This window comes from Polistes dominula, unplaced genomic scaffold (genome assembly GCF_049000335.1).
Source record: "Polistes dominula isolate Pdom_NZ unplaced genomic scaffold, Pdom_raw_medaka contig_17, whole genome shotgun sequence".
In the NCBI taxonomy this organism is placed as follows: domain Eukaryota; kingdom Metazoa; phylum Arthropoda; class Insecta; order Hymenoptera; family Vespidae; genus Polistes; species Polistes dominula.
In genome coordinates this window covers 1641440-1929797 of record NW_028301049.1, presented here as the reverse complement: position 1 = coordinate 1929797, position 288358 = coordinate 1641440, and the positions used below count along the sequence as shown (strand labels likewise).

General features: G+C 29.5%; 2 protein-coding genes, 1 long non-coding RNA gene and 1 other non-coding gene across 10 annotated transcripts in view; 2 read left to right on the top strand and 2 right to left on the bottom strand.

The window, feature by feature from the left end:
• Positions 1 to 12187: 12187 nt before the first annotated feature.
• TRNAV-CAC (transfer RNA valine (anticodon CAC)) lies at positions 12188 to 12260 on the bottom strand. The gene has a single exon. It is a non-coding gene; the product is annotated as a tRNA-Val (tRNA).
• Positions 12261 to 85601: 73341 nt separating this feature from the next.
• Positions 85602 to 244646, bottom strand: E75 (ecdysone-induced protein 75). Of its 5 annotated transcripts, none has more exons than XM_015320222.2 (5): positions 244277 to 244646; positions 104250 to 104338; positions 95764 to 95908; positions 91922 to 92163; positions 85602 to 91412 (listed from the first exon to the last, which is right to left on the bottom strand). In XM_015320222.2, the coding sequence occupies exons 1-5, from the start codon at positions 244575 to 244577 to the stop codon at positions 89286 to 89288; spliced, it is 2904 nt and encodes a 967-aa protein (XP_015175708.1). In that variant the 5' UTR covers positions 244578 to 244646; the 3' UTR covers positions 85602 to 89285. The 5 variants fall into 5 exon arrangements, with proteins under 5 accessions (XP_015175708.1, XP_015175704.2, XP_015175705.2 ...); XM_015320218.2 differs by lacking the exon at positions 244277 to 244646 and adding an exon at positions 161950 to 162262; XM_015320219.2 differs by lacking the exon at positions 244277 to 244646 and adding an exon at positions 144982 to 145273.
• Positions 244647 to 244740: 94 nt separating this feature from the next.
• On the top strand, positions 244741 to 259995 carry LOC149031552 (uncharacterized). The gene is made up of 4 exons (XR_016177675.1): positions 244741 to 246530; positions 247022 to 247128; positions 259205 to 259255; positions 259338 to 259995. It is a non-coding gene; the product is annotated as an uncharacterized LOC149031552 (long non-coding RNA).
• A 20156-nt stretch (positions 259996 to 280151) lies between these two features.
• Positions 280152 to 288358, top strand: part of spoon (A-kinase anchor protein spoonbill) — a 16178-nt gene continuing 7971 nt past the window's right edge. The window contains exon 1 of one of the 3 annotated variants that reach the window (XM_089175708.1): positions 280152 to 280428. The gene's annotated coding sequence lies outside the window, so the exon portion shown is untranslated. Of the gene's footprint in view, positions 280429 to 287186; positions 288160 to 288358 lie in introns of those variants that run through there. The other 2 variants (XM_015320313.2, XM_089175707.1) reach the window with 2 other exon arrangements.

The following is a 288358-nucleotide window of genomic DNA, read 5'->3' as shown; positions in this document are numbered from 1 at the left end:
TCACCAACTCTTGCAACCTAAATAGCTCAGAAAGTTTAATAGTAGTCGAACAGTGGATAAGAAAAAAGTTGCATGAAAAATTCAGGATTACAATAATATTAAATATTCTATTTAATAGAATAGATAGAAATAAAGATCTAAGATTGCAATTATTTATGTTAATATAAACTCGTTTAAAAGTTAGATGAAATATTTCAATTGTTTCTATAGTTAGTTAGTGAAAACTATCTTTTACATTGTTTTATATATATAATTAAACTTGTTTGTTAGAAAACTAAATTAAAGTGTAAAGTTTGTTGAATAAAGATTTAATAGAGTTTTCAGTTGAAAATGATATTGTTTGAATATTTAGATTTTATATAAAACGATTATGTTTAATCTTAGATATGGGAATATATACTATAAATATAAATATCCTTGAGATGATATATAATCAAATATGAGACCACTGCCACCATCTAGTTCATGACTGTAATTAAAGTGAACAACGTGATCGTTCTCGTTCAGATACAATGTGTGTGTAAGAAAAAAAGCGACCTTGCCCTTGCGAACTACTTTGATAGAATAATCCGTATCGATTATAAAATGTATACTTTAAAGTCTTAGTATACATACTTGGGGGTCAACCGATTAAAATTGTTTAAAGGATTCTCACGTAATGTTGTTTTATATATTTTCTAATCAATTGAACAACAAACTCGAGGTTACCTACTTTAAATATCAATATATATATATATATACTATCATTTATATTATATAATAAATATTATCTTTAGAAAATTTTCACAATTATCAAAATATATAAATTTATATCTACCAAAAAAGATTAAAAAAAAAAAAAAAACAGATCAAATAATTTTTATTCCAGATTTGATTTTAAAATATTTAAAAATGTTCTATTAATTACAAAATAATATTGAAACTGTTAGGTTAATAAAAAAAAAAAAAAAAAAGAAAAGGTCTCGTTGATAATGTTCGATAAAAGAAAAAAAAAAACAAGAAAGAAAGATGATAGACAAGAGGATGATAGGTTGAGGTAGTTTAATAAGAGGGATGTGTTCCAAGCTGCATCGCAAATGCGAGACTGCCAAGGTTGCGTCCATGCTTGAGGATAAAGTTAAGGTCACGATAAAAAGAAAAAGAAAGATAGAAAGAAAGAAAGAAAGAAAGAAAGAAAGAAAGAAAGAAAGAAAGAAGTAGCTTAGGTTAGTGACGAAGCAAGAGGACTTGGAAGTTTTCTCGTTAGAATAATGCGCAGTGATTGCACCTAGGACTCCTACATGCTCCAGACATCTTTCTTTATTTCCCCTTCCCACTACCCTTTACTCATCCCTTCCATCTCATTCTTTTTTCTCTATCTCTTTCTCTTTCTCTTTCTCCTTTTATCTTTCTTCCTCTCTCACTTTTTTTTTTAACTTCCTACGAGAAAGATTTCACGATGGTTGTGTTAAACGTGTCTTGAATTGCAATAAGTTAAATCCAGTGGAACGTTACGAGTCATCGATGTAACTGCTTCCCAAGTTCGATGCACTCGCATTCTGACATTCTTTGTTTGTCACTGAATTTTATTATTATTTTTTATTTTTTTTTTTTTTTTATTTAAATTTGTGGGGTTTCTTTTTTGGGGGTTCGGTGTAGGTTTGATTAATCCACACCGTAAAACGTTGTTTATCACGAAACAACGAAAACCGCCATGGATTCAAAATTGGCGAGATTTGGTATTCGTGCCAATGAACTTTCAAGTTCTTAATGTCAATTAATAATATTATTATTATTATTATTATTAATAATAATAATAATAATAATAATAATAATAATAATAATAATAATAATAACAAATTTGTTTTTTGTTTTGTTTCTTTTTTTTTTGAATGAGACCACATTTGTAATTCTATTTTTGGATTCGTGTTTGTACTATCTTTAGTTAGGTCAGTTTATTTTATCTTTAAGTAATCTTTACAAAAATATAAATATGTATATATATATATATATATATATATATATATATATAAAATATATATTAAAATTTTGTAATGACATTTCTTTTTATTTTTATTAATTTTGTTGTTATTGTTGTAGAAACGTAGACGTATTTTTTTCTTTTAATTTAATTTGTTTCACGTATGTCTTATTTTTAATTAGATTGGTTTGTATTATTTCCTACGATACTTTTTTTTGTTGTTATCTTTGTAATCTTAAAAAAAAGAAAAAAATGACATAATTAAAACGTATGGTTATTATTTCCTTATGACAATTTTTTTTTCTTTTTCTTTTTCGTTATTTTAGGAAGTCATTTGTTATTAGTTAATTAAAGTAAAGAAGACCTTGCACGTTTTTACTAATCGTTGCGTTTATCTAATCAGTTATATTATTTTTATTTATTACACTAGACACAAAAATTGTTGTTTACAACGTTAGTTAGATATTTTCCAAAATGTTACTTAAGTATAATGAACAATTTCATTATTTAGAAAATCAATTTAATTATTCAGAAAATCATAAAATTAATATCTTCTTTCTTTCTTTCTTTCTTTCTTTTATTTTAATAATATTTGTTGAGATATTAAATTATGTATTAGACATTTAAGATAAATATAGAATATGTTAGAAGCACCTAATGGTATTAGACAATGATCCTAATGCATATATATATATACGTATATTCATATGTATACATAAGATAACGATCAAACGATACTACTACTACCGAGTATTTGCGTTTATGGTTTTGTTGCATAGCAATTATTGTTATAGATAATCCGTGTATTTTATTTTTCTTCTTTTTTTTTTATTATTTCTTGTTACGCATACATTGCATCCACGTATCTATTTTACAAACATACACACACATATACAACGAATATATACGCGTGAGTATATTTTTATATAAATATATATATATATATATATATAGGAGTTAACGTTTGAGCTTAATTTATTCGTTGATAAACGCTGTCGACCTTGGCCTTGTGCGTCATCACGAATCATATATTCGAATTATATTCCCAATGACTCATAGCGATTCGCAATTTTTTTTGTGTTTCGTTCAATGTTACACTCGCGTATCGACGCGTGCACTAAAAAAAAAAAAAAGAAAAATTTATATTTGTTATTTTATTCTGACTAACACATAACATTAGTTATTCTATTTTTATTTATTTCATTTTTTTCAATATTTTTAAGCAACTCATTTATCTATTCTCTTTAACGTAGATTAGAATTTATATTAATAACTTTTCCTTTTTTTCTCTTTTATCAGCTATATATGTGTTAAATGCAACGTGTAATTTATATTGTGCAATATTATAAAGAATATTGATAGATCAAAGAAAAAAAAAGGTGGAGAAATTAATTATGAATAAAAGGTGAGCATCAAATTGTGACACGTTATGTGATTGGCGAGTATACTCGTCGTGGAGAAGTGTATTGACGAGTATTGGGATCTCTAGCACTTGAATACGCTATTTGATGGCTAAATTCAAAATTAGAGTAGATAGGTCGAATTTGCTATGCCACGTGGGATCTCTAGCACTTGAATACGCTATCTGGTGGTTAAATTCAAAATTAGAGTAGATAGGTCGAATTGCTACGCCCTACGCCTCTGTCAGAGATCCTAATACTTGTCATAACTTGATTCTGGCGACTCAAACGGTTAAATAAATTTACAATACTTTTGTACACGTATAACTTGTATGCACATTTACATAAGTTTTAATAATAATCATAATAATAATAATAATAATAATAATAATAAAGTGTTAAAAATTTTTCCATGACATTGAACTATTGTCATAAAATGTATTTTATTGTATATTATATTATTTGGAGGATTAGTCACATACATTAGGAAATATAAACTATAGTGATTTAGATTTTCGTGAAAAACTTTTGTAAAAGACGGATAAGAAAAAAGTATAATAATCTAGTTGGCCTCGTGCCCGAGGTCTCTCTCGGTCGATCGAAGATCATTCCGAGGACACTGTTCGCAAATGTCACGTTTCGTTTTTACGATTGACAATAATCGTAAATACTTTTGTACTCTGTGATCGTTGTTAAAAGAAATATCCTTTTAATTTACGCGTCTAGCTAAATTGTACTCGAACGAACGAACACCTTTTCTTTTTTTCTTTTTCTTCTTTTTTTTTTTTTTTTATTATTTCTAATTAACTATGACAAACAGAATATGAGTTATAGTGTGTTACATTAATTTTGTTAATTAACTTTATTCATTTATTTTATATATTTAGTTGAATCAATTAAAAAAGTATGGATAGTTAGTTAGATAGTTAAATGTCAATTTGAAAGATTTCGTTAAGAGTTTTAACCAGTTAATTGAGTTTGACGAGTTTATCCGTCATGAAGAAGTGGCAGAATTTGGTGTCATGACTAGTATACTCGTCATGCGTAAAAAGTAATGATCATTGGTTATTTAAATTGTAATTTTTGTAAAAAAAAAAAGAAAAAAAAACGAAACATAATCTCAATTTTTGTAAGATTAGTAAAAAAAAAAATTGTAAGTTTTGTAAATTATTATTATTTAGTATATTTATAGAGTTCATTTTATCTTCATAAATGAGCAATGTTGTTAACCTAAAAATCTCCTCGTCATAGTTCGATTGTAGCGACACACAGCGGTACTCACTTTCAAAATGAAGCGGCACAGTTTAACTGGTTAAAGGGTTTTGTCATCGTTTACGTTTATTAATAATATTATTTCATTATTATTTTTCATTTATTTATATTTTAATTCAACATTCTCGTATATTCCTGGCATATTTTTTTCATTGATAAAAATGATAAATTAAAAGATAATCAATTATTCGAAAGATTTCATTAAGATGATTTTTGAAAGGGTTCATCGTCATCGTTGATGTTTTATTTAAGGATTTATCAAAGATTTAAATATTGCTTTCGTAAGGGTAGGTCCTCTGTTGAGAAATGAGACAAGAGTCTACGTCACATCGTTGACGTATCGTATGTTGACTTTTCCAGAAATAGGAATGGTTGAGTTGGTAGTGCAAGGAGAAACGAAATGCATCGGTATGCAGCGTCGAACGGCCCAAGTGCCACTCGAGTACTTGAATGTAAACCGTGCACTTACGATGAAAGGAGGGTAGGATAGAGAAAGAATTTCAGTTTACACAACGATTGCCATGACTCTTCTTAGTCTTTTCTCTTTCTTTTTTTTTTTTTTTTATTTCTTTTCCAACATGATGTGTGTATGTGTGTATGTGTGTGGGAAGGATAATAATAGAGATCTTCGATGAAATACAAAACAAAACAATTATATATATATATATCTAACATTTCTATTATACATATTAGAATATACTAGTTGCATAAATGTGTGCATTGGTTGCATGAGCTATGGTTGCATTGACAATGGATATATCGTAGTATCAACTTGATAGAAAAAGCAACAAACTTGTCTATCCGATCTTGGTATGGTGTGGATACCAGCAGTAAGATCTTATGGTGCGTGCCATGGTATTGTTTGTTGAGTCGCAAAGGGTGTGGTAGGACAACGGGCTCTAAACATCTGAAGGGAGAACAAAGGGTTCCCCATATATATATATATATATATATATATATATATATATATATATACCTTCTTCTTCTTCGAGACAATGAATTTCCTTCGATTCTTATCTTTATATTTTTATTTCCTCCCCTTCCCTCTTTTTTCTTTTTCTTTTCTCCTATTCATCTTTTTTTATTATTTTATTTTTCTTTTCTATCAAATTTATTATTATATCGAATTATTGCTTATAAATAATTTCTATTCTTGCCTTCATCAAATTTGATAAATTTTATGTTCTTTTTTTTTTTTATTTTTCATTTTTCATTATGTTAATTTTGTTTGTCTCTCAAACGTGTAAACTAATTTAAGAAAAGAAGTTCAGTTTTTATCATACATTTGTGTTTGTATAATTATATTCGTTTATCTATCAGTTTATCGTGCAAAAATTAAAATATCTTTTTTTTAAACGTGATTTATGTACTTTTGTGAAATATCATTTTGTAAATAATTTCATTTAAATGAGAAAACACAAAAGAGAGAGTTAATTTAGGAAATAAAGTCTGTTTACTTGTGTGGTTATCTTCGAACAATTTGACACGTGATATTTGTAGAAATTTATCGTGTGAAATTTGAACTCACTTTACAAAATAACAAACGGCATTATGAACAATTTTTTACCATAATTTCTATCTAAACGATCAATTTCAAAAGAAAAATATACCCGTAAGTTTAGCGCCATTTATTTGCCATAGATTTCGATAAGCACGCAAAACATTTGAACATAACCTAAACCTTATACGACAACGTCATATTTTGGCTCACATGTACCACATGATAAATGTAATTTAATAAATCATTAATTAAAATTTAATATATAAACAATTAATTGTGTTAAGGCATTTAACAAATACGATATTATTAATAATTCAATACTATTACAAGAGCTTTTGTAGAGTTTAAGTTAGGGTGGTGGTGATGGTGGGAGGGAGAAAAAACGTACACGTTGTTAACGAGAGGGGGAATCTTGCTCAGTTATTCGACAATAAAAATAATTTGGCAATGAATAAGGGTAAAGAAAGAAAGAAAGAAAGAAAGAAAGAAAGAATGAAATAATGAAATAAAAAAAATAAAAATAAAACGAAAGAAATAACGAGAGAGAGAAGAGAGAGAGAGAAAGAAAGAGGATGAGTTGAGAATGGCTTTGAAGAGGAGAAGAAAAGGGTAGTGGGGAAAAGGGAAAGAAGAAGGGGGATAAGGGGAGAAGAAAAAGGGGGAGGAGAAGAGAGACGTAAGATATTTTTATTGGGCGTCTGCAGTCTGGATGCACGGCCGGCCGTTCACCCGATACACTTATTGCTTCGTGCCAATCCATGTGAAGACCCTCTTTCGATGCTGCAGCATCTCCTCCTCCCTTTTCTCTTTTCTCCTCTCTTCTTCTTCTTCTTCTTATTCTTCTTCTTATTCTTTCATCGTTCCCTTTTCCTCCCTTTTTTCATCCACGCCCTTCACCACCATCCTCTCGTCTAACGCCCTCGCGATTTCCAACCTTGTTGATTTCCTCGAGAACAATTTCTTACTCGTTTGATATTTTTTTTGTTTTGTGTGTGTGTGTGTGTGTGTGTGTGTGGGTTGAATTGTTTAAATTTATATTTGATATTTTTAATTTATTTATTTAGGGTTGTGTTATCTGGGAGTGATTAATTGATATTTAACGTTTTGAAATATATTTTTATTTTTTCTATTGTAAATTTTGTTTCATGGTAGTTTTGGGATATTTTTGTTTTGTTTTAGGATGAAATATAAATAATAAAGAAATTAATTATTTAGGATATTTTAGGGTGTATTTGGGTTATTATTTTTTAAGTTGAAATATAAATAACAGAAGAAATTAATTATTTAGGAAATATTTTGGGATTTATTTTGTTATTTTGATTTAGCAATAATAAGGGATATTATTTTTTATTAAATTAAATTTTTTTATATTTTAATTAGTATTTTTTATATACATACATTTGGATTTTTATTTTTACAATTAGATAAACGTAAATATTAATTATAATTCATTAGAATTTATGATTTTATCTTAAAAATTAAATTCATTTCTATCTTTTAATTAATTTTCAATTCTGTAAACTAACAATTTACACAAATTAAAGTTGACACGTAACGCATTTGAAAATTAATTAATATTCATTACTATTAATATTGTTTATAAACGTCAATAGATAAACGATAGATAAAATTCGTTAGACTCGCGTTATTTAGAAAATCAGCTTATCGATGTTGATCCAATGAAAACTTGATAAATCCCCTGATGATTACTAAACTTTGAATAATCGTGTAGAACATTACATGTATACAGGTATCTACAAAGAGAACACGTGTTGCATGAGATCGAAAGTTAGCAGCGTATGCGTGTGTGTGTGTGTGTGTGGATAACGATGGACCAATTGAAAGTTAATCGCATTAATCTTGGCTGAATTTAGTTTCGGTTAGTTAGTAGTTATAATTGTACAAGAGACAAAAGACCTTTACAAATGGGACAGAAATTCGTTCACCAACTAATTGATTTTATGTCAATCTACAGTAATATTATTCTCTTGTTTACAACAGTTGCAAATTCTCCTAGTCAGGTATCATAGATAACTATAATGCATAGCGTAAAACATACACAGACCCAAACTTTTGTACGTAAACATAATTAAATTGTTTCATCTTTAATGTGGTCTTCCTTTTAATGGGGTTCAAAAAGGTCCAATATAAAATGGATCAAATCAAATGAAATAAATTGAATAAAAATAATGATGAAACCGACAAAGGGCCAATGACAAAGGAAGATACGGCCCTGAGAATCGGGGGCCGGATGAGTCGCGTGGGTGAGTCTGCCCCTGCCTGCATCGATGACGGTCTAGGGTGGTGGCCCCGCCGGAACAAAGTGGTGGGGGTAGTCCAATAAGGAGAATACGTATAGGACTTGGTGTTAGTGTAAAAGAGAAGGAGAATCAAACGGGAGGGATGCATCGACCTTGAAGGGATTTTTGCGTCTACCGTCGTACGTTCACCCCAAAGACGACGGACCGAAACGAACTAACACATGCATGCTTAAATACACTTATATGCACCATACATATACACACATATACACATACGAGCAACAGGAACATTCGTTGGTGTTTGCTGCTGTTGGGCTTCTGCTTACTTGAAACGAGACTCTTCCCTTTTCTCTGTTCTTCTTTGTCTCCCTTCCTTTACATGTTCCCGACCCCTCCACCAACTACTTCGAAAGCCCCCTCTTTCACCCTAACCCATACCCAGATCCTTTTTTCCTACTCACTCATCCTCGTTCCTCCAGTTAACTCAAGGTTCTACCCGAGAAGTCCGAGAATCCTTGTTGAGAGTGCACCGCGCCCTCCAAATCCTATTCGCGAGTTGACACACACGTTATATAGGATGGGTCAAGTTATTTGTTAGACATTTATTATACTTTTCTTCTTTTTATATTAATTTTACAAAGGGAGAGCTACGAAAGATAATTAGTTTCTCTTTTTTTTTTTTTTGATTTAGTGACAATTATATGAGCTTGTATCAAGGGTTGTTGTTATTATTATTTATTACAATTATATCTTGTGCATACAATATGATTGTAATTACATTTTAAAAATATAGTAAAATTTACAGAAACAAATTAGATCAAATATCAGTGTTCTATTTATGGTTGCAGTAAAAATTGCTAAAATTTGTATTAACATTCGAATGAATTAAAATACTTCAACCTTATGTTACAATTTCTTTCAACACGCACACACACTCGATTAAATAAAATATCGAAGCATCGAAGAAAATAAATAATTGATAAATAAAAAAGAAAAATAAATGATACCAGGATGTATATAGATGGTTGTGGTACTTTAGATAAACCGTACGTCCCTGTTCATGGTAAAACCTTCAAACGGATTAGAGCCGCTGCTGCACTCTCGAGCGTGCACTCGAGCGTGTTGCACTCTTGAAAGAGAATGCGCACATGCACATACTCACGTACGTACGAATGCACGCACGTATGCACGTATGCACGCACGTGCGTGGCGCGCGCCTCTCTCATCGTTCTCGATACAAAGTGGAGGTCGTGACCTTGGCGCCAACGTTGCTTATTGCTCCTCGAAGAAGGGCTCTCGCTAACTTTTAAAAAGTACGATTTACATCTCACCGATTCGTGAGATCGAACAGGAACGATAAGTAACCTGGCAGCTTTTAATTAGCCGATGCTTTTCAAGCATCACCTCGACCGTGAACAATTTACACTTTTTTGTTTCCCCTATTCACATCTTCCTTTTCTTATTTTTTATTCTTCTTCCTTTTCTTTTGTCGAACCTTTAATCTGCTTGTTAACCAATTGAGACGAGACAAGGAAATCAAATCATCAAACTTGGTGGTTCAGTTGTTGTTTTTTTTTTCTTTTTGGGAAGGGGGAATAACTATAATTATGCTAGGTTAGGGTTACCTGATCATAATCAACGTATAAAACATTGATTCGTCTATTTAACAAACCAATTATTTTATTGGATTGCCTAATCGTTAATCTCCAAAAGTATTTTACCGATTGTCTTGAAATTTTCAAACAAAGTTGCTATTCGCATACAGCTAGGGTTGTTATTACATTAATTAATTTAAAAAAAAAAGGAAGAAAAAAAATACAGGAAAGTCCAGTACCATCTGTTGGTCATAGATTTCAGTGAACATAACCCCTAAAACCTTTATAAAATTTCTAAATTGTTTCATTTATAATTATTTATACTAGTTAATAATTTATCACGTTAACTACGAATAATTTAATGACATTTAATAGATTATAAACAATGACAATCCCAAAATGTTAATTGAATTAAATAGTGAAGGGCTAGTGAACGCAAGCGTGTGTCATAGTATTGTCCTAAATGTTGAGAGATGCGTTTATGGTTGTCTCTCTTGGAGTAGGAGATTAGAGGATGACCTTGTCGGAAGCCTCCTCTCGTCACTGAACCCTGAGGTTAACCTTAATTAATATGAGAAACTAAGTGAGCATTGTCATTGAATTAATCGTCCTCAAAGTGATACACACACACAAACATACACAGATAAGCTTCTGGTAGTACCCTCAAGAGCTTCCAATCGCTTCCCCTAATCGTATAGCATATACGATATCAACACAAGAACACAGATCAAGGTCTTATTGATTAAAGAAACGAGATTGCATTGGTTCCTCTAAACATATATTTTTTATTATCTTTATATTATTCGATGACTAATTATTTATTAATTTTAATGTTGACTTTACCTTCTCTTACCAATTGCATCATCTTACAATTAGTTGCTTGACTATTTTTGTTAACATATATTTTAGTATTTACAATCAAATATCGATATAATAAAACAGGTATGATGCAACATTGATGCAATTGATACAACCACCTGTTGTATAAATACTGAACTATCTATTTTTAATTATAATACATATTAACAATACTGTTTGTTATTATTAAAACAATATATATATATTAGAATTGTGCTGTATACTTTGAAATAATATAAAAGCAGCAATCTATAAACAAAACAAAAATAGAATCGTTATAAACTTACAATTAGTGAGCAACTAAAATACAATTAAAGTTTTTCGATTAAGCATAGACATTAGTATTTGTTAGGCCTAAAATTAATAGTGTACGTGTGTGTATGTGTTGGTGAAACTATACTAGGTTAGTGCCAGAGTAGTTGAGAGTAGAGTGTGTTCAGATTGAAATCCTGAAACACACATTGAAGGTTGTTGTTTAACTCTTTCTCCCTTAAAGTTTCTCATCTTGCCCTTGTCCAGCCCCACCCTCTTAAGAATGGCACATTATACCACACAGTGGATGGAAAAATAAAGGTACCAGCTCCCCTTGTTCTTTTTTCTTCTTCTTTTTATTCTTTTTTTGCTTGCTTACTTGTGGGAACGAGATGGCACGACCTCGAAGGGCGCGGCTGAGTTCAGACTAGACCGAAGTTCTTCTTCTTCTTCTTCTTCTTCTTTGCCCTTGTGTTAAAGTGACCTTGAGACAGCTCGTATCCCCTGACTCGATCGGACCCCACTCACACTACCAATGAACATCCTCCTCTCTTCTTCTCATGCTCACACAAAGAATCCCATTTCTTCTTCTTCTTCTTCTCCTTCTTCTTCTACGATAATGCACCACCATCACACCACCATTGCAATCATCACTAGCACACCATCGTACACCATCAACACCATTACACTACATTCATCATTGTATAGTAACCAACAACAACCACCAACCATAACCAATAGTATGGTATTTCATTCTTTACAATGGAATACATACCCCCATCGTTTTAAAAAGGTGAACTTCAAATGATTTCTTGGTATTATATCAAAGGAGCTTTACTAAAATAATTGTATTTTTTTTTTTAAATAATTTTTCAATTAGTACTATTTAGAATATTTTTGCAATTGTTTTTTTTTAAGGTTTTTACAAAATATTTGAAGTTCTTTTAAAGTAATATTAGAAATTGTCTGAATGTTTTAATTGTATCAGAGTTTGTAGAATTGTTTTGAAAAAAAGTATTTGCAGATATGAATGTTTGTTAAGGTTTAAATTGCAATTGTTTAAAAAAATAGATAAAAAAATAATCATATGTTTCCGCCCGGGATCGAACCGGGGACCTTGTGCGTGTGAAGCACACGTGATAACCACTACACTACGGAAACGTTGAATACTAGGAATCTAGGTTGTAGGTATGTGGTGCAAATTTAAGGGTTGTTTTCTTTTTTTTTTTTTAGTAAAACGTACATTTAAAATATTAATAAAAGAATTAATATTTCGTATAGAATATATTACAAATGATTCTATATAAAATAAATATTATTATAAAATCGTGAAGAGTAATATTGTGACGAATATAAAATATTAATAAACTAATAAGAAATAGTTTTAAAATGATATTAATATTTATTATAGTAATCATTGATAGTTACTTAATTTTAAATTAATATTTCGTATAGAAAATATTACAAATATTGTTAAAAAATAATTTTATATAAAATAAATATTATTATAAAATCGTGAAGAGTAATATTGTGACGAATATAAAATATTAATAAATTAATAAGAAATAGTTTTAAAATGATATTAATATTTATTATAGTAATCATTGATAGTTAATTAATTTTAAATTAATATTTCGTATAGAAAATATTACAAATATTATTAAAAAATAATTTTATATAAAATAAATATTATTATAAAATCTTGCAGTAATATTGTGGCAAATATAAAATAATAAATTAATAAAAAACTAGTTTTATATATACAATTATAACAATATATATTATACTAATCATTAGTTACTTAATCTTAAAAAAATATATGATAGGGATTAGAAATCGAGCAATAGGAAAAATAAAAATATTAGAAAGAAATAAAATGCAACAAAGATCATGTGATAGATTGTATTATTGGCATCATTTAGCATAACACTTTCGTTCGATTTCGCCGATCGGAAAGATTGAAACGATTGATCGCTCATACATAATAGAAAGCTCCGAACTTTCTGAAGGAAGTAAGTAAAACGTTTTTCAAAGTGTAGTCATTTACTTACGATCGAGTCTTCCACGACTCGCGTGGCACAAGAGAAACTTTTACTTTTGCTAGAGAAAGTGCATGCTCGTTCTCCTTCTTCTTCTTCTTCTTCTTCTTCTTCTTCTTCTTCTTCCTTTTCTTATTATTATTGTTCTCTTATTAGACATTTTAACGATAATGTAATAACTCATCATAATCAAATACTAACAAATCGTACGTTCACTCTCGTTAAAATATATATTTGGTAAATAATAATAATATTTCATTTATTAATAATAATAATAATACAATCTTTTCTCTCATTTACACAATGAACACAGGTCAAACAAATATAACCGTATTATCATCTATCTATCTCAAATTGCATACAGAAATTTGATAATTAAAAAACGATTTCAACCAATTAATAAAAATACGACACAAAAATATTATTCTTAGTTTTTATTAAATCATTTTTTTCTTTCTGCCTTGAGATATCATTTCAAATCAATTTATTTCATTAATTTTGACCTTTAGCAGTCGAAACAATTGTTAATTAAATATTTGTTCTTATTTTTTATTGAGTTCCTTTCATCACTATAGTGCAACTTTGTTTGTCGAGAAATTATTTAGAATGTCGAAATTAAAAGGTAGAGAAAAAAGAAATATTTAATTGAAATTGTTAGGACCATAAACAGCAACGTTTAGCGATATATATATAAATATATTAACATGCTTAACTGGTTAGAATAAAATAAAATAAAATAAAATAAAATAAAATAAAATAAAATGTTGACCGCCCACGAGACAAATAATTCACGATTGAATTGTCAAGGAGAGATTTTCAAGCTAGCAACTGGATTTTCGTCCAATCCAGTTTCGTGTTTCCCGGTGCAACGTACGATCGTTCGTGCATTTAATAGTTAGGTTCACTTTCAACGATTCTTCGTAGCATGATATTTAATAGAAAGAGTAAGTGTGTATGAGAGACCATTGGAAAGCGTTAGTAAAATGTCCGTTGACCACCACCATTACCACACACTCGTCAAAACCACCATAAACCTACACCACCATTCGTTGACGTATCTAAAAAGAAAAAGACAACAATTTAGTATACTTTGCTATGTCGTTTGACTCGAACTAGTTTTGAACGATAAGTTGAGAACGTTACTACTGAGGAATTCGAAATCCAGTTTTACGAGATCACATTGTACAATTAATTCGCCTACGAACACCCCCTTAACCCCTCCTCCCAACCCTAAATCTCGATTAGATATTCGATATTTATTTTATGTTTTTTTTTTTTTTATAGTAGTAAAATTTATTGTTTTTTTTTTTTTCGAAGAAAATATTTCGGAACAAGTTGGTGAGATTTATTATTTGTTGGTTTTTCTTATTTTTTTTTTCGTTTGTTTTACGCGTCGGAATAATTTAACTGCGTTACTACTTGCACCGTCAGAAATGCAATAACAGGGGAATACAAATATTTCAATGTTTTTATTGTCATATATATATAAATCATAGGGCAGGCAAATGTTTTAAAGTATTTCATCAATTTTACATTCTATGCGTGTCTCGTATTACAACTTGTTTTCAATTGTATTTTTTATTTTATTTATTTATTTAATAACGATTGCTTATCGTCTGATTTGTTATGCCCCATTAATTGAGATTTGTTGAACAATTCTGTATACGTAGATGTATGGTATTTCCCATTTCGATGCATATCAAGTAAACATTTTTATAAAGTGCACTTGAAAAATGATTGAATATTTATAATTAAAAATTATTTATCTATTGAATTAATAATTATTATATTAAATCGTATGATTAATATTAATATATAAAGTATATTAAAAATTAGTTTACTAAGTAAACTTTTATGATAATAATTTTGTAATTATAATAATTATAATATATCAATAAATAATAATTATGATTTATTATTAATATATATTGTATTTGTGTGCTTGTGTGTGTATGATTAATAAAAATATAAAGCATATTAAAAATTAGTTTACGTAAAATTTAATGATATAATAATTTTTTAATTATAATAATTATGATTTATTATAAATATATATTGTATTTGTGTGTGTGTATGATTAATAATAATATAAAGTATATTAAAAATTAGTTTACTAAGTAAACTTTAATGATATAATAATTTTGTAATTATAATAATTATAATATATTAATAAATAATAATTATGATTTATTATAAATTTATATTGTATTTGTGTGTTTGTGTGTTTATGATTAATAATAATATAAAGTATATTAAAAATTAGTTTACGTAAACTTTAATGATAATAATTTTTTAATTATTGCAATTTTAATATATTAATAAATAATAATTATGATTTATTATAAATATATATTGTATTTGTGTGTGTATGATTAATAATAATATAAAGTATATTAAAAATTAGTTTACTAAGTTAGCTTTAATGATATAATAATTTTGTAATTATAATAATTATAATATATCAATAAATAATAATTATGATTTATTATAAATATATATTGTATTTGTGTGCTTGTGTGTGTATGATTAATAATAATATAAAGTATATTAAAAATTAGTTTACGTAAACTTTAATGATAATAATTTTTTAATTATTGCAATTTTAATATATTAATAAATAATAATTATGATTTATTATAAATATATATTGTATTTGTGTGTGTGTATGATTAATAATAATATAAAGTATACTGAAAATAAAAAAATTCGTTTACGTAAACTTTGATGATGATAATTTTTAGTTATTTTTGATAAATTAGAAAAAATAGAAAAAAAATAGAAAAAGAGGAAAGATAAATGAAACCAAAGTAACCAAAAGAAAAGAAAGAAAAAAAAAGAAAAGGGGTTAAAGGAAGAAAAATGAGATGGCGGAAATGTTTCTCGTTAAAAGATCGACCCCGATTTTAACGATTGCCATAATGGAAAGTAGAACGAATTGGTGGGAGGCGGGGGTGGATGGAGGAAATAGGGGGAACTTTCAGTTTCACCGGTTGTCTTTCACTCTGTGTAACCTCCATACCGGTCCTTCTTGGAATATAGCTTTTGCGTTCGCGTGCACAACTCGATATCAGTTTCCGATCAAAAGTGTGTAGCACGCTAAGCGATGCGTGTCGATTTGCCAAGCAAATTGGATTGCTCGCAATGCAGAACGTTAACACCGTGAAAGTTTACTAGTTTAACGACACTTTTCTATTTATTTTCGGACTATTCTTTCTTCTTCTCTTCTTTTTTTTTATTTTCTATTTTTTTTCTTCTTCTTTTTATTCCCCTATTGCTAAAACTTTACTTTGTTTCTATTTTTTTTTTTATTTCACACTAATACAAGTCAATTCAATGAGTTGTTATTTGATAAGGTTTATCATGAAAAATTGTTAAAAATTTTTTTATTCATAGGTAAGAGGGAAGAGAAAGAGGGTGGTTTTTAAGGGGGTGCTTTTGGTAACGTCTGTTAGTTCGAGGAAAAAAGTTCTTTTTTGTTTGCAATTACGAATGTAATTCCAACAAAATAAAATTAAAGGAATGATGATTAGGTGATTCCTTTGCAATACTTGATAATAATAAAATCAATAAATAATAATTTATTAATAATGTTAAATAATGTATCTCACGTTGCAATGATTCCAAATTCGTCTAGCTGCTTGTTAACACTTCAGCTTATTTTTATGGTATAAGAAAAAAAGAATGTCATTTCGTAAGATGATCTTTAAATATTCAATGTGGTTAATTAGTTTCTGTGTATTTTATTTTATTTTATTTTATTTTATTTTATCTTTTTGTTGTTGTAAACGAAAGTGGAGTGATTACTCGAGTGGGCGATCGAAAGTAAAACGTTGTGGGAACGTTTTTGTTCTTATAGTAGTTTATAACTCGTAGTAGTTGCTTTCTTCCATAGCAAGGAGGAGGAAAAGGAGGAGGAGAAGGAGAAGGAGGAGGAGGCTGTGATACTTTGTCGAGCACGCGTTCAGTAAAAGCCGAGAAGAAAGTGGAACTTCGTTGGAACGTTTGAAAAAAATATAAAAATCAATATAAAAAATAATAATAATAATAATAATAATAATAAAATAAGAAGATGGTAGTAAAATTCACATAACTCAAACACCAGACATGTATCTCATCATCTCATCACTAAATCCTAATAAATTTTACTTTTTTTAATTTAAAAATAATAATAATAATAATAATAATAAATTTAAAGATAAAAAATATTTATATTTTTAAATAATATATTTGTAATTTTGTAATAATAATTATATTTGTAATATTAATATTGACCTTGCATATATTGGATACATTCGAATGAGATTTATGAGTTCCAGTTTCTCTTTCTTTTTTTCTTACTTTTACTTTTGTATTTCGTTTTTTATTTTTATTGTTATTTGTTTTTTAAACGTGTGCTTGATCTTGCAAAAGTTTTATTTTCGATGAAGATGAGACATTAACTGGAACGAGACCTCGTTGAACGGCTCATTTACCACTCTGTTTCCTCTTCCTTTATTTCTCAATCGGTAATATCAGTTTTGTTCAAAGTGATATCTCAAGATCACACAAACATGTTTGCGCGTATTTAATTTATACAGATAATAATTTAAAAGTCGTGATATATATTACAAAAGAAAAACAACAACAACAACAAAAAAAAAAAAGGAAGTAATATAAATGTAGTATTAAAAAAAACGACGAATAAAAATGGGTACAATATTTTAATATTGTTTAATATTTAAACAAAATCATATAATTTATACACAATAGCATTTAATACAAAATATCTATATATATATATATATATTTAATTTTTTTTCTTTAATTACATAGTAATTAAAAGTATTACAACACACATGACATACAATACACAATAACATTTAATACAAAATATCTATAATATACTTTTTATGTTTAATCTTAAAATTAGGATAAATTATTATAATTATTATAATTTAATATACGTTAGAAATATATAATAATATTAAAAGATAAATTATTTATGAAATAATTGCAAATTATATGTATATAAAAAAATATATATATATTTAATTTTTTCTTTAATTACATAGTAATTAAAAGTATTACAACACACATTTGACCATAGTTAATATGAACATAGTTATCTATATATATCAAATTGATGTTACTTTATTGCAATTCATTTATTTTAAATAATTCGATTTGTCCTTGCATTCATATCGCGCGACAAATATAAAAGTCATTTAAATTATGGTTCCATTGCCATTGTCCGATGATTCTTAAAAAAAAAAAAAAAAAGAAAAAAGAAAAAAAGAAAAAAAAGAAAAAAGAAAAAATGAAAAAGAAAACACATTACAAAGATTTATGCTATCGCTTTGCTTTGACCCATATAATCTTCATATTTTTACTATTTACAACTTTATCAATCGTTTAAATTAACACACACATATATACATACACTTAACAAACACAAAGAGAATCTTAAAGCTCTCATTTGAATGGAATATTTTTCATCGATTATTTGAAATAATGTTTCGCGAATGAATTGTTTAGTCGTTCATAATTTAAAGTTTAATGCAAAATTTTTATTTTATTTTATTTTTTGTTTTTTTTTTTGTTTGTTTTTTTTTGTTTTTGTTTTTTTATTACTACGTGTGGTTTATTAAACTTTCAAAATCCTTCTACTCCTCTTGTTATTTTATCGTTTATGATATTTTATTTTCTGTGTATTAAATTGAAAAATACAAAATACATCACAAAATCTTTTTTTTTTCACGTGTAGACATGCGTATGTGTATTTCAGTAAATACGTGCTTATTTGTTTACCCTTGTCTCATATATGTAAAACGAGTTATATGAAAATCCCATCAGTGATGAAACCGAGCTGATATTGTAAACAACAATATTTTTGAGAATATAAAAAAAGGAAAGTGAAGTAACCGGGAACGGATTAGGTAAATAAAACGGAACATATATCATTCGATTAATATTTTTATTTCAAAATGTTCATTGTAGAATATTTTACTTTTATTTCTATTTAATTATTATTATTATTATTATTATAGATATTGCATGGGAATGATATTAGAATTTTTATTTAATATTTTCCAATTCAAGCATTCCAGCAAATATTAATAATTATTTTATTTTACTATATTATTATTATTATTATTTATTATAATTATATAATATTTATTGATATTTATATTATAATATTTATAGATAACAAAATATTATATATAAATAATTTAATTTTAATTTTAAAGATAATAATATTAATTTTATTGGTTTAGTAAAGAGTAAATAATAATAAAATGTATATAATAAATAATAATATGAAATAATTTAATTTTTATATTATTTAATATTAATGTATTATAATTAATATAATAATTAATAATCATTAATTATTATATTAATATTATTTACTATTTAATATTATTATAAATATAAAATTATAAAATTTATATTTAAAATATTTATTATTATATACTATATTATTATTAATATATTATATTATATTGTATTATTTTACTATATTAATAATTATTTTATTTATTATAATTATATAATATTTATTAATATTTATATTATAATATTTATTGTTATTTACTATATTATTATTATTATTTTTATTATATTATATTATTTTACTATATTAATAATTATTTTATTTATTTTGTTGGTTTAATATAAGTAAATTAATGTTAAGTTTAATCAGAGAAAATAGAAATTATTTATTACAAATATTTTAATTAATAATATTAAAGAGAGTACTATAAATATCATTCCTATCTATCATTTAACTTTGTTAATTTATTATTATACAAATACATATTTTATTATTTATTAGATTTAATATAGTAAGACAAAGACAAAAAAAAAAGAAAAAATACAAAAGATATAATATTATAATTATATTAAAAAAAGAATGGTCATTTTGTGCTCATATACGCAGTTTGTATAAGCAACTCGAGTAAGTTAAATAAGTGTATATACATATATACATATATATATATGTATAAGTAAGAAACGTACGTGTTTCTCGAAAGGTTTGCAGAGCTCGTTATGAGTTAAGATAAAGGCGCGACCTTGTCGCACGAAGAATTGATAAGGATTGTAATTCATATATCGTGGCCTTGCGCATATTTACAGCTTGTGGACGACCTTCGGTCCGATCATCGCCGACCGTCGCAATAATAATTTTTGAAGAAATAATTCGATCGGTTTCCTTCTTTTTTTTTTTTCCTTGTCTTATTTATTTTTCTCTTTAGATGAAAAAAAAGGAATAAAAAAAACAAACATAAACTTTTATCTTATCGAGATTGACAAGAATTTTTACACTAATCTTTTTTTTTGTCAAAGCAATCATTTACTTCATGGATTCACAGATTCATTTAGGTATGATTCGCATAAGTTACGATTTACGAGAGTCAATCAATTCTTTGAAAATAAATTGATAAAGATTGTTGATTAGAAAAATTGTGATTGTTTAGAAATTTTTTGGTGATTATAGTATTAGTAGTAGATGTAGATTTTATTCTTGTATTTTTTTTTTTTTTTTTTTTTTTTTTTTTAAATAAAAATGTTTTACATCATTTTAATTTAATCTAAATGAAATCAACGTTTTTATCATTTGTATCGTGTGCAGTTGTTTATTTTTTTTTTTTTATTCAAATAAAACGTACACGTGTACGCGAATTAAGATTAATTTATTGTCTGTTTGTTTCTTTTTCTTTATTTATTTATTTTTTTTTTTTCTTAATGAAATATCTTGAAAAAAAAAAAATAAAAAAAAAAAACGATACACTTTTCGGTGATATCAAATTCGTATGATTATAATTCAGATTAATATCAATATTAAATCGCGATTAAATTTATAATATAAACACGACACAATTTTTTTTTTTTTCGTATGTGTGTTTTGTTTGTTTGTTTCTTTCTTTTTTTTTTATTTTTTTTTTTTATTTTACGAAGGTTACATTTCAAAATGATTTCCGTTTATTATTATTATTACGTTCAAGTAAGTATTTTGTATAACAAATATTCTCTCTGATTACGTGAATATGTTTAATTAAAAATAATATAATTAAAATGTTTTCTTTTTCTTTTAATTAATTTATTTATTATTTATAAATTATATATAATTTAATTTAATTAATTTTAATAATAATCAATAATTATTATATTATAATAATATAATAATAATAATAAATCAATATTTTCATAATAATTCAATAATTAGTTTAATTTAATTCAACACGTGATCGTTAATTGATATATTTAATTAAATATTTATACAACATATGTTAATAACAAATAATGATTGATATCAGTATTAAAAAAATAAATAACGTTGAAACAAAATTTACAAAATTTTTATTCCAAATTTTTATTAATTACAAAATTCTTTTCTAATTATGATAAATAAATATTACGACAACAAGTTTGTTTTTTAATTACTTTTCTTTCTTTTTTTTTTTATTTTTTTTTTATTTTTTTTTATTTGAGGGTAATAACCGAATAGGAATGTAAAAAAGAAAATGGATGATAAATCGTTGACGTAATCGACTTATGTCAGTTTCACGATGATTCTTCCTCTTCCTCTTCTTTTTATTTCCATTTTTCTTTCTTTCTTTCTTTCTTTTTTTTTTTTTTTATTTCTTTCACATTAGTCATGGTTGTGTGATGGTGGTGGTAATGGTGAGAACAGGAAGATGTGACCTAAATATTGTTTCGGGTTGATTGCACAAGCTGAAGTTAACTGTACAAAGGGAGGGGGGAAAAAAGGCCAAAGACCGATCACAGTTTGTCTGTTCGACTGATTCAAATCATACTAAACTCACATCCACCATCTTGTGAAAGCGTATTCGAGAAACTAGCACGGTGATACACGTGCTGGAAAACCATACGTTGTCTTTTTTTCTAATTGTTTGTCTTATTTTGTTTAATTTATTTAGAATAATTTAATTTAGGATTAATTATTGATACACGTGCTGGAAAACCATACGTTGTCTTTTTTTCTAATTGTTTGTCTTATTTTGTTTAATTTATTTAGAATAATTTAGCTTAGGATTAATTATTAATACACGTGCTGGAAAATCATACGTTGTCTTTTTTTCTAATTGTTTGTCTTATTTTGTTTAATTTATTTAGAATAATTTAGTTTAGGATTAATTATTGATACACGTGCTGGAAAACCATATGTTGTCTTTTTTTCTAATTGTTTGTCTTATTTTGTTTAATTTATTTAGAATAATTTAGCTTAGGATTAATTATTTTTTTTTCCTTTTTTAATCTTTTCTTTAATATAACGAATAAGTTTATTTTATAATATTGAAAAGAAATTTATCAAATTTAATATAACAAATAGGTTTATTTTATATTAGTTTTTTAATTCTAAACCAAATGATATTTGCAATATTATTTAACTTTTTGCGGCACAGAATTTTAGATAATAAAATAGCCCTATGTTGCACGTTTGTATGTAATTTATCAAATTTAATATAACAAATAGGTTTATTTTATATTTGTTTTTTAATTCTAAACCATATGATATTTGCAATATTATTTAACTTTTTGCGGCACAGAATTTTAGATAATAAAATAGCCCTATGTTGCACGTTTGTATGTAATTTATCAAATTTAATATAACAAAGAGGTTTATTTTATATTTGTTTTTTAATTCTAAATCAAATGATATTTGCAATATTATTTAACTTTTTGCGGCACAGAATTTCAGATAATAAAATAGCCCCATGTTGCACGTTTTAAATTAAACAAAATTGATATATATATATATATAATATTTTTTATTAATAAAGGTATTACATAATGTAAAAATATTAATAACCAAACTAATAATAACCAATTGCTAAGACGAAATATAATGTTATGAGCATGTGTAGCTATTGCAATAATATTTCGAGATGGGACTAAAAACGTCCCATAGTGCATTACGGTGTACCAAAAAGGTGAGAAACATTTAATCTATCATTGTCGATAAATATTAAACAATAGTGTAAATATATTAAGGTTGATATATTTTCTTTTTTTTTTTTAGTATTTTTTTATTGGAGTTAATTAATTTAAAAAAAAATAATACGAAAGAAACAAAAAATTTTGTTCATAATATAACAAATACAAATGAAACTAACACGTATCAAATTTTCTAAAACATTCGTCTAATTGATGATTAAATATATCATGAAAATTATTCTTTTTACGGTCGTGTATTATTAATTAAGATTAATTTGAATAATCGTTAATAATAATTTTGACAATCTTATCATTTTTGTTGGGATCAAAATTATTAGAATGAATGACCCTATATACGAAAGTAACGTTAATTAGAAAAATTAGAACAATTTGAAAGTATGCTTAAAATAACCTATACTCAACTTATGTTTGTTATATTAAAATATTTTATGTATAAGATAACTGGTCACACATATACATATACATATATATATATATAATTGGTATGACTAAACTAATCTGATCATCCAACTTTTAATCGTTCTTGCCAATGGCAAGGCACGCGCGTGTCAAGGGCGATATTTTATTTCACTAACACAACCACGTGCCATCTTGCATGTCTAAGTCATTTTTTCTTCGTCTTTTTTTTTTTTTTTTTTTCCTACACGACGAACGGAAGAGGAAATATATTAATCGAGAATCATAAAAAATATCGCATAAATATCAATCATAATTAAATAAAAATAATTATTTGATATTTGTTCTAATTTAATTGTGATTTTGAAATTGTAGAGATTGTTTTAGAAAATTAAAAAAAAAAATAAATAAAATAAAAACACCTTATATATAAATAAAATTAATTAATTTATCATTAAGATATTGTTAAGATAATCTTGTCAAAGAAAGGTGTTGTAATAATTGGTATACATATAATATAATAATATATTTTAATAAAATAATAATGTTTTCCAATTATTGAAATTTTCAAAATGTTGAAATTGTTTTACAAAATACCAAAAAAAAAAAAAAATAAAATAAAATAAAAACACCGTATATAAATGAAATTAATTAATTTATAATTAAGATAATTTTTTCCAAGAAAAGTGTTATAATAATTAATATATATATATAATAATAATAATATATAAAATAATATAATAATTTTTTTCAATTAATTGAGATTTTCAAATTGTTGAGATTGTTTTACAAAATAGAAAAAAAATAAAAAATCATATAAATCAATAAATTAAGTTTAATAAATAAATCATATAAATATAATATAAATAACATAACTATTGAGATAATTTTATCAAAGAAAAATATTGTAACACCCCACCAACCATCCAGTTCTCCTTGTGTTGAAAAATAATTTTATTTGGAATGATTTTTATCTGACTTTGTATAGTCTAATGGTAAGCATGTTGAATGTCACGAAACAGATCTTCAAATGACATGATGTCAGGAGATGTTTTTTTACGAGTTCTCTCGTTTTCAATTCTCGTGTTAAACGATTTTGTCCTCGCGATAAAACATGATCATCATCATGCCGTGATCTTTCATAGTTTCTTCTTAAGTATCGTAACGATGACGTGTCTAACAATTTTTCAAACTAACGATTATCACGTTTACGTTCTTTGAATCATTTCAACGATGACACACATACTCAGGCTATCAAAAATACTTGACATAATATCTAAAAACAACCAAAATATTATAATCAATAATATTTTAATCAGTTAAGTGTGTTCGACGTGTATACACGTCGAACCAAATCTCTACTGCGATGCGTTTGACGTGCATACTCGTCGTGTAAAATAACAAAATTACCATTCACTATAAAAACTCGAAATATCAATAACATGTAATAAGAATATTATTTGGTGATATGTTTCCTTTTATATTACCAATACGATCTCTATGTATTTTATTTATATATATTTAATTTATTTTTATTTATAAGATGTGCCGCGTTTGCTCAAAAAAAAAAAAAAAATGGAAAACGCAAGGAAACAAGGTTTTTGGTGTACGACCTGTGAAATCGCACTTTGCGTAGTACCGTGCACACTTTGAAACATATCACACGTACATAACTTGAAATTTTGTCTAAACTATTTTCTTATTTTTCTTTCTTCTTTATTCTTCCTATCTTCAATTTTTCTTTTTTTATGTATTTTATTTATTTTTTTTTTTTTTGACAATTTTCAAACTTTTAGTAAGAATAACGTATTCAGAAACGAATTGTTAGTTTTTGTTGGCTTTGAATAAAAATATAATTCTTCCTCGTTTTTCGTCAAATGTATAATAATACCATTTGCCTTACACGTTCGACGTGTATACACGTCGTTGCTTGTTTTTAATTCCGCACCCTGTGATGATCTTTTCAAACTAAATTCCACAGTCAACTGGTTAAACGCCGTACACATAAAATATCAAAAAGAATTAATATAAAGATAATTATTATTATTATTATTATTAAACGAACGATATAATATTTCTATGTGAAAAACATGAAAACGTTACAACCTTAATTCGTATAAAAGAAAGTTAGAAAATAGTGATGATTGTGTTAGTAGAATTGGTAGGGGGGAGTATCATGAAGCGTCAGCTGTTTCCTAACAGAGGGAAGTTGGTATCTTCGTATCTGGAGAAGAGAAAAGCGAAATAAGATGAAAGAGATATATACATATATGTATATACACATACACACACAAACGCACACGTTTGAGCAAAAGTAAATCCCTTTACTTTCACTCGACATCCGACAGTGAGAGTGGACGGTTATCTTTAACCACTATAGCAAACTCGTGATTCTTCTTCTCGGCACGATTTACCTCTTTTTCCTTCCCCCTTCCCTTCCCCCTTTCTCATCATCCTTTTCCTCAGTCCTCAATTTCCCCTCCCCTCCCCTCCCCACCTCCCTCCCTCCCTCCCTCATTCAGTCACCCATGTTTGACTTATTTCATTTCACTTGATAATTTATTACATTTGTAATTTTAACTCATAAGTAGTAATATTCATTTATTTGGAAACATTATTATTATTATTATTTTTTTTTATTATTATTATTATTATATTATTAAGTATGACAATAATAAAAAGGGATGACAAACATAGGTTTGTTAAATATTATATATAACCCTTTGAGTACACATTTATTTAAAGATTTTAATTACTTTTGGAATATTATAATAATTGAAATTAATAATATAATAATATTGTTATTGTATTATTAATATTATTATTATATTTAATTAATATATATATATATATAAATTAATATTATATTATATTGATATAATTAATATATAATTAATTATATTATCTAATATAATTATTATTAAATATATTAAAATTAAAATTAAATTAATTAATATAATTAATTATATATATATAATATTATATATTAATGTTATATTAATATAATAATATTATTATTTATTAATAATATTGTTATTATTATTAATAATATAAAAAAATTTCAAAATAATCGGTAAAGTACTTTTGGAGATTACTAATTAGGTACAAATAAAATTTATATGTATATATATATATATATAGTGTTTTTTTTTTAATGGGTAAACCATTAGTAAAATTATTGTTCTTTTCCATATTATGATTTAACATTTAACCATAATATATGATTTAACATATAAATCATGTTATGGTTTAACATTTTTCATGTTAAATTTCATGTTAGTAGAAATTAGGTTGCAAAAGACATAGTAATCGTGTTAACGACGTTCTCTTGGCGTGAGACGTAATGTTTCTTTTGATTACGCGATCGTTGCAAATTACGAACATGTGCTGATCGTAAATTTATTCGTCGAGGAGGAGGAGAAGGAAGAGGAGGAGGATGAGGAGGAAGAGGAGGAGGATGAGGAGGAAGAGGAGGAGTAGGAGGAGGAGAGAATTGCCGGAAGGATTTTACGTTCGGTTGAATGACGAATTGTAAGAGGAAAAAATTAATTAAATATCTTTAAAAAAAAGAAATAATTTATAATTAATAATAGTTGTGTAATTCGATCCAAATTTTGATCCTTTTTGTAAATTATATTCAAATATTATTAACATTATATTTTTATTATTTACTATTTTTATAACAAGAAAATCTCTCTCTCTCTCTCTTTTTTAAACATATAAATAAACGTAATTGATATCATTGGTCGTAAGATTAATAACATTTTATCTTTCAATCTATCTTTTACTTTATCTATATCATTTGTTCGATTATGTTTGTGTGTGTGTGTGTGTGTGTGTATTCTTTTCTTTTCTCATCTTGTTCAAGGAAAATTATTATCTGGCGCCTTTCCAAAGGTCTCAACTCTTCGTCAGATTAGTTCGTACTTTGTTATAACCCAAGAATATATATATATATATATGTATTTATCCCATCTTGAAATCAAGGTCTCGACCACCGTATATTTATATGTTTATATATATGTATATGTATGTATTCCTATTTCTTATCCTTATTTTCCTTCGAATTATTTACTAATTTATAATATATACATTCATTTCATTAATTAATTTCTTTCAATTTATTTTTATATATTCAATAGAATAAATGAATTAATTAATTATGATATCAATCAAATTTCAAAATACAACTTTTGAATAAATAATTGTAATAGAAAATTTCGTATTAAGAAAACAAATTCATTTCAAACAAAATTAATTTCAATTTAAGCACAAGATAATAATAATAATAATAATAATAATAATAATAATAATAATAATAATAATAATAATAATAAAAACTAATAATAGAAGAAAATATTCGTGTAAAAAATTGTTAGAAAGTTTTTCATAAAAAAAAAAAAAAGTAAAATATATAAGAATTTATTGATGATTTATTTATTGATAGAATTTACGAAATATCAAATTGACCAATCCCTGAAGTTGAAGCCACTTTTAGAGGGTTCACTTCGTATTTTGTTGTAAAATATTTGTCTTTTTTTTTTTTTATTTATTTATTTTTTTTTTTATTTCTTCATCGTTTCACGACACTGCGTTCATTTTCAACACACCCCCGCGTAACTTTCTTCACAAACACACACACACACACCCATATATATATATATACATTGAAAACATTTTGTTGTTTTTTCTTTCGATTGGTTTGTGGAAACCACCACCCACTCCCAAAGTGAGAAAGAGAGAGAGAGAGAGAGAGGAGAGAGGGGTCCATGGATTTGGGAAAATTACGCGGCCAGTTTTAGGATGCAAACGGTGACAATGAAATTCGAGGGTTTACAACTCACGTGTGTCAGCACACGTTCCTTTTTTTCTCACACACACACACATATATATATATATATATATATATATATATATATATATATATATTAAATACATAAATATCTATTTTATTTCCTTTCCTTTTCTATTTTTATTATTTTATATTTTTTTATTTCTTCTGATTTTGTTTTTCCCGTTTTGTTCTGAAACTCACAGAACCAGCACCCAGTTTTTGTTCAGAACGATCGACCATACCCTTAACATTATTATAATATATTATATTATATTCCTGTTATCCTTTTTTCTCTTTTTATTTTCTTTTTTTTTCTTTTTTTTTTTTTTTGCACATTTACATTTACGTATATTTATTTTATATTATTATTTTTATCCTTCGATTCTTATCTCTTTCTATCTTTTTATTTATTTTGTTGTTTTTTTTTTTTTTTATCATCAAAGACCCATAGTCAACAAGATCTCAGACCTTTCTCATTTTATTTGATGTTTTTCTCTTTCTGGAATCAATTTAGATCATCGTAGGCGTGAAATGATTATTCCTTAACATTTGATATTATAATATGAATATGGTAAAATTTAATTTGAAATAAAAAAAGGTCGTGTTACTGAACCAATTAGGTTATCAAATAATTTTATATTTATTTTATTTCTTTTCTTTCCTTTTTTCTTCTTTTCTTTTCTTTGTGTTATTAAACCATTTGATATAATATGGGGGTATACCTATATATATAGTAAGATTTAAAATATAATTTAAAATAAAAAAAGGTCGTGTTACTAAACCAATTAGGTTATCAAATAATATTATATTTTATTTTCTATTATATTATATTTTTTATATTATATTTTATTGTATAATATGATAAAATGTATATAATATTATATATATTTCTCTATTATATTGTATTTATTATATTATATATTTATTATATTTTATTATACATATTTCTATTACATTATATTTATTATATTATATTTATTTTATCATATTATATTTTATTGTATTATATATTGTATAATATAATAAAATATATATATATATATATATATACATATTTCTATTATATTATACTTATTCTAATATCGAATAATTTTATATTTTGTATTTTCTATTATATTATATTTATTATATTATATTTATTTTATTGTATTATATATTGTATAGTATAATAAAATATATATAATATTATATATATATATACTTCTATTATATTATATTTATTCTAATATCAAATTATTTTATATTTTATTTTCTATTATATTATATTTACTATATTAAATTTATTTTATTATATTTATTTTATCGTATTATATTTTATTATATTTTATACTGTATAATATCATAATATATATATATATTTCTATATTATATTTATTATATTACATTTATTTTATTATATTTTTTATATTATATTTTCTTTTCTGTTTTTTTTTTTTTTTTATTAAACAATTTGTAATATCCCTTTAAATTTTTTCAACAGTAAAGTATAAAAATTCTAATATCATTTTCTTTAGTTAAATCCTGACATTTTCTAAATTATCAAAGAAAGAAAGAAAGAAAGAAAGAAAGAAAGAAAGAAAGAAAGAAAGATTGTTTATAGAGGTATAATCAGAAGTCCGATCAAAGGGAAGAAGAAAATGATAAATCGAGAAAAGTAAGAAGAATAAAACTTATGGGAAGATTTACTTATAGTCTTCTTCCTCCGTGCTTCTGCAAATGGAAAAGGGGTAGGAGGGCAAGAAGAATAGTGGTAGAGAAAGAAAAAGTGTGGGGTGAGAAATGAGAAGTGACGGACGGGATGGAGGGGAGGTTGGATAATAATAGGAAGGGTGAGAGAACTTACCCTTCAATGGGTTAGGGGTAGGATTAGGTGAAGATGTACAGATATTCTTCTTTCTTCTTTCTTTTTTCTTTTTCTATTTCTATTTCTTTTTTCCTGATCGGTTTCCTGCTACAGCAGGGGGTGGGTAGGAAGGGGGGGACACACGAGCACTAAAAATATCGCGAAAAACACCTTCTCTTTGGTGAAGTCGAACAATGAAAGAGAGAAAAAGTGAGACAGAGAGTGAATGAGAGGGGGTGTGAGGAGGTGTGAGGTGGTGTGTGAGGGGTTAAAGAGGATGGGAGGGGTGTAAAACGTGTGTTTATTCTCCTCTCCTTATTATTATTGCCTGGTCGACCGTAAGAGAATCGTAAGCATGCCTTGTTGAAGGGCAAGCGTGGGCGAGTATGAGAGAGAAAGAGAGATGGGAAAGAGGGAAGAGGAAAGAACAAAAATGGCTAAGCGTTTGGTGTGTGTAAGTGTGTGCCCCTACACATTTTCATATTTTCTTATCTTATTTTTATTTTTATTTATTTTTATGCTTTCTCAATCGTAGATACAGTTTTTTTTATTTTTTTTTAATTAATGTGGATGTTTGGACCATTTGTTATATATATATATATATATATATATATATATATATATATTTATTTATTATATTATTTATTATATATAATTATATTTTATTATATTTAATAATATAATATATTATATTTATAATATTATAATATATTATTATATTAATAATATAATATTATATTTTTATAATATATTATATTAAAAATACATATATATATATATATATATATATATATATATATATATATATATATATAATAATAATTAAATATAATATTATTATTATAATATTATATATATAATTATCAAAATAATCATTTAATTATCGTTATTAAAAATAAAAATATAATAATACTAAAATTTATTTAATTATAATTGCAAATGGTTCATATGTAAAACACATACATATATATTAATTATTATTTAATTATTAATGTAATATATTTAATAATTATAATTGATTAAAATAATAGTCTATTATATAAATTAAACCTTTTTAACAAATATTAATACGTTATTATTATTATTATTATTATTATGTTTGTTAAAAGGAAGAGAATAGTGTTTTAAACGAGAATAGTCCTGTGTTCATGCGCGCAAATGTCAATGACGTTTAAAAATAGTAATCGGACTTGGTCGAGAACATGGTTGTCTTTCCAGATATACTGGAACGTTTATTTCTCTCTCCTTCTTTCTCTCTCTCTCTCTCTCTCTCTTTTTCTCTATCTATCTTTTTTTATTCTATCTCTTTTTATCTTGAAACTATGAACAACATACGTTGGTTTATACTCGTCAATATCAAGCTCGTCGAGGTGTATCGTAATCCTGACCTTGAATCGACCCTCGACCCTAAACTACTACTACTTTCATATATAACATATATGAAACTCGAATAAGTTTTTTTTACCTATGTGTAAAGTACTTACTATATTTATTGTATGTACGTGTGAGTGTGTATTCGTGTGTTTAGGTATATATGTGAGATAGAAAGATGCTTCAATTCTCGTTATCCTTGCAATTGATGACTATGTTGACTTTGAACTAACTATGACCTCCTCCACCATCCCATCTCAACCTTATTCTCCTTCTTCTCATTTTACTTTTTCTATATTTTTTTTTCTTTCTTTTTTTTTTTTTTTGTAACAATAAATGAAAGAATTATAATAGTTATCTCAAGGGTTGATTTATAATTAGATTAATTTATGAGAATAATTATATTAATTTGTTCTAATTTATTTTATTGTTTGTATTTTATTTTATTTTTATTTTATTATTTAAAATAATTTATAATTTAATAATATCAATTTTATATAAAACACATGTGGTATTTGTATTTTAGATATATTTTTTTTTTGGTATATTCTGGTAGTTGTAATGTATAAAAAAAAAAGGGAATATTTTTAATTGGACAAATTTATAAAAATAATAATATTAATTAGATCTAATTTATTTGATTATTTTTATTTTATTATATTATTCTATTATTTGTATTTTATTTTATTTTATTATACATGTAGGCGGGGGGGGCCTTCGGGGCAAACACCCTAAAGGGGTATACCTGAAATAAACTTCTTCTTCTTCTTCTTCTTCTTCTATTTTATTATTATTATTTTAATCTATTTTTAATTTATATTTATTTTATTTTTATTTTATTTTTATTTTATTATTAAAAATTAATTTAGAATTTATTACAATTAATATTATATAAAATATATGTCTTATTTGTATTTTAGATATTTTTTTTTTTGTAAATTGTGTAGTTGTAATATTATATAAAAATATATAAATATATAAAAGGCAAATTTATAGTTGGATAAATTTATGAGAATAACAATATTAATATGATTTCATTTATTTTGTTATTTTTATTTTTTTTTATTATTTAAAATTATAATTAGTATTTATAAATATCAATTTTATATAAAAAAAATATGATATTTGTATTTTAAATATATATTTTTTTTTTTTTTTGTAAATTATGCAGTTTGTAATTTAGTTCATTTATAAAAAGAATTTTGATAGAATTTCATTTGAATTTGGAAATTGGTTTATTAGAATGATGGATTAATTGATTATTTAATATGAATATTTATTTTAAAAAAATATGATTAAATATTAATTAAAAAAATAAATCAATCTTTGAAAAATATTTTTTTTTCTTATATTAAAATGTAAAGTAAAATCATTTGTAAACGAAAGATTGGTATTAGAATTCAAAGCTGAGTGATTATTAATTTAAAATGGAATTTATTTGTTTAGTTTGATTGAGAATTTTTTTTTTTTGTTTTTAAAGAAGAGAAAGAGAAAGAGAAAGAGATAAATCAATAAAGAATTGTATTGTATTTTCTAACAGTAGTTCATATTCAAAAGACCTTGAATCTGGCTTCTCGTTCATTTAATTATCGCGCCGGTAAACGTCAAACGATCGATTTCAATCGACTAAATAATGCGATAACGCATGTGTATCGCATTTTTTTTCTTTTTTTTTTTTTTTTTCTAAACTGTAATATTAACTGTAACACATACACACACACACATATTTCCTTAAATTAAATTCGATTTATAAACGTTACACGTAATTCGTTTGGAAAATGAAAATGACAAAAATAGCAACAATCATTCGTAATATACTTTAATAGATTTTATTCATACAAGGGGGAAGAAAAAAAATAAATAAAAAATGTTAAAAATCGTAGAACTCGTCATGCCGATGTTCTCATTGGTCCCTTTTGCGATATTTCAAATCGTATGACTCATTTTTCGATCTTTTTTCCTAAATCGCCCACGAATCGATTATTGTCGTTCTGTTATTTACACGATTGAACGATTTTAAATTTTACAAAATATCTAAAGAATCCCTCGTTCTCTCTTATTTTTCATTTATTATTATTATTATTAAATTTTAATAAATTCAAATGGAATTCATTTCAATGAATTTACATTTTTTTAATCGATAGAAAAATTCGCACAAAATCGATGTCGAATATTTCCTATTTTTATATATTTTTTTATTCCAGTTCAAAAAATTGTTTTCCAATAGAAAAAAAGGAAATAAAAAAAAAAGAAATCAAGTAACAAACAAACAAACAAACAAACAATTTAGCGAGAAGAATTGTAAGAATGACTAAACATAATTGTAAGAAGTATGTTACTTACTTATTAACTTAATTTACTAAACTGGTTGTAACTTATTAACTTCTTTGCACGAGAGAATTTACGTGGCACATACATACGTGTGCCACATATGTGCATTTATGCATGCATGCATGCGTGCGTGCGTGCATGCGTGCACGAATAATTTCTCAAATGATGTCCTTGACTTGCATTCGACGCCATCATATTAACGGCGAACGCATAAAGACCCTCCTAAGTAATATAAGTAGTTTAGGTATTGCGTTAACACCTTGGACTTATACATAATTTTTCTTTCTTTCCTTTTTTTTTTTCTTCTTTTTTTATTTTTTTCTTCTAAAACTTCCATCGTAAACACACTTTCGATTTTTTTTTCTTTTTTCTTTTTCTTTTTACAATCGTGGATAATGAAAGGAATTTCAATAAAATTATGGTAAAGTAGTAATATGATATATTATTAATTTTATTGGTTAAGTAAACGGTATATAATAATAAAATATATTATATATAATAAATAGTAATAAGTAATAATTTAATTTTTATATTATTTAATATTAATTTATTCTAATTAATATATTAATTAATAATAATTATATTAATATTATTTATTATTTAATATTATTATATATATGTGAAATTATAAAATTTATATTTATAATATTTGTAGATAAAATATTATATATAAATAATTTAATTTTAATTTTATTAATTTAGTAAAGGGTAAATAATAATAAAATATATATAATAAATAATAATATAAAATAAATTAATTTTTATATTATTTAATATTATAAAATTTATATTTATAATATTTATAGATAATAAAAATATTATATATATATAATTTAATATTAATTTTAATTTTATATAATATATAACATATAATAATTTTTATTTTCAAGATAATAATTTTTATTTTATTGGTTTAGTAAAGGGTAAATAATAATAATATATATATAATAAATAATAATATCAAATAATTTAATTTCTATATTATTTAATATTAATTTATTATAATTAATATATTAATTAAATAATTACTATATTAATATTAATTTTATATAATATATAATATATAATAATTTTTATGTTAAAGATAATAATTTTACTTTAGTATAATATAAATATATATATATATAAAAATTTAAATAATATAAATAAGTAAATATTCAAGTTACATAACATTTTTTATATATAGAATAAAATAAACAATTATTAAATGTATATATAAATATACTAATATATAATAATAATAATAATATATGAATAATAATAGTAATAATAATGATATGTTATTTGTGTTGTAAATGTATGTCTGAACTGGATTGACGATTGAAATGTGATAATAATTGTAAATTTTCTGAACTATGCGTAAAAGGTCAGGGCCAGCACGGAAACGCTTCGTTCGTTATTTTATCAGACTTTATTGATCACGATGAAGCAACCTTACCGCGTTCGCATAATTTGCTCGATCGAACGGAAAATTCGCTAAAGTTTTTTTCTTTGTACAAGAAAATTCCACTCAAGTTTGTTGGTGGTTCATTGCTGATACATTTGTTTTCTCATTTTCATCATTTTCTTAATTCGTATGATTTTCGCAAACCAAGTAGAGAAATGTGTGAACACACGGAATTATGAAAAGAACAAGAAAATAAATATTAACCCACTTGTCCCCTACCCCCACGTTGATGAAGATTAATTCGTTTAAAATAAATCCGTCGTGTGAGTTTTTTTTTTTTTTTTTTTTTTAAATTCGTAACCGTGTTTTACGACACTTATCTCTCTCGGTGATATTAAGCTGTTCGCAAATCTCTTCTTATCGATTACTCTGATTTTTCTTATTTGGTTTTTTTTTGTTTATTATTTTATTTATATATATTATTATTACATATTTTATATATATTTTATATATATTTATTTATATATATTTATATATAAATTATTATATATATTATTATATATATATATATATATATATATATATATTTTTTTTTATTATATATAATATTATTTATATGTTATTTATATATTATTATATATATTTATATATATATTTATTATTATTTATATTATTATATATATATTTATTATTATTATTTTATTTATTATTATTATTATATTATTATATATATTTATAATTATATAATATATATTTTATAATTATTGTACATATTATTATAATATATATTTATATATGTATATATATTTTTATTACATATAATATTATTTATATATAATTATATATTATATATTTGGTTTTATCTTACATTATTTGCATTTTTTAAATTTAATTCATAATAATTTATTTTCTTTACTTTTTTTTTATTATTATTATTTTGATCTAACATAATCACGTAAAAAATATAAACACATTTAAATAATCTTCGAAAAGAACCAAAAAAAAAAAGTAATCAATTTAAAAATGCGTAATCCCTCATTTGCAAAACACTATATATATATATATAAATGTGATCATAATATACTTGTCTGTCGTTTTTTCGCAAATAATTTGCAATTCGAAATGAGAAAGAAAAAAAAAAGACAAAGAAAAAGAAATTACAATGTCATTGCAGGGGGACAAAAAATTTCCAAGAACTCTCGTATCGATCTTTTTTTTATTTTCGAAATACTTGTGTATTGATACAACACGTACGTACACGTGTCTGTCTCTATACGTGTATGTATTTACGTATGTATATAAGTATTTCGATAAAAAAAAAAAGAAAAAAAAAAGAAATAAAACGATGAATTTGAAGCTTGTAAACAACGTCGAATTAATAAAATCGTTAATAATAATAATCCATTTGTTTGTCAGATAATTTCGCAGTATAAATTCATATCGATATTATTAAATTATATATATAATTATAAATATGGTAAAAAAAGGTATATATGAAAATTAGGATAATCGAGTTTATAGTCAAATACTTTGTATCCTTGAATTGTCACATTTTCTTTTGATTTCATTTTTTTATTTTTTTTTTATTTTCAAACCCGTTCAAGTTCGATTCGACTGAAACCGATCTTGTGAACATTCCTGTCCTCGTCTTTGCTGGCATTTGAATCGCAAATGGTTCGGTGTGGTTGGTTGGCTTGGTTGGTTGGTTGGTTGGTTGGTCGGTTGGTTGGTTGGTTGGTTGGTTGGTTGGATGGTTTTGTTTGACGGTTTGTGTGTCAAGGATACGAACTTTTGTCGTGAACAGTATTGTACCATCTTCATCTTCATATTCATCTTCATCTCAAACGAAATCGGTCTACCAATACATTTATATATATATATATATATATATATGTATACACACATATGTATTAACTATGTGAGAGTTTATAATATATAACCGTAGAATATCTAAAAACCCCGACGAATATAAATGCCCACGATTTTATGTATTTCTTATTTTTCTTGTTCCTTTTTTTTATCTTTTTTTATCTTTTTTTTTTTTGTAACCTCGTCCATCTCACCTTCGCATTTTTTTTTTTATTTTTGCTCTTGCACTGCACACTCTATTTCTTTTTTTTTTTTCCAAATTTTTAAATCGTACTTGAAACTATGAGACAACAATTTTTTTTTTTCAAGTAGATATTTTTTGTTTAAAAGAAAAAGAAAAGATAATAAATTTTACAATTGACCAATATTTTAGATTTTTTCTTTTTTTTTTATGTATATATATATATATATATATATATATATATATATATATGTGTCCTTCCACACAGTGACAGTGTGATATTAAGAAAATAAAAAAAAAATAAAATAAAATAAAAAAAAGAAGATGCATTTTGGCCTTGATAAAAACTCAGCAGACCACACACACACCAATCTCAAAAGAAATAAGATAACAAAATGTTTATCTGAAAGAACGATTTGGTTAAATTCTTCGTAATTTTTATATTGAAATGATTTTTATTTTTGTTTTTTTTATTTTCTTATTTTTATTTTTAAAATTATTTTATTCTACGCTTGTTGTTAATAATAATTTTAATTAATTCCGTCATCGATAGTAACACATTGAATTAGGATAGAAACCTCTCACACAGTTCAAACTTTTGTTAAATAAGACAGGTTATTTATAGGATGATATGTGTGTGTACATATATATATATATATGTTGGTTTAGATAAAAAAAAAAAAAAAATAGTATACCTACAAATAGAAACGTAACGTAAGTCGTGTTGGGTTTCGAAGTGTAGTGGAGAGATCAATGGTTACATTTAAAAATGACTTAACAAGGTTTCAAATCCTTGACCAGAGTTGGCCATGATACTTACTGACTTATGTTTGACCCTAACCGAATGATAACATCATTTTCTTTTTCTTTTTCTTTTTCTTTTTTTAACTCGTTATAATATTGTTCAATTTTTTAAACGATGTAACAAAATTCAATTTGCGAATATCTTTATTTTCATTTTATTTTTCTAATCAAAATGAAGTGAAGTATTCTTTTTTTTTTTAATAGAAACATTTCATTTATCATCTTTGACATGAAAGTATTTTTTTTTTTTTTTTTTTAATAAAATTAATTAGAGTAGAATTATTATTTTTTTTTTTGTTAATTTTGAATTTTTCCAATCCACACGAGTGCATTTTATTTTAAGATAAATCATACGCTTGCGTACATTTAATTATAACAAACACGTGCGCACATGTGTTTTGTTGGTTTATTTTTAATTCCCCTTTTTTTCAGCAAAAAAAAAAGGAAAAAAAAGAAAAAAGGTATAAAATATAGAATTCTATCGTGTGTGACATTCTTTAAATATTTTTAAACGTCTTATTACTTTGCAATATCGATGCGTATAAATCACTCGTGTAAGATTCTTCACATATACGTTGTTTGATTTTTGATACGAATTTTTTTTTATTTATTTTATTTTTTTTTTATTCTTCTTTTTTTGATAAGAAGATCAACGTTGATCGACAAGAACAGAAATATTTTTAATCTTTATAATAATAAATAATATTTATTGTCAATAAAAATTATAAATAATATATAATAAATTAATTAAATAATATTCTGATAAAATATTAATTTAATAATATTAAAGAAAAATTATGTTAATAAATAATTCGTATCTTTTGTAAACTAATATTGTAATGTTTTTTTTTTGAATTTTTTTAATTTTTTATTTTTATAATTATAAATAATATTTATAGTCAATATAAATTATAAATAATATATAATAAATTAATTAAATAATATTCTGATAAAATATTAATTCAATAATATTAAAGAAAAATTATGTTAATAAATAATTCGTGTCTTTTGTAAACTAATATTGTAATGTTTTTTTTGAATTTTTTGAATTTTTAATTTTTATAATTATAAATAATATTTATAGTCAATATAAATTATAAATAATATATAATAAATTAATTAATTAATATTGTGATAAAATATTGATTCAATAATATTAAAGAAAAATTATGTTAATAAATAATTCGTGTCTTTTGTAAACTAATATTGTAATGTAATTTTTAAAATTTTTTTAATTTTGAATTTTTATAATTATAAATAATATTTATAGTCAATATAAATTATAAATAAATTAATTAATATTGTGATAAAATATTAATTCAATAATATTAAAGAAAAATTATGTTAATAAATAATTCGTGTCTTTTTTAAACTAACATTGCAATTTTTATTTCTTACGATCAGTAAATTTTTTTACATTAAATAATGAAAAAATTATTGACAAATTTTAATTTGATTATTTAAGAATAAAATAATTTTGTTCGTTTTGGATGAATAGAAATGACTATCCTTGATATTTTAAAGTGCCAACACACATAAGAACCGTGAAACGTAAGACCGAAATATATCAGTTTGAGTGTTCTTTGCTATCGTGAAATTTAACGTGACGATTATGTACATGTGTGTATATTATTGATTCGTTGCCAAACGAAACTAACTAAGTATGTAACAACGTTACTATCTTACAATGTCAACATTTCAATCATTTTTTAGTAAATCCTCTCTTCTCTTCTCACCCATCAGTTTTTTGTTGTTTTTTTTTTTTTTTTTTTTTTTTTTCGTCAAAATCGTGAGAAGTTGTACTGTGCAACTTCTTTAAGTTCTTCCTTTTCTTTTTTCCGTTGTTTTTCATTCTAATTTATTTATTTACATATTAAAGAAGACATAACATTAGTAAATATTCATTACTCACTTTTGCAAAAATAACTACGACGATATTTTTAATATTAAACATTTCAAAGAATCTTTTTAAATAAAAAAAAAAAAAAAACAACAATTTTTCTTTTTCTTTTTCACACCAGTCTCTACGTGTACCTGTGTGTGTGTGTGTGTGTGTGTGTGTGTGTGTGTGTAATTTTTATTTCAAAAACATACACGATAAAAAATTAAATTAAAATAAATTTTTTTCTTCTCCTTTTTCTTCTTCTTGTTCTTTTTTTTTTTTTTTTTTTTTTTGTTGAATTTTGATTTGTAAAGAAAAGAAAAGAAAAGAAAGAAAGAAAGAAAAAAGGAAATAATTTCTAAATTGCGTCGTGTTCGATATAGACGATGAGCTTGCGATAAGGCCGAGTCAAGGACACGTGAGAGTAACACACGCGCCTACTCTTTCTACGTTCTTTTTATCGTATACTTCCGGGTTTATTTTTGAGCGAGTTTGAAATCTAACAGATTGAAACGTACATGCGTGTGTCAGAAGAAAAAAGTGCGGGGGGGAGGGGAGGGGAGGGGAGAGAGAATAATAAAAATTAAAAATTATATATATATATATATATATATTAAATTTTAATTATTTTAGTAAATTTTCATTAATTTTTAATTTATATATTTAAAACAAAACAAAAATAATATCTATCATTTACATATAATATGTAATATGTAAATAATATATAACTTGTTAATACTTAATTACTTATACAATAATTAATTAAACGTAAAATAAAAAAATAAATAACTACGTACATATATGTATGTGAATGATAGATAAAAATGATATTAGTAGATATAAATAATAAAATGATAATATAAAAATTGGTAAAAAAAAAAAAAAAAATATGCGCAGCATCACTTTCAATCTTTTCCTCTATCTCACTTATTTACACTGTCACACTCATACTCACATTCATTCTCTATGTATCCTTTCTTTCTCTATCTTGCGCGAGAAATCGCAATAGCACCTTCGCTCGTAATGCCAGCCAACGACCTTGGCCTTGCCCGAATAAGACGCGGCCTTGAGAAACGATCGATGCGACTACCACAGCCGGTGCAACGGTGGAACTGGATCCAAACTGGTTCTCACGTGTTCTCTCTCTCTCTCTCTCTTTCTCTCTCTTTCTCTCTCTTTCTCTCTCTTTCTCTCTCTTTCTCTCTTTTCCTTTCTATCTCTCTCTTTTGCAAACACACACACATATACATAGACACACAAATAAACAAACACACGTATACACATATACTTCGTTTAGACGCATCGCGTGCATCGACTGCGCTTGCATTTTACTCTTCTCTCTCTTTTCTTTCTGTTTTTTTATTTTTTTTTATTTTTTTATTTCTTTCTCTTTTTCTCTCTAGTGTCGTCTACCTACTTTATACACGTTCACATTAGTTAACTTGACGAGGAATCGAATGGAAATAATGCTCGTAAACACGTTAAATACGATACTTAACACCTTCCTGTGACAAATGCATTAATGCAACGTAATCTTAAATTGCATTTTTTTTTTAGCAAGGAATATATATATATATATGAATTTAGGAACTCATTGAGTTTAGTATAGTGTTCATGTTTAATTTATATCAATGGAGTTAGTGTAATTTTATTTATATGAATTTACGGTCTTATTGTGCTTAGTATATTGTTCATGTATAATTTATATGAATGAAATTAGTGTAATTTTATTCTATATAAATACATATATGAGTTTAGGAACTCATTGAGTCTAGTATAGTGTTCATGTTTAATTTATATCAATGGAGTTAGTGTAATTTTATTTATATGAATGAAACTAGTGTAATTTTATTGTATATAAATACGTATGAGTTTAGGAACTCATTGAGTTTAGTATAGTGTTCATGTTTAATATATATCAATGGAGTTAGTGTAATTTTATTTATATGAATGAAACTAGTGTAATTTTATTGTATATAAATACATATATGAGTTTAGGAACTCATTGAGTTTAGTATATTGTTCATGTTCAATTTATATCAATGGAGTTAGTGTAATTTTATTTATATGAATTTACGGACTTATTGTGCTTAGTATATTGTTCATGTATAATTTATATGAATGAAATTAGTGTAATTTTATTCTATATAAATACATATATGAGTTTAGGAACTCATTGAGTCTAGTATAGTGTTCATGTTTAATTTATATCAATGGAGTTAGTGTAATTTTATTTATATGAATGAAACTAGTGTAATTTTATTGTATATAAATACGTATGAGTTTAGGAACTCATTGAGTTTAGTATAGTGTTCATGTTTAATATATATCAATGGAGTTAGTGTAATTTTATTTATATGAATGAAACTAGTGTAATTTTATTGTATATAAATACATATATGAGTTTAGGAACTCATTGAGTTTAGTATATTGTTCATGTTCAATTTATATCAATGGAGTTAGTGTAATTTTATTTATATGAATTTAGTGACTCATTGTGCTTAGTATATTGTTCATGATTAATTTATATGAATGAAATTAGTGTAATTTTATTAAATATAAATACGTATATGAGCTTAGGAACTCATTAAGTTTAGTATATTGTTCATGTTTAATTTATATCAATTAAATAAGTATAATTTTATTTATTTATTTTGTGAATAGGATCAATCGAGTAATGAATTACGTTAATAATTACAAGTTAATTAGAAACGTTGTCTTTTTTTTTGTTTTTTTTTTTAAATATTTTTTATTTAACCAGATGAATATCAATATTATTAATATCAATATTAAATACAATCAATATTAAGTTATACAAATGAAAAATATAAATCTTGAAAAAAAAGAAGAAGAAGAAGAAGAAGAAGAAGAAGAAGAGGGAGAAGAAAAATAAATCGAAATAATTCTATCGAATAAAATTCCTAGAAGTTTGTTCTCCTCTCATCGTCTAAGATTTTTAACACAAAGCGTTGACGATGAAATAACCTAACGACAGGACAAAAAATAAAGGCGTGTAGAAGTAGGGGAAGTGAGGTCCCGTAAAAAAAAAAAAAAAAAAAATAAAAAAATTTAAAAGAAAAAAAGAAAAAATAATAAAATCCAAAAGAAGGGTTCCACTCTCTCGTTTCCTTTCTTTTGGAGTCGTTCGAGGTCGTCTTCCTAGGAACCAAAAACAATAAAAAAAATTTGCCTAGACAGAAATTGGAGACGAAATTAAAAAGAAACAAAAAAAAAGAAAAAAAAAGAAAAAGCAACGTGATGATTATTGTTCGCAAATATATCGCATAAAACCAGAACGGGAAGAACACGCGCACCCCTCTCGTCCTTGGCTCAATGAGAAACAACACCTCTCACACCCCTTCCTCCTCCACCCTCTCCACCTTATCCTCCTTCTCTTCCTTTACCCCACTATTCATGTCTCTTCACGTAATATTGCATAATGTTACGCGAGACGTACTGCATAATCTTGTTGTTCATTTTTATTTTTTAGTCTTTTTTTTTTTTTTTTTATTTAATTTTATTTTATTTTTTTTTTTTTGTTCTATTTACTTTTTCGTCATTTATGTTTTTTTTTCTGTTTGTTTTTTTTTTTTATTCTTCTTTCTTCCGCTTCCTTAGTCGCCATCTCAGTATCTCTAACATTATGCATCATTATTATTATTATTATTATTATCAACTTTGCATGATACAATATTGTTTGGAGAAAAATGGGGGATTATTTTTTTTTTTGTATTCTTTTTGCATGACACGATTTGTCCAATATTTCTTTTTCTTTTTTTTTGTTTTACGAGAAATTTAACTTTGATCGAAATTAATTCTATATTATAATATTAATATGAGAGAATATAAATAACGTTGATAAAAACTAATTATATATACATATGTATATGTATATATGTATATGTATATATAGATATTTATTTTATAATTAGAAAAATAAACTTTATTTTAATATATTTATAAAAATAATATATATTAGTTTATGAAATTCTTGCACGCACTCATGGATGCATAAGTGCATCGTGTATGAGTGTTACGTGCATACAGGTGTGTATTTGTATAATTAGATTTGAAAAATAATTTGTTTATTTTTCTACAAATTATTTATATTATTAAATATAAATTTAAATAATATTTCAATAAAATAATATTTTAAATATTTAATAATATAAATATAAATATAATAATATTTTATATAATATTATTTAATACTACTTAAAAACTATAATATAGGATATAACATGTAATAATAATTTTGTTATATTTATTTATTATTATTTATTATTTTATTATTTCAATTTCAAAGAACAAGTAGTTCTATAATAAGCTTGTTAAATATTTGTTAATGTTCAAGACAAGTAGTATATCGAATCCGGATATATGATAAATTATTACGTTTCACGTTAACATCTTAAATCATTTTCACAACCTTGAAGTGTTTTGAAATGTTTTAAATTCATACTTACATATATACAGTATATATATATATATGTAATACAATTTTATATCGTACGTATAAAAAAAAAAAAAAAATAGAACAGAATACATATTATCTTTTTATTTATCCAAAGATCGTTCTCGTGTCATAGACGTTTAAAAGGATTTTTGCACGTTACGACTAATTCTAAACACACATGTTATTTGTTTAAACGCATCAACGACAGGTGCATATACATATATATACAAAATACAGATATATATATATATATATATACACGATTAAATTTATTCGATAAAATTGTTAACAACAGTATTACGAACGAACGAATGAACGAATGAACGAACATGCACGCTCTTGAATCATTATCTTTTATTAATGTCATTTTTTTTTTTTTTTTTTTTTTTTTTAATTATTTTTCCTTCTTCTTTTTCTTTTTTACAAGGCCATTCAAAATTATATTCGACCACAAATAAATTTTCTCTTATCTTATTTTATTTTATTTTATTTTTATTTTTTTTTTTTTTTATAAGGTCATTCCAAATTATTCTTCTGCCAATCTTTCGTCGTGTTTATTTTGTTGTTAACAAATTGGTAAATTATTTAAAAAAAACAAAAAATGACGAAGATTGTTATCAGATAACGTAATCAAACACGACCGGTATTTATGGAAATATTTTTTTTTTTGTTTTTTTTTTTTTTTTTGCGAAAATATTAATTACGTTAATAATGTTTTTGTGTGTTGTGCGTTGTTTGTGACAATTATCGTTTTGTGTCACATATAGTTTCTTCATGATAAAACGATGATTCGCGCAAGGACAAGGCCATTTTGGTTGGTCACAGGTGGCTGTCGTTTACACGGCTCCTTCTCCTCCTCCTCCTCCTCCTTCTCCTCCCCCGTGTTACGACATTGTTATGAAGATTATTACGACAACGTATTAGAAAACATTATTATTTCATGGTCAAGAAAATTCAATGAATTATCTTATTTCACATTTTAACAAAATTGAAAATACCTTCCCCTGTGTAAATAACAGGTTTTTTTTTTCTTATACATTAATTTGCATTTTGTTTTTTTTTTTTTTTTTTACTAATTACTGTTATTACATGATCTAATTACTATATTTTCTAATTGTTATACTGTATTATCTATTTTTTATATTACCTTCCTTCTTTCCTATAATTACAGGTGTTTTATATGACGTTTTTTGTATTTCTAATTACAGAAGTTACTATTATATATTTTTTTTCCTTCCTAATTTTATTTTTTTTGTTCTTGTCAACGTGTACCTAATTAACCTAAGTTAATATTTATTTTATTTAACAATATGAAATAAAATAATTTGTAGTATTTATTTTTAAATGTACAATTACAATTAGTGTTTACAAATATTTGTCAATTATATTTAAATATAATTTGTTATATTTCAATTTAACTATGTAAAATTTCAGAATTGAAATTTTTTTCAACATATATGTATATAATTTTGTTTTTATATTTTCTTGCATTTTAATTTACAATAAAAAAAAAAAAAAAATCAAAAAATTCTGAGGACCATCAGATTCAATTCAATTTTCAAGTTTTTTTTTTGTTCTGGTTATGTAAAACTCATTTCAAATTCACGAATTATTATAGGTGAAGAAAATTGGTCTCGTCTTTACGTCAGAATGATTCTCTTTTTTTTTTTTTTTTTTTTGAAATAGGATAGAAAAAATTTTAATTTAGCCTAACGCGTGGGTAAACGTCCTTGATCGAATCCACCACTATCCTTGGTCGAAGTTTGATAAATCTTTCGTTACTTTTATTTCCTAATTCTTGACCTTCGGACATTGATTTTTTATTTTTGGCTATTTCACATTCCTTTATTTTTCTTCTTCTTCTTTTTTTTTTTTTTTTTTTCATTTTACAGTCATTTTAACAGTAATTTAAAAAATATGATAAACGTGTGTATACCATATCTTTGACATATATGATTGAAATCATTTTATAATAATTAATACTAATTCTTATCTAACATTAACTAAACAAAATTAATATAAAATTATTTATTTCACACACGTACGTATGTTTAAAAATACAATTGTATTGGTAGACGAATACACATGTGTGTTACTTAATTGATCTCCTTTTTTATGTAACATTAAAATAAAACTAAAAACCAATAAAAATGATTTAATTCACACGCGAATGTTTAAAAATAAAATTGTATCAGAGTAAGTCATACGTACACGTGTGTGTTACCATCTTAATATTAATTAACAAATATTATTTAATACGTAACACGAAACTATTAATAATATCTTTGACACATATGATTGAAACCATTTTTAAAAAATATTAATTCTTATCTAACATTAAAAAAAAAAATAAATAAAATTAATAAAAATTATTTCATTCGCACACATACGTTTAAAAATAAAATTGTATCAGAGTAAGTCACACGTACACGTGTGTGTTACCATCTTAATATTAATTAACAAATATTATTTAATACGTAACACGAAACTATTAATAATATCTTTGACACATATGATTGAAACCATTTTTAAAAAATATTAATTCTTATCTAACATTAAAAAAAAAAATAAATAAAATTAATAAAAATTATTTCATTCGCACACATACGTTTAAAAATAAAATTGTATCAGAGTAAGTCATACGTACACGTGTGTGTTACCCAATTGATCTCCTTTTTTAGGTAACATTAAAATTAAAATAAAAACACATAAAAATTATTTTATTCACACACATAAGTTCGAAAATAAAATTGTATCGATAGAATAATACAAGTGTGTTATATTTTTTTTTTTTTTTTTTAATAATATTTTTCGTGTCTTCCTGGATTGATTATGAGTATTTTTTTTTTTTTAATTCGTACAACTAACTGGTACGTCTACTTTTAAATTTCCTTGTCTCTGTCTCATTCTCTCTCTCTCTCTCTCTCTCTCATTCTGTCTCTCATTTTTTCTTTGTCTGTCTATTCTGTTTTAAGATATCTTTTCTATCTCAGTTTCTCATTCAATTTCAAGGATCCAAAGTCAAGAAATACCGAACGTATCGTACGATTCGTTGGTTATGACGACAACGACGACGACGACGACGACGACGACGATGTGTCGGGTGGCAGTAAAATCGACCTTGCCGCAGACGCACGTGTTCACTATGTCCGACTACACGTGACCTTGAAATTTGTACGGTTCAAAGACTCCACGAGACATCCGTATATAACACAAGGTATCGTGTACGTACGTGTATCTATGTGGATCGTCTATACTTTTTTTTTTTTTAACGTTTTTCTCATCATCATCATCATCATTATCATCATCATCATCATCATCATCATCATTATCCTAAACTAACGTCATACATTAATTCGAATCCACAATGTCAATGATTTATCAATTTGTGATTCCAATAATATCATTCTTATGATAATCAATTTTGTTATATTCTTTTGGTTGATTTTTTTATTGCTTTAATTATAAATGTTAAAAATAGGGTTTCGTATGAATTATTACATAAATTAATTATATGATAAATAATTTAACGTAGAATAATGAAATATATTTTTAAATATATCAAATTAAAATATAATATAAAATATAATATATAATAAGTAATATATATATATATATATATAATATAAAATATATTATAATATATTTTATTATATTATATTATATTATTATTATATTTTATTTATGTTCTGGTATAATAAATAAATAAATAAATAAATAAATAAATATAATAATACTATCCCTACCTTACTTCCGTTGAAAAAAAAATAAAATAAAATACATACCTTTACTCATAGAAAAAAATAAAAAAAAATAAAAAGAACAAATATTAATAAAAAAGAAATAAATCAGGGTGGGAGAATGATAGAAAAAAGAAAAATTAAAAGATAATAATTATAATAAATAAGATTATAAAAATCATTATAGATCATTCTGTCGATCGATATCTGTCTTTTTTAAAGAAGAAGATGAAGAAAGAGAAGAAGATTCATGCGCACGCTCTCTTGACCTTTCGTTATATTTGTTTTTTTTCTCTCTCTTTTTCTGTTTTACGTAGGATCTTTGACGTGGGTCGTATGATTACATAAAACCACACATACATACATATATATATATATATAAATATAACTTTGTCTCTCTCAAGTCTGTCCTTGTCCTCTTGACGAAGCACACACACACACACACACATATACACCTAACACCCCAACACACCCAACACACATCACACATGTGTAAAAAAAAACCACACGTCATTCACATATTCATAAATTCGCAAAACATATTTATATATCTATAACTAAACGTTTACTCGTGTACTCATCAAAAACATATACATACATAAACACACACTAAAAAAAAAAAAGAAAAAAGGCACATGAAAATAATCGATCGATCGAACAAGTATTAAAGTTCTTGTTTTTTTTTTTTTTTTTTTATTATTTCTTCTATCGATGTGGATTACGATGACCGCGAGGCCTCTAAACGGATTCTAACACGAGTACTATTATTATTAACACAACCTTGCACGATGATGTTTTCTCCCTTCCTCCCACCTCCTTCCATTCCTCATCCCTTCTCCTGAAACTTCTTCTGTCACCCCTTTCCCCCCTTCGATTCACCTCCTCGTCATTATCATCATCGATATGGTTAGACCCTCTCCCCTTCCACCACCCACCAGGAGTAGTACCTCGCGGATTCGTGGAAGGTTATCTTTGCCGTGTGCGTTTGTTATCATGATCCGCGATATCGCCGTCGTCGAATGATTCAGCATGATGAGTTCAAGTACAAATCCTGCCCCCTGCCCCGCTGCCACCCTCTCTGAACTCCTTCCGTTTCATTCCGATCATGTTCGATCTCATTCGTAGTTTTAATTATCGTTACGTTTACAGGCTCGTATCGGCATTTCCTTTGTAATGGTTTATATTTTGTTTATATATGTTTATTGTTTCAGAATTGTTGCGTCAGATTATTATTATTATTATTATTATTATTATTATTATTATTATTATTATTATTATTATTATTATTATTATTATTATTATTATTATTATTATTATTATTTTTTTTTGATAAGTTTTAATTCATTTATCTTTGAATTATGTTTAATTGTTTGAAATCATTGCAATTGGTATTTATGTTTGAATAATTTTGTATTTTTTGATGTAATTTTGTTTAGTTTTTTTTATTTGGAAATGATTTTTGTGTTTAAATGAATTAATAAAATTCGATGATATGTGTAATATATTCTTATTAAATATTTGTATTAATTATTTTATTTTATTTCATTATATTCCGTTATATATGGATAGTTTTTAAAATATTTTTTATATATCTTTCATATAAGTTTTTATCCTATATATATATATACATATATATATATATATTTATGGTATTCTATATAAATATTTATTATATTTATTTTATTTATAATTTGGATATATTTTTCCAAAGATTTATATTTATAGTTTTCATATAAGTTTTGATCCTAGGTATATGTGTAATTTTTTATTGTATTCCATGCATATATTTATTATATTTATTTAATTTAATATTATTTTATTTTATTTTATTTTATTTTTTATATAAGTTTGATACTACATTTATATATGTATTTGTTTTTTATAGTATTCTATATAAATATTTATTATATTTATTTTATTTATAATTTGGATATATTTTTCCAAAGATTTATATTTATAGTTTTCGTATAAGTTTTGATCCTAGATATATATATGTAATTTTTAATGGTATTCTATGCAAATATTTATTATATTTATTTAATTTAATTTAATTTAATTTTATTTTATTTTATTTTTTATATAAGTTTGATACTATATATATATATATATATGTATTTGTTTTTTATGATACTCTATACAAATTAGAAATAAATCAATTACATTATTCTTCTTATTATTCTTCTTATTATTCTTCATCTTCAAAAGTAGAATTTTCAATTCTACCATCAAGGAAATCCCTGAAATATTTAAAAAAGGAAAGAAAAATAAAAAAGAAAAAAAAGAAAAGAAAAGAAATAGAAAAGTTTAGGAATAAGGAAGTAGAGTATACATACGTTCTTTGGTTAACATCGTCAAATCCACACACTGAATTTGTTTATCTTTTTCGTACAAAAGAGAAGAAGCTAGTAAGATATATAGATAGATAAATAGATAGATAAAAAGAAAAAGAGAGAGAGAGAAATAAAGATAAAGCAAGTTATAATAGTAGTAGTAGTAGTAGTAGTAGTAGTAGTAGTAGTAGTAGTAGTAGTTGTAGTAGTAGTTATAGTAGCTTCAACGAATTCCTACGAAACGGTTTTATTTTTTACGACGTTCGAAGCTTATAAACGTTATGTCATCATTATGTATAGTCAAATGGTGTGCTAGTTAGTCTGTCTAGAAACAGAGTGAGAGAGAAAACAAATAAAAAAACCTTATATTACATATATATATATATATAAGATATTATATATATATATAAATTATAGAATTATATAGAATATTTAATTTAATATTATAGAATATAAATAAATATAGAATTATATATATAAGATTTATATATATAAGAGTATATTTATATGTATATATATTCTTCTGTCTTCTTCTTCTTCTTCTTCTTCTTCTTCTAATATTTCGTTGTATTTTTTTCTTATTTTCTATTTGTGATTCTTTCGATTACATTTTTATTTCTACTATTTTCTATTCAATAGCAACATTTTTTTTTTCTACTTTTTTTTTTTATATCTTCGTACAAACGAATCGATCATTCAAGGTGATCACATTTATAAACGATTAAATTTTTTTTGTTTTTTTTTTTTGTTTTTCAAGCAAACATATCGGTGGTTCATTTTTGATTTTGATTTCTTTCTGTTTTTGCGACAGTATTAATTTTTTTATAATAATATATATCTAAATTTGAACAGAGAAAGAGAGAAAGAGAGAGAGAAAATTATCAAGGTTAAACTTAACCCACGTGATAACGATTTATCGATGGTCCCGTTTCCAGAACGATTCACTCAAAAATGGTAGAAGAAGAAGAAGAAGTAGAAGAAGAAAAATATATTTTCTTTCTTTCCTTCTTTCTTTTTATTTTTATTTTTTTTTTTTTTATTTTTCGTATGAAATATAAAAATATACTTGTGAAAAACAATTTTGTTTGAAATTGATCCGAAACGTCTGACTATTCTTTTTTCATCTCTCTCTCTTTTTTTTTTATCTTTCTAGGAAAGAATTCGAAGTGTCTCGTTGAACACGGAAATGATTCATTTCTTTGCAAGGATGTTTGGTACGTTTAAAAATCATATACAAAAAAAAAATGATACACGAAAATTATTATTGAATAAATTAGTTGTAAATAAATCTTTCTTTTTTTTCCAAAATTTTCGAAATACTTTTAAATATTTTAATGAAGTAAAAAAAAGAACAATTTGAAAAATTATACAAAGATAATACAAAAACATGCAATCAAATAATATTTTACTATACATATAGATATATGATTGTATAACATAAAATAATATTATATTATTTAAAATATTATAATATCATAGTATTTGTTATATGACAAATGTTATTAATTTTATAATAATTAAAAAAATAAATAAATATCATATATATATATATATATATATATATATATATATATATATATATATATATATATTGTATTTGCATTGTTGCAATTAATATTTTTAAATGTAAGATTAACAAAAAAGGAAACAAAAATAGGGTTTAGAAAAATTATACAAAGATAATACAAAGACATGCAATCAAATAATATTTTATTATATATATAATTGTATAACATAAAATAATATTATATTATTTAAAATATTATATATATAAAATATTATAATATAATAAATTATATTTATATTATTATATTTATATTATATATAATATATTATATTTATAATATTATTTAAAATATTATACAATATTATATTATTTAATACATATATTTTACTTACATAATATTATATATATAAAATATTATAATATAATATATTATATTTATAATATTATTTAAAATAGTATAAATTATATTATATAAATATTAATTTAAAATATTATACAATATTATATTATTTAAAATATTATATATATATATATTTTACTTACATCGTTGCAATTAATATTTAATATTATCAAAAAAAGAAAAAAAATAGGGTTTAGAAAAATTATAATAAGAAATCATTTTTTTCTAATGAAATTACAATATAAAATTATAAATTCAAATGAACATTATTTATTCCTGATTGAAATTGTTTTCTACGGGAATCACATATGAAGTTATCTATTTATAGCAATATGGCCAACGCGCTTCCAATTACACCCACATAATAACGGCACACACACACACACACACACACATACAAACACATATTGAAATATTACGCGTAACATAATGCTGAGATTAAAACGCGCATGATCGTACGCTGACACGCGCGACTTTGTTTAAATGCGCGCGAGGACACTTTACACACGACACACACACACACACGTACTTATTCGAATAATGATCGATTCTCGTTATTATACGACCAAGTTATTCGTACATATGTATATATTCGTTTTTAAGTATAGTCCGTCACGTTTCGTCGTAATTAAATTTTCTAATTTTACAATTTTAACCTCGTTTTAATTTTATTTAGTAACGATTTGGTTTTTTTGGTTATTTTTTTATTTCTTTTGTATGTAAGTTACATCTTCTCGTAACAATTTGTTCAAAAGTTTATATTAATTGTATATTAATATATTAGTGTTCTTATTAGGAAAGCAATTTATGGCAAAAAATAAAAAAAATAAATAAAAATTAGTTAGTTCAATCCGTAAGATTACGTTTTTTTAATTATTTTTATTATATTATATTTCTATATTATATTTTATATTATATTGTATTAAATATAATATTTATTAAATATATAAATAATATATATTAATATATAAATATACTATATTATTAAATATAGTATAGTGTATAAATATATATACTATATTATTAAAATAAAAGATAGTATATAAATATATATATACTATATTATTAAATATAATTTATATAATAATATTATATAAGTATTATTAAATTAATTTTTGAATTAATTGAATTCGTACTATTACACTTTTGTTATTTTCATATTAAATATATTTTTGTATCGATATGAGATGATATTGTTAAATAATTGGAATTTTTTTCTTCTTTTTTTAATTTCTTTTTGTTTTATTTAGTTACGAAGGGGTAGTTGTTCTTCGTAAGTTTATTTTAACGTTTGGCGAGCCGAAATTGAATGACACAAAAACGTTTCAAGTTAGACGGCCATTTTGTTCCTCGTGTCTTTTATAACATTGCTAGAAATGTGAAAGAAAAAGATAGAAAATACGGTTAGTATAATTTACAAGCGCCGTTGCCTCGAAAATCGTGCCAATGTGTCTGAGAAATTGGCCGATACCGAGATTTTCTACGTCAATGTGAGTAAACTATAATTATTCATCGTTAATCGAGAATTTTCTATTCAATCATTTTCTACAATATTAGTACAATAACAATCATACAACCCTTTCATTTATTTTATCTTTTCTTTATTCATTACAACAACATCCACCATTAATTTTTTCAATTTATTTGTTTCATTAGTTATCGAATTATAGACAAAGTTAAAGTAAACAAAAAAAAAATAAATAATAAAAGTTAATTTTATTTGAAAAGATCAAAGGATTTGAAAGTAGGTTTATTTCGTATATAAAAAGGATCCCTTGTGTATAACCAATATTGACTTTGATCATTCTGACGTCATAAAATGAGAATGATCGAACCAAATAACAATCATCGATAGTAGCAACAGCAGCAGCAACAAATCAGCTCGAAGAAATCGTGACGAATTACGAAAACTTTCGAGAATACATATATATATATATATATATATATACGTTTGTTATAATTCCGTTCGGTTCTATAGTTAAAGTTTCGTAAACATCTTTAACTCGTTCAAGAGAACAAAACATGTAATTTTGAATTTAGTTTAAAGAATAAATAAATAAAAAGTAAAATGGGATTTGAAAAATGATGAGGGTGTTTATGAAAGAAGAAAAAATAGAAAGAAAGTAAAATAAAAAAAAGAAAATAAATAAATAAATAAATAATATGTGAAAGAGAATTCTTCTTTAATTTAAATAATTATATGAAATAATAAAATATCTGGACTAAATAATTTGACGCGATAGGAAAAATTTCGAATAATTACAGATTATCAACAAACAGCATTGTTATTCGAGAATGTAAAAAAAAAAAAAAATAGTATGGCTGACGCACGAGTCGGTATTCTTGCTAATCGTTGCTTGTAGAGAATTCAAACATGACCGCAACATCAGCAACAGCAGCAACAGCAGCAGTAGCCTCGTCGTCGTCCGATAACGAGGAAAGATTATGCTCAAGGACAAGGCCACCGCCCTCCACTACCACAATCACTACTACTAATACTAATACTATTACTAATACTAGTAATATTAACCAGTACCAAACACATCATATTCCAAGATTAAAAGTATTAGTAATATTAACACATATATGCACATATTTACACACATACACATACAAATATATATATATATATACTAAAAACCAAGATTCAATAGCTATAACAGAGTACTATTACTAATACTATAATAGTAATATTTTAACAAGTATCAAACATACCAATACTAAGATTTAGGACTAGTAGTAATATGAACATATGTTTATTCACATATGTGAATTTATAATATATATTTATAATTTTATATTAAATATAAAAAATATTTAATATATTATATATATTAAATTATATATTAAGAACTAAGATTTTCAATAGCAATAACAGAGTATACTATTATTTAATACTAGTTATATTTTAACAAGTATCAAACATACCAATACTAAGATTTAGAAGTAGTAGTAATATGAACATATGTTTATTCACATATGTGAATTTATAATATATTTATAATTTTATATTAAATATAAAAAATATTTAATATGTTATATATATTAAGAACCAAGATTTTCAATAGCAATAACAGAGTACTATTACTAATACTATAATAGTAATATTTTAACAAGTATCAAACATACCAATACTAAGATTTAAAAGTAGTTGTAATATTTAACACGTATCTTCACATATGCATATATATATATATGATTATATATGTAAGATTCAATAATAATAACAGAGCACCACTACTAGTATTATCATTCACGTGTATTCAATGTTGAAGTAAACATTCGTAGGAACGAATAGAAATGTTTCTACGTATTACATGGATATTTTACGACGAATTCGCATAATTCAAAAGAATCTTGTTTATTTTTTTAATTTTTTCTATGTATATATGTTTGTATAAGAGTGTGTTAAGATGCATTACATATATACATATGTTTATTACTCGTTACATCTTATTTACACTAGTATCAATTCTATTTTTCTTGATCTATTTGAAACATTACATTATCTTTAACGTTCCTACGTATTTTCAATCATTTGCAATTGTCCTTGTAACATAGTCTAATCAAGCAACTAATCAACCAATCGGTCGTAATGTCGATTAAATAATCCTAAACGATGACTATAATATATATATATAGATATATGTATTTTTATATTTGAAATTAATTCTTGATATCATTCAATGTAATTTCAAAAGTTCTTATGTTTCCACCAACGGGAAACAATTTAATTGTCAATTATCAATACTAAATAAGAAAAATGAATATTAAACAAATGTAGATAAATTAATAGTCTTCCTGATTATAAATTTATGAATGACTCACTATCGTATTTGATTTGCTATGAGTTTGGTTGAGAGGTCAGAGTCAGATAAACGATTGGACAAGTGAGGAAGGAAGAATGAAAGAAGGGTTGAGGGGGTTGAGGGGAGGATTGAAGTGAGGTAGGGTTAAAAGGAAAGAGAGAGAGAGAGAGAGAGAAAGAGTGAAAAAAAGATCCTTGCGAAGGGTGACCACCGAAAAAAACAAAACCAACGGAAGTCACGCCACGTAATCCGGTTGGGCACGTCAAGGCCTCCGAAATGTTGAGTTGGGCCCTCTTTTAATGTTACCCGTTGTGTTGAATTATTATCATTCGGTGCGAATAAGCCAATTGTATATATATATATAGTGTGATATGTTAGTGTGTTGTTGCGATCCGGTATATATCGTTGTTGGCCTTCGAACTTGCCCATTGGAGAAGCTCCTGTTTGCGACCGTGAGAGTCAATTCTGAAAATTGTTCAACGCCATTATTAATACGCTTGAAGTAATACAGGATAGGGAAAAAAAGGGTGTAAGAATAGAAACGTAATAGAAAATCTTAGAAAAAAACAAAAAAAAATATATATATATATATAGGATATATAAGGATTTCATTGATATACCAAAAATTATAAGAAAATATTAGAAATATTATTGAAATAATAAATATATAAACGCAATAGAAAATCTTAAAAGGTATGTATATATATAAATAAGCATTCGATTGATATAGAAAAAATTATTTAAAAAAATATTATTGAAATAATAATTTATTATTTATATAATATATATAATAAATATAATAAATATATTATATTAATATATACATTAATATTATTTTATTTACTTATTATTATATATTACTTATTACTAAAATTATTATATAAATTTATTAAATTTATATTATATTAATTATTATTATTATTATTATTATTATTATATTAATTATAAATATATTATACAAATATAAAAAATTTAAATATAATAAATTATTACTTAAATAAATAATAATATAAATATTAATAATAAAATTTTTATTTATTTAAAATAATATAATATATAATATTTTAAATATTAAAATAACTATATAAAAAAATATAGTTATTTTATGAATCTTTAGCATACGAGACATTTTAACAGGATAAGAAATATATATATGTATATATATATATATATATATATATATATATATATATATATATGATTTAGAGAAAAGAATTCTTGTATGTCTGATAAAGAGAAAGAGAAAAAGAGAAAGAGAAAGAGAAAGAGAAAGAGATATATAAAGATACAAGTATAGTAAGCAAGAAACACGCCCGCGTATTTTATTATTAGCCTGATCGTTCGAATCCGCGCAAGGTCAGTCCTCGACATTCTCTCGAACCGACAGCGGTCATCTTTTCTTTTCTCTCTTTTATTTCAATTTTTTTTTCTTTTTTATATTAATTTTTTTTTTTTTTTTTTTTTTTTAATGCCATCCTCATAATGGTGACTGCTCGTAAAAGGCGTGTGTGAATTCATTGGAAGACAGGAACAATAATATCCCGTGTACCAATCTCAATTTCCTCATCCCCCTAGCCCCTTGCCATTCCTCCACCTCTTCCAACCCGTGTCTCAATTTTTATTACTTCTAAACTAAGCTGGACAACAGACGAAATTGAATTTTTCACAGACGACAACCTATCATCATCATCATCATCATCATCATCATCATCGTCATCATCATCGTCATCATCGTCTTTCATTTTTTGTTCTTTTTCTTACTCTCTTTTGTATGGCTTAACTTTTGACATCTAACACTAGTTTCAATTCATTTCTTAAACTAAACTCCATCATCTTTTTATATGATACTTTATCTTGAAAACCTTCTTTTCTTTCTTCTTTTTTTTTTTTTTTTTATCTATTCATTCATGTATAACAACTATCTTTCAAAGTGTTGTTTAAATCTATTGAAATGTTTTTTTTTTTTTTTTTTTTTATTAATGAATCTGTCTAGAAACAAAACAAAAAAATCCCTTACCACCCTTCGTTATTTGTTTAATTTTATTACTATTCTATTTATTAATATATTTCATTTATTTATTCGACATAAACGTTCCTTTTTATCATTTGATTATGTATTATGTTCAAGTATGATTTTATTTTGTAAACTCATTTGTGTCCCAGTTCGTTCAAGTTTTTCTTATCAAAACAAAATTCTTGTCTCTAATTCGCAAACTTAAAAAAAAAAAAAAAATTAAATAAAAGATAAAAAAAAATAAATTTAGAAAAATAGGAAAAAGAAGAGAGAAAGAGAGAGAGAGAGAGAGAGAGAGAGAGAATATATTTTTTGTAAGAAGATTTGGTTTGGTGGTGGAAGTCGCACGTGCCTAAACGACGGAACGCTAACTGCGACAGCGATCGGTTTCAAGGACAACGATAGCGTTTTCGCTTCCTAGAACATTCAGAGAAGGGTATCGCTGATAAAGCATTTGCGACGAGGTTTTCAGATGACGAGGTAACTCATCTTTATCGGGTTCTTTCGTGAGAAATATTACTCGTGACATATTCCAAATGATTAATTTGATAACGTTTATATTTATTTTTTATTATATATATGTATATATAAATATTATTTTTAATCTTTTGGTTTTTTTTTTTTTATCATTTTATCGTTGATTCAAATTTGATAGAATGAACGATTTGTAAAGGTGATTTTAATAATTTGTAATAGAAGTTTTCGCGTTGATCATTTTCAATTGGTTCAATTTTGTAATTTGAGTTGTGCTATTATTAATTTGAATTTTGTTCATTTTGTTCATTTTGTTAATCGAAAGTAGAATTGTAATGTAATATTGACAAACGTGAATGTATTTTCTTACAATTAGTATAATTTAAAAAAAAAATAATTTAACAAAATCAAAGTAAATTAAATTAGGGATTAAATGAACCCCTTTCTTCCCTTATTTCAAAATAAATAAATATTCTGTAATACAATTTATAAAATTGTATATAAATATATTTTTATATTTTATATATTTACAATATTTTCTATTTTTATAATTTATATTATTTATAAATATTATTTATAATATTTTATAATTTTATATATATATATATATATATATATATATATATATATATATATATATTTTATAAATTTTTTTAATAAAATATTTAATCATCGTATTTTAAAAAATTTATTTACATATTTATTAAATATATAAAATTTTTTTAAATCATATATTAATTAATTAAATATATCAAATATTCAATCATCGTATTTTAATCAAATTTCCAATAAAAAATAAAAAAAAAGAAATAAAATAAAATTTCAATTCAATCGAAAGTGTTTGAATAAATGTATAAGTGTAACGTAATACAAATTCACGCGTGGGTGGTAAAATTTTTTTTGTTTTCTTTTCCATTATTTAAGAAAGAAAAATAGAAATAGAAATGTAAAAATATAAAAATATAAAAATAAATATAAGATAAAATATAGGAGATAATAGAAGATAAAAAAAATAAAAAAATGGTGTTTTTCGTTCAGTGTGTTGTTGTTGTTGTTGCACGTTCTTCGATCAGCAACGAATCGCATACCGATCTCTTCTGTTCGCAACATTTCCGGCAGAAGAGAAGGTGGGTTCCGTTACGGGCCGACGATGCACTACGAAACTGCAGTACGGTCACGTTCGAAAGTTGCATCGCAGTTACGCGTAACTGTAAAGGACTAAGCAAACTCTGCAGGCCTATATGTTACTGTTGTTTAACTTCTTCTATTCTATATATATGTTATAATTAAACTATAAATTAAATATATACATGTAGTACACATATAGAAAGGTAGAATTATAAATTAATTAATAAAAAGTGGAATGAGAAAAAACGGATGTATAATGAAACTTGATATTCGTAATCACCTGTTGATTAAGATAGAAAAGGTATTCCTCTTGCGATTAATTTTATAACTAACTTTTTATATATTATATTTTAATTTTAATTTATTTTATAATTAATAAATAAATATTATTTATTTATTTAATAAATACTAAAATATTATATATTTTTATTTATTTTATTTTATATTATATATATATACTGATATATATTAGTATTAGTATTAGTTATATATAACTAATATATATATATATATAAACTAATATATATATATATATATATCATAACTAATATAATATAATATATATATATATATATATCAAGTAATAAGTATCGTTATTATTGTTTGATCAGATTTCACGGGTTATGGTACCCCCAAGTGTCATCCACTTTTGATATCTCAACGGACATATGATAGTGTTAGAATTTTATCGATTACTCCTATTGGACGTCGAGAAATAAACGAAGGAACGAATATGGAAATAGAGATTTTTTTTTTCTTCTTATCATTAGATTACCGGATGTTAGGGTTTATTATATATCTAAATTTTGATTAGAAATAAAGTGTCAATTTTATTCACGATCAAATTATAATAGAAATAAATTATTAAATATTATTTCTATAATAATTATTAATTTATTGTGTACTTTGTTCTTAAAATACATGTTACTGTAAAATTGTTTTTAATTATATTTATTATACAGATTGTTTTTTGCATGAAATTTAGAAAACTTATTTGCCCCAATTTAATTTAACTTATAATATATATAAATATATATTAGATTTATTTTATAATATTATTAATAACTAATAAATTTATAATATTATAAAATAATAATATTAAATAAAATTAATAAAAAGGTATTTACGTATTAACGTCACCGCAGCAAAAATTCCGCTAATGCGCCAATAAAGAGCAATAAATAAAATATGTATATATATATTATTATTATTATTAAATAACAATGTTATAAAAATATTATTTTATAATAGAACAATTATCGAAATTTATTTAAATAAAATTACGTATATTTATTTGGTTTGTTTTTCTTTTATAAAATTGATTATCGTTAAATTAAATTAGTATCATTTATCGAAAATATTTTGTTGAGTGTTTTTGTTTTCTTTTTTTAATAATAAACGATCGATTGAAAATAATTGATATTAACACCCCGTATAAATTTACTTACACGCATATATAGAGATATGTTTATACGGTTGGTAGATAGAAATTGGATTACGGTTGCGGCCACTCGCCTTGATTTTATCATTCAAAAACGCGGTAACCCGAAACTCCGGTGGTTGGGTTGATTCTCTCGTTGGTTCGTGCAAATGTAAACGATCCTAAGCGAGCATGAGTTTATCAGATGGCCTCGTTAACGAGCATTAAACGTTTCATTCTAAAGAATATGCTTGTTGTATAAACTTAAACAAAGAAGTGGTGGAGGGGGGGCGAAATAAATAATTTAAACATTTCAAAAATAACAATAATCCAAAAAGATAAAAAGTCTATTAAAATATCATCAAATAAAATCAAGTATTATAAAAGTAATATTAAAAATAAATATAAATAACATTAACCAACATTCTCTCCTATAGAAAAAAGAAAAACAAGTAAAAGTAGTTGGGTTTGGGAAAATGGGAATATGAGAGTATATGGGGAGTATGGTGTGAGGTGTGAATAAGAATGGTAGTGTGCTAGTGATAGTAGTGATACACAGAATGAGTAGAGGGATGGTTCTTTTGAAAAAAGTGACGGAAATAAAAGGGTGCTTGTAAACTTCGGAAAGCAAGGAAGAGTAAAAAAGGGTTGGTAGGGGAATGAAGGGAATGGAAGCTTGCTCTCTTATCAACTCGTGTACCGAATCGAGATCTACTCCAACACTTGTCCCTTTTTGTTTTCTTATCTCTTTCCCTTCTAAGGGTACGAACAGGAGTGGGGGAATGAGGAAAAAGGATGAGAAGGGTTAGAAAGGAATGTGAGGTGGAATAGGGGGTACGGTTGGGTTGTATGAAGGGTGAGAGTGGGGTTGGGTTGGATGAACGGTAAGGGGTAAGTAAAAGGGTGGGAGAAAAGGTAAAAGGACGGATGTCAACGGCCTCGTCACTATTCAGCGCAAGTGCGTCTCGGTGGTCAACCGAGTTGGCGCGGGCGTCGCTTTGCGTCGTTTTCCCTTTCCCTTTCCCCTTCCTCGCCCTTTCTTTCACATACGCTCATACTCCCCTTGCCCTTCTTCCCGCTACTCTTCCCTTATTCTCCCCTCACCCTTCTCTTCTTCGGTACGTTAACTGAGGTCGTTGCCACGACGCTACCACACACGTTCTTTTCCTTCCTTCTTCTTCTTCTTCTTCTTCTTCTTTTTACTTTTTTTTTCTTTTTCTTTTTCTTTTTTTCTCTCCTCCTACTCCATCCTTTTTTTTCCTTTTTTTCTTTTCTTGTACTTTTTCTTCTTCTCGTTCACGTTTACTCATCCTTTAGTTAGTTCTCGAATCTTATTAGCTTCGGTCAGGAATTTTCTTTTCTTTGTGGTGGTATATAACGTATTTTGGGAAAAAGGAGAAGGAAGAAGAGGGTCAGAAGGAAATTACAAATATATTTTGTACTTTGTTGTTGTTGTTGTTATTGTTAGTTTTATTATTTTTTATTATAGATCGTATTGAATAATAAAGAAATGGTTTTTTTTTCAATATACAATTTATAAAACGTATATATATATATATATATATATATATATATAATGTTAAGATATGTATCTATAGTATATCTATCTATTAAAATTCTAATGCACGTTCTTAACCGATCACCGACCTATCCCAATAGGATCTTACGTATCCCTTCCATTTTCTTCTTTTCGCGAGAATTACGTGATACGGTTTAAAAGAATTTTGATTTCTCTTGTTTTACCCATTGGACTTGATCCAATTTATTTCTCACAAACTAAGACATTTTTTTTTAGCTAACATCAATGTAAGAATCTACATTCGATAAATCTAACTACAACAACATCAACAAAACCATACAATTAATCTCAAACGTATAATACTATTTAAATTATATTAAAATTAGATAAATATATTTATAACTAAATTGTTCATAATTTAAAAAAAAATAATAATTTAATTATATCACCATATACATACATATACAGCAACAAATACAACTATGTAACTAACATGCGTGCATATAGCAAAAAATCATACAATTAATTTCAAACGTATTATTTAAATCATATTAAAATGAAATAAATATATTTATAATTTAATTGTTCGTAATTTAAAAAACAATAATAATAATTTAAATTATTATTTAATTATAATATATTTATATAATATATTATTTATATATTACAGCAACAAACGATACAATTAATCTCAAGCGTATAATACTATTTAAATTATATTAAAATTAAATAAATATAATTATAATTTAATTGTTCGTAATTTAAAAAACAATAATAATAATTTAAATTATTATTTAATTATAATATATTTATATAATACATTATTTATATATTACAGCAACAAACGATACAATTAATCTCAAACTAAAAATACGATTGTAATCAAAGAAATAATTTCTAATATAATCCTACAAATAATAATAAAAAAAAAAAAAATACAAAAAATTAATAAAAATTTCTAATGAATAATATTTTAAAAATATATAAATAGAACAAAGTTAAAATAACACAAACACACACAAACACATACACACACCACGTGTAGGAAGGGTAACGAGATACAAATTGAATTCTACTCGCGATCGTGACTTTGCAATACGTGCGGGATGAAGAAAGAAAGAAAGAAAGAAAGAAAGGAAGAAAGAAAGAAAAAAAAATAAAGATAGTAATAGATAGATAGATATAGTGTAAAAGAGAGAGATAGAAAGAGAGGGAGGAACTTGTGAGGGGTTGGGGAGGTGGAGGGTGGGCTGGAGGTGACTGCCCCCGTATTAGGTCACAAATGTGACCACTCGAAGTTGTGCCTCGTTACACGAACACGATTACGTCGCGTGCCAATGGACCTTCAACCCATATTTAACGTTTAGTCTAATACTTCCTTCTATTATTATTTTTCTCAACCCTTTATACCTTCTTTTTTTTTTTTTTATTATCATTTAATAAGAATTGATTTTATTGGTAGTACAGGAAATGTTTTTGATATTTTTTTTTTTTTAATTTTTCTTGGATATTTTTTAAAATAATATTATATTATTTAATCAAATAATTATTATTAATTGAAATATGAAATTATTAATGGTATACAAATATTTGTAGTATAATTTAAAGAAAATCAATTATTAAATTATTAATATTTCTCAAATTCTTTCTAAATTGTTTATATTTTATTTGGATTTATTCAATTTTATTATCAAAGAAAAAAATAATAAATATATAATATATATATATATATATATATATAATAATATTAAATAAATATTATATATGTAAAATGAATAGTACGTAATTTAATAGGATAATTTCTACAAATTTTATAGGAGAATAATAGATAATGAATAGATCATAGTCTATACTACACCTACGTTTATCAGTTATCGACAGATGTCAATTGAATAAGCTGATATAAAGGACTACCATTGACAGAATCAAGGATATCATACAATCCCATTTGTCGTTAGTTTAAACAACGAATCTCATCATAATTATACTTAATATTCAATAAGTTCATTATTAATTTTCTCTATAGATTTTTCATAATATTTTATTAAACATTTCTTTTTTCATTCTATTGACAAATTTTTTGAATAATATCTTTATTAATAATAAAGATTGAAGAAAAATTTTAAATCTTAATTATATTTAAATTTAATTTTTAAATCGTTATATCAAAGATTTAAATATTATATAATTTATTTATAATCATATAAATTATTATATTATAAAAAATTTATAATTATTAATATCTTTATAATAAAATTAAAAAATTAAATCCTAATATCAAAGATTTAAAATTATATTTAAATATAATTTTTTTTATAAAGATTTAAATATTATAGAATTTATTTATCATTATATAAATTATTATATCATAAAAATTTTATAATTATTAATATCTTTATAATAAAATTAAAATATAATAAAATTAAAAAATCTAATCTTAATATCAATGATTTAAAATTAAATTTAAATACAATTTTTTTTATAAAGATTTAAATATTATAGAATTTATTTATCATTATATAAATTATTATATCATGAAAAAATTTATAATTATTAATATCTTTATTAATAAAAAGATTTAAAATAAAATTTCAATTTCAAATCTTGTAGAAAGAATAATATGAACGAATTAAAATAAACAATGATTAACAATTAAGTTAGGAAAAAAATATAATTCTAAACACGTTTATGTGAAACGTGACTCGAGAAAAATATTACATATGTAACATCCTATCCTATATGTTATATACACGCGTCAAATTTATTATACCTTATTATTATTCTTATTTATTTTTTTATTTTTTTTTTTTTTAACACACAAGTCACATTATTATTATGTCGAACCTTTTAATTGAGATATTATCGATCAAATATCGAAATAATAAATTAACACTTTGTGCGTTGTATAATTGAAGAAAATGTTACATTAACGTTGCGTCAGAATATTATCGATGATAAACATTATAAACAAGTGCGTAGGATATTATAAAAAATTCTGACGTAGTCTGGGTATTTTTTTATTTTCTTTCTTTCTTTCATATTTGTCTTTGTCTTTGATATTTGTCACTCATTAGAATTACAATTTTATTGAATGTGATGCAAAAATAATTATTGTAATAATTTAAATAATTTTAATAATTATTTAAAAACAAATTGGTATTTATTAAATGGTGTTTCCAGTCTTATTAAAAAAATGGAAAGAATAATAATATATTTTTTTTTCTTTCTTTCATATTTGTCATTGTCTTTGATATTTGTCACTCATTAGAATTACAATTTTATTGAGAGTAACGCAAAAATAATTATTGTAATAATTTAAATAATTTCAATAATTATTTAAAAACAAATTGGTATTTATTAAATGGTGTTTCCAGTCTTATTAAAAAAAAGAAAAGAATAATAATATATTTTTTTTCTTTCTTTCATATTTGTCTTTCTCTTTGATATTTGTCACTCATTAGAATTACAATTTTATTGAGTATGATCCAAAACCAATTATTGTAATAATTTAAATAATTTAAATAATTAATTAAAAACAAATTGGTATTTATTAAATGGTGTTTCCAGTCTTATTAAAAAAAAGAAAAGAATAATAATATATATTTTTTTTCTTTCTTTCATATTTGTCATTGTCTTTGATATTTGTCACTCATTAGAATTACAATTTTATTGAATGTGATGCAAAAATAATTATTGTAATAATTTAAATAATTTTAATAATTATTTAAAAACAAATTGGTATTTATTAAATTGTGTTTTCAGTCTTATTAAAAAAACGAAAAGAATAATAATATATATATTTTTTCTTTCTTTCATATTTGTCATTGTCTTTGATATTTGTCACTCATTAGAATTACAATTTTATTGAGTGTGATGCAAAAACAATTATTGTAATAATTTAAATAATTTTAATAATTATTTAAAAACAAATTGGTATTTATTAAATGGTGTTTTTAGTCTTATTAAAAAAAAAAAAGGAAAGAATAATAATATAATAATATATAATAATAATAATAATAATAATAATAATAATAAAAATAATTTCTATCTAAATTTAATAATAATCTAAAATCATCTTGAAATCGAATTGAAAATATCCTATAATAATCTAAAGATATTTTTGAAAGGTTATGATAGAAATAGATGAATTTTTAGATCGAATCATGGATTTATAAACCAGGAAAATGTCTCATGCTACCGCAATTAGGGACGTTACGAATATTAATGTCACGAATAAGAGGGAATAAGGGAATAGATAATAGCGGATAGAGGTAACCACGATGACAAATACTATGAGAACGTACACACACACCTATATCCACATATCCACATCGAAATCCAAGTACACATTCATGTGCACGTACACGTAAACGTAAAAGAAAGAAAGAGAGTACTAAATACATACGAATACGTATATGTATGTGTATGTGGATGTGTATGTGGATGTGTATGTGGATGTGTATGTGGTAAGAGGAACGTGTTAATGCACTACTGAGTGGGAAAGAGAGAAAGACAAAGTCTGTTCGGGGTCAACGACCGCTGGCATCATCAGCATCAACGCCGCTTCTCGCAGATTCCAAGCAGAGAGAACTTGGAAGCATCGTAGCATCACACATGCACTTGTGTTTGTGTTAGGTTGGTAATACCAACACAACACAACATAACAGAACACAATGTTGTTTCCTTTTTCTTCACCAAAGAGATCACTACCTCTTTTTTTTTCTTTTTTTTTTTTTTACAAATTTTTGTTCCTTTTTTTCTCTTTTTGTCATACTCGAGTGATCGTCTTTGTTCAAGTATGGAGAGTATTTTTAAACAATTGATACTAAAAGAGGGTGTGTAAAAGTAGAAGGATATGTGTGTGTGTGTATGTGTTAAGTTGATACACTTTTCAATCATCCCTATTTTTTTTTTTTTTATTACTTAAATTAAATCAAGGTGTGATATCAAATGAGATTAAATATTAGGTATATAATAAAATACCATAAAATACCATAATATACCAAAAATATAATATATCACTTAATATACCATAAAATACCAAAAATACCATATAAATGGTAAAGTATATTTTATATGAAAAATTATATAGAAAAGAATTAACATTATAAATTAATTTTATATATATATATATATATATATATATATATATATATATATATATATAAATTCAATTTATATTATATATATATAATATAATTTTAATTTTAATTTAAAATATATAATATAAATAATAATTTTTTTATTATATATATATATTTTTTTTTAAATTTAATTTGTAAAAAAAAAAAAAATAGAAGAAAAAAAAATGCCTAAGTGTGAAATACTTAAATCGTGTAAGCGTATGCGAATAAGAAACCGATAATAAGTGTAAGAGAACGTTGGGGTCAATGACCGACACGGTTTCGTATGTATTTTCGTAGTAGCGAAGATCACGAACGTGCCACGCCAGACACGACGAAAATACGCTTACTTATACTACTTACGATTAGGCTCGAAAGGTTCAATGACCCAACGAGGAGCTTTGCTACGATCAATGATGACGTTCAACGATTATATCGATCTTCATTGATTACACAATCATATTAATAATATACTTACGTATATGTTTTATATTATACATTTTTAATAAACTCATACCTTTATTATTATTATTATTATTATTATTATTATTATTATTATTATTATTATTATTATTATTATTATTATTATTATTATTATTATTATTATTATTATTATTATTATTATTATTATTATTATTATTATTATTATTATTATTATTATTATTATTACTGTTATTATGTCAATGATATAACAATTTATTTTTATAACTTGAACAATATATTTTATTAAATGAAATTAATTAAGTAAATACGTTATTAAGAAATTTTATTAATTAGATATTATTTTCTTTTATCGTATTAATATGTATATATATTAACGTTAAATAATTATTAATAATAATTTAGAGATAATAAATCAAGATAAATAATTATAAATTGTTAAATATAATTAAATATTTATATTTAAATAGAAAATAAAAATAAAAATTACATAATATTATTTAGTTTAAACTGTAATTGGTTTAGAAGATAATTTCTAGTATTAATGAACTATAATATATTATTAATATATATATATATACACACATTAACGTTATAATTATTAATAACAATTTAGGAAAAATAATACCAAGAAAAATAATTATAAATTGTTAAATATAATTAAATGTTTATATTTAAATAAAAAATAAAAATAAAAATTGTACTATTTAGTTTAAACTTGTAATTGTTTTAGAAGATAATATTTAAAATTAATGAACTATAATAAAATATTGAAATAATGATAATATTAAACTAAAAGAAGAAATGTGTGATTGGATAGTATTTAAGATAAAGTTAGTATAAAAATGATAGCAAGTTAGCTATCGTGTTACATTCCCTCCTCCTCTAGTTAAACACCGCTTTACCTCTTTCCTTCTTTTCAATCTGAGGTCATGGGTGGCGGTTGACCTTGAACGTTCCACGCTAACACGATTTCGCGACTACTACTATCGTCGGGACAGATTATGTTCGATCTTGGCAGTGAAAACAAAAAATTAGAGAACAGTGTTACGAGGTCTCAAACAATAATAATAATAATAATAATAATAATAATAATAATAATAATAATAATAATAATAATAATAATAATAATTAATTAATTTATAATAATAAATTATTTCACACATACGAATAAGAAAATCATACGAATTATTTTCATGTTTATTGTTTGATAATTTAAAAATGAAATAAATGAAATAATAATAATAATAATAATAGTTTTTAATTAATTTATTGAATTAAAAATGGTGGCTTATATTGTTCATTAAGTATAGTATTTTTATGTCGTACTTTTATTCTTCTTTTCTTTTTTTTTTCTTTTTTTTCGAAAAGGTCAACGACTCGTAAAATGGTTGACCTCTTACAGCTACCGCGTTACATTCGAGATGTTTCTACGAAAAGAAATTCCCTAGAATTTCACGGTCGACTAGGATGACTTTTCGAGTGAGTAATGCGGTTTATAGTACGTGCTACCAATGATCGATCAATCGATATTAACAATTCACTCTTTGTCTTTGCTTTTATTTTTCGTTTCATTTTGATTAATATAAATTTCTGGAAACATTTCTTATCCATTAACAAAATAAATTTGATCAATGCATAAATCATTTTTTATTTTAATTGTCAAAAATCTTCTCTTTGTTAAATATAATAAAAAGAAAAGAAAAACTTTAATTTCTTTTCTCATTGACAAAATTCAATGAAAAAAATTGAATTATCTGATAAAAAGCTTGAATAAATTGTTAAACCATGATTATATAAATATATATATCACGTTAGGTAGTGTGTTATAGTATTTTATTCGTAAGTTATCCATTTGAAGGTCAACGTAATCGTTCTTGAACTCGAATTAATTTTTAAATCATTGGCCAGTATCGAGGGCGTTATTTTGCAGGAACGAAGGTTAATTCGATAGGGACCACCTAATCTCCTGTCTAATTTACACGTTACAACGCATATATCTTTTCACTTTTATTTTTCGATCACATGTTACATCATTGTTTTTATACCACTGTATGTCGTGTGTGTGTGTGTGTGTTCAGTTATTTTAATACATCAGGATTATATAATTTAATGAATATTCTTTTATAATAATTTATAGAATAAAATTTGTTTTTACAAGTGTGTGTGTGTGAATTCTATTAAAATAAATTACATGTAATTTAAAGTATAAAAAAAAATATATATATATAATCTACCATTTTATCAAGTATTCTATTTATAATATTAATTTAAAAATATATTCTGTTAATATAATAAATTACATGTTAATAAAAATATATCGAAATAACTTGAAAATATAAAAAGAAAAAAAAACACTTGTGGTCAGGCATTGAAATCTCTCTCTAATCAAATAGAAATATATGATACACAATGAAAATAACTGTATAAAATAACTTTCTACGATATAATACACAAACAAATCTTAAAGTAATAAAAAAAAAAATAAAAAAATAAATAAAAACATTCTTTTATCCAATTAAAAAAAGAAAGAAAAATATTTGAATAATGATAATACTTGTGTGGTGAATGATTGATAAGACATCATTGTCAAACCTGATTCCCCTATGACGAGGATTATTCGAATATGTCAAAGAAATTGAACGTTACCGTTTAGAAAAATGGAAGAATGATGAAGTGAATGAAAAAAGAGGGGGTTGTAAGGAAACCAATTGAACAAAAACAAAAAAATGAAGGGTCTAACCTAAACAGAATCACATATCAAAGTAAGTAAGCAAGTAAGTAAGCAAGTAAGTAAGCAAGTAAGTAAGCAAGTAACCTAACCAACCTATCAAGCAAGCAAGTAACCAACCAACCAGGCCCCGTCGGCCGTTCACCCGACGTTCTTGAACTCTCAGGGTCACTTGACTCCGTGCCGCAGTTAAACGCGTAGACCACTCATCGTCGTCTTATCGTTTTAGCAAAACGTTCAATCGAATTAACGGGGGCTACTACTAATACTACTACTACTACTACTATTATTATCAAGGACTACTAAGAAGAAGAAGAAGAAGAAGAAGAAGAAGATATCTGGCCAATGACCGATCAATGGTTCCAAAGCTCGTTGTGGAACGTGACGATCTCGGTTGTGATCGAATAAACCCTACTTCTCTGATAAAAAAAAAAAAAATAACAGAATAAAAGGAATAAAAATAATAATAAGAAGAAATATTTAGATGAGAGTAATGAGAATGAGTTTGTTATTGTTTTAAAATTAGAAAATGAAATTAGGTATATTTGATGGTAAACGAAGTGATTGAATGTTTTTAACCTGGAGACTTACATTTAGTTTAAGTTTATGTGAGATTTCTTTGAAAAGGGAGAGTGAAATTAAATTAATAAGAAAAATAAGAAGTGGGTAAGAGAAATGAAAATGAGTTTGTGTTGCTGTTTTAAAATGAAAAAAAAATTCAATTAAATTAGGGTAAAAAACAGATAAAAATATAAAAAAAAGTGACATACCTCTAATGATTCTAAAGATTGAAATAGTATTGTCAGATAATATATCTCGTTTAAGTTATCTTTTTGATCCCTTAGAAGAAGAGATTGATCTCTTTATAAGAAAAAAGAAAAAAATGAGATAAAAGAAAAGAAGGGTTGTAAAAAAAAATAAAAGATATTTAGTACGAGCTTTTTAGATCTAGAGCAACGACCTTCGAATTCATTCGGAACACTGAAGAGGAAAGAAAAGAAGACGAAGAAGAAGAAGAAGACACACGACGACAACTACGACAACGATGAGGACGAGAAAAAGAAGGAAGAAGAGGAGGGGAAGGAAGAGGAGGAAGAGGAGGAGGTGGAGGAGGTTCGTGAACCCTGAAAAGAGCTGACAGGCAAGCAGGCAACCAGGCTTGCGATAGATGGTACAGTTATACACAGTCTCTTCGTTTCCTCCGTTCCTTTTCCTCCTTCAGCTCCACCACCACCACCACCACCACCTCCAACTCTTTCTCCACCTCTTTCTCCACCTCGTGAAGCTCCTCTTGAACGGACCCTCTAACAATGACCGTGCGGTCGCGTTTACTCCCGCACTCTCTCTCGAGAACGACCGAAAGGAAATACCGTATGGTCACCTCGGTCTCATCGTTATAGTTGTCGTTGTTGTTGGTAGTGGTAGTAGTAGTAGTAGTAGTAGTAGTTGTAGTACTAAAGAGAAGAGGAAATCCCCTAAGTTCGTCGACCCTACCATAAACACGTTTCTATACGTTTATCTATTATTATTATTTTTTTTCTTTCTTTTTTTTTTTTTAATTTTATTTATTCGTTGTATTGTGGTATTTGGTGTATATTGGGTGGATTGCTTGGAACTATTTATTGTAATTGTAGTAGTTTATTTTATTTATTTTTTGTATTAGTTTTTTTTTGTGTATATTAGGTGGGTTACTTGGTGATATTTATTGTAATTGTAGTATTTTATTTTATTTATTTTTTGTATTATTTTTGTGTGTGTGTATATATTTGGTGGGTTACTTGGAGATATTTATTTTATAGTTGTAATATTTAATTTTATTTATTTATTATATTATATTATTTTATTTGGTACATATTAAGTGGGTTACTAGAACCCACTTATTTCTATTATTATTTTTATAATATTTAATTTTAATTATTAATTATATAATTGTATATATAAACTTGACCAAACAAAATTACGTATCAAACAACCTAATACATAATATTTCCAATCAAAATAGTACCACATAAACATATTTAAAAATATGATCTAATTTGTTATATAATATAATGTTATTACACACATTATAATATAATGTAACTTATAATATTAACATCTATTATAATATAAATTATAATATAATGTAATAAATAACTATAATGTTATTACATTCCACCATCTAATCTCTTGGAATAATTCCAAGACTCAGTGTGGGGAAAATTCAGTTATCTTATCACAGGACGTTAGATCATCCCAATTTACATACCACTTTTCCTTTATAAAAAAATAAATTATTAACAAATTTTGTATACATTATTTTCACTTAATTTTTACTTACATACATACATACATACATACATATGTACATCATACAACATCAAAAATAAATGAATGTAAATTTATTTCAATGTATTTTTAATTTAATGTTAAAACACACGTACTGTAACATAATTTTAACATAATGTTAACATAATGTTAACATAATGTTTTTCCGTATTGAATAAGATAAAAGAAATCAAATAGATATAGTTAGAGATACTTAAGAGAAAGAGAAAGAGAAAGAGAAAGAGATAAAGAAAGAAAGAAAAAAAAAAACGAAACGTGAGACCGTTTCGTGGCTTAAAAGTGGGTCGTTGATTCAGACTAGTCGGGGCCACTACGGGCCCGATATCAACGGGTTTTAACGGGACCGTGAGTAATCGACTCTCTTGGCCGAGTCGTAGCCCCGAGGTCGTGTAAAAGGAAGAGAATGCCTCCTCTTCCTAACGTGTGTCCAAGTGTTAACGGACGCAGGAACTTCCTTATTAAATTTCTTTGTTTTTTTTTCTTTTTTTTCCTTTTGGTTTTTCTCATATTTTTTATATAAATATTTTTTTTTATTTATTTTAAACGAGAAACCCCAAGATAACAGCAAAATCATTGAAATTTGTTTTTTTAGGGGTTATTTGTTATCATCATTTATTTTAATATAATAATTACTTAATTGTTATATATATATATATATATATATATATATATATATATATATATAATATTATTATTATTATTATTATCCTAATCAGGTAATCCTAACCTATTTATATATATTAAACTATAACCCTATGGTATATGATATAATCTATTCTAACCCTAATAATTTAATTTAATATAATAATTAGGAAATATATATATATATATATATATATATATATATATATATATATATATATATATATAAAAATATATAAAATAATGTTATTATATATATTAATAACATTATATTATATAATATATTATTATTATGTTAATTATATTATATAATATTATATTATATAATATATTATATAATATATAAATATACAAAAAATATATAGGATTAATTAATAAAATTAGATAATTTAATTTAATATAATAATAGGAAAATTTATGCAACGAAAAGTAAAATCAACCTATATATATTTAATTTTAATTATAAATTGTATTACTATATTTGGTGCATATATATATATATATATATACGTATAAACAATTTTAATAAAATTATTTTAGTTTATAATTTGGTAGTAATAGCAAAGATTTACAATATTTGCATTGCTTTTATTTTGTTGCATAGAAAAGTTGTTTGATCATAAATATACGATTGCATTTCAATCATTTTTACAGTCTCAAATTATTTTTTAGTTTTCCTAATGCATAATATAGGCTTGTATAATGTTTAGTTTTTTTTCTTTTTTTTTTTTTTTATGTCGAACGACATTGACAACTAACAGGACTGACGTATGAGTAAGGAATTACGTCATTCACACATGAGTCTTCGTGTTTTTCTCCCATTAAACGTAAAAGCACATCTTTCTAAGAAACCGGCTAGACTTTTACTACTTTTTTATTGGTGCATTTGATGGTAATAATCTATCTAACGTATGTATTTTTACATTTCCGTATATTTGAAAAATTTACATTGATACTATTCACAAATATATTACAGTACTATACTCATATATATTTATATATATGATTTATAAAATTATCATTATATTTTGACGTAATTATTGATTATGTTAATCAATACACGTTTATAATAATTCCGTGTTTCACTTTCAATAAGAGAGAGAGAGATTACAGTCAATTGAAATACATAAAACTATTCATACGTGTTTATATATATATATATATATATATATATTTGTGTGTATATGTGTGTTAGTTATCGAGAAGAAACGTTAGCCACAAGAATGAAAGAGAAACGAATGAGTGAAAACGTGTTACATTCGTAAATTGCAACAGGACGTACGTATATTGCTATTTACGTAGAGAGACAGATAAACGTATACATCTACAATTTAATACATATACGTATATGTGAGTGTGTTAAATTTGCGGCTATATTGAAATAACTGAGAGGAAAGTGTGTTTGTTTTTTCTTTTTTTTTTGAAAATGATCATGCAAAAGCTTGTTGAACTTGCGGTTCAGAATTGTTCTTTTCTATTTTTTTTTTTTTTTATCTTTTTCTTTTTCCTCAATGTAAATAACTTAATTATGTACTAAAACGAGTTCACGTAACGAATATGAAAAAAAAGGAGAGAAAAAAAATAGTAATAATAATAAATAATAATAATAATAATAATAAGAAAAAAAAAGAAGTACACTTCACTGTCGTTCTCTTTCTTGAAAGAAACAAAGAGAAATCAAGACCCTCTCGTAATTAAATGAATAAACGACCAATGGCAAGTTGTCCTTGAGGGACTATCGAATGAAGGGAAATCCTTGGGGGTAACAAAGAACGCAAACATTTATTTTTTACCTCCCTATATATATATATATATATATACTATATTCCATCTCGTTCTAATTCACGCATAGTGAATTGCGTTTATATTAATGTCAATATAAATCATATTAAATATGATTTGTTATTACTTGTTTTGTTTTGTCTATTTTTTAGTAGAAAAATGTTATATCGAAAACAAAAAAAAATATAAGAAAAATTATATGATAAATTTCATATTTTTTATATTTAATTTTATGTACTAATATGTATTATATTTTATTTTAATTTATTTTATTTGTAATTTTATGTTAATATTTTTATTAATTATTATTTTATTTACTTTATGTAAATATATATTTTAGTTTTATTTTTAATTTTATTTTAATATTTTTATTAATTATTATTTTACTTATTTTGTGTAAATATGTATTTCAGTTTAATTTCTAATTTTATTTTAATATTTTTATTAATTATTATTTTATTTACTTTATGTAAATATGTATTTAAGTTTTATTTCTAATTTTATTTTAATATTTTTATTAATTATTTTTACTTTATATTAATTACTATTTCATTTACCTTATATAAATATGTATTTTATATTATTTTATTTTATTTTATTTGTAATTTTATTTTAATATTTTTATTAATTATTATTTTATTTACATTATGTTAATAATATAAAATTTAATTATATAAATACATTTGATTTTTAATATTTCAAATAATTCTATTGAATAAAATAATTATTATTAATAATAATAAAATAACTAAAAAAAAAATAAGAATAATATTATTCTAAGGCTTGTTATATTTTTTGAAAAAAAAAATAAATAAAAGAAAAGAATTCTGTAAGGAAACAAAAATAAAAAATGAAAACGGGAAGTCATTATTTCGTCATTATATTATTTCGGATGTTGGTATTATACTAGTTGTATATGCCACCATATGGTTGTGCCACTTTTCGTTAGGGTTCTGATCGGTTCTTAAGCAAAAGCATCAATTGATGATGATGGTGATGGTCGTGGTGGTAGCAGCACGTGCGGTTAGATGGTAATGTTTTATCAAGACGATCGTTTTTCAAGTTGAATAAAAAAATAAAAAAAAAATAAAAAAAGGGACGAAATTATAGTCCCTTCATATTTTCTTTTTCTTTTTTTTTTTTTCAATACACTAACGTAACATTTCTATTTTATTTTATATATATTTTTTTCTTTTTCTTTACGATAGACTTGATGGTATTTTTGAAAATAACATTACGAACATACGCGAGAGCTTTTTTTATTTCTTTTTTTTTTTATATTTAATTATTTAGGGAATTTGTTTAATTACGATAATGAATATTTTAAAAAGGAATATTTCCATATGATGTGTTTCGTTTTGTTATAATTGTGAAATAAATATCTCAATGATAATATTGAAATGCAACGTAATAGTTTTCAAAGTTATATACACTTAAAGTCATGATTTAAAAAATTGATTACATGAAGTTCTTGGGAGTTTACCTTCTTTAAACTATCCCGTCACACTTTTCTGTAACCCTGTTCGCGATATTCCATTCCTGTTCACCTCAACATTCTATCTGGTTGTTCTAGATAAGTCCAACGGATAAATGTCACTAAATAAAAAATCTTATTCTCAATATTCACATTTTTTTAAAATTTATTATTATATTATATATATAATATAAATATTATTTTATTATATATATAATATAATAATATTACATATATTATTAATAGATATAATAAATAATATAATAAATATAATAAATATTATATATAATATTATATATATATGTAATATATTTATTATATTAGTATAATATATAAAGTTAATATATCTATCTATCTATCTATCTATCTATCTATCTATCTATCTGTCTATCTATCTATCTATAAAGTTAATATATTATAATATAATAATATTTATATACGTATATTACATATATATATATAAAATTATTTTGTAATAATAATTATATTACATTTTATTTATTTATTTTATCTATAATATGTGTTACATTTTATATATTATATTATATATATAATAATATTATTAATTATTATTATAATTATTATTATTATATATAAAATAATTATTATAATGTGTTAATTAAAATTATATTATTATAATATATTTTTAAAAAATATTAATAATAATATTATATTATTAATAAATTTATATTCAGGGTGGGTGTTAAGTCATCTTTTCAAATTTGCTTCAAATTTAATATTATTATTAACATAAAAAAATATACTAAATAACACGTAGATTTCATAATTAAATTTCCAAAAATTAATGTAACTATTTTCTAATCTATTTTATTATTAAAAAAAAAAAAAAACAATAAATCATATTTACCGAATATCATATTTTTGCCAATAACATATAAGAAAAATTGATGAGGAACAAAACTTGCATGTTTTTTTGAATACGAAGTATATCAGACAAAAAGAAACCTCATACTTCCTTCCTTCCTCCCTCACACACATATACACAAACATTCATACACACATATACATTCTTGTTCCTTCTCCAAGAAGTAAAATCCACCCCACCCCCCCCCCTATTTCTGCGATGAGTGGCACGCGTGGCTCGTTGCCGTTCGAAGGCCAAAGTCTCCTCGTAAATTCTCATTTCGAGCAAAACCAAGGGGTGGTTCTAAGGGTGGATAAACCTATGCCGAAAAAAAAAAGGGAGAAAGAAACACATCGGACGAATGAGGAACAGAGAACCTCCTGCTTATTGCGTTGGACGTTTTGCTTTTTTTTTTTTTCTTTCTTTCTTTGCGGGGGTCGTGACCTTGGCACGTGGAAACATCATCGAGCGTCGTGGGTAGTGAAACGTAGGAGGAGGGGGAGTCGTACAGAGGGTGAAAACCTTATTGGAGGGTAAGAACTGAGAGTGGGTAGATGAGGGAGAATGGAAGGGGTTCAAGGAGTGTACTATGAACGAAAAGGGAAAGGTGGAGGAATCAAAGGGACAAGAGAAGTACGTTGACCCGGAAGAGAAAACCTTCGAGCAAAGATAAAACGACTTTTTATTGTCTTTTCTTTTTTTTTTTTTTTTTATCTACCTCCACCCATCCCACTCATCATCATGTACTTACTACACACAAGCAAACTCTCTTGTCATTTGTTACTCTTGTCAAAAAAAAAAAAAAAAAAACTACTACTACACGTTCCTCGAATTTCAACGAGGGAAACCCCTGAATTTTTGTTTGCCGAGTTTATCGACCAATATTATTTTTCTTTTTAATTTTGTTTCCCCTTCTCTATCTTTCTCTCTCTCTCTCTCTCTCTCTCTCTCTTTAATTCTCTGTGTTACACGGAAAATCGATTAAGTTTATCCTATCGAAGATTTATTTTCTATTAACAATTTACTTATACGCGTTGCTTTTTTTCTTTAGGTTGAAAATCATTTTGATTATGTCAAGTGTCAATAAATTCTACATTCAAATATTTTAAATATCATATTATATAATATAAAAAATAATATTAATATTAATAATTAATATTATTTGTTGGTGGGTGGGTGGGTGGTTAGTTGGAGGTAGATAAAATTAATATAAAAAGTAATATTAATATTAATAATTAATAATATTATTTTGTAGTGGGTGGGTGGGTGGTTTTTGGAGGTAGATAAAATTAATATAAAAAGTAATATTAATATTAATAATTAATAATATTATTTTGTAGTGGGTGGGTGGGTGGTTTTTGGAGGTAGATAAAATTAATATAAAAAATAATATTATTTTGTGGTGGGTGGGTGGGTGGTAAGTTGGAGGTAGATAAAATTAATATTAAAAGTAATATTAATATTAATAATTAATAATATTATTTTTTGGTGGGTGGGTGGTTTTTGGAGGTAGATAAAATTAATATAAAAAATAATATTATTTTGTGGTGGGTGGGTGGGTGGTAAGTTGGAGGTAGATAAAATTAATATAAAAAGTAATATTAATATTAATAATTAATAATATTATTTTGTAGTGGGTGGGTGGGTGGTTAGTTGGAGGTAGATAAAATTAATATAAAAAATAATATTATTTTGTGGTGGGTGGGTGGGTGGTAAGTTGGAGGTAGATAAAATTAATATAAAAAGTAATATTAATATTAATAATTAATAATATTATTTTTTGGTGGGTGGGTGGTTTTTGGAGGTAGATAAAATTAATATAAAAAATAATATTATTTTGTGGTGGGTGGTTAGTTGGAGGTAGATAAAATTAATATAAAAAGTAATATTAATATTAATAATTAATAATATTATTTTTTGGTGGGTGGGTGGGTGGTTTTTGGAGGTAGATAAAATTAATACAAAAAATAATATTAATATTAATAATTAATAATATTAATATCATTATCGTCATCATTTTTATCACTAACATATATAATAATAATTTAATTTATCCTCGTTCACTATAAACACCTACACTCACACATTCACGCCCATACATACATCCAATTACTTGTCAACTGACAAAAGAATAAATAAAGTTCAAACAAAAACCATCATTTATAATAAAAAATAATATTACTACTCATCGTAATCGTTATCATTTTTAACATTAACAAATAAAAATCAATTTCATTTGTTCCCTTCCCTATAAACACCCACATCCACTCACACAAATTAACACACACACACACACACACACACACACACACACACACACACATACTTAACAATATACTTATATGGAGATGACGTAGTAGGAATATTAATAGAGACATCGGTATTGAAAAAAGATTGCTAGAAACAAGGGTTAGAAGGAGGGGGTGGGGGAGGGAGGAAGGGATATTATTATTTCAGTCTGCGAGACGGAAAGAAGCAGAAGCAAAACCAAAAAAAAAAAAAAAAACTAAAAAAAAAAAACATAAAAAAGTAGAATAAGAAGAAGAAGAAGAAGGTTTCGAGGTTAATCGGTGAGGGAAGGGCGAGGTTACTCTCTCGACGGTTCTTTGTCTCGATAAGAGAAAAGGGGAAGGATGAAGAGTGAGAGAGGGTGGGAAAGGGGGAGGAGGTGGAGGATGGTAACGTGCGACCTCGCACGGACCTTGAACGTGCGAGAGCTGTCGGCTTTTGTACTTGACAACGACGACACACACACACACACATATAATCTTACGAGGACGACGAGAGGACGAAAGGGATACATACGAAGGGATACGAAGGGTGTTGTCTTCTCAAAGGTTAAATACTTATCATAAATCATGCTTTCAACGCTATTGAAACGATTATTTTTTATTTAAAGAATATTATTTATATCGTGATGTGATCAGTGAGATGTTAATATTTCATTTGATATGAATATTATTATTATTATTTGGGTCTTTAGTGTATTATTTTTAATATAATATATGTTTTATTTTATATTTTATTTATTTAATATATATAGATATATTATTATATATAATATTAAATAATAAAAATTATTTTAGTAATTATATAATTATAATTATATATAATTATGTATATAAAATATATATTAATATATAATATATAATAATTAATAATAATTAATTAAAAAATTATTTAATTAATTAATAATATTTATTTAATTATTTAATTTATTATATATATTATATTATATAAATATATATATATAATTATAATTATTATAATAATTTATAATAATTAATATTAAGTAATTTATAAATTATTTAATTAATTAATATTTATTTAAATATTTATTCAATTATTTAATTTATAATATTAATATATAATATAAATTATATATAAATATATTAATTATATATTTATTAATTAAATTGTGTGTGATTGTATTTTACATTTACAATTATAGGAAATAAAAAAAAATAAAAAAGGCACAACAAAATTCAATTATCTTATTATAGATAATAAAACCCTTTGTGAAACAATAGCGTTATTAATTATTATTCGAAGAACAATTACTTACAAAAAAGATATCTGATAGATTAAAAAAAATAAAAACGAATGAAAAATAAATCGTAGGCGTTTCAAACATGTTGTTATTCTAGGAAATAGAGATGAAGTTGATGGAAAGAGTAATGGCGTAAAATCTATCTATATCTACACACACTTACTATATATATATATATATCCTATATTCGTAATATTCGATTTTTTCTTACAAACATATTTTTATTTTATTACCAATCAATTACATTTTACGAATGTAACATCATTCATATTTTAAATGATATTATTACAAATAATGTAATAAAATACTTACTTGTATAATGATCGAATAGAGTACAGGTCTTCTTCATTCGTGAGAAACGAAACAGTTGATTAATCAATCAATTTCTTAACAAATTTAAATAAACAATAATATTAAACCTTTAAATTTTCATCACTCAACTAAATTATATATTTTGATAATTTGTAAGTTTAAAATAGAATAACAAAAAAAAAAGCAAAAAAAAAAACCACAATTCATTATAAAATATTTGTCATTATTCATTTAACTTTCTTTCAACCCTTTCGCTTATATAACTACTTAAAACAATGAAATGATCCATTAAATGAATAAAAAAAAGAAATTCAAGAAAAATCTAATAATATTATAAATAATTTTCAATATAAAATTAATCAAAGTATTGAAGGAATAACTAGGTGTAGTGTATAAAATTGTTTAACCCATTCGAGACCCATTTGCACACCGTGTGTGTAATCATACTAAAACTATTATTTTAAATAATTATTTTAAAAATATTACTTATTATTAAAATAATAATAATATTATAATATTATTATTATTTAAAAAAATTATATATATATATATATATATATATATATATATATATATATATATATATTAATTAAAAAAATTATTTCAAACAAAAATATTCGTCGAAACAAAACCCTTTTTTTATTTTTTTATTTTTTATAAATATTATAATATCTTTTTAAAGTATAGAAAACAAAAAACAAAAAAAAACAAAAAAGAAAAAAATTTGCCATTGTAAGTTATAATTTAAAAAATTCATATTTTTCCTTATTACAATAAAATTCTAATCATTCTAATATAATACTAATACAATCGTAATAATAAAAAATTATAATATTAAAAAAAAAAAGAAATAATTTTCTAAGAAACCAACCGCGTGTCAAAGAAAATTATGGTGGTCTTGAATGAGTTAAATGCAATTAATGGTAAAAAAATAACTAGATCACAGTATATGTTTTTTTTTTTTTTTTTTTTTTTTTTATCATTTTATGTATAATTCACCAGACAATGTTTATTCAGACGAACCTCACAACTCCCAAGCGTACAAAATGACGTGCTCACTGGGCAAATATGCGGGGCTGACTTTTTCTTTTGTTACCTTTTTTTTTTTCTTTTTTTTTTTTTTTTAATTTTCTTGCGTGTAGAGTAAAGTTTTTTCTTTTTTTTTTTTCTTAATCATTTTCCCTATCTCTCTCTCTCTCTCTCTCGCGCGCACACATTCTCTTACACCTGTTTCCATTTTCTTAATAATTAACTTTCAAACTTTATCTTTATCATCATCATCATCATAATCATTATCATCATTATAGCATTATCATTAATAATTAATCATTAAATCATTATCATTATCATTATCATCGTCATCCCTTTTTTTTTACCTGTCCCTTTCCTTATCATGTTTTATTATTATTATTATTATTATTATTATTATAATTATTATTATTATTGTTATTATACCTTATCATTTTTTTCCATCAGAAACACAAACGGTTCTTCTTTGTATTCTCTCTCTCTATCTCTATCTTTCTCTCTCTCTCTCTCTCTCCCTCTCGATCTCTATCTCTCTCCCTCTCATTTTTCTTAATGGATTAGAGAAATATATCATACTTCTTTATGTAAATTGTTTACTATAATAATCATTATTTAAATGTTGTAAGTTTATGCATAACAAGTATTACGAATATCAACGCTAGATTTGTCCGAAGGGGTGGTAGTGGTTGTGATGGTTGGTTGGTTGGTTTGTTGGTTGGTTTGTTGGTTTCGTGGGGGGTCATTTTTTTGTTGCTGAATATACTTCGGTTGATTTTAAAGGGTTGTTTTTTTAAGATTGTATGTAAGTGTGACTTTTAATGAGGGTGTATTTTTTGGTTTGTGTGTATTTGTGTATTTGCGGTTGCGAAAATTGCGACAGCGGCTTGGGTTAAGAAATGAAAGGGTTCAATGATAGCAAAAGGGTTCTTTTGAGGTTTTTCTTTTTCAGGGTTGACTAATAATGTTGCAATAGTTTTGTATTTTCTGTTATTGTATTGGATTGATTATAGAATACGTCTATGTGTATGTATGTATATATGTTTTATATGATAATTAAAAAGTAGCAAAGTTTAACGAAGGAATTTTTTTTTTCACTTTTCTACACAAAATTCAACACAATGAACAATTATTATTTTGTTTTTTTTTTTTTTATTTGTTTGTTTGATAGATGAAAAAAGTCAAGGGGGTAGGTGTTGATTAAAAGTTTCTACTTATTGATTTGTTTTTAGAGTAGGTGACAGGGGGCGGAAAGGGGCTGAGGGGGTTGGAATAGAATATTTTGGAATAATTCGTTACTGGAATACAATAAATATCACACGCAAGGTTTTCTTTCTTTTTGTTTTTGTTTTGTTTTGTTTTAAACAAATCACGGAATAGAAGGAAAAAAAAAGAAATAAATTTTTCAATCGTGTGTGTGTGTGTATATGTGTATGCTCGCGCACGTATGTAAGTATTTTCTTTCGTATAATTTAACGTGATATATGAATTATGCTAATACTCGACAAACTATAATGAAAAATATGAAAAATATGAAAAAAAAAAAAAAAAAAACTAGAAAAAGAAACGAAAAATAAAATAAGATTGGGAAAAAATTTGCAAGCACAATGAAAAGAAAAAAAAACACAAGGTGTGTCCTTCTTTCTCTCTCTCTCTCTCTTTCTTTCTCTCTCTCTCTCTCTCTCTTGCATGTGTCAAATTGAGAATTTGTTTCCCCTGCAATTTCTTTCTTTCTCCTTTTTTTTTTTGTTCTTTTCTTGTTTTTTTTTTTTTTCTATCTTTTTTCCCCTTGTTACTATTTCAACATTTCGTTATCCCATTTTACGTACTATATATATCTATATATATTTTTTTTCCTTTCTTTTACTGTTTTTGTTGTTGTTGTTGTTGTTGTTGTTGGTAATTTTTGGTCATCATGAATCAAGCGCGTATATTTGCGAGCGTGCGTGTAAATTCAAATCTTTCGTGTAAACCGCGTCTTATGTATGTATGTGTTCTCTGTATGTGTGTTCCGTATATATATGTTTAAATATATTTTGTATTACGTGAAATATCATTGGTCATTTATGATTTTATTTCCCATTGATGATCCATTCGTTTCTTTTCATTTCCATTAATATATATATATGTGTTTTATATGTGTGTTAATGCGTATAATGTGTTATTTATATAATGTTTGTGTTTGGCTGTGTTTCGTATGTGTTCGCTCTTGAATATTTAAAAAAAAAGAGATTTTATTTTCTCAAAAAAAAAAAAAAAAATAAAAAGAAAAAAATCTGTGAGTGTTGGAACAGGTTTTTGAAATGGGAAGATGTGTGTGACAACAACGTATCCCCAATCACACACACACGTATCCCCAAATTATGTTTATAAATTCTATCAAAAATTTAGTTATATATGTGTCCTTCATTCATTAGCCATTTCTTCTTCATTTCTCTTCTTGGTTTTTCTCATTTTTTTTTTCTTTTTCTTCTTATTTTTCTCTTCACGCAACCATGCATCAAACAAAATCAAAATCAAAATCACATCAACCGTTTTCATAAGCAACGAAAATCATTATTATTATCAATCTTTCGCGCCAAATTATAATACAGGACGACTATCTTTTCTTCATCTTCATCGTCAGCCTTACATTTCTAATATTTACAATACATTTTTTTGTTTAAACTATTTCGGAGCCACTTTACCTAATCTTCCTCTTTCCTTTTCCCTTTTTTTTTTGTTCTGTCATACAACGCGTCATATTTGTATCCTTCTATGCATTTTTACGTCCCTCATACCTACCCCATCGAAAAAAAAGGACAAAGAAAAGCCGAAGAAAAAGACCACCCTCTTCGCAAAAAGGGTGGGAGTGATTTCGTTTCAACCCCCCTTCCTCATCGTTTACTCGTCCATTTTTACCCCACGTTTGTCGGTTCCTACTTTTTACTTTACATTTTCTTTAAATCCTTTTTTTGAATTAAAAAAAAAACTATACCCCTTAAGCATGCATACTTTTCACACGCACGCACGCACACACGCACACACACTCACGCACGAATGTATATATACGGAATCCTAATATTCTTTTTTTTTTTTATACACTAACACATTCTTTTTATTCTGTTCTCGATGATTCTCAATAATCTCACACGAAATGACACGTAATATTATTTTGCATGTATGTGTATGTTTGTTATGTTTGTGTATGTGTATTAACGCGTGTATTAACTGTAATAATATATGTATGATGTATGTATGTGTATGTCCGTTTTATTTCTTTCTTTTTTTTTCTCTTCTCTATTCATCATTTTTGTTTATTGATTATTGGTTGCTGTTTGTTTGTTTTTTTTCTATTTTTTTTTTTTTTTTAAATTAAACCGCGCTCGCGAAATATTATTACGCCATTAAATTGTTAATTGATAATAATAATAATAATAATTCTATGTTTTCATCAACGCTAATAAATGACGAAGAAGTAATTAATCCTGGAATTTTTTTTTGTTCGTTTAATTTATAAAATCAGAATAATTATATAATTAATTAACAAAACGTAAGAGCACCGTCGATCTCGTCCTCCACCCCCCTCCTCCTCCTCCTCCGATAATTTTCTTTTTTTTCATTTTATCCAAATCCAAAAATTATTTCTTTTTTTTTCTTTCTATTTTCTATTAATTTATCTTTCGTATGAGAGGTTAGGGGTGGAGGGGGAGAACAAACGACGCGTTTTCGTATAAAGGTACGGTAATTGCAAAACTGGTGGCGCCCCCTTTCAAAAAAGGAACACCGGTCAGTCTCATAAATAACAAAATCAATTTGTTGTTAAATTCTTTCTTTCATTTTACTTTTCTTTCTTCTCTCTTTCTCTTTCTCTCTCTCTTTCTCTATTCTGCATTATAACTGTTTTTCTATTTGTTGATTTTTTCTTTTGTTTTTTTTTTTTTGAAAAATTCGAATTTCAGCAAAATTTGAATTAACACAAGGAAGAATAAAAATTTCTTCCACAAAATTTTATTATCTTTCCCTATTTTTCCTATTTTTTGTTTTTTGTGTTTTTTTTTTTGTTTCTTTTATCCATTCTATATCATTTTTTTTTTTTTTACTCTATATCTCATTCCCATTTCTTTTTCTTTCTTTGTATCTGTCTATCACTATTTTATATTTTCAGTTTTATTTTCTGGATCAGAAGAAACTTCGATTGCCCCCATAAACACGTTCTCACTCTCTCTCTCTCTCTCTCTTTTCTCTCACACATAGGACGCATACAACTCTCAGAGCAGACATAAAATGCACACACTTCTAACTAACTAATAAACTTCACACATACACGTACGAGATGATAACTTTTATTTCCTTTATAATTACGATTATTATTTATTATAATTATTATTATTATAATTATTATTATTATTATTATTATAATTATAATTATTAATAATATTATTATAATTATTATTATTATTACTATTATAATTATTGTTATTATTATTATTATATTTATATATTTATATATTTATATATATATATATGTATACCTTACAGAGAGAGATATTACAATAATAATTAATTAATTATTTAATTACTTGTTGTTGTTGTTGTTGTTTGTTGTATCTTTTTTTTTTTTTATTATTCTTCACATTTCTCCTTCTTCTTCTTCGTCTTTATTTTTATTTGTTTTTTTAATAATATTCAATAATTATAATTATAGAGTAAGATGATCAATATGAATGAAGTGGAGACTGTACAGGATGCGCGATTTCCATGATTATCACATGTAATAGATTAATTCATATTTTCCCCCCTCTTTCCATCTTTCATCAATTTCTTTTTTTTTTTTTTTACTAATCTTTTATCTTTTAAATCCAGTATTACTTTTTTTTTCTTTTTTTTTTTTCAATCCTTCCCCATTACAAAAAAAAACACACACACACATTCATTCGATTCCTCTCTCTCTCTCTCACTCAGCTCATTTTTTTTTCTTTACGGGGTGTTTGTTGATTACGAGAAATTTAACACGATCGTGTTTGAATGATTTATTTTTATTTTTTATTATTATTATTATTATTATTGTTATTAATATGATTATTTGTTTCAGGTTGTTCATGAAATTTGTTCAAATTGCATTTACAACGCGCACAGTTTAGAAAAACAGATTTTGCGTGCACTCACACGCGTCCATATCAAATGTCTTTCCTCCTCCTCCTCCTCCTCCTCCTCCTGTAGGAGTGTTTTTTTTTAAATTATTTATTAGCAACAATATCACGTATCAACGCACACACCGAAAAGAAGAAAATATACATCAACTTATCGTCACAGTTTTTTTTATTGTTTCATCCTCTTCTCCCTTTCTCCTTTTTTCCCTCAAACTTTAATCTTCTTTTAAAAATCCTTTCGCAACTATTCACATTTCCTGATATCTTTTTTTTTTTTATATTTTTGTGTTTTTTTTTTTTTTTTTTTTATTTAATATTTCAGGAAGATGTTTCTTCTTCTTCTTTTACTTCTCCAAAACTCATCCTCCGCAAAAAAATCCGCCGTTTTGTCCTTGATTTTTGACGCGGATTTTATTACCGCGCGCGCCCACACACACACACACACACGCGTACACACATCGATAAAATAGATTTAAATTAATAAATTATTTGGTTTGTCACGCGCTCGGAGTGTCCTGGCACTTTGTCATTCCCTCCTTCTCCTCCTCCTTAATTATTTTCCCATCGTCTCCCTCACACCACTTCTTCTTCTTCATCTTTTTTTTTATCTTTTAAAAATGCTCTTTTTCATTCGTACCTTTTTAAAAATTGAATTTTTTCATCATATAGATATATATATATATATATATATGTATATATATATATATATCTCTGGATACTTGCGACGATCCTTCGTCAGTGTTGCCGTCTCATGTGGACGGGGTTTTTTTTTAAAATACATAAAACATGTACGTAACGACACTCTTTGCGCAAGGTGGGTAATAGTAGTAATAGTAGGTAGTAATAATTTATAATAGTAATAGTAATAGGTAGTATCAATAATAATAATAGTGTAATAGTAATAATTAATAGTAGTAATAGGTAGTAGTAGTAGTAGTATTGTAATAATTAATAGTAGCAATAGAGAGTACACACGCACACACATGATTTTTCGAGTCACCAAAAAAGAAAAAAGAACAAAAAAGTAATAAAAAAAAAAAAAAAAGATAAGAGATGATGTGTCCATCTGACGGCAAGAGCACCACACTACGCTTCGAGGGATAGAGCCTTGCAGGGACCAACTAATGGCCTTGGCGATGGGGACGGTGACTTTTTCGAGAGGTTCAAAGGTTGTTGACTGTCTGCAATGTCCACTTGGAGTTCCATCATGTTACTTGGACAACCAGATAGGACAAGGGTCGCTGCTGCTGCTGCCGTTGCTGTACTTGATGTTGGCCTCGGACTCGTACTCGTACTACTCGACGCTGCCGCCGAGAGGTATCTTGGTGAAGATGCCGGGGAATTCCCGACTACGAGGTAATCCGAGGAAGACTGTTGTTGTTGATGGTGCTGGTGCTGATGTTGTTGATGTTGCTGATGTTGCTGATGTTGTTGTTGTTGTTGTTGCTGCTGTTGTTGTTGTTGTTGTTGCCGAGCACCAGTGGTCGTGGTAATAACTGAGGTGGCAGGCCATCTCGAGGATGAGCTGCTGGAATAACTCGACGAGGCACACTGTAGCAAACCCGGAGATAATTGTGAAGAGGAACGCGCCGTTATGGTAGTAGTCGATGCACATTGTTCCGCCGGCGATGGCGAGACCGCGGGTGGTGACCTCGGACTAGCTTCTCCACGCATTATATAGTTATGTATAATGTCCGTACGTTTGAGTTGTTCCGCCGTCATCCTAGGACCCTCCATCAAACTTCTCGCCAATGTCGAGTGCGTGCTACTAAGTAAGCTCGCTGTTTGCGGACACGTGGTTGGATTATTATTCGTCGTTTGATTCGATGATGGACTTCGCGCTGGTTGCGAGGTAAGGTGTAAATGTAATTGGGATTGGGCGTGTTGTACTACCACAGCTGGCTCAGCTTCGGCACTATCCTTTTGTCGTAATGCACGGAATTTTTTGTGCGGTTTGTACGCCTCGTCCATCAACGAGTTCGTGTCGTAAAGTGGTGGTGCTTGAAGGACACGTTTCAGTACAGGCATGTCTTCGACTTCCTTGTCCTCGGAACGTGGACTCGAACAGACAGAGGTGGGTGCGCTACTGGCACTGCTACTCGCTGGTTTGTCAGCTTTTTCTGTACCCGACTCGATGCCACTGTCACTGGGCGAATCTAATTTGCGAAAACGTGGACAATGAGGTGGTTGAGGTGTCTTGCTCAAACTGCCACGATGAAGTTCGTCCTCGCCTGAACTCGTGCTACCGGAATTTGCTCGTCTACGGTGCGGACATAAACCACCAGCCAAAGTTGCTGCGAGAAGTGGTGCACTGGACGCGTGATGACCACTCGGGGTTGCCGCAACATGATGATATTCCGTCAGAGATGCTACTTCACCGCTACACGTGCTCTCCGTACTCGAAACGCTACCCAATGGACTTTTGACCGCCTCATCGAGGGTAACGTCCGAGGCCGAGCCCCAGGATGCCGGAGTTTCCTCTTCCATCGCCCAATGTTGTTGCTGCGATTGTTGTTGAGATTGTTGTTGCCCCGTCTGCGTCTGTTGTTGTTGCTGTTGCTGTTGGCTCGCTGATATAACGTGTTGCGTCTGTTGTTGCTGTTGCGCTTGAAGTTGTTGCTGTTGTTCGGTCATTTTAAACGCGAGTAATTTCTCCGAATGCAACGTGTTCAACGTTCTCAAATCTGGTATCTTCTTTAACAATTCCCTCAAAATATCTGGATGTTGTGGATGACTTTGAGCTAGTACCGTTTGAAGAGCGTTGCGTAATTTGTTGTGCATACGTTCTACCAATTCGGTATTGCGTAATCCCGGCCTGTCCGCTGCGATGACAACAACCGAACAGAAAAGTCCAAGCTCGGCGTCTGACAATCGCAAGGAATTGACCCTTTCGGCAAAATCGAACATCGAATCCATCAGGAATCTCGCGTTACTGCTGTTGTGAATAGACTCGCGTTTCAACACTTGTCCGTTCAAGCATATCATGCTATTCGTTTGAGCATCGAACATGCAGGCCAGCCTAACGAGCAAAACTTCGAATACTCCGGCCTTTAACAATGTGACTTGGTCATCCTGTATCAGCAGGCCGAATCCAGGAATGCGTTTAGCGAATTCTACTACGCCACGAATTGCCGGGGAAAACCTCTTGGAGAAATCCTGAAGTAATTCTTGTTGACCAGTCAATGGTTGTGGATTTGGATTCAACGGACATGCCTGTTGACAGAAAGTCAAAGAAAACGTGCGAGGTTAGAAGGGGACAGATAGACAGACAGTAGTGTGTAGTGGTAGTAGTAATAGAAGATAGTCTCTTTAGCGTATGAATGTGTGAAAGCAAATTATCGGGAGAAAAAGAGAGAGACTGGTCGTCCTTAACGAGTAGTAACAGCAACACAGTATACAATTCACGTTTACAATGTTAACGTTTCCTCCTTCTCCACCACTTGCTCATTTGCAAGAGTTTCGAGGACGACCGGTCCGATTTCCGCATAGATTCGATCAAGGAAACTGTGTAAGGTGTTTGTGTGGTGTTGACCGAAGTAATGGAGGAAGGGGAAAAAGAATCGATTAAATTTAATGTGGAAGAAGAGAGGTGGTATGATATTTAGTTTGAAATCCGTGGATCAAGTTAGTAAGTAACTAGGTGATGATGATGGTGGTGGTGGTGGTTGGGTGCTACTTCTGCTGCTGCTTGGTTATTAGAGTGTAGTTAAAAGTATTCTTACCAAGGTCGGTGGGCAGGCCGTGTAGTTAGGTGTTTCACGAGCTCTCGCAAGAACAGGCGTGACCTTGTCCCTGGTAAAATCGCATGTGTCGAGGTGAGCTCGGACAACGGTGGCGAGTAAACGTTGTTCGTCCTCCAGTTCAGCCGCTACTGCCTTTTCCTGAGAACGACTGTGGGAACTCTGCTGCATGGCAGCCAAAATCCTGGCCTTCTCACGTTTGGGCACGCGGCCGAATCGCACCGCTGTAATTCAAACAAAAAAAAAACACGATCGAGATGATTCAATTTTTCTTAAGGGTTGAAATATATGAAAAATTAAAAGTAGGATAGAAAGAGAAGGAAGGGAGAAAAAAAATTGTATTAATAAGCACTGTCAATGCGATCGATCGATCGAATGATTCACGCGGTTGACCTTCCTTGACGATGAAACATATATATCGGGTGTACGTCGCGTGTGTGACGCCACCGGCTTAATCGGTTGAGAGATACGTCGTCGTCGTCGTTTCTCCTCGTTGGTTTCTTCCGGAAGGAAAAAAAAAAAAGAGAGGAAAAATAATATAAGAGGAAGAATAAATAATAAAAAAATAAAGAAAAAAATAATAATAAAAAAGAAAAGAGACATGCTTCGAAGGGTGAAAGCGCACGACTTTCTCGCACCGAACGAGACGAAAGTTAGCACACGCGGTACGAATCTTCGGTTAGAAAGTAAACCGACCTCGATGTTTGAATTTTTGACGAAATATACGAGAGTATTAAATAAATCAAAAAAAAAAAAAAAAAAAAGAAGAAAAAATAGAGGAAATTAAGGAAAGAGAAAGAGATCTATCGGGGAAACCTACGTGCATTATGATAATCGACCACTCCATTGAGGATTCCTTTGAGAATAGGTAACTCGTCTCCCATGACGGTCAAAGGGAAACGCGTGTAGGAAAAAAAAAAGGAAGAAGAACCGCAACGTTGTCCTTGATCTTCTATGTGGTTAATAAAATCCAATTCCGTTTCTTAATAATCTCCGATAACGATGGACACTTCTTCTTGCGACGCACAAAGTACATAAAAAAAATATCCAATAACGTCGAACGAAGAAAATGGGGTAGTGGTGATAATGGTGGTGGTGGTGTACAGTAGTATAGTTTCGGTTCGTCGACCGATTTGTTTATGTGTGATCTTCACCAACGTTTAAATCCAAATCCTTGATCACAATTATCCTTAGTAGGCTGACTCGCGAATTATGACAAGTCACTCCCGCGAAAAAGAAACCACCAAGAAATGTAACGAATAAGATTTACAAAAAAGAAGACAAAAAGAAGACAAAAAGAAGACAAAAAGAAAACGAAGAGAAAAAATTGATAATAAAAAATATCCGTGTGTTAGGTTTGTGGCGGGACGGTGCACGCCGTTTTTCAAAATACGTCGAACCGACTCCTCCTTTCTTTTAGCGTAATGCGTGGATAATGTGATGTGATGATCACTTCAAAGATCCCGCGTGCGGGACGGAACGACGCGTGCAAACGCGAGACAGCATCACCGCCGACTGAGTGATGTTCCACGACTTGCGTTCAACAGCCCCTCCACTTATTCAGCCATCAAAGACGCCCCACCACCACGACCACCAACACCACCTCACCTCACTTCACCTCCTCCTCGTCCTCATCCTCCACCTCGTCGTCCTCCTCCACCACTACTACCGTCGTCACCGCCACCATCGCCACGGCACACCGCCGACGCGATTGTGGCCTTTGCCGAGCCTTTGGCCTTGAACTTGCTTTCAGCGACAGCCGCGCGAGGCGTACCGCCGACCTATATAGCCTATATAACTGATGCGATACGTACTAACCGAGCGTAGCGGTCAACATCAGAGAAGGACGGGACGGGACGGGAGTCGAACGCCTGCGCCTAGAGTAACTTCGACTAACCAGAGGGAGAAAGAGAAAGAGACAGAGAAAGATGTCCTCGAACTAAGGATAGACTTCGCACGAATTGATATATCGCACGAAGAGAGGGAGAAAACCGAGAGATAAAAAGAAAACACAATATCATAGATAGAAAGAGAGGGAGAGAGGGAAAAACAATGTTCTATAAGTAGAACCGATGAGTTGGAAGAATTTATATCTTTTTTTATTTTATTTTTAAATTAAACATACCAAAGGATCAAATGAACGATCTGACAAAAGAGACATTTGGTGCAATTGAATGATATTATTTATCCAATTAATTGTTAATAATCATCTGTTTAGAAGATGTAATAAAAGAAATAGTTTATTAAATAAAAAAGTATAAGTAATTAATCATATTTTGTAAAAGAAAAAAATGAAAAAATGATGCAGCTGCATCGAAGTCCGCCCGCGGAATGAGCCTCCGGCCACTGTCACGAGCATGCGCCACCGCCGCAGCCGGCAGGTGAGTCCTCAAGGAAGAGGAGGAGGGGTAGTAGTAGTAAGTAGTAGTAGTGTATAGTAGTAGTAGTAGGGGAAGAAATACCCGAATACCGCGGGTGGGATTCCCTGATAGTTCGCGAGGTCTCCGCATGAGGTTTAGCGCCAGCACGACTACGACGACGCCAATGACTAGGACGACGGCGTTCAGGGGAACACGCGCACTCTCGCTGCGCTCGTCGGCGCGTAAAGAACGAATGGTGGGAGGTGAGAAGAGAAGAATGGTGGGGAAGAAGTCAGCAGTCTCCGTTCGTGCGACGGAAGAGATAGCGTTAGAAATTTTCGTAGTGGGGGAATATATGTTGCACGCCGAGGGTCACCGGGGATGTAGCGGCACGTAGCGGTACTCTCTTTCTACAAACTCGACTTAGCCGCGAGGAACACACAGCTCAGCTACGCGAGAGATTATTGACCCCGTGAGAGAAGGAGGAGAATAACGATGAGGAGGAGGAGGAGGAGGAGGTGAAGGAGAGCTTTGCGCCTTTTCTACGTTCCCTCTTATTCAACTTTTGTTTATTAAGTAACAACAACCGATTTTAAACTATTTTTCAATTTAAACATTATTTATTTTTTGTATTCTTAAAATTTTGTTTATCCGTGATATTAGATAATAATTATTATTAGTATAACTATGAGAGGAGGATAATTTAGAACGTTCAATGATCTCAAATATTTCTGTCTCTGAGTTATTTCTATTTGAAGACGTGGATGATCTATTTTCTAACACCACCTAAGAGGTCTTAATCTAAATTGGCTCGAATCTGAACTAAGGGTCAACGACCTCGTACTCCTTTATAGTATCGCGGCTCTTAGTTAGCTAGCTTAGCAGTAGTAGTAATTTCTTCTTCAACTATCGATCGTTTAAATAAGGATGAAAGAAAGGGAGTGATAATATTAATAATAAAAAAAAAAATAAAACAAAGATGAGAAAGACAAAAAAAGAAGGCACGGACCCGACGAAGCTTTCACAAGTATTTCAAAAAGAAAGCGAACTCGTTACACCAATCGCGGGGATAATCGTGCTGGCGCTGCTTTCTCGAACAGCGAAGCAGCGGCCACTTTCGCCCGTTGCGACACCCTTGCGCCGTATGACGGGGAACAAGCGTTACGCAAACGGTCAATGACCTGGCAATCTAAATTTTAAAAGGTAGGAGAGCTCCTACCGTTCGAGAAACGAAATCTATCGCGAAATTATTCTCTCTCCTTCCCACCTATCATTTTCGCAATAAATTCTTTTCTCTACTCGACGAATCGAATGGAATTGACAAATTTATCCTACGAAGGAACAACATTTCATTACGTTTATTGGGAATTCATTTGCAACATGTTATTTATGATCGATCGCATTGGAACAGAATTTTTGTTAGTTTTTATAGGAAAAATAGGAAAAGAAAATATGATTACTTACCATCGCGACTCATGCCGACAGCGATGCACTTCTTCAAACGACAATATTGGCAGCGATTCCTGTTGATCCTCAGGATGCTGCACTGTTGATTCTTGGTACAGGGTCGATACTGAATCTTCTGCTGGATGCTACGGCGAAAGAAGCCCTGCGAATCACCAACGAAACCTTCGTCAGTTTGACCGTCGCTGTCCGAGGAGGACCCCGAGGAACAATCAGTCCCCGAGCGCGGGGTGGTCAGATCGCACTCGCACAGGCACCCCATTAATTCACCCCGAAATTACTTAATCTACTTCTTCTGTTTAATATAAACCCGTCGTACAGAAGGGGTAGTAGAGGGTTGGATTTGGTTGTTGGAATTCTATTTTGTTACTCAAGCTCACGATGATCAATCACACTAAATACAAAATTCCTAATGTTTCGTTGTTGGAACACATCGAATGGCAAAATCAAAAAATGGTCTCTCCCTTTCTCTGGTTTTCACGAGATCTTCTCATCAGGTGTTACGAATAATAATATATTTCGCGTAACCCGTTTTCACAAAGATAATAAAAAACGAGAGGAAAATGATATTTCGGCGGAAGAAAAACGAAGCAGCGACCGTTTGTATCGAGGCTTGGCTGTAGACTGGCTCTTTCTAGCACAGAGAGCATAGAGCCTCGGCACATTGCCTCTGGCGCGACGGGGTGGGGGTCCTCTGACCCAATTCCCGGACGTTCACCCGCAGTTCACCGCGTGAAAGTGAGAGTCCCCCTTTGCTTGCTTGCTTGCTCGCTCGTTCGTTCGTTCGCTTGCTTGCTCGTTTGCTCGTTCGTTCGCTTGTTCGTTCGTACCTCTCTCTCTCTCTCTCTTTTTCTCTCTCTCGTTCTTTCTCTTTCTCGCTTTCACACACACATATTCGCGATCTACGATATTTGTCTTCCTTTTCTCGCAGCAACGAGCACGGAGGTTTGCGCGCGCCTTCCAAACGCTCTACTAACGGGTTCTTTCCCCACCTCCTTTTCCTCCACCTTCTCCTCCTCCCCCAACCACCCTTCACCATCACCACCACCTCTTCTCGTTCTCTCGGTAGCTAGCTAGCTAGCTAGCTCGCGCTACTACTCGCAACAGCAACCCTCTCGAGCCCTCTTAATAACTTTGATTTCATACCAATTCTGGTCAAAGTATTGTCTTATCCAAATATAGAAATTATTCCTTCAAAATAACTACCCAACCCTTAAACGATTACATTAACTTTGTTTCCAATGGATTATTAAACTGGATGAATAAATCTTACGGTTTTGAAATTTGTATTATCCTAGATTTAGCAAAGTTTGATCTAAAACACCTGACTAATTGAAAATCTAATTTAATCCTACTCGTATTTAAGTATTATTGTTTCAAAAAGTTATTTAAAATCGTTAAATGATTAATATTGTCCTGATTTCGTTTTTTCTTCTAACATCAACGCAAGAAAGTTTAAAAGGAATAAGAGAAAGATGATGAGTTAGCATGATGACGAAGAGGAAGAAGGTAGGTCATGGCGGGTGGATTTCCCGGCAAAGCTATCGGTCAATGACCCCTCTTACGTAACTATCGGCGCGTAGACGTTGTCGTCGTCGTCGTCGTCGTCGTCGTCGTCGTCGTTGTGTTGAACTCGCAAGAAGCGCAAGCGCTCTTCTTCTCTGGCAAGCTTTTAAAGCTCTGGAGTATCAGCAACAGCAACAACAACAACGATGAAAATGGCATACCCTACAACCATGCAGCACACGCCCGTATATACGTACATTCCGTTTCTGACGAGTAGCGTGTGACTCCACCATTCTTTGGTGACGTCAGGAACGCGACCTAGCCTAACTTCAACTTCGATGCCGAAGACGACGACACGACAACGACACAACGACGACAACGCAACGATGACGATGACGATGACGACGAAGTACGAGAGGAACGATTTACCGTTGCATCTTCGCGCTTCCCGGCAAGTCAATGAACCAAACTACCTTATTCCTAACTCTAAACAATTTCTAAAACTATTTTCAAGAATATTAACTGATAACCTATTGTTCATTTCATTTGATGATTAATTTAACTGACACCCTTTATTATTTTTCAGTACTTAGAATTGAAATTAAAAATGGTATAGTTTCCTACAATTTATATCATGATTTTAAATAACATCATTGTTAATTTTAGATTATTCTGGTTAAAACCGAAGAAATCATTGTTAAGTCAATTGTGTGATTTAAATTGGTATAATAACTATGCAAAGTAATGGTAATTTGGATTAAGTTCTTGGGATTAATCTGTACTGATGGTGGTAAAGGTTTAAACTAGAATGGACTCTTCTTCGAAGAGTCGAAAATCCAAGTTACGCGGTCGCGCGCTCTGCCCGGACGAGGGCAGCAACCCCCGGTGAACCCTTCGGTTCTAGGTGGATGTGAGGTCGCGAGAGGTAGAACACGGGTGCATCGATCTCTTAAACCGTATATTCTCTTCCCTCGGACGGGTCAGAGGGCGACCACCTTTCGCACCTTCCCGCGCTACTCTTATTTCTTTCTCTTTCTTTTTATCAGAATAATTGACGACATGTTAACCGAAATACTTTTCAAAATTACAATCAGACTATCAACTACCTGTATCTGATTATTGTTCAAAGATTATTTATAGTTCCTACCCCCTTATTTACCTAAATCAAAAATGAGTGAAACGATGATATCGAATAAAGTTTTAATTAAATCAAGAAGTTTTGATATTAAATGAATCAGAACTAATGAAAAGAGATTAACGTTATCAACAAATAATAGTGATATATTATTAGGACGATTAAAAACATACCCATGTTATAATAATAGTATCCCAAATCTTCCAAACGTTCCTTCTGAACAATTGGCACTTTCAATTATTTTTTGTTCAAACTTGCACAAGAGTGTATTTTATTAAACGATGAAATGAAATGAGATCCAATAAAGTCACAGCACAGTGTCACTGATAATGAACAGTAGTACACTTGATCTAACGTACACCGAATCGATTATTAACGTGAAATGTTCCGGAATGGAAAGAACCAACTTTGAATAAGTGTACGACACGATGCATATCTTCGTTTTGATTATCTTCGTCAGATAACAACATCGCTAAAATGATCGAAATTAAGGTTGAATCGATAAACTTTAGTATACACCTCGTGTTGAACATAAACGGGTGCGCGCGCGCGCATTTATTCGCGGCAACGTGCGCGCATTATAGGTGCCATTGGCAAATGAGTTTTATAACTTGGTAACCAAGTAACTCAGTAACTAACAATAAGTAAGTAAGTAAGTAAGTAAACTAGCCTTAGCTTAGCTAGCGAGCAAGTAAGCAAGCAAGCAAGCAAGCAAGCAAAGCAAGCAAGTACTCTCTATGTACGTGCATGCATCTGCTGCTGCTGCTGTTGCTGCTGCTGCTGCTGCTGATGCCAGTGCTCACTCATTTGCTCGCGCCCAAGCGCGTGCGCGTGCGCGCGCGTACGCACGCTGGTGTGTTCCTCGTCCTCGTCACGGGGCCAACGACCGGAGCAACGCGCGATTGCTGCTGTGCTGTGCTGCTGTTACTACTACTTCTACTACTACTATGACTATTACTATTACTATTACTATTACTGGTGCTGCTGCTGCTGCTGCACCGATATAGGGGGAAGTGAAAGAGTATTAGTAGTAGTAGGGGTTACAGTTTGAGAAAGATAGATAGATAGATAGATAGAAAGAGAAAGAGCTAGTTTGACTCTCCAAGGAGGTACAACATTCTGGAGGTGGGTGCATGGAGGAGAAGTTTCTTTCGGAAGGAAAGAGTTTTAATAGAGAGAGAGAGAGAGATAGAAAACGATGAAACGGAGTAACGGTGACGTACGTAACTCTTGCGCATGCGCATACGCGCGTCACTTTGAGAGACTCGCGACACTCGCTCACCACTAACCACACACATACAACTTGTGCACAGAGAGGGCATTAACCGCTGCTCGCTCGTTTGCTTGAAAGCCCCTTTTTCCCTTCCCCCTGTTTGCCCTCCCTCTTGCTTTCTTGCTTGCTAGGCTAGCTAGCTAGCTAGCTTTCCACCTATATCCCCCTTTCACCTCCTCTCACTCTCTTTCCCGAAGCTGATAGTGGTGCACAGCATGCAGCAACAGCAGTAGCAGCAACAGCCCTCAAACTCTTAAACACCACACACCACCCATCTTTTCTTTCAGATCATTTATCGATCCTGTTCGATTGGAAAGATCTAAACTTCACGATAGAAACTGATTTCGAAAGTCTAAAGAAAGAGTATAATAATCTAACGGTCTCTCCCGGCCAATCAAACTTTCTCTTTTTCCATCCCAACATGCATAACTTTAGGGTTAAACTCTAAATCTATGAACGTGTCTCTAAAGGAATCGGTTAATACCTCTTTATCAGTAAATGATCTGATCTATATACATATCAAATTGCATTATCCAATTGGTTTATATTCGAGTTTCAGTTGACCTGGGGAAAAAAGTAAAAGGAGAGTGAGATATCTGTTATCTCCGAGTAGTATCGAGAAATAAAATGATAGAAAGAGAGAGGAGGGATAGAGAAATAGCCATGATCTGGTGGTGGAGTTGAAGCGTACCGAGTGAGGAGAACACCTACCACGATAATAAGCGACTGACCCGATTCTAAAGTAGATGTACCGGGGTCAGTAACCTCAAGCGAGAGCACCGAAATACCCGCGCAATCAAATGAAAATGAGATCACGACTCGTTACGACATCAAAAATGACGCTGCTGCTGTAGGTTCGCGGAGAAAGGGGGAGCAAAAGAAATGGAGAGAAACTGTGTGTAGTTGTAGTTGTAGTAGTGGTAGTAGTGGTGGCGGTGTAGGGGAAATTAGGGGAGGGCGTAGAGCGTGTAGGGGCAAGGGAAGGAGAAAAAGGGGAAGGAAAGGAGTTGGGAGTAGTGGCGGGCGGAGAAGCAGTGAGCCACGTGACGTAACTGGCTCGGGGGTCGATGACCGGAGGGTTAATGCACCGCACTCGCCTGCTTTCAACCCTCCGGAAAAATCGTCGGACGCGCGCGCTTCGTCGTAAGCGACATATACAACACAACCACCACCACCATCATCACCACCACCACCACCACCACCACTAACACCACCATCATCATCACCACCACGTTTCGTTTCCACGCGAAAAGATTTTAAAGAGGAACATACCAGAGTGGTGGAAATGTACGATTATAATCTGACAAGTTTTCTCTCTATCCTAAGATCGTATTTTTGTACACGTACGTCGGTTACCCGTTTGGAAAATATTAAAAAAAGAAAAAAAACCCCCCGACCGATTTTCTATATTTCGCGTCTATGCAAATTTGATTTAAACCAAGACGTGATTGTAAAAATAGGATACCTCATTAGATCGTTGATATGAAAATTCGAGAAGAGACAGGATATTTATAAGGGGTTTTTAAATTTGGAAAAAAAGAAAATAATCGAAAAGTAAAAATCGTGTTGTTGTTAAGCCCGTTCAAAAAAATAATAAATATCCCCTTTTATTTTATTTCATGATTGTAGATCTTTACTAATAAAGTTATGAGTTTAATACGATAAAAGAAGTTTCTCGTGCTAGCGAAATTCAGTTTTGTAGTAAATATATAGCGAGAAATAGTAGTGCAACAGTAGTACGACCGAGCGACCTAGTCTTTCAAATATATTTCTCTCTCTTTCTCTCTCCTTCTTTCTCTGGGACGTTCTTCCGCGTTCTCTTCCCTTTCCACGGGCCCCTCCTCTTCTCCTCCGCCACTGGTTTAACTGTGGGGGACCCACGTTCTACCGCTAGCGGCTAGGTCACACACTCGAGGAAAGATTCACCGTCCGGTTACTGTTGCTGCTGCTAGCTGCTAGTAGCTGCTAGCTGCTGCTGCCTGCTGCTGTCTACTTGCTTGTTTGCTTGTTGTGTTCGGGGCTTAGGCACCTCCTACAGCGTTCCCTGCCGCTGTCTAGACTCCTACGTTCTACTCATTCCTCTACCATCCGTAAGTTACTGACCTAGTCAATCGACTCCTGGCTAACCGCTTTCAGTCTAGTCCTTTTTTCTCACTAAAGCTTATTCCCAGACGAGAAAAGGGAGATAGATGATAGACCGGTTGATCCAGCCCTAAACAACACGCACCACCTGCCTACCTGCCTGCATGCCTGCTTACGTGGCCTGTCTATCTCTCTGTCTGGCTTCTTTCCTGCCTATCAACTTACTTACTTTTCTAACCAATCCAAATTAATTCTATCCCTATCGTTTTCATTAATATCATACTAATTAATCCAAGATAGTTTGTAAATGTTAACGAAACATTGTATAGATTTAACAGAATACTATGAATATTCAACTAATGTTATAAATTAAACTAATCTTTAGGGTTATTAGAAATGATCAAAAATATAAGAATTATCTTTAATTAAATCTGGAAAGTAATTTACTTTCTCTTTTCTTTTTCTTACTCAATAAGATTATTTCTTCGAAGGTTTTTTGATGGAAGCTGTTTGGTCACTCTCTCTTTCTCTAATTTTCTGTCCTCATTCTATTACTTTTATCGGAAGTAATAATAAACTTCAGGGGATACTTTTAATTCTTTATAAATCAAACATTTCACACATAATATAATTAAAAATTAAAGAAATCCAGGGCAGGTATTCTCATTCAGGGCAAACTAATAAAAAGTCAAGTCAAGTTTGGTATTGAGATGTCAATAAAAAAAAAATAAAAGAACAAAAAGAGATCAAAAGAAAACAGGATGGTAAAGGGGTAAAGGTACGAAGTAGACCATACCATGGTCGAAACACATCTGAGGTCTCGAACCGATCGAGTAAACGTGGCACCTGGCGAACCGAACAACCACCTCCACTCGGATACCAACTGGAGGTGGTAAAGTGGTCGGTGGTGGTGGTAAATATTATTCTGTCTTCTTGGTATACTGTTTGCTTGGCTTATTCTGAAACGATTTATATTATACGAATACTATTGTTTCAAACTTTTAAACAATCTAACCTCAATCCTATTTTTTTTTTGTATCAATCAGCAAACGATGAGAAAGAGACGTTAGCCTTATTTTTGATAATACGAATTTGACAAATGTGATTTTATAATAATCTGAAGTATCGATGGATACAACAAACAAATGTTTCTTAAACATTTTGCATTAATCTTTTATGTTGTCTTTTAAATTTATATATTCTTCTAAATATTTCAACGAAATGGAATCGTACGATAAATGTACAAAATTCGGACACAAAGAAGAAAAAGTTCGCCCATCGGAAACGTGGCACAAAATCATTTCTACCTGCTCTTCCCCAATAGAATTTCAGCATAAAAAAAAAAAAAGAAAAAAAGAATCTTCGAAGATGTGTTGTAGCATAAAAATAGGTGAACGAAAAAAATCCTTGTCCCCTTTCACAAAACCTCACCTAGATCCTCGACCACTAACTTTCCAAATTTTGCCACATCTTTCTTCCGATTTCCTTCTTACATAACCCCCCCCCACCACCACCTTCTCCACCTAGTATCCATTCCCTTAGTTGAATTTAGGTTCTAAATCGCTACATTTGATCTGACCTGAGAGTATTATTACTATTATTATAACTATTATTATTATTATTATTATGAATTTTGTTTGTGAGGGTTCCTTTGAGATGACCGGACATGTGAAACGTGAACTCGAATGCATCGACAATGCACTATTGGTTTGGGGTTTTCTTTTCTTTTCTTTTCTTTTTTCCTAGATGCCGGATGGTCCAGCAAAAATTAGGGGAACAGGGGACGACGGTTAGTGGTTTTGAAATGAAAAAGAAAAGAAAATACAAAAGGATAGGAAACGATTAACAATTCGATGTATAGATGATGATGATGGTTAAACATATTCATCGATTTCCGTGTGTCCAAGGCCAAGTATTCTCGGTCGATAACTCCTCTCTCGGGTTGACCTTGAACGCTTCACTTCGTTCACATATCGCGCTCATGCTGCTTCCTGGCCATTACTACTACTACTACTACTATTCGCGTACCTCGCGCCACCGACTACGAATTCGATACTTTTTTTCATCGAAGGACTTTTGATTCTTTTTTTCTTTTTTTTTTTATTAGCGTTTCGAATACCTAAAACTTTCGGTGTCCTCAGCAGCACGGTCAGCGATTAGTATTAGTTTTTTTCTTTTTTTTTTTTTGTTTCCAACTCCAACCCTCCTCCTTTTCCCCTTCCCAATTCTTTATAATAATTATTTCAGCAAGACTAATATAATACGAGACGTAGGAAAGTTCAAATTCCATTGCTATCACATTACGTTGAATGTATCGTCAAAATTATGAAAATGAATTCAAATGAAATCAATTATTATTATTAATATAATCGAATGGTTCATCGTTATCGTTTAAGTTGACGTTGATGTTAATTCGCAATTTTAAGAATCCGTAAAATAAAAATAAAAATAAAAAATTGTTTAAATAAATTAAATATAATAAAAACTTACTTTGCATCCTTCGCAGGAATGAACTCCATAATGAAACCCTGACGCCTTGTCACCACAAACTCGACATAGTACTGTAGTTCCATCGAATTCTGTAATCAAATAAATCAAATATTTTATTAGATTAGAATTTATAAATATTGTTAGGAATTTGTAGGTTTTTTTTTTCATTAGATTTCTCACACACGTGTTTGATTGAATGCATGATACGAAACAGAGTGATGTGAGTGAGTGAGAGAGAGAGAGAGAGAACAGGCGCGCAAGACTCTCGGTGGAGAAAGGTTGGGATAGAAAGAAGAACACTTTCTCCTCTCTCTTGCAAGCGAGTATAGTTACAGCATCGGCGCGTTACAACTTTCCGCTTTCACTGTGCGCTATCACTCATGTCAGTGTGTGTAGTAGTAGTGGTACGGATGATAGCAATAATGTTTTAGTTTCATGCGTTTCGAATTAAACAAATTAAACACCTGCTGTTGCATTTCTGCTAACTGTTTTGCTACGATTCTAGGTTTATTTTATTTTTTGTTTTTTGTTTTTTTATCCCATTGAAACCAATAAAAAGTTAGGAATCTGATATGGTATACAATAATAATAATAATAATAATGATAATAATCGTACCTATTTTAAGTTCAGGTTCGGGTTTAGCCGAGGATACAGTTGAATCCATAGTAGGCATGTTAGGATTAATTTGATGAGGCAATTGAGCCCCGTGATAAGGACTTGACGATCCCTGTGATACGCAAGACATTCTCGAGACACTCGAAGCTCTCGATAAGGAACCGGAGACCGGTGACTCCGGTGATGGTGTTAATGATCCTTGTATACTACTACTGTCCGCCGTAATGATCATTTTTATCGAATTTATATGAATAACAAAACTATTAAATATCTAACAATTACTCTACTTTATTTATCTGTCTATGTATCTATCTATTTAATTTATCTATCTATCCTTCACCAATTGAGTTCACTTAGTCACCTAATAAGACACATTCAACACATTGATAAACAATTAACTTCATAAGTATAATTCAGCTTCACTTTAAAAAAAAAAAAAGAAACCAAAGTATGTCTTTTTTCACTGTCACTATGTGTTTTGAGAAATGCGCTTATATTTTTTTTTTTTTTTAATGATATGTATTTTTGACAATATATATATATATATATATTAGTCACGATACACTTAGCACGATTAAAATGATGATAAGAAAACAAGTAAAATAACTATGACGGATAAGAATAAAAGCGCGTGTCTCAATCTGAGATGATAGCCCATGATGACGTAAAGAGTTAAAGAAACATTTGTAGAGAGTAGTAGTTGCCTGTTCGAAAGGCAACTGAAAACTGTTCTAAAAGTCTGTTTAGGTTCCAATAAGCCTTAAAGGCTTTTCTACTAAAAGTAGAAGTAGGGAGGATCACTTGGGCTGTCCTGGCAAGCACAAATAACAGAACAGAACAGAATAGAAGAGCACCCCGGTTGGTTGTTGATAGTAGACAACACAAACGACACAAGCGACGACGTAAACCGGCGGCAAAGTAAAGTATCCCGTAGTCGTTGTTAGTAAGAGACGACGGAGAGCAGAAGAGAGAGTGAAAGTAAGTCTTCGCTCGAGGGAGGTTCGCGTTGCTCTGACTCGAGTTCGGGCGCTGCGCTGCCGAGTGTGCTGGGATACCTGCACAGCACACAGCCCTAACTTGCTTGCTTGCTGCCTGCTACTACTACTCGACGAGAGAGAGAAGCTTTCGTCGTAGTCGTGTGTCGTTTACGTCGTACGACGACGATCTACGCCCGTCTGCTTGCTTCTCTTTCTCTTTCTCTCTTATTCTCTTTCTCGCTATATATTCGAGAGTCTCTTACTGTCTGTGTCTGTCTCTGTTTTATCTGTGTTTGTGTTGTACCCGATTGGTGGGGAGGGATTGATGTGCTCGGTTGTGCCTGCGTGCCAGCCCGAGGAGAGCATCTACAATGTCTACGCCCTGACTGCTGCTGCTACTACACTACTACTATTACTAATACTATCAAACAACACACCTAGTGTAACGTCACGTTAGTGTAGTAGTCATAGAAGTAGTAGTAGTCGAGTAGTGGGCTGTAACTATGGTAGTGGTGGTAGAGGTAGTAAGTAATGGTAGTGGTGGAAAAGAAACACACACACGCAAATGGTAGACGTAGAATGAAAGAGAGAGAGAGAGAGAAAAGGAACGGCCAACGAGAGAGTTCATCGTATTTTCAATGCTGGAGGTCACTGACAAGCTACGAACGAATGTATAGTGCGCTCGCGCGAGCTTGGGCCCCGAACCTAACCAATCAGAGTTAAGCCAGTTGGGCCGCGCTGTTAGCTCATTGGACGGAGCCGGCCCCTTCCTCCCCACCACCAGCTGCTAAGTTGCCGAGACGTCGAGCGGCCGGCAGCGCAGGCTTCTCCTTCTTCTCTTCTTCCTCTCCTCCCACCCTCCATCGGGAGGAAGTTCATCGGCCGAAACCTTGACTGAATTACCCCGCAGCGGCGGCCAAGGCCATCCTGCCCTCTCGCTCATGCCAACGCAAGACTTCGACCGTCGCGCCGTCGCTTTCCGTCTCTCTCTCTCTCTCTTTCTCTCTCTCTCGTTCCTTCCTTCTTTTTTTATTTCCTTTTTTTCCTTTTTTTTTACAGGATCCTCCTTCTTTCGTATTCGTCCAACTATCCCTCATCCTTCTTTTTTCCTTATATCTTTTCTTTTCAATCCCTCAAGGGCTCGTCCTCTTCACCCTCCCACAACCCCCTCTGCCATTACTCTCGCTCCTAACCTTCCCCTTTTTCCCCTACTCTAAACCTAAAAGGTTTACCACTACTACTACTACTACTACACTACTACTATTATTACTATTACCTACCAGACGTATTTCGTTATCTCTTCTAAAATTTGAAATTTTGTTTTTTACGGCGTAATTTTTGTTTTTGTTTTATTACTTATCAATTATTGTTCTCGTTAATTAATTTTTTTTTTGTAAACTGTCTTTTCTTATCCTTCGAAAAAAAAAGAGGATGATTTTTTTTTTGCGAACGATAATAAAACTGATGACACGCGTAACACGCATCGGGAGTTCATCGAACCAGGCAGCAAGAGTACCACCACACATTCCTAGACGCGTTTTCGCACTGGAATATAAAAAAAAAAAAAAAAAAAATAAAAAAAATACCGAACGTTCTTCGTCGGATTGCGCGATACGGACGATGTCCTCGTGAACTTTTTAAGTGTCCATTTTTATTTTTTCATCATCCTTTTTTTTTTTTTATCCGCTTACACGACTGAAATTTGATAATTTAAACGTGACGATGATAATGAACAAATAAAATCTATCTTGTTTCAACACCGGAAGTTATTTCCGTCGGATCGGAAGGATCTCCTCCTCTCTCCGATCTGAGGTCGTGGAAAGCGACACAAAAAGGAAACTCGATATTTCAAAAGAGAAAAAAAAAAAAGAAAAATAAGAAGAAGAACCAAATCCTCGTAACGTTCTCTCAATAGACAGTAATAGGTGTGTGTGTGTGTGTGTGATGTGTTGTGTCTAATAGTTTTGAAAGCGAGACAGCTCTTTCAAACGAGATATGAACCCTTCTTCTTCCCTACCACATTGGCCTAGGCAAACCCTTTTATCCTTCGAGATTCCCCTTCACTTCTTTTTCCCCCTACCACAAAACTCTTCCTAAACCGGCTGGCCGGCCGGCTGAGCTATAAACTTTTACGTTTCATTTTTACTTGCAATTTCCATAAATATATATATATTTTTTTATTCTTTTTTACCCCCACCATTTTATGAAATAATCAAAATTATACTTTCATTTTTATTTGTATCATTTGTTTTTTTTTTGCTAATGATTGTTAAATGGTATAATTTATAATTTCGTTATTATTTAATTATATATATATATATATAACATAATTAATTAATAATTAATAAAATATATTAATATATATAATATAAGTAATTAATAATTAATAAAATATATTAATATATATATAATATAATTAATTAATATATTAATATAATATTATTAATATAATAATTTAGTTATATTTTTTTATTATTATTAATAGAAAATTGTAAACTTCCGTTGTTTATTTTTTATATTCATTGATTTTATCGTTGGTATTGCAAATTAAAACAAATAAGAAACTTTACACAATTGTCTTTAGATACAATAAACAAAAAAAAAAAACAAGTAGATATAATTTAATAAAAAATTGTGTTAAATTTTGTATTATTTCTATATACTACTGTTCACATTTTTCTCTTTTTTTATTTTTTTATTTTTTTGAAGTCTCGTAAAGAACCTCGAGCATAATGTGTGTTCAACGCTGGAGGTCGAACCCGTCTTTCCTTGAAATCGGCTGACAACCTGTAGAACGATAAGCCTATGGTTTATATGTATGCTAAATGGATATTCTCCTAAGCCGATCCCACTCATAGCGTGACATTTATTTTTAATCGTATATAACCATCGAATTTACTATTCACTTCTATGATTATTTAATTCAATTCGAACGTGCTATAATATTTAAATCACTTCCGTTTTCTTTTCAAATTATTTTATCAAAAGTTAATTACAATTTTTATTCGTCATTATTGTCTTACAATTATTATATTATAATTAAAATATATTAAAATACCAGTTAAGCATTAATGTGACTCATGTGAGTCAAAATATGACGTTATCGTATAAATAAACTTTAAGTTATGTTCACACAAAAAAGTTTCGTAGAAATTTGTAGGAACTAGATTAAGTAATTTATGTTTAATTTAATAATAATAATAATAATAATTTTTGTAAAATATGGTTGGTTAGAAATAGTCTCGATTTGTTGATTCGTTTTGTTTCTTTTTCTATTTTTTTTTTTTTTTTTTTTTTTTTTTTACGATGTTTAATGATGGGTCGAAAGTTTCGAAAGAGACATTGAAGAAGCTTCAGTTATATAACAGTTATATCCTTGCTTATAGAAATAATTTTCAACGGAATTATTCATTTTGTATAAGTTTTTTCTTTTTCTTCTTCTTCTTCTTCTTACAGAAAGAGAGAAAGAGAGAGAAATAATGTTCAATGTTGAATACGTTTATCATCATCCTTACGGTTCACCTCAGATCCAAGGATAATTGATGTGAGACGATGAAAATCAGTAATGGTAGCACGTACTTTAATTATTATAAGAATCCGTTGGGCTTCCCAGGAAAGGAACGTTGTTTCATTGTTTCATGTCTTCCGTCCTTGGCACTGAACAACCACCATCACCATCACCAATCACCACCCATCGATCTTTCATTTTACCTTTAACTCAAACAGTCCCTCCTTTAATTGATTTTAAATTCCACTTATATCAGCTGATAATTTGGCAATGACACGTTCCTATCTGTCAGAATTACCAACTCAAAAAAAAAAGGACAACTCTATCAACAGTTCTAACGCAAATTTTATTTGAATCTATTTGGACCTTTTGTTTTTGTTTTGTTTTTGGGGAATTGAAATGGAGAATTGAAAAAGATTATTATTATTTTTTTTTTTTTTAATTATAAGAAAATAATAATTATTTTTTTTTTTCTATAAGATTCTATATCAGTGTATCTAATCGTTTGCGTTCGCGCGTGCATTTGTACTCACAACGACACTTATATGGGTTCTACTTCCGCAGTAGGTGCTATGGGGCAGGCTATGGGTATAACGGTGCGCACACCGCGTCACGCACATGCGTGCGTGATGTCACTGAACCTGCATCATCATCATCATCATCATCATCATCATCATCATCATCATCATCATCATCATCATTATCATTATCACTATCATCATCATGATCATACTCGATCATCAAATGACGATTTATATTATATATATATATATATATATATATTTATATTCAGTATTATGAAACCTGATAAAATTCTTGAAAAAAAAATTCTTCCATAAAATCGAATAAATATACTTCTATAAAAATCATGTCAATAGATAAGAAGAGAAACATTCGATCGATTTCACTTGAGGAATCAAAATAAAATGCTCTCGATTTCGGAACGATTGGTATCAAGAGTATATTATGTAAACAGGTATATATTTGGTTTGGTTAAGAGACCTATGAAACTTTCAGAAGATTTTCTTTTTTCTTTTTCTTTTTCTTTTTCTTTCTCCCACCTTAACCAACAGCACCGGAAAAAAAACGGTGTTGTGTAGACGACACCGTTGACACAGATACATGACTTGTAGTTTTTCTTTCGTCGTATATAAACGAGATAAGATCTATGTATATGTGTTTGTAAGTACTTAAAAGTATATGATGGATATGTGTGTGAGTAGTATGTTACGTGAATTGGGCACCAAAAAGAAAGAAAAGAAAAAAAATAAAGTTACGTTGGCTTGCAAGTATGCATGCCATGCATGCATGCAGTGTGCATGCAGTGTACATGCATATAGTCTATGCATTTGAGTAAGTGCACAGTAACCGGCCAGTTTGATGATGATGATGATGATGATGATGATGATGATGATGACGACTACCACCAAGAGGATAACAACAAGGAGCAACAACAGCAGCAGCAGCTGCATTCGTTTAGAAAACGCCCACCACTACATTTCCTTCCTCCTACTCTTTTTCTTCTTCTTCTTTTTTTTTTTAATAGGTGGAACCATTGGTGGTCCACAATCGATGACCCTATGTAGTTCTGAAGTTACTTTAAATTTAAATTGTACCCATTTCTAATACAGAATCATTCGATAGTATATACTTGTCTAATATTTTTATAGTATATATGTATTAATAATTAATATATAATATATAATATATAATATATTAATTTTATTTTATAAATTAATATTTAAATTAAAAATATTAAATTATATATTATATAATATTATATATATATTTATTATATTATATAATAATTCTATATATCTTTCTAATATATAGTATATAATATAATTTATATATTATATTATTTTATATATATATATAACTTTCCTATACCTTTTCTAATATTTATTTTTTTATAATTATATTAAAATTATATATATATAAAAAAAAAATAAAATAAATTTGAGTGTTTAACTATAAGATTTGTTTATTCGAATAATATATTTTTAAAGAATATATTTTTTTTTGTTTGTTTTAAAATTAATATTTAAATTAAAAACATTATATTTATATATTATAATAAATAATATTATATAAAAATTGATGATAAAAAAATAAAAAAAAATGAAAACAAAACGATATGAGAACGCGTAGAAAGATGTTTCAGGGAAACTTGCTATGGAAAAATAGTTTTGTTAGTTGCAATTTCTAAGAAAAGAAAAATGGAAAAAGTAATTTCTCTCTCTCTTTTCTGGCGCCAGTTTCCTCCTCACTCCCTCTCACCCTTCTACCTGATATCTTCCACTACCATCACCATCATCATCACGTTTCTGTTTTCTCCTTCCAACTTTGCTGCTACTAGGTACACTAGTTTTGCCCTCGATGAACATACTTGTTGTGTACAACATTGTGACGACCTGTAAAACCGTTCTCTTTCTATTTCTTCTTTTTTTTCTTCTTCTTTCTAACCATAAGACCATTTCTCAAGTTCTTTTCAACAACGTTTTTCATATTCGGCACGCGTGAATGATTTTCCATGGCGCGTAAATCACTCTGGGAGCTACTATTACTACTACTACTACTACTACTACTACTACTACTACTACTATTACTATTACTATTACTTAGAATTTCAATTTTTTTCTTTTTTTTTTTTTATAACGGAAAGGGAAGAGTATTTTTTTTTCCTATTGTTTTTACATTAGAGGTAGATGCAAATTTTTAGAATTTCTAATTGCAATATTTGAACAAAATATATTATCAATGTTTCAATAATTATTATACTAATTAGAATAATTATTAGATTGATTTTTGGATTTAAAAAAAAAAAAAGAAAGATTGTTAACTTGAACATAGAAGGGTACGAGGTAGAAAAAAAAAGAAGAAGAAGAAGAAGACAAGGACGTATAATAAAAATGAACACAGTACAGTGTGGTGTATGAAATAAAAAAAGAATTCTAATAAAAATGATTAATAAAAAGAAAATATAAAAAGGTAACAAATAAAAATTGATTATAATATCATACATATATATATATATTTTATATTTAGTATAAGAACATATAGGGTCGAGTATGATAAAAATGTAAACTCGAACGTGGGTTGAAGGATAATGATTAAAAAACAAGGACAAGGGTAAATCTGTTAAAAGAAGAGAAAAAAAGAAAAGAGAAAAGAAGAAGTTAGCAGAAAATATATAATATCTAGCACATATACATATATATATGTAAATAAGTATATGTATGTATCTGTGTAAGTGTAATAGTCGTTGGCGTTGAACTTGATCGTGTTCGAACGACCCTGAATTGAACGAGGATGGTAAAAGGCCGAAGTAGAAGTAGAAGAAGAAGAAGAAGAAGAAGAAGAAAAAGAAGAAGAGAGGAGAGAAGAAATAGATCTTTCGTGGGACGAAGAACACAAGATGAAGGAGAACGAGAGCAATGAAAGAACGAGTGAGATGGAAGTAAAGAAAGAAAGAAAGAAAGAGAAATAAATAAATAAAGAAAGAAAATACTACGGTTTGTATATGTGTATGTATGTATGTATGTATGGGCGCGTGTGTGTGTATGTGTGTGTGTGTGTGTGCTACTAGCCGCGGCCCCGAGTTGTCCTGTTTCGCAATGCTACTTTTCTTGAGGTGCAAGTCGTTTATAGCGAGTACTTCGAATTACACACATTTACAAACAACTATGACGAGTACGTACATCATACATGTACAGTGTCTTTTTCTTAACCAAAGATCAGCGGCAAAACCACTTTTTTTTCCATCATGATTAAGAATAATAATAATAATAATAATAATAATAATAATAATAATAATAATAATAATAATAAAAAATTAAAAGGTGGAGAAGAGTTGAAAAACGATTGTGTTAGGTTATGTCGAACCGGTATTTTTGTGAACTCTCTTCTTTAGTATTTTATATATATAGTTTTAAATAATTGATCAAATAATGAATATATAGTAATATGGTAATATATGCAATTGTTATAAATAATTAATAGTTATATTAATGTATTAATATGTAGAAATTTAAACTACAAGTAGTGTGTGTGGTGTGTACTCCTATTCTATACTAACCCCTATAACATAGTAATATAGTAATATATGCAATTGTTATTAATAATTAATAATATGAATAATAATATGTAAAAATTAAAATTACAGATAGCACTTCAACCTATACTAATCCCTATACCATTTAGTAATATAATAATCTATGCAATTTAAATGATATATTGTCAGTTTAAAAAAGAAAAGGGTTGTTTTTAGAAAATGTGTGAACCTAAAAGAGAATTTGAGTATGGGGAAACGTTTGGAAAGATGAATCGTTAAAAAGAAGATTCGAGAAGAGTACAAATGGGGTGATAGTGGAGGAGTAGGAGGAAAAGGAGGTGAGAGGGGACTCAGCTGGATGGCCTCGAAGAGGTGGCGGAAGTACGCTCGTCTCCTTCGTTGAAAGACGACCTTACTCTTCGCCGAATCGCAAGGTCGAACACGGATTCTTTTTAAATCTTATGTTAGCTCGGATAACAGGGAACCTACGAAAAAATAACCACAAAAAGGGAAACCTTTGTATATTGTCTTTGAAAAAAAAAAAATAAAAAGAATCCAAAATTACTCTAATGCAAAATTAAGGATACTTCAATTGTAATATTTGTCTTTGTTTAATTTGTTTAATTAAAATACTAATAAAAAATGGGTTAGGTTTTTGCTAAAAAAAAAAACAAGTAAAATACGCGTGAATGTTTTTTTTTTTTTTTTTTTTTAATAAAACTGAATCAAAACAAATTAATTTATTTCATTTTTAATTATAAAATTTATCTTATGTTTCAGTTAGATAACAAACAAAAATGTAATGGATATAAAGGGCGGAAGAATGATGGGTGGGAGATGGCATGGATGGTGGGGAAACTAGGAAGTTAGAAGTAAAAGATTGTTAAGTCACGGTCATCGATCCTAAGAACCGCGAGAAGAAGAAGAAGAAGAAGAAGAAGAAGAAGAAGAAGAAGAAGAAGAAGAAGAAGAAGAAGAAGAAGAAGAAGAAGAAGAAACTTTGAAAGAAGGGAACGTGCAGTCCTTGAGCACTCGAGCAAAGGAGACAATGGACGTTGTCTGAACAAGACGAGACGTCTTGCGTGCGTTGACCCACAGACGATTAAATGAGAAAGATAAAAAAAAAGAGTAAGGAAAGAGAGAGAGAGAGAGAGAGAGAGAGAGAGAACCAGGCCTCACATGAATGATTAATCATTTACGTAATCGGTCTTTTTTTAGAGTTAGATTCCATTTGTTGATTACTACTGACGATTAAATTCGAAAATTGACAAAAATGACATTGACAAAATACACGGATTTTAATTAAAAACTAAACGAGGAAAATAAATTAAAGATTCCAAAAAATATATCAGAATTTTGAAATTCCAATGAAGATGAGGATTAAAATTATGTGTGAGACTAATTTATATGATATTTCAAAGAATATTTTTTTCAATATAATCCTTAGGATTTGGTAAGAATACGATTGACATATATTAAATAGGATATGTTAATAATATTTTGACAATTAAATTGAATTTAACTCCGCCTAGTTAGTATCTAGTTACCTAGATAATAGCTAGCTGGTCCCAAGCCCAGAAGAAGGAGGAGGGTTCGAGGGTGAGGCTAACAACCTACTACCCTCGGGAAAATAAAAAAATAAAAATAAACTTCACAGCCTCTTTAGACCCCTTTAATCCTAAAGAGACATTGAAGTAATATAATTTAAAATAATTTCGTGTGAACTAACTGATAAACTCATTATTTTGTTCTATTTAAATTTTCACTTAGACTACTTACATAATTAGGGGTAGAATTAAAACAAAAACAAAAAAAAAAAAAGAAGAAAGAAACGCAGATAGCAAAAAAAGAAAAAATGGTAATGAAGGAATGAAGATAGGACACATTGAGGTTTATCGGTTGGATATAGAAGTGGGGAAGAAGAAAAAAGAAAAATGATAGAAACGGTGAAGTTGGTTAGCCGCGTGAGGAAGGTCGGTCACGGGTGGTAGGTAGCGAGTGTGTGGTTGCTAAGTCAAAATCGGTCCACGAATGGGTTTCGAGGCAAGTTCTACGTCGTCGTAGTCGTCAGCTTAGGTTGAAAGAAGAAGAGAACAGGACAGAAGAGGAAAATGAGAAAAAGAGGAAAGGAAGGGGGGAGGGTATAGGAGGTGGTTGGTTGTGGTGGTGATGGTGGTGGAGGTTGGGGAAGGGGGGAATAGAGAGAACAGGCGGCTTCCGCGAATGTTACGGGACTGCATAGCGACGTGGGAGTGCAGCAACAGCAGCAGCAAGCAAGCAAGGCAGCGAGTGCACCGCTGCGCGTTTGCAGCACTGACGTGCACGCACGTGCACACGCGCCGATCTTGGGAGTGCGCCGACCCCTACCAGCTCGACAAACGGTCGTTGACCTCCTCCTCCTCCTCCTCCTCCTCCTCCTCCTCCTCCTCCTCTTTCTACTCCTCCTTTCAAAACCTTTCTTCCTCTCTCAGCACCTGCGAACAACAGAATGTCCCATCCCGAACACCTCGAAACAGGGACGAGGATGAATTGGGTGGTGGTGATGATGGTGCTGGTGGGTGGTTGTTGATCATTGAAAATTGATCACTGTTGTTTAATCGATCCAACACTTTCTTTGAACTTTTTCAGATTCATTCGTTCCCAATTTCAAACTATCTGCAATAATCCTTTCGTGGGTTTGGTTAGAAAGGATATCATGATCAATAATTGATAATAATTTTAATTAGAATAAAACTTTTCTTGGATTCACATGAATTTTCTATTTAATTCTGTTTGAGAGTAACCTATAATAAGGACATTGAGATTTTCCGTTGAGTATGTTCTGGAAATAGGGAATAAGGGTGGTGGTGGTGGTGGTAGTGGTGGTGAGAGAATTAAAGGAGTATAGTAAAGAAAGAGAATGGGTGGTGAAGAAGAAGAGTAAAGAAGAAGAAGAAGAAGAAATTGAAGAAGGAAGAGGAGGAGGAAGAAGAAGAAGAAGAAGAGGAGGAGGAGGAGGAGGAATCCTCGGGGCCGTCCTAACGGTAGGGCGGGTCACTGCACGCGGCGGCTACGCGAATGCAGCTCGGCAGAGTTTGCAGTCTTTGCAAGCGGGCAAAGACTTCCACGGCACGTCGCACCGGTGCAATGCCCTACCTAGGTGTAACGCTCCCGGCTGCCCTTACACATCCTTACGACTCTCTTACTCCTTGCACGGATACCTACCTCTCCTCTCTTCCCTCCCTACCCCTAAGTCCTCCTCCTCCTTCTCGTCATGAAGCTCGCTTGGTTACTTGCTTTCTTTCTTTTCTTTACTTGCTTGCTTGCTTGCTTGCTTGCTTGCTCTTTTGTCTCCTCTCGATCGAGATCCACTGAAGTGTCCTTGAACTCGAGCAGGAAGGGTGAGAAGATGCAAGCGAACCTGAACGATTATCATCCTCTCTCTCTCTCTCTCTCTCTCTCTTTCAACCAACCATCAAAAGCTTTCCCAGAGTCTCATACGTGAGATCGACAGTCATCCCAACAAAACAACTTGTTCTATACATTCCAGGTTTATTTCCAGATTTTAATAAATCATTTTTCTTTTTAATGTTTTTTCTTTTCTAGTCGTTGTTATCTGATGTTGTTTGTATAATCATTTTTTGAAACGTATTAATCATCATTTTCAATTTCGTTATAATTCGTTTATGGTGAAACGCTCGTTTCTTTATTTTATATGTTATTCTTAAGGTTAGAAGGGTGAGGGAAGAAAAGAGAATGGTGTTGTAGAAAGTATTAAGCATTTAAGGGAAAAATTACGGAAGCGTTAGAATTTAATTGCAGTCTGACACGGAATATAATTAAATAAATGCATGTATATATATATATATATATATATATATATATATATATATATATATATATATATGTATATTATGTATTTTACTATGCTTATGTTAGATTTCTTTTCATTTCTAAACTCTCAGAAACTTTTACCCCATTAATGGTTAACATACATATACACATAAACCTACACAGTTGACCGATATTGTTATAATCATTATTTATAAAACCCTTATATGTGAAATGTCTAAAATATTATTTAAAACAAGTAATTATTATTTAATTATTAATACTTTCCTACGATTGACAATTGACAATATGATAAATTAATCAATAAATCGTAGAATATAAACTGAAAAAGTATGATCGAAGAATGTGACCTGATAACTTTTCGATGAAAGAAAGTTCATCGTCACAGTAAATCGTCATCGTTTCATCGTCATCGTCAGACGTTAGAAGGTTCTATCTCATGGAAATGTATTATATGAATCATATCGTCAAGTGGAACGTCGTTGTCGTCATCGTAGACAATTATAAATGTGTGTATGTGTGTGTGTATTTGTATGTGCAGTTGAAGAATAAAGAAATGTAGTTGGGGTGGGGGGTGAAGATGGGAAGGGGTCTCGTGCGAGCGAATAATTTGCATGCCGCGTGTCGAAGCGGTGAAAGAAAGAGGAAAAGAGTAAGAAAAAGAAAGAAAGAGAGAGAGAGAGAGAGAGAGAGAGAGAGAGAAAGAGAGAACGGGATAAAAGTAAAAGAAGAAGAAGAAGAAGAAGAGGGAGGCTCGAAATGACTCAAAGCAGAGAGTTCACTGAGCCTGACCCCACCCCTTTCGCCAGGCTTCCTCGATACGAGAGCACTTTTGCAAGAGGTGCCTTTCCGTTTCCGCGGACGATGACCTCCTCTCCTCCTCCCAACTACCTCCCTTCCACCCTACACGCAAAACGATCCTTTTCCACGGGGTTTTTTTTCTACGATACGTTAAACATAATTATAATTATAATTTATTATATTTTTGTATTCCTTTCTTTTTGGTTTTTCTATTTTATTTTTTTATTGTATTTTTTTTAGGGGGTTCAATTTGCTGAAGAAAACCGAGTTCATTTTTCATTTATCCATTAGGGGTAGTGTTCTATTGGTAGTCGTTTACCTATTAAATATATTATTTATCTAGATAATAGATGATTGTTTATAAAACGAATAACAATACTATATATATATATATATATATATATATATGAACTTTTATTTTTCTTTAATTTATAAATATATATAACGTTATGCACGTTGATTTAGTCGGTGATAGTAAAAACGATACACATTGTTAATTTATAAAGCATTCAAATAATTCATGATCATGAAAGTGTGTGTTACACGGTACGTAAATGAAAATGATTTCTCATACTTATTGTTAAATACATATACATATACATATACATATATAAATAAAGTATTGTAATTGATAGTGTTGAGAATTCGTCATCAGAATTGTAAGGGGGATTCACGTGTAACAGTACTCATACTGTTCTTTTGTACAAAGGTATAGTAGTAGGAAAAACCATGCGAACGTGTTTAACACTCTCGTAACTAGCGAGAAGGTTTAGGTGCATGCGTAAGAGCATGAATGACATAACAACGATCGTAGAGAGTCCGTCGGACGTCGACCCCTTTGGGCCGGTGCACTGCTGCACCATCTCCTTCTCCTCCACCACCTTCACCACCACCACCACCATCACCACCTTTTCTACTCACTCCTTTACCACATTCTCAAACTAACTCGTACAATTTCGTATCGAAGAAACGCCCCCTTACCTATCTATCATAAATCTTTCTAATTTTCACATACTTTCTTTTAATCCTAATTAAAAAAATATTCCTCCCCCACCCTCATCTCATAGCAACTTTCCCATAGCATAATGTAGTTGTTATGCAGTTGTATTTGTAACTTTTAAATTTGTAGAATATATTTATCTTGATCCTAATTAAATTAAATTAAATTGATAAATAAATTAATTATTATAAATTAATTATAATTTATTATATAACATATTTAATATATTAATTATTACAAATTAATATCTTCTTTTCTAATATATACAACAACGAAAAATAAAAAATAAAATAATAAATCATTCATTTTAGTGTCCTTGGAAAATCATCGTGAAAGGTGTCGAATAAACGACAGAATAATAATGATGATAATAATAATAATAATAAAAGAAGGAAGTAAAAAACAAAAAAGCCAATAAAATCTTTTTATCCTCTTCATGTTCATTGACTCAAAGAGTGAGACTCGTGTCAAGGACAACGGATATACGATCGTCGTCGTTTGGACGATCGACGTCGTAGTCCGACACACCACCTCCCCCTTTCGGTTCTCCACCAACCGCCCCCTTTCTCCTCTTGCTCGTACACACCCGCTGGTGGTAGGTAGGCGCGATGATCTTTATTTTTCTGACCTACATCGAACAGCAAAGTTCGTTGCCATCGTGACACGTAGGAATCACCTGCGCAGTTTTGCTAGGTGAATGATCTTTTACGTCATCATCGGTTTGGTTAGGTCCGCCTCGTGTTTTCGTTGATGTAATGCTCAAAACATTTTGGCATGCATAATCAAAAAGAATGAGAAAAATAAAACAAGAAAAAACATAGATATATTTGTTCGAAAATAGATAGTACAGAAGAAACTGAAATATACTCAATCATAAACGTGTGTACATGTAATGTGTGCGTGTATATTTTTTAAGTATACCACCAAACAAGTTAGATATTATTATTAATATAAAACTGATATGTTCAAATTTTTGTTAACGAGATATAAATCCTTAAGTGTTAACTTGTGTCGAGAGAGAGTATAGCAAGTTTATTATAACAGAAGTCATCTGAAAAGCCTAGCGGATCGTTTAGCGTATCTTTCGATGCGTCATTCGACGAGATTAGTCAGATTTACAAAGAGGATAGAGAAGTTCATCGTATAGATATATAGAGAAGTATATTATTTTTATCGTATAATTATAACCCAACGTTTAAGTATAACTTTGAGTTTAGAAAATTCCTTTGAACGTTACGTGTCAGATTATTATTAATTAATTATTATCATCCTAATCATCTTCTTCATCCTTATCCTTAACCTCATCCTCATAATCCTAACGAAATAATAAAAAATCATACAACAAACGAATCAGTTTCATGAACGATTATAATCCAGCTAACAATAAGACAGAAATTCCCTATCAAATAGAACAGTTCAATCTATATATGTATAAATATATCTGTGTGTGTATGTGAAAAGGAAAGAAAGAAATGGAAGAAGCAAGTTTAACGGACAAGAAGGAAGAGAAGCGAATCAAGGCAAGCAAGCAAGCAAGCAAACGAGCAAGCAAGCAAGCAGGCGTTCTCCGTTGGTCGTAAGATTAGCCAACCTGGAAGAGGGCCGATGCCAGTGAACTCGGTTGGCCGGTCACTAACCAGGTAACCCACACTAGCAGGAACGTCAACTTACAACGTTATGCAGTACCCAACAGGAGTAGCAACGGCAGCAAGAGGATCAGCAGCAGCAGCAGCAGCAGCAGCAGCTAACACGACTGTTACGCTACGGGCTTTTTAACCGTTCGTTTGGATCACCCTAAGTTCTCTAACACAACCTTAATAACTAACTATACACAATTTGAAATTTTTCTTTAACCCATTTGAAACCACTTGCACACCGTGTCAGTGTGTGTATGTGTGCAATCATATTTTGCTATTATCAATTATTTTGAGTTAAGTATTTCAAAGTTAGACTATATTTTTTGGTATAAATAGTATCTTTAAAGTATAGACAAACATAATTTGATATTGCAAATTGAAAAAATTTATTTTTCTTTAAAATAAAATAAACTCTTAACTTCTACACAAGTTTCATTTATGGGTAGTTCATTAATTGTTTTTGAAAGACTTGTGAGGGCCAAATGGGTGGAGTGTTGTTGATTAACCTTGGAATGATTCAAGATTAGTTTTTTGGTTTGTAGAGAAAACAGGTGTTTTGTAACTTGATTGAATGTGATTTTTTTTCTTTGGAATTGGAAATAGAATTATTTAATAATGAATATATGAATGATAATGAAATGGAAAAATTGGATTTAGAATTTTTTCTTCTTTTCCTATTGGATAAATTAGGTATTACCAATTTATATGATTGAATAGCTATTAGTACTACTTCACAAGGTACAATTACGATTAAATCAAAGTTACGTGTTATAATTTTTCTTTTAACCAGTTAATTCGAGTGTCGTATCTAGGATGAAATTTTATTTGTTACAGAAGTTGAACGTGCACCGTTCATTCTTATCGTTTGACCATTTTTTCTCCTTTTTCTATTTCGTTGGATTTAGCATTGTCAGTTTTTAAAATGGAAGAAGAGGTGGTATCACCATTTTTTTCCTAGTTTATTGAAAAAAAAAAAAAAAAAAACGATATTTCCCAGTGTAACGCATATACACACATACTATTATGAGAAAAATTCTGTTCCTCCTCCTTCTCTTCCTCTTTCTCCTCTTTTTCCTCCTCTTCATCTGAAGCTCGCAACGGAATGCACTTTTCTTCTCGATTGCTGGTTACGTTGGGATCCCTTCAATGTCGTTCAATGCAACTTACTCAACAGTAAAAGAACTTCCGTTTCCTTTTTTACCCCGTTTTACTTTTTGTTCTTGTTGTTGTTGCTTTTTTTTTTGTTTATAGTGTAATCAGTGATTTAGATGAAAAAGAATTAAAAGAAAATTATCTGAAATGGGGATTGGTCAAGAAGGTATTGTCCCTGTTTATGAAGGTGGGTGGGTTGGGCTGAGTTGGTTATATTGGGGTTTTACCTTAGCGAGGTCATTGACCGAATAGCCGCGTTTGATTCCATGTCATATCTCAACACGATTAAAGTAGTTCAACTTATATAAGCTGTACTTTTAGAATGGGTAATCTAATTTTGTTCGAATAAAATCAAAATAATTATGTCAGAGCTTGTATTAAATTTGATATGAAAAAGTTTAAAATACTTAAAAAAAAAAAAAAGGAAATGAATAATAATACCTACATTCAAAAGTGTAGATAATGTTTGCAAATTAGGTCAATTATATATATATATATTCACATTCTTGATGATTTAAAAATTGTAAGTTAATTGTAGTTGGTATATGCAATTTTTATATATAAAAAATATTATTATTATTTTGTTTAAATATTTTAGAAATATTCGCGTGCAAACTTGAAATAAATTTGATTTAATATTTAATACGATTTTTATATTGTAAATCTAAAGGAATTACCTTATAATAAATTTGTACTCGTAATTATTAAAAATCAATTATAAATATATATATATATATATATTTCAAGTTTGCACGATTATAATAATTTATAGAAATATATATATATATATATTTCTATAAATTATTATAATCGTGCAAACTTGAAACAAATTTGATTTAATATGCAACACGATTTTTGTACTGCAAACTAAACAAACCAAAATTAATTATCTAATATAATAATAAATTTGTACTAGTAATTAATAAAAATCAATCGTAAATATATAAACAAAAAACAATATATATATATATAAATAAAATATTTCTACAGATTATTATAATATAAGAAGCAAAGAGAAAATGATGGTTTCGTTGAACGAAGAGAAGTTTCCAGAGGTCGTTACAGAACGCGGGAGGAGGAACCGCTATTCCGTACGAGTATATTCACGTACACGATCCGTTTGAAGAAGTGGTGAGGAAGAAGAAGAAGAAGAAGAGGAGAAGGAGGAGGTTTGAAGGAGGTGGAAAAAAGAAGAAGGGTTCACTGTATATACATTCAGGAAAGAAGACAGATAGTAGGAAAAGGTAGAAACCAGCTACGTCATCATCGTCTTCTTCTTCTTCCTCGTTCATAGTTGTGTAAGTATAGTTCGTCACGAAATTACTGATGTGACCAGACAAATCGTGTCGTTGGGTCACCGAAGTTTCCATAGGCGTACTATACTTCACATTAAAAAATATTCTAGAATTTACTATTGGTAACCAATATACATATATATATACTATTTTTAGGAAATTATTGTTTAATTTTGATTAGACAGAAATTTTTCTAAATATTTTTAGGGTATACTTAAATTGTTGAATACTTAATTGCATAATTATATATATATATAATGCACCGAAAGTTATATTATAAATATAAGTTTATTAATATTAATTAAGTTAATTTAAAAACTTGCATTATATTATTATGCAATTATATATGCACTATATATATATAATTAATATTATTAATATTATTATTATTAATATATATATATATATATAACTGTACACCGAAAGTTGGTGCAAAAGGAGCGGTTGAGGTTGGTAACGCTGCTTCATCGTCGTCGTCGTCGTCATCATCATCATCGTCAGCACTCGAAAGAGTTCACGGTCAAGCTGGTGCCCGCGAGAAACACTTTAACAGAGTTACATTACCAACTTGTATATAGGAGGAGGAAGTGACGTTAGTTCGTTCCTTCGTTGGTTGGTTGCTTGGTTGGTGAAACAAGTCCATCGCAGTTTCTCTTCTTGTGTCTTTTATACGTATGTATGTATGTATGCGTGTAAGTGAACGTACACGAACAAACCCCAATAACACTATGAGAGAGAAAGAGAAAGAAGAGAGTAGAATCAGCAACAGAAGAAGATTGAAGGAGGTGGTAAAGGAGGAGGAGGTGGGAAAAGGAGGAAACCATGGATGGTTGGTTGGTTGGTGGGGCATGCAGTTTGTTGCCCGGTGACCGAGTTCATCGCCTCCTCTTTGCCGATACCCAGAAATCGAGAATCTTCGAAGGCCTCCTCCTTTTTCACCTCCTTCACGTCCTCCTCCTCCTCTCTCATTGCAAACGAGCCCGACGAGACTCGCTTTTTCATCGAAAGCTGCTCTCGCGCGGAAATTAAACGAACAAAAAAAATAAACAATATAACAAGACAAGTGAGATGATCATGTATATATATATATATATATATCGAGAAATAAAATTAAGTAATAATTTTATCAACAAATTAATATTATAATTTATAGAATATCGTCCCCCTTATTTTTCACCTAATTTCTATTTGGGTTAACCCACATTGTGTTTCAAAATAATTCGATTTTATAAAAATATATTTTTTATCATTTATTAATCCTATTATTATCTATTATTAACAAATAAAATTATTAATAATTCCTTTTTTATATATTTCGATATAATCTTGATTAATTTTGACAAGTAATCGTTGACCTACATGTCCTAAATTTTTGTAATCTGTATGAACATAAAACTAGACGATATATATATATATATATTTAATAGTTAATAAATAATAATTAATCTTCATTGAAGAATTTTGTATTTAAGAATATTTATATTATTCATCGTCTAACATTCTCATATATTATATCTCTTTCTTACACTTCGCATCATCTTCTAATCTTCTAAGAGAAATGACTATGAATATATATATGTTACATAGTTAGAAGAGAACTCGTACAAACCGTTTTTATAGTATCCAACTATGGGTAAGTGGATATTTTAAATGCATAATCGTAAAGACGTGATTTGTTGCGTTTATAATCGTGCAACATGAAAAGAGATACAGTTAGAGAAGGGATGAGGGGTATAAGAATACGAGAATAAATACGATGTGGTTCATCTTGTAATAGTTATGGCATCTCACAACATCAGATCAACATAAACAACATTAAACTGCAACCAACTAGTAATAATAATAGTAATAATAATAGTAGTCAACAGTAGCAACAGAAATGATGGTATCAGTAATAAGTATAGTTAAAACAATTACTGTTATAACCCTATACTCTCTATACTGTTACAAAGTAATTACGAATATGGGTAGCACATGAAGAAAGAGTTTATAGTCATCATCGTGCCAATCGTTAGTGATCCTCCTCCTCCTCCACCATCACCACCTCCTCCTCCTCTTCTTCTTCCTACTCCTACGATTGGCCTAGCAATTAATTTCTAGTTGGCACGTTTCAAACTGTTGTGACTCTCTGACCGGTAAGAAGAAATAGAAGAAGCTCGTTCAGACAATCCTTTACTTCATGTTACAAGTATACGTTTATATATTTATGTATATATATATATATATATGTGTGTGTGTGTGTGGGTATGTTTGTGGGTATATATACGCGTGTGCGAGCCTCCACGTTATTAGAGATCTTAACGGTACTCGCACTCTTTATTTTCTGTCGCTTCAAAGACCCCCCCCCCCTCCCCAACACAACACGATGATGATCGTTGGTAAGATCGTTACCGATTTTTTTTTGTTTGCTTTTCTCGTTATTGGTATTTTTTTCTTCTTTTTTTTTAAAATTTAATCATGATCCATATTATTCCTTTCGATCAATTGATCAATTTTCGATCGACCAATTCGATCAATAAGAAATCTTTTTCCTTTCTTTATAGGAAGGTCAACTTCTTTTCAAATAAGTTCGAGAATAGGATCGAGTTAAATCGGTTGATGAGAAATCAAAAAAAGAATGAGTCAGGGTCATCGATCTTATCGTTGATGATCATTTCTTCCTCATTTGAAATAAGGTTGATCAGGTAGCTCAATAGTTTTTTGTTGTTTGGTTATTCTTTGATTGTCCAGAATGTTCTAGTTGATCGATCGTTTTTATTTATTTCAATAATTTGATGAGAAATCATTTTTTAAAAAGATAAAAACTTTTTTAAACGATAATATCCAGTAAAAGAAAGAAGGTTAAATAACATATGATAGGAAGTATCAAAGATTTAATAAAGTTAGAATTATAGGAATAAAACAATGTTGCATATTTTAGTAAGGGGACAATATTTGAGTTACTTGTTCATCGTCTTGGTTTATGAATATTTGTTCATCAGGTTTTGATGCATAATTTAAAAAAAAAAAAAAATAAAGGATTGATAAGTTAATGAAATTAGAATTACAAGAATAAAAGAAACAATGATTGGATAAGTTAGTAAGAGGACAATGTTCGAGTTTATTTGTTAGTCGCGTGTGTTGGTTTATCGTCGTTTGCTTCGGGTGTTGCTCGGTCAGTGGCCGTGTGCCTTGGACGGTTACGTATCGTGTATTCACGGCGCGAACTCTTCTTTGATCGGTCATCGGCACGACCCTCGAACAGCAAACGTTCAACGCTTACGTTCACGCTCACGTTTCACGTTCACATTCACGCTCCTTGCATGCCCTGCGTGTCCCACCCCCACCATCACCTCCACTTCAACCTCAACCTCCTACTTTTCTTCTTATCCTCTCGCAAATTTATAATAGTCACTGTGCATTAAATGATTCTATTTTACGATTAATTCAGATCCAATAAAAAAAATTAATTGGTTTCAGATTTTTCGATCATTTATGTTCGAATGATAAATGAAATCATTTGTCATTATAAAATTAAATGATTTTTTTTTTATCCTGTCAATTAGTTTGTTCATATTCAATAAATATCTATGAGTTATTTTGAGTTATACGTGGGATTTGTCTGATCGTACGATAAATGCTTGACCATTACTACTTCGAAGTAGTTAATGTTTCAAATAAGACACTTTTATTTAAGCAATCCGTGCAGAAATTACAGGACTTTTGTATTTTTTCTTCTTTTCATAGTATATATTATATTTTGTACTACTTTAAATATAAATCATTTAATTAACATATGATTGTTCAATTTAATAAAGAATTCAAATAAATATCTTGTTACATATTGTGAATATATCTCAAGTAAATATTTTATTTTATATATTAATTTGATTATAGATTTATTATAATTATAATTGAAAATTTGATTATAATCAGAAAAAAAGAGATAAACAGAGCAACGATTTAAACTACCGAACTACCGAAAGTAAGTTTTGGGTCCGAGTAAAAGTGAACCCGTGAAGTGAGTGCTGTACGAGCAAGTATGTGGCTCAAGTAAGCAAGCAACAGTGACGACAACTCTGACGTTGAAAGAAGATTGGTAATGGAATTACATCTGCATTTACTGATTGCACTCTCCCTCTTTATTTCTTTTTCTTTCATTCTTTCTCTTTTTCTCATCGTAATTCCTAGAAACTACGACGTATCAGATAAAAACGGAAATGGTGAACGATTCTCCCCCATCGAGATTCTTCCACGAGCGTAATTGTTCCTCCCATTATGTTTAACTGTGAAACTTGAAAAAGATTCCAATTGGGCCAATCACAGCACGGGCCATCAAACACGATTATATCTATCGATATAATTCAGGAAACTTTAAAACTTAGGGTTAACTGTTTTTCTTTTTAAATAATATCTTCGAAGAAATCTTACTTTTGTTTTGTTTTGTTTTAAAACGTTCCAGATCTGCCGTTTTAAATTCACAACTAAACTTAAAACACATCGATTCAATGCATAATCAAATCAATTTTCCCAGGGTTGTTGGTATAGTTGCTAAGACCATTCTAAAAAAAAAAAAAAGAGTCATGAACAAGAATAAAAATAAAAATAAAAATAAAAATAAGAAGAAGATTCAGACAACTCGTCTCGCGGAAAAGCTCCACGAAGTATTCGTTCGGATGTAACCAGTGGTGGTGGTGGTGGTGATGATGGTGGTATGAGAAGCATGGTATGGGGTGGGGTAGGGTGATCGAGGGGAGTGGAAAGTATACGTGTTAAGTTTAAAAGAGTGGGGGTAAAGCCGAGTCGTGTACAGAAGGAGGGAGGTTATTGAACGCGACTGGACGCCGGTCACTCACCTCCAACCATATTGCTCCACATCCAAGGAAGATAAAGGGAGAAGAGGAGGAGGAGGAGGAGGAGGAGGAGGAGGAGGGTAAGAGAGGAGTAGTCCGTTTGCCATAAGAGAGAAAGAGAACTACAGAGAAAAATGAAGGGGAGGGGGAGAGAGTTATGCACTGAAGTGCACGTAAGTGACCCTAAAGGGCTTACATAACACACCCACCTCGTGAAATTTTGTTCCACCCACTCGTTAATCTGTTTTGTAAAAAATATTAATTTGTTAATGTTAATAAAAATATGTGTAGAGTGTTGGTTAAGAGAAATGATGATGGGAATGGGATGATTTAAAAGAATTGTTTTTGAATTGTTTCAATGATTTATATTTATTTTATGTATGAAAGTGGGCTCATATATTTTTCATATAGAGACAGTTAATATGTAAGTGTGTGTGTGCGTGTGTGTGTGTGTATGTTGAGAGTAAACCTAAGAAGATCATGGATATATCATCTTAGTTAAGAGAGAGAGGAGAGGAGAGTATGCGTGAGAGTTGGATATCATGATACAAAGTACAATGGCAGTCGGAGAAAAGGAGAAAGTAAAATACATGTTACGTAGCATTATCTGCCTAACCGAGAGAACGAATAATGCTCACATATATTTGCATCTACCACAATACATATATATATATATATATATAAATAGTAGTAGTTTATTTAGATGGATATGTGTAAATCGTGTAAGTAGAAAAGTCGATCATTCATCCCACTGCTGAGTAAACTAGGATTAAATTCAAACACATTTTGATGTGTTGTATCTGACATAAGTTACATTTTATTATAGTCACATGATTGAATGAAATAGAAATAATGTGAAAAATTAGAATATCTGATAGAAAATGAATTTAATCTATGAAGAAATAAATTTAGGTGGGAATATATTCGATACTTGAATGTTTTAAAGAAAGAAGTTGTAGTTGCAGTTGAAATTGAAAATGACATTGAAGAAAAAATAGAAGTTGAAGATGAAAATGAAGAAGTAAAAGTTGTTTTAATTCTGTTTTATGTACTTCGTACAAAGGAGAACGCAAAAAAAAAATGGCAAGTGTAAGATTTATGTTGTACTTTCATTCGAAAGATGCATCCCCCATGGTTAATGGTTGTTGAAGTTGTTGAGTAACATTTTTTTCTGTCAGGAGTGGGGGAGAAAAGCCGAAAGCAAACATCAGAAGAAGAAGAAGAAGAAGAAAAAGAAGAAAAAGAAGAAGAAGAAGAAGAAGTGCGAGAAAGAAAGGAAGCACGTGAGGCCCGTTTAAAGTGAGTCCCCTGAGGGGGCCCACTCTCCTCGGCTACCGGAGGAGCCGTACTCCAAACGGACTCGTTACGTAACTACGAAAGTAGGCAAGCACGAATTTGGTTAATCGGTCACCGGTGCGCGTCGCGAATCAATGAACCACCACCACCAACCATCACTACTACCACTACGTCAAAACCTACTTAATTCTTAAAAAAGAAATATCTTGCAGTGTTTATTATTATTTTCAGTTATTTCTTTTTACTTTTCTTTTTGAGTTATCTAATTTTAATTTTCGTTAGATTGATTAATATTAAATGTATCATTGGATCATATTTTTGGGCTTATGAATAATTTTCAGAAGGTAAGATGAAAGCTTCAAAATTATTGGTTTCATCATTTCAATTCGATTGATCTATTAACAAAACCTTCTTATTTATAAAAATTATATGTACATATAAATATTAAAAATATTTAAACAATTTTTTTTTCGTTCAATAAAAATGTCAATCCACTTATCAGCAGATCAATCAAATTAAAATAATTTTGTTTTATTTATAATAATTTAGAATTATGTAAAGTTTTAATTTGTTAATTCGTAATCAAATAATTTTGAATTATAAATTAATCTCGCAAATATATTTGTATAATGAAATATTAATTGTAATAAAAAAAGTGTGAATGATCAATCGTAGATCGATCGATTGATCGATCAAAGAAGGGAACAACTATAGAAACGTGACACATGAGTTTATCTAGGAAAGGTAGCATAAGGAACGATAGAACAAACCTAACACATAACACATTTTCTCTTCTTCATTCTTAACGCGCGTCACTCGAACGCGCACGATGCACCGCCAATCGTACGAGTACACACATTCACGCATATGTATATGTATACGTGCATATAAACGTTGGTTGTGGGGGGTTCAGTGAACCCGACCTGACCCTTACACACTATCCACGTTAATACCAGAACGTGAACCACAAGTGCAACACGCCTTGCAATTTACTCAAGGATCGATTCTAATACACGTTATCGATCTTTTTTTTTATTATTATTTTATTTTATTTTGTTTTTTATTTACCAATAACTAATCTACCGTTTCTTAGTTATATATATATTATTATAATTATTTTAATTAATATAATTGCGATACGTGAATGAGTTCAATAGTTCAAAGGGTCAACGTAACTTTCTGCTTTTCTTTTTTTTTCTTTTTACTTCGAATTATGCAATTTTTTTTTCCTTTTTAATTTCTCAAACGACGTATTTTTAATTTAATTACTTTCTTTTTTTGGGGGGTGGGGGGGGGACAGTAGGATATTATCAATTCGTTTGTTTTTACATACGAATATTTGATACTTTTTCAATATAATAAAACAAATGGTAGTACTGTTCGAATAAATTTTTGTCACAAAATTGTAATCACATTTAATTCGAATTCATTTAAAAAATATTTCACATGATTGTTTATTATGTATATATATATATATAAATATTATTTTAAATGATTTGAAAAAGTAAATAAAATTATGATATCATAATAATAATCATTTAAATTAAACACAAGTATAATTTATTTGATCGTTGGAAAGTGTTAAAGTAGAGAAGGTGCGGCAATAAAAAATTTCAAGAAGTAGCAACAGCAACAGCAACCACACGATGTGCATCGTACACTCTTTCAAGAGCACGTAGTACAACGGCTAGATGCAACGGCTAGTGCACCGGCGGATGGGATCTACAGTTAGGCGAACCGAATTCGCGACAATGAACGAGGAAGCGAGCTGTGCCGCATCATCCGGTCTATTTTTTTTATTTTTTTTTATTTTATTTTTTTTTTTTACTTTTATTTCTCTCTCACAAATTTATATCAGCAACAACTTTTTATTAATAGTCTTTTGGTCATGAATTTATCTAAATTTAACACGCATTGAAATCACTCGATTTTTTCTATCTAATTTAACAGGCATTGAAATCACTCGATTTTTATTTAATTTCATTACGAATATAATATACATTGCAAAGAAAATAAATTAAAATTAATAATATTGTCAAATATTTCCTTTCGACATTTTTATGATTTATTTCTATAAGTTTATAATATAAATTAAATTATAAAAAAAAAATAATAGTAACCAAAATTAATTAATTCATTTTGTTAAATATCTAACTTCAATAATTCCATAAATAATTTCTATTAAAAAAAATATATTATTATCTTTCTCATATAAACGATTTATATAAAAATAATATATTACAAATTATAAATTTAAAAAAAGAGAAAAAATTTACTTTACATTCGCGTTACAAAGTATAATCGTAAAATAAATTTTATCCAACCGATCCCCTTCTTTCCTTTACCTCTTCCTCCCCTTCCTCGTCATAATTATCCCTATAATTATATATATAAATTTCAAATAAAATTGTTAAAGTAAAATATAATATATAATAATGAATCTCAAGGAAAGAATTTTGCACGGATCATTTAAAATGCATTCCACGTTACTATGTTTCTAAGAATGATGCATAAAAACAGCAAATTCCTTTAGTGGTAGGAAAATATTCTGACCAATAGGTATATAACATTCGTAGCACAAAGATATTTATTCATCGTCGTATAATCGATTATTGACATTGAATTCTCACGATTCTATCTTCAAAGCAAAGAACTTTTGACTTCTTCTAACTATAATAAACGTATATGAAATACTAACCATAAGCAACAAGTGTGTGTGTGTGTGTGCTTATGGCTAAACTTTAGAACTCAAAGTTTTATATACAACACGAGTTCGCATGATATTCCCACCTATGAAACATATTTTGAAATATATATTCCTCCTTTTAAAATTATATTTGAAGATTATCATAAATCAAAATGAAATAAAAATTTAATAATTTAAATCAACTTTTATTCGAATAGCAAAAGAACTTTCCTTTATTTTTTTTTTATGATTATAATTTATGATCTTCAATGACAAGTTTACGTAATATAATTTATAATATAATTTGAAATATAATTCGTGAGAATATAACTGTACAAATTGAATTATAAAAAGAAGAAACAAAAAATATAAAATTTTAATCTATGAATTTATTTTAATATAATTAATTGTAAATCTATATATGACAAAAATGTTGTTCACTTTGTTCAATATTAACAAATGCAAAAACGAATGCTTTTCAAAATAAAAATAAATATCATTTATATCACATTCTATTATATTTTCAAAGTGAAATTAAAATTTCAATTAAATCTAAAATATTCACTAGGTTAATTTATTTCTATTTTTACTTTTCAATATTCTAAATAACATTTAAATATTATCAATTTAATATTAAAATAAATTTCATTCAAATTCACCATTTAGTTTTATTTTAACATACCATCTTTTAATTAGAAATTCCATAATTAATTCGATAATTAATCTTTTATATATCACACGTGTACACTTATATATACAGGGACAGACATACATAATATATTAATATATATATATATATATATATATACATATATACATGTATATATATATATATATATATAAGAATACCGGTATAACTCGGTTTGCCGTCCTCGCAGGGTCGTTGCCTCGAAAGGACATTCGTATTCTCGAGTACCAAGCATGATCACGAACACTCGACTGTGTGTCACGGGTCAAGAGCCTCATCGCATGTACTTTATACTATACACACACAAATAACGTATCTACATACATATATGCATATACATTTATTCTTATATGTACGAGAGATACTTAAAACACGTATGTACACGTGTATAAATTGGTATTTGTATGAATACATACATGCATAAAATATATATATATATATGTATGTACATAATTATACATGTGTTTATGTGTGTGTGGTTTATGTATGAAAGATGTATGAAAGATGTGTGTGTGTGATGTGCCGAAATACCGGAGCAGTGCGCGTGTCTTTTACTCGAGTTCGTTTGCTTGGTCAAGGTCTTTACTGACCGGAAAAAGGTACGGATCCGGTCTACGTTCGCTTTTGTCCGCCAAAAAAAAAAAAAAAAAAAAAAGATAATAAGGAACCGTAAATTTTGGTTTTTTGTTCTCTCTTCGTTTTTAGTAATTTTTGTTGAGACAACAAATACTATTTTATTTTGATGTATATAATATTTTGTCAATATGATTTGTTAAATGGAATGATATTTTAAGTATCTTATTATTGTAATTAATATTAATGGATAAATCCGCTTAAAAAAAAGGGTTGTTGTTTCGAACGAGTCATTGAATTAAAAAAAAAGAAAAACGTATATTCGAAAGCCTTTTATTAATGATAAGAAGATATTGTTTTTAATATTCATGATAAATATGATAATCTTCTTCGTGAAATTATATTTTCTTATGTGTATTATTATTTAATTAGAATATTTGATTGATATTGATTTGTTCAAAAAAAAAAAAATAATAATAATAATACAAATAAGAATTCTACGATTTTTAATAGACAATCATTTGCTAATAATAGCAAATTGTTATAATCAAATTCTGTAGAAGAATATTTGATAAATGTTGATTTGTTCAAATAATAATACAAATAAGAATTATACGATTTTTAATTTACGACACTAATTTACTGCTGTTTTATACAAAAACTAAATAACAAATCTATTATTAGATTTACAGATGAACAAAAACTAACAAAGTAAATAAATCCTATTAATCAGATATAACCACCGTTCAAGTAAACGTGTTAACTCTCGAAATACGGTTCTATGGTGTTTACAGTAACGGGGTCTTTCGTGACCCATACCAATTTTCCATTAATGCACACTCGCAAAAACTTTTTTCTCTCTCCCTCTCCTATTTAATAACGTTGAAAAAAACAAAAAAACAAACAAAAAGTAAAAAAAAAGAAACAAATAACAAACGAATGATCGTCATTGAAGTATTCCACCTAAGAAGATTAGAAAACGGACCACCTAGGAAGAAAAGAGAGAGAAGAAATACTCTATACGACATTCCCATGCGAACAAACATTCCCTATAGATGACTCAGTAGAATCGTACTTGTTTTCTGATCATTCACACGTACAAATAACACACATACACCCAATACTATTCCTGTACTCCACGTGTATCACCACCACCAATCACCACCACCAGTTGTCTTCGACTCGTGAGATTCGCAAAATGATGAAGAAAACACACATACACACACAGAGAGAAAAAGAAAAGGGGGATGTTGGTGGTGATTATGGTGATAGTTATGGTGGTGGTGGTGGTAGAGTCACGTATGAAAAAAAGAGCATCCCATCCATGCTTCGAGGTGTCACTGACTCCCTCACCATAGGTGATCGACCTCTCTATCTATGTTTGAGTGTATGTGTTCCTCTCTTTCTTTCTTTCTTTCTTTCTTTTCCACTTCCACCAACAAATACACACACCAATACCATTAACCAACAGTATATCACTACTACTATTATTACTAGTACTACTATTACTATTATATCTTCTTCCTCACTCCTCCTTTACCCCCACCTCCACCACCAGGCCGAGCATGTCGCTTGCGCGTTATTCCCCTCTTCTTCTAAGACTCCCCCCTGTCACCTCCAACCCAAACGTATAGTCTGCAAACGCGTACGGTGATGACGTAACGTCGGTTATTCAACCTGACTAGACAGTGACGAAATGTCAATGCCCATGCTACGTTCCACCTAAGTTCCTCTTACCTTTCCTATTACCATTTTTTTAGTTTTACACTTTGTAGTTTTTTCTTTTTTTTTCTATCAAAATTGATGATCTTTCTTGTGTGTCTTTTTTTTTTTGTTGGGGTAAGGGGAGGTTGTGGAAGAGACTATCTTTACGATAGTCGTAATAAAATGTGTCGTTAATTTTGATTATTGGTACATTTTGATGAAATGATTTCGCACATTTTACGATTATTGTCATGTATTATTGGATTATTATATAATCGATAATTAATTATTTACATATAGAAATATATATTATTTTGGAAATTTTGTATTAATTGGCTAATTTAAATTGTAAAATATAAAATATATTTTAAAAGATGAAATTCTTGACAATGAATTATTATAAAGAATTTTAAAGATAATTGACAAAAGTAAATATATTTTTTGTAATTGTACAATCATAATGAAAATTTGTTAATACGATTAACAAACACACGTCATCACTATTTAAATTAGTTACTATTAGACCTAAAGAAATGAACAAAATACCTAATTTAATTTCTATCGAAGAATACTAAGTCAAACAAGTTATATCAAATCGAGTATATACATACATGTATGTGTACACAAAATTATTTCTAACACGAATCTAATGTCAGCCAAATACGACTGAACACGAAGAAAACATTTGCTTGAGGAACACCACGTTAGCATAATTGGTAATGTGGTGGGGGTAAGTATAATAACACTGATACTTAGATAGCTAACCGTCAAATAACCGAAAGTGTTTACTGTTTACGAACGTTCTGTTTCGGACGTTCACCGTACGTGGGGAACCTTCCCCTTACCTCTCCCTGACTCCTTCCTCATCGTGCCCTCCTTTTTTTTCCTTCCCCTTACCTCGACTATCACACAAGCCCGCTTATCGGACCAATGTAAACCGATTTCTTTTATCGAGGTCATTGAATATGGTTAATAAAAATGATAGAAAGAGAAAGATGAATAGATTTAATAAAAAAAAAATATCATATAATCGATAATTCCTCAGTGAATCTTCCGTAATCAGTGTAGCAAGTACGATTCGTTGGATCACAGTTATGTACAATGTCCTACTTGAATGACCTAATTAATTAGATTGATACGAGAATCTAGACCATGATCGAATCATTTTTTGAAATAACGATTTAAATAAAACATACCAATGAAATTCTTTGCAATCTAATCGATCTTTTTATAATCATTTCAAATAATATCAAAGATAACGTGCACCCACGCATGGTCCTGCGTGCTGTTCGCAATAAATCTCCTATAAGAATGTAAAAAACATAAAACATTAAAAAAAAGTAATCCCCATAAAATACTAAAGAACGAAATTCGAAATAAAAGAATTAAGAGTACGGAAGTTTAAAGAATGAGAATACCTCTCTTAAAAAAAGACGCGAATAAAAATAAAAATAAAAAAAATACAAATCAAAAGAAGAAGAAGAAGAAGAAGAAGAAGAAGAAGGATGGAAAAGAGTTGAAAGAAAAAGGGAAGGGGTAAAAGAATCCTGGCGCGTGCGTCCTGTTCACCAGGCCCAGTTCCGTTACATGCCGGTGTCCTGTGAGATACGTCAAGGATATAAACGTGTGTGTGTGTGTGGTACATGCGCGTTCGAGAAACCGCAGGAGGATTGAAGAACAAGGACGAAGAGGAGAAAGAGGTGAGGAACAAGAAGGTATATGTGTAAGTATGTATGTGTAGGTAGAAAAATAAGAAAAAGAAAAAGAAGAAGAAGAAAGAGGAGGTGAAGGAGGAGGAGGATAACTCGCGTGTCGCGAGGGCGACTTTGTACGGTGCACGGTGGAACCCGGTGAGTGACCTATGCCCTCCCCCACCCCTCTACCTCAACCCATTTCCAACTCCTCCTACTCACGATCTAGCTTTACGAATATATATATATATATCCTCACCAATTCCCTCTGAAACTTTCCCTCCACCCCCACCACAACCCCACTGTTCGGTACTCTTCCTCGTGTCAACGCACTTGTGGTGTTCCTTTCCTATCGGCAACACATACACACTCATGCATACACACTATTTCGTTATGAACGTAACGTTTCTTTAAATAGAAAGAAGGGAGGAGTGGGATGGTGGTGTTAGGCTGGTCGTCGGTGGTGTGACCTGTCCATCCATCTTTCAAATATATTCAACTTTGTGGAATTGTCATGGGTTAATTTGTTGGATAGTGTTAGTGTTACTTTTTCGGTAGACCCAGGGACCCACTCCTGTTTGATAAATGTTATTTTTTCATGTTAACACCTTTTTTTTGTCAAGTTAGACAGTTCTTTTTCTTTTCCTTTAACGGTTTACGATTTTGATCTTTTATAGTACAAGAAGGGACATGTGTAACTGAGAAAATCAGATGAGAAACTTGCTAAATGGTAATAGAAGTAAGAGGGGGAATAAGGTGTTAGGGTAATAAAGATACAGCAGGTATCTTAAGTTACAATGTTGTTTAACACCTTGGTGTAATAATAATGTAAACCCACGGTAGCAAACCAACTGACTGACTTATTTGATTTATTTCAAAAGGTATCCCGGATAATCAGATGTAGATGAATTGATCAACCTTTTTGTAATTGGTTAAAAAAATATCTTATTTTGTTATTAATTAAATTAATAGGAAATTTTCTATGGTATTTCTTAAATTGTTGTGGGTACTATTGCAATGAGTACTCTACTTTATTCCTAATGGGGTTTCCAGAATATTCCAGTCTATTATATAATATATAAAGATTCCAGTGGATTCATTTATGTTCCTGCAATTGATCTGAATTACTTATTTTTTTTTACACAACATTCAACAAAATCTGATATTCCTGTGACGAATCATTTAATCAATTTTATCTCAAACAAATGATCGTAAAGAAATAAATACGATAATTAATTAACTATAATCCCTAATAAAACTTTTATGATCCCACTTATGCTATCAGGGTTTAAAAAAAGATATGGTATAATAATATTATAAAAAAAAAAAACCCAAAAAAAAAAAAGAGAAATGTTGAACGAAAGCGGAAGAGAAAAAGGGTAAGCAGCAACGAACGAGTGTAACTGAGAAATAAAAAAAAACAGAGAGAAAGAGAGAGAGAGAGAGAAGAGAGAGAAAGATAGAAAGAGAAAGATAGAAAGAGAAGACAAGTGAAGGAAGAGGAAGAGGAGAAACGAACGGAATATAGCGTGCAAATGGGTCGGGGGCAATGACCAACCAGACACAGGCAGGCAGGCAGGCAGGCAGGCATTGCTGAACTGAAATTTTATTAAGGGCGTGCGTTCTCGGATATTGCGCAAGCTCTGTTTGTTAAAAGAGGGATCTGATCATCTTTCTCTTTCTCTCACTCTCTTTCTCTGATGTTTTAGTTAACGTTAAAGCCCAAAGCTTTAGCTAACTGCATCTGAACTGAACTAACTGCATCATCTAAATACACATAACCGACATACTAATTCATCGCAATTCTCAAACCCATCAATTTACTAATCGCATTCCACAATTACTACGCATTTTTTCTTTCTTGTTTTTTTTTTTTTTTTTTTTTTACAATTCTTTTCTGTTCCCTTTCCCCCATAACTACTAACAACACACATACATGTACAATATTCTTATTAGGATTTAAGGAATTTCAATCATTTCTATAATTTTCCACCCCCACCACCCTTTTTGTTCGATAATTGAACGATAATTATCGGATTAAAAGATCTAGGTGAGATTGGAAAGGTAAAATGTGTGAATAACTCCTGTTTTTAGTTGTGAAAAAAATTCAACAACGGCAGATACAAAATAAAAAAAAATATAAATAATATTAAAAAAATAATCTAGTTATGCATCTTATTAATGCACACACGTACTGTAATATTATAAAGCAATTACCAATCGCGGTTACAAATGGTTTTACTTTGGAATGTCGTCCACCTTCGATTAACGAATGAGGGGGGCGTCTCTTATGTGTAAAGCTCATTGGAAAGGGCGAAAACGTTGGCCCCTTTTTTTTTTAATTTTCTTTTTGTTCTACATATATAAATTGAACTATAATTATAACTATAATTGAATGAAACATGACCACAACAAGAACAACAGTAATATATTTTAACCCTAACCTCAATCCCAACCCCTTTCGAATCCATTTGTACTTCTTGTTAAATAACTTAAAGAAACATGACAAACGGTTTGTTGGTTAGCAGAGAGGGAAAGTAGAGGGGGAAAGGGTGTTCTAGGTGGTAGAGTTGGCAAATGATTGTATCCTAGACCAGCAGCACGCGTTGATTAATCGACGTAAAAGAACACATAGAGCAAAAGGGGCAACCAACCGATCAAGCAAGCAAGCAACAGAGCAAGCAAGCAAGCAACCAATCGTCGTCCTATGTCATCGCATGATGACAAAGAAATTGCGTTTACTGGCGTCAGCAACGCAATCAGGTCGTGCCGACGAAGCCGACGGCCTTGCTTTCTGCGCTGGACCGAGACGACTTGCGAAAGCGGATTGTCCGATTATTTTTCGAACACATCTCGTAACCATGTGTACATTGGTATGTGTTTGTTGTGTTGTGTTGTGTATATAGTTGTTACCAAGTAAATACTTTTCACAGTTTTACACGTATTCGCAAAGATGTAAATGTTTCAATGTAAATGTGTGCTATTTAACTTACACATCTCCTTGATATAAACGGAACTCACTTTAATCTACTCTTTTGTATCTGGTCTTATTGTCCTTGACCTCGCGGCAAATGCCTATGTCCGACACTCTGACTAACATTTTTTTTTCTCTCTTTTAATCTTTCAATCTCGTAGTTCGTGCGGTTTCTTTTTTTTTTTATTTTTTTTATTTTTTTTTTGCTCGCATACTTGCATAAGTAATTATGTGCTCTTTTAATTATATCAAAATCCTTTTGCATATCTCTTTGATATCTTTTTTTTTTTTTTAAACCTATCAACAAGTTGTTAAACTAATTTACAAAAAAAAAAAAACAACAGCAATAAAATATTTAACATTAGATTGAATGTAAAACATTATTTTTCGGTTAATTAATATGACGAAAGCATGACGTTATGGGGTTTTGATGTAACATGATATTAGCATAATTTGATAATAGGTCGTCATAATATTTTTGTTGTTTGGATCTAACGCGCGAAAGTAAGAGCACCCGGCGTTCCAACTGGCGTGTGTGTTTGCGCGAGTTTTGGCCTTGATTCGGTTGGGGTTACCGTCCGACATCCAGGACGGCCCAAAAGAGGCCAGGGGGAGGGCTGGTAGAAGTAGACGGGTAAAGGGGGTCCCGTTTATCGTTGCTCAATTCGAGGCTGGTGCCATAGCTCGGTTTGACATGGCCCCGTGCGTACGTTTTTACGATCATAGGTTGGTTAGCAGTTGAGTAGAACTGAGTAAGATGAAGTATTGTAGATGAAGAAGAAAAAGAAGAAGGGTTAGGCAGGGGATGGGGGGGGAGTTAGGGGAAAATTTTTAGAAAATAAAAAAAGGATTTGGTCATAATATATCTCGCAATATAGCGGATGATGTTTCTTCGATGAGAGGTCTAAAGGATAACCTTCCTATAAGAAAAAAGAAAAAGTATATAAGTGGAAGGGGGAAGAGAACGGGGGTGGGGAGGACCAAAGGGACCTTGGGAATGTGGACGTTTACATAATCAAAAGAGAAATGGTGTCATACACTCCAACTCGAATGGGATGGGATGAGGATGGGGATGGGGGGGACTTTAGAAAGAAGAAAAACGTTTTTACGCTTACGCAATTTTGTCGATGAGTATAACAGGCTAGTATGCGGATGAAGAAGTTGGATGATACAAAAGAAAGAAAGAAATAGAAATAGAAATAGAATTAGAAGGGCCAAAAGAGAGAAGATGAAGTATGAATCCGATGGTTTAGAAAAAGATTAGATAGATCAATGTAATAATATGTTCATTGGTTGTGTTGTTTAATAGAATCTGATGAAGTTGGTGTTGCTGCTTCATGGAGAAAGCCAACAGCAGCAGCAGCAGCAGCAACACCAACACCAATACCAACACTGGATCGAGAGTAAAAGCTGTCAAGGAGAGAAAGAAAGAGAGAGAGAAAGAGAGAAACATGGTTGGGAAGAAAGACAACGGCAGGAAGAAAGGTGAAAGCACTCTCACCTCCGCTCGAGCCAAGATCTTTCAGTTTTTATATCGAAAGTACGCGTTCCTCTTACTTACTCGAGATATATTATTTTCCCCATTTGGCTTTTCTTTTCTTTTCTTTTTTCTTTCCTTTTTTATCTTACTTCCGTTATAATACCCTATACTTACTACTCGTGACATACATATGCATATATTTGCTTTTTTCTCTCAATTATTTATAAATTATTAAGATGTTGCTATATCTTCTATCTTTGTTGATTATCTTTTTTTTATAGGATTACATTTGTTTGCAAATTATTTTTACCCACGGTAAAATACCTATGTGTAGTTTTTTAAAATTCATTTTTCTAATGGAAAATATTAGATGACACGCGGTCAAACAATTCCTTTCATTCGTCAGTTCGTTCAACCGATTTCCGTGATCTCCATTACGCAACTACATAAGAGAGTACTATACTAACTTCTCCACCATACTCATCTCTCCTTTCCCCTCTCCTCTACACTTTGTCGTCTCTTTTCTTTTTTGTGTGTGTGTGTGTTTTTTTTATATATATATATTATTTTTTTTTCCTTTCATTCTCCTCTTCTTCTTTTTCCTTTTTACCTCGCGCACCGACGTAACGGTACACACGCGTCCATTACGAAATGCTGCGTCATGATCTCTCAACAGCAAAATAAAAAAAGAAAAAGAAAAAGAAAAAGAAAAAAAAAGAGAAAAAAGAAAAGCAAGACGAGAGACACGAGGCATACCGTTGTCCTGAGTAACCCCCCCATTGTCTCTAATAAATAATCATCGTCTATGCAAGTTCGATGCCATTGATGTCTCTTCTCTCTCTCTTCTTCTTTTTCTTCTTCTCTGTTTCTTCATTTCTTCTTTTTTTTCTCAACTATATTTTATAAATGCAATCTCAAGAATTTCTCATATGATTACTATATTCATTTATTGTTGTTGTTACACCTTTCCCTCTCAACTTAACTCGAACGTGTCAATTTCTAATCCAACCATTTTATTTTATTTACAATAAAATAATTATATTTATTTAATATTATAATAGTTATTATATTATATTTATAAATAATAATTTTACATCAATTAATTGCAAAAAAAAAAAAGATATAAACGTTATATTAAATTTTAGATTTTATTCTTCGTAGTTTTTTATTGAAAAAAAAAAATATATATATATATATATATATATATATACTTTAATTTTTATTAATTTATTATTTATATTTATTATTTATTCTAATAATAGAAAAATTTATATTATATATTTAATATTATTAATATTATATAATTATTTTATTCTAAAATAAATCTTAAAGTAATAGAGAGACCAAAGTGAAAAAGAGAGAAAAACCATTTTATATATTTTTATTTTCAAAATAAAAATTCAATGTAAAATAATTAAAAGAACAAGTAAATTGTGTGGGTTTTAATAAAGATGATAGAAAAAAGTGAGGAGAAGAAGAAGAAAAAGAAGAAGACTTTGGCAAAGTAGCAGAGAGGTTTTAAACACGGAGGTTGTTGGATACAAGTGCTAAGGGATAACATGAAAGAGAAAAAGAGAGAAAGAGTAAGAGAAAGAGTAAGAGAAAGAGAGAGAGAGAGAGACCTCGATAGAGGACGTAGACCTCTCGCGAGTTGAGAACTGGTGGTTCGCGATCAGTTAGAAACGACACAGCGTCCCTGAGTTCTTTGTACGAGGTGGGTTAGTTACGAAAGACCTAGTAGAGTCACTCTATGCTTGTGTCCTGGTGCATGCTTCTATCTATTATTACGTTAGTCTATATATCTATCTTTTTCTTTCTTGCTTGCTTTCTTTCTTTTCTTATCTATCCATCTATCTATCTATCTATCTCGAATGGTGTGTTTCATTTTTTCTTTTTATTCTTTTTTAATATATATATATATATATTTTTTTTTGTGAGAAGGCTCATGGTCACACTAAGAGATTAGCCTTCCAACGAGATCAGGTGTCCACGAATGTCTACTTAAAATGGCATTAATAGTCTCCGTACGAGTTAACAAGTATTTACACACATTTTAAATATGTGGTCTGTATGTGTATGTGTGAGAGAGAAGGGCAAGAAAAATGTAACAACGTGTCTTAACGTTAACGTTAACGAGAGCAACTTGAGACACCTTTCGAAGGAAGACAATTCTTTTATTGTGTTTTTTTCTTTTTTTTTTTTTTTTTTTTTTTTTTTTTTTACTCTAACAAACCACCAAGATTTTTTTTTTTTATCAACTAGATTGCGTAGGTGGTAGTAGTGGTACGATAGTTAACCTTCGATGAGATTGCAAGTGTGTTCTGTTAATTACTTCATCAGGTATGCATCCTTTGACCTTTATGAAATGGAAAAGGTGGCTTTGTTTTACTACTACTACTATTACTACTACTACTACTATTACAACTCTTTTAATTGATTTCTCTTTCTTTCTATTCTATTTTCTTTTTCTTTTTATTTTCTTTTCTTTTGTTTTCCTATTTCTACTCAGTGGATGTAATTCTTTGAAATTTTTCGATTTTTATGTCGAATGTTCGAGAATGTTACGATTCACTTGATATAGTTGTGTAAATTATTTTGTTGTAACGTGTCGACAAAAGTAGTAGTAGTAGTAGTAGTAGTAGTAGTAGTTCTAGTCCGGATAAAGAGTGAGGACGAGAGGATTGCTCAACGACCTCGTTGCGCGTTTAGAATGAGTCCCATTGGGAAACAACACAACAGCGTTCCATTAAAAATGTGGGCTAACGGTGCTATCTCTCTCTCCAATGAAAATGGCTACCGTTCCTACGTCTACTTTCGCAATCGTATGATTTTTTAGAGTCAAGACCGGCCACAGTTTTCTTTTGCAAAAATTTTTAACGTCCCAATTGAGATAACGAATAATCATTTCTTCTTTTTTTTCTTTTCTTTTCTTTTCTTTTCTAAACAAAGCAGCTTTTACGCAATCGTTCGATAACTTTAGCTTTTTAAATTAACACAAGAATTAAAACAAATTCATAACGGCCATCATCTTTTTTTATTTATTGGATTTTAAAAAAATTGTTTGTTTTTGCAATTGATTTTATATTCTGTTAGTTTTTCTAACAGTTTCGTTAATGTTTGGAAGATATAAAGGGATTGATTTTTTAAACAATTGAAGGATTCAAATTTATTCTCCCACCTCGAATCTGAAAAATATTTTAATTGCAATATTGATAAATGATTAGTTGGTATATTATCTGTTATTTGAAACGACGAATTCCGGAACGATCGTTACGCCGCCGAACAGCAATTGTGGGAAACTTCTAGCAAGTCTCGTGTAAGTTCGTGTCCGATAGATGGCAGAACGTTAGCCAGACCAGAGAGAGCCCGCGGACAATGTCAATGTCAACGAGCACGTGAGCCTTGCTTCAGGAAAAATCGATAAACCTCGACGTTGAACCTTATATTCCCAACAAAACTAAAGAGAGAGAGAGAGAGAGAGAGAGAGAGAGAGAGGGAGAGAGAAAAAAGAGCGAGGGTCATGCTACGTAAAATGCATTAGACGACGCAAAAGGGAGAAACAAAGAAGCTAACATCAAGGGACAACAAAACAAAAATAGAATTTTTACGAACTTTTTTCTTAAGAAACTCTTTCCACCATTAAACAAATACTTAATTATTCGATGACAATATCAACCCTCTACCACGGTCACCCAATTAATTCCTATCCGGGGATTGAATTGAAAATTCATTAACAATCTCATGATTAAATACAACGAAACAATTTACCCCAAAAAGAAACATTGATAGTGATACACACCTACGCAATTTAAGATGAACATCCATATACAAAAATATAGAGACTTTCAAATGAAATCAATTTTAAACGAACTGACGGAATGGATGATTTTGAACAGTGGGTAGAGAGCATATCCAAAGGATAGTACCACGAACGAACCTTTGTTGCGTTGACGCCGCCCGTCGAGGACAATGTTGTTAGTTGGTTGAAGAATTATAGCCGTTTCGCATAACTCGATCGGATCCACCGAAGCGAGTTCTTCGATGATCCCTTCCCTTGACGTGAAAGATATAATAGTCCTTTTGGTCGAATCATTAGGATTATTATTATTATTATTATTATTGTTCGCGCTAGTTGACATAGTAGTCGTAAGCAACAAGCAGATGATGATGCTTTGACAATAACGTGCTGCTCGGAGCGCACTGTTCAGTGGAAACGCAAAGGATACCCCGCGCGTACTCAAAGGTTTATGTTCATGAATGGAGGGGGGATTGTTGGGGTGGCAATCCCGCGCTTGCGCCAATCTACATTATATATCTCTCTTCGTGAGCCTGGTACTTTTCTAAAGGTACCTATTTTCCGGCTAACATAAGCCAGAGGGTTGGTTACGTCTTTCTGGTTGGGGGTTTGCAAACGGACGAACCAATCCTCTCTTCCTCGTTCCATGTTTTTATCGGTTATGTGTGTTATTCCGATGACGCACGACTCTTCTATTGCCTAATCAAGACATGGAAGTCAACAATAGGAACACCCAACGCATTTGTTAGCCTCTAGTGTTCTATTTAAAAAATTCCTTTCATCAGAAAATTGCTAACCTAGTGGTGGGAAGGATTGAGAATAAAATAAAACGAAATGACTCTTGCTAAAATGCAAACCCCAGATTATGAATCCCTTCTTTTAGAGTAGTTGTTGTATCAACATTATTCTTCTTGCACGAATTCACTCGCAGGTGTTTTTTTTTTTTTTTTTTTTTTAGTAAAGAAATAAAAGGTAAAACTCACACTTCGTGGAATGTACCTTTTGTGATGAAGTAACTCTCAACTTACCTGCAACAAAAAAGAATACAAAGTATTAGTACAAAGTATATACGTATAATAAAACTAACCTTAAATTCGCGATATGTTCAGTTTTATTATATTGAATTTGTAATAGTGCATTTTAGCAAACGAAGTATGGCTTAATCAAATTTTCCCGCCAAGAATGAACTATTCCTGATAATATATCTCTGATGAGAGAGGAGAAACACGCAAAATCATCAAACTCTTGCGATTATATCGACGCTCAGACATATTTCCTACCTTGCCGACAGAAATTTTGCGAAGTAAATTTGCGAAAGGCTTGTGGCGCCTCCGTACGTCAACTAAGAGAATCTTTCTTGGCTCGTTACTCTCTTTTTCTATACATATATTATACATTAACTTGTGACAGACATTAGTATAATATAATAAAAATTATAGTAAAAAGGTTAAATATGTATATTATTATATACTGTGTGTACTTTTCTACTCTACCTTGGAAACTTGAGAAATGGAAAAAGATATATATTCTCAAAACACACATATACATATACAAACATACAAACCTTTTCTATAAATACGAACATTCTGCATATATAATAAAAAGGAAACTGAGAATATGTGTTGGAGTGTTACATTCAACCAATACCATCAATACCACTACACACGCAACAGCGTAACACTGTATAGTAGAATATAACAAGAGGAGAGTAGTGGTGGGGAAGTGGTGGTGGTGGTGGTGGTGGGGCAGACTCTTATGGGAGAGTTCAATGACCGGGCACGAAGGAAAAGTGGGACGAAACCATGAGGCCTTGAAGGATCACTCACGCACTCTTACGCACTCACTCACACACGTATGAATGTCGTGGCGCACGCCTGCACTAGTCATACCTTTTAACGCGCTAAAAACACACCTATATATACAACACACATACACACATAGAAATAAACAAGTTGCTGCGTCCTTTCTCTCGATAAAAGAAGAATTGAGTCAGGATGATCGAAGAACCTACGCATTTTAGGTGATCTCCCTCTACCCCAAACAACCTTATATTATCCCTTGGTCCTTCTATTATTCCCTAAACTTTATTTTCTTTTTCTAACGCCTATTTTTCTTCTTTATTCTTTTTATTTTGCTTTTTATTACTTTCATTTTCATCAAGATTCCTATAACATCTTTGATAACCTAAGGAGAACGATTAAAGGGTTTACTTTTTGTTTTCTTTCAATAATCCTGGAAAAATGGTAGGAGAAATTCAAAGTGTTTGGTTGAACACTTCTTAAAATATTTTTCTAACTTTATTTTTTATTATTTTAACATGATTATTGATTGTTTTTCTCAATTTTGTTTTCCAGGATTATTTCGAGTAGAAATCTCGTTGCAATTTTTCTTCAAACTTCTAATATTTCATGTCTAATTTGTCAATGAAATGAAAAAGTATAATTATAAATAAAAAAAGGAACCATAAAATTGAAGCAAGTGTAGATTGGTGAGACACACGACGAATCGACCGAAAAAGGATGAAGAAACCGCGAACGCGGACACGACGACGTAGTTTGACGATTTCTTCATACACACACACAAACGCACGTATAATTGTATGTATGTATGTGACGCACAATCGGCACAATTTATATAACTTTTTATACCCAATTTTTTTCTTTTTTTTTTTTTCATTTACTTTTTCTTCTTTCTCTTTACGTAAGCGATACCGATCGCACTTCTTTCAGGATTGTAGTCTCCAACAATTTTACGAGCATGAAAATGGTGATAAAAAATAAAAAATACAAATTTAAAAGTAAACCAAAGAGAGAGGATTGGTCAACACATAGACAGGATCATACAAATGAACAGCAGGTATGCTCGATGTTTAAATTGCGTTAATTTTTATTCATACACTTATATACTTAGTATGTGTATATGTGTGCTGATAAAATCACTAATAAATTAAAACCATATTAGATGTTTCACTCTTTCTCTTTCTATAAATCAAATTAAAAGGAAACTCTTATTAAAAATATCTTGAAACTATAAATCAAGTTTCATACACACATACACATACATACATTCAATTAAGTCTTATTGAAAGTATATTAGTGTATCCTCAGAATCTTTGGCTAACATAAAACCAAGTTATATATATATATATATATATATAGAAAACTTTCGTAAATGATTTAAACTAAAATGGTAGATTTAGAAATAATTGCGTGGTACGAATGGGTGCTGGTATTGGTGGTGTTTGTATGTATAATACGATTGGTCTACTACGATAATAACTGTCAAGTCGCGGATCAAGTAACACGAAACTTTCTGATCGAACCGAGATTCCTGATAAACCTAAAAAAGAAAGAGTAAGTGAGATACCCTAAATGTTGCACACATAATACTCATTTGATAGACACATACACACTCACACACATGCGTTTTCTACTATGGGTAATAAATATTACTCGACAAAAGTTCTGTTTTTTTTTTCTTTTTTTAGATTCTAACGTCTCACGGTATTCATTGCGAAAGTTTTCTCTTAGCTGTGTGTGTGTGTGTGTCTGAATCTATGTACGTGTGTGTGTTTCTGCACTCAGAACGACGGGCGGAAGTTGAAGGAATCGTTTCGCGAGCCAATTCGGAATGTCAACAACGCGTTGTTGCGTTGTTGGTTCACATTGGTTGGTCGAAATACATCGATGTGTTGTTCAGAGGGAGGGGGAGGATTTCTAGGAAAGTGAAAGCACTCTTTGTATAAATATATGAATGTGTTGTGTTGTGTTGTATAGGTAGATAAGTAGGTGTGTAAGTAGGTGTAATAGGTATGTGGACACACATATATATATATGTATGTACGTAACGCAACGTGTCATAAAAATTAACTAAATATTTGAGTATGGGGTTTTTTTTTTTTTTAATTATTCAAAAGGTTTATATATTTCTGTTTTTGTTGAGAAAATTTGATATTTTAAATCAAGGACTGACTAATCGATTAAATGATAATAATTCAATGAGTCGTTTTAATCGTTTGTGTATTTCTAATGACATTGTTAATTAATTTATACTCGAAATAATTTGTAACGTTTGTAATAATTAATTGGAAACTCAAACATGCGTATATTATTCTAATAAATGTAATATACAATTCTAATTATATATATATATATATATATAACATAATATATTATTACTAAAATTATTTATGAATAGTAGGTAAAAATTGTGCTTAAGTTTTTCTAAACATACTTTTCATATTTCATAAGTTTAAACTATGAACAAATAATATTGTTGAATTGTTATTGAAACTATTTAAAAAAAAAAAAAGATTATTGGCGAATATTTAATGTATAAAAATTAAATTAATAATTTTCCCAAGTATTATTATACAATTATTATATCAAATGAGATTAATTCTTAAATATACACATATATGTAATAATATATTGTAATTTTTTAAACAAAATAATATAAATAAATGCAACTGTGACTGTGGTTATTAATTTTAAAAGTAGTGTTAACAACACAGGACGTTAGAAAAATTACGCAAGGGACGGAAAGTGAAACGAGTTCACGTGCGTTTTGTAGGGTGTGTGTTGTGACAGAGACAGAATACAACACGCCTGCGCATATGTTCATATATATATATATATATAAATATATACGTATCTGTATTTATATGTGTGTGTGATAGACGCGTTACGGTCGAGCAAAATGGCAGATCGATCGTTCGGATAAGAAAAAAACATAGGGCAGAAAATAGAGAAAGCAAGGTTTTCTACTCTCTTTTACTTTCCTCTCTCACCCTCGAGCCCCCTCGACAAGCCCTTCTTCATCTACTTTTTCTTCCTCTTTCTCTTTTTTTTTTTTTCTTTTTTTTCTCTTTTGCTTCTGCTTCTTCCAAGTCTCACGTCTTCTTTCCTCTCTTGTTTTTTTTTTCTTTCTTAGTGCACTTACCATAAGGCACGGCCTTCCTCCCCTCCATTGCAACACGTTAGGGAGTTCAACGACCCCAACTCTAACGATACTACGTGGCCTTTAATAAAATTAACGTTGGGGAGGGTTTTTTTTTTTCTATACTTGCTCAACACGATATCGTTGAAGCTTTGCACTAATAGATTTCGATGCATACATATATATATATATATATATATATATATATATATATATATATATATATATATATATATATATATATAGTTCAATACAGTATTTTATTATATTATTGAATAAGGTTATGAAATTTTGTTTCCTTTAGTTTAATAAATTATTATTTGTATTTTTATATACACAGTTCAATACAGTATTTTATTTTATATTATTTGATAAAATTATCAAATTTTGTTTCCTTTAGTTTAATAAATTATTATTTGTTTTGTTACCATTATACATACATTTGTTATTTGTATTTTTATATACATAGTTCAATACAGTATTTTATTTTATATTATTTGATAAAATTATCAAATTTTGTTTTCTTTAGTTTAATAAATTATTATTTGTTTTGTTACCATTATACATAAATTTGTTATTTGTATTTTTATATATATAGTTCAATACAGTATTTTATTATATTATTGGATGAAGTTATGAAATTTTGTTTCTTTTAGTTTAATAAATTATTTTTCTTTTGAAAATAAGTAAAAAAGAAAAAATTATTTATAAAGATTATTCTTTTATTTTTTTTTTAATTATTTAATCGGTAGATTATTATTTAATTCAATTCTTCTATTCAATATTCAATATAATTTGTACTATTAATCTATTAGAATATTTCTATGGGATTATAGATTGTTAATAGTATGATTTTGTATTTGAATTTGTATTTTATACTTTATATGGTATTTTTATTATATTATTGGATGAAGTTATCAAATTTTTTGATTTCCTTTTGGTTTAATAAATTATCATTTGTTTTGTTACCATTATACATAAATTTGTTATTTGTATTTTTATATACATAATTTAATACAGTATTTTATTTTATATTATTTGATAAAATTATCAAATTTTGTATATTTATACAATAAAAAATAGAAAAGAGAGAAACAAAAGAATAAGAGAAAGAGAAAGAGAAAGAAAAATCACTTTTATTCGCATGTACCGAGAAAATAGCCTGGAAAGCGTATTTCTGTGTCATGAGAGATAGGACAGGAGAGTAAAAGAGAAAGAAAATGAGAGAGAGAGAGAGAGATAGGACAGGAGAGTAAAAGAGAAAGAAAATGAGAGAGAGAGGGAAAGATAGGGTCGAGGCCGATTGAAGTACAGAGATCGTTGCCCTTACGACCTAATATCGCTGATTTCTGAAGGGTTAGGAGGAGGGAGTAGAACAGAGAGTAAAAATAAAAAAAAAAAAAAAAAAAAAAAGAAGAAAAGGAAAAAAGGCATGAGAATAACTTTCGTACGTGAGTGTATGGAAAAAGGATAAGAATGATTTTTCACATGCACGAACGAAGAAAGAAAAATTCTTTACAATTCTTTACTTCTTTATGGTTTTTTTTTTTTATTTTTTTAGTTTTTTTTTATTTTTTCTATAAAATAATATAATAATATTAAATACATATGAGAAAGTATTATTATTACGATTTATTATCTTTTTACGATATAGTATCGTTGTCACACTCAAGGTCGATTACGTTTAATATTCTTCTTTATCAGAACACTTTCTTATCCATTCTAAGAAGAAGTGGTTCGTTCGTTCGTTCGTTCGTTGCCCTCGATATAACACACATATTCTATTTCTTATCAAATTTCTTATCAATTATGACAAATCCTTCTCTACTACTACTACTACTACTACTACTACTATTATATTTATAATACTTAGAAAACGTTTGTTCTAGAAAAAAGAAAGGAAATAACAAAAAAGAAAAACACCTTCACTGGAATTAAATTCAACAAAATGATCCAAAAAAAAAAGAAGAAAATTCACAAACACCCACACCCCATCGTTTAACCTTTTCCTTTTTTTTTTTTAATTTCCACTTCACTTTTCATCCCACGATTTTTCCTCCTGTTGTTTTTTTGTTTTTGTTTTAAATATTAATATATTTTTAAGAATATTTTTTAGCATCATCGTCGTCGTAGCAATTCGAAAAAAAAAAGAAAAAGGAAAATTCTTGATTTGATGCATCATTGATAAAAAGAAAATTATTTCAACTCTTTTTTAACTCTTTGAGACATAATGGGATTAAAAGTGTCCCACCTTTTTGATACATCGTAATAAACGTTGGGGGAAACATTTTTAATCCCATCATCGAAATATTATTGCAATTTCTACACGTGCTCGTAAGTTTCTATTTCATCTTATTTATGCAAAGGCAATTTGGTTTATTAATTCTTCGTTATTAATTTTTTATGTTTTTTTTTAATGTTTTTATACATTATGTTATATATATTTTACATTTTACAATATATATTTTACATTATATGTAAAATTATATTATAATATATTATATTATATATTATATACTTATTATAATTATATAATTTATTATAATATATATTATATAATATATATTATATATTTATTATAATATATATTATACAATATATATTACAATATAATAATATAATATAATGTACGTTTTACATTTTACATATTATATTTATTAATAAAAAATATATCTACATTTTGTTTCATTTAAAACGTAATAAAATGTTGTATACAACATAGGGCTATTTTATTATCTGAAATTCTGTGCCGCAAAGAGTCAAGAAACCATTTTTTTTTTTATTTTCACGTGATACCGTTATCTTCTTTTTCTACCCTCCCTCCCTCACCCTTTCAAACCCCCTACCTTCCCTGTCTGTCATGTCAATATAAATTTTCTACGAGTAAGTAATAAAAACGTGATTTATTAATCATCCCTCTGCGATATTTCCAATTTTTTATTCCCTAAATACAATCGTATTTCGTTTTATTACTTTCTGATTTATTTAACCCTTTTCACTTCGTGTAACGGTGAAAGAAGAAGAAAAAAAAGAAGAAGAAGAAACAAACAGATAAAAAACATCTGACGAAAGAGTTGTAACTTTTTGGTGACTTTTCTAAGAAAAAAAGGGTTAAAGAAAGGATTAAAAAGAAAATGTTTGAGAAACAAGTATTGTTATTGAGTGAATTACAAACAAGATAATAATAATAATAAAAAAAAAAAGGAATTTTTCTGAGGAATCGAATTGAAGAAATAAAAAATGACACGCGAGGACCATGAAGGAAAGGGTTAAAGAAAGGAAAGTAAAAAGGGTTAAAAGAATTTCTTGAAAAAAAGAAAAAAGGTGTAAGAGACATGAGATTTTTTGAGAAGAACATCATTCGTCAAAGTTAATCCTTTCGTTAGGTTTTATATGATGATAGGATACTAACACACCCGTTATCCTTGCACCCCTGTGGTATAGTAAGTGACTGCGAATAAATATCGAAAGGGTTAAGCATGGCATTTTTTTTATTTCTTTTTTTATTTCTTATTCTTCGTTTTTTACCGTTTCTTTTTTTTACTCTTACATTGACTTTTCTTAACCCTTTTTTACCAAATTCGTTTCGCATTTCTTTCTTTCTTTCTTTTTTATTTTTTTTTATTTGTTTAACTCTTATCTTATTCTCGTTGTTACATTGAGTCATATTTCTTCTTCATTTTTTACGTTACAATATAAAAAAAGAAATTTTACTTTACTCATGTTTTATTTTATTCTTTAGTATGTGTTTGTGTGTGTGTGTGTGTGTGTGTATAAAAGAAAATAGAAGAAAATAAAAACGTGCTGTTAATTTAATGATTTACACACGTGTACTCCTGTTGTATCTGTTTATGTCAAATTTTGACGATCAAATGGCCAACAATATTTAATTCTTATAAATATTATTTGATTTATTATTAAAAAAAATGGAAAAATATTTATCAATGAATAAACGTTAATGTATTTACAATAAAAATTCAATACGTTTATAAATAAATTAAACTTTATAATTTTATATTCCAAATAAAATATATGAAATATTTCTTATTGTTTGTAAATGTTAAATAAAATAAAAAAAAGGAATATTAATATTTTATTAATAAAATAAAATTAAAAAAAAATTAATAAAAAAATTTAATTTTATCATAAAATTTGGACGATTCAATAGCCAGAAAATTGAATTCTTATAAATAATACTTGATTTATTAATAAAAAAAAAAAAAAAGGAAAAATATTTATCAATGAATAAACGTTAATGTATTTACAATAAAAATTCAATACGTTTATAAATAAATTAAACTTTTATAATTGTATATTCCAAATAAAATATATGAAATATTTCTTATTGTTAGTCAATGTTAAATTAAATTAAAAAAAAAAAAAAGAGGAATATTTATATAATACAAATTATATATAAATAATATATTATAAAATATTTATAAATATATATATATATATATATAAAAATATATTTATTTTGTAAGAAGAGGAAAAAATTGGATCGATTTATATCAAAGATGATTTCGAATTTTAAAATCGAGTTATCTTTAAATGTATTTTTTTATTCTTGTATTTTTCAGACATTAGAAGGATATAAAAAAAAAAAAAAAAAAACTTAAAAGAGGATTTTGAGAAAAGAGAGAGAGAGAGAGATAAAGATAGATAGAAAATGAGATTTGCGATTAAATATAACATTCGAGTTAAAGCAGATTGCTCGAGGTACTCGAGATAATCGAGTAACGGAATCGAGGACGAACGGATTTAATATCTTTCCCTCCCTCTTTTCTATTTTATTCTCTTTTTGTATTTTTTATTTTTCAATCAAAAAAAAAATAATTTCTAAATAATAAATAATTCATTACAAATCATTGCAATACAAACGTTACCTATAATAAAAATCCCCCCCCCCCAAAAAAAAACCAAAACGTTTTAACATCCCTTTCCCCAAACAAACGATACATTATTCTGTATAATAAAAAAGAAGTTAAAAAAAAAAAAAAAAAAACCAACAAACAAACAACGAACAATAATTATTAATCCAAATAAAAAGATTAAACAAAAAAGAAAAGAAAACAAGTATCAACGCAATTCGCAAGGGTATAATAAATCAAGAATGATAAGAATGATATGGGTTTGTTGAGAAGAAAACAGGAAAAAAAAAATCAGGAAAAAATCAGAAAAAAAGGGGCGGAGGAGGAGGAGGAGGAGAAAAAGAAGGTGAAAGAGGGATAGAAAAAAAGATGCGTGGTTGGATGGTTGCAAATTAAAAGAAAAATAAGGAAAATAAGAGTAGTCCGTTTGTTCGAGGATGCAAACCCTGACGTGGGTTGTTCGTTGATGCACCACACATTACGAAAAAGGAATATGGGTGATGAAGGAGAGTTGAAAGAAGAAGAAGAAAAGAAGAAGAAGAAAGAAGAAAGAAGAAAGAAGAAAGAAGAAGAAGAAGAGAGGTCAGAGAAAAGAAATGGAACGCGTAGGTGAGTGGGTAGCTTGTTGAAGGATTGGAACGCGCGTAGTAGTAGAATTATGGTGGGGATAGGGAGTAAGGGTAAGCGGGGAGGGTTGAGGTCGCGAGGTCATTGACCGTAGAGGAGGGTGGCACTCACCCTAACTAGGCCACCAGGGTAGTCTCTTTCTCTCGATGGCCCACAAGCCATCAACATCCTAACCCCACCCCTCAACCATTTCAACTTCTCTCTTCCTCATCTTCCCTTCTCGTTCCCCTCATCACTCCCGTTCTCCCTTTAAATCGTGTATGGTCCATACGACGACTATGTTATGCTATTTTCGCACTAAACCACTCGACACAGATATATTTATATGTTCCCTAACTATAGTTCGTAAGTTTATGAGCTTATGCGCGTGCAATGGGTAGAATTAATTTTCTAACACTTGATTAAAATGTATATATATATATATATATAATGGAATGTTTATTAAATAATTAATTTGTAATATTCTGGTTAGTTAGTAAGTTTATAAATATACGTAATTAGATTTATAAGGATTTAGATATTTATTTTGTGTGTGTGTGGTCAAGTTGTTAGAATTTTTTGTTTTGAAAGTTGATTAAAATGTATATATATAAAAAATAGGAATATATGTATATATTAATACTATATTAATATATAAATATATAATTATATGATTAAGATTATAAATAAATATAATATTACCCTAACTGAATCTTGGAAATTGTGAACACTTTATTTACCTAGAAAACCTTATTATAGTTTTCTTTTTCCTTTTTCTTGTTCTACCCTTCTCCTTCCTAAATATATCTTATACCATTCGTCGTTCTATCAAAGTTTATGAGGGTACTTAGGTACGACTAATCAAGGAAATGAATCCTACCCTAAATTCTGTTCAATGACTAAGCCTAAACATAAACGTCACGTCATCATAGAAGTTTCCCAAACTTGGTGACTCAACTAAGTTAAAGTAACCAACGAGTTTACTATCACTAATCAAAATGTTAGATTTGTTCTAATCGACAAATGCTAAGCCGACGAATCAAAATTGAAAAAGATAATTTTTCCTTTTTCTTTTTTTTTTCTTTTTTTTTTTAAACTGTCACGACATAAAATATTATCAGAATAGAATGATTTTAATAGAATCGGATGGAAAGAGGAGGAGGGGTGGAGAATAAGATAATTTAGATGTGAATTTTTATTGGCAGGTAAAAATTGTTAATTGTTGAAAAAAAAAAATAGAATTTGAAGGAAAAACAATGTTGGAAAAAGACGACAGGTTGGCAGGAAAAATTTATACTTAGAACAAACCAACATAAAAGAGGGGTAGAAGAGGAGGATATGGTGATAAGGGTAGGGATGGCTGGTAGGTCAGAGGTCGTTGGCTCTGAGGTTACCAAGCCACCCAGTCAACCTCCGCCGCTTTCCCTTCGAACCCCCGTCATTTTACTTCGCAAAACTTCCTAGTATTAACTTGCTGTTGTTAAATCAAAATGAAGAAAAAAATACATAAAAAAAAAAATGAAAAATAAATCAATAAACAAATCGTAGAAATAATAATTAAACAATTAATTAAGAAATAAAAATAATAAAAATAATAAAAATCATAAAAATAATAAAACTAATTATATTATATCAATAACCGATAATCCTTCAATGCAATTAATTTAATTATACTAAAAAACAGAGAATAAATAAAAGCAAGTGAACTAAAAAAGAGAAAGAAAAGAAAACAATTTAAAAAGGTTTAAAAAAAAAAAAAAAATAAAAGGTAAAGGACTGGTCAAAGAATAAAGAAAGAAAGAAAGAAAGAAAGAAAGGAGAGATCTCGTGCAAGTGTTTCCCTTTCATCGGCATCCGGACTTTCTGCCTTTGGCTCAACTTCCTTTTACTCGGACCACTCTTACTTTCTTCTCGCTGGACCGTGACTCGATAGGAAATTCGAACGTTTTCAAGAAGAAGATTATAAGTAGGAAGAAATATATAAAAAAAAGAAAAAAAAAGGATATTAAAAAGAAATTAACAAAAAATTAGAAAGGTATAGGAACACATACATACTCATAGATACATCACACACATACACGACGTGTGCATATACGGATATAGAAAGAGGATATGTTCAAGTTATGAGAACACGCATTTGACTCATCCATTCCATCGAAATGAGAGGAGGATGAAGGAGAAAGAGGAGGAGGATGAGGTTACATGTGTTCCACGAGTAAAAGTAAAAGTTTTAGATAGTCCTATGTGTTTCTCTGTGAGAGAGAAAGAGGTGTTCAATCACTTTCATTTATCATCCAAAAATATTTCTTTACCTTTTTTTTTTTTATTTTTTTATTTTTTTTTTTTAGAAATATTTGTCTATAAATTATTACGAAATCAGGTGTCCTACTTTTATATTATATACTTATGGTTACATCAACTTGTTCTATATATGTTTGACATTAGATTTACATATTGAACATATTTAACTGATTTCAAATTTTTTGTTGTTACATATACTTTATATATATCAACATTTATTAAAAAAATAATATTTGTTATATATATATATATATATATAATATTATTTTTAATATATAATATTAATTATTTAATATATAATATTAATTATTTAATATATAATATTATTATATTATTTTATATATATATATATATATATATAACAAATATTATTTTTTAAATAAATGTTGATTTTATTTATTTAAAATAAAATAATATATAAAAATAATGATCAATATTTAAATATTAATTTCTATCCCCCCTCCCCTCCAATACACTTAATTTTTTTATTCAAAAAAATGTTTGTAAGTCATTAAAAAATCATTAAAAAGATATTTGTAAATCTAGGGTTTATTTTTTAAGAGTTTATGTTTTTTTATTCCAAAAAAAAGACAAGAAACAAAAAACATTCTTCCAGAGGGATCATTTTTCTATTTTCCCGTTAAAACACAGTTAGAAGAAAGCCCAACAAGAAAGAAAAAGAAACACAAAAAGAAAAAAGAAAAGAAAAGAATAGAAAAGAAAGAGACTACTACAACTACATAGACATACATAAACTTGCTAGAAGAGAATAGGAAAGGATAGGAGAGAGAAGAGAAGAGCAGAGAATATAGGAGAGGATACGATAAGCGTCGAAGCTCGAAGAACGTGGCGATAAGAGAGGACTCGACACGATTCGAGGTTATTCACCTTGGCGTGCTAGAACGAACGAACACACACGAACGAACGAACGAACGAACGAACCAGCGAGAGTGCTACGAATAGGAAAGCGAGGGGCTGGGGGATGAGGGGTTAGAAATAGAAGGAGGAGAAGTAGAGATGGGTGGGTGGATGGGGAGGGTTGTTCGGAAGCTGCTGCTGTGTTAGAAGAAGGTGCTGCTGGATGGGTGGGTGGTTGGTTGAAAGAGAAAGAGAGAGAGAGAGAAGTCCGATAAGAGCTCCGATCTTCCCCCACTCTCTTTCTCTTTCTAAAGAGGAGGTGGTGGAGGAGGAAGGGGAGTTGCGAGATTAGAACGACCCCGAGAGAACGGGCCGAAGAGTCGACGAACTGGTCTCCGATTGGGCGATGCCGCCGAGAGTCAACGTTCCGCGCGCGCTCTCCGCATCAGGTGGGAGGGGGGGGGGCAGAGGGGCGAGGGGTGAGGGTGGTAGGGAAAGAAAAGGAGAGAGAGGACAAGGGTGCATCAATCGAGGTCACTGGGGACCGGGAGAGGAGGCCAGGCCAATGCCCGGAGCTTTTCAGGTTAGCTAGCCATCGTCGACGTATACACCGTAATTAGAAGAAAATTTACCACAATCCTTTCCAATAACTGCTTCTGCTAGCTAGCTAGCTAGCTAATGCTGTTGCTGATGCTGATACTGATACTGATGCTGAGACTAAAACTGCTATTTCAACATTTAACTTTCTCTATCTTTCTTTCAATTATTATTATATTCTATTTTTCATCTTTAATTTTTAATTTTATTTTCTTTAGGGTTTAGGAAAAAGGTGTTCTCCCCTATAATAATTCATCACAAGTAGGGTTGGAATAATTTTTTTATAATAATTATTATTATTTTAGGAATTCGAAATTTCATTGCCGCAAATACTAAATCCAAACCGGGAACAGTCCCGGTTGCATTAATAATAATAATTCATCGGAAATTCTTTGACTATAACTTTAAAGAAAAAGAAAATGAAATATCGAGTGCAAAAAATGTTTAGCTAGAGACTTAATAAGGAAGTCGTTCTGATTTGAGCGATTACGTTCAAGTTAGAATCGTCAGAGTTGGCACGAATGCTCATATACATATGTATGTATGTGTGTATACACAATCTAATACGTATGCACAGAATACATACATATATATATATATGCACATGTGTCCGTTGGAATCCGTATTAGATAATCCCTACTACTATACTCTACTAGTTTCACTGTTGATGGAACGGTTTAAAAACATGGGCCCCAATGCACAACGTTTTAGAGAAAAAAGGTCGATAGGAAAACGCAGTGAGGCAGGTCTTAAAAGAACCAGAAAAAGAAGAAAAAAAAAATAAAACGAAAAAAAAAGAGGAATGGAAGAGTAAAGGTGGAGGATGGGAAGAAATCTAACGGGTAGTAAAGTTAGGGTAGGGGAGAGAAAGAAGATGAAGCGCGCAAGGTGTAGGTGAAAGTGAGGAATCCGAGTAGTAGTAGTAGTAATACTAGTAATAGTAAATAGTAATAGTAGCAGTAGTAGTAGTAGTAGTAGTAGTAGTAGTAGTAGTAGTAGAATGATGGGACTAATCTACTTTCTCCTCTTCTGCCAGGTAGACGATGAAAGGCAGTACAAGTTATATCAAAGGTAGTAAGAAAGACAGAAAAAGAAATATACACATATGTATAGTATAGTCAGCTGAAGAAAGACAGAGGAGGAGGAGGAGGGGGGGGGGAGGAACGCGTAACTCGCTATCATATGGTTACGTAACGAAAACCTACGCTATCATCGAAGACTAATCCTCATTTCTCTCTCTATTTATCTAACATTAACTATTTCTCTCTTTCATTTGCGATATAGAAAAGGGGGTAAGAAGTGAAGAGAGGGGGAGGGGATAGACACGTCATAGAACGCGACTATGATCATATATTCGCAAGCAAGCAAATAAGCATCAGCAGCAGCAACAGCAGCATTAGCAGCAGTAACAGTAACAGCAGCAGTAAAACAAGTAAAGAACGTACTATATATATATACAGAACGTATATACATATACGCATGTTATATATATATATATGAGTTGAAGTGAATTCTCGGGCGAACGGCCGAACGAACGAACGAACGAACGCGTTGGTGACCTTCGATGGGTTGGAAGAGAACGCGCCGTGTTACTCTTGGTGGGGGGTTTGGAAGCACAGTTGAATGTTAGAGTAAAAGAGATAGATAGATAGAGATGGATAGAAAGAGAGTGAGTAAATAAGAGAGAGTAGGAGTTCTCGTGTAGGGGGAGAGAGAGGGAGACCCAGTTGGAGTTCGTTGACCCGGCCCGTCAGCGAGGATTGGCCGCGCGGGGAGTTGTCGAGCCAGCCGTGCGCGCGTTCTTCGAGCTCCTAGGACTACACTCTCTGAGGGCTTACCAAAATGAGAGGGACAGAGATAGGAATATATATATATATATATATAGATAGATAGAAATAGATAGATAGATAGTCAGATAGAGAGAGAGAAAGGTGAGGGAAACAAGTATCAAGGGAGTGAGTGAAATACTTGCTAGCTTGCTTGTGTTTGCGTGCGCGCGCTCACACACACGTTGGGTTAATTTCATCTTGCCCCAGTTACGGGGCAGGCAGGGTGAACGAACTAGCCTCGCGCCAAGGCCCCGTCGACCTACTTTCTTGGCCGCTCGGATAAACGCGCGCGCCTGAGAAAGAAAGAGAAGGAGATAGAGAGTGAGTGAGCGAGTGAGAGAGGTGGGACGATCACCGCGAGGAAGAGAAGAACGAACCGAGAGAGAGAGAGAGAAGGTGAGGGAGAGGGATAGGACTAGTCAACTGAGCAAGCAAGCGAATAGAACATAGTGAAAGAGAGAGGGTGGGAGTATCCCCCTCAACTCCCCACCTAACTCTCCTCGTAGAGAGACTCAAACGCTAGCTAGCCTCCTCTATCTAGGCTAGGACTGAGGAGAGGAAGAGAAGTGGTAGTGGAGAGTGCCGGAGGCCGACACACTGAGTGTGAGGGCAACGAACTAGCCTCGTCCCGGGCCCCGCGACCTACATTCCAAGTCTCTCTCTTTCTCTTTCTTTTCTTTCTTTTTCTTTCTTGTCTTTCTTTCTCACTCGCCCTTACTCTTTCTGTCTGTGAAGCTTACGCGAACGCTGCTGTTGAAAAGTGAAACCGACATCTCTCTCTTTCTCTCCTTCTCTATCTATCTCTCTTGCACGTTCTTTTTCTTTTCTATCTTTCTTTATTTCCACTCAATTTATTCTTAACCAAATTGTGATCCTAAGTAAAAGGAATTATTTGTTAACGTTAACTAAATCCTCTATCTCATCTTTAATTAAAGAAAACCTGATCCTATCCATAAAACTATGTATAGTTTGATCACTCTCACTTTCTTAAGAGAAGTCGAAGTTTAAAATTGTTGGGTTAGGTAGACAGATACGGACAAGACACCTGACGATCGACTGACCACCCCCCTTATTTATGTTTTTTTAATTGGAATATTAACAAAGCTTACCGGCCAATACTCGTCCTAATAGATTCTCGCTACTGTCCTGTCGTTGTTGCTGTTGATCTTGTTGAAACTGTTGTTGTTGTTGGTGCTGGACAGTTAACTGTTGTGGTTGAGTTGAACGACAACAGGTATTTCTTGGACTTGGTGGATTAGTTGTTGGAGATGTCAAATGTGTCGTTGTTTGACGTTGTTCCTTATCATTGTCCAAAGGTTCGTTAGATGCTGAGAGTAAAATGTCACCAGAGGGTCGTTGATCCTCGGCCGCGCTACTGCCGCGAGGCTTGAACTTCTGCACGGTCATTGCGGACCTAATCTCGCCACCCCTATTCCCCTAACTTCTTTCTATTTATTTATTCTTATTCTTATTTTCTTGTTTGATTATTTTCAAGAGTTTTTCTCGGATTGTATTTTTTTGGAAAACAAATTTTTATTGGAGGTTCGTTATTCCCTTCCACCACTACTACCAACTTCACCACCACCACCACCACCACCTCTTCTTCTTGTTTTCCTATTTTCCGCTTGCGGAACGTAAACAAGATGCGTTAACATGCCACGCGAGTAACGCTGTCACGGTTCGTTAAGTCGCGTGGGTCGCGACACCTTCCTCCTCCTTCTCTTTCTCCTCCTCTTCCTCCACCTCCTTTTCTTCTTCTTTCACCCTTAATTCTCCTCTATTTATTATCCCAAACTCACAATTCTTAGGACTCAAATGAAGTTACACCTCCTCTTCCTTTTCTACACTCCTTCGTTTTGATCCAACACGATCAACGACGATGATGATATCGTTCACTTTTCTCGTATCAAATTCTCCCCTCTCATTTCCTCCAAATAAAAATTAAAAAAAATAAAACAAAACTGTGCAACGTGTGGTGAATAAGTAAGTGGAGGTTAGGGGTTTTTTTCGAAGGGAACGTTTTTGATTATTTCGTTGAATTTGGATTGATAAGAGATGAGAAAGTAGACAACACAGATGACAGGCAAAAAAAAATAAAATGTGTGGTTAGAGATAATTGATAAAAATGTTTGAACAAGGAGGGAAATATATTTAAGGGAGAGGGGGTTGAAGGGTTGTGTTAAAACGCGCACCGCGTGGCCGTTTGGTGGTTGGTCGCGCGCGTTTTTTTACGTCAGAGTTGGTGGTTGATTGGTTGCTTGCTTGGTTGATCGTCGTTGTCCTTAGTAAATGATTTTGTTGGTTGCGTCAACTACTATTGCAAAGTAACAGCTAGGCTTAGCTAGGAGGCTTCAGGATGATAAAGTATTTTCCTCCCTTCGTTTTCAAACGATTCCAATTGGTTTTTTTTTTTTTTTTTAATGTCTTTGTCGGTCGTTGTCGGTCTTATTCGGTTCGTTCGGTCCTCTCTCGTGTGTGTGCCGTGTGCTACGCGGTGCGCGAGTGAGTTCTTCGCGGCGTGCTATACCACGGCACCCTAAGCGCCTGCGCGAATCTTATACTCAGTATCGTATCGTTTGCATTACCATGCCCTCCGTTCCTCCTCATTCTCCTCCTCCTCTCTTTTAATATTTTTTTCTTTTTTATATCTCTCATTCATCATCATCATCATCATCATCATAGTTTGGGATTAACGCGATGAGGATTTTTATTGGGTATTAGATTAAAAGGATTTTTCTTTTTGCAAAATACGATTAAATGTTACAAATGGATTTACTTTTATTTATTTAATTATTTATTCTTTCGTTTACTTTTTTTTGTAAATTTTTATTTTGCATATATATTGGATGTTATATCTTTTGATTTTGATTAATCAAATATTACGATAAAGGATTAGAGTTTTATTAACGTAGTACCCTTTTCGCGCCATCTTCATGAATTTTTGTACTTTTAGGTTATGATCGTTAGTATCGATCATGGATGATAATATAATTACTTTTGATTATCAGTTCAATCAAGAGTTATATGAACAATCTTTTGAATATATCTATGACTAAGCATAAAAAAGATAGAAAAGAAAAAAATAAATAGAAGACAAAGAAGTTAGAAGGACAAACAAGTTGATCCACACACTAAGCTTGGGAAGATCTTTGCTTAGATCGTACACGTCCCCGTAGGAAAGAACCGTTCCGTTCCTATGGCCAATTGGCACGGTTGACCCGTCATTAGGATCAAGGATTTTCGTCGACGTGGTTTGTAACAGACCCGTACCACACAACGGCCTAACCTTTTTTTTTTATCATCAGTATTTTTTTTATCAATATTACGCTCTATCCATCCTCTTCGTTGACTTTAACAAAACGCGTTCTCTAATTTCATGAAAAGTTAGGTAACTAAAGATTACGTTTTTTGTATTCTCAATTAATTATTATTTTTTAAAACAGTCTTATCAAATCTTTCTTCTATTACAAACGTTACAAGAAATAAAAAAGAAAAGAAAATTTGGAGATAGGAAATATCAATGATAAATAATAAAAATTAATTTATAAAATATTTATATATACATACATACATATATGTGTATATATAAAGAAAAGGGTGACGAATAAAAATGATACGAGACTGTTCATATATGCGTGATACACAATCAGAGGGAACACAGTTTGGTATCACATAGTTGACTCACCAATACTGAAAGAGTGAAAGCCGTTCAAATGCCCACCACACCACCGCCACCACCACCATCACCACCTTCTCCACCACCTCAACCACCTCCTCCTCTTGCATTTTACACCTACGCCCGACACCGCACACGTGCTACGTGTTTTACGTCGACGAAAAATAACCTCCTCTCTCTCGGCCAGGTGAAAGAGAGAGAAAGAAAGAGTTAAAATTCTAAAGAGTGGGGGTAAAACCAGAATGGGATAAAAAGAATGAGAGAGAAAGAGAGAGAGAGAGAGAGAGAGAGAGAGAGGTGGCTACTGTGCTACCGTGCAGCACGTTGTTAACCGGTTGCGAGACTTATGCTAGCACCGCTTGTTAACGGTTGGACCTAACGTAATCTAACACGCTCTCTAAACATCTCTCCTGACCTGTCTCAACATCGGTATCGACAAATGTCACGTGGCATCAACGACCAGGGACGTCTTTCTAACGTCACTCACATTTCTTCTAAGCTTGCCAACTACAATTTTCTTCCTTTTCTTTTCTTCTTTCTTTTTCAGGAGGGTTTCTCATCCCCCAAAATGTGTCCCAGGATGTTTGTTAATATGAATATATTTTTTTTTAAATAAGAAAAAGATATTAAAACAATTTTTTAATTCTGATTATTGATGTTATTTTTAATGGGGGTTGATTGGTGGTTGATGCAACAGGGATTAAATGAGAAACGTTCCTTTCTGATATTGTTTTGTCTAATTTTTGATTAGGATCAATAGTTCTTGATATATTTTTTAGTTAAATTTTCAACTAATTAATTATTTTCGAATGTTAACATAAACGATTATAGAAAATAGTCAAGTAAGATTTTTCAAAAGAATAATAATAAAAAAATTTGCTGGCACGATTACAAATAACTCTGTTAAAATCATTTCTATTAGATATTAATATCTCAAATATTACAAGATTAACACATCGAGAAATATTACAAGTGAAATAGTATATAAATTAAAAAGTTTTTTTATTTGTAAAATCATTTAATTCGTAATTTATTATACTCACGTATATTTATCTAATTTCGTTAAATTTAGGGAATACCAAAAAAAAAAAAAAACCAAAAATGTATTAATGAACGTTCACTTTACTTTTCATTACGAAATCAAAAACGATTTAAGAATGACCTTCACACCGTAAAAAGAAGCCTAAATGAGATATCATCATCCTCTCTCGTTTCTTTTTGATTTACAACGATGACACGATGATTTTCAGTGAAAAGAAAAAAAAATAATAAAATAACGATTTGCCTCAACTTAAGGTTTAATAATACGTGTGTGTGTTTGTGTGTGTGTTTGTGTGTGTGTACGCGGGGGTGTTGGAGTCGTAAAGTTTAGGAATTGAATGAGACGTTATAGTTCTTCCAACTTAAACGAATGATTTACGAGCTCGTCATGAGAGAGCAGCAGCACACAGCCGTAGTCCCATCTTCAAAATTTATGTCCCCACTGCATAAAGAAAAGAAAGAGAAACGTAAAAACCGCATAGCCATAAAATTTGACCGCAACCCTTATAAAATCGTTTGACTACTATTACTACTACTACTACTACTGTGTTGTGTTGAACCTCGTAAATCTTACTTGACTATTTTCTATAGTCGTTTAGGTTAACATTCGAAAATAATTAAGACCTTATTAGAACTTCAACATTTTCAGTTCTTTTAATTCTATATATATTTATATCTATACATATATACGTTTATATATACATATATATTATATTTAATTATATATAATTAATTTAATAATTATTATATTTATATATAAATATATAATATTTTATATAATATATACAATATATAATATATAATATAATTTTGTAATATAATATTAATATTAATATATAATATATAGTATAATTTTTTATTTTATATTATATATATATAATAAAAAATTATATTATAGATTAAATATTATATTTATATTTTAAATATTATATATTAAATAATAAATAATAAATTATAATAATATTAATATAATTAATAATAAATAAAATTTAATATTTTAAATATTATATATATATATATAAAAATAATTAAATCTAAAAATAATCTAATCAAATTTTATTATTCGACAAAATTTAGATCAACTTAGATTAGAATAGTTTTCAGTTTAACTTGACCCTAAATAATAATTTTACCCAACTCTCTCCCATCACGAATTAGTATCGTATGAACAATTTTTCCTCGAACATAAATAACCAAAAAAAAAAAAAAAAAAAAATCCTCGAGTATAAAGAAGAAGAAAAAGAAGAAGAAGAAGAAAATATGAATTAGGATAATCTAGTAGGAAGGTCGAACATTGTGCCGATAGTGTGCTAACACTATACTGCCCCATTAAATTGGAGCAAATTGGGTTCACGGTTTTCGCGAAGGTTCCCCTCTTACACGCAACCAACTCTAACTTCAAATACACTTATGCATATACATTCTTACACTTATACACATATATGTATACCTATATATATATATACAGATAGAAAGAAGATATACGAAGTGTCGACGATTAACGAGGGTCGTTTCACGTTGCAAAATCTTTGCGTACCGTGCGAATCTGTGCCAGTGGGCTACGTGTATACGCGTTCCAGGTATTTTACAGCAATCCACACAAGCCTGACCGACCTCACTTTCGTATGCACATCGATAACTATATATGTATATGTGTGCGTAGACGCATATTAGATACATAGTAATAGGTTTAGTTATAAATTTATTTTAAAATGTTCGAAAAATTTGGGTGGTACTTTCGTTTGAGAATAATTTGAAACATGGTTCGTATGATTTCAATCAAAAAAAAAAAATTGTTAAATATTTAAAAAAGAAGAGGCAAAACAAAAAAGAAAAAAAGGCTGCCAATAAATAAAATCCTCTGTGTATATTTAAAAATACACCAACGACGACGATAAAAAGGGATTTTTAATTGATCGAAATGAAAATAAAATAGAAACTGTCATCAGATAGAGTGAAAAGACAAATTTTTTTCAATCAAAATTCATTTTTATTTGACTCGTGCACAAAAAATGTTATATTTTCTATTTCGTAATACCGGAACAAAAATGATTGCAATTCCAATTGTTATTTATTTATTTTCTTTTTCTTTTTTATTTAATCTGAATAATAAATTATTATTAACTACTTTATCTTCATGAATCAAGTTTCACTGAATATTACGAACAATGCGATTGAGAAAACCTTGTTGATTTTTTTTTTTTATTTAGATTTTGATTGATCGTTGAATTAATTCAAAACAAAGATTCTCATCGGTTACGTATTCATGCGTGTGTGTATTTGTGTGTCTGTGTATGTGTAGGAATTATTATCAAAGAGGTAAAACATGATTGAAATAGAAAACTAGAAGAAATGTTGGAACGTTGTTGCAGCAACTTAAAGGAAAGGACAAAGTCCCACGCGAAACTCCGGGAGCTCATAGATGCACACATGCACATATGCACGCATGTTGTACGCATGTACGCACTCATACATATGTACGTGTGTGTGTGTGTGTGTGTAAATGTGTGCGTCTATTCAAAGTATACTTGCGTATTATACCTGGCTCGAGCCCATTGTCTTCGGATTCATGTAGGCCTAACATTGGAATGCAATAAAATTCTATCCCTCCTTCAACCCCCCCCCATATGTTTTTTTTTTTAAATTCAATTCACTTTAGTTTATCTCATAAATTTATTGGATAATTGAAAATGTATCATTGAACATTAAGTGTTAAGTTTGATCTTAATTCATTATTTCAATAATTTTATTTATCGTATAATAAATAAATTGTATTACTCGATACAAAAAAAAATTTTATTTAAATATTTTTAAAAATTATTAAATTTAGTGGATCAAATAAAGAACAAATAAAGAAGTAAACAAATTATCAATTAAATAATTAAAGAAATAATACAAAAATAAAATGTATCTCATTGAAGATTTATGTTAAGTTCTATCTTTAATTCTTTTTTTTTTAATAATTTTATTTATCATATAATAAATAAATAAATAAATTGTATTAATCAATGATAGAAAATTTCACTTAAATATTTAAAATAATCAACAAATTGCATGATCAAATAATAAAAGAAATAATAAACAAAATCAAATGAAAGTCATCATTGAAGATTCATGTTAGATTCTATCTTTAATTCTTTTTTTTTTAATAATTTTATTTATCATATAATAAATAATTTATATTACTTAACAATATAGATTATTATTCGTGTATTTAAAACAAATAAACAAATTGAAATGATCAAATAATATCTTAATTAATACAATCGAAAATGATCATTGCACTTCATAGAAACAATCACTCTCCATATTTTTTAATCCTAATCAAAAATTTATATACGACAAAAGAAAAAAATAGTATAAACAAGAAAATGCATGTCTTAACTGATATGTGTGTGTGTGTGTGTGTGTGAAAATAAATTTAGATTATCCTAAATAATGCGAGTATAGTTATAAATAATATCAAACGTATTTCTATAGGATTACGAGGTTAGATTTGAACACGACGATAAAATTCTTGCTTTAGGGTCGTAAATCGAATAAGATATCGATAGATCGATAAATATCAATTGGGTTTGGTACGAAAGTGTTGTTAGAGGGTATTAAAGAGAATGAAAACGTGTTTGTTGGTGTTTAACTTGAGTGAAGGAACTTTATCTGGACTCGTGCACGGTGTTTGTTGTGTCTATGGAACAATTCGTAGTAGAGTAAGGTTTGTCTAATGTTGTCTATATGTAGTACTAGTCTAGTCTAGTCTAGTCTAGTCCGAGATTATGTTAGTGTATTAGAGAGTCTTGATCTAACGTAATAGACATAGTGGTTTTGTATAAAACAAGTCAGAGTTACGACCGTACAACGATGTATTATCGTTTCCGTGTTTTAGGTTTGCTTTCACTCTCTTCCTATCTTTCTCTTTCTCTTTTTTTACGTCATCGATGACGAATTTTTTTTTTTTTTTATAACATTACTTCCTTATACAAATTTATTTCCTTATAATTAAATAATTTATAGATAGTTATTTTTTGTTTTCTTTTCTTTTGTTATGGAGAATTGTAGGATTTTATTTTGAATTGATGAAAGATTTTTTTAATCAATTTTTTCTTTATTTTGTAAATATTAATATTTAATATTTGTAAAATTTTAAACTTAAAAAAAAAAAAAAATAGAAAACAAAACAAAAAGGAAGAACATTTAAAAACGTTTGTCGAAGTTACATTTTTAATTGGGGTCGTTTGAAATAGTGATTAACCTGATTAAAAAAAGAATCACTAAGAAGAGAATGAAGAATAGGAAGAAGAAGAAGTAGAAGAAGAAGAAGACACCTAATGAAATCTCTAATCTTTCAACGAGGGTGGAGAATGAAGACGAGGAGAAGGTGAAGAGAAAAGAGGAGGTTAACTGTCCAAAGGCAATCAAATGTGAATTGCACAATAGCAAATAGCCTAAGAACGAAACGCACATTGGTCAGCGACTCCCAACTCAAACATCTAAGGATTCGCATAAACAACACGAAAGTGTTACAATCATGCTAACTGTTATCTTCGTTTCTTTTTTTTCTTTTTTTTTTTTTTCGTTATTTATATTATAAATATAAAATATTTTTGTTATCAAAGTATCAGAATAAGTTTACAAATATTTATGATAACACCTGTAATAAAATAAAATAACACACTATGATTAATATATTATATTATTAAAATTTTAATTTAATTCAAAATGAAGGTTTTGATTTCTTTTTTTTTTTTTTCAATTACGTTCTTGATCAAACTGCAACTGCATTTATTTTATTTTATTTTTTAAATTGATTGTAAGATACAAAGTTAGGATAGTGCAAGCAAGCAAGCAAGCAAGCAAGAAACAACCGTGTGCATCTTAGAAGTATTGTCCTCTCGTTACGCGTTCACATTCCAAACGCATTCGAGCGCATCGGCTCGCGTTAAGTAGCGTTAGATGACCCGCTACTGTTGGCATACTTTCATGACCGATCGAAAATCCATCATTATAATTTTGTCCGATGATCGTTACTTCAATTTAACGATATTACAATTCAAAAATGATTAAACTAACTTTCTATCTGATGATATTTGCCCATAATTATGAAAGTGGTCTAAGTCAAAATTAAATTAAAAAATGAGTTTATTAGTTATTACCCATTACATTATTTTAAACTAAATAAATTCAATGTAATTTGAAAACGATATTGTTAAAAACGAATCGTTAGATAATGTTTGTTTTTTTTTTTTCAATATTACATAGAATTCATATAGTGTTCAAATATAAATCTTTAAATGTCTTGAAACAAGAGATACATGAAGAGTGCAAGGTCTTGCCCTTAAGGATTTTGTTCAAATTTTCTAGGATGATAGATTTTGCTTCCCTGTTCACAAATATATATGGTTATAGGGGCCACTACTCAATAATTTTTTAGATATTTGTAATTAAAGATGCTAAAGTCATCTTTAATTCAGTACATACAATATAATCGTTTTGTGTATCGTCAGTACATATAATAATTTGTTACAGAAATGAATTTAAAGACTCAACAGCATCTTTAGTACTCGTCAGTACTTAGAATCGTTTGTTACAGAAATGAATTTAAAGACTCAACAGCATCTTTAGTATCTTTAACCTTTGCTTACCACACCTTGGTCCAAAGGACCCAGACCTTTTTTGCAACTTGAGTCATTTTTCTCAATTGTTCAACTTTGATAATTTTTTAAACCTATTTAAATTTAATTTAAAGCTATAAAACCTACATAGTCTTTTTAATTAAGTATTAAAGAAGTCAGAAAAAAATGTTGAAGTAAATCAATGCAATAATTTCTTTTTTTATAACAATTTTTCTCGGGGTGTGGTAAGCGTGTTATTCCAGGAAGTGTGGTAAACAAAGGTTAATTGCAATTGAGTAGTGGCCTCTATAATCATATATATTTGTGAACAGGGAAGCAAAATCTATCATCCTACAAAATTTGAACATAAATCCGTAAGGGCAAGATCTTGCACTCTCCTTGTTAAACTACTTTCATAATTATGGGCACAATTATATATTCATTTGACAATAAGATTATTATTCATCATTTGATTTTTTCATTTGTTATTTTATTCATCGATAATAAAAACAAAATGTTAAGATTTCATTTTTGTCAAATGATTTATTTACTCACATTCCTTTCATAGCTTTTACATCTATCTCTTCACCTCTATTTCCAACTTTGGATGGTAGAATAAAGAGAGAACGAAAAATGGAGAGAATGAGAGAGACTACTTTCCTGACTTTATCGTTCCAGTCAACCTACCTCAGCCACCAGCACAGCCTACTCCTATATAACAGCATTACGAAAGAGAGACGAGACCCGGTTACCTACATTCCCTATATATCACCTATCACTGAACTATTATATATTACACACATTTATAGTTACAATCATACACAACATACATACATAGGTATACATAAATATACATAAGTATACATATATTTATTTTGTATAGGTATACATAGGAATACATAGACATATATACATAGGATATACATATGTGTCACTATACCAATCCACAGTTCATATAACCAAATACATATTTTTTTTTTGTTCATCTCTTTGCAACATCTTACAATCCTTTGGAGCAACAAGTAACTTTTTCCCACTGACTTGTTTTCACTTCTAACGATATTTCGACTAAACTTTCTTTCAAATAAATCTTCTATGAATTTAATAGTTCTTTCTATCTTTTTCTTCACATATTGTGTAATATGGATAATTAAAAAACAATTTATCATTGGAAAATCATGCATTGAATTATTTTCATTTTCTTATATTACAAAATCTAATATATAACAATTAGTTATTTAATTCATAAGTATTTTTAAAGTGTTACTAACAATTTATAATCAATATTTGGGATTGTAAATGTTTAATAATAATTTTTTAAATATTTACATTATACAAAAATTGCATAACATGTCTATAAGTTTTATAATAATTAAATAATGCATTGAATTATTTTCATTTTCTTATATTACAAAATCTAATATATAACAATTAGTTATTTAATTCATAAGTATTTTTGAAGTGTTACTAACAATTTATAATCAATATTTGGGATTGTAAATGTTCAATAATAATTTTGTAAATATTTACATTATACAAAAATTGCATAACATGTCTATAAGTTTTATAATAATTAAAGAAACAAATAAACTATACCCAAGTACTGTCACAAAAATATAATCTCGATCAAAATAAATTCATAGTAATGCAACAACAATAAAATTAAATAAATCCCATTTAATAATGTGTTAATAATTTATAAAAAAAAAAAATTTTAACGATAAATTGATACGATGCAATGAAAAATAAATATCGAGATGACTTATTATTATTCCAAAAAACAAAAACAAATAACAAAATAGAAACCCATATTAATTTACAATGAAATTATTATTAATTAAAAATCTACATTTTGGAGAATACCTACAATTTACGATTTCATCATGTTGGAATATATTTTCTCGATAGTTTAGAACATCGAGAGCTTCGATGGTAATAGTGGTGGTGATGGTGGTGGTGGTGGTGGTGGTGGTGTTGGTAGTGGTGGTGCTGGCTGAGCGAGCACGGTATCTTATATTAGATACGGTCAAAGTGCAACGTCCTTTCTTTCTCTCTCTCTCTCTCTCTCTCTCTCTCTATCTCTTTCTTTCTCTCTCTTTCTTTCTTTTACTGGTCGAGGTCGAGCTTGGCGGGGGCTAAACGAACGAACTCGGTGGAATATTTAAGGGCTCTCCTCGTACTATATCCGTTTTATATTTATATTGGCGTCTGGCACTTGCTAAAGAAAGAAAATCTTGAAGAATAAAAGAGAAAACAAATCTAAAATTAAGAGTGAAAAAAAAAGAGAGAGAGAGAGAGAGAGAGAGAGAGAGAAAGAAAGAAACTATTTGATTGGTGTCGATATATAATAGTTTTATTGATAATCATTAATTTTATAATACCAACAACAAAAATAATCATTAAAATTGTGACAATATTTTTATTTGATTTATCTAATATTCACAAATATGTGTTACTAAAAAGTTCTATCATTTAATTATTAATAATTAATTAAAAATACTAATTAAATAAAACGTCATTGATTATGTTGAATCAAATATTTTCAACCAAAAAATTAAATATACATCAAATCAAATAATTTCATTTTAATTAACCCTACAATCATTTTATTAACCCTACAATAATCTGATTTATTACATAATAAACAAATACCTAAAAAAAAAAAAAAAAATGTCCATTTGTTTAAAGTTACGTTCGAACGAAAGATTCGAATGAATCTTAGAATAATAAAAAAAAAAAAAAATACGAAGTAAAAATAGAAAAAAAGAAAAAAAGAATTATCGGATACGTCAGCAAATAAAATCCCCGTTTTTCCCTTACCCTCCTCCCTCTGCCATCATTTTAACTAGTAAAGCTTTAGTCCCCCACTATATTTCTTATAGGACTTCGGTTAACTTCGGTTTAGTTCGTAGTGTCGGAGCTGAGCTTTAGGGTGAACGTCCTCTCCCAACTGGGGCACGCGGCCGACCCTCCCCCCTTTCCCCTCCTTCTCCTAGTTAACTTGCATCGAAATCGCATAAGCAATGTGTTACCTTCGTCACAGAGCTTTAACCAAGCGCGCAGCAGCACCACCACCACCACCACCACCACCACCACCACCATCACCAACCAGGTAAACTCAATCCACAACTTTGACCCCTTCAATTTACCCTCCCTCCCGCCCTCTTTTCTCACCCTCACCCTCTCATCCTCACTTTTACTTCACATCTTCTTTCTTTTTAAACATTTCTATAATATCAATAATTAATTACAAAAAATGTTTAATTTATATATGTATATTTCACGTATTTGTATTATTATTATTATTATTATTATTATTATTATAATTATTATTATATTTATATTTATATATAATACAAAAAATTATATAATAAAATAATAAGATTAATTTAATTTATTAATATATTATAATTATAATATATATATATTTAATATAATTTAATATATATTTATAATTTATTAATTAATTAAAAAAATTATTATAGGAATAATTGTGATGTTAAAAATAAAGTAGAAAACAATTGTTTGATTATTCTATAAAAAAATAATAATAATAATTAATGAATTGAACAAACTATAATACGAAGGAAGTTTAAAGAAGCAGTTAAATCAAAGTTTGACTATGAATAGTTTAAATATTCTCCCACTCTCTATCTCTCTTACTTTTTCTGCGTGTAGGTGCATGTATGTGTGTCTCAGTTTCATCTAATCCCTTTATTCTTCATCGAACTATTAACAGTCCTAATTAAATGTATCGTACCTTTAAAGATTAGAGAATAACACGAACAGGGACAATGTTCTCTCTCCCTCTCCCTCTCTCTCTCTCTCTCTCTCTCTCTCTCTTAAGGTGTTGAAGTTTTACCTCCAAAGTAGGGCAAAATTCTGACGTCAGAATGAAGGAGAATACAAGAGAGGTAGGGTGAGATAAAATGACGGGAGGTAGGAAAGGGGGGAGGGTGAATGGTTGAAGGTAGGTAGGTAGATAGGTTGGCTAAATCTTCGTCCAGAACATTAGGCAATATCGTTCCTTTCCAATGAGAAATGTTCACAAGGGCAGAAAAAAAGGGCTAAACGATCGACATTTTTTTTTAACTAAAAAAAAAAAACAACAACAGGAAAACACACACTATTTTTCAAATTATTTTCAATATCAAATGGGTAAAAGAAATTTTTAAAAAGAAAATAATATATGGAGAACATTTGCCAAGCTGTTTGAAAAATTTGTTCACAATCTTGAAACACACGTACACAATTTTTATCGCGTGTATTAATTTATTAATGAAAATTAAATTTAATTGTTTATTTTTATTTTTATTTTTGTTTTTCTAATTATATGTTTAATAAAATATTACACAGAGACACGAAGATGTAGATGCAGATGAAGATGCAAATTTAGATGCAAATGAAAATGACGATGAGAATGAATGAAGATAAAAGTTAAGATTAACTAAAGAACCTATTAAAGTATCGAATGATCGATGAATCAATCGATCGATTGATCGATCAAACGATTGAGATTACACATGTGGAAATTATTACGCTTGTTCTTTCTTTCTTTCGTTCGTTCGTTCGTTCGTTCATTCGTTCGATAGTCGTCGTCGCACACCTTGCGACGTTCACTTTTGTTCGGCCTCGTAGCATTCGCTCAAATCGGAAAGTCGTGTTGAATTTATCACGGATTCCATAAACTCAGATCTAATCAAACACGATCGCAAATCGATGTTGCTTGCTTTTCCCACTTTCAAAATAGAAATCTCTACAAATTTTACATCATTTATTTTATGGTTTTTACGTAGATTTTTAATATAATTAAAATAATTTAAAAAAAGTCTGTACAAAATTGATTATATATATATATAATCAATTTTATACTCAATATCACACATACTAAATAATAACTAAATTTACTCCAATACTTTATAACTAATACTAAAACTATAATACCAATACTACTTAATATTAAATAATTACTATTTTTATATTTAATATATGTATATATATAAAAACCTTGAACAACATATAATAATAATTTCTAAATTATTATGATAATATCTAAATTAACATAATAGAAGGTAAAAGTAGATTCCTCGGACAACGACACCATACAACACACGCACACACATACCACAACTTACTTTTATCTTCGTCATCGTATCTCGACAACAAATATCTTCTAACTTAGGTTAGTTATTAGCATCTATCTATACTTTATACCAAGAGAATAAAAGTATAGTAAACGATAGATTAACTAGGCTGACTGTTACTACTTTCTCAAAGTATTTAACTCGTCCGCAACTTTGTTGCTATTCCTCACACAGTTTAACGCAGGTCAGTAGCTGGCTACGCTCCTACGCAGATGCACTCATATATATATACACACATAATTCTATCACTATTGCATTCACTCAAACATACACACATACACACATTAGGTTCCTCGTGTCGTTGTCCGTAATCTCGTTGCGTGCGTAACCGGAGATAAAAATGAATCTAAAAGAGTCAACCGTGCGTTGCACTCAAATACACACATATACATATAGATAATCACATATAACATACACATAAACATGTACCCACGTAAAGATATTTACACATGGTATCACATACGTCTCTCTCTCTCTCTCTCTCTCTCTCAGAAATGACTCAACTTTGAATGATATATTTATTATCGTAAACGATAAAATGAATTTATTTCTATTTCTATCAAATCATTGGTAAATTAATTTGTTAGATTAAAAAAGAACTTTTGTATTTTTTCTTTTTTTATTAAATTTTAATTTTAATTTTAATAAGAAAAAGTTCATTCCTATATACAGAGTGATTCAGCAGCTTTTGCTAAGAGCTGATGTATCACCCTGTATGTGTGCAGATGAAAATGACAATGAGAATAAATCAAATAAGAACATTATCTACAGCAATACACTATAGATTCAATCATTAATAAAATAAATGCATACATACCAATGTAGATTAACTAATTAATATTAATAAATTATAATATAAAAACAGATGTGTGCAGATCACATACGGTAGAAGTAAAACCTTGAAAGAAAACCAAGCTTCGAGATGTGAATATATCGAAATAATTGAATTGTAATACTGTGCCATCTATTGAAAGAACTTTACAGAAACTTAATAACCTCTAAATAAAAATCTTTAAATTAATAATAAAAAATAATTAAAAAAAAAAAAAATTGTGCTATGTGCTAAGCTAATAAATTTCATTAAGATAAGTTGAATAGTTTCGGAATTATTAGTGAACAAATATATTGTAACACTGAATTTTTATATATATAGAATTGTTATTAATTAATTAATTAATTAAGAATTAAATTATATATTGAATTAAATAATATAGAATTAAATTATATATTGAATGTTATTAATTATTAATTAATTAATATATATAATTAAATTATATATTGAATTAAATAATATAGAATTAAATATATAGAATTAAATTATATATTAAATTAAATAATATAGAATTAAATTATATATTGAATGTTATTAATAAATAAATTAATTATTTTTGTTTCATTGATTTCACGTTATTCCGTTTCACAATTTTTAAATCACTCTGATTCTAAAGGAGTTTTCATCACTTCAAAAAACACGTATCGATAATACTGAGAGAATAAAACAATATTCCAAACGTTTAGTATGGAACTCTTATTACGACTAACAAATAAGATAACATCACGCAAAGTCAAGAATACCAATAAGATGACATAACGTAAATAAGTTTCGAAGTATAATACACATTGACCTGTACTTTTGTCAAATGTAAACATAACTAAAACTATATATTACGTATTCCGTAACGTTTATATATTACGTTTATTTCAATATAAGAAAAAATTCTTTTATACAAGTTCTCGGTAACCACATATATAAACACATATATATACACTCATACACAGAGTCTTACAAATTTTTCTTTTTTAAAATACATAAAATACACCACATCCGTAACCGATGACAAGGACATTGAGATCGGTCACTGGAAACAAATCTAGATGAGCTTACTATGATTACGTATACGCAATCACACATACACACATATATATATATAGAAAGAGAAAGAGATATACAGGTGGTAAAACATATACATAGGTGTGTGTATGTATATATATATATATATATATATATGTAAAGAATAATACGATATACGAAACTAAGCTGACGTATGACAAGCATCGTTTTCTTTGAGAAAACTATACGATGATTCAAGGGCACTCTGTGTGTGTGTGTGTGTGTGTGTGTGTTGCAATTAATCTCAGTCGACTAATGCTTTGAGAATTTTCATAATTCATTTTTTATTATATATATGCATTATCGTTTGTTTAAATAATTTAAATCGTACGATATTTAAATATTACAAAGTAAAGATAAATTTGCGTACGAGCTGAGAATTACTGGTTGTAAGAATGTTGATAAAAACCTCGATGCAATTTCTTTTTTTTTATTATTTTTTATTTTCTTTTTTTGCAATGACACGTTTAAACGAGAGAATAAAAACGAAGTAGTATCGGAGATTAATAAATAGATAAAAATGTTTAGTAATATTCATATAGAAAAATCTAATTTTTCTTTTTACATATATTACAATATATTCCATACGTATGTATAGGTACGTAAGTACATATATCTATTATACTCATATATACATATATAACTGTTTTGTAACTAAGGCAGATAAAGATCAACGGATTTGTTGCAAACTACTTTGTTCTAATTAACTGCAATTTACAATCATGATTACAAAAGCAAGGTAGTCAAGAACTTTCGTTGTTAACTTCGATAAATATCATTCCCGAAGTGAAAGAAATATGAGAAATATTTCCTATTTCTATTTTTATTCTTCCTTTTCTTTTTTTTTTTTTTAGATTTATTTCGTACTATATCACAGATTAACAAAAAAAAAAATCAAAAGTATACTAAAATAAAAATATATTTTTTGTTAAACGATTAACCAGTTGACTGTGGATTTTAGATTGAAAAGATCACCACAGGGTGCGGAATTAAAAACAAGCAACGACGTGTATACACGTCGAACGTGTAGGGCAAATGGTATTATTATACATTTGATGAAAAACGAGGAAGGATTATATTTTTATTCAAAGTCAACAAAACTAACAATTCTTTTCTGAATACGTTATTCTTACTAAAAGTTTGAAAATTGTGAAAAAAAAAAAAATAATAAAATACATAAAAAAGAAAAATTGAAGATAGGAAGAATAAAGAAGAAAGAAAAATCAGAAAATAGTTTAGAAAATTTCAAATTATGTATGTGTGATATGTTTCAAAGTGTGCACGGTACTACGCAAAGTGCGACTTCACAGGTCGTACACCAAAAACCTTGTTTCCTTGCGTTTTCCATTTTTTTTTTTTTTGAGCAAACGGCACATCTTAGAAAAAAAATAAATTAAATAAATATTAATAAAATACATAGCGATTGGTAATATAAAAGGAAACATATCATCAAATAATATTCTTATTACATTTTATTGAGATTTCGAGTTTTTATAGTGAATGGTAATTTTGTTATTTTACACGACGAGTATACACGTCAAACGCATCGCAGTAGAGGTTTGGTCCGACGTGTATACACGTCGAACGTACTTAACTGGTTAAATAATAATGTGAGGTAGTTAAAAGAAGAATGAGAAATAAGACAAGAGTGATCTCGAACATTGGAAGTAACAGAAAAGTGCAATGAATGCATCGTTGCACTTGACGCGCGTGACACACGATTCCGTGGTGAACAGAAATCATCATCATCATCATCATCATCATCATCATCATCGTCATGAGTTCACGGCGGTACAATGTTCCACTGACAGAAGGCTTCCCCCTCCTTCTTCTCTTCTTTTAGAGAATCACATCTCCCACCATAAAACCATGACACCATCAACGCATACTATCATACAACTTCCCTACGTAACAACACCTCCTCCTCCTCCTCCTTCTCCTCTTCCCCATCTTCACCCACAATTTCTTTCTTCTTCTTCTTCTTCTTCTTCTTCTTCTTTTTCTTTTTCTTTTTCTTGGAACGATACTTACTCATTTATGTGGTTAGTTACTTATTTAGTTATATAGTTATTTAATTCTCAAGTAACTGGTAGCTAGATATAGATACAACTCTTGTTAAACTTCGATCCATTATTCTTCGACGATTATCTTAAATTATACTATTATTTATTGCAATCGATAGATACAAAATTATTTATAAGATTTAGTAGATATATCTATCTATGGAATTATTGAATTATCTATTTAATCGAAGTTTGCTTTATTGGTTTGATTATATACAACTTATAATAGTTTATATTATTTATGATCGAAGATTGTGTGTATAAATTATAAAATAATATTAATTACAATACTGTTTTTATTTTTATATAAAACAAAAATTTGTATAAATGGTGAAATAATATAATTTCCAATACTATTTTTATTATTATTATTATTATTATTATTATTATTATTATTATTATTATTATTATTATTATTTTTTATTCCAGTGTATCTAGAAAATTTTTATTTTTATATAAAAACAAAATTGTGTATAAGTTATAAGATAATATTAATTATAATACTATTTTTATTTTTATATAAAAAAAATTGCATAATATTTTATAAATAAAAATTGCATACTATTTTTATTGTTATATAAGAAAATATATATATTATTATTATATATATCATATATATTATATAATATAATATTTATTATTAATAAAAATCACATATTTCAGGTATCTAATGGAAAAACTAAATTAGTTTAAAAAATTATCAAAAATTTCTTAAATTACTTTCTATTAAATTAATAAACCATTCACAAGTAGGAATAGTAAAAACCAACTTGACAATGAAAACGAATGCATCATTTTTTTTCATACCAATTACTTTAACAATAACATGAAAAAAAAATTTATAAATTATTTATGATTTAATTGAAGTCATAAAAAAAATTCCAAAACAAAAAAACATATATATATATATATATATAAACACGAAGAAGTTGTCATTCATGTGATCGGTTCATTAAACTTTCCTAATTAATACATAATGACGTTCATATTTCTTTTTATTATTCAACGTAAGAAAATAAAGATGTTAATGAAAACGATCCTATATATTTCGTAATGCTAATGTACAAGGAAAAAAAAGTAACACTATGGAATGAAAATAATATTATTATCGTGTTAGATCTCGCAACTGTAATATTAAATGGTGAACGGTAATAATACTCGACAATTCTGTTTCCATATATTTCTTGTTATCTCCTTCTCCCCTTCCCCTATATCTTCTCGATTTTTTTCAACCTTTTTTTTCTTTTTTTGTCTTCTTTTCCTCTATTACTTTTCTCTTACACAGTATCCATATTACTATTTTCTTTTTTTTTTTTTTTCTTTTTCGTTTGCCATGAAACGAAGGAAATTCCATGACGAACAATTATCACGACCTATCAATTATTCGCATATTTTTACCCGCTTAAGTCGTTAACCACCGACATAACACACACTCAAACACGCAAACATAGTATATAATAAAACATTTTTTTCTTTTTCTCTTTCTCTCTTTCTCTCTCTCTCTCTCTCTCTATCCATCTATCTTTTATTGATCTCATAATTCTTCGTACCCTTTCTCATTCAATGAATGTTTCAATTTTTCTATTAGAAAAGTATATTATTATTACATATTTTTTTAAATTTAATTATTATTCAATATCATAAATATTACAAATAATTATCTATAATATAATTAAATAAAAAATATTGACCAAATTTTGTATTAATTTTGATTTTTAATTGTAAAATAAAATTTATTATATATATTATATAATAATATATATAATAATTTATATATTAATATTATATATATTATAAATTTTATTATATATTATATTATATATATATTATAAATTTATATATATTAAATATATAAATTTAATTTATATATATATATATAAATTATATTATTATATTATATATTAATATATAATTAATATATATTAATTATAAATAATTTATTTTAATTATAATATAATATAAATTAATTATAATATATAAAGAATTAATGAATATAGATTAAGAATATATTAAGAATTTTAATTATAATATAATATAAATTAATTATAATATATAAAGAATAATAATAATTAATTATAAATTAAATATATATATATATATATGATGAGGAGGTGTTTGTCTATTATTTAATTCATATAAAACCATAAAACATTTTGTAGTATTAGTAACACAAACCTAAGTCATTGGTAATTTAATATATTATAGTGATGGTATGTTATTTCGAGCTTTGGCACGAACCATTAGAGGTAGGGGGAAGGGGGAAGGTGGAGGGATCCTTAGAGTTCTCGTCGCGTGTTTAGATCGTGCATAATATCGTGTGCTTTCGAAATGCTTTCAACGTGCATAGACCTCAAGGTACGTACACCTAAGTGTAACTATACTTATTGAACATTATAATAACCTATAGGTTACGCGAGTATCCATTTAACATGACGAACAGGGAACACGAATAATTGTTGCCTTGATTTCTCAAATCCTTCATGCCTCGTTGATTTTAAACACACACACACACACATTAAACATATAATATACACAGACACATATACATGTACATATATAATTATCTAATTTATCGAACAATCAATAGGATACACCTACTTCATTAACAACAATAATAATAATAATAATAAAAAGAAATGAAACGAACAGACAACGTAAGAAAAATATTTTTTGATTGAAACTATATTTAAATTGAATAAAAATAAAATATAAAATGAAAATAAAATAATAAATAATGTACGACGCGTTTAATGTATTAGTCACGCGAACAAAAACGTTTAGTTTAATTCATAAGTGAACTAAATTATAGGAATCAACGTTAACATATATTATAATAATAATAATGATAAAGGTGTTTAGATATATGGAGTCACGATCTTATCCGATACTAACACAAAGACACACACATATGTTACTTCGATTATCCCTCGCTTCCAATAATATCCTTCCAACCTGCGCCACTTTCACTCTTCCCACCTTGAACTCTCGTTACTTATTTATATTGTTTAGCAAGAGAACTTACCTACCTACCTACCTACCTACCTACCTATCCTACCTACCTACCTACCTACCTATCTACCTACTAACTACCACTACTGTTTCAATTGGAAACCTATATCCTACCCTCTTTTCAATATCCGGAAAAATCTTAAAGAGCACAAGGACGATTTCTTAGACTCGTTCATAAAAATATTTCTAAATCTGGATCCTTATCTTATAAATGATTTATTATTTAGGAAGGGATAAGTTTAAACAATAATAAAAAAAAAAAAGATAGAAATAAATGAAAGGGAAAGTTTAAAGAAAACTGCAAGATCAGACAAATATTCTATACATGGATTCTTAATCTTATGGTGTTAAAAAACACTAGAACCAACAAAAATTGTATTCTCAAAAGAAAGAAGACAACAACCAAGACTTACCTGAGTTAACCTCCTATAAAACCCCCTCAAAAAAAAAAAAAGAAAAAAAAAGAGAATTGGGGAAGTTAGGATTGAAAGAAGGGTTAAGAAAATAGGAGCTAAGGTGAGATGAAGAAGTGAGATGAGGTGAGGTGAATTGAGGTGATATCAGGTGAGGTGTAGAAGAGGCTATCGGATTTCCGAGGTTGCACTAAGCGGCCGACCTCCTCCCACGTTCTGGAGACGTAACTCAAGCTAACCTAGAAAGGAGGACTAGACGAAAAGCTCCTGTATAGTCCGTATACCAATGAAACACACATACACACAGAATGAAAAAGAAAGAGAGAGAGAGAGAGAGAGAGGATACGACCTCGACGGGCCGTCGGCCTGGCACACGGTGACCTCCCTCAATCTAGGGCGCTGCAAGCGTGTTCTCTGACGTCATATTCGCTTGCTCGCTCACTCACAGCAGTCATTCGCAGTCACTCGAGAGAGTCAACCTGGCGTTTCGTGATGTACGCTTTCTCGTATGTCACCCCACCGACGAAATACCACCACCATCACCACTACCACCACTACTAGTACCTACAACCAAGACCAAGAGACACTACTAACACTACCATCACCAATATCAGCAACATCAGCAAGCAACAGCAACATTCACCACAACTAACCAACCACCAACAAGCTAGCTAGCTAGCTAGCAGGATTCTATCAGCATGCTGTTAAGTATCTCTCTCTGTGTGCTCTTTATAAGTCATGATTATTAAATATGCATAAGTTTCTTGGTAATAGTGTTCTGCAAAAAAGGAATGAATAAGAATAAAGTGACTAAGGGGGTAGGGGTCTGGGAAGAAAAAAAAACGATATATCTGTCCTTTTTTCAAGAAAGACAAATGGATTTACTTAGTTACTTGCTTGCTTGCTTGCTCTTTTACTTGCTTGCTTGCTTGCTTGCTTGCTTGTTTGATCGTGACGCAAACGTTAACCCTGATAATACCTCTCATACCTACTATTATCACGATTAAATACTACCATCAAATTGGTAATAGGATAGACCAATTCAACTTAGTCTAGGTTAATTCGTTCAACGCCGCAAAACTAATCGATAAACCTTAATTAAGTTTTAGTACATTGCATCGTTCTATGATAGATGTAAAAATCATCTGATAAGATTAATCGATCATATAACAATTTCTAATTCAATAATATCAATCCCAACATCTCCTTCCTCATCATGTAATAATTCTTATTTATCAATGATCTAACTAATCTAATATTAAACCAAAGTCAATGAACGATAATTGTGATTGGGGTGATTGAACTTTCTAGTAATCGAATCTTATAAACGATTATGGGGGTTTTTCCTTGATGGTTCTTGCAAAGAGCAAGCAAGCGAACAAAATGTTCAACTACGATGATGATGATGATGATGATGATGATGATGATAGTAGTAGTAACAAAACGTATGCTTGCGAAAACCCTGTCCTACAACACTGTTGAGAGAGAGAGAGAGAGAGAGACTGCAGTTTACTTTCATCTAAATTATGCGGCTCTTATAAGCTTGGCACGCACGCATGCACGTTGACTGCACTTACTATACATGTTATATTCCTAGTGGTTCTATACTCTTAACCACTCACAGTACAGTATAGTACTTGGGCGCCATAGACAACAAAACCACCATGTGTTATGGCACATGGCACGCCGTTCACAATGCACCGACTTCTTGACCGGCATGAATTATGATAAAGAGATTGATATGGGTGGATAGGAACGGCCCAGATACGAAGGACAGGCCGATGAACCTTTCTTGAGAAGGGAAAATGAAATTTAGTATGTAATACATACTTGTAGTTGATTTTACTTTCCCTTTTACTATTTATACTAACATTTTCAATATTTTTATTAACAGATATACTTTTTTCTTTTCTTTACAGATCTAATTGGATGGATTGTTTGTTTCTTTTTTTATTTTATTTTTTATTAAATTTGGCGAATACAAATATGCTAGTTGAGGAAGTTTATTATTTGATGAAAATTCTTTAATAAACTATTTAATTTATTAAATGTCAATTGAATCCTGTCATCAAAAACCTTCTCATTCTATCTCCTATTTTATCATCTTATTATTATCAATATTTTTTTCATTCTTTAAAGTAAGAGAACGCATCATTACAAGCTATTAAAAAAAAAGGAAAAAGCATAATAATAAATATAAAAAAATAAAATACGAGTTTCATTCCGTTAACTCGATCGCAAATCAAACCGATCGATCGTCACGTTCACGATCCTATCTCCGTAGGTGTAGAACGTAATTGATTGGACATAATGGAGAAATCGATCTGTCTTTTCCTACGAGTAAAGTAAAATAAGAGAGATAAAGAGAGAGAGAGAGAGAGATAGAAAGAAACATAGTGTATATAAATTTGTGTGTGTGTGTGTGTATGTATATATACTTTCTCATATGAGAAAGAGAAAAAGATTGAGATAATGGTAAGTCTCTCCTACACACCACGAGTCATGCAATTTTGCAGAGATCAACGTTAGCCTCCGGTTAATACCGATCCGTCTATCGTCTATTACTTCGTAGCTACAAGTGGCTAACAATAAACAGGACTCTTATCGACTATTATACTAGTACTATTACTATTACTACTACTACTACTACTACTACTACTATATATATATTGGGTTATACGCAAATTACTATGAATCGGTTACCTCCCTAGTGTATGTGTATATATATGTTACGATCTAACAGCGTGGAAATCGAATAATACGAAGATTGTTACAAGTAGATTATCGAGTTATTGGCATTTAATTAAATCGTTACTGTTGACTATTATTTTTATTTTTTTTTTATTTTTTTTATCATGGTTTTAATTTACAATGATTTGTGGAATGACATCGTAACAACACATCACGCTGCATATTAATATTATAGGTATTTTGAGAATCAACATATATTGATTGAAATTTGATTAATAGGTTTGTGTGTTATCAATGATTATTGATAGCTGCTATCTTAAAAATGCAATTGGATTAAATTTGATTTGTTTTTTTATTTTAAAATAAAAATTGAAAGATTTGATATACTCTTATTGGGTATATTAATAAATAATAATTATAATATAAAAATAATATATATATAAAATAAAAACCACATACCATATAATAAATAGATAAAGATAGAAAGAGAGAGATGGAGAGAAGGAGAAGGTGCAACGAACGCAACGAAGGCAAATCTAATAAGAGTTGCACATTCGCGTTCGAAGGTAAAACCCCTCTTTAAGAAAGTAAAGCGCCGTAAGTCTCACCTTCTCTTACAACTGCACCGTTGCAAACACACACTTCTGTTTCAGTTCAACGTCCTCGTCACCTTCGACTTATCGAGAACGTTCCTCTACTACAATATATGCTATTTCTTTTTCTATTTCTTTACAAACTGATCGATTTATTTTTATTTCATTATTTTATATCAAATAAAATAATAATAATAAAAAAACACACACACACATCTAACAGACAATTAAAGCCAATTTTTTTTTCTAATTTCACTTGTAATACAATTTGTAATTTAACGAAAAACCAATCAAACTATTTCTTTTTTTTTCTTTTTTCTTTTTTCTTTTTAAACAATTCCCACGCTAAATAACAAACGAACGTCATCGTAATATTGGTTGAGGGTGGATGGAAGGGTTACTTTTGTTGCACAGATGAAATTAAACGAGTTTAAAATGCAAATATGAGACCATAAAATGACAACAAGAGAAAAAGAATATATCGGTAAGGAAATTTTGTTGTTGTTGTTGTTGTTGTTGTTGTTGTCGTTCATGCGTAAACGACATTCAGTTTTCAATACGTGTACATTTATGTGTGGGTGCATGTATTCTTTTTTTTTTAGTAAAAAAATGATATGGGTTAGTATGTCAACGACCTGATTTCAAGAAGCAATACTATTACTACTACATCTCGAGAAATAGCGTAGTAGTTAAACTTTAAACACGCACACGTATATATGTTATACATATACGTATAATAGATACATATATACATACGTACACGTGCATAACGAATAGGTACGGATGCATGACGCTTACTAACACATTTTTTTCTTTATCTACCATTCACGGTGTCTTGCTTAAGAAATGATATAGGTCACCGTGTTAATGCCAAACCGTGCTTTTAAATAGTGTTACTTAAGTCATTTATAATTCGAGTGTTAAAAAATAAAAAAAATGATCTAATCGAAATTAATCTATTATGTTTAATCTACGATTTTTATATTGTAAAAGAAAGAATAATCAATTTGATGTAAACAAAAAAAAACCGAATATTAATTTGAATATAAAAAAGAAAGAAAGCTATAAAGTATTTGTGAAACAAGAAATTGATCTAATTGAAATTAATCTATTATGTTTAATCTACGATTTTTATATTGTAAAAGAAAGAATAATCAATTTGATGTAAAAAAAAGAACTGAATATTAATTTAAATATAAAAAAGAAAGAAAGCTATAAAGTATTTGTGAAACAAGAAATTGATCTGATTGGAATTAATCTATTATGTTTAATTTATTATTATATTTTTAAAAAACAAAAAAAAAACAACAACAAATCAATTTTACATAAAAGAAAGAAAGATATAAAAATATTTTGTAAAATGAATAAAAAAAAAATTACTTTTAAGTTTATATAAAATGTGAGGGAAAAGGTGTAGGTGAGTGAGCAAATAAAAGAAAAGTAGGAAGAAAAGAAAAAGGTGGGGAAAAATATTTAACGAAAAGGATACGTGTGTGTGTGTGTGTGTGCAAAGTGGACACACATGTAGGCTATATGTATATATATAAATATATTTGTATGTGTGTGTTTGTGAATGTATGTATGTATTAGCCCGTGAACATAAAGTTCATTTAAAACGAGGTGCACTCGTGCTTACTGAAACGAACGAGGTCGAGAGGGCTGATGAATTAGCGGAGCAAGAGAGTAAGAGAGAGAGAAAGAAAGAGAAAATGAGAGAAAAAAGGGAGAGGAAGAGTGTGTCGAGTACCGGAGGTCGCGTCCGTAAGCTTAAACGAACCTACCCTAAAAAAGACAAATCGTTACGATTTCGAACGATCAGAATGTATCAAGTTGTTTTTTTCTTTTTTCTTTTTTTGACTTAATCTTCTACTTAAAAAAATATATATTGAAAATATATGAAAAAAACAAAAAAAAAATGAATTATTATATTTATATATTGAAATATTATTAAAATCTATTAAATATAAAATATATACATTTTAATATATTAAATATAAAATATAAAATATATAATATATAATATAAATTTTAATATTAAATATAAAATATAAATATATTAATTTTAAAATATATTTCATATTAAAATTTATAAATTATAAATTATAAAATGTATAAATTGCAATTATAAATATTAAAATATAAAATATATATATATATTAATTATAAAATATATTAAATATTAAAATTTACAAATTATAAAATGTATAAATTGTAATTATAAATATTAAAATATAAAATATAAATATATAATTATATAAATATAAAAAAAATATATAATTAATAATTAAACTTATCGAATACATTGGCCCTACACGAGAAAATACAAAATACCAAATAAAAAATACAAAAAATAACTATAATAACTGCATAGAAAAAAAAATTTATACATCTCTACCAACTATTACGAATCTTTTATCTCTCTCTCTCTCTCTTTCTCATTTTTTTGTTGTTTTCTTTTTCCTACAAATCTCTTACCCTTATTTTCCATTTGAGTCGAATTGCACACGAAGGCTACGCGAACGGAACGGAACGGAACGGAACGAATGAACGAACGCCCCCATTTCCGAAGGCCGACAGAGGCCGACGAACCACCGAGGACGGGGTGAGGATCTTTTTCTCTCCTCTAACCCCTCTCTCTCCCTCTTTCACTCCTACCCCCTATTCCCCTTTCACCAAGCAGTATATTCTCTCTGTTCAACCCTCTCCGTTTCGTCCTGAGGGTGCATCCACGCTTAACACCCTTTTGCGTCATTGCTCTTCTCTTTCTTTCTCTTTCTTTCTTTATTTCTTTCTTTATTTCTTTCTGTATGTATGTCTGTATATTAAATGTTTGTGTGTGTGTGTGTGTGTGTGTGTGTATGTGTGTGTGAGTATCTGGAGTATATTCTCTATACTATTCCGTACGGGGAATCAACCCCCTTCATTCTTCTCATCTCCTAGCAGCACACTCGAGAAGCCAGCAAATATTTGATAAAGCGAAACTAGAAATGCGAAAAAAGGGAACTTTTACGAAATACGATTTCCCTTTTAATTAAATAATTATTATTACTTTGTGGGGGTTTCTTTTTTGTATGGTGGTTTTTTTTTTTTTTTTTTTTTTTATTTCGAAATTCTCGATAGGACGGATGATAGTAAATGTTTGATTAAGAGTTGAATTGTTGAGATTTTTGATGAAGTTTCTTTTCATTCCCCCCCCCCCGCGGCACCTAGATTAAATTATTCCTCGGTTAAATGTAATTTTGTTTGATTTCTTTTTTTTTCTTTTTGTAATTAAATTTAATGGAAATGGAAGAAAAAGTTTGTTAGAATATTTTTATAGAAATAAGTTTGTTGCAATTGCGAATCCTAGGTGAGAAAATAAAATTGCACAATAAAAAACACCCGAGCGCGTGAATTTGGTTTGGTAGGTGATCGAGTTAGAGAGAGAGAGAGAGGGTGGTGATGGTGGTGGTGGTGGTGGTGGTGTACAACATTCTTACTTTCTATATTGCCCTAATAAAATAAATTTTCTCGAAAGAAAAAAAAACAAACAAAAATAAATAAGTAAAAGAAGAAGAAGAAGAAGAAGAAGAGGAGAAGGAGGAAAAAGAAGAAGAAAAAAGGTTGGATGCAGAAAAGAGAGGAAGAAAACTTTTAGAAGGAAGGAAAAGCGAGATGGAAGCAACCGGTTGACACATATATGTGCCACGGTGAATTCCCCCACCAATTTCAAACACCACCCTTTCCCCCTTTATCCTGAACCCCCACTTCTCCTTCTTCATCACCCCTCTCTCTCTCTCTCTACCAATTGCACACACACATACATACACACATATTGTACAGTATTATATACACGGGTTTGCTTACTTGCTCGTCTTATGCACCGGGGCGCAATGCACTCTCGACGAGGCCTTGCACCGGCCAGGGGTTCTCATTCTTTTAATAATTATTATCTATTCATTATCAAAAATATTAAAATATATATATAATATAATAATTATATATATATATATATTAATTAAATTTATATTATATTAAATATATATATTTGTAAATATTTAATAATAAATTTATATAAAAATAAATTTTATAAAAAAATATAAATATATTATCTTAAAATTGCATAATTATCTTAATACGATTCAGATCGTTTCTCTTAATATTTTTTTTTTTTCAGAAAGAAACGAAAGAGAGCAAACTAAAAAAAATTAGAAAAAAGAAATATAAAAAAATCTAATAGAATTTAAACGGATGTTGTTAGGTTGATGTATTATAATCATGGGTTTTAAATCATTGAAAACTTCAAAACTGAATAGAAGAAAGATAGGTGTTACACAAGGTTTCGTATCGTTGGGACTAAGACGAGAGAAAAGAAGGTGGACAACACACGTTTGGCTCGGTGGTTTTCTTTCGCATGGCGTGCAGTGGTATGCAAATTGCATCCCGAACGCCACTAAATGCACCGCCTCTCTCTCTCTCTCTCTCTCTCTCTCTCTCTCTCTGACTCACTCACTCACTCACTCATTGGGTCGTATATCTAAATTACGTTATATCGCCCTAAGGTAAAACATAAATCGAATCTAACATAAGCAGGCTTGCGAAAGATAACACGATGGGTATAAGGTAAGATAAAACGAAGTTGTGATTGCTATCAAACGACGATACAACATTATTGCCATAACAACGATCGAAATTTACTATTAATTTGAAAGAGTTTTTTTTTTTTTTAAAGAAGAGTAAAAATAGAAAAGTTAAAGAAGAAGAAGAAGATATAATTAATTAATATGTATATCTCCTTTTATTAAATTAAAAAATAAAAAAGAAATATTAAAGAAAATATATTTGTTTTGAATCTTTTTTCAATGCTTGTAAATATATTATTATTATTATTATTATTATTATTATTATTATTATTATTATTATTATTATTATTATTATTATAATATTATGTGTTTATGTATTAAAAGTAAATATATAATTTAATAAATTTTAATATATAGAAGTATAATAAAAAAGAAATATTAAATAAGAATAATATTAAATAACAAAAATATTAAATAACAAAAATATTAACACTAGATTGCCCGAGATTTCTTGTATAGCTATATTGCCCAAAAACAGTCAAAATGACTGCATTGTGAAAAAATAACTAATGTGTAAACAAATTTGTTTAAAATTAATTTTTAATATTTCTTATATTATTTACAGTTATACAACAAGTTATTAGTAAATATTAACAATAAAAACCAAATTCTAAGAAATTGTGTCATTATATACATAATTGTTTTTCTAATTGAAAATAAAAAACAGTCAAAATGACTGCCTTGGGCAATCTAGTGTTAAATAAGAAAAATATTAAATAAGAAAAATATTAAATTACAAAAATATTAAATAAGAAAAATATTAAATAAGAAAAATATGAAATAAGAAAAATATGAAATAACAAAAATATGAAATAATAATAATAATAAAAATGAAATAAAAATAAAAATGAAAGGAGGAGGATTAGATTAGACGTTCGCGTTGGTTCACGTGGCATGCGTTGGTTCGATCGACTATTATGAAACAGCAAATTCAAGTAGGAGCGAGGACGTCGAACTCTCTCGTTCTTCGACGAGAATTACGAAATCAGGAACTTTCGAGTTGGCGTCCCAGGTTTCCCGACACGGCCAAGATGAATGTGTAAAAACGCCTTTCTGTTGCTGGTGCTGCTACTGCTGCTCCCTTTGAATATTTTATTTTACATTCTTTCACGATTTCATTTCAATACTACATATATAATATCATACCAAATTTCAATTGAAATTTCAAATTATTCTATACAAAATAATACCTTTATTTTTAAATTAGGTTTTTATTATTTTTTAAATAAATTATTATTATTATTATTATTATTATATAATTCTATTATATTTTTTTTATAATTTTAAATAATTAATATAATTAAAATATATGTCATTTTTAATCATAGTATTTTAAAAACAAAAACAAAATATAAATAATTGTCCTTTTTACAAATATAAAATGATACAAAAAATAACATAACATTTTGTTCCTCCCAATATTTCTTTTTTATTGTTTTTTTCTTTTTCTTTTATTTTCATATAACTATTATTTGAAATGCGTATTGCATAAACGAAGGTAAAAGCAACAGGTATTAATATAAAGAAATAAAATAAATGAATAAAATAAAAAAAAAAAAACTACGCGTTTTCTCCCACCAATATATACATGATCCTTCTCCTAGGAGAGAGTCCTGTCGCGACATACTAGAAAGTATCAAGGATATAATCCCGCCCACAAACGTGTTGGAGCAACTCGTAACATGCGAAACACACATACACTTGAATTACTATGAAATTTATCGATTACTGTGTGTCCAACTCAGACATTTTACAATTCTTTTTTTTTTCTTTTTTTTTTTATTACTATAGTTGATCAATAATAATAAATGAAAAAAATTATTATTTTATTTTCATGGAAAATTGTTCTAATAATAGAAAAATATAAAAATATATTAGACATTAATTAAAAAAATTTATCAATCACACATGGACAATTATTAAATATTATAAATAATTATTTTTATTTCTAAACAGTTATATTCGTGAGTATATGTCATTGAACCCTGATTACCTTTTCATTGAATTTCTTTCACATAAAAAAAAAAAAGAAAAAAACACATCCCATAAAACCAAGCCTAGCCAATCCCTTTACTTTTTCTCTTTTGGGTGCGTCTATGGATTAAACTAGGATAAACATAAGTAGTAATAGTAGTAGTATAAGGAGAGAGGAGGAAAAATTGGAAAGGGGGCGGAGGTGTACAGAAGGGTACGGGGATGTTGGTGGTGGTGGTGGTGATGGTAATAAGGTTTATTGGGTTGGGTAAAGTTAGAGAGATTGGTTCAAGGAAACGGTTTGAGATGTTTGAAAATCGTGTCTATGTGGATGGAAAAAGTGCATTAACCGATTTATCGTGGAATACATTATTAAAAGGCATTATCACCGTTCGTTCGCATAATCGTGCTAATGCCATTCAACCGTTTCCATTCGTACGTTCGTTCGTACGTTCGTTCGACGATAAATCAGACCAACGTAAGAGAACGCTTACATTAGAACGTAAGAGAGACCTGTAAACTCATATACGTGTGAGTATATGTGTTACGGAATACTTTCTAGGGATAATTAAAATGAATTGTGTAAGAATCTAGTTGGGGAATTGAAATAGGGGGTGTAAAGAGGGGAGGAGGAAGTTTACCCACTTCTCACTGTTGTGAGAAAGATAAAGATAGAAGACATATGTATTTTAAATAATATATGCATTTTTTTTTCTTTTTTTTTTTTTGGTAAATTCTTATCTGTATGACCAGGGAATATTATGCGCTAATTATTTAATATTTTATCGATGATCATTTTGTGTGTTTTCAAATTGTTATTAATTTCTTTTTTTTTTCTCCTACTTTAGTTTGTATGTTATATTTATTTGAATGTTATTTTATCATTATTGAAATAAAAGAAAAGAAAAAAGATTTGTAATTTATCAAAATATATTTGAAAAAAAAAAAAAATAAAAAATGTTTGTTTGTTATGCAAGATGAGTTGATCCATAGATCACATCAAATCCTTGAATATTCGCGGACGCGAAGGTCATTTGGCGAGATATCAAATGAGAATAGGATGGCATTGGAAACATTTTCGTATATAATGCCAAAACTATGTGAATTTTATATCCCTGTCCCACTCCGAGTATTTTCTTTTGTTATTTTCGCGAAACCCATGACGTGAAAAATATTTTAACATCCTTCCTTGGCACAGTGAGACGAGAAAAGATCAACCTTTATCCTCGAATTCAATTTTTTTTTTGTTTTTTCTTTTTCATTTATTTATTACCGAGGTCTCTTTTTATTTTTCCCAAAATTTATTGTCATTTTTTCATTTTTATTTATAAACACTTCTAATACTTTCCTTTTTTTTCATTTTCATTCAAAATCAAAAGAAATATAAAATTATTAATGCACATTATCGATTATTTCTCTAAATCCAATTACCAATTAAACATTCTGATATAAATCAGAACAAATGTATTACAAAAATCCTTATCATTATTCACCTAATCTACATACATACATACATACATAAACACACACACACATCTAACTACCTAATGAAATAAATAACTAACAAAAAAAAAAAAATAAAAAATAAAAGAAAAAAGAAAAATAGTAAGAACAATTAATTCTCATCTTGATAATCCCCCTTATGCCATAAAGTAATAAACAAACAAAAAATTAAACTATTACCAATATCTTTATCTAATTGGTAAGTTCGCGACACAGGAGAACGATCGACCTAGTTAATTAATACAACCGTACGGTAATTACGATCGATCGATCGACCGTGTCGGCGTGGAAGCCGGCCGAGTTTGAGAACAGAGAAACACTCAGAGAGAGAGAGAGAGAGAGAGAGAGAGAGAGAAGAGGAGAAGAAAGGTGGTGGTACAAGAAGGGGGAGGATAAAGGGGGGTGGCAGGATACCAGGCGAATCGTATCTGCTCTTGTCTCTCTCTCTCTCTCTCTCTTTCTATCTCTCTCTTTTTCTAACACACAACATGAGCCTAGATCTCCATCTACATTTGTATTAATACATGTATTCATACATGTGGTGAATACATGTGTGAATACACATGTGTGAATGCATGTATGAATTCATTTGTGTAAATGCATGTACGAGTACACATGTGTGAATGCATGTATGAAATCACATGAGTGAATGCATGTGTGAATGCATGTGTATTTACTGTACGTTTAAATGTATGTGTATGTGTATGAAATAGGTATGAATTGAAACGTGTGTTAGTATATGTAATGTGTTATGTGTTGTTGTATTGTGTTGTGTTGTCTCTGTCTATATGTGTGTAACGCGTGTACCGATTAGTGTCAGTAACGCCGAAAGTGTCCCAGTAACGGTAGAGAACAACGACCTGGGTTGTCCCTCCTCATTCTCCCTCCCTCCCTTCCTCATTTAGCCCCTTCTTCCCCCTTTCCCTGGTACTAGCAAAGCCCACTTTGCGTCATCAAACGCCTCTAATAACGCACTGTCGTTGTCGCTCGGCTCGATACACCACCACCACCACCACCATCACCATCACCACAACCACCACCACCACCACCAACGAGGCTCGCGACCTGTTTCGCATTTGCTCGGGAGAGTCGGCGCATCTAATACTAGAAAGAAAAAAAAAAAGGAAAAAAAAGGGAAAGGGAGATGGGGAAGAAGGTGGGAGAAGATTTCATCTTATTTTTTTTTAATTTTGTTTTTCGTTTTTACTTCCCCATTTTATATTTTCGTTCTACTAATCGTTTGAACGAAATCTTTTCGAATGATTTTTGTTATTGGTTTTTTTTTAATTTTTTATTTTTTTGCTGGAATAAAAAGTGATAAAAAATTTTATGCAATAGTATTATATATGTATGGGAATAAGGGTTAAAAAATTTATTATGTATGTTGGTTGTTTTCTTTGTTGGGAGGTAGGTGGTTGTTTATTTTGTGTGTGTGTGTGTGGATTTTTAAAAGTATTCGATTCACGATTTGTTGGATCTCGTTTATTTTTATTTTTATCTTTATTTTTATTTTTATATGAGATTTGTTTTTAAATATTTATGATATATATGTATATATATTTTCAACGACTATTTACAATATTTTTATTTGATTTTATTTTATTTTATTTTAACACGGTTGAATATCATTTTTTGCAATACTCACACGTGTTTGGTTATTTATATTTTTCTTTTTTATTTTTTTTTTTATTATCCTATCCAATGAAATATATTTTTCTTTTTTTTAATTCATCTCTCCCTCTGGAATTTTGTATTGGAAAAATTTCTATTTTGATAATTCATAAAAGAAAAATATAAATTTAATATTACATCCGGTATGCCTTTGAATTTATTTCTTGCGTCATGTCAAAAAAAGAAAAAAAGGAAAAACAAGGAGAAAGAAAAGGGAGAGGATATGTTGAACGAGGAGTAGGGAAGAGAAGGGAAGGATTCTGGGACTGTTACGATGGTTTGTGAGGTCTGATGTAAGGAGCGTTACGTTGACTACCAAATAAACGCATTTTCTCCGATCGACGAGGTCGCATAAGTGCCTCCTTGTCTTCATCGTCATCATCGTCATCGTCATAGTCGTCGTCTTACCTACCGTACGTGCCACTTTTTCTCGATTATTCTCAAATCCTTTATCCGGGTTTTTCTCCCACTTATCCTCCTACCCTACCCTAGCCTACCCTTACCTTCGATTTTTCTAAGAAAAATCAAACTCAAACGCATACTCATGCACAATTTTTTTCAATCATAAAAAAATTTACAAAATTATTAATCATTTCATCAAAAAAAAAAATAATAATAATAATACAAAAAATAACCAACAACTATCTTAAACAAATGTTACATTAAAAATCCTAAGATCAAATAATCTGATTGTGCTAAGAACAAAAATAATAAATAAAAACCACCCTAACGTTAACTATGAGGTACAGTGTACCAATATAACATAATATAATAAACAGTGTACAAATACAGTGTACCAATGGGAGATATATGCATACAGTGATAGGATGAGATGAAACTTGTGCGGTGCGTAAGAGGACAATACACACACACACACATACACATGTCTATACAAACTTACACTTATATATACATACATATATATATATATATATATATATAAGTATATTACAATAACAAAATTACCAACTAATGTATATCTAATACATGTACATATATGAATTTGTACATATGTACATATGTATGTATGTATTAAACAAAAAAATACAAAAATAAAGAAAGAGTGAGTGTGAGAGAGAGAGAGAGAGAAATAACTCTCGTGAACTAATATACACGCATCATACAGAAAGAGAAAGAGAAAGAGAGATAGATGATGTGAATATGTGTGTATGTATGTATGTGTATGTGTGTGTGTGTGTGTGTGTCAGTGAGCCGGCCTAGATTTCCGTGGGTTCAACAATCTTTATCGAGGTGACTGCTGCTCGGTGGTCTCGGTTCTCGACTTGCTCAACGCGACTCAACGACCGACTAAGCTCCCACTGAGAGCGAACGTGTACACCTTCCCCCTTTCCCCAACCCCCTACCCACTACCATCAACCCTCCTCCTGGTCCTCTTACACCACCCTTTGCTCCTTCATCCTTCCCACCTACTCCAATCCCCCTCCCCCTCTATTTCCTTCTCTTTCTTTCTTTCTTTCTTTCTTTCTTACTTACTTTCTTTTCTTTGCTATTTGTCGTCATTGTCATCGTCATAGTCATCGTCATAGTTATAGTCATAGTCATAGTTATAGTCATAGTTATTTTCATCGTCATCGTTGTTCTATCGTTTTATTATTAATCGTTCGATTTATCCTAATAATTACATATATATATATATATATAGAACTACAATAACACAAGGATAAATTAATTCAAATATCTGACAGTATAATTAAAAAATAGTAGTATAATTAACTAATTTATATAAACGATATCTTAGACAAATTAATTTATCAATTTGATCAATTATTAACTTCAATAATAAAATATTTCGTATAATTGTAAATTAACATAATCGTTATTAAAAGCAAACATGACTTATAACAGTATTAAAAATGTATTAGAATATGACAGAGGTGTATCGTGTATGCTCATAAATTTTAATTCGAGAAAGATTGAAAGATAAACAGATAAATATAATTAATTAGAAATAGAAATTAAAAAAATGTACTCACACACACACACACATAACAGACAGACAGACAGACAGATAGATAGACAAACAGTGAGAAAGAAAGAGAAAGAATAAGAAAATGAAAAAAAAAGAAAGAAAGATATAGTAGAAACTTGAATACACAAGAAAGTAAAAGTAGGCGTACTAAGTAGGAATGAGACACGGTGAACTGTTCGAAACGCGTCCTCGAACGGTTGTTGGTTGGGTTGCTGCACCAGCTGAAGTAGCGAATGTACCAAAGAGTAGTTTTGCTTGCTTGGGTTGCTTACTTGCTTGCCAGGTTCCTCCTTGTGTTGTTGAGCAACTTGACTTGCTAACTTCCACAGTTTCTTCGACTTCTCCCTTTACGTCTATATATATATATAGATATATATATGTATGTCTTACTTTTACTGTTTCAGTTTCGGTTTCTGTTCTTTTTTTGGTTTTCTTTTGCGTTAACTACCTTCGAGAAGTTTCTCCCTTTCTTCGTCAGTTTATAGCCGCACCCCTTTCATTCTCTTTTATCGTTTTTTAATTTTCATTACCTTTTTGATCCCACGATTCTACCCCCTTTATACCCCCCTGTTCAGGAGACCTTCTGGTTGGTATTCGTGAGAATTCTATAGTACCGTTAGTTTTTTCATTAATCAATGATTGTCTATGTACAATTATTATTTTTAATATAATTATTTATATAATTATAATATAATGTATGTAATATTATGTAAATAAATATTATATTGAATATTATAATGTAATCAATTTTATATAATAATATAATAATATCAAATTATATGTCAAATTATTATATGTATATTAAATAATAATAATAATTATAATAATAATAATAATAATAATAATAATAATAATAATAATAATAATAATAATATCATATGTATATATATATAAAATGTAATATGATTTAATAATTTATAATAATTTTTTTTAATTAATTTATAATATGATATGATATGATATGATATGATATATATATATATAATTAAATTATATGTTAATTAATATTTACTAATTATTATATATTAATAACAATTGTATATTAATAATTAATTATATAATAATTAATTATTTATTAATTAATAAATAATTCATTTATAATATAATATGATATGAGAGATAGTATTTTATATAAATCTATTTATGTTATTTATTTTTATATTTACGATTGATATTTTTCAATGATATTAATATATAAATAATTATTATTATATTTATTTCATTTACAAAAATATTAAATAATTTTTTATTAATTTGCTATTGTTTTTTTTTTGTTTTTGTTTTATGTGTATTGTTCTTACATGTTGTATTATTTCGTGAATTTTGATCAAATATGTTTGAATAAATTCTTCTTTAAAAATATTGCTGCCAGCCACCTGGCAACATTTGACAGTGGTCTACGTGCGCTTATTAAAGCGTTAAAGATCGATATAATTTTGAAAAACGAATGTACATTTGATAGGAATGAAAATGATCATCGTTATCGTATTCATCGAATCGTAAAGAAGATAAACGCGTGAGAGTTACGTTAATGCGTTTTCACGTATAGAAAGCGTTAGAGAGTGAAAGCGTTTTACTATACTAACCGTTACTGTTACTTCGAAAACATTATTAACAATTTTTCATTTCAATCTAACATTAGTCAAAAAAAAAAAATTATTCATCAATAAAAAAAAAAATCAAGCTAAAAAAGAAAAAGAAAAAGAAAAAGAACAAAAAAATGAAATCAGTGTTATCGAATAATCCAACGTTCCACGTAGTTGTCCTTGAAAGTTAGTAGAAATAAAACAAATTCTTAAACAAGCATGGATAACATTGACCAAAAGCAGTAGAAGAAGTAAGAAGAAAAAGAAAAAGGAATGAACGAAAAGAAAAAAAAAATTCAAGAGAGAACACAACTGTACAAGAAACTTTCCATTTTTTTTTCTTTTATTTTTTTTTTATTTTGTTAAAGAAAGTTTTTTATACTCTCCTAACATTCGAGAGAATGAATTCTCAAAGTTATGCGATTTACATCGTACTACGAAATAAAAAAAAAACCAGAAAGAGTAATATCACTTGCATGTTTATATGCGTATAAATATATACACATATATACATGTGTGACATATATGTGTGTACGATAGCAAAAGTAATAGTAGTAAATAGTTAAGTAGTACACAGTTGGAATAAGGCATCTGAACTGGAACAAGTTCCCTAGTTTTAATGTAATTTTAAGAATGTTAAAAAGAAAAATAATAATTCAACGAATTATGCAAATGATATAAAGAATAAAAATAAATAAATCGAGAAGAAAAGCAAACTCAAAAAAAAAGATAAAAATAAGAAATAGAAAAGATGATGATGATAATAATGAAAGAATTACGAATGATTTAAATTAACGAGAACGAAAGTAAAAATGATTCGTTCAACTATGAATGAGAATCACTGGCTAATGTGTAATAGTTTCGATCGAAAGGAGGTTACGGAGTGACTGAACTTTGTCTTTAAATGTGTTAGAGTTGACGTTCTTATAAACACATATATATATATATATATATATATATATATTCCCGTGAAACATACGCACACATACACACGTGGTTATATATATATGTTATATAGTATGCACTTGGTTTGTATACTAGATGTGTGTATATATATATATATATATAAAATACGAGTATACGTGACAAGCTTTTTTTTATATATGTATGTGAGATACACTACTACGATGCATCGGAATCGACATATGTAGAAAAATATGTAATATATATATACACACACACACATATACAGTATAAAAAGTTTCGCGACAATACCGTGACGAGTCGCCACGAGTCGCGATGAAATTCCACCCACGCAACCGATTACTTTCATCTTCTTATTCTTCTCTCTTTTTCTTTTTTTCTTTTTCTTTTTTCTTTTTTTATTTACGTCATTTCGTGCCAACGAAGTCACGAATGACTGTGAAATCAAATTTTTTATTTATCGATCAATTAATTTTTCGTTTATTTCTTTTTTTCTTTTTTTCTTTTTTTTTCGACAAATTTTCTCATTTGTAAGATGAAATACAATTATATCAAATATACGGTGTGAAAACATTATATATTAAATTATAATTATAATAATAATAATAATAACTGGGTCAATGGTTTTGTCCACCCACGCACACGCGACGACTTTGAAAGAAAAAGAAAAAGAAGAAGAAAAAAGAAAACAGAAATTAATTGATTACATTTAAAAAAAAAAATGCATTTTATCGTACCCTTTTTTTCCTTTTTTTCCTTTTTTTCCTTTTTTTTTTTTACACATTGACTCGTATGAGTCAATAAGAAGACATTAATAAACATTTTCATAATTACACAATAATACTTTCTCTCCTTCATTTGCATCCATTACCATTGCGATAATACTATAATACTTATTTTTCTTTTTCTTTTTTTTTCTTTTTTTTCATTTTCAAATAGAAATAAAATACATTAATTTTTGTAACGACTATAACAATAATAAATAATAAAATTTAATATGCAACAACAAAGATTGATCAAATATATATAATGAAATGCATTTTTATTTAAGATCTTTCGCATTGATCGTTTCGATCTCTGCATCTCGTTTCTCTCATTGCTCGTTAACTCAGATTGCATTTGAAAAGTGCAATGCTCTAATCCCCCTCCCTCCTCAACCACCCCCTCCTCCTCCCCCTCACCCTCCCTATTTCTGCAGTTGAATTATTATTATCCAACGCTTTCACCGCACCGATCTTAGAAATCGTTAGAAAGTTGTTGAACTCGGATAGTTTTATCAAACTGAGAATTTATATACGTTCATTGTGATTTCAATTTTTGTCTTCGTTAAAAAGAAACAACAACAATAATAATAATAACAACAACAACAAAAACACCTAATCTAATCTAATCTAATTAAATCTAATTTGATATAATCCTTCACATTTTCATTAGTGTTTTATTTCCTTTAAAAAAAAAATAAAATAAAATTCATAGGACGACACATTGTGGATTGTATTTGAATATTCAAATAAAGATTATTTTTATTAGAAAATAAAAACGCCTAATATAATTTAATCTAATTTAATATAAATCTAAATATTTTTATTTTGGTTTTTTATTTTCTTTAAAAATAAAATAAAATAAAATAAAATAAAATAAAATTAATAGGAAGACACATTATGGATTGTATTTGAATATTCAAATAAAGATTATTTTTATTACAAAATAAAAACACGTAATATAATTTAATCTAATTTGATATAATCTTTGATATAATAATTTGTGTTTTATTTCCTTAAAAAAAAAAATAAAATAAAATTCGTAGGAAGACACACCACGTAGATTGTATCTGAATATTCAAAACTATTATTTTTTATAACAAAAAAAAAAGAAAAGCACCTAATTTAATTTAATTTAATATAATATAATATAATCCTTAATATTCTCATTAGTACTTTATTTCCTTTAAAAATAAAATAAAAAATAAAATAAAATTTATAGGAAGATACATCATAGATTGCATTTGAATATTCAAAATGATGAATTTTATTAAGTATTAAAAACAAAAATAAAAAATAAGAGTGAATTTATAGTTCACATTGAAATTCACAGTGAAACGTGTGATTTGAATCGAAGTATTAAGAAAGTTAAAATAAAGTGAAAACTGCATGATGATACGTTCTCAACTGAATTAACTTTCACGTCAATTGAACTCGACAACGGTGTAGGATTTAGTTTGTTGTTTAAAGAAAAAGGAAGGAAATACACCATGAGAGAAAAGAATTACTACTACTACTACTACTACTACTACTATTCTTACTACCGGTTCGATGAAACGACACTTTTGGATGTAATTATCACATTGCTGTTTAGTGTTGTTGTTGTTAATCGTTTTACTTTTAAAAAAGAGTACACAATCGTGTAAAATCGTTTCAAATGAAAAGCGAAAACGAGCTCTCTCGGTTTCTTCAATTTCTTTTCTTTTTCTTTTTCTTTCCTGCTTTCTGTTTCACACTATTATACACGATTTACTAGATATATCAATTTTTATTAAATATTTTTGACTAAAACAACAACAACAACAAAATAAATTTAAATTCTAAACACAAATTGAAATTATAATATTAGGTCGAGTCATGAGTAACTTCCAATGCAGTTATGTAAAATCTATTTTTCGTATTTACCTATTATAAGTCACCGAAACAAACGGATTTTCAATATCACTGTATAGATGAGGGATTCAGTTTAGTCTTCTGTCAACTTTGTTATGCAGTCAATGTTACATTTAACCGTTTTTCTTAACCACTGAAATGGATAGTAAAAAGTGCATATTCGACATGTAATGCTTTAAGAATTGAAACAAGGTAATAGCACTAAAGTGGCAACTGAAAAAATATGCAGCGTATACAGTGCAGGACTGATAACTGATAGGGCAGTCAGAAATTGGTTTGTAAAATTCCGTACTGGAGATACGATCTTAAAAGATGAACCAAGTGCAGGACGTATTTCCGACTTTGATGAACCTTTTAAAGGTAATATTGGAACAAAATCTAATAGATACGTTGAACAATTGCAAAGAGTGCAAAAAAAAAAAAACCTCGATGAAAGGTGTCTTGCACTTATCAGTCGCAGAAACACCATTGTTTGTCTCATAAAAAAACGAAAGTTATTTATGACTCGACCTAATATCTTAATATATATATAATAATTATTTAATACAAATTATATGTATTAATATTTATCAAAATAAATCTCTGGAAAGATAAAAAAAAAATAGGTGACTACAATCTATGGGATTTCGAACAATAAGGTCTATGGCTATTGAATATAAATGGAACCCCCTGGGGTACGGGTAAGCTATTTAGTATTCTGAAATATTCAATGGATTGATCTAACCTATAGAATTTGTTCCTATCGAAAAGTAAAAGAAACTTCCGTATCAATATTGATACAAGAAACAAATAAATCTATCTTATACGAGCATTAAAGTCTCCCACGAAAGAAAATATGTAATAGGTATCTCACCACTACTATTAAATACGCGTACGTATGTGTGTAATCCCGATGAAGTAGGAAACTTCTGTATCGAACCAATATGGATGGTGGATTGTGTGTTTTGTTACTAGAACTACTCGTCAATGTACAGTCGATATTTTCTCTGCTAGTAATAATAGACGGCAGCACTTGTCGAACGTTGCAGCATACTCCCCATTTCCCCACGACAATGCACGAAAACGGTGGGGAAAGGATTGGGGAAGAACAACTTTCCGTAGTTAACAAGTTTGCCGACAGAGCGTGCTGATTTTGTGTAGCGTACTGACATCTGTCGAGTATTCTATGAAACACGAAACGGGGAAAAACATTCCAACAGGTTTCACACACTCACGTGTATGTGTGTATAAACAAACCATGAAGATTCATCCTGGGGTTGTTTTTTTTGGGGCGGGGGAGGGGTTTCAAAGGTGGCAAAGAAACTTTGACGATGTTATAAATATTCTTTTTAAATATATAAACGAAACAAAGAGAAACGTTTTATGATTCATCACACCGTTTTCTTCTCGATGCATTTATAATATGTTTTTTATTTTCTTTTTAAAAAGTTGCAATGAATTATTATGAAAATTGAAGAACCCTTTTTATAATTGTTACCTTGCCAATTTATTTTACGACGAATCAACAGAGCTTATCGACTTACCTGAAACAGAAAAAATGAAATATTTATTGTAATGACTAATTGTTTTTTTTTTTTTTTTTAACAACAATAAAAATTAATTCATATATGTAATTAAATTCAATCTATTATTTCTAGCAATTATTATTATTATTATTATTATTATTACTATTATCTTGTTTGTCCTATATATAAGGTGTCTAGAAAAAAATGAAAAAAAAAAGATTAATTCAATAGGTAAAAGTATCATGAGTAAACATTGAAAGATAAAAGTACTCGAAGTTATAGGTTTTTAAGACAATGAATCAGTCTCGAACGAAATCGTCGCACAACCTTTGACCATCACGAACTAACACATTCGCAGCTCGCACAACATTCCTGCCATCGTATGAACACAGGGGTTACTGACCGGCCGTCCACCCCATGCGTTTATATCTCACATAACTGTGTGTATATATATATATATAAATATGTGTATGTGTGTATGCATTCTAACGTAGTGTTTCTCTTTCTCTCTTGGTTGCATATGAGAATAAAATGTCGCGATAGAGAGATAAATAAAGATGGGGAAAGGGAAAGGGAAGTGGGGGAGGAGGGAGGTGGAGGGGAGGAGGGAGAGGAAGGAAAAGGGAGTGGTGGTGTCGAATGTTCGAGGTAAAACAAATTTTCTCATCAAAAGTAAATTACAAATCAATTGTCAATGGATAGAAATGAAAAATTTGAGATATGATGTATTTGATAAAATTTGAAAATAAAAGTAAAATAAAAAAAAATAAAAAAAAAAAGGAAAAGTATTTTAATAATATCGTTTTCCTCGATATCAACATTTCGTCACGTAATTAAAACAGAAGACGAAAAGATAAGAGAATAGATAAATACAACTTAAAAAGAGAAAGAGAGTAAAGGTCACACGTGCAGAAGCGAAACGTGGGAAAATTTCTGATAGAACCTTTCGACAAGAGAGAGAGAGAGAGAGAGAGAGAGAGAGAGAGAGAGAGAGATAAATAGATATAACATTATTTTCTTGAAAACGTTGTAATATATATACCTATATTCATCGAGTAATTTTATTTAATAAGGTTTAAAGTTCACTTTGTTCGTGGGGGGTAGTATTTAAGAGGATTAATAACAACGATACGCTTTTTAATCCAATTGCAGTGCTTAGCAACACAAACTCTTCCCTAACCTTGTCTTTCCATTTCATCTCTCTCTCACTCTCTCTCTCATTCATACTAAAATACAATTATTTTGCATAACTAATAAACAAATTATAATAATAATAATAGTAATAATTTACAAGGATAAATATGGTTTTACAATAGATTCTGATTAAACAATGAGAAGGGGATGGAAGGGGTTGAGAGTTATTATATATTATCAAAGAAAATATATTAAATATCCAAATAACCAAGTATCAAACAATGGTATATTATCATGGGGGGGGGTGGGTTGGGAAAAGTATTCAGTTAATCATACAGTAAACAACTATGAATATATACGTAAACGTGGGTGGTTTCACTTTTTAACAAAATTGAAACGTAGAAACCACTGAGACTCGATATGTCTGTACAACCCGGAAGCACATTGCGAAATCGAAGGATACAGGAAGATGAGGGGTGCTGAACGGGGAAAAGGGTAAAGGGGTTGAGAGGTAGAGGGTTAGAAGGAGGGGAGGGTGGGGGGAAGGTTTACTCTCCTCAAACAACCCCACGTAACATACCGGCAAGTTCGATCTTCCTTTCTGTAAGCGCACCCCTTCCCTTCCTTTTCAACCCGCCCCCTCCCCCCTCCACCCACTTTGCCATGACTCTCAACCCTGGAGACCTTCACCCCATTTAGCCTTCACCGAGCTCGCTGAATTCCGGGCTTTCGAACGAACTACTACTACTACTACTACTACTAATACTAATAATATTAATACATATAAATGACGTTTGACAAGAATAGAAAAAGAAAATCAACCCTCCCTCCCACCCACCCACCTACCTCACTGATAAAATAAACTCTTTTTATGCAAGATGACAAAGATAATATATTTTAAATAATGTTGTTTTTAAATATGAAAAATTTTTTTTCTAATCTATGGGATTCTTTTTTATTTTATTTTATTTTTTTTATACTAAACGGATCAATTGTTGAATTTTTAACAATACTATTGGCTTTAATAATAAATCAAATGTTATGTTATTATTATAATTATTATTATTACTACTATTTTAGAAATTATTTATTAGAAAGGTAATAGACAATTAATATTTCAATTGAAACATTTCTGAATGATTTTTTTGTGTTAATTTAAAATTGTTCTAAGTATACATATAATAATAAACAATTAATGAACGTTTGTTGAAAAATCTTTAAATTTATTATTTCGATTGTTGATTGTTAGAATAAATATTTTTAAATATCCTCTACCACCTTTTCCTCCTCCTCCTCCTCCCCCACGTGTTTGGTTGAAACGTAACCAAGGAAACTCATGTCCTTGTTCCGCGCAATCATGTGTTGAATCCCAAATGTAAAATCCTTTTCTTTTCCAGCATCTATTCATTTTAATAACGAACAGTACAAAACGTCGAGATCTTTTTATCTTCAATCGAATGAAAAAAAAAATAATAATAATAATAAAAAAAAGAAAAAAGTTTGACATTAAACATAAACTAATTTCGAATATTTGTTAACAAACAATTTTAACAAAAATCAAATCTTATAAAAAGATTAACCCCCTTAAGCAGCAATGATTTTGAAATAAAAAAAACGGCCAGAAAGAATCTTTTCTTTTTTCTTGCATAAAAACATAGTTTAAAAGATTGTTTTGACAAAACAAAAAAAGAATTAAAAAAATTACAAAAATAATCAATATTTTTATATTAATTTTGGATTTTGTTCCGCATTGCAGAGAAAAGAGCCGAATATTGCAATGTTACACACGTACGTCGACTTTTTAATCTTTCTTTTCGAATTACTATTTTGGACAAAACAAAAACGATTCTTTTTCTTTGCTTTCACATTCTTATTTGCAATTTTTTATTATATTTAAGTGTAAAAAATCATAGAAATACAAAATAATACGCCGCTCGAGTTAACTTGAGCGCGCGCAGAAATCGGTCGGTTTAGTGGGCTCGAGTTAACTCGAACGTGCTGCTTAAGGGATTAAATAATATTATTTAATACTAATTAAATCTTCTAAAAACTCATCACTTAACCACCCCTTCCCCCATCCCCACTCATCCCCAAAAATAGAAGAAAAATTATATGAAAATATTCGTCACTCAACCGCGAGACCGGCTAACCCAAATCCAATGTAGGAAATTCACGTTGTTCAGAAGAAGAGGAGGGGACTGGCTGGCTTTTAAGGGGTATGGGAGTTTCACGAATTCACGTGACTATATATAGTATATGTATATGCCAAAAAGGGTAGTAGAGGGTTGGTTATGGGGTGGTTAAGGGGATGTGTTATGTGGGTATTCTAACGCGCGGGCGCGTAACACACGTTCGAGCAACAGAGAAGAGCATCATCCTAGCATCCCAGCCATCCAGTAGCAGAGTAAAAGCAGAGAATTTGGGGTCAGTAGACGAGGAGGTGAAACCCATGGCACAGCAGTAGAACCACCACCACCACCACCACCACCACCACCACCACCACTACCACCACCACCATCAGCATCAGCATCAGCATCACCAGTAGCACGTGCCACTTACCGTTGTCAGGGTAACCACGACCTTGTCCCGCGCAATCAACCCCGAAATCCCAAGTGTACCTCCTTTCCTAACACCCACCCCCAAACACCCTCTTTCTCTCTCTTTTCCGGTATACCTTCTTCTTCTTCTTCTTCTTCTTCTTCTTCTTCCTGTTCTTCTTCTTCTATCAACGAAGGTTATACTAAATCTTAAGATTCTTTTTTTTGTTTTTTTTTGTTTAACTCACTCACTCATGTCAGTCTTTTTCTGTTTTCTGTTTCTCTCTTATCGTTTTCTCCTACTTCATGTTTTTGTAGTTTTTTTTTTGTGGGTGGGGGTGGGGTTGGTAAGTATAAAACACACCTAAATCCCTTTCCTTATTATCTGTGTCCTTCGTGAAACGAATGATAACATTTTACGATTTTCTCGTAAAAATAAAAGATATAAAAATTGAAAATTGGTTAAGGGTAGTTATTGTTACGCCACACACACACACATGCTCCCACCCCCACAGTTAGAGTTTGGAAATTATATTATTGTTTTTATTAAATGTAATATAAATATATAAAAAAAATTTTTATATTAAAATATAATATAAATTAAGTATACTAAATAAATATTTTATATATAAAACAAATAGTGATTTATGTTAGACATAAGAATAATATCAAAACACCTTTAAAACAAAAGAATAAATAATTAAACGTAAAAACACGTTGGATATTCTTCCTGAAACTTTTGTCTTAAAAGAAAAAGAACAAGAAAAAAGAAAAAAGAAAATAAAAAACAAACAAAAACCCCTCTTGAGAGAAACCGAATAATAAATCCAATTTACGAGTAGGAGAGATGCCCTTTTTCGAGTAACCAGGAAGAAAATCCTGACACGTAGGAGAAAATCGAAAGGAAAACGTAAACGTCGTAGTTTCTTGAAAATCTCGCAAATCGGAAGACACGGATGAGGGGGTGTGAGTGAGTGGGTGGATGGGTTGATGGGTAGCTTCCAGAGTCCTAAATTCGAAACTTTTTCGCACCCTCCTACAAACACCCTCTTTCCTTCACCACCAATATCACCCTCGACACACTGTAATACACTTTCGCGTACAACACAACCACCCCAACCCCTTCTACGAAATCCAAGTAACTCGCGAGACGTATAAGAAAAAGTTCAGAAAAAAGAAAAGAAAAGAAAAAAAAACGAAACAGAAAAATTAAGAAAACGAAGAGACAAAATAAATAAAAAAAAAAGGAATAAAACAAAAAATAAGAAAAAAAAAACTAGAAAGAAAAGGACGTTTATTTAAAATGGCAGAATTTTCTTGCGAGCCAGACGTTTGGGTGTGCAGAATTGGGTGGGAGTGAGGGAGGTGAATGGTTGGTTTGTTTCGAAGGGGTAGAAGTAGTAGCAGTGGATGAAAAGGAAGAAAAAGCAACGAGCCCTTCCTTCAAAGAGGATGGGAAAAAGGAAGGGGGTGAGGGTGGAGGTTCGTTCTTCGACCCTGAAAGAAGAACGAGGGTGTATTTCCTCTCCCTCTCTCTCTCTCTCTCTCTTTCTCACTTCTTCTCTCTGTTATCGTCACCCCTAAAGCCAGGGGCATCTACGAACAAAGAAGCTGCTTCTAATTCGATCGCGAGACGACTCTTTGTTCCCTTTTGGCCCAAGGATGACACGTGCGGGTTTTATCCGTCTTAATTTTTATTTATTTTTTTTTGTCCTTTTTCTTTTTCTTATTCTTATTCTTCCTTATTTCTACTTCCATCCCATACTTAATAAATTTATTTTATTATTTATAAATATACTAGGGGTGCTCCGTCACGCGTTTCTGTGGCTCACAATCAGTCCGATAAACACGTCTTCAAGTTAACGAATTACCTTATACAGCCTTATTGCGATTATAAATTGAGATATAAACTATCTTATCTTTCAAGTTGGATGAAACTGCACACAGTGTGCGAAATTTTATTAAAATCGGTTCAGTAGTTTAAGAGTCCATTGCGGACAAACAATGTGACACGTAATTTTTATATATATATATATATATATATATATATATATATATATATATCAAATACATATATGTATATTAAAAAGTAACTAGTAAAAGTAACTAGAGAGTTATCGAATAATTACATCAATCAATAAATACTATACTTATTTATTTCTTTATTTTATTTTTGTTTAAATATTATCATTATTATTATTATTCAAAACCTTATTAACGTTGGTTCATATGAATATTATATAATTGTATAAAAATAATAATAATATGTAATTGTTATTCTTTTCAATCATGTAAAAAAAAAACAAATTAAAAAATAAAAAAAATTACAAAACAGAAAAGAATGAAAGAAAGGAAGATTAAACAAAAACAAAAAAAATAAAAGGATGCATCGTAAAGCTTCCTTTTAAAAAAAAAAAAGCTGCATATTGCGCTAAAAGGGCAAGAGCGAGAGACCATCGCGAAAGGGCCGAAGGTGCTTTTATGGGTGTAATAGGTGTAACCATAGCAACGCACCGTCTAGCATACAATCGATAAAGTGCAACATTCAGACAACCGTTAGCTGCTAAAATATGACAACGATACGCCATATGAGTTCATCCCTAACCTCTAAATCAAAAAAAAAGAAAATATATCTACATATATATATATATAAACCAAAAGAAGAAGAAGAAGACCCTTTTTGTCCTTCTGTCAGGAAAATGTAGCTCAGGAGCACTCTACGAAAATCAAGGTCATAGACCTACACCACCATACCACGAATTCTCCCCCAATTTCCCACACCCCACTACACCAAATTTCTTCCGGGAATATTCTACCCCCAACCCCACCCCCTTAATTCCCATCCCCTCCGATCTTTTTCCTTTCTTCCTCTCATCATCCCTACGCTCTCTTTTTTTTTTTTTATTTTTTCCTCCCTTTTCCTGGTTTATATCTTTCCTTTATCGGAAGGAATGTCTCTTGAGGGATGAAACACGTGATTCAATCGATTCCTTCTTCCTCATATCCTTTGTTTTTTATTTTACTTTAAGAAATTTACGATTTCGGGTGAAGGGGGTTGGGAAAGACAATTGATATTTATGTCAGATTATATCGTATTATTTAATAAAATAAATTTGTTGTGTTTGTGTGTGTGTGTGTGTGTGTACGCGTGAATATTATATGAACGAATATTGTTTTAGTAATATAGTATATTTAAATTATAATATATTAGTAAAACTAATATAATATTTCTGAATAATACTTTTACGATTATTTTTAATAATAATACTATATTATTAAAACAATATATACATATATATATATATATATATATATATATATATATATATATATATATATATATATATATATATATATATATATAGCAAAATGTAGAAATAAGTAAATTGCGTAGACGTGTGTGTATGAGAAGGTTCAGTGTACTACCGCGCGCAATCCACAGTTTGCCCTTCGATTCTCATTCAAGGTCTGCACGATGAGGGTGCACCTACTACTACTACTGTATGTCGACTCTTAAGGGGTTTCCATGACGACCGCCACTGAACTACCCTTGCAACGCCCACTAAAGCTGAAGTGCGTTTCAGCTTTCCTCCCTTTTTCGAGATCCGTCTCGTCGTCCTCGTAGTCGTCGTCGAGAAAAACGGACGATGGTGCTTTGTTTGCAACTCTCTTTCTCTCTCTCTCTCTCTCTCTCTCTCTCTCTATCTCTCTCTGTTTTAATTCTCGATTTATTTCAACCACCCCCAACCCTCCCCTTAACTCCCACCAACGGGAGTAAGGTATTAAAAAATTAAAACCGTACTGTTTGCTTAAAAGTACAAAGTACTTGAGAACATTATTTTTCAATTATTTTATATTAAAATATAATCTTGTATATTAATATTAATATTAATTGTAGATAAATTAATTAAAAAAACAAATGAAAAACAAATTGATATGAAATGTATTTTATTAAAAATTCTTAATTAAAGAAGAAACAGAAATAAGATTAAAAGAAAATGCAAACTAAATACAATTGTGTAAAAAATTGAATTTGTTATAAATATCAAAATCTATGAAATGAAAAATAATAATAATTATTATGTATATAAAATATTAATAAATGATTAATTATATTGTATCTAAAATAATCAAATTATAAAATAAAATATTATTAATAAAATAAATAAAAATAATTATAATAATATTATATCTTTAGGTAATAGTTATTATTACCAAAATCTATAAAATTAAAAATATAATATATAAATATATATTAAATATAATATATGAAATATATTATATGTATATAAAATATTAATAAATGATTATTATATATATTCTACCTAAAAATGATCACAATTATAAAATAAAATATTAATAAATTATATAAAAATAATTCTGATTACATCTATTAGTAATCTTTATAATTGTATCTAAATAAAATAAAAAATAATAATATTCATGTATAAAATATTAATAAATTATTAATAAGAATATTGCATCTAAAAATGATTGAACTGTAAATTGAAATATTCATCGAGTATGTACAAGTAATATATATATATATATTGTAATATATATTACTATATATATTCCAGTTATATATAATAATTTATATAATATAATGTGTAATATAAAATACCGTAGAGTGTTGTTATATTATCATGATTATACCGAGTGTTTCATGATCACGAGGTCCTTCTCCCTTCGAAGGGATCGACGTCCCGGTCACCGACATCGAGTGCAGTAACCAAGGAGTATGTTATCCGCGGACCTTCACCGCTGGAACTTAGGTCACCGACCTTACGACTCTTAAAGAACTACTATAACACGTTATACACCTTTTCCTTCTGATCGATTCCACGAGATAACATAAGTTCTTTTATTTCAATTATTAACAAAATATGAAAAAAAAAGAAAAACTAACAAACAATAACACTACCCTACTAACACATTAATAAATAAATAAATAAATAAATAATTTGGTACTTACATATTAACGTCACCGCAACAAAATGCCGCTAATGAGCTAATGTACACTTAAAAATTATTGCGACAAATCATAGAAATAAAAAACTTGATTTAAAATCGAAACACTTTGAAAATTCAAAACATTTTATTTCTAAAAAGTAGTCAATCGGATTTCGGTGGAAAATAATCGGGCCGATATAGAATTTAACATAGATTCAAAATAGTCTCTATTTTCTTTCACCTGGTGCTGTCGGCAGAACCCTAACGAAACGCTGACAAAACCCTAACGCAACCCTGACGGTTGCTCCATACAAACAACAAGGTTACTCTTTATTGGCACATTAGCGGAATTTTTGCTGCGGTAGCGTTGATACGCAAGTACCAATAATTTTACATATAATATAGTATTATAGTTATTTAATATAACAAATTAATATACATATATTAAAATAAAATAATAATAATAATAATAATAATTACGTAATAGATAATATTATTATACAAGTAAACGAGTGATCCTGAATTACGTAATTCAGGATTTGAATTCAAATCGATTTCGTGTTCTGTCTTTTGTATAATCGAAAAAGAAAAAGAAAAAAAGAAAGAAAAGAAAAGAAAAGAAAAGAAAAGAAGGAAGAGTTGAAAGTAGAAAGAAAAGGTTGCATCGTGTACGCCCTACATGGGGTCTCTGCCCTTAACAACGAAGGTCCTCGACCTTCCAACGATTCACAGCCTGTCTTTCTTCTCTCTCTCTCTCTCTCTCTCTCTCTCTCTCTTCCTTCTCTCACACGTCGACAGTTTTTGTAACCACCTGTCCGATCGGTTGTTACCGGACCAGATGCCAAAGCAAATGATAGGAGCCCACCGATTTTCTTCTTACTCGATCTTTTCACATTTATTCGAAAAATAATAATATTCTATTATTCTTAACCATAAATAATAACAATAATTTCTAATAAAAACTTCAACGAGATTTGTAAGATTTTGTGTCGAAAGTTTAATAATGTTATTGGGTTTGTTCTGAAACTAATTTCGTTTTTTTTTTTGTAAAAATGACAGACAATTTTTGTTTCGAGATTAAACTAAGGATTTTCGAGTTGGTTTATTAAATAATTGAATTTGATAAATTTCAACTCTCGAATGTATTTCACGTGTTGTTATATTTGTCAATTTGCATTAATTAATTGGAAAATTGTGTCAAGATAAAACGAAATTACTTTCCAAACAATCTAATATATCATTATGTTATATCAATCCGCAGCTTATAGTTGAAAAAAAAAAATGAGGAAATAAAAGAAAAGAAAAAAAAGGGTATAATGGGAGATTTAAAGTTGTTTATATGAGAGGGGTGATGTGGGGAAATGGAAAACAAGTTACGGAAACTCGAATGCATTGTAGTATTGTATTATACTTGCATAAGTAAAAGGCTTTACAATTCAAATATCGCAGAGTAACCGGCCAATACAAATTACTGTTGGTAACTCTGTTGGGAATTTATATGTATTAATGGGTCAGTGGCATTGAACGTCGAGTGTGCACTGAACCCTTACTCTCGTCCATTGCACTGTTCTATCTCTGTCACTTACTTTCTTTTTTTATTTCTGTTTTTTTTTCTTTCTTTTTTTTTTGTATTCATTTCCTTTTTATTTTGAAATTTTTCCTTACTCTCAAACGTACGTATTGTACAAAACTTGCCTTCGTTTTCCCCGAATCGAATATAACATAAAACAAATATATCTTGAATTAACAAAGATTAGATAACATTACTTTCATTATTATAAATAAAATAAAAATAAGAAAAAAAGAAACAACAACAGCAACAACTAGAAAGAAGAAGAAGAAGAAGAAGAAAGTTAAGATAAATTTGGATTAATATAAAAGATAACAAAAAAAAAAAAAAAGATAAAATGTTGCTTGTCATAGGGTTCGTAAGAAGCTGGGACAAGGCCGTCGCCGCATCGAATGAGTATGAAATGTGTGAGTGTGAGAGTATGAACGAGTGCATCGTCCTGCACTTGGAGGTCTTTACACCGTTGTGTGTTGCACTCCTCCTACTAAACGTGAATGCAAGAGCGAACAGCACTTGCATTTTAGCGAATGCACACACGCGGTACGTTGGTTGGCTTGTTCGCAAGAAATAAGAAGAAGAAGAAGAAGAAGGAATCGAGTCAGCCTATAAAACACGTTCTATGTGGGCCAGACACGATCGTTGAATGAAAGGGAGACCTCGGATATACGTTACACCCTTTTCCTTTTTCCCCCTTTCCCCCTAAACCCCCTTCCCATATGCAACACACTTCCGACGGACGCCATATCTGTCTCTGTTTTTTTGTCTTTTTCTTTTGTTATTTTTTTAAGCGTTTAAGGGCTCACATATAACAATCCCTCAACCCCCACCCAACACCACTACATATAGTTATATAATTTTGTAAAAAGTTAAATCATTAATTTTCACATTTGTCACCAGCCCAAAACATTTTTCTATGTTGTGTTTTATTTTAACCCTTTGCACTCGAGCGACGCCGAATTAGCGTCCGGCAGATTTAAGTGGCAACTCGAGCGGCGCTGATACGGCGCCCGGACTGATTTCAAGTCTTTTGTTACTCTATCTGTTTATTGACGATTTGTGATAAGATATTTCTTTGAAGATATACTTAAAGATAATACTTATAGGGCCGAAAAGGGACTGTAAGGTTTGCTCTGATCGTAATACGCCTGAAGGTAGGCAGGAAGTAACATATTGTGATACGTGTCCTGATAAATACCTAGAATGCATCATCTTGGATATTGTTTTACAAAATATCATACAAATATTAATTATAGAATATATTTCTTAAATTTTATTGTTTTTGATATAAACATTTAATAAATTATTGAAATTTTATTATTTCTATACGTTTGTTTGTTTATAATAAATGACTTTTTAAGTACATGTAAAATGATTCTCACATTTGACCGAAATCGTCTCGAGTTGCTGGTTAGCCCAAATGAAAAAGGCCTCTCAAGTGCTAAGGGTTAATTTTACTCTCTTTGTAAGATAATTTGAAGATAATTTAAGATAATAAATTGGCATTAATGATACTAGCATATTACAAATGATTTCTACAATATGTTGAAATTTACGATAAAAGATATATGAAATTTATTCACGTTCTATTAATATGCAAATTTTATTAATCTCGTCTCTCTGTTCATTTGTATAAATAAATTATCTATTATACAGTATATTTTCAACTCGATTGGTATTCATTGTTTTTTTTTTTTTTTTTCAATAAAACTAATAACCTATCCTCTTTCTTGCGACTTTGATCTTTGGTAAATTACTTTTATAAAAAGATAAATAAAACCAATTTGCATATAACTATATGTATTAATTAATATTAATTTATTACAAATAGTTAAAAGAATTAAAAAAAAAAAAACCACCCAGACACATTAGGGTTTTATTTTTTTTTTTACTTTACAAAATATCGTCATTTGTAATAAAACCATTATCGTAAAAATAAATAAAGAAATAAATAAATAAATGTTCGTGTTGATTGTATGAAAAATCAAACTGCAATAAAAAGTAAAAAAAAAAATAAAATAAAATAAAATAAAAAGTATGAATCAAACATTTTTAAAAATTTCGAATTATTGTATATCTGTGTGTGTGTGTGTGTGTAAAAATAAAGAAGAAAATAAGAAGAAGAAAAAGAAAGGAAAAAACAAAGTAAAAAGAAAGATAAGATAAGACGCTGACCTTGACACAAATTAAGGTAAAAGAAAAGAAAAATAAAGAAGAGAAAAGGTCCAGTAAATAATTTACGGTACCTGAGTAAGAATTCGGACCTAACTATTAGGATTCGGTTCTTCTTCACGCTCACCGAATGCGAAACTTATGCAATGCCCAGAACGACCGGAAGCGGCCTTGGAGGTACATATATATAACGTTAAACAAGAACCGTCCGTCCGTGTGGTCCTCTTCTTCTCTTTTTTATTTACTTTTTTTATTTTGTACTTTTTGTTTTTCAGACCCATGACGAAATACTACTACCATAACCGGGTTATAGTTCTGTTTTTTATTTTTTTTTTTTTTTTTTCATGTCTTATCTGGTTTACCGTGAACTTTTGTTTTTATTACTTTTTACTCTCTTCTTCTTTTTAACAAATTAATTTTCTTTATATATATATGGGCTATAATTATATATAATATATATTATATATATTTTATAATTATAATATATATTATATATATATATTTAAATTAAATTATATAATATAAATATAAATAATATATATAAATATTTATATATATATATAAATTAATTAAATATATATTATTTATATTAATATTATATATAATATTTATATAATTAATATATTAACTTTTATTATATATAGCATATTAAAATTATTATAATATTAAATATTATATTAATATTATTTTATATTATTATATTATATTATATTAATATTATATATAATAATAATAGAAGTGTATGATTCGTTAAAAATAAAAAATCTTCCACAAGTACTTGAACCCTTTTTCATTCCCTTACTTCCGACCCAAAAATAAAAAAAAATAAAAAAAAATAAAAAGACAAGAAATCCTAGATCACGTAAAACCATTTTTCTAAGTTTCTTTACACAATACTACCACACACATATGTGCATCCTTTTTATTTAATAATTGCGGCAAATAAAAATAAAACGGATGTGAACGAAATAGAATATACTTTTATGTGTGTGTGAGTGTAATGTATATGTATGTGTGTGTTATTATCGAATTGCCCATACAAACATAAATTTAAGCAGCTGTGAATAAGACGAAAAAGTGTCTTGAAAAATAGAATTCAGGTATATAATATAAGTTTCCTGGTGTACCTGTGCACAGCCCTTTTTCCTTCCTATCCCTTTTTTTCGTCAAAATTTTGGAAAACCCTTCCTTCTACTTCCCTTCTTTTATCTTTTTTCTCACGATGATCGATATATTCCTAAAATAAGTTCTTTATATTTTCACATTCAAGGTTTCTCCTTTTCCTTCCGTCCTTCTTTCATGAAAGAAGGAACGAAGGAACGAAGGAAGGAAGGACGGAAGAGAAACCCTTTTCGAACAACCCGAACCAAGATTATGAAACTACAATAACAAAAATGGAAAAAGTGGAACAAACAGTTTACGAAATGAAAAAGATTTTTGACCTCGAATTTACAAAAGAATACAATGTACGAAAGTGGCCCAGATTTATACAACCACATTATACATCATTTTTATTATTATTATTATTATTATTTACGCGATTTTACTCAACTTTTTCTTCTTCTATTTCCTTAGAATTGTTTCCCTCATTCACCCTTAACCTCACCCTTCTATTATTATTCACGAATTGTTAACCCCATGACACACGAAGGATTCGGTTCATTTATGCTTTTGAAGAAAACAAAAAAAAAGAAAAAAAGGATTCACACAAACACAAATGTTTTATGTGATCAATCCATCTATCGATTGATTGATTTGATCCAATTTATTTAACCGGTTAGAAAAGAACCCTTTTAAACACGTACGTAACTAGGTCACTAACCTTGTACAAATCTAGTTCAACTATTTTTCAAATAGAATAAAACCCCTAAACACCATAGTTTTATTCATTTAAATATTTCAACATTTTCTCTTGTCAATGGTGACACAATAAATTGGTTTATTTCAAATGGGGAAAAAAATGATCTACATTTGTATAATACAGGGGAATAATAGGTGGGGGAAGGGGGAAGGGTAAGGGTTGTTGTTGTTGTTGTGTTTGATTTTTGATGGAATAAATGTTCCACATTTTTATAACACTGGGGAGGGGGGATAGAAGGGATTGTTGTATCTAGATTTTGATCAAACGTTTAAAAGGGTAGAATGAGATCAATCTTATTTTAAATAGAATTTGAGACGGACATTTTTCATTGACAAAATTGCTTTCCCCTTTCCCACTTCCCACACTTTTGACGATATAACTTTCGAAATTAACAGATGGGGAGAGGGAAGATAAACTAATTTGATTGAAGAATTTTGTTGACATTTGAAGACAGAAATTGAAGACAAATTTCTCGTTTCTTTTAATATTTTTTTTTTTTTTTAATATATTTCATCGGACAAAAAATTACATTAAATTAAATTAAATTAAAAAACCTTGGGGGTGGGGTGGGGTGGGGGGAATTGGTTAAATGTAGACCATGTTAGAGAAGAGGGTTGATGAAATTAATGAATCTCAGTTTTCCCTAATATTATTTTTTTCAATCCTGATTAATAGCACGAATTTTTCAATTCTTTTTTTTTTTTTTTTTTTTTCTCTTACGATACCACCTACCCAAATCTTATTTTAACATATTTCACTATTCAATTATCCAAATTCAAAAGTTTCAATCCTCTTATTTTCCCCATAAATTGACCAACTATCAAACATTTATCATTTAATTCTGACCTACGAAACCGAAAAAAAGAAAAAAAAACGAAAAAAAAAGGATTCGTAAGAAAGTTGCGTGTATTTTTGAAGAAGGTAGAACCTGAATAAAAAAATAAAAAAAAAAAATAAAAAAAATAAGAAAGTAGAATTAGAAAGAACAAAAAGGAAGAAACTCCTCTTCCCCTTCCACCCACTGAACCCCCCTCCCCCAAAAAAATTGCCTAACACGAATGTAAATAAACAGAACGGAGGGTTGATTGTCACGTTGATGTGGCCCAAGGTCGGGGGTGGTAAATAGTAGAGTATCCTTGGTAACCACCCACCACCCCCCCTCATCACCCTCATCATCCACCCCCTTGATCCATCCATTTGATCCTCTCTCAACCCGGTCAGAAAACGTAAACTGTAAAACCAACCTTGAATAACTGATGAATCTATGCTAACTTTTTCATCCCCCTTTTTTCTTACTTTATCTTTGTTGTTTTTGTTTTTTTTTTTGTTTTTTTTTCTTCTTTCTGCCAGTCGTAACCAACTTCTAAATGAAATTTTCTACGTGACTTAACTCATCTCTTTTGTTTTGTTCTTTTTTTTTGTCTTTTTCTTTTTCTTTTTTTTACGGGATTTTTATTACTTCCTTGTAGTATTTTTCAACGTTACCCAAAACGATTTGGGCGTCTCAACTTTGTCTTAAAATTCTACGCAAGATTTTCAAATCATTTAAACTTAACTGTTAACTAAACTCTTATTGGATTACTAAAGTATAATAATTTAAAAAAAGAAGAAAAAAAATACTTGTTGAATTTAGTTATACGTAGTTTAATAATGGATTTGTTAGCATTAAGGGGTAACACCACTATAAAGCCTGAAAAAGAAGCCTTTTTTTTTTTAGAGAGAGAATTTTGTTTGTAAAAAAATAGATAAGAAATAGAATTTCTTTTTTGAGAGTTGGTTAATCATTTATTGAACTATGTAAAGAAATATTTTGATTGATTTTAAATAAAAAATGGCATAGTCGATATTCGTGGCTGAACCAAACCCTGTTTTTTCTTTTTTTTTTTTTTTTTACTAAAATGGGCGGGCGGACTCATACCTGGACAAAAAAAAAGAATCAAAAATAAACGAAATTCTTAATCTATTTACTTATTATCTTGAGAAGTACATAGGGATTTGTCTCTAAGTCAAATTTTGTGAAAATGACGCAACTTTGAATAAATAAAATCGACTTTTCGATGGAAAAAAAAAAACGTAGAAAATTGTTTATAAAAAAAAAAAAAAACAAGTTTTTATTCAATTAAAAATCGGATATGTACTTCTATAGAAAATACAACCATCAAACTATCTTCAAAATTTCGAGTCAATCGGTTTAATGATACTCGGAGTTCTGTGTCCAACCAGTTTTAAAAAATGTAGTTTCGAAAAAAACGCATTTAAAGTTTTGTCATCACTATTCGAAACGTTTTGAGGCACTTTGTAAAAATAAAATTTCGCCATGTTAACAATTTTTTTTTGTTTACTTCGGGACCAAGTGTATAATGTTTTTATAGATGTATAAAGTACACTTTAAGCTAAAAAAAAAAAAAGGAGAAAAAAATCGATTTTTTGAAAATTTTATAGTGGTGTTACCCCTTAAATGAAAACAGAAATTACACTAAAAATGAAACACAAGTGTTCTCTCGAATGGTCAAATTATATATAATAATAATAATAATAATAATAATAATAATAATAATAATAATAAATAAATAAATATTTATATAATCGTATATAAAATAATAATCAATATTATTATTGGGTATCATTGCAATAATAATTAATATTAAATGAAACCCATTTGTTCTAAAAAAAAAAAAAAAAGAAAAGAAAAATAAAAGAAAAAATAATTAATAAAAATTATTAAACAATAATTAACGCTTATCAATCAACATTAAAAATTAAATATTATTATATTAAATAATTAATTAATTAATTAATTGTAAGAATGACGTTTGTACAATTCACTTTCTCTTTCTCTCTTGCCCATATGCACATATGCACATATGCACAAATACACACACATGAAGAAGAATAGAAAAGGAAAGAGATAGAGTTCGTTTACCCGTCACGTTATCACAAGACAGACAGAGATAGAATGAGAGAAAAAGAAATAGAAAAAAAGAAAGAGAAAGAGAAAGAGAAAGAGAGAGTGAGAGAGAGAGAGAAGAATCTTTCGAGCGTAATCACGTTCTTGTCTCGAGTATAATTCTTTTTGCTCACCTACTATAACAAACTCTATATGTGTGTGTGTGTGTGTGTGTGTACACATCACATAAACACACATAAGTATGTATATATATATAGATTTATACATAAGAGGAAGATAACGGGCAGACGGCCGAGCTGTTAATATGCCAAGTGCTCCCAATATAACAACGATAAGGAAAAAATAAAGAGAGAAAAAAAGTAATGAATTTATTTGTGCAGGAGTAACAAGGACAAAATCATGGGAAGGGTTTGATTCGATTTACCATAATAATATACAAATTATAATTCATACGACAAATTCATGAAAAGTAACAACACGTCGTGATGTTTAATGATTTAAAAACTAATTTTATAAAAAAATAAAAAAAAATAACCCTCTCTTTCGCCAATTTTCGTGGAAATAAAATTCAACAAAAATTGTTCAATTTTGAAAAGGACAAAAAGGGACTTTCGAAAAAGACAAAAAACAAAAAAGAAAAAAAGAGAGAAGAAGAAGAAGAAGAAGAAGAAGAAGAAGAAACGCGACACAAAAGAGAATAGATATGAGCTTTTAGAAGAGGTGAAAAGAAGGGAGTGGCGAGGGGCAGGGGCAGGGCCAGGGGGGAAAAGAGAAGAAAAGAAGAAAAAGGAAGATGACGATGAGGATGAAGGGGAGAAGGGTAAAAAGAAAAGGGGAAGGGAACGGGGAAGGAAAGAGGGTCCCTGACCGCAGAGGATCAATGCACGAGGTGGACCTTGAGAGTCCCACCAGCCCGCCCTTCTCCTCATCACCACTCCTTTCCTCACTGCACTAAGTGCATTTGTATTGAAGAGGGGGTAAAGGGATGAAAGGGGAAGAGAACGGGACGAAAAGACAACGATGCTGACGAATAAGAGAGAAAGAGATAGAGAGAGAGATGTGTGTGCGTGTGTGTGTGCAGCAGACAGTTGCATCGTTGCATCGTCGTCGACATTGCAACCAACGAAGAAGAAGAAAATGAAGAAGATGATGATGAAGAAGAAGAAGAGGACAACGTTGAGAGGAAAGGGACGATGCATAACCTCACTAACACACTTCTAAACGTTGATATGCAGGCCGATGCACCAGCCTGGCCCCACTCCGGCCAATGATCTTTCACTTTGCCACTCATCTTCTTTCTCTTTCTATTTTTCCTTCTACCCCACACACCACACCATCTGTCCTTCTATCTCTCTCTCTCTTTCTCTCTATCTAACATTTCTTTTTTTTTTTTTTTTTATTAGTTTTGTAACTTTGTCCTTGTTGATTATTACGTTTTTTTGTTTTTGTTTTTCATTTTATCTTTTTAAAGTGAAACTATCTTAGGCGTACGTCGACGAGACGATAAAAATATTTAATTTTATTCAATGATTTGTAAAGAGAGTGAGAGTTGGGTATAATGTGTGTGTGAGAGAGTATGTGTGTGTTTATGTATACGTATGAGATAGAATTGAGTGTTGATAAATGTTATTGAAAGTTCTAGGTTACTGTTATATATGTATCTATGGGTATATGTGTGTGTGTTTATGTATATATATATATATAATCGAAAATATTAATAAAATATAATACTATGTTAGATTTATATTAATTAATTGTTAATTAATCGAAAGAAATGTGTACCGTTGTTTAAAACCACCAAATATATGATCGAAGTAACGCTCTGTTCGAAATTCACCTTCAGACTGATTATCGGTTATCATTTATACAAATTCATATATTGAAAGTAGTTTATATATGACTTTTAAAAGGTTGCGCACATGAGTAACGATAATAATTCATGTAATGAATAGAATTTAATAGAATTTAACCAGTTAAGTGCGTTCGACGTGTATACACGTCGGACCAAATCTCTACTGCGATGCGTTTGACGTGTATACTCATCGTGTAAAATAACAAATTACTCCATTCACTATAAAAACTCGAAATCTCAATAAAATGTAATAAGAATATTATTTGGTGATATGTTTCCTTTTATATTACCAATACGACCGCTATGTATTTTATTTATATTTATTTAATTTATTTTTATTTCTAACATGTGCCGTTTGCTCAAAAAAAAAAAATGGAAAACGCAAGGAAACAAGGTTTTTGGTGTACGACCTGTGAAGTCGCACTTTGCGTAGTACCGTGCACACTTTGAAACATATCACACATACATAACTTGAAATTTTCTAAACTATTTTTTGATTTTTCTTTCTTCTTTATTCTTCCTATCTTCAATTTTTCTTTTTTATGTATTTTATTATTATTTTTTTTTTTTTTGACAATTTTCAAACTTTTAGTAAGAATAACGTATTCAGAAAAGAATTGTTAGTATTGTTGACTTTAAATAAAAATATAATCCTTCCTCGTTTTTCGTCAAATGTATAATAATACCATTTGCCCAACACGTTCGACGTGTATACACGTCGTTGCTTGTTTTTAATTTCGCACCCTATGGTAATCTTTTCAAACTAAATTCCACAGTCAACTGATTAAATTGTGCTGTAGTGTAAAACAAAAAAATGTATTAAAAAATATTATCTTTCTAATTAATTATCATTATTATATATAAACATAGAAATAATGATTTGAAGATTAGTGTTGTACGACATGGTTGAGTCGAGAATGATGCGATAGGAAAGTAGGATAGGAAAGTTAAAAGGGAATGGCGTGAGTTAATTTTGGAACATCGAAAAGGAGAGTAGTATTATAGTATAGTTAACTACTCAAGCGGATATATACTACGCGCAGCCGGAAGTATTCTTGGAGATTAATGATATCCCTTTTCCAAGAACTCCCACCCGTCTTCTTCTACTTCCCCTTCACCCCTTCTTCCTCCTACTTTCCTTTTAACTTCCTTCTCTAACAGAAACAAATTTCTATCTCTATGTAATTCCACCATTTCTATATTTAGATTTTTAATACTATACACAAATAATACATTAATACGAACATTATAAAAGTTCATTTATATTTACAATCAACATATTACACACAAAATGATATTACTTTTCGTTGTCCTATTCCACATAACACGATTAGTTTGGAAATTTTTCAACGAAAATTTTGTAAAATATATTCCAAAAAAATCTTTCAAAAACCTTGCACAGGCAATCGTTCTAAAATATTTTGAAAAAGATTCGTAAAAGATTTTACAATAATATTTGTAAAACATTTCTTAAATATTTTACTGATAGAGTAATCTTTTTCGAATCTCTGAACGCGGACATTTTCATCTTGTAGAAAGATTTTTTTTAGAAATCTTTTTGAAAGGTTTAAAGCTTTTTCAAGAAATGTTTTAGAAAGTTTTTAGAAAGTTTTTTAAACACACTCACACACACATATATATATATATACATTTTACATAACATTCTATTACATAACATGTTAAAAATAAGAATACTTTTCTATTGAAAATATACTCTTAACAACATCAATCAAATTCGTCATACGATTTACAAAGTTCATGTAACATAAAATCCATGAAAAAGAAAAAGAAAAAGAAGAAGAAGAAAAGACAGCTGCAAACTGCAAACAGCAAACTGCAACTGCAACAGGTTAACCCCTTTTTTTCCCCGAAAAATCGTGTCCCCGGAACCGGTGTTTACGTAAAAATCTTAAACCCGAATGAGGACGGTTACATGAACACCACATGTGTGTAAGTAAATAAGTATAAGTTAGATCTTGCAGCTGTTTCGTAAAAATGACGAAAATGGTTACATATATACATATATATATATACACACTTTATGCACGATAGAAACGTTCCTATATATATGTGTGTGTATAGTTAGATGGATAGATAGGCAGCATCACCTTTCGTAAGAATCCCTTTGAACCCTTTTCACGTGATTTTGGATTTCAGTTTGATGTAAAAAGGAAGTAGTAAAAGAAATGTGTGCGAGGGTGTTGCGTGTGCTAATATATAATACGATGAACAGATGGATAGGATACCCCTTTTATATATATATATATATGTATATATATATCGACAGATGCTTTCTTACATATTATTTCTATTTTTCTTTTTCTTTTTCTGTATTTTTCTTTACTATTATTCATCTAACGTACTACTAACCCTTCCAGGATTTTTCTTTATTTGATCTATCAATTCTAACACATATATATATATATATATATAGATATACATATGAGGTAAAGTTACGCCAGCCGTTTGAACATCAATTCTATTTTATTGCTATTCAACTTTTAATCTATTAACCCCTTAAGCAGCAATGATTTTGAAATAAAAAAAACGGCCAGAAAGAATCTTTTTTTTTTTTTGCATAAAAAACATAGTTTAGAACATTGTTTTGACAAAAAAAAAAAGAATTTAAAAAATTACAAAAATAATCAATATTTTTATATTAATTTTGAATTTTGTTCCGCATTGCAGAGAAAAGAGCCGAATATTGCAATGTTACACACGTACGTCGACTTTTTAATCTTTCTTTTCGAATTACTATTTTGGACAAAAAAAAAAACGATTCTTTTTCTTTGCTTTCACATTCTTATTTGCAATTTTTTATTATATTTAAGTGTAAAAAATCATAGAAATACAAAATAATACGCTGTTCGAGTTAACTTGAGCGCGCGCAGAAATCGGCCGGTTTAGTGCGCTCGAGTTAACTCGAACGTGCTGCTTAAGGGATTAAATAATATTATTTAATACTAATTAAATCTTCTAAAAACTCATCACTTAACCACCCCTTTCCCACCCCCCCTCCCTTTCCAAAAAAAAGAAGCAAAATTATATGAAAATATTCGTCACTCAACCGCGAGACCGGCTAACCCAAATCCAACGTAGGAAATTCACGTTGTTCAGAAGAAAGGGAGGGGGCTGGCTGGCTTTTAAGGGGTATGGGAGTTTCACGGATTCACGTGAAAATGAAGACAAAAAAATGTTGAAAAATTGAATACCGATCGTAAGAATAAAAAAGGGTATTTACGTATATTAACACCATTGCAGCAAAAATTGCGCTAATGCGCCAATAAAGAGCAACCTTGTTGTTTGCACGCAGCAACCGTCAGGGTTGCGTCTGGGTTTTGTTAGGGTTTTGTCAGGGTTATGGTGACAGCATCAGGTGAAAAAAAATAGAGACTGTCTTGAATCTATGTTAAATTCTATATCGGCCCATTTCCATCGAAATCCGATTGACTACTTTTTAGAAATAGAATGTTTTGAATTTTCAAAGTGTTTCGATTTTAAATCAAATTTTTTATTTCTATGATTTGTCGCAATAATTTTTAAGTTTAGATTAACGCATTAGTGGAATTTTGTTGGGGTGGCGTTAATACGTAAGTACCTAAAAAAGAGATAAAAAGTAATACGTAATATATAAAATTCAGAAGAGTTCTATAGGAAAAAAAAAAAAAGAAAAATAAAAAAGAGATAGAAAAAGTACGGCACGTGTCTTCGGTGACGACAGGTGAATAATCCTTGATTCTAAAAATAATGACAGGTAAGAAAAGGAAAAAGATATCGAAATTCAATGCTTCCTACTTCTTTTTTCTTTCTCTTTCAAAAGAAAAAAGAAGAAGGGATGAAACCGAGATTACTTTCTTTTATATATATATATAATTCTTTTAAAAAAAAAAAAACTGAGGAAAGGTATCACGAATACGACCAACTGGGTTCGGTAAATTCATCGAGACTTCCGGTTACATACTGGCACGTGATATATATATATATATATGTATGATGAAACGAAGCACGTGGCTATAGTAGTCACCTTGAAATAATTTCAATAATTTCAATTCAAAAACGGTTTCCTGGTTTGCCGACACACACGCACGCACTTCTTAACCCTTCATTGAAGTCACCCAAATTTCAAGAAATTTCTTTCTACATTTCTACGTTAAAATTATTATTTACAATGACTTTTCTTTTATGTAATATTTATTCATTTATTATATTTATCTTGAAATTTCGATTCTATTAAAAATTGTAGAAAAAAATAAAAAAAAATATAATCCTATTGTACGATTAACCTTGTTACAAATTTACATCATAGTTATTTAACGTATACAGTTAGAAAAAGAAATCGTAAGATTTCTAAATACATTGTTACAGAAAGGAATAATAAAAAGGGTAGAAGAGATAGAGTTTCCATATTGTTCGACGAAGAGTTATCCTTGATCCTTCGAAATAAAAGATTAAATGGTCATTTTCATTCATAACACTTAAAGAGATTCCAACCCTTGCTAGAAAATTTCTCAAATTGACACTGTAGATTTTATTCTATTGTATTCGTTTGAAAAAAAAAAAAAAAAACATATTTTCATAGAAATTCTTGATCTATATAAACGTAAATTTAGAACACATTTTTCAATAAATACAAAACGATAGAAAACGTTACAACTCAATCGTTTCTATAAATTTACATAATATACAACAACCCTTTTACAATATTTTGTCACGGTCACAGATTTTACTTCGAATCTATTCATCTCACACACAACGTTTGAAAAATTACTCACAGTTATCCTTGATCCAAATTTAAAAAAAAGGAATTTAGAAAACATCTTAGATACAAAAATATTATAATATATATATATATATATATATATATATATATAAATTAAAATTTTTATATATAAATATAAAATAATAGAAAAAAATGTAAATGTAAATGTAATACATAATTTATAAATTAATTTATATTTTTATATTTTATATTAAGTATATTTAATTATATGTTATAAATTTATATAAATTATATATAATATTTTTATGTAATATTATAATATTAATATTATATATTAATATTTATGTATATTATAATAATATATATATAATAATAATAATTTAAATAATATATTAATAATACATACATTTTATAATATGTATATACATAATTATAAAATATATTATTATTTAATAATACATATTATGCATATAAAATATACATAATTTAATAATATATTAATAAATAATAATATATATAACTAACTGTAATATATATATATATATATATATATATATGTGTAACTATATATATTTGTAACTGTATTTATTTAATTAATATAAATTAGTAATTGTATTTATTTTGATAACATATAGAATTATATTTAACAAAACATTAGTAAAAATTTCATTGCAACAATTATTTGATTTCGATCTTTTATCGACATCTGTTGGCAAAGGTTCATCATTAAAAATTTTGGGCCCAATTCTTGGGTCAGGTACTACAAGAGCCATCTATGGTTCAACGATACAATCATATCCCAAAAATTGGTACATTTTCCCAATATCAACCGAGCACGAATAAAACTTCATATCCATCCCCTATTTTACAAAAACGAATTAAAACCAGAGAACGAATTTATTAATCCTGGATTATAAAATGAAATCCTATCAAATACTTTTAAATCACACATGGACTGTTATAAATTTAATAATTTAAAATATAATATAATATGATAAAATAATCATTAAACAAATTATTCGAAATATAAATCGAGTATTAATCAAAACATATTTCATACAATTTTTTAATACCAACCGAGCTTTGGATAAATCTCAAAAACATCCCCCCTCTCCAAAAAAAAAAAATACCAAACCCAAATGAAATTAAAAAACAAATCTTCTATCCCTTCCACATAAGTTTTCAATGATTAATCGTAAAAATGTATTTGAAAAAAAAGATTAATTAAATAAAAACAAATTGCTCACCCATTTCACGAACTTTACATTCTACCTTAATATTATTTAAATAATATAAAAATATAAAAAATAAAAAAACAAACCAAATAAAATAAAACAGGTAATAATATTGGTTCCTCTGCCGGTATAAACAGGTAACTGCACTCTTGAGTGGTAAAAGGAAAACGGGTAGGAAAAGGTTGGTTGGTTGGTTGGTTGGTTGGTTGGTTGGGTTATATGAAACACGGCGGGTGCATTGCACCCCTTTTCTGTCTGAGGGGGTTCGGATCGATTCCGGGCGTTGGCGCCGAGGTCACCGGCTCGCCTTGCTCGGATTAATGACCCTCACCCAGTGCAGTGCAATGGCATCGTCGACTGTTGGCAGCACTGACGACGACGACGACAACGACAACGACGACGACAACGAACACAACGAAGAAGAAGACGACGAACACGACGGTACCAGCCCCCTTTTTCCCTTTCTCTTTTCCTCAATCCCTCCCTCTTAACCCCCACTCAACTTCAACCTCTTTCTCCTCCTTCTCCTCCTCCTCCACTTATTTTTCCCCTCTTCCCTCACTTTTACTCCTCCCTTTTCTCTGCATTCACTTCGTCCGAGGTAAAAGCTTGCAACTGTAGTGTGGAAGGGGTGAATTTGTGTGTGTTCACTATTACATTTATATTAAATGGAATACTACTACTTTGTACAAAATGATAGTAGGGTGGTGTATTTGTTATGTGTGTGTGTGTGTGCAGTATTACATTTATACAAAATGGATTACTACACAACTTTGTACAGAATGATAGGTACGGGTGGTAGTGGTGAGAAAAGTTCATCGAAACAAAGTTGAAAAAAAAAAAAAAAGATTAGGATGGTAGTTTCGATAGACCCAACACATCACCAACCACCGACCAAACCTCCCCCCGCCTCTGCACATGATATAAACCAACCGCGTGCAAGAAGTAAGAAGACTCGGAAATAACGCATTTCAGGCGCCATCAAAACTCAATCCCTTAGCCCTTTTCCCTTCCTCTTATATTTTTTTTCTTTTTATCACCCCCACTACCACCTACAACACTTTAATATTACATGTTTCTTCTAATATACACGTTTAATCTAAACTGATACTTTATCTTCTTTAGAAATTATGTTTCATTATTCTAATCGTGTTGGTAGAACATTAAAAAAAAAACAATCTCAACTGTTATGTTTATCATTTGATCATTTAATTCTAACTTTATTGTTTAACATTATAATTAACATAAATGTTTAATCATTAAACGAATAATTTTTTATTATAATATCAAAAATATTAATCATATGTTATCAATATTTAACGTAAGAATTATAATATAATTCATGTGCTTATAATATAAAATATTATATTATATTCTTATATATTAATTATATAATTTATTTATTTATTATATAATTTTCTTTTATCTCAATTAATTAAATAATTAATTTTTATATTTACTCATGTATAATTTTTTTATTATATAAATCATATTAAAAATATATAATTTAATATAAGAATATATAATAATTTAAAATTTATATTTGATATTATAATTTTTTTGTTTATTATATTTTAATTTATTATATTAAATAAATATATATATAATTATTGAATAGTATGTGATTAAATAATAAATAAAATGATTATTATTATTATTATTATTATTATTTATAATATTGGTTTAAAAGTGTTTGGTAATGATACGTGAGAGAGTATCGTGTGAAAAAGTGGCGCCTAGAAGACGACAACGACGACGACGACGACGACGACGACGACGACTTGCACGCTCGTCTAGCGGGTTGCAATGTTGCCAGGGGCTTTTCAGACGTGGAAGGAGAGGGGGACTAGGTCATTCCCCCCTATGTCTTGCACTACCGAGCAAGAACAGGGGTCATTGCGAGACACTGAACCCTTCGCGAATGGTCACCCCCTTCCCCCTAACCCTCACCACCTTCACCACCACCTCCTCCTACTCTAAAACCTTCTCTCTTTCTCTCTCTCTTTCTCTCTCTCTTTTTGCACCGTGTACGCCGACGCCGCTCCTATTTCGAAGCGTCGAAGGAAGAAGAGTTTTACCGAGGGGTGGAATCCCGTGGTGGTGGTGTTGGTGGTGGTGGTGGTGTTGGTGGTGGTGGTGGTGTTGGTGGTGTTGGTGGTGGTGGTGGTGTTGGTGGTGGTGGTGGTGTTGGTGGTGGTGGTACACCAACCCGCCATTTCCCCATCGGATATACGCGGCTTGTTCCGGGAACTATTTTCTAACATAGATATCTATCTCTCTCTCTCTCTCTTTCTCTCTCACTCTCTCTCTCTTTTTTTTTCTTTCTTTCTTTCTATATTACCTTTCTTTATTTATTTCTTTATTTTTTTTTTATTTTTTTCTCTTATGTTGTTTAGCATGTACTATCTTCTGTAACTATTATACATACTAACACATGTCTTGGTACCCATCACTTCCGACTAAACTTTATTATTATTATTATTATTATTTTATACGTCTTTTCTTCTTGAACATTTTATTATTATTTTTTTTTCTAAGAATAATAGAAAATGTAAGAGAATTACACGAAACGATTGTATTCGAGTGTTTAAGATTTAGTAATAGTATAATAAATAATATTTAAAATTGTGAAGGAATAAGATTAAAAATAGAATTTTTATGAAATAATTTACTGTATTAACTTAAGCATTTAATTTACACTATTGAATTCAAATATTTTAACGATTACCATATAAAATACATATGTAAATGAACGTACTGACGCACAAAATTGATTTATTATTTACGAACACATTTAAGGAAAAAAAAAAAAAAGAAGAACGTTTCAATGCTCATAAACGTTATTTCTTTTTTTGTTTTTTTGTTTTTTTTTTAATCGATTAACCGAAATAGAACAAGTTCATTGGCCGTTCCCCTGGCAAAAACATAATTCACGACCCATGTCGTGACCTTGATATCACGTATTAATCATAAAAAAAAGTAAAAAAAAGTAAGATATAGTCGGTAAAAGTATTTTTTTATCAAATAAGCAAATAACGTGAAGGAAGCGTAGAAAAAAAGTGATTTGGTCACGGTAATACTCTACTAGTTTCCAGTAGTAATGGTCAACGTTACGACAGACGTGAAAAACGAACGAACGAACGAATCGATTTTATCAAAGAGTTCATCTTTTTATTTCTTTTCTTGCTTTTTTTTTTTTTTTTTTTTTTAAACAAAGATCGTTTCTTACAAAATATATTGAGTTGATTAAAATATAAGTAATCTTAAAATCTTATTAATAATAATGTCAAAATTTAAATAAATAATATCATTGATAAATCTCGTACTAACTCGTGTCTTTTTTTTTATTTATTTATTTCTTTTTACTTTTAGATTTTGAAAAAGATAAGAAAAGAAAACGAAAACAAAACGAAACAAAATCAAAATTTATCCTACATAATTACAAAACACGTTTTGATCTATCGCGAGTAATAGCACCGAGGGTCAAGGAAGAACACATAACAGAACACATAACAACACAAATGTAAAGAGTACTTACACCACATCTTTACTCATTCTCTCTCTCTCTCTCTCTCTCTCTCTCTCTCTTGAGTGGCATTTACCAAAGTACCCACCCAATATATCATTCATTGAAACGAACAATGAATAAAGGGAATTGACGTATTCAAAAGTGTCGCGACAGTTAAAATTGGCTATGGGTTTGAAGAAACAATAATTTCTTCCTTACAATTATTCGATAGGTTCTTGTTGTTGTTGTTGTGTTGTGTTGTGTTGTGTTGTGTTGTGTTGTGTTGTGTTGTGTTGATTGTTCACGTTTTGGTATTTTTTTTTTAAGATATCCGGTTTATACAAATTTTTCCTATCAATTGAAAAAATAAATTGAACAAACAATCGTAATATTTCCAATTCAAATAAGACGAATAAAAGATCAAAATCACGATAACAATAAACATTTCAAATAATATCTCATATCGACGAAATTGATATATATATATATATATATATATATAAACCATAGATAAAAATTATTATTATTATTATTATTATTATTATTATTATTATTACTATTATTATAACAAAGGATATTAACTTTAAACCGATATAACATACAACAAATTTCCTTTATTTCATAAATGTAATTAATAAAGAATATATATAAAGAATAATTAATAAATAAATTAATTAATTTGTAATTAATTTTTAATAATTTTTTCTTCAATATTTATATAATATTAACAATTTTCTTATTAGATATCATTCTTCCCATTATTGTTTTCTTTTTTGTTTTTTCTTTTCGAAAAATCAAAAATTCTTTCTTTTTTTTTTTTGGAAAAAAACCAAAAAACCAATTTATACATTTGACGTGTCCTTTATACTAATTAGTGCATCGTGTATTAGGGATATTCTTTGAAAGATGCACGAACGAGAGAGAGAGTGTGCCGCGTGGCCAGACCCTTTTTCTAAGCCCTTCCCCCCATTTTACTCCCTCTCATCCCTCTCTCATCCCTCTCTCATATTCCTCTCATCCCTCTCATCCACCCAAATAACCGGCACGCACTAACACACAAGTGAACACAACCAAACACAACCAAATGTGTGTAGTACGCGTGAGCCTGTTCTCCTCTTTCCTCCCTCCCACCCCTTACCCTTACCCACTCTTCTTTCTCCCTTCTAACCCTGATTCCTTTTCCTTTCTCTTTCTTTCTTTTACCTCCCTTCTTCATTGTCTCGTCTACTTTCTCTCTTTCTCTTTCTCACTCTCTCTCTCTCTTTGGGTTTCTCTCTCTCTCTCTCTTCCTTTTTAGTCTTCTTTGTGCACGTCTGATGGTGGTGGTGGTGGTGGTGGTGGGTTCTTCTCTTCTCAAGGGAAATGAAGTCTCGCTTATATGAGAGGTGGGGGTGGAGATGAGGGTAGGGGAAACGTGGCCAACAAAAAAAAAAGAAAGGATGATGATGATGATCATTGACGATCTTAAAACCACATCTCACTTATTAGAAAGACAGGAGACATTTTAAAGTTGTCTCACAATCAATATGTGTTCACAGATAATTTTCAAAATTTTTAATAACATTTAGTATGAATAAATATGACTAACCTTTACCCAAATAAAAATAAACCCTACAGTACTTTTTACTTCAGATAATCTAAAATACACACATATCCTATTTGTTACATATATGTAAATACATATATGTAAATATACATTACTTATTATTATAAATAGATACATATTTACATACATATATACATATATTCATATATATATATATAACTAGGGGTGCCCCGCCATGCGTTGCTGTGGCTCACAATCAGTCCGATACACACGAATTACCTTATACCGCCATCTGTTAGAATCTTATCGAACTAACAGAGATAATCATGACTCTTTGTTAATAAACAAATAATATTGCGATTATAAATTGAGATATAAACTATCCTATCTTTCAAGTTGAATGAAACTGCACATAGTGTGCACAATTTTATTAAAATCGGTTCTGTAATTTAGGAGTGCATTGCGGACAAACAACGTGACACGTAATTTCTATATATTAAGAAGATATATATATATATATATATATATATATATATATATATATATATATATATATATATATATATATCGTAAACTATTGACATTTTGATGACCTTCACTGAATACTTTTAAACGCAAAATAAAAAAAGGAATCGAATAGTGTTAAAAAAAAATTATAAAGTTCCATTTAAAAAGAAAAAAAAACAGTGCAATTGCATCTAGTGGGTTGCATCGATGCATTTTCAAAAAAAAGTAAGGTCATAGAAAGTTGACATTTGTTTTGCCATATAACTTTTTTTCTCTATGATTTTTTTCTATTGTTACCTAAAAAAAAAAAAGTTATTACCCGCCTTACTCGTTTCAAGTATCACCCTTATATATATGAATTTCCGGTTTATTTCACGAAAAAAAAAGAAAAATATAATTTTAAAGTTCCGACTTTCATGAAAAACATCAGTTTCCTCTTATCGCGACGCATACCGTATGTACACACACATACATACTATCTCACCCCCTCTCTCTCTCTCTCTCAAAAAATGTATGTGTAAATGAGAAAGAAAGATATAAAAAAAAAAGGAGAAAGAAGGAGATAGAAGGAGATAGAAGGAGAAAGAAATAGAAAGAAACGGTGGTGGACACACTTGACGCGCACGTGCTTCGTGCGTGTGTCGGAAGTAAACGTGTGCGATCGCGCGCGCGCACTTACTTACGCACGCCCTAACAGACATGAGACGACGAAGGGTCTGAAGGGTGTCTGCGACCATGATACACGATGCGGATTCGGCCCTTTTATTCTTAAAATGAACTACATTTTATTCTCATTACTTTTCTTCTTTCTATCACTGATATTTCTCTCTCTCTCTCTCTCTCTCTCTCTCTCTCTCTCTCTTTATAATCATTTTTATTTAATTTACATTAAACTATAAATGTGTTTTTTTTTTTAATTTTTATAAAAATAATATATAAATATATAAATATTACAATACATTAAGAAAAAAAAAATAAAAAAAAGAAAAATGAAGGAAATTGACAATTAAAAAAAAAAAGAGTAAAATAAAATATTACGTTTAATCGTACACGTGTTTGATTAAAATTGCAAATAAAGAGAAAAAAAAAGAGATAGAAATAAAAAAAAATAATAAATAAATAAATAAAAATATACAACGAAGAAAAGGAAATGAATAGGAAAATGTGAAAAAAAAAAAAGTTTCAAATGATAAGTAAGGAATATGTATATTAAGTATTTGCATGCGTAAAATATCAATGCAACACAAATTAAATGTCTGAAAAATTATGTAAAATAAATACGAATAATGTAAAAGGAGAGTTAACACATTGTATAAAATATCAATGCAACACAAATTAAATGTCTGAAAAATTATGTAAAATAAATACGAATAATGTAAAATGAGTTAACACATTGTATAATATTATATAACACATTGTGTATATTACATTGATTAATTATTCTCTTGAAAAAGTTAGAAATCCTTTTTTTCTTTTTCTTTTTCTATTTTAATTGACATACGATACGATTTAGTTAAATAATTCATTTGGAATAAACCGAAACGCGAATAGGAGACAAACTTTAGATGCAAATTATAATCGATGAGTGACACTTTGTTCTTTTCTTTTTTTTTTTTTTTTTCATTTTTATTCTTTTCTTTTTTTTTTTGCGATGCGTTAATCACTTGTTTGAAAAATACATTATTTTTCTAATTTTTTTTTTTTTTTTTTTTTCCATTTAAACAAGAAATCGAAACTAGCATGAATAATCTATTTAGAACATTGAACTTTTAAACAATTTCATTAATTATTAAACAGTTAAGTGTGACAATTTGTGCACAGAGTGCGCTCCGTCGTATGTGTCGCGATAATCAAGCGATGACGGATATAGTCGTCAAACACAGAATAAGAGTGGCACTGTTAAAATATTGGATAATCAAAAATGACGACTTTATTTTACAAAATGATGACAATTTTGTTAATAATGTACACACAGTTTTTTTTTTTTTTTTTTTAATATGAACAATATATTTATACACAATAAATGGAAAAATTTTGAGAGAAAAAAAATCGAATATTTATGCAAGTGACAAATTTATTCTGGACGTTTTTTTTTTGTTTTTTTTTTGTTTTTTGAATTCTAAACATTTGAAACATATTCAAATTTACGAATAGAATTTAGTTGTCGACCAAAATTACAATTTAAACATCAAATTGTAAGAAAAACTTTTACGCATGACGGATATAGACGTCATAACAAACAATTTTGTCACATCTCTATGACGAATATAATCGTCAAACACGCTTAACTGGTCAAGTATATATATATATATATATATATATATATATATATATATATATATATATATATATATATATTCGTCACACTTAACTGGTTAATAATTAATGAAATTGTTTAAAAGTTCAATGTTCTAAATAGATTATTCATGTTAGTTTCGATTTCTTGTTTAAATGGAAAAAAAAAAAATAGAAAAATAATTTATTTTTCAAACAAGTGATTATATATATATATATATATATATATATATATATATATATATATATTGATTTTTTTTTCTTAATTTTTAAATCAGTATCATATAATTTAATTTCAATTGCTTAATTAATGTTTCTCTCATGTGACCATGATATTTTCTGATTTGTTATTTTTTAATTTTTTTTTTTTTTAAAGAAACATAATCCATAACGTGGCATTGAGCCTTGGCCTCCAGCAAGAAAAGATAAATGCATGCCGCGTCTCGATAAGCCGAAGATTATTTTAAAATACAAATTTGGCCTGTGGTACACATCTAATAACTTTTTTGTTTTTTTTTTTTATTATTATTATTACCTATGTCTCTCTCTTTTTAATTTCGTTTTTTTCTTTTTGCATAGATGAACAATATATATATATATTATTATTTTTATATTTTTTAATATAAAATTTAATGTACAAAGAAAATCAACTTTCATCATATCTTTTAATTTTATCATTTAAATATCTACAAGTATAGTATAATAATTAAATAAATCAATCAAATCGATTTTTTTTTATATATATATATAAAACAAAAAAACATCTTTTCGCAACTTGCAATTTTCCATGTAATCATTTTATTGGTTTTCTTTTTCTTTTTTTCTCTCTAACTATCAAGAACCTTTTTTATATTAAGTAGTCAAACTATAAGAAAAAAGGCAAAAGAAAAAATAAATTACAAGAAAGATATTATAGAAGAGGATAAAATTATTCATAAATATATGGAAAGAAATTAAAATTTAATAATAAAAATAAAAAAAAAGTACTGACACACACACACACACACACACACACATTCAATGTCGTAGATGTTGATAATTCTAAAGGAAAACTTTTAATAGAAATTTTCCAGAATAAAATTAAACATTTAATTTCTTAACAACGTCACAACGAAACCAATTGAAAATCTTCAAATCACGCTTAATCAAGAGAGAAAATGTGAACATATTAAATTAACACTAATAATGTATTAATTCAAGGTTAATTCTCATCCCTATTTAAATGATTTTCATTATTCTATCTGTAATCGTAACAAAATATTTTAATACGTAATACAGTTATATTATTAAGAATTGTTTCAATCTAAATTACATGAAGTCTAATTGATTTAATTTATTTCAATCTAAAGTATTATATTAATTCTTTATTTTATTATATAATATTATTTATTTATTATTATTTATTATATTTTACTAGGGGTTTCCCCGCCATGTGTTGCTGTGGCTCACAATTAGTCCGATACACACGTCTCTTTAAGTCAACGAATTAATTTAATAAACAAATAATTCGCAGTAAAATAATATTGCGATTATAAATTGAGATTGAAACTATCCTATCTTTCAAATTATATGAAACTGCAAACAGTGTGCAATATTTTATTAAAATCTATTCAGTAGTTTAAGAGTCCATTGTGGACAAACAACGTGACACGTAATTTATATATATTAAGATAAGATATTACGTCGAGTCATAAATAACTTCCGTTTTTTATGAGACAAAGAATGGCGTTTCTGCGACTGATAAGTGCAAGACACCTTTCATCGAGGTTTATTTTTTTTTTTGCACTATTTGCAATTGTTCAACGTATCTATTGGATTTTGTTCCAATATTACCTTTAAAAGGTTCATCAAAGTCGGAAATACGTCCTACACTTGGTTCATCTTTTAAGATCGTATCTCCAGTACGGAATTTTACAAACCAATTTCTGACTGCCCTATCAATTATCAGTCCTGCACTGTATACGCTGCATATTTTTTCAGTTGCCACTTTAGTGCTATTGCCTTGTTTCAATTTTTAAAGCATTACATGTCGAATATGCACTTTTTTTTTACTATCCATTTCAGTGGTTAAGAAAAATGGTTAAATGTAACATTGACTGCATCAAAAAGTTGACAGAAGACTAAACTGAATCCCTCATCTATACAGTGATATTGAAAATCTGTTTGTTTCGGTGACTTATAGTAGGTAAATACGAAAAATAGATTTTACATAACCGCATTAGAAGTTACTCATGACTCGACCTAATATTATATTACATTAAAAGTTTGTAATCCTAATAATTCCATATTATCATTATACTTTATATTATAATACTTTTCATTTTATCAAAATTACAATTAATTATTAGAAAAATTTGTAATTGTAAAAATTTAACTTTATTTTAAAACTTTTTCCAAGTAACTAAAATTACAATATTTATTTAATATACCAAGTTTTTTTTTAATGTATTTTTAAATAATAATTAAAAAAAAATAATATTAATATTACAAATTTCATAATTCATAATCTTCTGTTTTTAATAATATAAGAATTACGAAAAAATTAAATTACAAAAATGATTAAAAATAAAAACAACATTGATCAATCCAACAAAGAAATTATAAAAATAATTTGAGAACAAAATTATCATACCGAATGTGTGTGTGAGTGTGTGTGATTTTGTCTTTTTTTTTTCCCCCTTCAATTCATTCCTTTTGAAATATATATATATTTTTTTCTTTAATTTAATTCGATTATTATCATCGACGATCTATCTCAATATTTTCTTTATATCAAATTTAATCTTAACAAATGACGAACGAGATTAGAATTTCATTTACGATGAAAAATAAAACGAACAAAATTGAATAAACCTTATGCACACGAAATTTGAAATAAAATTGAAAAGAAAAAGAAGATACTTGTTCATTTGTTTTTTATTTTTATTTTATTTTTTTTTTTTTTTTTTGTTAAATACTAATCAAGCATGATTAAGAAAATAACTAAGAATGATTTTTAAATACCAAATCGGATAGAGATACTTTCGTAATACATAATATATGGAAATGTGATCATAGTGTTCATCGACATTGTTCGTTTCTATCGTCATATTACTTAGTCAATATTAAAGCCCGTAACGATAGTAAGAAAAAAGTGCAATCGATTTTTTCTTTTACTTGTTATCGATCCAACGAATATCAATTATTGATTAGTATATCATTTATACCAAGTGTGTTTACGTAATCAACATTTCTTATTCGATTCAATGAACGAACAAATTCGAATAATTCAATCTTGTTATTTCAATTATACGACAATTAAATTATTATTACAAACTTAACAATTAAATTCAATTAAATTCAATCGAAATTTAATAATTAAACAAATAAATAATAGAAATAAAATTAAACAACAAAATAAAAATCCATTAGCAATCATTGACAATTTTACGAGTTACAACAAAGTGAAATTAATTTTTGTCCTATTATTTTTTTTTTATTTTTTTTAGTAACTTTGTTAACTCTTTGGGGTACGGTGGGTGGGGTGGGTGGGATTAAAAGTGTCCCACCTTTTTTAATACACCGTAATGCACTGTAGGACATTTTTAGTCCCACCTCCGAAATATTATTGCAATAGCTACACATGCTTATAAGTTTATATTTCGTCTTATTTATCCTAAGCAATTGTTTATTAATTTGGTTATTAATGTTTTTACATTATGTAATGCCTCTCTCTTTATTAATAAAAAAAAAATTATACCAATTTTATTTCATTTAAAACGTAATCAAATTTCTATGCAACATAAGGGCTGACATTATTCTGTGCCGTAAAAAGTTAAATGATAACAAATTGTATATAAAATATTTAGATATTATTATTATTATTATTATTATTATTATTATTATTATTATTATTATTATTATTATTATTATTATTATTATTATTATTATTATTATTATTGGATAATTTAATTTTTGTCTATAATTGATATAGATATATATATATATATATATATATATATATTTTTTTGATCGTTACATCGAATAAAATATATTTGAACTATACCATGTGTGAAATGATTTTTTTATTAAAAAAAGAAAAAGAGCTACATTATAATAACTACATTATAAAATAACTACATTATAAAAATTGAAGTATCTCATTTGTAAATCTAACAATAAATGTGAGTTTGATCACGGTCGACAGTTTATTTTCAGTATTGTTGAGCCAGGCTTATCATTATTGAAAAGTACCTAACTACTTATGTGTATAATATACATATATACATGTGTGTGTGTATATATATAATATATGTATAAATTACTGGGCTAAGAACGTAAACATCGAACGTAAAACACATGCTAAATACTCACAGTAATATAATACCGTTTTCGACAAATATTACTAATTAACAACCAAATAAATTAAACAATTTATTTACTGCGATATTGTATATATATATATACTTTTTTTTAAATTTAAAATTAAATTTTTTTCTATCAAAATATATATGTCGAGAAATAAAATTTCTTTTTTCTTGATAATAAAAAAAAAAAAGAAGAAAATTAAATTAATTACAAGTAAACTTTCTTTTTCTAGCACTTCTTATTCATCGTACAAATATCTCTCGTATTTATACACATGAATTGTTTATCTATGTATTTAAATCTATGAAATTAATTGTAAGAATTTTTATACAAATTACCGAATAAATTATTTGAAAATATCGGTTCACGAATCGAATTCAGCTACAAACCTAGAACATTTTTCTATTTCTACAATTTACAATGACATTATCTAGAAAAGAACAAAAAAATAATTCATCGTTTAAATTGCAAATTACAGTTCTACGAAGTTTCGATTACCTAACAAAATAACGTTGACCTACGTTCGAAATAAAAGTTACGAAAAATAATAATTCGATCGTTCTTAATATCTCGAATTCATTTCATTCTCATTATAATAACACATGCAAATATTCAAATTGTATTAAAAATTCAAACGTCACATATTATTTTCGATCGACATACTTATTTTTCTATTTTGTTCGTGTCATTTACGCATCGTAAAAAAAAAAAAAAAAAAAAAAAGCAGGAAAGGAAATGAATATTATTCCACGGATCGTTGCATTTCGTGAAAGGTATTTTTTTGACTTGCCCATACGATGGTTGGTTCCTTCATCGTCTAATTCTAAATTTTGACCTTAAAAACTCCGTGTCAAGTGTTTAACCTCGAACACTTTCATCGAACCGTTTAAACAACAAAGTAATGTATGATTATGATGACGATATTCACGAATAAAAAGAAAGAAAGAAAGAAAGAAAGAAAGAGAAACAACGACAAAAATATAAAAACAAAACAAAACAAAAATAATGAAGAAATCGTGGCAAGTTAGACTAACAAGGTGACACGAAGAATAACACACAACAGTATTATTAACACGCACACCTGGCCTAAATAAGAGTCATTGTAGTAACAAAAAAAAAGAAAAAGATCCTATTTCGACAACATCCAGAACGAAATAATTTCCCAATGAATGAAAAGAAGAATAAATTTTAACGAATGATAAACAATCTCAACAAGAGATTTTCTTTTCTAGATAATAAACAAAAATGTGTGAATTTAATTGATAAATTATAAAATTTCTATACGTTAATAATTCGATCAAGAATATATAACACTAAACAAGGCATCTTTTATTACGAATATATGAATAAATTATATTATTATTATTATTATTAATTTTATATATCGAAGCAATATATTATATCTTTAGATCATTGTGTGCGTGTTGGTGTTACGTGTATATATGTGTTGTACGAGACGATCGGAAACACGCGCTTCCGAGAAGAAACATGATCCTGTGTTGAAGAAGCGATCGAAGTATGAGCAACGGCTCGTGAAAAAGAATCTAACTTAACGAACAAAGAGAGCTATGCAAAAATTATTTTATAATAATTTTTTGTCTATCATTTTCACCACAATTACAAATGAAAACAATTCTGATAAATCATTTCAATCTATCATATATAATATATAACCTGACAACAACATATGTATATCGGAATGTAAACGGATTTTGTACAAAGAAACAAAACTCACCGAGATCAGGTATGGAGCTGGTTGGTTCCTCGTGGTGTCCTTTAGAATCAGAGGACCTGGCTCTCGAAGGAGGTGGTGGAGGTGGTGGTGGTGGCGGTGGTCTCATACTTGAAGTCGAACTGACCACGACTGTACCTGAGGGTGGTGGTGGCGGTGGTGGTGGAGGTGGTCCAGCCACGTTGTTGTTACTGTTATTGCTAGGATTATTATTGTTATTGTTGTTGTTGTTGCTGTTGTTGGTGATAGTTGTATTGTTAACAGGTGCAGTTCTTGGTGGTCGTATTTGTGTTTGGGGCGACATCAGGACCGTATCGGAACGTGCAATGCCGCCACCGGGTGCGTGTCCCTGGCCCTGGCCCTGCCCCTGGCCCGGCGGCCTCGGACACCAGCCATGCAGCACCCTGATGGCACTCCTCACTTCCGCCTGCAGTTCAGCGGCCCTGTCCCTCGACGCGTGAGCCACCTTCAAAGATTTGCACCCCGCGCCACGCGGGTCCCAAGAAAAATCCTTTTCGTTACCCAATCTGGTCCCCTTCTTCCTCTTCTTCTTCTTCTTCCTCTTATTCCAACTTAATCAATGCACTTTTATTCTTCTTAAGTAACACGATTAATATGATCACCGAAAAATTAATTATTATTCGTCACATGTATAATAAACCAAAACTATAATCAAGTCCACTGTATATCACTCGTACAATATTATCCCATGATAAAATGACAATTACGCACTAATTATCAAATTTTTCCGATTCACTAAAATCCCGATTCGCGAACTTTGCCGAAGTTATATGCGCGTGGATCTACGGCGTCACGGTAAACACACGTCTCCTCAATAATGATCTACAAGAATGAAGATGATACTTTCTCTCTCTACTGTTGATCTCACTGTTATATCTATCTATCTATACTAGGTTCGATAGCCTATCAAATATATACTCTGCTCGTTGCTACTGTGCTACTGTCGGTGTAATTGCCAACTACTGTCTGTTGTTAGTTAACAACTGTTAGTACTGTGCTTATCCGTCTTATCTCGCAACTCACTCGTCTCTCGCGTTCTCGTACGTACTACGTGCGGCCCGTTCCCGACGCGAATGTCACGGTCAATGTCTTTGCCACCCGCCGCTGCCACCACCACCACCCCCACCACAAAGCCGCCACCGCCGCCACCGCCGCCGCTGGCGCGTGCCACCTGCCGCGGAAACTCTCGCGGCGGCACTTCGAACTAATAAGACAGTTTCGCGCGAAACTAACCCCCTTTGCTCTTACCAATCAAACTCCAAAATTAAAAGAAAAATGATGATTTCTTTTAAAACGAATCATGTGCGACACGAGAGATCACGGTAATATATCTTATTTTTATCTAAACAATTTGAATACACTTTCTTCTTTTTCCTTTTTATTTATATATCGATAATATTTGTATCTAATAATATTTGAAACGGCTATTCTAGTCACCGTACGCGACTAATCCCACCCCCATTAATTCTTCTTCCATGATTACAAATCTCAATTAAAAAAATATAGACTATCTTTTCTTATCTTTTTCTTTAATAATTAAATACAAAATATATTTATAAAATAACATTTTTAATACGGATCACGTATAATAATCTTTAATTCGAAAATTCGAAAATGTCATCATCGGTCTCCCGCGTGATCTCACTCCCCCCTTCTTGTCAAAAAAACGTCAACGCAATGATTAACCCTTTAGTTTTACCTTTACGTATTTTATCACGACTCTTTATCATTTAATTTTAATTCGATAAAAAAAGAAAATAGTCACGTTTGCTTATTTGATGATTTATTTTTTGTTAGTCGTCGTGCACGCGGGCTGACGGCAACGAGCCGACGACGACACGAACCGTCATCGGCGTCGGCGAAAGTGAGAGTGTGCGCGGTCGACCGACTCGCGAACGCGAGGACGACAGCCGACCACGACGACGACGATGACGACGGATTCGCCGTGCATAAGAGCGCACGTCTCCTTTGCGATTTCCCACCCCCCTTACCCCACTGGCCAATCTCTTATCCACTACTGTACACTGTACTTCACGTATATACTCGTTCTCACTCACGCGTCGTTCGTTTTTACTCGTACTATCTACGTTCGTGGTCTCGCTTAGACTAACTCTTACTCATACATATCGTTTATCTTCGGTCTCCTTCGTCCTAACTCGGTCTCTCATTCGTCTCTACACACTCGCTTTGACTACCTATAGCATCAGACGGACTACGACCACGGACGTTTACGCATGTATACATATAAACATATATATTCTTAATCTTGCTTGCTTATTTAGTTATACTACGAACTTGTGGTGACCCCCACACTATGTATATATATCTATATATGTATTTTTGAAAGAGAGAGAAAGAGAAATGATTTCCTAGTCTTTACATGCATTACTCCTTCCCCATTCAAAAATTCATCTCTTTTCCCTTATTATCACCCCAGTCTCACCCCACCCATTCCATTATGCTTCCAATCTACTACTACTACTAGTACTAGAGTCCAACAACTTTCTGATATTAGTTTATATATATATATATATATATATATATATATATATATATATATATATATATATATATATATATATATTATGTAGATATGTATAAGCATATGTGGGTGTGTTTGATTTATCTTAAAGATAATCTTGACTTCTTTCTTCTATCATCTTTCTTCTTCTTTTTCTTTTTACTGTTCATTCCGTAACCTAACTTAAAAAAACTTTTCTTTCGTAGGTCAGACCAAGTAGAATTCCTTCTATGCTATGGAACTTCAGTATGCATTTTGCTTTTTTCTCATCGGTTATTTACAAGATAGAATTGAGAAGCTAAGTGCAATATACGTGAGTACATATATGTATCTGTTAAAAAGAATTCTTTCGTTTATTTTATTTTCAAAGGAAATTATGCGTTAAATAAGACATAGGAAGGATGAAAGTAGAACACTACGAAAAGTATTTGTATATTTAGTGAGACACATTTTAGGAATATCAACCCAGGAATGTATCGAATCAACATCGAACCCTCTTTCTCACATACTTGTTCATTTTTATCTTCGATAACTTCATTTTAAATATTTATCTGATAAAAAAGAATTTAAACACATTGTACAATTGTATCATGTAACACGAGAAGAAACATTATTGGTTCGTGTTATTCTATTGAATATTATACTATTTCAATATTTTATTATATTATTCTAAAATAAAACAAACACAATACTGACCAACCGAGTAACTCTTGACCGCCATATTTATTCTATAAATGGAGGGTTCCATGTGGATGATACATCTTAAATATGAAGTCCTTATAATATTTAAAAATATATTTAATTTAAATTGAACAAAAAGAAACAACAAAAAATGAAATTAATTTTGAATCAAAGACGAGTGTTTTTTAGAGGGTTGGTTCGAGTGTTAATAGATACAGTCCTGAGTTAAAACAGCTCTCCGATAGGCACGGGTGGTCGAATGCGCGAACGCGGTTGCGCGGCCGCTATCACGTGGCCTTGTCCTTGAATGAGGCTCGTGAACCCAACCGCCGCCGCTTTTATCGATCAGCCCCCGCAACCCGCTTCGACGCACTCTCCATGACCATCCATCCATCTCGATGCAACGACGTATCTACAAGCTAGCGCTCCCACTTTCAGATTCGATCGAATTATAAACTGTTGGAACTTGACCGGACCTTTCGAAATCAAACGCCTTATCAAATTCCTGCTTATATACTACTTATAAATATGTATATCTTTATATACTTTAGTATGATATTCAAGTTGTAATATTATCCCTTGAGAAGAATCGAATTATAATCGATTGTTCGTAAAATTCATTAAACAAACTCCTATCGAACATTTTTCTTTCTTTTTTGTCTTTTGAGATATTTCGACAAATATTTGATATAAAAATAAAATTGTATCAAATTTCGATTACTTTGATATGAAGATATAAATATAATAATAACAGGTTTATGAATTAGGCACAATTTTCGATTAGGTTGAAAAAAAAATCAAACAGAACAATCTTTAACTATTGAATTAGGATTAGTTTAGATAAATAGTATTGTAAAAAATAGTATACTATATACGAGGATTAAACTAAGAACTAGTTTGACAATTGAAGACACGAATTATTATAAGAAGAAGAAGAAGGGACAAACGAGGCTAATCTTTAAGGGATCAGGTCCCTCCACCTTGTGTGAATGCCTTTAGAAAATGAATGAGACTTAATGAGCTTAATAGTAGCAGGTATTAAATTCCTTCTTTGTTAATATACGGCGTTAGTATTAAAACATATTCTAGGTTATTCTAGGTCAGATCGAGCGAGGTCAAGGATTTTCTTCGTCGAAAACGAAGACCGGTATTAGTTTGTTCAACTGTGTGTAAAATTTAAATACACAAATATGTATTTTTTTTTTAATCGAAACTTTCAACATACGATCTCGGTGAACCGTAGAAGTAAAAAAAGAAAAAGAAGACCCACAAAAAAAAAACAATGATTTTGAATGTCCAATTCGTAAGGTGGGAGGAGGGGGGGGGATCTACGAACTGCGTCATGGCTTCCCTATACTCCAGAGAAACGACTCACACATTCTTTTTCCTTTTTTTATTTTTTATTTTTATTTTTTTTTATTTTTCAAAGATCTCCGTATAAAGGAACGTAGATTGTTATCAAACTCGTCGAAATGTCTGACTGACGTCAGACGCGTCATCTGCAAACATAATAATTTCGGTGAATGTTTGTCCTCGGCTCGTAGCTTAAATTAGGTATTTGTAATCTTCTTTAGTGTCAATTTTAACATATCTTGCTTTTTAACAATTTAATTATCTAAAATGAAAGACTAAGCGTAATTAGATTTTATTTATAAGTAAATTAATTTAAAAAACATTGAAATTAATTCCAATTAAAACAATAACTGAACCCAATAGCTAAATATTATATTATATATATATACCATAACCTATATGTTAGGATTAACAAATATATTTATGCATCATATATAAGATACTTGCTAGTGTTAACAAATACTATGAATAAAAGATAAAAAAAAACCGATAGAGAAAAAAGAGAGACAAATGGTTATTTCAATAAAAGAAATAGAATTCTCTTATTGTTAGGATTGTTGAGAGTAATAGAAGAGTAGTAGAAATTGTCTGGAGAAGAATAACTCGAGAAGGGGAATATCTCGCGTGGCTAGCCGTATTACGTGGAGATCCTGACGCGTAGCTGTTTAGATCTAGATGGACCTGAATCATATGAAACCGGTCTGGATGTAGCGCGACTGGCTGCCTGGTTGCTTGCCTGGTTGCCCTGCTTGCTTGCCTGCTTGCCTGCCTGCTTGCCTGCCTGCCTGCCTACCCTGCTTGCCTGTGAAGCGGGGTATAGCTCAGCCCGTCTCTCGTTGGATTAGGTTAGGGACAAGACGTGTTATAGCACGCATGAGTTAGAATAGAGAAAGAACGTTTACGATGTATGTGTGTGTGAGTGTATAGATGTGTGGTGCTGTTTGGGTTATAGGGTAGGGGTAGAACCAGAGCGATAACGAGCCGGACAGGAGTGGGAAACAGAGTTTTGTGTGTAACCTACAGAAAGAGAGGGGAGTAAATCTTTACATATATATATATATATATATATATATATTTAGGGTGGGTCAAAAAAATCAATTATTTTTGTTTTTACAAGTGCCACGGAAAAATGGGTTGCTAGACACCTTAAAAAAAATTCTCACCAAATATGAGCTTTTCATTTTAATAGGAAGATCCTTCGCATCGCAGTTTTTTATTTTTTTCTCAGTCCAATAGAATAAAATTAATACCTCGTCATTAATTGATTGTACAGAAAAATGTTCAGGAAGAATTTTGTAGGAAATTTAATGCTCTACAAAAAAGGTATCTTATATTGTTTCCGTAAACCTCACCATTTGATTGATATTGAAGATTGAAGTTTGATTATTTTCAGACAAATTTCATTTTTGTTTATGAATTTTATAACTGACCACCGATTACATCCGGTCGTGAAAAATTGGCATGGGAGACATTGATTGGCTTCCTTTCTCGTAAAATCGAAAAATCTATATATATATGTATATGTATGTATATATGCATAGGTATGTCTGGATGATTGAATATATGTATGAATACGTGTGTGTGTTTATGTGACATCAAGAAAGAGATAGGAACAAGGTCGGTTTACTCTCAAAGGAGGTCCTCGCGTGTTCGCTCTATTTACAGAATACCTCTGCACGCTTGATGTTCTCGAGTATAGCACAACCCTTTTTACACATAGAATTTCAAGTGGGCCTTTTCTAACTATTCTTATGGATCCACTATCTAACATCTAGCACGTACTTATTCATCTAGAAACGTATTAGAAGGATTAATAATAATCTGATTTTATATTGATCTTATTACTTTTGTTAAATTTTATTAAATTAATTCTTCATACATACTCTTTGTTAACTGTTCGTTCAGTAATTGCTGAAATTGTTTGAAATTATAATATAATATAATATAATTTTGTTTTCTATTATTTGTAATTTTTTTCTAATCATTTTTTAATATACGTCCCGTTTTAATATAATTAGAAATGATTATTTGCAACGATTAGAAATGATCATATCGAATGATGGAAGATATGAAACTATACAGTAAAGTGAAAAGTAGATTATAAAGGAAAGTGAATACTTCGCGAAATGCAAGAGAGAAATGCAAGAGACTGGTTCAAGTTCATGTCGCTTCGAGGCTGAAAGCACCGAGTCTCTCAAGGCCGTCAGAGAAAGCCTTCCTTGTTCATGTTCCTCTCTCAGTGGTCGGTTATGGTCTTTTAAACGATCGTATCGGAGACATTCATGATTATTACAACAAGGACACATTTTATATCTAACGAGATAAAGATCTTTATTTCGACAATGAGAAAGCATTTCTCGTGTTAGTTAAGCTCGCGGTTCTTTAACAATTATTTGTTGTTGTTGTTGTTGTAAATTAGTCGTCGTATCTTTAACGATACAATCGTTTTTTACTTTTTTTTTTTTAATAAAAAAAAAAAGTACTCTTAGTCTTGGATTTACTTTTTTTCATTTTCTTTTTTTGCTCTTTACATAAAAGAGTTCGACGTAGTATATAAAAAAAAAAAAAGAGTTATGAGTGTTAAAAGAAATTTATTGTTTTTGGGGGGAAAAAAGATATATAAAAATTGGGTTATGGAAAAATCTGTAAAACAAATTAATTACGGGGAAAATCCTTTGAAAAATGATTCCAAAATATAATTGAATACCAACGATCATTGAAATTTTCCGCATAATTTGTTTAGTTATATTAATTCAATGAAAAGTGAAAAAGATTAGAAAAGCGTAACGTTATTAGAAAAATTAATAATAAATTAATAATGAATTTTAATTAGCTTGTTGTATTTTATTCGACCGAGTGAAAGTTCAATGACCCCAAAACTTGAAGTTAGGTCACTCAATGCATTCGTTTTCCACTTTCGATCTTTGAAGAGAACAACTAACGCATGCTTATGGCGATTCCTTTCGATGAAAACGAGAACGCAAATGAGAGTTTTTCGAGAGAAACCGGATCGCGATCAACGAGGGTCCTGAAAACTCGCCGTGAGAGATGCAACGTTCAGTTTGCGTGAGAGTTAGCCTTTAAGAAAGCGAAACTCTCTTTTCACTAATTTTTCATTTTATCTAACGTTGAAATAAACTCTCCCTATGATTTTACTTTTCATATCTATATTTATTCTATTCGTACGTGCTAATATTATCTTTCAATTTCATTCGATTCTTCTTTTTTCTCATTAATTTTTATAATTTAATATTATTATTATTATTATTATTATTATTATTATTTTTAATTATTTTGTCCCAGTTTATGTGTGTTACATCAGTGTTATAGATTTTTATGGTTTTTTTTTTTTTATAGAAAGATAATATTTTATTTTAACAAAAAATAACTCTTCTCGTATAGAATCACATGTAACCCAATTACAAAAGACAATCAACAATTTTCGTGATTTGATTTTATGATATTTATATATCAAATCATATGATATGAATTTACAAAATCAACAATTTTCTTTTTGTAATTGGGTTACATGTGACTCGATACAAGAAGAGTTATTTTTGGTTAAAATAAAATATTATCTTTCTATAAAAAACCATAGAAACCTAACACTGATGTAACACATAGACTGAACAAAATAATTAAAAATAATAATAATAATAATAATATTAAATCAACAATTTTCTTTTGTAATTGGGTTACATGTGATTCGATACGAGATAACAAAAAACAAAAGAAACTATTTAATTAAAATAGATATATATATATATATATATATATATATAAAATTATTGTAAATAATAATTATATATTAAAGACTATTATTAAAAAAAAAAAAAAAAAGGAATTATTAAGAAATAATTCGTTAATTAATTATTCTCGTCTAATTCCAAAAATAAAAACAAAAATAAAAAACCATCGACAGGTTTATAACCAGATGGATACTTTTACATTAAAATTCAAACACACGTATGTAAAATTAACTTTCTTTCTTGTAATAAAAGTAAAAGTAAACGATTATTATTATTATTATTATTATTATTATTATTATTTTTAACTATAGAAATTTTCTATGTTGCGTGATTTCTCATATAGAACGAGACGAGAGGTAAACGATACTTTCTTTCACATGAAAGTAGGTTTTAAAACCTGCAGATCGAAGAAAGTGCAAGTGGATCGTCTCTGCCTTTATAGAAGACGCGAAAGAGAGTGAGAAAGAGAGAGAGAGAGAGAGTGAGAGAGAGAATGAGAAAGAAAAAGAAAGATAGAGAGACAGAGAGAGAGAGAGAGAGAGAGAGAGAGAGAGAGAGACGTTCGAAACGGTTTTTGGTAGCCTTCGACGAAAGTGAAACGGCCTTCGGCAAGGAGTTTCTGCGCGTATATAGGCGCCATTGAACTAGTGACCTTCATATGAGAACCGGTCTTTGTTCCAAGCCCTTAGAGAGCTACTCTGACCCACTCTGCACTAAACTCCCCCCCTCCTACCCCTTTCCCCTTTCCCTTCCCTCTTCCCCTCCCCCCACCCCTTCTCCTCCCCATCTTTCGATTCATCCAAATCATCTATTTGTTTATAGCAAATTTTTCTACCCTCTTTTCACTTTTGTTGTTGTTGTTGTTGTTTTTATTTAATAATTTTTTTTTTTTTTCATTTTTTTCATTTTTTTCATTAATCGTAACGTCTTTCTTTTCTTTTCGTATAGAATTATAAAAATTAATTAGAAATTTTGATTAGATCATCGAATGAAGTTTTAATTCTTTTTTTTTAAACGGTTTAAATAACAGTAATAGCACGCGTGTATAATTTAATGGTTATTTAACGAAACGTCGTGAATTAGAATTATCGCGAAAGTTAAATATAAAATAATAAAAAATAAAAAGTGTAATAAGTATTTAGTAGTTCTTGCTTTCTTTATTTCTTTAGGTTGAATTATTATTTTTCTAAAAAAAAATAAAAAGACAACGGGAAGTTTCGAATGTCAGGCAAATAGATTTAATGGCAGTTGGTGTGTGTGTGTGTGTGTGGGTGTTGTGTTGTCGAGTATGTACAGAAGTGAATGAGAAAAATAAAGAAGGTATATCAAAGTAAATGTGTAAGGTTCTTTTTTCTTTTATATATATATATATAAATATAAATTATCAAGCCTGGTAAACGTTGTTGCGTTGTAAAACCGGCGCCGCGTATCACCTGTGATAATTTTTGTTAACATTTAAAACATTTCGAAACAGAGTACGGTCGGTTAGAGGACAATTTTTACCGAGTTTAAGAAAAGATATCGTATCTTCAGACACGCATTTCGTATCTATGCTTTTATTTCCTTAACCCCGTAGCCTTTATCGTTTCTTCTCGATATAAATATACATATACATATACATATACATATGTATATTCATACATTCATACATGTATGCATTATATATACATTCGAGTATAACTACTTTTGTATCATTTTTTTATTTTTCAACTTCGTATACAGCTATTACGATAGACAGAAATCAATAATTTGAAATAAGTTTAATTATAAATAAATAATTACTTAATTTAATATAAGATGAAAATTTGTTGAAATTATTTCAAATTAATTTTTTTTTTTTTTAAATAAAAGTATGTAAAAACAACGATAAGAAATATTTTTCGTAATATATTATGTGATATATTTATTAACTCATTTAATGTTGTAATATTTTATTTATTATATACAGTGTATTATATTTATTATTTCAATATGATTATTTCAAATTAATTTTTGTAAAAATAAAAATATGCAAAAACAATGATAAGAAATATTTTTCGTAATATATTATGTGATATATTTATTAACTCATTTAATGTTGTAATATTTTATTTATTATATACAGTGTGTTATATTTATTATCTCAATATGATTATTTCAAATTAATTTTTTACAAATAAAAATATGTAAAAACAACGATAAGAAATATTTTTCGTAATATATTATGTGATATATTTATTAACTCATTGAATATTGTCATATTTTATTTATTATATAATCTGTTACATTTATTATTTCAATATGATTTTATTTTTTATTACTTTTTTTTTCTTTCTTTTTTTCAAAATATTTTTTAACAGGCGTCTTTTGTAAACATCATTTTTGAAACAATAAACATACAGAGGTACGTTAAGTATATAAAAATACATCGAACGTGTTGGTAAAACACACGTCACGATGACGACTAATTTCGTTGACGACCTACGACAAAGAAATTTGATGAAACAAAAAGTTTCTTTTTTGGTTTCCAAGAATAATCGTTGATTTATCGTTTAAGATTTCGTGAATTTGACATTGTAAATAAAAACGTGTGTTATCTCGATTCAATCGGTCACCCTCGACAAAATATCTCCTGTTACGTTTTATATATATATATAAAATCTTATGTATACAAAATTGTACAATATACTTACGTACGTATCGTTAATTCAAAGATCAAACGATATAATTTTCTACCTAATCTTTCATTGACGGGATTACGTTTATTTGATGGATCACCGTTTTAAGAAGAATTAACAGATTTCTTTTTTCTTTTATCTTTTTTCTTTTACTTTTATCAATTGAAAATGTATACTTTTCAGACTTACATATTTCGACAAATATATTCAATTTTGTACCAATATAAAAATCAAAGTTACATATAATATTAACACTTTGTTGACCGGTCACGAGTTAACAACTCGTGATGCGCTTTCTTTCGGCATCACGCTATTTAAAAGACAAAAAGCAGTAGTAACAAATCTTTTTCTATTATTGTTATACTGTTTATCATACCAAAGAGAAATATCCGAAGTCTAATAATAAGTAAAATTTATTAAAAATTACTTATATTGTTTTTTTTTTTTTTTTACACTTTTCAATTCAATTACGAAATAATAGCCGGTGATATGAGATTAATTCTTCAAAAAAAAAAAAAAAAAAAAAATAGCCGGTCAACAAAGTGTTAATATCAAAAGGAAACATTTCGATTTATCAAATATACATCTTAATATATATATATATATATATATATATAAATAATAAATAAAACTCTCTTGACAGAGAGAGAATGTGATTATAATGGTTTGATTTGTTATAAACGGAATATTATTTATACAACGTATCGAAGATAGGAAAATACCATAGTATGGGGAGTTCAATAGTTGGCCTTCGACACTTTCGCGTAAAACTAAATGCAAGTATTGTGCATCGTTGATCCTCGTTGACCTTTATCATCGTACTTGTCGGTAAGGGATTATTAATTATGAAAATGTCATTCGTTGATATACTTCTCACTCTCTCACTCTCTCTCTCTCTCTCTCTCTCTCTCTTTCTTTCTCCTTTCTCCTTCCACTCTCCACTTCTTCAACCACCACCTACCTACCCATACTTGGACGTTTTATTTTTTTTTTATTTTTTAATTCCGTAACAACAACGGGTCGTTTCGTCTCGTCTACGTCGAAGATAAATGGCGTTACGTATTTTACGGTAGGTCAAGATTTAGAAGAAAAGAAAAAGAAAAAGAAAATAAAAAAGATAGAGAGAGAGAGAGAGAGAGGGAGAAATAGTCGCGTGTCGTCGAGGGAGAAAACGATGATCGAAAGGGACGAAGGAAGGGAGGTTTAAGGTGGAGCAGTGGGGAGAGGGGTAGGTAGGTGACGTCACGCGAACGAAATAATCAAAATGACCATGCATTTTCCGTTTTCCCCTTCCATTTTTTTTTGTCGCTTGTAATGTCGATTATCATTCTTATATTATCGACGTATTATGCTCGTAGAAAAAACGAAAAGAATACAAAGAGAGAGAGTGTGAGAGAGAGAAAGAAAAGAGTATCGATCGTTACGATCACGTATCGTATTTTAAATGTCACTGACCGTTTCTTTCTCATATGAATAAAAAAAAAAAGAAAAGAAGAACGATAAATTTCGTACGATCGAAAATAATTGAAATTTATTATGATTTACAATTGGTATATATATATATATATCTTTTTATCTGTATAATTTTGTTTAATCGTACGTTTGGTTAAAGTGTCGAACGATAAGATAATGCATTCAAGTATGTGTACATATATTTTACTATATAATAATAATAATGATAATAATAATAATAATAAAATAATAATAAAATAATATTTAACATCAAATGCGACAAGAAAAAAAAAGAAAAAAACAAAAAAAAAGAAAAAAATTACGAAAGCTAAAAAGAAAAAGAAGAAGAAGAAAAAATCAGTGATATTATCGAAAATTGGAACGAGTCGTATTATACGTCTGGTCTTTCTACTTTCATCCCCCATCACTGCATTGCTGACTCCCCTTTCCCTTTCCCTTTCCCTTTCCCTTCCCTATCCTCATAATACCAGCAACCAACCCTCTCTCAATCTACCTATACTAGTCGAAGTGCAGACGAGAAGAAACACGATGGATACACACACAAACATACACACTAATACATATTTTAAAATGTACATGTGTGTACACATGTACAAACGTTTATATGATAAAGAAGAAAATAGTAGTATAGGTATAGCAATATACTAGTACACCCCTCATCCCTTCCTTTCCCCTACCCGCTGCTCTACTCCCACCTAACCCCTTCTACTCTACTTATAAGAGCTCATGGTCTAGCCTTGACTGCTGCGACTGTTGCTATGGCGATATAAACCACCCCTACCTTGGAAGCTTCTTTCCCACCCTACCCCACCTCACCCTCCTGGTTTCATTGGATTCTCCTCCTTCCGAATAGGAGAGAAACCCTCTCTGGTGTCAGAACCGTCGGGCTACGACCGCGAGTGTGACCCCGACCTTTCAGGTGGATGACCTCCACTGCACCTCCGATGCTTGGCTTGGCTGCTTGGCTGCTTGGTTGCTTGATTGCTTCGTTGCGCGCGCATATATTCGAACATATATACATTAACACATATACACATAGAAAGAAGAAAATCCTAGATGAGATTCAAACGTAAAACATCTCGTTTCATCCCTTAAAACCGGCACACCTATCTCTTTCTTTCTTTTTTGTATTTTTTTAGGGGGGTAGGGGGAGGGGGGGGGGTTTATTTTATTTTCTTTCTACGTTCAGGGATGCAAACGTGCTCGTTTGGCTCGAGTAGTACGATCGTAGTTATGTATATATATGTTTGTATGTATGTGGAGAAGGGGTGTGGGGGTATGGGGGTGTGGGTGTGCGTATAAGATAGAAAAGGGTGCTTGAAAACTGGCGAGTCACGAGTCATCGTTCGGAGTAATCTCTTTTAACGATCTGCCCCTTTTGACTTCTCGATTCTCACAGCCAGTACTTTTTTCTTTTTTCTTTTCTATTTTGTCGTCTTGAGAATCTTGAGCGGGTGCCAAAGATCTATCTGGATTATGCATCCCTTTCCTGCTTCTACCATCTTCAAACGTACAATTTTATTTATCTTTAAAAGATAATCATCGAGAGATGTGTTACAACCCCCCGCCCCTCCCCTACCCCATTTGTTTAGTTCGAAATTATTTAGTATTCCTTATCTTAAGATAGTAGTGTATTTGAAGGGGTAAAATGATTTTTAGAAAAAAAAAAAACGAAAAAAAAGGGAAAGAATATTTTACATCATCAATCCCATCGAAAAAATAATCAACTTCAAAAAAAAAAAAAGAAAGAACAACTAAATAAATAAATAAGAGAACAAAGAGTTTGATTAATTAAATTGAAAGAAAGGGGTTGAATGATTTTTAGAAGAAAAAGAAGAAAAGAAAATTCTAACAGCTAACGGATAACGGTGTTTGACCGGGTCATTGGCGCGTCATACTACGCTGCATTACGCCTATGCGCCAGACGGCGACGAGGGGTTGCTCACCCCTTCCTGTCTGCACCCTCACATTGAAAAGGGAGTAGTAGTAGTAATACTAGTAGTAGCAGCAGCAGTAGTAGTAGTAGTAGTAGTAGTAGTCGATGGTTCAGTCTCTTGCAAAAGCCTCGACTACTCTCAAGTTCCCCTTCTCTTTCTGTCTGTCGTCTCCTGGTGCTTTCATTCTCTCTACCCCTACTACTTTTACCCCTACCTTTTCTATCAACCAACCGAACCAAGCAACACACAGACCAACCAACCAACCAACCAACCAACCAACCAACCAACCCCCTCCAACTATCGTCGTCTTTCTCTTCTACAACCCCCTTCATTCCTCAACAATTCCCAAATGTCTGTCCGAAGAATACTTTAAACGTTCAGGATGAACTGAAGAAAATATTTTTCACATTTTCATTTTTTTTTTTTATATATATATATTTCATTATTGTTCAATTATAATTGATTTTTATTTTTATTTTTATTTTTATTTTTATTTATGGCTGTCTTACGTTTTAGCACTAATAATCTTTGTAATTTAGGTAAACCAAGGGGTGTGAAAGAAGTGAGAGATGAATTAAGAATCGAAGAGGGTAGTGGTGCATTTACTTTTATTTTTTTTTTATTTTTATTTTCACTTGTCTTACGTTAACCCTAATAATTTTTGTAATTTAGATAAACCAGGTGGAGTTAAAGGAATGAGGGATGAGAAACAAGGGTCGAAGAGGGGATGCATCGAACAGTCTTGCCAATTTATGCCAACCGGCATCCCTCATTCCAAACCCTTCCCTTCACTTTTTCTTTTTCACTTACCCCCACCCTTTTTCTTCCTCTTCGTTTTTTTCCATCCCCTGTTCTCTCTAACCTTCGTTATTCGACCTTTTCTATACCGATACCTGTACATAGTATCTCAAGATAACGCGATCATGTTAATAATAATGAGTCTGGTAGTAGTTGGGGTGAGAGAAGTGGGGATTCATCGTTGTCTCGTAAAAAAGGGGTTGCTGAGTACGAATTCGTTTGTATTTTTTTTTTTTTTCATGTAGTATTACTACGAATGAAGGGGTGGATTTTAAACGTTTTGTTTCCTGGAATGTCTCTTTTTCTTTTTTCAATTTTATTTTCTTTTGTTTTATTATTTTTTTTTTTTGCAATCTAAAAACTCAACAATTTTTAATTAAAAAAAAATAATTTTTGGTATATAATATAAATTGAAATGATTTTTCAATATAACAAATAGTATATTAATATAACAATATTTGAAATTATAGTTATGTTAAAAATTATTAACGTTAAAAAATTAAAAAATAAAACGAAGATAACAATAATCTTCAACACCCTCCCCCCTCAGATAAATTCCAGTGTTATTGGAATTTTAATTATACATTAATTATACATATAGATATATAATAATATTTATATATATTATTAAATTTATTATTAATTAATATATACATTGTAATGTAATAATATACATACAATTATATTATAAATATAAAATAAATATAATATAAAATACATATGAGTTATAATATAATTATAAAACTTTACAAATAATATAAAAATAATACACATATGTATTAATAATATCATATAATATATATTATAATAATATATTATTAAATATTATTAAAATATTATTAAAACAATTATAATAATATTATATTTGTGCAATGTAGTCTACATATAATTAAAAGTAAAAAAAAAAAAATTATTTCACTATCTAAATGCTATCTAATTGTTCTTATATTTTTTATTATAATCAAAACAAAAAGTAAATAAAAGAAATGAATTCAACCTAGTTTGGTTAAGATTTGATTTATTAAAAAAAAATAAAATAAAATAAAATAAAAAAAAAAAAGGCAAAAGAACACTAGAACGAGGGTTCAGGGATATCGGGTGGAAAAAAAAAAAGGAGAAAAAAGAAAAAGAAAGAGTTGATGGAGTGGGATGGGTTGTGTGTGGGTAGTTGGAATGAGGAATTTTACGGGAGAAAAAAAGGGGTGGTGGTTGTCGTCTACTACTACTACTACTATTACTACTACTACTACTACTACTACTACTACTAGTATTATACGAGAAAAATCTCGGTTCTTCTCCAGCGAATATGAAGTGTGCAATTAGTCCGTCTCGCGTAGGCACTTTTACTTTGGATGGATATATACGCCATTGATATATTCCCCGTTATGTTCTTTCCATATATAATATGTATATATGTCTGCAGAGAGACCACTGTGTGGTCTTTCTCATTCGTCGTCCACCCTCGACTAACAGGGGTGCCAAAGTAACGATCTCGTGTAACGATTTATAATTTTCTTGTTTTTTTTTTCTTTGTTTTTCTGTACTTTTTTTTTTTATCTCATTCTCTTGTATTTCTACCTTTCAAATTCTCATTTTCTTTTCTTCTTCTTCTTCTTTCATTTTTTTCTTTTTTTTTTTTTTATGCTATATAGGTATTTGATGTACCTTAATCGTCATTTCAAATTCTTTTACATTGTTTCTTATTTTTTTTTTTTTTTTTTTTTATTATTATTTTTATCATTGGTGGATATTGTAGATTATATTCAGGTTGTTTTTTGCAAAACATAAAACAATATTTTAAATATATATTTAATATATATAATAATAATAATAATAATAGTAATAATAATAATATTCTAAATAACATATACTAAAATAATATTATATATAATTAAATAAATATATACAATTTATTCTATTACATTTTATATATAATAAATATTCTAAAATTTTATTTATTACATATTGCTGTTTTTATATTTTTTTTGTGTATTGTATATATATACACACATTTGAAGTACCTTAATTGTAATTTTAAATTTTAATGCATTGTACATTTTTTTTATTATTATTATTATTATTATTTTTATCATGTATAGATATTGTAGATTACATTCAGATTTTTCTGCAAACATAAAACAATATTAATTACGTATAATTTATTCTTATTATATATAATAAATAAAAATGATTTTAAAATATTTAAAATTTGTTGTCCAATGCAAAATGATTGTCTAATTCAATATTTTTAACATTAATCGTATAATTCTATTCGAATTGATTATAATTTTAATAATTAAATAAAAATTTCTTCGAAAACAATATTATCATGTCTACTTATATATATATACAAAATTAATAATTTTATTCATAGACACAAACACATATATACAAAACGAAGTATGAATCATACACCTACTGTATATTTTAATTTATCGTAATGTTAATTCCAAAAAAAAAAAAAAAAGAAATCGAAATCTAAATTTACTTCACTTTCACAATGAGTAGAAGGTAATATTTAACAAATATTATGCTAATTAATAATAATAATAATAATCTTACCATTATTATTATTATTATTATTAAATTAACAATCGTTAAATTCAATTTTTCTTTCGTGCAATACACTCACAATGTCGATGTAAATTTCTGTTGAAAAAAAAAAAAAAAAAAAAAAAAAAGAAAAAGAAAATTCGTATCACGCGGCCAATAGCCCCCGAAGCTTAATGACCTCGTAATAATATTACTATACAATAATAATACTAAAGGAACAATAACACACACACACACACACACACACACATAAATACATATTAAAGAAAAAAAAAAATAAAATTGACTACTTTACTCGCGATATTGCGTGCAAACGAGTGGTGCACGTCGTCGTTCGTGTTGCATGTGCACGTCGTCGTCCATTATCGCCCATGATAATTGCTACTTTATCCATAAATCTTAATCGATCGAAAGCCAACTCGGAAATTGGTCAAGCCTGATTTGCGTTGGATACCAACGCAAAAAAAAAAAAGAAAAAGAAAATTAAAAAAAAACAATCATTGTTACAGTAAAATTTTAATAGACATCAATTACCCAATTGTATTCGAGTTATGCTATGACGATGAGTTTTTTTTTATTTCTCTTAAATTAAACGTATGTTGCAGAATTGATCCATGAATTTAAATAATAATAATAATAATAAAAATATTTCACATATTGGTTGATATTTTAATTCTAATTAATAACAGTAGAATGTTTTTTTTTGGTTTACATTCTTCATTTCAATAGTATATTATATAAATTAATTAATCCTAATATTTTATATGCAATCAAATCCATAAATTTAAATAATAATAATAATAATAAAAATATTTTACATATTGGTTAATATTTTAATTTTAATTAATAACAGTAGAATATTTTTTTGTTTACATTCTTCATTTTAATTGTATATTATATAAATTAATTAATCCTAATATTTTATATGCAATCAAATCCATGAATTTAAATAATAATAATAATAATAATAATAATAATAAAAATAATTCACATATTGGTTAATATTTTAATTTTAATTAATAACAGTAGAATATATTTTGTTGGTTTACATTATTCATTTCAATTGTATATTATATATAAATTAATTAATCTTAATATTTGATATGCAATGAAATCCTCTATTTAAGATTCCAAAAAATAATAATAAATATAAATGTGAAATATGAGTAAAAAAAAAAAAGAAAAAAAAAGTAGATAAAACTTATAGTCACCCGCTAGATGACAACGTCGATTCACGGTCACAGTTTACTCCAAACAACGATCCGTCTAGACAGAGAACCCTTCCCAGAGAAACACTCCACCTCATTCTCACTCTCTCTCTCTCTCTTTCTCTCTCTCATGCACTCTCTCTCTCTCTCTTATCTTGTCTCTTTTACCTCCCTTTTTTATTTTTCTTCCTTCATTCTCTTCCTCGTTCCTTTTTTTTCCCCCTCTGTGCTTCTATCCAGAAGCCCGAGGGCTTCTTCTCTTCTCCACCGACCAACACCATCTTCGTAGGGCAGTCCCTTTTATGCCATGCACTTCCCCCCTCTCTGCCCACGTAGTCTCATTGTCCAAAAAAAAAAAAAAAAAGGGGAACCTTTTCTTTCATCGTAGAAATCATCATCAACATTATCTTTCACGACCGACATACTCCTCAAAAAAAAAAAAATCAAAAAAAAATAGTAAGAAATAAAAAATGGAAAGAAAAAAAAAAAAACAATTCGAAAGTAATTATCTACCCTTCGACAAATTTATCTCGCATCCCTTGAACTCCTTTTTCTTTTCTCGTTTTTTTGTTTGTTTTTTTTTTTTGTTTTTTTTTTTTACCTTTGCAATGTTTAATACGCAATCTTTTTACGCTTCGTTTTCTTCATCGATCAAATGAAATTCTTCTTTTAATTTTCTTTTTTTAATTTTCTTCTTTGTTTTTTTTTCTCTTTTCTTTTTCTTATTACCTTTGGCAATTTTTAACACGCAATCGACCTAGGAAAGGAAATCCTACGTCCAACGGTTTAGTGTCATGTCAAACACGTTTGCATAAAACGTTATTTCTACCTTTTTTTTTCTCTTTTTTCTTTTTTTTTTTCTTGCAACGAAATCATTTCAATATTCAATAGGACGAATAACTTATCTACGATTGAAAAAACAACCTCGTATGGAAAAACGTATGTAGAAAAATAATCTAATGTTAATGAAATTCTTCAACCAATGACAACTGTTATATCGAACCGAGAGTGTAAAGTCGAATTATAATAAGTATAGTTTCGAATAAATTACCTTGATATTATTTTTTAAAAATCAATTCGATGATAATGGATGTTACAATGTAATCGAAAACATTTTTATTCTAAAATGAATAATGTAATGTCTTGTGCAATTTCATTGAATATTCTTTTTTGATACAAATTACAGATACGCGAATTATTTCATATATTAGTTGATTTAATATTAATATATTTATTAACATTAGATTTAACAAATTTGACTCATTCCAAATTTCATTATTATATATATATATATATAATTTAAATATTATTTAAAAATAAAAAACATATGTTCATTTTTAATTACATAAAATATAAATTCCTTTACTTCTATTCAAACCTTCATTCAAACAATAATTAATGTTAATGTAATATATTTATTATTATTATTATTATTATTATTATTATATTTACGTAGTGAGCTAATTTGACTCATTAAAAATTTGACTATTATATATATATATATATATATGTACAATACTAAAATATTATTAAAAAAAAAACATATGTGTTCATTTTTTAATTACGTAAAATATAAATTTCTCCCTTTCTATGTAAATCTTCATTCAAAAAAATATTTAATGTTAATATATTTATTAACACTACATTTACAGACAGAACAAATTTGACTCATTCAAAATTTCATTATTTTATATATAATTTAAAAATATTATTTTTTTACAAAAACATATGTGTTCATTTTTTAATTACGTAAAATATAAATTCATCTCCTACTGAAACCCTGACGAAACACGAAACCCTACATTCAAACAGTTTTTTTTTCTAAATAATTAAAAAACTACTATAAAAGAAAGAAACAATCCATAGATCTAGTATTAATAGTATAATAGAACATTAATCGATTTTAGAATAGGAGAAATAAAAAATTAAAAAAAAAAATAACCCACCCCCCTCCAAAAAAAAAAAGAATTACGGGGCGTGGCAGTGGCATAGTAGAGTAGCACGTCGATGCAGCAGGAGAGAGCGAAAGTTCGCCCCAGTGCCGCCATCCTGTCTGCAGAAATTCGTCCCAACCCCTTCCTCCAGATCCCTTTCCCTGAACCTTCCACCCTCCGTCCTTCTCCTCTTCCACCACCAAGCTGATCAGCTCGTCTGCCCTAGCGTTTACCTCCCTGTTGCACCACATCCCTCTTCCTCAACCCCCATTTTCTTCTAATGTTCACCTTCTCTCTCTCTCTCTCCCTCTCTCTCTCCCTCTCTCTCTCCCTCTCTGTCTCTCTCTCATATTTTCTGTTCCTCTTCCTTCCTTGATACTCCTCTAGTTCACCCCTTACAAACACAACCTTGGATCACGTACGAGTTGCATTTCACTGTAGTTGAACGTAAAACTGGGTTCATACGTGTGCGTTGTCTGTATTTATGTGTATGTGTGTGTTTGTACGTGCGTAGTCGATCGATCGCAATTCCAGACGTCGAAGAAATGGAAACCAAAACCCTCCTCACCACCCCCACCCCTTCATTACTTCTCTCTCTCTCTTTTTTTAAAATATTATTTTTATTGTTTTTTAATCTTCCCTTTTTTTTTTAGTTTTTTCTTTTTACTTCTACGAATTCTCAACTTTCTTTCTTTTGTCATTTTTTTTCATTTTTCTTTTATCGATCCATAAATGTTCTCAGTTTTTTTCTTTAGGAAAACGAACAATGGCATTTTCTTTCTCTCTCTCTCTCTCTCTCTCTCTCTCTCTTTCTCGCGAATAATCGGAGTGGAGTGCAGGGATTTCTTTTTTTCACTCTATCATGTCGAAAAACGTTGATATTTTTTGTAACGAGAAGAGAAATATTCTTTACTACTCTCGAGACAGAAAGTAAAACTATGGAAAACGATCTTACAAAAAGATGAGACACCCCCCTTTCTCCTCCTTCTCCTCATCCTCCTCCTCCTCCTCCTCCTTTTGTCTCTGTCCCAGTCCCTTTCCCTTGTCCCTGTTCCTACTCTTCTGGACACGAACGATTTTTTAATAGGTCTTTCAAGTTGGCACACCCGTAGTATATTCTACATCGTTACGAACACCGCAGTGCAAATTTATCTCTCTATCTCTTTCTTTCTCTCTCACACACACACACACATATTCATACGAGAAGAAAGAGAGAGAGAGAGAGAGAGAGAGAATTAGGAGGAGAAAAGAGGGTGAAAGGAAAGTTTGCCCCAGTACGTTGCACCCTCACAAACCCTCCTCGAACTTCCTTCAAAAGCCTTCCAAAAGGATAGAAAGAGAAAAACAAAGAAGAAAAGGAACAGAAAGAGAGAGAGAGAGAGAGAGAGTGAGTGAGAGTGGGAGGGTGGTTAGTAAAGAGGGAGAGTGAATATATAAGAAAAGGATAGAAGAAAACGGTGTTGTTGGTCCTCGTCTGGGATGCGCCGTACGCGTTTCTGTTCATCCTCCTTGTCCGTTTTCCAACCAACCCCTCTCTCCTTCCCTCACTTTCTTCTACCCTCTCCCTACCTCCCCGACTACCCCTAGCTCTCTCTGAACCGTCTCTTCATCCCTCTTCACGTCCCTCAGCCAGACCCTCCTCGACATCCCGGTATTCCCGTTTTACCACCCCCAAGTCCGCTGCACCGAGTCACCGAATCAATACCGGCAGACATCCTAACTCACTGGAGGTCAATGCCTCGTTCCCGTGAGCGCCGACGACGACCTCAACCTCCTCTTTTACCTTCCTCTTCCACCACCACCAACACCAATACCAACAGGAGCTGCAGTACAACACACACTACCACTAGGACTGCAATAACAGCACGGACTACCCTAGGGGTTGCAGTAACAGCACACACTAACACCAGGAACTGCAGTAACATCACACACCACCACCACCACCACTATTACTACCACTATCATAATCATCATCATCTATTACTACTACTACTATTATTATTATTAGTAGTAGTAGTAGAAGAAGATTCGCCAATGTTAACCCTCTGTACAACCAACCTTCTTTCCAAAAGCCAGACGAGGACTCTCCAAAAGGGGTGGTGGAGGGTGCACTTCCTTCATTACTACCCTCCTATTTCTTCCTTTCTTTCTTTCTTTATATTTTACCTTATCTTTCTTTTCCTTCTTCTTCTTCTTCTTCTTCTTTTTCTTGTTCTTTTTCTTTTTCTTCTGATTCTAATTCTGATTTTGATTCTTCCTGTTCCTATCACGACCTTCCGACAGCATTTCTTATTCCCTATCCCTGGAGAAAACTTGACTACCTTTTTTTCTTCAATTTTTTTTTTTTATTATCTTCGCTTCGTGCGATCGATTTTGTTTCTTTTTTCTCAACGTTAAAATTGATAATATAAGTTATTGCAATAGTTGACTGAAAATTAAGTATGAACTCTAATACAATGATTGTATAATGTTAATTACAAGTACAACGAATGTAATCTTAACAAGAAAATATAAATTGATTTGTTTAATTAAATCAAACACTTTGTATCTTAACTCAATTTTCTTTTTTTCTAATTACAGAACAACGGTATAACATACAATTTTATTATTATAATTACAGCTTCGAGAATGAACAATTTTAAAATATTGATTAACTTTCATAAATAACAAATAATAATATTCGTAAAACAATTGAACGAAACATTAAATCTTGGTAAGAACTATAGTAATAGTTTAGTGTTACTTTTAGGTTAGTTTTCTTTAGCACGAATTTAATGGAAAGACATGAGGTATTTGCACTAGACCTAGACTGATGAAAACACCACAATCTCTTGTACTTAAGAGTGAACGTAAAATTAGACGGTACGTTCAACTCTCTCTTTCTTTCTCTCTTTCTCTCTCTCTCTCTCTCTCTCTCACTCTCTATTTTTTTTGTTCTATCTTGGTATAATGCCAAGAAAATTCTCAACCATTTTCTTTCCTCTCTATTCTAACATCAGATTTTATTCTCTTTCTCTAACATAGTCGTAGTCGTAGTTGTAGTTATACTAGTCTTATGTTAGTAGTCAGGATGCTGCGACATTTCGATGCGGCAGTCTGGTTGGCACCAATGCCCCCGTTCCAAAACTAAAATCAAATTCTCGATCTTTAAACAAACACATTGTTACAGCTCATGTGTAGAATATGTGGATTAAATTTTATAAGAATCGGTTTACTGGTTCGTGAGATACGATGGAGCTAGTATTTCAAAACATAGTTTTGAGATAAACGCGTTTAAAGTTTTTTTCTACTCAAAATCGTTAAAAATTCTTACCTAAACTTAATCTGCGATGCCTGGACCGTACAATAGACCTTCTTCTTGTTCATATTCTTCAATTTCTTCCAGTCTTGCCTTCTTCCACTTTGATCTGGTATCTTTTGAGCACTCAGAGCTTCGACGGTTCGCAGATTCGATACGTCGGTCGTCGCGTCTTTTAGCAAAGTCGATCGCTCCTGGCCCAAGTTTCATGCCCATCGTTTCCATTATCTTCATCACTGTTTGAAATCCTTCGTTAAAGATACATGCTGAAACTTTGCACGCAATTTCAACAACTTTTTTGCCGTTAAACAGGTGTTTAGGTACCATGTTCCATACGCAGTTATTAAAGCTTTCATTATTATTCTGCGTATGTCCACCTAAACATCTTTCCAGCAGTTCTGTCTTAGTCAGATCCTCATAAATAGGCTTTAGCACTTTCTGTACATCTTTAGAAAGTGCCGGAGGATGCTTGTATTTTTGCTTCAGTGCCTTATTATCGGCCCATTAATGGCAGTTATTATCGGCCCATTACCGGCATTTATTATCGGCCCATTACCGGCATTTATTATCGGCCCATTACCGGCATTTATTATCGGCCCATTACCGGCATTTAATATCGGCCCATTACCGGCATTTAATATCGGCCCATTACCGGCATTTATTATCGGCCCATTACCGGCATTTATTATCGGCCCATTACCGGCATTTATTATCGGCCCATTACCGGCATTTATTATCGGCCCATTACCGGCATTTATTATCGGCCCATTACCGGCATTTATTATCGGCCCATTACCGGCATTTATTATCGGCCCATTACCGGCATTTATTATCGGCCCATTACCGGCATTTATTATCGGCCCATTACCGGCATTTATTATCGGCCCATTACCGGCATTTATTATCGGCCCATTACCGGCATTTATTATCGGCCCATTACCGGCATTTATTATCGGCCCATTACCGGCATTTATTATCGGCCCATTACCGGCATTTATTATCGGCCCATTACTGGCATTTATTATCGGCCCATTACCGGCATTTATTATCGGCCCATTAATGGCAGTTATTATCGGCCCATTAATGGTAGTTGATCATTGGCCGATTAATGGGCCCAGCAATGGGCCACGTATTATTCAAATTATTAGCCCATTAACATCATCATAATTTAATAATCTATGTATCATCATCTTCAGACAGTTATATATTTCTCTATGTCTGATCCCCCGAAAAATATACCTGACAATACGAAGGATTATACAGATTACAATAAAAAAAACTGCTTGAATAAACAATGAAAGAGAAAGGGATTGAACAAGATAAGAGTCGTCCGTACGCGCCGAACGCTCAGGAAAGCGGTCCGAGGTAGTTACGTTCAGGCACCAAAAATGTAGTTAGAGACATCGGATCTTTTTGAAATTTTAACACAATATTTCTACATATATATACATTCGAAAAATGTAAAAAAAAAAAAAAAATTTTTTTTTAAATTGCAGAGTAAAAGGTCCCCTTAAACAATTTGATAAATTGATATTTAATAATAAATAAATAAAAACAAATATATAAACCTCTAAGTGTATGGATGTATAATTGTTTTTCAGTAAATAGCGAGAGAATCAATTTCAGTAACACCATGTACGAAACCGGTGCTCGTTAATTACAACATCGAGATGTTAAAGCATGTGCAATGAGAAAATGTAAAAAAAAAAAAAGAAAAGAAGAGATAGGGGGTTGGAAGCAAAAGGGATTTCTGCCCTTTCATCTAAAAGAGTTCGTCATCGTCATCGTCGTCATCTCTTCGAAACGATCCACATTTGAATACATTAACGAGCGTTCTATTTTTCAAGAACACCACCATCACCACCATCGGTGTTTACCGGTGTCGGCGTCTGCGAGAACGAGCTCCCAAAAGAAAAAAAAAACTGCACTGCACTGCACTGCACTGCATTGCAATGAAAGGGCATGGAAGGGAAAGGGAAGAAGTGAAGAATAAAAGTGGGAAAACATTTGAGAAAAAAAAAAGAAAGAAAAGAAAAGGAAGGAAGGAACCCTGTCGCGTTTGCGCGAGAATTAACGCAACACATAACCCCCTAAACCTCCCTTCACCCCACCTTAACTCCCAACCCTTCTTCCTTATACGCATTCCCTCGAGTATGAGCTACATATACTTGTCTTTTGAGTATTTGTTTGAATTTGTGTGAGTGTACAGGTTTGACAGACAGACAGACAGAAAGACAGACATTGCACTTTCCCTCCCCTTCAACCCCTATTCTCTCCTTTTACGGTCGCGACCCTCGTTCGTTCCTCTCTCTCTCTCTCCACCCTCCTACTCCCCATCCCTCTCTACTCACTCGTCTATCCACCCTCTACCCAACCACCCTCGACTTTCATATTTTACCCAAGGTACTACGATGACAGTGGTGGGCAACCTTAGCTACGTTAGGAAAGTCAAGTTCATCTTCGTATTTTCAAAGTCATCTTTAGTTTATGATATTTTTTATTAAATTAATTATTAATTATTTAATAGAAAATATAAGTTATTTAATAATTCAATAAATAAGTAATATATTAATATAATTAATATTTAAATTAAATTAAATGAAAAATTATAAATAATATAATTAATAATTCAACTATTCTGCGTTATGACAACCAACTTCATTAATTGGGTTCTAATTTTACTCAACAATAACCATTCCTATCTTCTTAAACCTAAACAAACATATATATATCAATCTACTGGATAATTATTAACAAAATGATGTGATCTTAGTCAACCAAAAATCATTTTTGTACTCAAACTACAGGTACTTGTTTCTAGCAATGCAACATTAGTCCGATAAAAGAACGTTTAATTGAAACATCCAATCATTTATGAATTATCAAGCTCAGTAAGAGGATTATTGAAAGAAGAAAAAGTCGAGATAGTTCGAAAAGGGTAGACGACCTTGCTCAGTAGAATATACGCTAGTTTGACTTTCCGCAGACGGCCTTTGTTCTCTCGAGGGCGACACCCTTCCCTATGCCAGAGCGTTAGCCTTATTACTCAACCCCACTTTTCGTTGCACGCAATCGATAATCATGGCGACCAAAGTCGAACTAACTTCACCTAAGAAATGACGACAAGTTTAATCTTACAATCGTTTTTCAATAATGATTAATTCCTTCCTTCTTTTTTTTTTCATTTTGTTTTTCAATCAAGTGACTTTTTTTTAGAATACAGAAATAACATTTAACATTTACAATCCAATCATTTGTCTTCCATCCCCGTTTTCAACCCACCTATGGTCATTTGTACATCTCATTGACGTTGAATTACTTTTATCAATACGGTTATATATTTCATATGTTGATTCACTTTCTTTTTTTTCTCTTTTTTTTTTTTTTTTCTTGGCAAGTAAAGAATATTGTCTTCGATAAACAGAAGATTCTTCGGAGACGTGCCAATGTAAATAAAACACTTTCTTTAAGGAAACGAACCATCTGTTTTGACTCCATAAACTTGACGAAAATTCACACTTGATATTGTCAATAAGTTAACGATTCATTCATTTTAATAAACCATCTAAATTTTAAAATAACAAATTTTCGAAATATTTTGCAATAACATTGGAATTAGTCAACCCAATGAATGGGGGGTGATTAATTTGTGAGAGAAAGAAAAAGATGTGTTGAAAAAAAGGGTTAAATAAAAAAAGAAATGTTTTTTTTGGGGTGGGGAGGAGGGGGATTCCCAGAAAGTAATAAATGCGACATCCTCTTTCAGGGTAACTGACAGGAATAACTAAGGACACTGGGAGTTAGGTTCGTTCGTTCATCGGTTCAAGGTTAAGAGCATAGTCGTCGTCGTCGTCGTCGTCGTTGCACTGCGTGGTAGCAGCAACAGCATCAGGCGTTCGTCGACCGAAATACATCCCTCATGATATATAAATACCTTAACGTATAGGAAAACCAAAGGGAAAAAGAGACACCGAGGAGAATGGCCAATCTTCTTGTATCCTAGTAACCTTGCTCTCTCAACACTCTTGGGATAATACGAAAGGCCAAGGACCTTAATAAAGTTCCTACTAAACCTGGAAACCCTCCTCGTATATTGGAAAACAATCAAATTTGTGACTCATTAGACTAACTGTATATCAGTTTCGTGATTTCTTTTATTCAAAAGTACCTAAAACTTCGAATTTATTTATCAATTGGAAAAGAAATCCAATTGGTTGGGTTAATTAAATATTTGTTAAACGTTACTGTAATTTGGATACACCTATAACCAAGATTGAATGTAATCGAAAGAGTTGCAAATGAAGTTACAAGTTTGAAGTTCAAGGTAAACCTTTTTTGCATTTGAACAAATGTCACAGTACGCGTGACTAGAATGAAATATTTTCTCTCTCTCTCTCTCTCTCTCTCTCTTGTTCTGTTTCTGTTTCTGTTTCTTTCTCCGTTCAAGTAGTATGGTTATAGTGTTGGCCGATGAGGTTATCCGCAATAGATGCGTTGACCTTTACAATGGATACACCCTGTGGCGTGTCGATGACACTGGTGTTCTATAAAGATACCCCGAGGTTGGTTAGGGCCTTTCATGCCTTTGTCTCTCGTTCAAGTCCGTCGCAGAGCCGTTGAACCCGATCGCCCGAGGACAACACACTTTGAACTATGCATGCATGCATGCATGCATCCATGCATACTCGCGTAACTACTAACGATAATGCAAGTCCTTATTCTCTTGTCACGCTAGTAGTAAAAAGGATGTTAGGTATCTTAAATTGATATGTGTTCAATATGATAGAACCGGAAGAAAATTAATGTTACTTTTGACAAATGTCAATCATCAAATAAACAAAGTCATTTTCATATTGTGAAAGTAACATGAATTGATAGAAATTAAAAAAAAAAAGAAACAAATTGATGAACACATTGAGCTAACAACAACAACAACAACAACTGATTGGGATTTGGAGCTGGAGTTATGACGCACGTATAATAAATCAAAGATTTAAAAAAAAAAAAAAAGAAAAGAAGAAGAAGAAGGTAAGATTCTATTAGGAGTATCCTACGTCAAGTTGGTTCGATCTCAGTTTGTAACTGAACTTTTATATCTTTTGCTTTCTCTATCTCTTTCTCTCTATCTTTCTTTCTTGACAGACTCAATGACTACGAGGCTATAATAATAAAAGTGAAAAACAAACCTTGACGAGACGCTTATCGAACGATCACGTCGTATAGCAGCACGAAATATAAATAAAGGAGAGAAGAGAAGCCATTTGTGTTCAAAGAGCAAAGTGAAGAAGATGAAGAAGAAGAAGAAGAAGAAGAAGAAGGAGGAGGAGGCTTTTCGATGAGTAATAAATCGTGATAATGTATTTGTTTGACGCACCATCACTTTTACAACGACTAATTGTAAGATATCTTACGTGAACCAAATTTATAGTATTAATACCCCCCTCCACCCACCCACTTTAATCCTCATAATATCAAAAGTAATCTTATTGACCCTGTTTTCAAAAATTCAGTAAAAAAAAAGACATGAATAATTATTTTTATGATTAAAAACAAACAAAAGCAAAAAATCCAATTGATAATCGGTCATTGGATAACGATGACCTAGTCGAAAAAAATGATGAAGTAAAAGTGTTGCGTTTGTTTAAGAGTTTTTAGATGTGGAATTGAGAGTCTTAGAGTGGAGGAAGGTGCGATGCACCTACGTGCAGTCGGGTCAAGGTCGAATCCCTCGTGCAACGGCTGAGTCATTCTCTTCGCTGGTGTTGTTGGGTTGAGAGAGTAGTGGTGCTGGTGCTGTTGCTGCTGCTGTAGCTGTAGCTGTAGCTGCTGTTGCTGTTGCTGCTGTAGGTGCTGTAGGTGCTGTAGGTGCTGTAGGTATAGTGTTGCCTGATGCGTTAGGCTCCTGGTACTTCGTTCTAAGCTGCTGCTGCTGTTGCTGCTGTTGCTGCTGCTGCTGCTGAGCAGTGAGAGTGCATCGAACTCCGTGACCGTTGCAGCTGCACCAAACGCCGCTCCCCTCTCTCAGTTCGTGTTAATTCGGCTTAGTTCGGCTCTAGTCGACTGCATTCCGCGTGCATCAACCCGGTCAGAGTGAGACGGAGATAGGAGAGCAACGAGTGCAATGGCCAGAAGAGAGGAGGCCTCAGCACTCGCGAAGACGTGACGGCGCTTTACGAACAGCTGCGAGTTACCAAAAAGAAAAGAGAAATGAGGAATCGGACTGGGAAAAAAAGGGGTGAGGGACAACTGAAAGACGCCAAAGAAAAACAGGACCACTTCTTTCTTTCCTTTCTTTTCATTTTGTTGTTGTCTTTTAGTCTTCCTATTTTTGCTAAACAATCCGTTGCTAGTTATCTAAATAATTTCAAATACAAAGATAAGATCTTATGAAAGTAAAATCTAAATGATTGATCATTTGTTTCTCAAAATTTATATTTCCTCGTCAGTTTTAGGGGGTTTCATCAAAGGATTTGACGTTTTCCTGGAACCCAATCAAATTTCTATACTATTTCTATACTACTAAAAAGAAAAACCTAGAAAGATATTAAAAATATATAATAAAAAGACAATTACTGTAATCCAATAAATTTGTAAGTGACGACTAATGGCTACCTATCAGTACTCATCACATTCCAAATACCAGTAGGCATACGAAAAAGTTGTAGGATCGTTTTAGAATTAGGGTCACGATCTTCGAAAAGGAATCGAGTTATGTCCTTGGTATAGCAAAGAGAGGAGGATTCGTTTGAGAAACGCTGAGGAAGCAAAGAGGGCTAACGTTCTTCTCTCTCTCTCTCTTACTCTCTGTCTTTCTTCTCGCAACCTGTCGAGAGCTTGCGAGAGTCTGGGTACTGGATAGGTGTTTGCAAAACCCGATGGGCACGCCAAACGAATCCAAGCAGCCTGTTGGTGTTTCTGTTACCCGTTGCAGTTGCTTTTGCTGTTGGTGCAGTTGCAAAACGGGTGTCCGTGAGTGTAACTCGCTTAAGAGTGAAGAAACAAGCGATTCGTGGCGCGCGTTTCGCATGGCCAAGAGGGTTCAGTGTACCGAGCCAAGGCCACGGGGCAGGGCACCGCCCCACTGAACCAATTGTGCCACTTTTATACTTCTCGCCTCATTTTCGCGGCCTTTTATTACTCATAAAACTGAGAGACCGTTTCTTTCACTACCAACACTTTCTATTTCCTTTAAACTTCAGCTTTTTCCTCTTTTTTTTATTTTATTTTATTTATTTTTAAATTATTTTTGTTTTCTTTTTTTGTTTTAACATACATGTGTTATAATTCGTACATTGGATTCTATCTTTGTAAAAAAAAGAACTAGAAGTGTTATCTTGAAGTATACAAGTTGTCTAGAAATATTCAGTAACGTTACAGGTAGGTACGAGTGACATACGATATGTACACACATACCTACATACGTGGATGCGTTTGAAGGGCACCAAGCCACGGTCTGACTCATCGATGGTTACGACGACGAATCGAGGGGAATCAATGTCAGCCAATTTTGCTAGTATCGATCTTTGTTCTTGCCCTATGTGTTGTTCAATCATCCCTTCCTTCGTCACATTTGGTGTCATACTTTTAAATGTATTTGAAATTGCAATCATTTCATATATTACATTGATCATTAAAATTTTTTTATTTGACAATAATAACAAAATGTATCATAAATTTATCCATATGTTTCAATAATTATGAACTTTAAAGCAATTTCCTAATTATAGGAAAACATCTGTTGTCTCCAGTCCTCATATTCAGAAAAAAAAAATGAAAAAAATAGTGAACCAAAGATTATATCTATTGACTCCATAAAATAATCGACACATAAGCCATTAAGTCTCCCCCTAAGAGGGGTGTCACGTGAAAACGTGTCAGAACTGTTCTATAAAAAAAAAGGGGTTGTTCGTCAAGCGTAAACTTAAAACTAACTAGAGGAGTCAGTCCAACAGCAGTTTAAAACCAAGGAAGAAGAAGAAGAAGGCATTTGCGAACCCCGGGAAATGCGTTTGAGTTTGGGAACCCCCAGACTGGAGGGGATTGACCCAGACACCCCCTCCAACTTGACGAGAATCTCCTCCCTTCCACTGTGAAAGAGCGTGCACAGTTCTCCCCTCTAAAATCCCCAAGAGCCGACGTCTCGACTGGAGGGGGTGCGAAAAACCCTCTCTCCCTCTCTCTCTCTCTCTCTCTTTCTCTCTCTCCCTCTTTCTCCCCTTTCATTTCAGGCCGCTTGATAAAACGTTGCACCGCCCACGCAGGATTCACCCAACGTCCGTGTTATATTCCCTCATCGATTTGTTTGCAACTGGACACGGTTCTATTCATCTTTTAAGAAGACTCTGCAATCTTCTTTTATTCTTTTTCTCTTCCTTTTTTTTTCTTCTTTTGAATGTATTCAATACTATATACTCCTTTCGTGTCAATTAATAATAATAATTATTTCTGGTGTTGATTATTAGTTGATTGATAAACGTACACATGAAAAATATCAACCCCAATTAGATTTGTTAGGTTACGTGAACTTATTGCACGTGTGCAACCCCTTTCTATTGATGATCGATCATTGATTTCAATTTGACAATTTCTTTTTCTTTTTTTATTAACCAGCATCCAACGTTCACATGGTGTGAACTAAACAACACCCCAAATAAAAAGATTTCTTTAAAATAACATACCCCATTAATTCGTTGTACAGTATTTTTTGTCAACAAAAGAAAAGAAAATATTGTTGACATTTGAACAATTTTATGTCATTTTTCTTCTCAACAATTTTTTGCAAAAAAAAAAAAAGAAAAAGAACAAAAAAAAAGAAATAAAAGACCTATATAATCGTCTGGACAAAATGTTTTCAAAGTACCCAACCTACCAACTGGTAGGGGTTGCAAATCCCCTTTCTCTTCCCTTTCAACCCTAAAGAAGAAGAAGGTAAAGCGAACAGACGGAGGAAGCAACGGTGAAAAAGGGGTGACCTAGACGACACCCCTCCCCCCTTTCCCTTTACGCGACTTGTTTGCAAATGGTTCAGTTAGCCCATTGGATAAGAATCGTAAGTAGGTATCGTAATCGTTCTAGTAACTAGACATATCGAAAACCGATCAGGATTGTTTTTCTATGCCAAGGTTGTACAATCTAATCGATCAATTGAACATTTTTCTCATTGACAATAAATTTTTTTTAATGATTTTTTTTATTGATAAATGAACAAAACTATGTGTCAAGAAATTTTTCATTTATTTGATATTTGTTTTATTCTTTGTTTATTTTCAAATTTAATAAAAGAAAATTAACAAACTATAATTTTATTCTTTTTTAAGTATCTACGTAGTGTAAAAAATACGTAAAATAATATAAATAAATTATTATTAAATTATTAATTTTTTAATTAAATTAATAATATTAATTTATAAGAATAACGTTTGATGAAAATAAATTATTAACAAATTATTAAATATAATTTTAAAAATAAATTATTAAATAAGTTGAAAAATAAATTAATTAATATAATTTTAAAAATAAATTATTAAATAATTTCCAAAATAAATTATTAAATAATTTTCAAAATAAATTATTAAATATAATTTGAAAAATAAATTAGTAAATATAATTTTAAAAATAAATTATTAAATAATTTCCAAAATAAATTATTAAATAATTTCCAAAATAAATTATTAAATAATTTCCAAAATAAATTATTAAATAATTTTCAAAATAAATTATTAAATAAATTAATAAATAAATTATTAAAAAAAAAAATAATTATCAAAATAGAATGATTAAAAATCTGATTTTGTACAAAATAAATTTAATTGATTTGTTGATGCACAATTTTGTGATAAAAATAAAGTGTTTAAATAAAACATTGTTATTGTATTTTGTGTATGAGTAGTAGAAAGGAAGATAGGAAGAAAGAAAGGCAGGAAGGAAGAAAGGAAGATAGGAAGGAAGGGCGGATGAGTATGTTGGGAGGGATAGGAGGATGGAAAGTGGGATAGAGGGCGGCCATGGTGTTGCTGACCCGACGACCGCTCTAACCTTCCAACCCAACACCCCGCATCCCCCGAGTGCCACCATCAACATTCCGTTCTCTATTTCCAACTTAACTCCTAGACCAATAGAAGACGACTTTTCAATACCACAACTTTACTGCTTTATCAACATTCCAAATATCATCCATATCATTTCTTTCTTTTTCTTTTTTTTATTTTTTTCTTTTTTTATTCAACCATAGACTTATTCCAATTTTTCATCATTTGTCATAAACATTAATTTTATTTTAGATTTTGTTTGTTGTTGTATGTTTCGAAAAGTCAAACAAAGAAACTTGGGAAGAAAAGGTAATTGAATTATTTCATAATGATTAATATTAACAATTAATATTATTTTAAATATTACCTTACACATTTTCTCTTTCTCTCTCTCTCTCTCTCTCTCTTTCTCTCTCGTTTGTAATTTATTTTAATTTCATCTCGTGCATTGCATCACGCACAAGTGGAGAATAATTTTTTTGCTTTTTTTTTTCTTTTTTAATTAAACATTGACGTTTTTAAATAAAATAAAATTCTCCCTGGTACAATCGTACTCGACGATAAATTGCCTATAAATATTCGAAAAGGGGTAGTGTGTGGTAATGGAAGCCGGGGATGGGTGTAGAACTTGAATTGATATATTTCAAATTAATCCGTTCAACTATTTAATTAAATAAACGTGTAATATGTTTGTTAATACATAATTTGTGCACATAATCGAAACATATTCGTGTACGTATTTGTAGAAATAAAATAATTTGTTAATTGAAGTATAGGAAAATTTCAAAAAAAAAAAAAAGAAAAAATTTAACAAATGCACGAATAAGTTTTTTTTTTTTTTTTAATTTATATAGTAGTAGTAGTAGTTCTTTGTATGGTTCAATTTAGAAAAGTAGAGGAGGTTTAAAATGTCTTTTTTATTTTTTTTTCTTCTTCTTTTTTTTTTTGTCGACAAAAGTGGACGTGGCTTACAATGGAAATCGTTGGATGCGGCACGCAACAACCCTCGTAGAGTGCAGGTCGTTAAAAATAGGCTACCGATGCGCACGCGTCTCAACGACAAGGTCACACTACGTCACCCTACGCGTGGGTCAGAACCCTTGATTATATCTTAACACTAGTTTCACTATAATCTTATTCTTTTGATTTATCTACTATCGAAGAAATGTTTCAATGATTTCACATATTATCGGTACAAGAGTATCATTAGAAATTTATCTTCGAGATAAATATACGTGTTATTTAAATAATTTGTCATGTCAAAATGACAATCATAATCATCATTTTCATTCTACATATTTAATTATTACAAATTCTAATAGAATAAACAAAGAAAATTACAAAAAATAAATCTTCCTCCCTTAATTTTACGTTCGAATGAAGATAAGAAAAGAAAAAGAAACCGAACGTAATAGCATCTTTCGTTAAGATAACAAAGTTTTTCATTAAATTTATTATGAAGATATCTACCTTACCGATAATACGTATTTATTTATCCGTCGATAAAAAAAATAAATCCACTTTTACCATCGTAGATAATTTATCGACGAAAATAATATCGTACTAATTGTTAAATATTGTTAAAAAGAAAGTTTCGTTTAATTGCCGCTAGGTGCGCTCGTGTAATACTGAAAAATGATTGCCATGTTGCTCACCTAAAAGCCACGAGCTAGCAGCAGCATCAACTTACACCATCCGCCATATTGTGTTACTCTCGCGAAGTGGCAAGGAAAAACATTGTGATCACGTGGCGAAAATTTTTCCTTTAACAAATAAACGAACGTTCACGGAAGAATCGAAGAATCTTTACGAAACGTTCGATTAACATTTGTCCTTGATCATATTGTCGTGAAAAATTCAATTCTAACGTTAATATCCCTACGGGAAGAATTTTAATAAGAGAGAAAGAAAAAGAACAAAAGTGTGGAAAAAGAAAGAAGACCGGTAAGTATAGTAGTTTATATCGGCGTTAGTTGAAAAGAGATGTAGATAGAAAGGGAATGGGGGAACGTTGAAAGAGTGAGAGAGACAGAAATAGAGAAATCGTATGCTGCCACGCGGGTTCGAAACTTATCGTGTCCGGTATTATAACCGTCGTTGTTATAATTCACTTTATATTCGTATATCAATATAAAAGTTGACAATTTTTCTCTTCATATCATATGTTTCACGATTCATTTGTCATGTTTAATTGTTCATTTTTAATTATTTCATAGTCATCAAAAAAAAAAAAAAAAAAGGAATACGGTTACCGTTCCGGCCGGAGGCATGAGCTTTTATCTATATATATATATCTCTCTCTCACTCATTTATCCTTTCTCTTTCTTTCTTTCATTTCTCAATATGGATACTAGTAAACTATTTTCTAATATATATATATATATATTACGATTTATCGAATAAATTTGTATCATTTTTCAAAATAATTATTTTGTAGCATTAATCTGATTGGCTGATTTTGTTTGTTGTGTTGTAATGTTTTTGTCTAGCTTTGAAAAAAAAAAAGATTTTATTTCTATTTATATATATATATATAATGTATGTAAATAAGAGGTTAGAATTATCATATATAAGAATAAGAAGAAGATGATGATGAAGATGGTGTTCTATAATGTGAAACTATAATAATAGATAGTACGGTATGTATAAGTTGTAAGTGAACGACATCTGGAAATAGCGTGTGTATCCGTAGAACGTTCTATGGCCTGCTGTTAAATTCCCTTCCCTTTCCCTTCTCTCGTATCTTGATTCGTGGTAATTTGATTGTATGTGTGAAACAATTCACCAACCACCACCACTACCACCACCACTACTACAACCACCGACACTACTAACCACACTACCAAATACTTGGACATAACTTGTACTATTCTTACAATAACAATTTGGTACAACAACATTGCGTTGGAAGAACCCAAATTACCTTTATGGTCTTGAAACCTTATCTTTTTTGATACCATTTTTTTGGTTATTGGACCAATAGATATGCATATAAGAAAAAAAAAAAAAAGGTATTTTTTGTTATAACAATATTATTAATATAAAACAAAACAAAATAATTAATTGTTAGTAATAATTGTTTTTTTTTTTTATGATTTTACGAATGTTTTCCCTTTTTTACAGATTTGCAAAAATATGGTTTTTTAATTGGAAGGAGTAGGAAGAGGAGGAGGAGTAGGAGGGTGGAAAAGAAAATTAAATTTGTTTCAATACTTTTGTTTTGCTTTCCCTATTAATTAATCCCCCCCCCTCCATTAAAATGAACAAATTTAAATCTTAACAAATAAATATTTCCTATTTAATAATACGTACGTAATCGTAGTATGCATGTTTTTTCGTTTTATCTACGACGTATTATTTCTCTTTCAAAATTTCGTCGCAATAATACATTTTACAATTTTATGTTAAACCATTAATATTTATTTGTTTGTAGTTTGTTAAATCATCGACACGAATAACTCATTGTAAATATTGTTTGTTTCTTTATTTTTGTATATATATATAAATTTTTTTTTTGCTTTTTTACCGCTAGGTAATAAAGACAAGAAAAATAAAAATGGCGTCGTACAATATGGCGAAAACGTTTGCTTGCATTAGAGTCATGCGCGAATATGTTTATTAATTATAAATAATATCACAAACCGAAAGGAGGATTGATTCGTCTTATCAACAGGATACAGGGACCAGTTTTAGATTTTTCAAACGGTACTCCAGTTTTTTTTGTTCTTGTTGTTGTCTTTCTTTTTATTTTCTTCGGTCTCCTCCCTTCTCTCGTATAACGGGTGTCTCTTTCAATGTATTCCAAGATTAAAGATAAATCTTCCTTGAATTATATTATACGATGTTTGATTCATCATTGCAACGACAAATCAATTGATTTTTATTTAATTATTTTATTTAATAATTAATGCAAATTACTAAACAATAGTTAACAAATACTAATAGTTAAACAATTACTAAACAATAAAATAACAATATAAATTATATATTTATTATATAATTATTTATAATTATATTTATATTTAATTAATTTATTTATATTATTATTTATAATTATATTAATAATTAATTATATATTATATAAATTATATAATATATATTATGTATAATAAATATATTATAATATAATAATATAATATAATATATTATAAAAAAATTAAATATATATTAAATATAAATGAAATTCGAATAATATTATTTAATTTATAATAATAAACAATCGTAATTATTTGATTGATCATTTAATTGTTTTTAAATGTGTTACATATTAAATACAAAACACACAAAAACATGATTCACACCTAACCTCCCTTTTTTTTTTTTATCTTTCGGCAAATGTCGTGTTGGTATGAAAAGACCTATTGGAATGACCTTAGTAACTATATTTATCACCCTTATCTTATTTACTTTGGCAATGTAAAGTTGAGATAATGCAATTTTGTTATGCAAAAGAAAGTAAAGACGCGCAGGGGGAGGGGAAAAAATAGAAACAAAATAGAGAAGCGAATTTTAACGATTATTTGGTCCTCCTCTATTTTTTTTCTTTTTTTATTTTGCTTTTATCAATCACACTAATTGTTTGTTGAAACGAGTATACTTTTATTAATTGGGTTTTTTGTTTTGGGATTATTTTTATTATTGTCCAGTCATATCATGGTTGTGTTATTCGCATGTATTCGGCAATGGTTCACGGTTACTTCATCGGGTTTTCTCGTGTGCACCTTCGACATTCCAAGAGCACGTTGAACTTCGTACCTTGCATACATATGCCCTGCTTGTGTAACCAACCAAACAATGTGAAAAATTTTCTTCATAGATTATCCATTATCTTCTTAAATTTATTGTATAAATATATCATATATAAATAATATAAATAAATATATAATTTAAAAAACCCAATTCAATAAAGGGTCTTAAAAATTTGGGACCATGCTAAAAGATACCCCTACATAAAATAAAATTAAAAAGAAAAATATATGTATATAAAAATAAATATTTAATTTAATAAAAACCTAATCTAATATTGGGTTTTATAAATTTGGGACCATGCTAAAAGATACTCCTACATAAAATAAAATTTAAAAAACTACAAAATGTATGTATATAAAAATAAATATTTAATTTAATAAAAACCTAATCTAATATTGGGTTTTATAAATTTGGGACCATGCTAAAAGATATCCCTACATAAAATTAAATAAAAAAGAAAAGTATATGTATATAAAAATAAATATTTAATTTAATAAAAACCTAATCTAATATTGGGTTTTATAAATTTGGGACCATGCTAAAAAATACCCCTACATAAAATAAAATTAAAAAAACTACAAAATGTATGTATATAAAAATAAATATTTAATTTAATAAATACCTAATCTAATATTCGGTTTTATAAATTTGGAACCACATGCTAAAAGACACCCCTACATAAAATAAAATTAAAAAAACTACAAAATGTATGTATACAAATAAATAAATATATAACTCAAAAAACCTAATTCAATAAAGGATCTTATAAATTTGGAATCGTTTCAAAAGATACCCCTACATAAAGTAAAAATAATAAAAATAAATATATAATAATTGATGATGTTTTGTTTTCGTTATTTCCCTTAATTGTAAAAAGTAGTTGTAAATAAAGCAAGTAAGTTCGAAGTAAGCTGACCAATCCCATCCCTTCTTTCTTCTTTACCTACGAAGAGACCGAAAAAATGAACGAACGAATCGAACGAACGGTTGGTCACTTACCGGTTTCGTTTCGATTCCATGTTTTTTTTCTTTTATTTTCTTTTTGTTATTTCATGACTCTCCTTCTCCTTTACGTCGAACAATATACCGCAAGAAAGCATCCCCCTCTTTAAAGTAACATCACCTTGGCCAATCTCTTTTCTTACCTTTCGAAAGCTCACTTGTTAATAACAAGCCTGATTAAGCTCACTCCACCTTCTCATCCCCCATCTCTCACCCCCACGTACACTCGTCCTTTTCTTTATTTTTTTAATTATTATTTTTTTTATGACAGTTTCTCATTTAAATTGTTTCCAAGTTGTCTTTCGATAGATGATGAATTTTTTAAACAAATTAAAAAAAAAACTTTGATAGTAGAAATCCTATTTTTTGGGAGGGTGGGGGGCGATGATTTGTATGTTTAATTATTAATTAATTTATTTATTTATTGTTTTTTTTTTATTGTTAATGCACTAGGGCAGGGGTCGGCAACCTGCGGCTCGCGAGCTACATGCGGTTTTTTAGTTAAGAGTTTAGTAAAAAAATAAAAAAAAATAAAACATTTAAAAATCGTTGAGAATTAGGCACCGATGAATAAATAGATTAGTTTTTTTTTTTTTTTTTTTTTTTTTTTTATCAAAAAACTAACTTTATTTATGCGACTACTATTTATTGTTGGGAAGAAAAAATTGTGTTGTGGCTGTTTAAAAACTTAGAAATTTTGTAAATTGTCATTTTTGACTCTTCCGACTCAAAAGTTTGCCGCCGACCCCTGCACTAGGGTTTTTTTTTATTGTCAATGTACTAGAGCTATTAATTACCAATGCACTAGGGTTTTTTTTTATTGTCAATGTACTAGAGCTATTAATTACCAATGCACTAGGGTTTTTTTTTATTGTCAATGTATTAAGGTTTTTAACTATCAATGCACTAGGGGTTTTTTTTTTTATTGCTTTCATATTTTCTTATTATTTCTTTTTCTTTTTCCCCAAATCGAATATTATGTTGGTATTGGATGTGTGTCGGAAAATGACTTGTTATATCATACACGTATTTTATTTGCATAATATTATTTATCATTAATTCTCATCTCTTTTTTTCTTTTTCTCCTTTTTTTAAACGTGACAAGAAGTAGCATGTTTTATGAATGAACGTAAAGGAATTTTTTCATGAATACGCACGTATACACGCTCGAGTACACACTAGCGTATCTTTACAGCTGATCGAGAATTCTTTTTTAATGTTTTTTTTTTTTTTTTTTTTATAAAATCAGATTGTAAACGATAATTCATTCTTCGATTAATTTTAACGTTGATGCGATTTATTTTTATTTAAATACAAAGAAAATCTAATCGTGATATCTAAAAAGAAAAATTAATAAATACATATATATGTTTTATTTATTTATTTTATCTATTTATTTATTTATTAATATATTATCCTAGTATATGGGGCGGCAACCTTTTGAGTCGAAAAAGCCAAAAATGACAATTTACAAAATTTCAAAGTTTTTAAACAGCTACACAATTTTTTCTTCCCAACAATAAATAGCATTCGCATAAATAAAGTTAGTTTTTTGATAAAAAAAAAAAAAAAAACTAATCTATTTAATCATCTGTACCTAATCCTCGTTAATCGATTCGAAACAATTTTTAAATGTTTCTTTTTTTTTATAAAATAAATAATATTTGCGTATGGAACTAAAGAGCCGCAGCTTCACATCGAAAGAGCCGCATGTGGCTCGCGAGCCGCAGGTTGCCGATCCCTACCTTAGTACACAAGTTGCATTAGATTAACAATAAGTTTTATTACAACTTAATATTAAATTTAGAAATTTGTGAATATATTTTTTCATTCATGTTTTTCATATACAAGTGCAACACGTTGCATTATGCAATTGCATTAGTATTACTAATGCAATTACTATTAGTCAAATAATTTTCACTAAAATGTCTCAACTTATTAAACTTTCGTTTCTTTTTCGTTTATATTAAAAAAAAAAACAAAAAACAAAAAATCAAATGATAAGATTATATTTAATAAATGATTGTAAAAGTAAAGTACAACGTCAAAGTAGTTCTATCATACATAGACAAGTTGTATTATAATACAATTACCTAATCGTCGTATTAAATTTCATATTATTTCATGAACTAAACCAAATCGAAATTGAATATCGATATTCGTTAGACTATTACCTTTCTAATTTTTTAATCTAACATACTTATTAGTTAGATGCACTTTTTTCTTTTCTACATCATCTAATATTACTTTGTGCACACGTTGCCCCCTCCCCTCAGCCCTACATATATATATATATATATATATATATATATATATATATATATATATATATTCGTAAAATAATATTCTATCTATATCTATAAATAACATTTATAAAATAATTTTAACAAATTAAAACGTCTATTCAAAATATCGTATAAATAAATTATAATAATTAAATATATTGGGTTGTTTGGTGGACAGTAATTTCGTTTTTTTTTTTTTGAAAATGAAGACAATTTTTGTTTCCTAACTTAAAACCTAGAAAAAGAAAGCTCCCTGAAAGCTCAAGTGAACATAAACAGTTAAATTTGATAAATTTAACATCTCACCGATCTCACGTGTTGTTATTTGCCAATTTGCATCAACTAATGCAATTATTGTGTCAGGAAAAACTGAAATTACTTTTCGAACAACCCAATAAAATAATTAAACGTGATTTAAATTTGGCAAGAAAAAGAAAAACTTCCCAATAAAATATTTTTATTTTAAAATTGCTAATAATATCTTGATAAAATAAATTAATATTAAAATAAAAAATCAATAAATATATATACATAATAATAATTTGACTGCATTATAAATCATCTTATGCATTTTCTATTTCCGAAATAATAAAATGGAAATGTTTTAAAATAAAAACAAACAACGTGGAAGGTTCTGGAAATGTGGGGACATTTTTCTCAGGGTTGGTACTAAAGGTGGTTGGTACCATAACACTCGATGGTTCCTAAAAATGTTAACAAAAATAATTTACGATTGAAATTGAAAGAAGAATAAAGGTTAAATAATTCACATTTCATCTTGAAATAATAACATAACAAAATATTATTGGTCTAATATTTGTTAAAAAAAACATGAAAATTATCAATGGAAAATGGTAGAAATCTCGAATCTCGAAATCTACGATCGAACAACGTTCCTTTCGTTGTGAACGTTCCTTCAAGTTGTCTCGCGCATGCGCACAACCCCATTTTCCCTTTCCCTTCTTCCACCCCACCTCAATTCTCCTATCCGCAATTCTCCAGCAATATAACCACGTGTATTGGATGATTTGTTCAGTCAGTCTTTAGCCAAGCCTAGAATTGAGTGTTCATTTTGTTTTTTTCGTTCAACCTCCTTCATCCCACGTTGTCACCAAATTATTCCTCAAATTTGATTGTTATTTTGAAATATATATTATTGTTTATATCCAGTATTTCGATATTAATTTATTTTAATTTACTCTACGATTTATTTTATTCATCAATTTGATTTCTTTTTTTTTTTTTTTTTTTTTTTTCATTGAAAGTAAAAAAGAAACAACGAAAGAAAGAAAAATTTCTGTCAACGTTCAAGTTTCTCAATTTTTCGCGGTATCTGTGAAAAAAAAAAAAAAAAAGAAAAAACAACAACAAAAATTTAACGAACAATAAAAGTTCTTCAAGTATAATTATTTATTTATGTTTTTCTTTCTTTTATTTATTACCGGTGTACGTGTGTGTACTTTTTTCTTTTTTTTTTTTTTTTTATTATAATATTCTCGTATCAACCCTCCCACGTGTTCCTCGTTGCAAAACGTTTCTCACTTTTAAGTTTCATTTATAATCATTTTATATAAATAAATTCAAATTTTTAATTGTTTACTGTGATAAAATATTAAAATTCATCATCATGGATCTCTCGGTAAGTTTTTATATTGCTGGTTACTCGAAAAATATGGCTCAAACAGTTTTTAGGCGTTTCTATCTCCCTTATTTCTAGAAACTTGTTTGCTACTGTTGCCGACTTTCTATATGTACACACACACACAAACACACACACACACACACCCATTTATACTCTTTTTTTCCCTTAGCTTTATTCTCGATATATTTTCCCCCAA

Bases quoted from the DNA above. Each gene is read 5' to 3' on its own strand.
- E75 (XM_015320222.2), bottom strand. From the start codon at position 244,577: ATGTCGCCCCAAACACAAATACGACCACCAAGAACTGCACCTGTTAAC. The intron at 104,339-244,276 runs GTGAGTTTTGTT...ATTTGATTACAG, and splicing joins CAGCTCCATACCTGATCTCG to AATTCGATGGAACTACAGTA. The intron at 95,909-104,249 runs GTAAGTTTTTAT...GGTGATTCGCAG, and splicing joins ATTCCTGCGAAGGATGCAAA to GGCTTCTTTCGCCGTAGCAT.